Raw genomic sequence first — 288,358 nt, 5'->3', positions numbered from 1 at the left:
GAACTGGGAATACAGAAATGATGATGTTCCAGCTAAGGCCCTCAGTGTGTGCCAGAGGGTGTCCTTGAAGGGAACTGTTGGCATCCAGCACTTAGTAACTCCCAATCTGTGACACTGAATAAATGTGCCCTGGCTCAGTAGTTAAGAGTACCGACTGTTCTTCCAGAGCACCCAGATTTGATTCCCAACACCCACATGGCAGCTCACAGATGGTTATCTGTAACTCTAGTTCTGATGCCATGGTCTGGCCTCTACAGGTACCAGACACACACAGGTGCACACACATACATGCAGACAAACCCTCATAAACATAAAATAAAAATAAATAAATATTAAGCAAGTATACTCTGATTTGCCCACGGTTCGGTTATTCAGAAAGGAAAGCCCTGAGGAAGACCCAGGAAAAGGAAAGAAAGGAGTACAGACCATCAGTTACATTTCTCATTGCTGTGGCTAAATACTTGGAAAAAAATTAATGGAGGGAGAATTTATTTGGGCTCACAGTTCAGAGGAACACAGTTGGCTATGGTGGGGAAGCGTGACAGCAGCTAGGATCCTGACTCTAACCAGGAATCAGAGAAGGGGGAATGTCAGGGTTGGGCTGGCTCTTTTCTATCTTCCTTTTTACTCAGCCCAGGAGATTCAAGACTGTCTGCTATAAGGGTGGGTCTTCCATCCTCAGGTAAACCTCTCTTCAAAGACCCTCACGGGTACACTCAAAGCTATGCTTTACGGTGCCCTTGGTGTTTCTTCATCCAAGTGTGTTGACAAATCAAAACCGACCTATGCAGTAGCACTCCTGGATGAATCAAGGATGAAGAAAGGCTATGCACAGCTGGGCTTGGGGAACAAAACCCTGGGAAAAGTCAGTTGTTGTTTGATCTTGTTTTGTTTTGTTTTAAAAATTATTTTCAATACACATAAAAATAATCCACACTGGATATTTTGCCTATAATGTATGTCTGTGTGCTTCATGTGTTCTTGGTACCCACAGGGGGGCAAGAAGAGATTTAGATGCCATGGAACGGAGAGTTGCAGATGGTTATGGGCCATTGTGTAGGTGCTAGAAATTTAACCTTGTCCTCCAGAAGACCAGCCAGTGGTCCTAACCACTAAACCATTTCTCCAACCTGGAAGTTGATTTGCTCTGGTCCTTGGTCGGTATCTTGACCAATGGTTTATCTAATTTTGTCTTTTGTTTTATGGGGGCTCATTCTCTCCCTCCCCCTTCCCCTGTGTGAGTGCACATGTGTACAGTTGCCAGTGTGTAGGCAAATGCACATACACGCTCTCGTTTGTTCCTGTTCACATTTGTGCGTGTGTGTGTAGACCAGAGGGCAACCCTAGGTGCCATTCTCCAGGAGCCACTCACCTTGCCTTTTGAGACAGAGTCTTTGGTTGGCCTAAAGCTCACTAAGTAGGTTAGAGTAGCTGACCAGTGATTCCCCCAAGGATCTGCCTGTCTCTGCCTCCTCAGTACTGGGATTGCAAATGCATACCACTGAGGCTGGGTTTTCTTCTTACATGGGTTCTGGGGAACTGAACTCAGGTCTTCCCACTAGTACGCCAAGTACTTCAGTGGCTGACTCATAGTTCTGGTTTATCTAATGCTGAATCCTCAGCCTCATTCGGCCTGTCCGGGTTTCTTGGGTCAAAGATGTGCCTGCTCCTGGGGCAGGCTGGGCATCCTTCTATTCATCTTCATTCTGTCTGCATGATCCATGGAATTGGAGCATGGATACGACCTGTCAGGTCACCTGTCACATAAATCCTAACCATCATCTGGGTTTGCTTCATTGCTAATTATTTGGCCCCGAGAAATATCATTACACTGAAAGGCTTGAGTGAGCAACAGTTCTCTGAAGGGACTTATCAGTCCGTTTTTAGGGCAACTTGAAGACACAGATGGCTTTCTTTTCTTTGAATAGTGGACCTAATGAGGGCTCTGAACTGACACCCGGAGTCAGGAGCACCATGGAGCGGAGCTGCTGTTCCCCGACACCACTGAACCTGCCCCCAAGCTTGTGAGCAAACTGGTTCCAAGGTCAGCAGCTGGACCCAACTGTGTTTTCAGAACACAAGCTGACCCCTAGCATCAGCAAATAGCACCAGAGTTTTAATCAGAAAGCAGAGGCTAAATAAATAAATGAACAAGAAAGCAGTGACAGCTGCCTGCCATCAGTCTAATTAAAACAAAATACACAAGCTGCCATGGTCAGCTTTCTGTTGCATCCTGGGACACTCCCCCTGCTCCCTTCCACGTATATGCAAGCCACGGGTCACCTGAGTAGGGCTGTGGGTCACTGTCCTAAAATCCAGGGACAATGTCCAGACCCTTAGTGTAAGTTACTCAGAGGGGTGTGGCCAGCATTCTGCTGGTGCCCCCTTCTCTGATCACCCTACTTTTCCTTTTAAATAGGTCTCTACATTAGTAATCCCCAACTGTTTTGTCAGGGAAAGGATATGCCTGTGCATGCAGGTGCACATGTGAATGATACGTACACAAGTGGAGATCAGAAGACAACCTCTCTCATTGACAAGGAGGTTAGACTGATTGGCCAGGGAATCCCAAGATCTCACCTTTCTCTCTCTAAAGCAGGGATTACACACTCCCCTGGCATTAAAAAAAATTTTATTTACATGTATATGAGTGATCTGTCTTCACACACACCCAGAAGAGGGAATCAGATCCCATCACAGATGGTTGGTGCTGGGAATTGAACTCAGAACCTTTGGAAGACATTTAAACAGGAGTTCTAGAGGACTGACATTAAACAGGACATTTAACCTGGGCCATTTAAACAGGAGTTCTAGAGGCTGAGTTCAAGGCCTCAAGATTACAAGAGAAGCGCTTTACTACCTGAGCTATCTTCCCCAGCCCCATTGACCTAACCCTTCTTTGCTTGTTGCTTCTGCCTTTCCCCATTCACAGAATCCATTAACACATCCTTAGATGGGCTTTCTTCGCATGACCCCAAAGAGCACATAGAGCATGACCCTCCTCTGTGGTTTCGCAGCACCCATTCCATTTTCCATGGCAGTGGCTAGAACTCAGGTCCATGCACAGGGCTAGGCAAACGCTCTACCACGAGCCCCAGCCCTAGCCCTAAGATGGATTATTTTTACATGTTGTTCTCTCGTCATCTGTTCCTGCCCTACGTCTTAACCCCTCGTCCTGCACATATATCCACACTCTGAGGACAGACACTGGTTCCCTGTCATCTCCTGGGCTGCGTGAAAAATGTCTGACACACAGCAAGTGTTCAGTCAATATTTACCAAATGAACGGAGTGTTATTTCTTCTGTGCCGAGAGGACCCATCCACCTTACAATTAGAACTTCGGGAACTGCTCTTTCCAGTAAAGGGTGGAGTATTGGGTGTTCCTAGTCATTCTTGTCACGAAGTCCCCAACAGGCTAGCATCTTTAAGCCAGGCCCTCTGTGAATGTTTCTGAGAACTAGATCCTTTATCTTCAAAGTAACTATAAATAGTATTTTTATCCCCTCTTAGAGGAGAAAAACAAAACAACAAAATCAGGGCTTCAAAAGGAACTTGAATTAATCCTAACACCTGGGAAGTGGAGGCGTGAGGGCCAGGAGTCCAAGGCCACCCTTGGCTCTGTCACAGCCTGGGCTACATGAGACCCTGCTTTCAAATATACAAACAGTAGCACAGCAAGGCCACACTGACAAGCTCACAGCTCATCCGTGATGCATCTGACTTTAAAGCCTTCCTGAGACTAAGAACCTCGTTCCTGGGATAACACTGAAGCAATAGAGCCAGCCCTATTTAACAGCGTCCCAATCCCTATAGACCTTTGTGCCCTTTCCCCATCCTCAGAGCTCAGGCTACCTGAGGAAATAACCTTTGCCACCAGCTGTCCCTCCAGCAGTGACACTCATCCCCCAACCCCAAGTTTCTTGAGCCTGGGAGACAGAGAGAACAGACTCCAATATTCAGAAATAACCTTTCTAAGAAATGTTTGCACATACCACTGCTCAAAGGGCAGAGCCCTTTCCCCTGAACTGGACTGTGCTAGCCATTGCCTGAATCATCAGTTACCTAAGGAAACATCAGCCCACCCAGCACAGCTGGACTCCTGAAGCTCAGGCAGCAAGCCTCGCTCGGGACAATGGGGCAGGGTTTCCGGCAAGGGAGGGCAGTGTGGGGGAGGGAGAGGCAGGGCTTGTGCTGGCCTTAGAAAGCAGGAACTCTATGACAGGGGCGGAGAGGGAGCCCCAGGGATCTGGGAGGCAAACCCTATGCCAACTGACCTTAGAGCCGATGATGATTCGATGACTCTCATTGTGTGTCTCAAGACAAGTTCCTTTTTCTTCTGGGATAACTTTGTCTTCTCCTTAAAGGTGCGGGGCCATCCTACACCCAATTCCCTTGGGCCTGGAAGCGATGGGCAAGGGCCTTTCCCAAAAGCAGTTTGATAAAGCGTGTTTCCCAGCCGTCTGAAGTGCTCTGTGTACCGTTCTCGGAAAGAATGTCTCATCTTAACCTGGACAAAGTCCATGAAGGAGATGCGTGTTGTTCTCCACCAAGGAGTTCACAGAAGGTACCTATGGATAATGGCTTATCCCAGGCATTCTGCCTTGGCATTCTCTGTCCAGATACCCTACATCCAATCACCTCACCATCAGACAGAGGGCAATGCCCTGCAATAAACCTTTTTGTGGAGTGTGGCAACGAGGTTTACAAAAGCCTCCTTATCCATCCAATATGGGCTTACCGGTGAATGTGAGAGATGGGGACTCATGTGGTTCTTCCCACCCCTGCTTTATGTAATCCCTAGTTTCCGGTGACCATTTGATGAGCTAGCCCTCTGAGTGGGGGAGAACGGGTGATTGGGAGATGTGAGTTTCAGGCTCAGAGCGGCTGTTCACTGGGAAAAGCAACCATTATTTGTCAGATGATGACCAACCCAGCGGTCTTTTTTAGAAGATCCCTGAAGAATATGAAAAAAGGTATCTGTGAGAGCAGCAGCTGCTCAAGTCCTGATGGGATCCTGAGGCTGAGCAACTTTCCACTACAGGAGACATTCTCCATCCAGCTCCATCCGGCTCCATCCGGCTCCATCCGGCTCCATCCACCTCCATCCAGCTTCATCCACCTCCATCCAGCTTCATCCACTTCCATCCCCCTCCATCCCCCTCCATCCCCCTCCATCCACCTCCATCCACCTCTATCCACCTCCATCCAGCTTCATCCAGTTCCATCCAGCTCTATCTGGCACCAGGACCTTACCCAGGGTGCACACACTTGAGATAGGACACCAGGATGCTAGGATCCCTTCTATCCAAACCTGAGTTACCATCCCATACCTGTCCCTATCTTTGTGCCATCTACTTAACCACAGACAGTTTGTCTTAGAACCTTCTACTAAGCTTATCAGCCAAAGAGGCCCCCAAAGCCCACAAAAAGTCTGTCAACCGCAGAAGAGTAGGATACATCCACCTTGCAGAACATTGTGCCCAAAGAACCTCCACAAGGACCACTTCTAGAGAAGAGAATTTACAGGACTCTTAACAGCATCCAGTCCCAAGGCCCAACTGACTTTTCTAGATGTCATACTGGAACCCCAGCAGACCCTATGAGGTTCCTGTCAATGCTATTTTTGTCAGCGTGTCTGGGAAAACTGACTGAATTTCCTTTTATCTGGAAGCGAGCCCAACTCTGAAGTTGGGTGGATGTAGCCGTGCTTCCGCACCCAAGTTTCCGCAGGTTTGAAAACAAGGCTTGGGTGTTGCAGAGAACAGCTGTGCTAACAAGCACGGCTCTTATCGGTCCATGCCTAGTCCTGCCGGGGTGTCCTGGAGAGTCAGGGCAGCGACTAAAGAGTGGATGGCCACACCCAACAACAGAGCCCAGGATCAGCGACAATGAGAGTGGCTAGAGTGGGGGGGGGGGGACTGCTTCAGAAGAGGAGCCCCTGAGAGAACCTTAGAAATGACCAGAAGAGTCAGTTCCCCAGTGGGGCAGCTCCCCAAAACGGCTTCCAAGACCTTCAGAAAGACTGTCCTGATTATTTTTCCTTCCCTCAGTATTTCTGTGTCTACGTCACCATGTTGGTTGGGTGCCACACTGGGTGCTCCTATCTCTGTACAGCTTCTAATATGCTTCTTTTCATTTCTTTCCTTTTTAAAAATGTTTCTAAGTTTTATAGCTGTTTTGAGGATTGAACCCGGGGCCTTTACACATGCCAAGCACTGGGCTTGTCTAACCTTCTTTTTTTTTTTTGATTTTTTTTTTTTATCTTGAGACAGATTCTTCTTAAGTTGCCCAGGAAGGCGTTGAACTTTCTATCACCTTGCCTCAGCCTCCAGAGTAGATGGGATAACAGGCCCATGCCACTAGATCTGGTTGGCTCCCAAAACTTCCAAATCAGCTGTGAGCACTTAGAGAAGTCTGCCAGTGCCTGGCAGAGTGCGGCCCTTTGTCAACACAAGTCTTGTGTCTTTGTATGTCCCGTTGCCTCGATGGAACCATCAGGATATGAAGAGGTTAAAGTCAGCCCAAGCTCAACCTGCAGAGGTTCTGGTTTAGCTGGTATAGCATTCAAGCCTGGCCTTGCTGGTTTGTGTTTTTTTTTTTTTGTTTTGTTTTTTTTTTCAGGCATTCATCACAGGCTGAGGACTCCTGCTAAGGACGTAGATGCCAACCAGTAGTCGGCAACTCCCAGCTCCAGGTGCAAGTGGGCAACCGAGGAGAGAGGTGCATCTCTCACAGTTAGAGAGACCAACATGGCGGCACCTCGCTGCGTCTAACTGCTGGCTCTGGGAAGGGAAGTGGCCAGAGCAGACACCATGACTTCCAGGGCTCTCTGGCCAGCAGGACAGATAAATAGCCAGTGCACGGGGAGATTTAAATGCTGAAGGCCAAACAGCACTGTGGGTTTTGTAGTTGCCCTCGAAAACATAGTGTAATAGTCCTCTCTCCATACATACAAAACTAACATTTTGTAAAACTTATTTTCTCTTTTAAGAGTGAAAAAAAGGGGGTTTGAGGCCAGCCTGGTCTACAGAGCAGTTCCAGGATAGCCAGGGCTACACAGAGAAGCCCTGTCTGGAAAAACTAAAAACAATAATAATAATAGTAGTAGTAGTAGTAATAATAATAATAAAAAGAGGGGGGACAAAAAAGGACTGACAGCATAGCTCAGTCATGACTTAGCAGGTAAAGGCACTATCCACCAAAGCCTAATCATGGTAGAAGGAGAGAACCCACTTCTACAAGATGTCCTCTGATCTCCACTCCATCCGAGTGCTGTGACATGAACAAGCCCCACTCCCCCACGCAAAAGAACAAATAAAAGTGTTCTATAAAAATTTAAAACAGTGTAAATGGAATTACATGGTAGAAAATCCAGGAAAACATAAAAAAAGAGACCTGGGTTACCCACAATGCACCATTCAGCCAGGTTACCCACAATCCACCTCTCAGGGGTTACCAGGGTATCACACAGGACAAAGTGGCTTCCTCACTCCTTCTGTGAGGCCCAGCCATGTCTCTCCTGCCTGGCCTAATCTCTCCCCATATCTTTCTGTTACTCTTTGTCCCCAAGAGACTAGGAAGGAGAACTTTAACCCTGTTTGACAAAGGGCTTCACAATGGCAGATCATCTGCAAACATTCCTAGGGCTTAAGGAGTCCTTGAGAGAGAGATTCCTGACCCTGAAGGCACCACTGCTGTGTAGAAGAATAGTCAGGCAGACCTCTCCCCAGCTGCAGAGAACAGATGAGTTAATAGCTAAACTGTGCTTAGACAGCTGAAGATATCTCAACTGAGAGTGCTTACCTAGCACACCCAAAGCCCCAGGACCACATGAACGGGGCAGAGTAGCACGTGCCTATGATGTCAGCCCTGCAGAGCTGGAAGCAAAAGGATTTTCCTTAGCTATAGAGTCAGTTCAAGGCCAGCCTGGATACAAAAGACCCAGTCTCAGATTGGTAGGTAGATAGATAGATAGATAGATAGATAGATAGATAGATAGATAGATAGATAGATAATAAAATGTGCTTAGAATCAATCAGGGTGGGTGAGGATTGTGGGTGGGGTCATAGGGAGAGAGCATGAGCAGGATGTAAAGAGAATAAATAAAATAAAATAAAAATATTAAAATAGAAAAAAGCATATCCGGAAAAATAGCAATCACCTATAAGCACTTGCTTATAACATTTTTGTTACCAAGACATTGGTATGTATGTATGTGTCAACAGACTAATAACAATCAAAAGAGTCTTTTGTTTTGAGGGAGAAAAAATGTTGAGGTTTGGATGATAGAGGATGGTTTCTAGATTTCAGAAATGACTTTGAGAAATGACCAGCAACCAAGTCCAGGGTACACAGGGGCTTGGGCAGGCCATTGACTGGCCCCACGCACCCTGCAGTAAACCTCTGTGCCCCCAGTGGAACATGGGGACCTGGGTAAGTCTAAGGAACACAGGCAGTCTCAGCTCAGCCACCTCAAGCTTCTTTGAGCCTCCTTGACTAGGTATGGCTGGGGTTCCCTCAATGAGAGTCACGTGTACAAGCCAAGGGACTTCCCAAGGAGGCTGGTAGCGAAGAACCGGGAAAGGCCCCTCCATCAGGGAGAAAAGAGGGGTTTTCAAAGTCTGAGTGTGGAACAGGCAGAGACAGAGTGCCTGGCCGCTCTGGAGCAAGGATGACCCAGTAGGGGTCCCCTAGGTTGAGTCCAAGGTGACTTGCTGCTGACCCACACCTCAGTCCCTCACCTCCAGGAATATCTAAACATGTCCCGGGACTGTGGGCTGAACCTCTGTTTTTTGAGGTTGTAACAAAGGATCCAGAGACCCCCTCCCCCTAAGCAGGGCCGAGGCAGGCACAGACAATCCGCACTAGAAGCAGGTCATGCTCAGATCGGAGGAAGCAGACACTGACCTTCAGTTCAGGCCAACCCGGGGTTGGTCAGGAGAAAGTCAGAAATAGAAGGGAAATTCACGGAAGATCTGACAAGATACGTGGGAAGCTGGACCCTGGGTGTGCTAGCTGGCTTCCAGTGAGAGGAGTGTGTGAGAAACTTGAAAAGCAGAAACCGAACACCCTCCTCACACATAAATATCTGTCTTGACACTATTGCCATGGGGTCTTAAAGCCTGGATTCAGGGTGTTAAGGGGTGAGCTCACAGAAGCTTCGTTTGATCTCTCTCCTTATCTACCCTGAAGGAGAGTGAGGCTCAGGACTCCCAGCTCAGCCCCTTCCCCAGCTGGGTCAAACCTATAAATAATACAGTCTGCCCTCCCACTTCAGAAGGACTTTGGTGGTAAACACAGTCCTAACCTGTACCAGCCTCTGCCTCCCCCGGGGCCCTGGGGATTAGGCTCTCAGAGGCTCCTGCATTCCGTTGGACCACCTTCCCTCTGGACCCTGTCTGTAGCTTCTCCAGCTTCTATGGGCCAGGGCCAGAGGTTGCCAAGTCCCCCAAGGAAGGCAGTGCAGCGTTTCGGCCAGAGAAATGAGGAAGTGAAATCGTTTCTCTCCAGGAACCTCAGGCCTTCCTCTCAGACAAGCCCTTTCCCATGACATCCGCCTCACACTGCCTCTGAGTCAAGCCCAGCGCCCCGAGCCAGGAAGAAAGGTCTTCAGGGCCAGCAGCTTGAACCCGCAGATCCAAGATGGAGGAGCCAACCAACAACAGCTCAAGGCCATTTCCACCCACAGCTCTGTCCCTAATTTCAAAATAGAAGGGTTCGCGTCCTAGCTAAAAGGTGGGCTGGGCCTTTTATCCTGACTGTATGTACTTGGCATAGTCTTTGTCAAAATATGTCTTCAGGAAAAGGACTGTTCTGGAAGACTCCTCTCTCCACGAGATGTGTTTCTTTTCTTCTCATGTGTCAAAACCAGTTCTTATCCTCGGACCAGAGCTGAGCTAGGAATCGGACCTGTCCCGCTCTCTGCATCAGTGGCCACGTGGGTACGCCTGCAAACATGGAACCCAGAGCCCAGTAGGGAAGGAAGGCAGTCTGAGCGCCGGCTGGGCTAGGCACACTGCCACCTTGCCAAAGGCCCCTTTCCTCCGGGATCTCAGATAACTTGCAAAGACACTGGCCAGCTCTGCCGTCAAGGAGCTGTCCCTCTTGAAAGGCTTCCAGCAAATGTTTCCTTCATGGAGGAGATAAGCAATGGTCGCTGATAAGGAGGGCCAGCAGCCTCGGTTCCAGGCAACCCACAGCACCAGGGACGAATTCTCTGAATTCAAGACCACGTTGTCTCTCACCTTGACTCTGAGGTGGGTTCAATTCCTAGAAACAGCCCCCCACAAGTAATTAAAATATAAAAACAAGCAAGGGCCAGAGAGACAGCTCAGTGGTACACACTGTCACTGCTTTTGCGGAGGACCCTGCTTGGGTTCCCAGAATTCACATCTCAGCTCACAACTATCTGTAACTCCAGGTCTCAGGGATCTGACGCTCTCTGCAGTTACTGATGTGCATGGGACACATACACACGTGCAGGCAGACACCAATACGCGTACAATCTTTAAATTCTTTCAAATTTTTAATAAAATATGTTTGTACATAATGGGCTCGTTGTTATTCGTTTACATGAAAAATTGGAATTCCTTTCATTTTAATTTTTTCTCCTTCAGCTCTCTGCTAGGCATGGGATAGTGCTGAAGTCTACGGCAAAAGGACCAAGAGTCTGAAGCCTGCATGGGAATGAATCCTGAGTGTACCTCATCACTGAACTACCTCTCCAGCCCCTAGTAAACAAACAAGTGTATCTTACTAAATATAACATATTTAAGAAGTAAATAATACATTGTATTAAACAAAGTTATGTTCCAAAACAAAGCACAGCTTTGAGAAGGGTGATATTTTTTGCCCACCTGCAAGGCTATCTTAGTGGACAGAGGCCTCCTGCCTTCCACATGCCTCTGTACTCAGCATCGAGAATACCAGGGAACCAGGTATGGTGATTCATGTCCCATAATCCCAGCACGTGAGAGGCTGAGACAGGAGCATTCAAGGCCAGCCTGGGTTATCCAGCAAGTTCTAGGCCAGCCAGAATGACCTAGCAAGACCTGTTTGAAATTATGGCAGAGAAATCCTTCACTTTGCAAACTTAGTCCTGGAAAGAAATATTTGAGAGCATTTTCAGGTAATTCTAGGTGCCCTCCTTTGACACTTCATCAAAACTCAACACGAGTCCATGTCTTATGTGTAGGAAGGCTGAGGGGTGCGGTCCTGGGGACTTTACGCTCTTGTGTGACACCATGGAGACACAAGCATTCCTCTCAGACACGGAACAAACAGCCAAAGTCAGAACACCACCAAGGTCCAGCATGGTGGATCAGTGAATGTTACTGGAATTACTTATAGGTACATGGGTGAGAAGTTACTTACAGGGAGAAAAGGCTCAAAGACAGTTAGCTGCCTTACCTGTGGAGCTGCCCCAGCATGGGTGATTACTGACATAAGCCAGAAACCGGTGCGCAGGCCGCAGGAAGCTCCACAGGTCGGTGAGTTCCTTCCAAGCAGCTCCTCAGCTGCTCTCTGCCTCTTCCAGATAGCTTCCCGGTTAGTAATTCCAGTAATCCAGGTTAGTGTCTGTTTAACACACAAACACACACGCGCACACAGACACACACAGACACATACACACACACACTATTATTACTATTGTTTAAGTCTCTATGTGTGTGTGTGAATGAGCATGTGTAGAAATACTGCTCAATTGGGCTGGTGGCATAGCTTAGTGGTAAAGTACTTGCCTAGAATGTTTCGCCTTGGGTTAAAGAAAATAGCAAGAAATGCAAAAGAAATATTGTACCACTTAGTTAAAAAGCAAGGTGGTGTTATTACATCTCTAGCTGTCTCTCCGTCCATCCATCTGTCCTTTCTATGTGTGCGTATTCAGCCCATCTGCAATGGCAGAGCAAGGGGACTGTCTAAGGAAAGAGTATGTAAGTAAGCAAAAAGGTGTGTACCACTCATAAAGCTGGCGGCTGCTCATGAGAAGAGAGGCCATTAGCCAGGGCAGGGTGGGTGGGGAGACAGCGGGACGGCCTGCACCATGAAGATGGGAAGCTGACAGAAAGTCATGGTTTATGCAGGAAAACAATAGTGTATTAAGAAGGTAACAGAGTGAAATAAAGGCACTATTCACAACAGGTGGACAGGGTTAAGGGAACTCACAAGACACGGCCTAAGACAGCAGAGGCACAGTCACAGCTAGGAGCCATCTGTCTGCCCCAGCCTGAGGGGGGAGGAGAAACTGGAGATGAAGATCTCTAAGAAGGGACCTGAAGGGACCACAGGTGGCCCAGGGAGGACAGCCAGCAGACCATATGCTCTAATTTCACCCTCCTCTTGGTTCTTATAATCCATTAACAGAGCCCAGCAAGAAGACAGAAGGAGGCTTCCTACACATAGCTCATCACAGAAAGAGGTTTTATAAGAAGTTGCTTCTAGAAAATCAGAATGCTCTCTGGGATGGATACCCAAGATAAATCAAGGCTGACGGACTCTCAGAGACTGAACCAGCAACCAAAGAGCGTACATGGGCCGCACCTAGGTCTCCTGCACATGCGTAGCAGATGTGCAGCTGGGCCTTCACGTGGGCCCCCAACGGCTGAAGCATGGGCTATCTAGCCCTAAGGCTGCTGGCTGTCTGTGGGTCCCACTCCTCTAATTGGGATGCCTTGTCTGCCTCAGTGGGAGAGGATGCGCCTAGAACTGCAGAGACTTGATGTGCCAGGGTGGGGGGACACGCGGGGGACCTCCACTCTCAGGGGAGGGAGGGATGGGGGAGAGACTGTGGGGAACTGGGAGGAGGGGGAATAGCGATTGGAGTGTAAAGTAAATAGATAAATGAATGAATGGAAAAATATAAATCAAAGCAATGGCGTCTTGCTACAGAAATCTGTCAGTGTATCCTTTACCTCTAGGCATTCATGAAAGAAGTATTTTCTCTTGAGATTTTTTTAAGTTTTGAAATTAGAATTATATCACTTTCCTGAGATTCCCTTTCCTCCCTGGAAATTCATGCCCTTTTAAAATTAGTTTTATATATATATATATATATATATATATATATATATATATATATATATATATCCATAAATATATTCTTCTCAGTTTATTTATGCTACACACACTCACTCACATTCTCACACACACATATGTATATATATGTATACAAATACATATATGTGTCTCGTGTATTACAGGCTGCCCTCTCATTTTCTTTTCTTCTTCTTTTTTTTTTTGTTTTTTTTTTTTTTTTGGTTTTGTTTTGTTTTTTGTTGTTGTTGTTTTTTCGAGACAGGGTTTCTCTGTGTAGCCCTGGCTGTCCTGGAACTCACTCTGTAGACCAGGCTGGCCTCGAACTCAGAACTCTACCTGCCTCTGCCTCCCAAGTGCTGGGATTAAAGGCATGTACCACCAACACCCAGCTGGCCTTTCATTTTCTATAAAGACAAGAGTGACCTTGAGGTTTTGATTCTCCTACCTCCATCTCTCAAGTCCCAGGATTGCAGGCATGGACCACCGAGTGTAGTCTTATGGAATGCTTGAAATTAACCTCGAAGCTTTATCTATGCTAGGAAAAACACTTGGCCAAGCAAGGTCTCTTACTAGCCCCTTATCCTTCTCTGAGACAGAGTCTCAAGTTGTCTGATAAATTGTGATTCTCCTACTTCAGAGTGCTGGGATTATAGACATGCACCCTCACACCAGGCAAGAATGTTTTTGATGAGGCCACGAAAAGAGTTCATTTTATTAAGCCTGTGCTGCGGCTCTCTTTCTTTCTTTGTTTCTTTCTTTCTTTCTTTGTTTCTTTTTTCTTTCTTTCCTTCTTTCTTCTTTTTCTACTTTTCTGTTTTTGTTTTTATTTTTTGAGACAGCCTTTCTCTGTGGCTCTCTCTGTCCAGGAACTCAGTCTGGTCTTGAACTCACAGAGATCCCTCCATCTCTGCATTGAGTGCTGGGGTTAAAGGCTTGCACCACCGCTGCCCAGCTTGCTCTTTGTATTTCTAAGTGCTGAAATAAGCACGGTGCATGTGTTTCTGGTACATGCTAATGTGTGATGGTTGCCACAACTCTAAACACTAGGTTTTAAGTTACATAAGTCATTCAACACTTTTTTTCCTTGAAAGAATGACTCATAAACCTTGGCTTCTCAGTCTTGGAATTTTGTGGTTATTTCCTTTAAAATGAACAGGTAAGCGTGTCATTTCATGAAAAGCATATAATATTGTTTGTTGCCAGTTATAACATTTCAGCTGTAGTTGATAGTGAACGTCTTTAATCCCAGCACTCAGAAGGCAGAGGCTGGAGAAAGAGTCGGAGACTAGCCTGGTCTACAGAGCTAGTTCCAGGCCAGCCAGAGCTACACAAAGAATCCTTGTGTTGAAAAACAAAACAACCAAACAATAAATAAATAAAATTTCAGCTTTAAAGATGTAATTAGAAGTTTGCAAAACTTCGGCAGCTGTGTGGCTGCCACTACTGAGAGGGTGCTCTGACAAGACTGGTTCAGATGGGAAAGTGATTTGACATTGTGTGATGTGAACTCACACTTGGGACACTTGGATAATTCATGAGTCAGTATTTTTCAAATGACTGATACAAGAGATTATAGAATCGTGAACAGATGCAAGATACCTTCCACATGCAAGAGACACTAATGTATTTTATTGGGTCAGGAAATAAAAGGTTCACTAGTATGTGTTCAGACTTAATATGCCAAGAGATTTCTTGGATAGGACTGCTTGGATGTTGAATGTGGAGTCATATACTTGTAATAACTCTGAGGAGGCAGAGGAAGAAGGATTGTGAATCTGAAGCCAGCCTGGGCTACATAGGGAGAAATAATTTCAAAAGACAAGCTAAAACCCAGACCACAAGTAAACCAAAGCAAAAGAGCCTGGGTTGCTTCAGTGGTTCTCAGTGCTAGAGAGCCCTCCTGGCACGCGCTGGGTATCGATGCTTTTGAGTTAAAACCTGTCCTTTGAGGGAAGTGTCTCAAGACTTCAGTAGCTTTGGGAAGCCCTCGAAACTGACCAGATTCCCTGGGTCCCCTCCTCCCCAAGTTTATACAAACAGCTTGAGAGACAACTCTCAAATAAACCAGGCTGCCTATAAAAGGCTGGGCTCAGTCCCCAAGCAAAATATTGTAAAAAAAATCAAAAAGAAGAATTCATTTAAAAATGACACAATGAATAGCTACACATGAGAAGGTCCTCCTTCTAATCTGCTACCAAAAGGAAAATGGTTTTTAGAATTTGTTAATACTCCACTGCTTTTCAGTAGATTTTCAGTTTTGAATGTATGTATCTCTAAACAGTTTCAGTTTTGTTCTGAGACAACAAGGGGTTTCACTTTGTAGCTTTGACCTAGAACATGCTCTGTAGAGCAGGCTGTCCTTGAACTCACAGAGAGACCCTGCCTCTGCCTCCAGAGTGCTAGGATTAAAGGTGTGTGCCACCACACCCAGTTAAGCTTTTTTTCTTTTTGCCAACTTTCCTGTGGGGATAAGTGGGTTGCACTACAGTGACTAATCTGCCAAAACGAGACAGGACACCATGGCCATCAGGTGATTCTATGTGGCGCTTTTAGGCTCTTTCCAGACATTGTGTGAAGCTATTATATAGCACACTTATTTGGTTTCTAAAGTCACCATCATTTCTAGGGAACCCTGGACAGGGAGCCCAGGCACCAAAGGTGGGACTACAGATCTGGTCTGTGGCTCACTGGTAAGTGCAACACCTGCCGCATCCTGGGGCAGAGAGAAGCTGGGAACTAGTCCCTCTCCTTCAGTCAAGTGGAAGAGACATGCACAGAACAAGCAATCAAATGACCAGTAGCTCCCAGGTTGTCACACGAAACATGAAGCAGGACGATAGTAGAGCCGGGATGTCTAAGGGACGTATCTCTTCTTCCTTGTCCCCATTTGCTAGACTAAGAGCCAGGGGATGATAGCTAAAAAGGAAAAAGATGAGAGGCACCCAGGGGAGAGAAGAGGAAAAAAAGAGAAAAAAAAAGAGCTGGGTAATGCAGAAGCCACGGGGTCATGCCATCTTCCCGAGGGCCTCAGCCAGCACTGGTCAGCCAAGCCTTGCTAGGAACAGACGCTGCTGCTTTCCAGGGCCTCAGCCTTGCCTGCTGCCCACTGGGGTCCTCCCCTCTGCCTCTGGTCTCCTCGTCATGGTTCCCCCCACATTTGAGATCTAGCAGAGCCTTCTAGAGGCCTCGGAGTGACTCAGGCTGATTCTTGAGGTTTGTCCCCTGAAATCCAGGGGCACTCGGGCAAAGCAAGTGTCACTTTGTAAAGGCCAGGCAGATGCAGGCTCCAGGTTGTGCCCAGAGTCCCTGAGCTTCCTGTTAGCACCGTCAGTAACAAGCTGAACTTCCGGGAGCTGTACAGCAGAACTACATAGCAGCAGTGTGCACAGCCTGGGAATGGCCAAAAACAGAGGCTGTGGAAGGCTACCCAGAGCTCAGGCAAAGCAGGAAACGCAGCGCAGAGGTGGGGGCGGGTAGGCCTGAACTAGGCCTACCTGGTGCCAAACCCTCCCAAGTAACTGAAGGTCACTCCTTCGTCGTTTCCTCCCAACACCCAGTACACCTCTCCATAATTTATAACTTTCTGAGCTCCTGGGAATAGTTTGATAATCAATGGCCTGTACAGAAAACAAACAAATAAACAAACAAACAACCTGCCCAGCCCTATCCACACACACACACACACACACAACAGGGTCTAGTATATCCCAGAATTGCTTTAAACTCAAAGTTTTCCGTTATTTGGCTCCACCTCCTGAATGCTAAGATTAGAGATTTGTGCCGCCAACTCTCGGTACAGTGCTGGGAACTGAAGTCAGGGCTTCGTGCCTGCTAGCCAAGCTCTCTCCCAGCTGAGCTACAACCCTGGCCTGGCAACCCTTCTGACACAGCAGCAGGAAAAGCTCACTAAGGAAAAACTGTACAAGAGGATAAAATCTCTGACCTGGGTGGAGAGCTGAGACACCAGTTGGACAGGTAAATGACCATTTGACTAAAGGACCACTTCTCAGGATGACAGGTTCTTCTTAAACCCTGATAAACAAATTGGAGATAGAGACGGACAGCAACTGCCCATACTTCCTTGGAAAGGACCCCACTGATCTGTAGCTCTAAGAGTGTGGAGAACCTGTATATGCGTTAAACACACATTCATATACCACACACATGTGTGTATATAACAACACATGAGTATCCCATATCCAGATATAAAAATCTTTTGGTCCTGACTCTTACCTGGAAAAGAGCAAGTACAAGAAGAGAGAATCTGGGGTCTGACTGACCCATTGATCAGCCATATTGGAGAGGTCAAAGGTGAACAGAGATGGAGAAGGAAGATGTTTCCTAAGAAAGCACTATACCATGTTGGCCAAAATCAAATAAATGAATCAACCCACCATGTCCCACCTCCATTGCCAGCCCCTGTACTGAGTGCCTGTCTCAGGCTTACAGCATAACCACCTCAGCCAAGCTGAGAGAGGGTCCCCTGGGGTCCTGTCCCTATTCAATGGACAGGTGGCAGCTGGCACCTCCCTTTTCTCCAGGCACCAGCCCCCACTGTGCTGAGCTTGGATGAACTCTCCAAAATGCTGTTTTAACCCATTCCTGCTCAACACCTACTTACCCAATGAGCACGGCAGCCCCTTCACACACATGCTGTGTTCAGTTGCAAATGCCTCTGGGTGAAAGAGGGTATGGGGGTGGCTTCAGTTAGGAAGAGCGTGACTCTTATTACACTCCCTCTGGGAAGACACCTCCAAGCCCCTTCGCTGACCCAGGCAGGCTCTGGAGGAGTAGCAAATGTTGGGGTACCGATGCCACACGTCCAGCAGAATCCAGGTCTGCTGGAGAGCCACCCGCCATGCTCAATGCCATCTCTGTTATGAGATTCTTCCTGAAAAGCCCCTGTGTTATGGATCTCAGCTTCAGCTAGGGTTTCAATACAAGGTCCCCATTCATTCAAGGCTCACCATTCTTGGCCACACAGGCTGCTGACTGCCTGAGGGGAGCTGCCGGGTGCAGAGTGATCTTCCCACTTGGCATCTAAAGAGGCAAGAGCAAGCTGACTGAAATTGCCCTCTTCACCCCAGTGGCCTTCTGGGAAATCCTGGCAATGTATGCCAGTCAGCTAGTCTCTGAGGAGAGTCCATATATCTCTTCTAGGATCTCTGTCAGCCTCCAAGCTCCTGAGTAACATGATGTCAATGGCTAGATACACAAAGCACACAGAAGAAACTTTTTATCCTCTGATAAGTTGGGGAGGGGGAAGGTGCTGGCTCAACGATACCTCGATCTGAGGATAGAAGGGGAGAGTTGGTTCTTAGGAAAGGGGCAACTGGAAAGTGCTTGCCTGCTTGCCTGCTTGCCTGCTTGCCTGCTTGTTCACTTGCTTGCTTGTCTGCTTGTCTGCTTGTTCGCTTGCTTGCTTGTTCGCTTGATTGCTTGTTCGCTTTCCTGATTGATAGCTTACTTGTTCACTGACTTGCTTGTCTGCTTGTCTGCTTGTGTACTAGTAGGGGTAGATCCCAGAGTCTTGCACAAGTGTTCTGCCAGTGAGCTACACTCTTAGTCCAGATAACTGATTTCTTTGAGTTCAAGTAGCCTACTTCGGCAGACCGTTTATGCTCCCAAAAGAATCCCACACTAGTACATCAGATCTCAGATCTCAAAGGTACGTTAGAGCCCTCTAGAAGGTTTATTAAATACAGTGCTGAGCCCATACAAGGAAGGACTCTGCGGGATCTATATTGAGAAGACGGGGAATATAAGAACCACAGATGCATGACTCCAAGGAAACAGTGTCTTCCGACCCAACAGGATGCTCATGTGAACTCAGAGACAGTGACAGCACACACAGGACCTACAGGAGTACAAACCAGGCCAAGTGTCAACACTGAAGGAGGGACTCGGACATGGGGTCCCACCCCTAATCAGGAAACGATCTGCGATTGATATCTACTGGGAAATGGAAAATCAGTTATCTTCAATAGAGTGTCCAGGACAGGCCCCATGGGCTCAAAGTAAAACAAACAAAAAAAATGGACTCTGTGTTCTTTAGTGGGTTTAGTTTTTTGGTTTTTGTTTTTGTTGTTGTTGTTGTTGATGATGATGATGATGATGATGATGGTAATGGTGGTGTGGTGAGTTTTTTTCTTTTTTTCTTTTATTCTTTTTGTCTTACTGGGTTTTATGTTTTGTTGTTTTGTTTACAGGAAAAAAGAACAGGAAGCTAAGTAAGCATGGAGGAGAGAAGTGGTTGGGGGTGGTTGGGAGGGGGGAAGAATATGATCAAAGTATACTATGTAAGAATTTTAAAAAGAGAATTATGGACTCATTAGTACAGGACCAGAGCCCATCAGTCTGTGTTCCTAACAAGCAGTCAGGGAACCTCACTTTTTGGGCCACTGGAGTAGAGCCTCCTCAAACTTCAAGAGCTGCAGACTGTTTAAGACAACTAAAACATACCTACTGTATTCCCAAAGAAGTTTCAAAGCAAAGATGAGGTGGACAAGATGGCACAGGGAGGCCCACAGGGAACTAAGAGCTGATACTACAGATACAAGAGCTGTGGGACACCAAAACATCAATGCTCAGTGAAGGCCACCCAAAGCGGACTGGGACCCACACGGTGAACACAGACTACCCAGCATGCCCTTGGCTTCATGAAATTGGTGTCTCCATGGCCGTGGAGATCTCACTCTGGACTTCCAAGTTCCTGGATCCGTGTGATTGCCGTGGGAAGAAATCTGATGAGCTGCACAGAACATAGCAGAGAAAGTAGACAGAGTTTACTGTGACTTAGATAAAGCAGAGTACATGCTTCAGGGAGAGACTCGACCATGGTTAAAGGGGACATCTGTGACAATCTTCAGCCCACACAACCTTTATCAACTTCTGAAGTCTCTGCAACAGGCAGCCTATCCTGGCGGGTAGGGGTTTTCCTATCCAGGTGATTGAGAAGCACATTTGGACGAACTCTTCCAGAAGGGGAAACAGGATGTCTTTGATCTTTATGATAAAGTCTCTTTCTAGAAGGCAATCCTGTAGGGGTTAGTATTCCTGAAGCCAGGTTTGGATAGTTATTTATTAATGACCCTACAGGCAGTTGGAATGTCACATTTCCTGAAGGGCCAGCAATACAATTCAGGCCTGACTAGTAGGCAGAGCCCTGCTGCCTCTCCTCGATGGTACAGGCTGTTGAGGGGAAGGTCCAACGCCACTGTTCTCCAAGCCTGCTTGCTGGTATCTGCCTCAGTGCTAACATCATTAGCCTTGTAGAATTGGCTGTGCCTATCTGGGATTTGATACAAATGATGAGAACAAGAGAGAAAAACTGCCCAGGAGGTTTAGGGAAGGAACCTAAAATAGTGACCAGCTCTACTCTTTACCCTTGCCAACCAGTTCTGTTTTGACCAGAAGCCAAAAATACCTTCAGCCCTATCAGTGGTTGTGTCCTGGCCAGAGAACAGAAATACCAAGATCTCTAAAGTCACTGGCTCATGTCCTGGTGCCTAGCATTTATCTTTCTTCTTTTATAATCCTCCCCTGGGACCCTCCAACCATACAAGAACCCTGCTTACCTGGTTTCTCTAAAGCTCTCTCCTAAAATAAAGTCCCTTTCCAAAACCCATCCTCCCACAGCCCATGGTATTAATTCAAGTCTGCAAGACAAAGAACTTGGAAGCCACTGGTTTGGAGTGGCTCTGGTGCTTACTGATTGTCAGGAACCTTAGCTCTCCTAGCTTGGCTCATCGCCGGCCCCACGTAAAAAAACGGCTCCTTGTAACCTCATATAAAGATAAGGGTGAGGTAAAGAGGGACCATCCCACCCTTTTTCTACCTTAGCATGAATAACTCCATCTTTCATTTCATAAAACACGCTATCCAAGCAGCCATGACAGCACCTCATGAGGATGCCCCTGCATGCCCAGGTGCTTGCTCTCCACCTTGGTGGCATGCTTCCACACCAAACTAAAATCTCCTCACACTTCCTTTGTCATCTCTGATTCTAGCTCTGATGTCTCTGAAGTTCTGGTCTCTCTCTCTCCTGATGCCTCCCCAGCCACTCTTACCTGTGACATCACAGTAAGTGCAACCTTTTAGGACTGGGGGTGGAGGGCAGGACAGAGGGAGAGAGACTTCCTTGTGTGTCTGTCATAGTAAGGTGATTATTCCACTTGGTCATTATAAGATCTGTCACGTGTTGGAGGGGTTGCTTTCCCCATATCACAGATGAGAAGAAAGAGGCCCAAAAGTTTGTCTCTTTCAAGGAACACACGCAATTAAGAGGACGACAAGCAAGCAGAGAGATTTCCAAGGCTGAGTGGGGCTGATGCCAGGGCAGCAAGGGTTATCAAAGAACCTTCTTAGAGAAGGAGAGACTCAAGCAGGATGACAGACAGATGACCAGGGAAGAGGAGCCAGGAGTACACAAAAATGCAGGGATGAGATAAATGAACCCTGCCAGGGTGGGCTGTGAGCTGCCCTAGACCTCCGGTCCAGAGTCAGCAGCCAGAGGATGCCACTCTCCAAGACTAGACAGTGGCGAGACCAAGCTTGTGTTTAAATATTTTCAGCAAGAGACAGCAAGAAGCCCAGAGCAGGCCTCCCTCGTGGACAGACCATAGCAAAGAGGGACATGATTTCACACGTGATTTCACACGTGATTTCACACGTGATATTGGAGTCATCACTGCCAACCTCTCCCTGAAAGATGCTATGAGCTACAGTCCATTCTGCTTTTTCTCACCTCCACAGGAAAAAAATGAGACCCAGTTGTCTGCAGAGAAAGGAGGAGAAAGGGCAGAGGAAGATTCAATTAAGTAGTGACGCAGAAAGGACCTCAGACATTTGCCTGGACTTCAGGAAGCCCCAAGAGTTTCAGAAGTCATTTTGCCTCAATATATCTTTTTGTTTTTATGACAGAGTCTCATGTACCTCAAGCTAGTCAGTCTTAAAGCCTATAGCCAAGGATGGCATTGAACTCTGATCCTTCTGCTTCCTCTGTTGGAAAATCCCACCCCTAAGCCCATGTTCAATACCAAATGACAGCAGCTATGCACGTCATCATTTGCCACCCAAATGTCAGACGTTTCCAGACGTGCATGTGCTATACACTCCCTTATAAAATGACACCGTCTCCTCTTCCAGCTCCTTTCCCCATTCAGGGCTATCTCAGAGGCTGCCTCTGCAAGCCCCACTCCCCCAATAAACCTCCCACGTGTCATCTGTTACACCGTGTGACTTTGTAGTGTCCACCGCTTAAATGATAAGATCTAGATCTAACTCCTGGGGTTGCAGGTGTGTGCTACCACACCTGATATTGTGTAGTGCTTGGGGTTGAACTCCTGGCCTCGTGTATGTCTATCGCCTGAGATAGCTTCAACGGAGGACTCTGTGGGCCCTCGCCTGTCTTCATTCCTCATGATACAATGAAAACCTATTTCCTCTGGGTCAGCTTCCACTCTGCCTGCCAAGGGTGACTTCTCGTGGGGAGGGAGTGTCACTATCCAGTGCAGATGTCCCTGACTAAGAAAGACCAGGAGAACCAGGAACAAGGCCCATCACCCTTCCAGTCCACAGAAGTATCTTTTTACCTGGCAGCGAGAGCATGGGCTACAAAGGGAGATTCCTAATTTTTTTTTCTCAGCTCTGATAGAAGCTTTAACGGAGCGGGCAGCAAGCCAGACCCAGCCCGGAGAAGAGAGCTGCTATTCCCATCTAAGAGAGTCATGGAGTGGAGCCAGAGAGGAGGGAGAGATGCTGTCTGAAGGAGGCACTTTGGAAATTCCTTACATTTTTTGCCCTTTGTCTCTGGGCATTGAGATGGAGAGCCACATTTGACTCCGCTCCAGTTTCCCATCTCTCCTTTGCATTCAAAAGGCGGATCCTAACTGAGCGCCAAAGAATCCCCTCTCTCCCATTTCATCTCAGCTGCGGTGACCCAGAGGAGGGGCTGGCCAGGAGGCAGGCTTTCTTCTGGTCTGTGCCTGAATTTTCCTTTCGTGGTTACTAGGGCCTGGCTCACTGTATCCAGTGAGGCAAATGTGGTGCCTTCTTCTGAAATGGTTGGTCCACGCTTCACCCGGGCATAGTGGGGAGCTCAGAGTACCTGCCTGAGTGAAAAGCGGGTACTAGCTACTGGGATAATGTGAAACTAACTCAAAATGTGAGTCCCCAACTCGGTATTTTTAGACTTCTAGCAACTAGCCTAATACATAGAAACTTGTACAATACGAGAACCAGTCCATAAACACCGTAGCTCAGTTTCACTAGGAGGTTGGCCAGATGCTGGGGATGGAATTCCGTAGTAGAGCATGCGTTCTTCCTGTATGTGGTCGGTTCTGGGCTCAGCGCCTGGCACTGAGGGAAAGAGTGGAGCAAGGAGCCAGAAGCCCCTTTCCCAGGCGCGTCTATAGACTTCAAGGCTTTTAGCAGAGTTGTGAGCATGGGTCACTCTATTACTGGTATAAGGCACATGTCCTTTTACCCCTATGAACAGTTCACCCACCCCCAGCCACAAGTCACTCTGCACCCCTGCCAGCTGACTCCCAAGCCAGAACAGGGGCATGCATAACTCATGCCTGCACCCGGGCTGTGAGAATCATACACGTCATCAAGACAACTCTCCATCTCAGAGGAGGAGACTGGAGTTCAGTGGGCTTGTGACACCCCCTCCCCCAGGAGGTCCTCAAAGCCACACCGTGCTAGCAACCCGACCTTCCTCGTTCACCCCTCCCCCACCCTGATGGAAAGAGCTGGGATTTTTTTTCATTATTTCACTACCCTTTGGCCATCCTGTCCCTTTTGTCACCAAATTATGACATCCTCATCTTCCCAATGATTGCGTCACAGAAAATGGGACAAAATTTATGTCTCAGTACTCCCACCCAAAAGATAAAAAGTCACTGTCCTTTGAAGGTCAGTGCTTTGAGTCAGTTTGCCAGGGCAGTGATCACTCATTTCAGGACCCGGGGAGAGGAGGAGGTAGGTGGGTAGAGCATCACAGCCCCACCGAGCTCCAGTTTCCACCTCTGAATGGAGAGAGTTAGCTTGAAGACCTTCATGCTGCTTCCCAGCCAACATACCTGGGTGAAGGAATGAGTTACACAGCCCTCTGCAGGGGAATAGCTCCCCCAACCCCTCCTGCTTTGGGTGCAGTTTCAGTGTTTCCTGTGTTTATGGTTCAACCCTGTTGGGCAGCTATAGAACAAAAACCACAGGCAGGTGACAGCTAGTCTTCAGTACAGTATCCCTTAACCAGACTGGTCACAGTTTTTCTGGGGAATTTGGGATTCCTTTTCATGAGTTCTTAAGTCTCATTCACAAATGGGTTCGGAAGCAGCTCAGGGGCCATTTTATAATTGTTAGAGAGAAAAACAATAGGGCAGACAGGCGATAACTCTCAACAGCCGCTGGGAGACAGATAAGAAGATAAAAGAGAAAAGCCTTTTGAGTTAGACTATAAAACACCAGAGAAGCAGGGGTGGTGGCTGGTGACACACGCCTTTGATCCCAGAAATCAGGAGGCAGAGGCAGATGGATCTCTGTGAATTACAGGCCAGTATGGTCTACATAGTAAGTTCCAGGTCAGCCAGGGCTACATAGGAGAGCCTGCCTTCAAGTAAACAAACAAGTAAGCTGGGCATAGTAGCACCTGCCTGAGATCCCAGAGCTCAGGAGGCAGAGGAAAGTGGATCTCTGCGAGTTTGAGGCCAGCCTGTTCTACATACTGAGTTCCAAGAGAGACAGTGCTACATAAAGAGACTTTGCCTCAAGAAATCAAAAGGAGAGAGGGAAAGAAAGAGATAGAGAGAGATAGATAGGTAGATAGATAGATAGATAGATAGATAGATAGATAGATAGATAGAATAAATGAAAGAAAGAAAAGATGAATTTTAAAAAAGAAGGAAGTCAGATCATGAAGATCAGCAAAAACTGTAAAAAAAAATAGTGGGAGGCATCAGAGAAAAAGCTCAGGGTATCAGAACAAGTATGTTTAGGAGTCTGACTGGAATACAAAGAAGGGATGAGCAGCTGGGCACAGTGGCTCACGCCCTAATCCCAGCACTCAGGGGCAAAGGCAAGTTGATCTCAGAGTTTGAAGCCAGCCTGGTCTACAGAGAAACTCTGTCTAAAAAAAAAAATAGAAGAAAAGAAAGAAAAGAAAAGAAAACCAGAGGAGGAAGAAGGAGGAAGGAGGAGGAGGAAGGAAGAAGGAGGAAGAAGGAAGAGGAGGAGGGAGAAGGAGGAAGGAGGAGGAGGAGGGAGGAGGAGGAAGAAGGAGGAGGAGAAGAAGGAGGAAGAGGAGGAGGAAGGAGGAGGAGGGAGGAGGAGGGAGGAGGGGGAAGGAGGAGAAGGGAGGAGGAGGATGAAGGAGGAGGAGGAAGGAGAAGGAGGAGGAAGGAGAAGGAGGAGGAAGGAAGGAGGAGGAAGGAGGGAGGAGGAGGAAGAAGGAGGAGGAAGGAGGAGGAAGGAGAGAGGAAGAGGAAGGAGAGAGGAGGAGGAGGAAGAAGGAGGAGAAGAAGAGCAATGACAACAACAAGAAAAAGAAGAATACTTTTGAGTTAAAAAAAAATCAGGCAGCCTTAGCAGTCAAGTTCTGTAAGCAACCTCATTGAAAGAGGGCTTCTAAGACATAAAAGCATGTTATCTCATGAGGGATAATTATTCCTCCCATTGCCTTAACAAATCTCCAGGTAAATCAGCTTTCCTGAGGGGTGGTCTCCTGCCAGGTCCCTGATGGACTCAACTGCATCACCTGTGGGGGTAGGCGACCACAGCCGATCTGCCTTCTCTCTAAGCCGGGAGGCAGAGAAGAGCATCACATCTGGGTTCAATGCCTGGGTCGCATCTCATAGTCTACGCTTTTGACTAACTGGAAGCAGTTCTTCCTTCATGGGGGCTCTGGAACACCCACATTTTCATGTAGTATTTTTGAAAGGTATTTTAAATCTTTTTTAAAACACGGCATATTTCAATCATATTTTTTCTCCTCCCAGATCCTCCTCCTGTGTTTTAAATATGGAGGGCAACTGTGAAACTTCATTTTTTTAGCAGGAAGCAGGGTCCAAAGGAACACATTTATCCTCAGTGGCCTCCGAGGCTGCTAATACCTTTCTACCTACCTCAGCACCATGACATCTGTCTCTGAGAATCACCATCCCATCCTGAGCTCCCAGCTCGGTTTCACTTTCGGTTTTTTGGATTTATTTGTTTGTTTGTGTGTGTGTTTGTTTGTTTTTTATATCATTTTTGTTCTTCAAAAGGTTTGCTGTTTAATCCTGGTGTCTATCTGGTCACGAACTGTTTGTTATTCTAACATTCTTTTTAAAGTAACCAGATTTGGGTGGGCCCCAGGGCCAGCCTCTATTCTAAACCTGCCTTTGTATAGAGATTCAAGTCAGTGCAGCCGAAAACACAAATACAATATACTGAGCATGGTATCTGGTATCCCAGTCTTGGAAGATTGAGGCAGGAGGATTGTTGCAACCTCAAGGCCCCACTTGGGCTACATAGAGTTCCAAGCTCTCCTATGTTCTGTAGAGAGACTCTGAGGGGTTGGGGCTATAGCTCATTAGGTAGGATGCTTGCCCAGTATAACATGAAGCACTGGAATCCATCTCCAGCAGAGCATAAACCAAGCACGTTAGTCTATGTCTGTAATGTCAACACTCGAAAGCAGGAGGTTCAAGAGTTCCCAGTCATCCTTGGCTACATAATAAGTTCAAGGCCAGTCTAGGATACATGAGATTCTCACTCTAGAAAAACAAAACACAAAAAAACTTATAAGTCCTCAGCCAGAGTCTGGAAGAGCAGTGTACATTTTTTCAGTGTCCACGGAAGAATGACAAAGGAGAGGTTGTACCACATATCCGTCATACTATAAAATTTATTCTCATCTGAATGGTCTCTCTCTCTCTCTCTCTCTCTCTCTCTCTCTCTCTCTCTCTCTCTCTCTCTCTCTCCTCCTCCTCCTTTTTCTTCTTCTTCTCTCCTTGAAATTCTTCTGAATTTTGCTGTTGTTTTGGAACAGATGAAGGAAGGACAGGCCTCTGGAACACTTACCATACTGCATAGAAGTTGGACTTCGGGCCTCCTGCCTTCTTGGCCAGTAACCTAGTGATGGAGCTTCATCCCAGCTCTTGTAGATCCCGTTCTCCTGTGTACTACATACAGGATGGGTCTGCCACTCATCAAGGTCTTTGGGTACCATCTGTGAAATTGAACCATTGAGGGGCAGTGTCCATTCACAGGGCACTGACTTAAAGCTGAGAACATTATCATCTGTCAAGTCCTTCAGACCCTCCCAGGAGGATGCCTCTTCCCCTAACACCCACTCCACAGACACTTCTCTCCCTCTTCTCAAGTCGTAAAGATCACCCACTAGTCTACTGGGTCCCCTCCACCCAATGTGCTCCTCTCCAGCCCAGCCTCGCAGTGGAAGCTGGAGAAGAATCTGTGGAAATTCAAGGCTTTCATCTCTTAAACAAATAGCGAATTCCTCTGGGTTGCTGCTGCTGCTGGAATTAAACAATGATGTGTTCAGGGAGGCTCCAAGGCGTTACCTTAGCAACGCCCAGGCTGTTTTCATGAAAGATCTAGTTAAAGAGGAAAGAGAACAAAAATAATCAAGGGACAGTCCTGGCTGGGGTCCAGGGACGAGGGTCTTTGGCTGGGTATTTGTGTTTTGTGTTCTGCTGGGTTTGTGGCCCTTCTTTTGCTAAGCTTCCTTTGGCTCTCCTGGTGTGTGCATGCCTGTGAGGCCGGCTCCTTGGAATACTAATAAAGCCTCAGAAAGGAGAGGGACAGACCTCACAGGTGGTCCGGCCTAAGCAGAGGTGACTTGTCCGAAGCCTCCCAGTCTGGGTCTTGAAAGCATAAAGGTCACAAGACAAGGGAAGATGCCTGCAGTCTTCTCCAAAGAGACTGATGGGCCTTTGATGGGGGCCCAGATAGGAGTGACAGACACACAGGCCCCTGCTGCCCACAGCATGGGCCATGGCACAGAAGCATCAGGATCTCAGGAGCCCCATAGAAATGCAGTATGCCCCAGCACCCTGGGCGGTTCATGTTTGCCTGTAATTCAGAAGCTAGAGTGCCTGATGGGTGTTGTAGTTCACACCTTGCAGTCCAAGTCCTTGGGAGACTGAGGTACCTGGTTTGTTACCAATCCAAGTCTGCATGGGCTACAGAATGAGTCCTTGAAAAACAAAACATTAGGCCAAGCCAACTTCAGAAGTCAGTCCCTGCTCTCTCCTTCCACACCATGTGGTTCCTGGGCAGAACTGAGCTCAGGTTGTGGGATTGACAGGCACTACCTTTAAACTTGACCCATCTCTTTGGCCTAAAGTTTGTTTCTTTTTCTTTCTTTCTTTTTTTTTTTTTTTTTTTTTTTTTTTTTGGTAGGGGAGGATAGTGGGTGGGAGTCATGAGGTTTTTTTTCTTCTTTGTTTGTTTGCTTGTTTGTTTGTTTCTGAGACAGGGTTTCTCTTTGTATCCCTGGCTGTCCTGGAACTCACTTTGTAGACCAAGCTGGCCTTAAACTCACAGAAATCCACTTGCTTCCTAGTACTGGAATTAAAGGAGCTACCATATAGTTTCTAGGAAACGAACCTGGATCTTCTGCAAGAGCAGAAAATGCGCTTAAGCTTTGAGCTGTCTCTCCAACCTCCTTTTAAATTTTTTTTAAATTTTACTTTTTACTCTGTATGTCTGAGTAAGCATGTATGTACCATATGAATGTATGTCCACAACGTGTGTATAACGCCCAAGGACACCAGAAGAGTTTGTCTGTTAAGGTTTGGTCTTTTGCTGTCTATTGTAATGCTAAGTGAGGCCCTCAAGACCTAGTTGCCCCAGAGATAAGAGAGTCTGTATATACACCTTGGCCCCTAGTTATTTCTGATTGGTAAACAAAGATACCAACAGCCAATAGCTGGGCAGAAGAGACATAGGTGGGGTTTAGGGAAAGGGTCCACTCGGGAGAAAAGGGTTGAGGAGGAGGAAAGAGAAGCTGTCACGTGAGTCAAGAGAACATGGCCCTGAGGGCTGGCCATTGGAGGTAAGAGCAGCCCGTATAAAACATAGCAAGTAATAACTCGGAGTTAACAATGGGAACGTAGATTCTAACAGCATAGGGGAAGGCAGCTGCCCGGCTCTTGCACTGTTGAAGGTTCTAAGTGATAGAAACAATTTCTACAATAAGTGGCAAATCCTCTGGAACCTACAGGCAGTTGTGAGCCATCTGATGTGGGAGCTAGGTCCTCTGTAAGAGCAGTACTGAGTACTGAGAACTCTTAACCACTAGGCCATCTCCCCCGCCCTCAACATCAGTGTATTATGATGCCCATGGCAATAATGATACTAATAACCAAGGTGACATTAGACATTGTTGCAAAATGGATTGTATCTTCCTAGAGAAGCATGTAGTTAAGTCCTAACACCAAAACCCCAAATGCATTTAGAAATAGGAACACTGTGCATGTGCGCACAGTGCACACACACATATATATCAAATATATGTATACATACACATACAACATATATATCTCTATTTATCTATCTATCTATCTATCTAACTATCTATCTATCTACAAGTTAAAATGAAGTCATTAGTGTCAGTCCTAATCCAATGACTGTTGTCCTTAGCAGAGGGACATTTGGACAAAGATACACAGGGAGGGAACCAGGCAACAACCAGCGGAGACTGGAATAAAGGTGTTACCACCAAAGGATGTCAAAGAGTTGCTAATAGCTGCCAGAAACTTGGAGAGAGGCTTGGAGCCTGGCTGAACCCCGAGGAAAGAAGCAGCTTATGGGCATCTGGCCCGAGACTTGTGGCCCCGGCACTGAGAAACAACAGCTTCAGCAGTTTGGAGCCTCCCAGTTTCTGCTGCCTCTTATGGTGACTCCATTAAGGTCCTGGAGCAGCAGGCGCCATTCTGTAAGGGCAGAAGCTTTCTGCCTGCTTTATAGACAAGGAGGACAAGGAGGACAAGGAGGCTCCATTAGCACTCTGTGAGCGCAGAGAGTCATGGTCCCCAGGCCACAGGTGGAGAGGTACTCAGAGTTAGGTCTGCCTAGCACCCAGCCAGGCCTTCTGGGAAGGGAAAGCTCTCACACAGAGTGTTGAGACCTGTGACATTATTTTGTCTCTTAGCAGCCTGCCAAAGACACATGGTGAGAGGGAAGCCTAGTGCCACCAGGCTGTTCCCACGTGAGTTGAAAAACAATCATGTCTGCCATTCCCTATGGGTCAGAGGTGCCACCATCAGTGTGTGGTGACACGAGGAGAGGACACGGCCAAGGACTCTACAAGTTCAGATTTGAGTTGTCAAGTGTTATTGCCACAATGACCCTTTCTCTAAAGTCCCCGGTCCCTGTTTTATTTTCTTGATAATATTTCTTTCATACTACTCACAGTGTTCCTGCCTTAGGGGACTGGTCACATGTACATTTCCTGCCTCCCGTACCGGATCGTAAATTCTGCTTCCTAGAACAGGGCTGTATTGGGGCTTCAATAAAAAAAAAAGCAATGGGAAAGTTGAACTCACAGCTCAGGGGTAGAGCACTTGCTGATCATGCAAGATATTCAAGGCCAGGCTGAAGGAGCCCAGGAATGTGGTAGACAACCTGTCAAAGCTGGGAGAGGAAGGCTGAGAAGCAAGAGGAGGAAGACACTCTACCCCTCTTCAGCCCCAGCTCTGAGGATCCTCTTGTTCCTTCCTTCTTTCATACATACTGCCATCAGACTGAGCACAGGGGGCTGGGGGCAGCACAAGGGAGTCCTTCCAGAACTTTCCCCAAGGACCCTGAGGTAGTTTTCCAAAGGCCAGTAGGGGAAATGATGACAGGGAGGTGGAAGAAAAAGGTCACCAGAGGGGCTAGCTGAGAGAGTCACCAACACCAGTCCCCACCCTGGTAGACGCTGGCTCTGAGCTTATCTTCCTGTCTTCCGTGTCCATGACGCAGAGTGATGCACCACACACTTGCAGACCTAGGTGGGAAGAAGGACAACTCTGCCTTCTCCAGTACAAAGGAGAAAGGGGATTCCTAGCCTCAGGAAACACGAGACTCCACCCATTGCCAGCTTCCTCCTCCTTCTCAGTCCCTCACCACCCCAGCAGAGGTAACTCAACTGTTAGTTCCCTGAGGCCTCCTTTGAGTTTCATTTGGACACTGGTCTTTGTACAAACCCTGGCTTCCTGCCTGGATCCTTTGTTAAGGCTCTAGCTGTTTCCTCTGCTTGCAGACTCCTCCTCACTCACACCCATGCCTCCCCAGTGGAAGCAGGAGAGGCTGGGAGCTGATTCCTTGAGCGCACCGCCCCTGGGGAATCTACTAAGTTCTGTTTAAGCTCTGTGGTATTCCCTACTTCACTATCCCCATGCTACAGCTATTGAAGAATGGATACTGACCGGGATACAAGGCCATGATACCTAGAGTGAGCCCACTCTGGTTCTCAGAGCTTAAAAGTGCTCCTTATAAGGTGGCTTCTTCCTATCCTGTTCTGTGCCTAGAGCCACACTGTGCACTGTGAAGGGCACAAGATGAAGGAGCTAAATATGTCCTCCTATCAGAGCCCAGATGTCAGTTAGAAGAAAGAGACCAGAGCGGTGGTACAGAAATGTCAGAAACGAGCATTGATTGGGTCAGTATGGATGACATACAGCAGTATGGTGGCTTCACCTCTGACCAAACATGTTGTGACAACACCCATCTTCGGCCATACCCTACAGCCAGCTGAATTCTGTTTCAGGACTCTTCTGTCTGGATCTCCAAACATGAGATGGGATGGCCAAGGCCAGGAGAATGCAGAAACTGGTAGAAAGGCACCATCAGGACAATTTGGGAGCCATTCTGTGTGTTCCCTAGCTGCTCCCACAGAGACCAGCGTGGAAGCGTGTCCCCTGGCCAGCCAGCCTGTTTCCGGTTCTACTCCTCTGCTTAGGGAGTCACTTCCCTACAGAACCATGAGGGGCCAGTCTCCATCTTTGTCTTTCCCAACAAGAACAGAGGCTACAGCGACAATGTAGGGGGCTTGGGAGCTAGGGCAAAAGGCTAATCTACAATCTAATCTAATAATCACCTTATCAGAGGATTGAGTGCAGGTCAGCTCAAACAAATGGTTAGCACAGAGGTTGGAGCACACAGGCCAGGTGCCTCGGCGGTTCAGCTCATTACTGGTGTGGGCCTGGAGACGATAGTCAGCCTGAGCGCCTGTGTCTCCTCATGCTATGGTGCTTGAAAATATGAAAAGATTGTCCCCACCTCCCCACAATGCAATGACGGTTACATAAGTGAATCCACGGAAAATGTCTAAAACTGCCTCTGCCCATTTAACTCCTGTCACTCTGGAAAATACTGGACAGGGGCAAACACAGAAGCCTCATGCCAGAAAACGGATGAGAATAATTTTTGTGATTTGGGGATTGGAAAAAACGGCTTGAGGTTTTCAAAGCACTTGAGGAAGTTAGATAGGCTGAATAACAAAGCAAAATTTAGTGAGTAAAATCTGCAGCCAGGCGATGGAATGGGAGGAGAAGTGACCTGTTCTAACATGAGTATGTAAGGGACTTGGAGAAATCAAAGAAGAGAGGGCCAACTTCTAGAAATCATCAGAAAGCTGGTCGGAGGTAGAAGCCGACGGAACAGATGTAGAGCCTGCAAGGAAAGCTCTGTGGTCATCGACAGGAGGTAGGGGTGGCAGTATGGCGGTCCTGAGAGGCATGGGGCATGACTGCCAGGTGACAAGCCTCTCTGAGCAGTCCCAGGTGCACCTGACAGGAATGGTAGACATGACCCAGCTCTTTGGCTGCTGAGTATCCAACTAAAGAGATTCTCCAGATAGTTATCTACCTTCTTTTTTTGAGACAGGGTTTACTGTTGGGAGCACAAAGGTCCTCCTGCTTGCAGATAGGCCACAGGAGGAACCAAGAATGTTAAACACACAGGATTGTCTCTTCAACCAGAGAGATACACAACTTGTTTTTCCACCCAGAAGGAGAACGGAGGTGGCTAATAGTCTGGTGATCCGTGTTATCTGCAGACTCAGGACATACCAGGCTCCCACAGCAGGACTGGAGGTGGCTCACAGTGTAAGCAACCTTTGCATTGTCTGTATGGTCAGAGGTTTCCCCAAATCCCCACAACCAGGACCAGAGGCGAGCAAACGCCTAACTGACCTCTACACTCTCTGTCTGACTGAGACCAGGCCAGATCCTCCCCCGGCCCTTAAGGTAATGCATGCAGCAGCCTATCTTTAGAACCCATCTTCATGGAAGAAGTGATATGCACTGTGAGAAGTTTCAATGTAATTATGATTTCTTGGGCACAGGGGATTGTGTTACACCAGGAAACTTCTTTTTTTTCTAACTGTCTGTTCTGAAATATGCCTGCAATAACCTGCTCAGGGTCCGTCTCTAGAAGTTTGAAATCAACACTGGCTCATTAAGCTATTGTACTGGCCAGTTTTGTATGTCAATTTGACACAAGTTAGAGTCATCAGAGAAGAAGGAGCCTCAGTTGAGGAAATGCTTTCATGAGATCCGGCTGTAAGGCATTTTCTCAATTAGTGAGTCAATGGGCAAAGGCCCAGCCCATGGTAGGTGGTGCCATCCCTGGGCTGATGGTCCTGGGTTCTATAAGAAAGCAGGCTGAGTAAGTCAGGGGAAGCAAACCAGTAAGCAGCACCCTTCCATGGCCTCTGCATCAGCTCCTGCCTTCAGGTTCTAGACCTATTTAAGCTCCTGTCCTGACTTCCTCCAATAATAACATAAGCCCTTTCCTCCCCAACTAGCTTTTTGATGGTGGTGATTTGTAGCAGCAGGAGAAACCTTGACTAAGACAATCATGTTGAACTGGATTTCCTTCTTGTCTCTCATAGATCATTGTCCTGTTGGCCGTGGTGGTTAACTGCACAGTCTACACACATAAGCACTCAAACATACACACACGCACATATACAAGCACACTCACACTTATACACACAGGTATTCAAACACACAGGCACACACACACATTCAAACAATATGCACAAACATACACACACGTAAATGTACATACATACACGCATGCACACCCTGAAACACACAGACAGGTTTTGTTTTATTTTTAATAGAATACTTTTAAAAATAATAGAAAGGAAGGAAGGAAGAAAGGAAGGAAGGAAGGAAGGAAGGAAGGAAGGAAGGAAGGAAGGAAGGAAGGAAGGAAGGAAGGAAAAAACTCTCTCCAGGCCCACAAGGGGCCTTTCTGGATTACAGATACAGTCTTACCTTATGTAAGGTAACTTGAATCTGGACTTCAATACTATGAATTCACTTGACGGCTCTAAGTAATTCTTACAGAGTCTGAGAAAATGGGATATTTTGTCATAATGGGCAAGAACTAAGACCTCAATAGGTATGACTGTTAGCAGAGACGGGGGCAGGGAGGAGGAGAGTATTCAGTAAGGAGAGTATTCAAGTAAGACTTGGTGATGGGAAAGGTCAAGGAAGTCCCAGGATTCATCCCCGGAGGCAGGGGCTTACCTCGGCAGGCTCATCTTCAATCACGCAGATGCTTTCTGAGGTCAAAGGATGGGCAGGGTTCTCCCTAGGGAGGAAACGTCCTAAATGGAGCCCACAGGAAAGCACATGGCCTGCAATGGGAGACAAGGAGGTGTCCAGGAGGGCAAGGGGAAGGGCAATTTGGGCTGGGGCTGACTGGAAGGTTCCCAGTTGGCTACTCATTGAGGGAGCCTCATAGGTGGGAAGACCCTACTCAGCTTCCAGAAAACTGATGGCTGCAGGAGCCAGGTCACAATCACAATTGTGGTCTCCTACCTGTTGTTCCACTCCAATTGTCCCTTCGCACATACACACGCATGCTCCATTGCATATACTTCACATCTAGTGCCCCATTACACATACCACAGTACTCATGCCACATACACACATGCATCTATACCTAACCATTCACATCACATATACACTTACATCTAAACACCTACACCTACATCCACACATTAATCCTACATAGACATGCCTATATCCATATACTAACCCTATATACACGCATATTCCCACACACTAACCCTGAACACACATAAACCCATACACTAACCCTATAAACACAAACATACACTGACACACTATCCCCACATACACACCTACAGCCACACATTAACCCCACATAAACACCTATAAATAACTTTACTGCTCCCAATATGCGCATCCACATACTAACCGTACATACACATTTACACCTACATACTAACACCACATACATACACACATACAAACCCCATATATACATACCTACCTGTGGTGATTTGAATATGCTTGGCCCAGGGAGTAGCACTATTTGGGGGTGTGGCCTTGTTGGAGGAAGTGTGTCGCTGTGGGTGTGGGCTTTAAGACCCTTGTCCTAGTTGCCTGGAAGCCAGTCTTTTCCCATCTGCCTTTGGTGAGGATGTAGAACTCTCAGCTCCTCCAGGCCCACATCTGCCTGGAAGCTGCCATGCTCCTGCCTTGATGATAATGGGCTGAACTTCTGAACTTGTAAGCCAGCCCCAATTAAATGTTGCCCTTTGTAAGAGATGCCTAGTGAAATCCTAACCAAGACACTAACTACCCAAGCATTAATTCTACATGTATGTACACACACCAATTCCACATAAACATCTACACCAACACACCAACACACTAACACCATGTACATGTACCCATAATACATGCACCACCTGCCATAACACATACACATGCCAGAGCTACACATTTCTTACATACAAGTACACCTGTACATAGTACCACCACCAATGAAACCATAGACCATACCCACAAGTACACAGGCTCGAAACATCTAAAACTACCCATACATGGAGTAGGCTGGAACATATCTCACTCACACCCCTGAACTGCCTCATATCACACACACACACACACACACACACACACACACTATCTCAGTAGAATGACACCTTCAGAATTCATAGGATTCTGATGCATAAACAGCATGAAAGGAACAGAATACTATTGGCCTTCAGTGTCACTGTTGAACACCAAGATCCCCAGAGGACTCTTGACTTTAGTGTGACTTTAGGGGACTCCTGATCCCACTGCCAGTCACAAGCCCAAGAACCTTCCTGCCTCCCATTTCTGGGCTGGGGACACAGGGACATGCTGCCTGCTCCTCAACCGGATCTAAGTCTCTCAGGTCTGCTTTATCCCCTCCCCCTTTCCCTCTGGCACCTTCCTGTCCCCTCTCTCCCCACTCCTTGGGGATAAGGGCAGGTTATCTGTCCATCTGCTGGCCCCAGCCTGTTTATCTTCTTAGGGCTTTCTTCCTGGAATAGCCCTGGGTTATCTAAGCTGGGAGCCTGGGCAGGGCCTGCCTGTCTGCCTACAGACACCCTGCCCCCAGGAGACTGTTTGCACATCCTAGGTGGTCCTTCCTCCTTTATCCAAACCAAATTCCACAGGAAGAGGCCCAGATACTAGCCAAGATGGAGGCCTTCCTGGGAACACTCCTATGAAGGCCCCCTGGGTTACCTCTTCTCTCCTCCCTTGAAGTTGTGGTCACTGTGAAGACGCTGGGCCTGTCATTCTCCTCATATCAGCCCCAGGCAGCTGAGATCCCTACTTACAAATGACCCCTCAAAGCCACACTTACCTTTCACCTCATCCCAAATGCTTTATCTCCCGTGTAATACCATCTGTGCAAACAGCTTGGAACTCTCCAAGACTCCCAGATCAGAATCTCATCCCACTTTCCTGGGCCCCTGGCATTGTGTCTATGCTTTTTCCCAGTACCATCCCCCACCCCCAGCCCCTTACACACACACACACACACACACACACACACACCACCCCCGTTGAGTCCTGACAACCCATTCCACTCAGACTCTCAGCCTTTCCACACCCAGTCATCAGAAAATAGATGTCAACTCTTATTTCTAGGTACTATTGCTCAAGAATATTCCACAACCCCTTGATCCTAGCTGCATCAAGTCTGAACATGTTCTTCAAGGTACAGCTCCACTTATTTATGGCCCCTCGGGCCTGCATATCAGGCCAGGCATCCTTTGCTAAAATTTCTTTCCAAGGGGAGATGTGTACCCTTTGTTCTAAGGTTCCAATGACAACTGAGTCCAGACCTTCACCAAAGTTCACTCCAGGAAATCATTGAGTTTATTGGGCTTCCTTGCGAAGCACAGGTGAGGGGTTATTTACAGGGGTCTAGGGCTCTCCCCTCAAAGGTCTACACCTTGAAAGGCTTTGTACAGTAAGGGATGAGGGCGTCCCAGTAGCTGCATACTCTTTCTGAGCCTATATAGGCTCCCCAAGATCACATGCAATTAAGGCAGAGTTGTATACCGCAGATGGTAATAAGTAGCTGGATCCTAAGAGGAGGATCTTGTGATCCTTCCCCGACCCTCAGGAAGCGATGGGAATGTCGACAAGTCGAGCTGGGATAAACCTTTTGCAATCCCAAGATGATAGCTATTCGGTGCAGAGGAGAGTCACCCAAATGCTCCCTAACCAAGAGCACCCTCGACATTTCCTCCAGCTCCCCAAGACCTCCTCTCCCTCCAAGTCTCAGTTTTGTTGTGTCCTCTGTGATTTTCTGTGGTCATTCTTCATCTGGTCAGCCTGGGTTAGGGGACCTTGCTCTGGAACAGATGGATACTAGCCGCCAGCCTTCAGTCTGATATGTGGTAGTGTAAATCCCACTGACTGTTCCACAGACTCCCCTGATTGGGCCACACACTTCCTAAGGGTCGCAGCCTACTCTCCAACTTATCTGCATCTGTTTATTTGATTTTGTGGGAAGCCAGCACAGGGCTGCCCACTTTCTGCCTTATCACTTTCAGTTATCAGGATGCCGTGAATAAAAGCACCTTTTAGCAGTGAGGAAGGAAGAAAAACACAGTCCCAGAATCTAAAGGACAACCCTTGAAACTGAGTAATCTGGGCACCAAGAACAACCGTGCCAGGTTTCTTTGTCTTCAGTACTGAGCATCATGTCAGAGCAAAAAGACGAGATGGAGCACACTTAGCGAGATGGGAGTATCACCAGTTTCTCCTTTCCTCCCATTCACAGAGGACTAGAGAAGACTTTATCAATGGCTGTGTCTGTAACCATCCATCTTGTCTTGGCCAGGGCTAAGCAGCAGCTTCGGCAGAGCCCTCGGTAGATGCTTCGTTCTGTTGTCAGCTTGAGAACGTACCCTGACTCTCCTGTCACAGAGTCAATCTGAACCCCACCATGACCATGGCTGCTCCTGATACTGGTGATCCCAACTGTCAAGTGAACCTGACCTCTTAAGATTACAAAAGAAAGCTATAATTTACCAATCCAGATCCAGAACTGCACAATGGAATTTTACACACACACACACACACACACACACACACACACGATTTATCTGAATTCATAGCTACGCACACTCACTTGTCTGAATTCATATCTATCCTTGGCCAAATGCAGCCATGTGCGACTCGTGGGCCACAGCATGGAGCCATCTGCTCAAGGCTACCTCACATGTTCGCCTTGATTCTATGCAGCTATCAGTCAGGTACCTAGTGTGGTGGCTCTGACTCTGTCCTCCTCCCTGGCAGTGGCCCCCTGCGTCTCCAGAGAGACAGATCAGGCCAAGGCACCTGGAATGCTGGGCAAGAACGGGAGGCAATGAGCTTCCATTGCCCTTGAGAGTGAGCCCCGGGCTTCAGTGTCTCAGAGATATGACCCCTTCTCTTTTCTCCCCTTCAAGGCTCAGAAGCACAATCTAAACTTTCCATCACTCAGCCTGGAGCCTCCAGCTGCTTCCACAAAAAGCTCCAGAGCCCGGACTAGGGAGAGGGGAGAATTTTTCCAAAGGATGTATATGTGTATTGTTGGGTGCTGAAGGCATCTTGGTGAACTCCAGGTCACGGCACAGCCTGACAAATGGCAGGAAGTCAGGGACTTCAGCCTGACATTTTTTTATACAAAGACTCCAGAACCCAGCCAGGTGAGCTAGCCTTTAGGAGGGACACACAGGGCCACCGCCCAGCACTTCCTGCCCTTTGTTGGCCCATGGGACAGCCTTTCTTTCGTGCCTGGCTCCTGTTCCTTATTTAAGGCTAGGAGCAGCTCAATATAGAAACGGGTGGGCCCAGGAGTCAGCAGAGGATGTAGGAATGTGGACTGGCAGGAAGCCTGCCCGGACAGGGCTGCCAAATGGAAATACTGTCACCATATATACCAGCCATGAGCCCATCTGTCATTTCCATACCTATGGAGATGTCCCTCGAGCTCCCACGGCATGCTCCAGAGGATCACAGTCCACCTATACAGCATCCTTTGCTGGCTGCTCCATCCTTGCATCCCCGTGCCTGCTGATCTTCGAGGGTACCCTGAAGGAAGAGCCATTTCTTTCTGCCGTCAGAAAACTTTGGTCACTGGCTTCCTCAGGAAGTGTCACCAGTGAGCTACTGTCTACATGGTTGGACACTGATACCCTGGATACCCTGGAATCATTTACATCCCTGTCTGCATTACCAGTCTTTATATGAAGCTCATGTGGAAGACATAGAACAGAATTTGAGCTTTTCTTGGACACTCTGGGTCTGGGCTCAGAGTTCTCTGTAGAGAGAGAAAAGCCCGGAATCAGGGAGATGCAAGAGATCTGGTCCACTCTCCCCCTGACTGGCCCTGCAACCTGGAGCAAGCACTTCATCTTTTTTGTGGATGTTGGCCTGGTCACACATGTTCTACTGATTCCTCACACTCTGGACTCTAAGATATGCTTGCTAGCATATGGTATCTGTCACAGCACTGATGTCAGTGAAACAGTCATGAAGGTCCACAAAGCCATTTATCTTACACAGTCAGTGAGCATTGGCTACCCAGACTGCTGGGTTTTGGTATATTCCCTTTTTTATATGCATGAATAGATTTCCTTTCTTTTTAAAAAAACATTTTATTTTATTCTTAAGCATGTGTATGTTTTTCCTCTATGTATATCTATGCACCATTTGTGTGTCTGGTAGTGCACATGGGGGCCAAAAGAAGGTGTTGAATCCTCTGGAATTGGAGTTACAGATGGTTGCGAGTCACCATGTGGGTGCTGGGGATTGAATCCAGGACCTCTGGAAGAGCAGCCAGTGCTCTTAACTTCTGAGCTATCTCTCCAGACCCCTCTTTTCTTCCTTTGTTCCTTCATTTCTTTCTTTCTTTCTTTCTTTCTTTCTTTCTTTCTTTCTTTCTTTCTTTCTTTCTTTCTCTCTTTCTTTCGATTTATTTATTATGTATACAATGTTCTGTATGTGTGTGTGCCTGCTCACCAGAAGAGGGTATCAGATCTCATTACAGATGGTTGTGAGCCACCATGTAGTTGCTGGGAACTGAACTCAGGACCTCTCAAAGAGCAGTCAGTGCTCTTAACGGCTAAGCCATCTCTCCAGCTTTCTTTCTTTCTTTCTTTCTTTCTTTCTTTCTTTCTTTCTTTCTTTCTTTCTTTCTTTCTTTCTTTCTTTCTTTCTTTTTCTTTCTTTCTTTCTTTCTTTTTCTTTCTTTCTTTCTTTCTTTCTTTCTCTCTTTCTCTTTTTCTCTCTCTTTCTTTCTTTCCTTCCTTCCTTCCCTTCTTTCTTTCTTAATTAAATTTTGTTTTTTATTTGTGTATGTCTGTGTGTCTGTCAGTCTGTCTGTCTAAGTATGGGTCTGAGTCTGTGGGTCTGTCTCCTCCATGGATGTCAGTAGTGTTGTATCTCCTGGAACTGGAGTTACAGGCAGTTTGAGCCACGCACTGTGAGTTTAGGTGCTGGGGCCTAAACTCGGGTCCTCTGGAAGAGCAGAACGCATCTGTAACTGCTGAGCCATCTTTCCAGGCCTAATTTTCCCCCTTCTTTTCAGTGCTGGAAGTTGAACACAAAGAAACATGCACGCTAGGTGCTCACTCTACTGTCTATTAGCTTGTGCTGAAGCTAATTTTGGCTCAGTATTTGTGAGGCTGGGTGGGTGTAGTGGTGCATGCCTTTCATCCCAGCACTCAGGAGGCAAAGGAAGGCAGATCCCTCTGAGTTCGTGGTTAGCAATCCATCCATAGCAATACTCAGTTTCTTGACTTCTTAAGTCATTCTTTTTAAGATTTGTTTGTTTGTTTAGGTGTTTGAATGTGGAGGTCAAAGGACAAATTCCAGGAACTTGTTCTCTCTTTCACAAATGTGAGCCCTGGGAATTAAGCTCAGGTCTTCAGGCTTGGCAGCAAAGACCTTTACCTACAGAGCCATCTCAATAGCCCAAGTTTGTGACTTCTCAATGTGCCACAACTTTGTGCAAAGTGCCGGTAAGTAAGTTCAGAGAAACTGTACAAACGCATGAGTTCTCCTGTGTAACTGTGGCATAAATAGCGCACGGGCGTGTGTCTGCACTTGCTGTGCACGAAAGGGCCCTGAGTTTGATCTCCAGCACTTCAAAAATCTAAATAAAAAGAAGGGAACAGGGTTGTGTTTGTAGGACTTTTAATTGCTAAGACAATAATATTAAAGGAGGATCTATGCCACCTGGTCCCTCAGCTACTGGGGTGATGCTATTACCACCCAGAAGGCGCCCCTCCCCCAGGTAATCCTCACAGACACACCTGGAGGTCCTTCTCGGTCCATTCAAGCTGGCAATGAAGTTTGCTCATCAGTGAAAGTAAGGAACACTGCTAGCACAGACTCGGACACACAGGACTTGCCCTGCAGGCATGAGCACACTGCGGCATTTCGTCAAGGGAAAACGGAGTATTGCATGGTGCCCGCTGAAAACTTCCTGTTGCCTTGTGAAGACGCCGCACCAGGAGTTAGAGCCACCTGAGCATACCTACTGCACTGCTGGTTATATAAAAGTAGAGCAGAGAGACCCCATGCAGCCCAGAGTGTGGGGCGTGACAGAACATGGCTGTGCTACTGGTCTGTGTGTCTAGGAGACCGCACTTTTTATTGTTAGTTTAGAGCTTACTTCTACTTACAAAACAATGTTCTGTGAAGCAGTCAGCTGTGTTACACGGACAGGATCTTGGATGTCTTACCCTTTCTTTGTTCCTGATTACACCAAGAGGGGCTGGGGCTGTAGCTCAAAGGATGAGCACTTTACTGGCATATGTGAGACTCTAGGCTGGGCCATCTAGCACCAGAAACACACACACAACATACACATACCACATATACACATACCACATTTACATACACACCACACACACACATCACACACTCACACACAGTCACACATACTACACATACCACACAGAGCACACACACACACACACACACACACACACACACACGAAGGCCATGAAGAAAAACTGATGAGCACCATCTAGGCTTCTATTACGATGTCTGCAAAGACAACAAAATCACCTTTAAATTACATTTCTGAATCCAGAAGCCGTGGCGCACATCTTTAATCCCAGCACGCAGGAGGAGGCAGAGACAGGCAGATCTCTGTGAGTTCAGGACCAGTTTGCTCTCTATATAACAAGATCTGTTTCAGCCAAAGCTATGTAGTGAGAACCTGTCTCCAAAAGAAGGAAGGAAGGAAGGAAGGAAGGAAGGAAGGAAGGAAGGAAGGAAGGAAGGAAGGAAGGGGAGGAAGGAAGGAAGGAAGGAAGAAAGGAAGGAAGAGAGGAGGGAGAGAGGGAAGAAGGAAGGAGAGAGGGAGGGAGGAAGGGAGGAGAAAAGAAAGGAAGGAAGGGAGGGAGGAAGGGAGGGAGGAAAGAAAGGGAGGGAAGGAAAGAGGAAGGAAGGAAGAAGAGAGGGAGGGAGGGAGGAGGAAAGGTGGAGGAAAGGAAGGAAGGAAGGGAGGAGGGAGGGAGAAAGGGAGGGAGGGAGGGAGGGAGGGAGGGAGGGAGGGAGGGAGGGAGGGAGGGAGGGAGGGAGGAAGATTTGTAAAGGAGCATTTCTGGGCTGGAGAGAAGGCTTAGCAGTTGTGAGAACTTGCCAGGCTTCCAGAGGACTCAAGTGTGTTCGCCAGCCCCTATGTCATCAGGCAGTTCACAGTTGCCTGAAACCCCAGGTCCTCCTGTAGTTTTCATGGACACCTGAACCCATGCGACATACACTCACACAGACATACCCACGAATAAAACAGAGTCCATTTCCAAGACTGGGTCCCGACCTAAGCCAGGAATAGGGCTCAGTTGGCACAATGTGTGCCTACCATACACAAAGTCCTGGAGTTGGTCCCCAGCAACTCACAGAAAGGACATCATCCTGCAATCTCAACACTTGGGAGTAAAGGCAGGTGAGTCTGAAGAACAGGGGATTTGGTTATGGATTCAGTATATACTCACAACTTGCCCTCACAAGCTCTGGGACTTGGGGTCAGAAGGTCTCAGCTGAATTCTGAGCTCTGGAACCCCAGTTGCTTTCTTAATTTTGTTTCCATTTTGCAGTGCAAGGGCTCAAACCCAACCTGAGCCCTAACTGACCCCAAAGAAGCTGAAATTTTCTAAGCTCCTAGTTCCCATCTCTGTAAAACAGCAGTGACTGCAAATGTTTTGCAGTAATGTTTTCTTTCATCCATCTTGGAGAGGTCAAAGTGGGTCTTGAACCAGTCTCTCTCTCTCTCTCCCTCTCTCCCTCTCTCTCTCTCTCTGTGTGTGTGTATGTGTGTGGTCTTATGACATAACTCACAATCATCTAACACATGGTCACCGTTGTCACTCATCCCAGACCTTCACTGAACGCCTTCTTTGCCCCAGGCACTGTTAGGCCCTGCACACTTGGGAGGAAAAAGTCAAGGCATGCGAGAGGCTTGCTCTCATGGGACCACTCCCCTGTAGTCCTCCAGGCCCTCTCGTCAGTCCAGCTAGGCTGTGCAGCAGGTGGGCTACTTCCGTGGGTGTCGATGTCATTATCCCTATCATTCTCAAGCTGTGGGAATTAAGTGACTTGATTTATGTGATGTCACACATGTGTGTGACAAATCGACACATGTCACAGTGCCTGTCACTGTAGAACCGCTCAATAATGGGAAGCTCTTTGAAAGTGCCCTTGAGGTCACTGCTCTCTGAAAGACTTGGTCACTGTCTAAGATACCTCCCGCAGCTTGATGCTGGCGAATAGCTAAACCGGTTCCACACTTGCCTTGCTTTGTCATGGGCCTTTTGAGACCATAGCTTTGCTCCACTCCAGCTGTGAGTATGCACTTAAATCTTCCTTCTCCACACAGTGTGTAACCCAGGAAAGTAGGCCTGGATCACCTGCAAGACTCCTCCCACCCCCTTACTCCACCTACACCCATCCCCATGCAGGTGCCATGAAAGACAGACAAGTTGTCTGCTCTTACCCAGTCTGCAGAAGTTCCTCCATGGCTTCAGTCAAGAGGAGATGGCAAGAGATCGTTCTTGGCTGTGTAGAGTTCAAGGCCAGACTGGGCTCCAATGATCTGGGCAGCTTCAACAACAAAAATGACTGAGAACATGGTAGTTCAGGCCTTTAATCCCAGAACTGAGAGGCAGAGACAGGAGGATCTCTGTAAGTTCCAGGGTAGCCTGGTCTACACAGTGAGTTCCAGGATAGTCAGGACTAAATAGATGGACCCTGTCTCAGAAAATAAGATAAACAAATCCACAATAACAACAAATGAGTGGATTTATGGTTCTGGAGGCTGAAGTTCAAAGCTGGGGGATGGGCGGTGGTGATTCTTTCTTGGGACCTCATGTCCCCTTCTTATCAGAGAGCCAACAACCCTAAGCATTCCTTGGTGTGATGACTGTTCTTGGTTGTCAGACTACATGAAGAATCGACTAAAACTCAAGCAGCTGGATACCCTGTGAGGTGTTTGTGTTCTTTTGACTTTGAATCCAGGCCACACCTTTTGATCACAATCCACACAAAAAAAACTTGGAAAAACGCATCTTTTCATTTTTGCCTATTCACCCCTCCTTCTTGTTGGGAAGTTCATCTATCCTATTGCTGAGAAATTTCCTTGACAACATTAGAACCTTCGTCTTCAGCAATCCAAGGTGGGCTGAAGACCAGCAGCTCTCTGGGAATCCTTGGGTCCTCCAGCACCAGATTGGGAGAGCTGAGATTTCCAGCCTGGGCAACTGAACTGCTGGACTCTTGGTATTTTTGCTGAGAGACAGCCATTGCTGGATGACCAGGACTACAGCCTTTAAGATACTCTAATAAACCAACCCCCTTTATATATGTGGATGTTTGAATAAGAACGACTCCCACGGGGTCATATATTTGAAGAGTTGGCCTCTACATGGTGAACTGTTTAGGGAATGAATGGTTAGGAGTGTGGTGAGTCAATGGGGGTGGATTTTGAGGTTTCAAAACCCCATACTACTCCCAATCTCTCACTCTGTCTCACGCTGTGGCTCAGATATAATCTCTCAGCTACTGCTCCAGCATTATGCTGGAGAACCGTGCTCCCTATTGGCTCAGGAATGTCCCACACAGGCTCATGTTTTGACTGCTTAGTACCCAGCTCATGGGGTTTTCTTGAAGGTTATAGAGTCTTTAGGATGTAGACCCTGGCTGATCACTAGAGACAACACTTTAAGCAGTCCTGGCTGTCCTGGAATTAGTTCTGTAGACCAGGCTTGCCTCAAACTTGGGAGGCTCTACCTCCCAAGCACTGTGATCAAAGACATCCAGCTTGCTTTGCCCTCTTGATCATAATGAATGAAAGCCCTCTGAAGCCATGAGCTCAAACAAGTACCTTCTGTATGTGTTAGCTGCTTATCTTGTTGCTTATGACAAATTCCCCTGACAAAGGCCACCCAAGGAAGAAAGGGTTTGTTTAGGCTCACAGTTCCCAGGTACTGCCCATTATGGTGGGAAAGCTATGGACTTGGGGGAGGGCCTTGGAGTGACTGCTCATATTTTATTCACCATCAGGAAGCAGAAGGAAATGAATACTAATGCTGTCTTAGTTAGGGTTTTAATGCTGTGAACAGGCACCATGACCAATGCAAGTATTATAAAAGACAACATTTAATTGGGGTTGACTTAGAGCCTCAGAGGTTCAGTCCATTGTCATCAAGGCAGAAACATGGCAGCATCCAGGCAGATATGGTGCAGGAGGAGCTGAGAATTTTACATCTTTATCTGAAGGCTGCTAGTAGAAGACTGACTTCCAGTCAACTAGGGTGAGGGTCTTAAGGCCACACCACAGGAACATACCTACTCCAACAAGGCCATACCTCCTAATAGGATTTCTCCCTGAACCAATCATATACAAACCATCACAAATGCTCATATAGCTTTCTCCTTCTCATGCAACTTGGGGCCCCAGGGCCTGGAATGTTACGGTTCACTTTCACAGTAGACCTTTCCTACTGCGATGAAATCAAGATACTCCCTTGTCTCTAAGATAATTCTAGATCCTGTCCCGTTGACAAGAGAAGTTAACCACCACACTCCCTTAGGTTGCTTCTGTTCAGTAGTCTGGTTCACAGGCATGTAAACTGGCCAACATAATAATGCTTAGTCTGTTATACAACAAACTTTTTCAAAAGCAGCTGCTGCCATTACCAGCTTCATAACTTGACCATCCATTGTCAGTTCTTCCAGATAGGAGTCCTAGCTCTGTGATATCCATGGGGACCTGAGTGTCATCTCTAGCACCAATAACAACAGCATCAAAAATAAAATTAAGGGAAGAGTTAGGACATTGGACTTTCTTTGATAAGCTAGATTTTTGTTGTTGTTGTTGTTTTGTTGTCCTTATTCTCCTTTTGCTTGTGGTGCTGGTGACAAACTCCACATGCCAAACCTGAATATCTCACTAAGCACACATTTAGACCCTCACAATTCTAATTTATTCCCCCGTTGATAGGTATTTTTAAACTATACTTCATTTATGCACCCCCCCACTCGCCACGGTGTGCATGCCTTGTAGTAGAGTGGAGGTTCTCTTCTTCCACCAGGTGGGGCCTGGGGATTGAACTTGTGTCATCAGGCTTGGGGAAAGACAACTTTCCCCACTGAGAATCACTAGTCCCTGGAGCAAGTTTTTATATGAATTCTAGATTCCTAAAAAAAGTTCCCACCATTTATTAAGTTAAAAACAAATGCCTTCTGGAACCAGGCATGGTGGCACATACCTTTAATCCCAGGACTCAGGAGGCAGAGGCAGACAGATCATTTAATGTAAGACCAACCTGGTCTACAGAGTGAGTTCTAGAATAGCCAAGGCTATATAGAGAAACCTGTCTTGAAAAACAAACAAACAAACAGCCCTAAAACATGGCATGGATTGGGGCAGAGCATGGTAGGGCAGTACCCTCTCACGAGTCATCCACTAAAATGCCTCAGAAACTATTGTCTCCAAATATATTTAAACTACTTTAATTTTTTTGCTAAATTCTACAAAGGCAGAGAACATCGTTAGTAATTAATCTTTTAATTAGTGCTTATCATAAACGATACATCAGCCTTCAGGATAATTTATACGACAGTATAATTTTTTATGTGCAGTGTGTTCGTTTTATGGCCTTCTGTGTGATCAGTGTGCGCTCTACATTTCTGTGCGTTTTAAAAGGCTTCGGAGCACGCGTTTATTATCTTAAGTGACGATAAAGGTTTATAGTTCTTTGCTCCTGTGCCATTCCCAGTCACACCCTGGCTTCTCATGCCAAGTTCTTCTCTAGAAGGCAGCCTCAGTGGCAGGCAGCGCTATTTTTATGGAGAAGACATGAGGTGCTTCACAATGATTCGCTTTCTGGTGAGTTTCCAGGGACATTGAATAGAGAGGAGCTGTTCATTCTCCTTTAAAACTTAAGCTGTGAGCAACGCGGGAGGGGGGGGATGGGGGGGCTTACTATTTCTTGCTTTCTCCTTCTTCTTCTTCTTCTTCTTCTTCTTCTTCTTCTTCTTCTTCTTCTTCTTCTTCTTCTTCTTCCTCTTCCTCCTCCTCCTCCTCCTCCTCCTCCTCCTCCTCCTCCTCCTCCTCCTCCTCCTCCTCCTCCTCCTCCATCTTCTTTTTCTTTTTGCCAAGATCTCATTATGTAGTCCTCCTTGGCCTGGGAACTTGCAATGCACACTGGGCTGGCCTTGAACTCACAGAGATCCACTTGCATCTGTCTCCCAAGTGCTGTGATTAAAGGTGTGTGCTTCTATCGATAAATAAAATGTAAAATAAGATGGGGCCAGGATTGTCTAAGAGCCTTCCCAAACATTCTGAGCTATTGTTGCCCTTCGTTAACCCCATGAGATGGAAGGTAAATCTCAATTGCTGACAACAACATGCACTCCGGCAGACACAGGACCCATAAGACCTGAACTGCATTCGACCCGGAAGCCTCCTCCGTGAGGACTAGTCTTCATGGTTCCAGAAGCTGCCATGGAAGCTTCTAAAGGAAGGAGGCAACTGATATTCCTTCCCAGCTGTGGGGCCTCCAAACCTCCCTGCCCCTTTGATCCCCAGCTCATCCTCTGACCCAGGCCACTGTTACAGCACCCACACCAAAACACTGCAAACCAATAGGCCTGATGACATGGCACTTGGAAGGTAGAAGAGGAAATCAGGTGTTCAAGGCTCTCCTTGACTTCACAATGAGTTCAAGAGCAAGTTGGGCTGCATGAGCCTCTATCTGGAAACCCACGTTCCCCTCCACCCACACCCACTCCAAAACACTGGAAAGGAGAATGCTGATGAGTCACAGTAGGAGAAGGAAGCTGCAGAGACTCCGCATGCACAGACACTGTGCACAGATCAGTAGGCTGAAGCTGCAAATTAGGCTATGGCAAAGACAGTAGTCTCTTCATCCTGCAGGAGGCTATCAATTTTAAAAAAGTAAAGAACCTTTGGTTGTCATGATGAAGGGTGACATCTTAATCCATGTCCCAGGTTTTCTTCTGAGCACTCTAAACTCTTTTACCCAGTAAATTTGCAGGGGAGACAGAAGGACTGGTTGGGTCAGAGAGACTAAGATGCTTCTGAAGAGGCGAAGGGACTGTAAGATTCACCTGCCTGACATGTCCTGGGCCTTGTTGGTCACCATAGTTGCATCCATGGCATGAATATGGGGTTCATAGTAAAGAGAACCCAGGAGCTAATTATAAGTTCTTCCCCAAGCTGGGCCTGGTGGTACAAACATGTATCTAATGTACCTGGGAGGCTGAGGCAGGAGGATCAGAAGTTAAGGTCTGCCTGAGTTGTAGAGTTAATTTGAGGCCAGGTTGGATAATTTAAAGAGACCCTTACTCAAGAGAAACGATAAAACAAAACAAAACGACAAATGGCTGGAGACACAGTCAGTGATCAAGTGAGTGTCTATCCTGTGTGAGACCCTGGCATCAATCCCCAGTGTCATAAACAAACAAACAACCTTCATAATGGTTAGAAGACTAAAAAGGGGACAGAACTCAGGCCCTTAGACGCTTTAGGCAAGAGCTATGTCTTTATTACATTGCTCAGACTAAGCCGCCATTCTTGATACCCCCTAGGGCATCAGATGGTACAGGCATCCCTGAAGTTGAACCAATTATTCTTAGCCAGGGTTAGAAAGCCACTGGTGTGAGACTATGATAAGATCTAAGTATCCACATGTGGACATATGTGATCAGTACAGAAAAAAACAACATTCTTCAAACTTCTTCACCAACTTTGCTTTGGAGTTTAGAGCTGTGTTTAAACAGAAGGTAGGGCAGACACTTCCTTACCCCTGTTTTACAGATAAGGAATGGACTCTTGAGGAGTTTCCTGATATCATACAAGAGTAAACAGCAGAGCAAAGAATAGAAACTAGAGCAGGGGCTCTCCCCTCCCTATGGCTGCCACCCCTTAATACAGTGCCTCATGTTGTGGTGACCCCCAACCATAGAACTATTTTTATTACTGCTTCATAACTGTATTTTTTAGATCTAGAAGTTTTGCTAAAGGGGTCTTGTCCCATAGGTTGAGAGCCACTGGACTAGACAATTTATCTGTGAAGATGCATTCATTTTCCTAACTGCTGTTAGCTGAGCTCCACCCAAGGCTATGCTGCAAGATATGCCCCACATTGTAGGTCTGAACCCAGGAACATGGCGGTGACCTCATAGAACTTGGGGAATGGTGGGGAGGAAGATTTAGAAACACATGTATAGACTATGGTAGGCAGTGGAGGGTGTGGGGTGGGGGAGAAACTATCAGGAGACCCGCTAAACGCTAACACTCCAGCTTGTGCCTTCATTTTAGCATATCCATCTATTCTTCAGTGGAATTGAACCCAGGCCCTCACACATGCTGCGCAAGAGCACCATGCAGCAGCAGTGCCAGCCCAGCTCTGTCCTTCCAAGCAAAAGCCTGCTTGCCGGGATGCAACTTGAAGATTCCGGAATTTCCTACTGTGCCTATGCAAAATGCCCCTGTGAAGACAGTGCTGTGTGTATGGTGTGTATGTGTATATGTGAGTGTGTGTGTGTGTGTGTGTGTGTTGTGTGTGCAGTGCATATGTGCATGTGTATGTGATATACAGTGTGTACACGTGTGTGTTTTGTGTGTGCTGGAATGTGTGTTGATGTATATGTGAGTATGTGTGTGGTCTGTGTGTGCATATGTATGTGTGGTGTGCTTGTGAGTATGTGTGTGGTGTATGTGTATGTGTGATGTGTGTGTGTATGTGTAGTGGGGAGACAGAGAAGGACATTTCCTTGTTCTCTTTGGCTGTGACTCCCAGGCACTGCTCAAATCCTTCCTGCTCAGAGGCAGATCCTACAGCCAGCTGTGTGCCTGAATGTGCAAATGTCATCAAAATGTCCCGGCAACATGGGAAGAGCAATGCCCCAGAGGTTAATGACATCATGGGAACCTCCAGTGTTTGGTCCCAGCCTCACCATTGCTGCCATTTGTCCACACCTGACCAGTGTGTCTGCCTCCTTGGTCGCAGTGCTGTCCTTAAGGGCCATGGCAGGGCTACTCCATTCTGTAGTCATGGATAAGGACACCTGAGCTAGAAGCTTGAAATAGAATATGTACCCCAGGACATATGTCATATTGGAGCTACAAAACCCTGGATGCTGCCAATCAAGTAACCAGGAAGATGGGAAGAAGAAAACCCTTTATAAACCCCAACCAAGGGAGACTGGAAGACCTATGAAGTATGAGTGGGAAATGACAGGGTTTATAGGGTAAAACCCCTGGAGCGCTGTGGTCATCCTGCTATTTGTAGGTAGAGGAAGATGTAAAAGACCTTATGATTCATTACTCTTTTGATACATTTATTTATGGAGGACACATATGTGTGGAAGTAAGAGTACAACTTGCATAGCCAGACATGGTGGTGCACACATTTAATCCCAGCACTCCAGAGGCAGAGGCAGGTGGATTCCTGTGAGTTTGAGGCTAGCATAGCCTACAGAGCTAGTTCCAGGATAGCCAGGGCTACACAGAGAAACTAAACAAAACTAACCATTAACCTCTGGGGCATTGCTCTTCCCATGTTGCCGGGACATTTTGATGACATTTGCACATGACATTAACCTATTTTGATAAACTAAACAAAAACTAAACAAAGTACAACTTGCAGGAGTCCCTTCATTGTTACCGTGAGGGTCCCAGGGATTGAACTTGGTCATCAGGCTCGGCAGCAAGTGCCTTCATCCACTGAGCCATCTGACTGCGGGGATACTGAGATAGAATGCTAAGTTTGTGAGTGTGTTTAGCTTAAACACACCTCGCATGGTCTCTCTCACGTATGCTATAGAGTGAAGATGGTTCAGTAGTCATAAACCCCATGTGCTTTTTTATCTGAGTCAAGTGGGTTTGGGGATACAGCACAGTGTGGCTGTGACAGCCTGCAGTGTGGCTGTGACAGCCTGCAGTGTGGCTGTGACAGCCTGCAGTGGGGCTGTGACAGCCTGCAGTGTGGTTGTGACAGCCTGCAGTGTGGCTGTGTGGATGAAACAACTGTTTCCTTGAATGGAGAATGGCACTCAGGGTCGGCTTCATCTGCACGGTATATTTTGGATTGCTCCTAAGGGCAGACATTTCATCTTTTAACCGTGTTTATGAGACTCAGCAGGCAAAATTATAGCACAATAAATCTTTCTCTGTAGTTACACCCCATGCTCTCACTGTCTGAACAGTGAGAGGTTTAGAAGCGAAGCTGACAGCGTTAATTCTGACCCTGCTACTTAACAGCTGTGGGATTTTAGGCAAGCCATTTAGCTCCTCCAAGAGCCTCAAAATCCTTACCCAGAAATCAGGATTAGCAACAGAACCTGCTTCGTGCATTGGTTGTGAAGATTCAGCGGGGCTATCCATGGTTTAATCTGGATCAGCACTGGCACAGCAAGGATTGATAAACTCCAGATGTTCCGAATATGCAGTACCTCACAGGCTCATGGTTGAACTGCTGGTCCCCAGGTGCAATACAGGAAGTAGTGGAAACTTAAGAAAGATGCCTAGCTAGGGGAATTACGACATTGGAGGCGAGTTTGAGGATCCTGCGAAGTCATCATTCCCTGGCTCTGTTAGTATGTCCTGTCCACCATGAGAAACAACATACTCACACTGCTACAGTGTGACAAGCAACCAAGGGACAGAGCTCCCTGAGCCCCTGAGCCAAAGCAAACCTTCGTTCCTGTAGGCTGTTTCTGTTGGGGTTTTGGTCACAGATGTTACATTGTTTTTTGTTGTTGTTTGTTTTATTTTGTTTCGTTTATATCATCGACTGTCAAGTGCTATCATTGTGGGATCCCCTAAATTTCTTGTGCTAGGAACTTGGTCCTCAATGCAGCAGTACCAAGAGGTGGGACCTTTAAGGGGTGACTGGATCATGAGGACTATGTTATCATGGATGGATTCATAGGTAAATGGGTTATCTGGAAAGTAGTTTTACTATATATATATATATATATATATATATATATATATAAAAGCAAGCTTGAATTAGCTTACCTGCTATGTCTCACTATGCGATAGCCTTAACTCCCTTTATGATACAGAAAAGCCCCTTGCCAAGAGAATGCCAGGACTGTGCTCTTGGACTTCCTAGACTCCATGCCTGGAAGCTAAAACCAACAAAAATGTATCTTCTTTATAAATTTCTCAGTCTCACTTGTCCAACTATTGGGCATTTACAGCGTACCAGATGCTGTGCTAAATACACACCAGGAGGGCAAATAAATAAAGGGAGATTCTCCTTCTCACAGAAAGAACTGAGGTTTATCACAAAAGCCATCTATTCAGACAGTGAATTAGGTAAGAAGAGGAGAAAATGGTTAATTCTCATCTGAGGGGCAGAGGCCAGATCACACCACAACACCTGAGCTCCAAATGCACAAACTGTGGGAAGTAAGCTAACTCTGGCGACAAAGAGCATCCCCTGCGAAGGAAGACCTGCCAGTGAGAGGGTGGGTGGAATGCGGTGTCAGAGACCTACCTTCTCCCTGACAGTGGGAGAGAAGGAGGGAAAGTGAGCAGAGACCAGAATTTAGAAAGCCTTGAAAGCCACCTTAGGGAACCTAGGCAACTCGAAACAGAGGCATTTGAACAGGAACGTGATCCCATTTAATCCTGGGGCCCAATACTCTGGTGTCAGGTGGAGGGGAAGCAGAGAGAGGTGAGGGGAAAATGTCGGGCCCAGGGTAGGAAAGGGAGCCAGATACAACAGCTTTGTCCTTGGGGCTCGGAGCACACGGGAGAAATAAGACACGTGTGTCAACATCCAAGACGGAGATCACAGAACAAAGCCACAACTACCTTCAGGTCAGTGCCAGGGAAATGAGTTTACATTTCCTCAACTGGAAAATGGGACAATGGCAATCCATTTGCCCTTCTGGGTTTATAAGGATGTAATCACGCCAGAACAATGATATGTGGAAAACCATTTGCAAAATACAAACCAAGTTCTGTGCAGTATTACCCAGGTGCAGGCTTCAGGCCTGGTGGGACTCCATGGAGGAGGAAATTAATGCTGCTTTTATTGCATGAGACTGAGAAGGAAGTGTGCCTGGGAAGCAGGTTGGGGACTGCGCTAAAGCTGACGCTTGAGTGTCTTTTCTTCCAACTCCCTTGCTTTTTTTTGTCTCCGTGACATAGCTCTTCAGTTCCTGCCAGGGGACCCGAGACTTTCCAAATTGTGAGACACAGGTGTATGGATGCGAATAACATTGACAAAGGATTTGAAGCAGCCTGTTAAAACAGTAGCTGGAAGGATAGACTGTTTCTGGAACCTTCTTTGTTTGCAAGCTACATTAGTGAGGATGTTGTCTGAGCTCTATGGACCTCAGCTTTCTTCCTGTGGACGAAGAAGACTTCAGGTCCAGTGACCCCTAACCTCGGCCAAGCCTTAGACTTTGTCTGAATGTGAGGTGTGGGAATTCTGAGACAATGCACACATAGCTCTGTTTTGTCTGAGAAGAGGGCAGATACAAACAGATTTTGTAACCTGTAATTTTGGCTTGAGATTTGCATCACTTGAGATTTGTAAAAGTCTCTCACCTGTCATTCCAGAGCACAGCATTTTAGACTCTGATGACCGTAGACTCTGATATGTAAGAGGAAACGAATACTTCTGGAACAAAGCAGAGACTGAGGTATCTCTTCTGTGGATGCAAAATTATCCACAAACTGAGCCCCTCAACTCCCACAGGATTCTGTGGGTTGAGATCTAGTTTATAGAGGAAGGGACTAGGTTATAGAGGTTAAAGAGAAGACCAGAATCTATGGCCACTAGGCCAGAGGATAAAATTCTGGGCTGACTCAATCCAAGATATAACTCCCATCTGCCATTGAGAGAGTGTCTTAAAACAATATTTTTCCCAAATCTGCCTGTCTGTCTATCTGTCTGTCTGTCTCTCTCTCTCTCTCTCTCTCTGTGTGTGTGTGTGTGTGCACGTGCGTGCAAACATTAGCAAATGCATGTCACAGAGTGCATATGGCAGCTAATGGACAGCTTTGGGCGGCAAACCTCACCTTCCACCTTGGGACAGGATTTTCACTGCTGAGTGATCTCCACAAGCTCACTGATCCCCACATGGCTGGGGATTTTCTTGCCTTGGCCTCTCGTCTCGATCTAGAAGCACCTTGATTACAGACGGATGCTTCTACACTTAGCTTCACATGTCTTTTTGTTCGTTCTAGTTTTTTGGCTCATGGGGAAAACGGGGATGGAGAAATTTGAGCTCAGGTCCTTTCCCACCGCGCCATCGCCCCAGCCCTCAACTCCAAACCTTTAGCAATGATGCTCTTTGGCTTAAGATGAATCTCACTGTCTCTGCTTCTTCTAGCTTTTCCTTTTGAGCTAGCTCCTTCTGCCTAGTTCATAATCATGGAAGTTTCTCTCATTTTAAGATTGGATAGCTCTTACAGAAGCCTTCCCTTGGCTCCACATTATGCACCTCCCCCTGCCCCCATCTACATAGTCCTTAGCTTCTGTCCTCTGTTCAGCCCTCCCTGCCCATTCGTTCTACTTAATGGAAACCTCATTGGCTTTGCACTGCCTGATTCTGTCAGTGAGTCTCTCAGCCCTTAGAGCCGGTGACTTAGATGACTCCTCCTCCCTCCATTTCCTTCCTTCCTTCCTTCCTTCCTTCCTTCCTTCCTTCCTTCCTTCCTTCCTTCCTTCCTTCCTCCCTCCCTCCCTCCCTCCCTCCCTCCTCTCTTTCTTTCTTTCTTTCTTTCTTTCTTTCTTTCTTTCTTTCTTTCTTTCTTTCTTTCTTTCTTTCTTTCTTTCTTTCTTTTTGCTTAGTAACTCCTCCCTCCATCTCTTTGGCCTAGTAACTCAGGAGTACATCCTCCTCAGCCTCTCCAGCTCTGCAGCCCAGCTGTGAGGATCTTTTTCAGGCTCTGCCTCAGTCTTTTCTCATCTTCCCTGAAACTATCCAGAGTACATCCCCATCAGTCTTTCCTCAACTCCACCTGTACCCTGATGACTCTTCTATGGCTGCTCTTGGTCCTGACCTCTGTCTGAGCTCCAGTATCACAAATGGGACCTCCAGATAGGACTCTGAGTGTGTCACATGTCTTTAGCATCAGCACATCTTGTAACTAGACCTTTCTTCTTCCAAATCTGCTTCTTCTTTTTCTTATCTCCTCTATTTCAGGAATGTGACTACTCTCCCCACCCTCCACAACCTTTGCACCCAGATAGTACACCTAGTAACCAGCAGATCTCCAGAACCCACTCATGCCTTTATGCCACAATGCTGCACAGACACAGCTACTCTACCATGCCCATATCCTTATGTTCCCCAAATACCTCCTGTTTAGGACTTTCACCTCATTGCTGTCTCTAGTGTTTGCATTCAAGTCCTTCCTGGACCATTGAGCTGGCTTCATGTTATGCTGTGGTCTCCCCTGAGGTAACATCTGATCACCCATTCTAAGTATGCTGGAGCTAAAATGACTGACTTTATACGGAAAGCTGGTCACTGTCTTAAAGATATTAGCCGTAGTCACCTCTCTATTGTCAGGCCCTAACACATCAAAATGGCTTTCTGCTTGGGGCGGAGGTTGGGGTGTCGGGTGGGATCCCTGCAGATCTCAGCTCCCAGCCTCACCTTGACCTCCCTCCTCTGACTCCCGAAATGCCCCCCTTTCCTTCTCTTGGGGACCGAGCCAGAGTCCCACTTACCTCCTCCTGGAGCCCAAGCTGTGAGCCTTGTTCTCTGCTGCCTGCATAGTCCTTACCACCTGCAAAACATGTTTGTGTACAGTGTACAGGTATTACTTCTCCCTGAAGAGAGGGGAAGCTATGCTGCCTGTGTTTGGATTCTCAGCGCGGTGCATAATGTCTGGCACACCGCCTGCTACAGTAGACACTGTTAAATAATAACACGTGGGGCATGACTTTGGAGCGAGGTGCGTAATTTAAGCCCCAGTGGAAATTCATAGAATTACAAAACTTGGCAGTCAAGAATAAAGTGCAGCTTTTATGATAAACTCTAAGCACCTCTGCATCTGCTCACCTGTGTGCACTTTCTTTGGATAAGGCACTATCTCCCAGGTCCTGGATTTCAGGATAGATGGCACACCGCTCTGGCCCAGGGTTGGAAAGCCCATGTAAGCTTTTACATGGGCTCTTACACAGGCATCCCTGGTCCTCTATGCAGGTACAGAGGCATTGAGGTGGTAAGTGTGCTGAGCGCATTACATCTTAGTAGGAGGTGTAACGGGACAGGGCCTGTCCTACCTCAATAGACATTGTGACTAAGGATCAAAGTGTTTCAGGATGAGGATCAAGAGGGCTCACCAGGTCTGCGTTTAGAGATGTGGTCAGCTGCATGGTCAAATTGCTCCTTACAAGGAGGGACTGACAGGGACAAGAATGCGATTTTAAATCTCATGCCATAGGTTCCTGTGTTATGGTTCCAAGCTGGCATGCATGTCTGCATCAGTAGATTAGCAAATATACATATACATACACATACACATACACATACACACACATTATATATATTGTTGTGCTGCTGTGCTGCTCTGGCTCCAGATCCCGTGTTAAGAGGTTTTAAATCTGGGCTGAAGGAATGACTCAGGGGTTAAGAGCACTGACTGCTCTTCCAGAGGTCCTGAGTTCAATTCCAAGCAACCACACGATGGCTCACAACCATCTATAATGGAATCTGATGTCCTCTTCTGGTGTGTCTGAAGATAGCTATCTTGTACTCACATACATGCAATAAAATAAATAAATATTAAAAAGGAGGTTTAAATCTACTAGGGGGGTTGTCTAGAGTGTAGCTCAATGATAGACTGCTTGCTTAGCATGCACAGGCCTTGGGTTTGGTCACACGTGTACACACACACACACACACACACAGAGAGAGAGAGGGGGGGATTCTTTCTCCTTTCACTGAGTAAACTCGGTTTTACGAGATTCTCCAATTCCGACCTCCCATCTCAGGTCTATGCACTCGTAAGAAATGAGTGAAGGCTGCTTCTTTCATTAAGGCTGTTCAAGATCCTGGCCCTATGCTAAGTGCTGAGAGAGAGAGAGAGAGAGAGAGAGAGAGAGAGAGAGAGAGAGAGAGATTAGTAGCCAACCTGCACTGAATTCCGGAAGTATGGGGGACTAACATCGGAATTGCATTTCAGCTCCAATCTTGTGTTCCAGGCCAGCCAGCTCCCTGTGTAGACGGGACCAGGGCTTCGTCCAGCTGAGAAGAGCACTTTCTGTTGGCCTCATTCTGGAAGCTCCACGCTAAGTAAATTGGGGATCCTGTCAGATACTGGAGATTGGAAACCACAGTTCTGACTTTGCAGTTTTTACTGCAAAAAGTACCCCATTTCCTAAGTTTCTAGATCTGCTGTCATTTTTAACTATGTGTGATCTGATAGTGGGATCAATCCGGAAATCACGTGAATTTAAAATGTCCCAAACTCCTCTATCCACAAAGTTAATATTGATTGTTTTTTTTTTTTTTTTTGAGTTTGTGTAGATGTTGATTCGCTAAATGCAAGGGCATGAATTAATCTGAGCGAATACAAAATAAAACTTTGTACCTCCGTTTTGAGAAAGTATTGCTTGGTTTGAGAACCAAGCCTTTTGTTGGTACTACTTTCGAGGAAACAACGCTAAAGAAAACCATCAAAGACACACACACACACCCCGGTGTGTCCACAGGGAACCTCTTCTGTCTTTCCTATACACGCGGTGTGGACTACCACGCCGGAATGATCATGCAGAAACTTCCTAGTGAAAACACCCGGAAAGCTCTTCCCAAACTTGAGGCCGGCTGCAAGGCCACCCCAACCCGCTCTCCCGGCTTCCTCAGCGGCTTCACGAGCCTGCGCGCAGCCCACTTGAGAGGTTCACAAGGTCTGCTGTCCTTGGCATCCGGGAACAATCTCTCCACTTAGACTCATCAGACATAAAGACTCCGGATTAGCAACCCAGGAGTCATGTGTGACGAATTTTCGCCATCTCCCTCCTGTGTTAGCCCCCTCCCCCTTCAGCTTCGTATCCCAGCGCCGTTGAGATGAGGTGCCACCTTTGCATTGGACTCCACAGAGTCCGCAGCCCGCAAAGGCCCCCACGCTGGGGTGGATAGGGTCGGTGTGGAATGGCATTCCACGCCGTGTATAGGATTCTTTGTCCTTTCACAGAGTAAACTCGGTTTTACGAGATTCTCCAATTCCGATCTCCCATCTCAGGTCTACACATTTCTCAGGAGTGAAGGCTGCCTCTTTCATTAAGGTTGTTCAAGATTCTGGCCCTATGTTAGGTGCTTCTCCCAAGCAAGTGTCTCAGCAGCTGTTGGAAGGGTTGTCAGCCCTGTGTTTCGTATGAAAAGAATCGAAGCACACAGAGTGATTTAGCACGACTAGGTTTTGAGCCCAAGTTGGATTTGACGCAGAGGCCCCTATATCTCCATTGCTGCTTTTAATTCCGCAATATTAATTCTCATGGAGCAATTACGGTATAACGGGCACTGTGCAAAGTATGTTTCCAGATTAGTCTCTGAGGCAAGACTGCTATTTACCACCTAAGGGATCTTAAGCAACTTTTTTAACCTTTTTTTTTTTAAACTCTATTTTCCTGTCGGCAAAACGAGGCTTAGAAATATGATTGCTGTGAAGAGCAAGCAAATTAATACGTGCAAAGCACTTAGAACACAGACGCGCACGAATTAAGCGCTGAAATTTTTGCATTAAAAGACTCGCATCCATTTCTACATCGTGGGAGAGGGTAAGAAAAACTCCGTCCAGATAGTACGGGGCTCATCCAGGAGCACAAACTTGCTTGGGGACTGCACGAGATCCAGGCACCAGCTAGGTAGGGGACCTGCTTCCCTGGCTCTGCCGCAGAAGGCGCTGAGGTCTGGGGGCCTGGAAGGATCGGTTGCCGGGGATCTGTGCCCGCGTGTAAGGGTGGCAGCATTATGGAGGATCCCGGCTGATCCCTCCCTGCAAAAGCAATGTGTAGGACATCGGCGGCAGGGACTGATTGTCTGACAGGGTCCCTGGCGCGCGCATAGACAAGTATACACAGCATGAGCACAGATCCACAGGCACACACACTTAACGAACGCGCGCGTGCGCGCGCACACACACACACATACACGCAAGTATACACAGCATGAACACAGATCTACAGACACACGCGCGCGCGCGTACACACACACACACACGCGCGCGCGCGTACACACACACACACACACACACACACACACACACACACACACACACACACACACTCACTACTCACTGCCCGGGACCGCCAGCCCCGGCTGCCCCGCCCGCCGCGCTCCAGGGCGGAGTTTCCTCCTCTGCTTATTGTTCGCAGCGCCCGCCCAGCCGCCGCCCCGCCCGACCCTGCCGCCGCTGTGGGCGAGCTCCTGGGGGAGGGGGCGGAGGCCAGCGCGGACGGGACGGGGCGGGAGTCATCGCGGCAACGTGCGCGGGGCCGCAGCCGCGCAGACACCGCCCGGGCCACAGACACCTTCGCTCCTCGTAGCTGCCTCCGCGTCCCAGCCTAGCTCTGCGGCAGGCAGGAGGAGCCGCCGGATCTCGACTCCGGAGTTCGCGGCTGTCGCCAGGCTTCCCCGAGCGGCGCCGACGCTCCCGCCGTCCGGACGCGCGACCCTGCGCCAGCGCCGCAGCCACCTGCTCCGAGTCTCCGGGCGAGCACAACCATGCGCCCCACTCCGGAGCTCTCCGTGCTGCTGCTGCAGCTGGTGCTGCTACTGTCGCCTCCATCTCTCTCCCAGAATGATGGTGAGTGGACAGCCGCGGCTCTGCCGGGACCCTTGGTCATTCCCCTCCGCCCCAAGCCTGACGGGGCCTCTGGGAAGCCGGCTGCACCGCGTGGTCGGACCGCTCGCAGCCTCTCCCGCGTGGCCGCACGCAGAGTCCTGACCTTGGCACCATCCACGCCCCCTCCACATTGGAGAACGCCGCAGGTGCGGGGCCAGATCGTGGATTTACCTCTAGTCTTCCTTGGTGTGGAGTGAGCCGGAGTTTGTGAGATTGTAAAGGGAGTACTTGGTGGGTTCACTGAAGAAAGGGGGAAACTTTGGGTTGTGGGGAGGTCCCAGATTCCCGCGGAACCACCAGAATGCGATTTCTCTTGCTCGTGTTGGGGGAGACCAGGAACTGTATTGCGAGGTCGTTGAAACTAAGCAAAGCGACGGGCAGGGAGCACAAGAAGGAGCACCTGAAGCTGGCTGCGAGCCCCTAAATGCCCACGCGTGCAGAGCTCTTCTTGTCCAGGCGCTTTTTCTTAAGCCTGTCCTGGGACGAGCGGAGTAAGTGCTCCTTCCAGGGTCCCAGAGTCTGGTTCAGCGGGGACCTTGGCTTCTCGTTGCCAAAGAACCGGATTCTTTCTCAGAGCTTTGCCAGGCTGGTGGGCCCCTCCCACCCCTTTGTGTAAACAAGAAACTTCTTTCACAGATGAGGTTTGAGCTGTGTCTTAGTAATACCTCAGGCACCCATCTCCCATTAGACCCAGCTTGGAGACAGTCCCACTACCTTCTTTCTGAAGGTGAAATGTTACTTTCTGTTTGAGAGGTCAGGCGGTGTCTGCAAACGTAATCAGAGCAGGTGTCCCCAAATCCCTGCCAAACAGCTGAGAGACTCAGCCCGGGAGAGAGAGGCAGACGTTTCATAAACGGAGTGGCCTATCCTTCCTGAGCAGACTCAGAACTACTGTGGTGACCGCCCAGGCTGGGCAGGGACTCTGCTGCTGTGGGAGTTCGTGTTGGGGAAACTGAGTTCTGCAGAACAATGAAAGGTGGTAGGGTGGTGAGGGCTGGTGCTCAGGGAATGGACGGTCAAGCCTCCGGGGGGCGGGTGGCCTGGGACTCTAGCTTTGCCTGAAAGGGAAGATTACTCCCTGGCAACTTCCTGGTGCAGCTTCACACGCAGGCTTTTTTTTTGGGGGGGGGTAGCCCCTCGTACCACTCAAAAGCCAGATGGGCTAGTTAGCCCACAGTGATTCTGATTTTATAGAAGCCAAGCTTGGAGAAGATACAGGCTAAAGGGAGATGCCTGGAAGCCATCAGCGAACTGCTCCCAACCTGGTCTCTGAACATCAAGGCTGGGCTTCTTGTCCTGCACTGTGTCTGCCGAGGAGCTCTCTCCAGACTCTACCGCAGGCACGGGTCATAGTCAGAGTTCAACATGGGCGGACAAATGTGTCCAGAAACCTGGCCTTGTTCCAAGCAGCAAGTCTCAGCATCACTAAGCCCCCGATACCCTAACCCAGAGATGTCATTTTTTATAGTATGTGACAGTATAGAGAAGTTCTTTGACGGTGTTTGGTAGCAAGAAGGAATGGTTACACTGATCCCGAGGGCAGCAAACTGATTATGATGATGATGGTGAATTATATCCAGGGCAAAAAAAGACTTAGGGGGCAAACCTGGGATTGGGATGTGGCGGTTTTGTGCTCTCCTCTTGGCCAGCTCCCTTAGTGGCTGTCATCAGCCATACCTCCACACAGCCCCACCTCAGTTGGTGGAACCAAGCGATGAGATACAAAACCGTGGGCTTACAGTGCACGTCTCTGTAACAAAGGAATTATCCGGGCAGGTTCCAGCTTTCCCCCTAAGCTGGTGGCTGGAGCACGCCCTGGAGGGAAACAGCCTTTATCCTGGGATCCTTTTTGGGTTTTTCCTTTGCCACAGGGCAAGTCAGACCTTTGCACTCCACTTTCCTATCTGTAAAGTAGCATGGCGGAACGGAAGGGGACCTCTGCTCCCATTGTGGTAGATGTCTTGGCCTCCATGTTCCTTGGCTGATGAAGAGAGACCAATTTAGTCCTCTCCGACTGATAGCCATTTGATAGATAAATCCTGGGAAGGAGCCAGGTGGGCTGACATGGTGGAAACTCTCAGCCTGGGCCCCACACTTGTATGCCTGTGGACTAGGCAGTATACTTCCCAAGCCTCTGCGTCCTATTGAAGTGATCTCAATCCTGCTTCTTGGGTTGTCTTCATCAGAGCAACCATAAGGGTGTAACATTGTAGCCAACTCACCAATAGCAGCAGCTGCCGCTTGGTACTGCCCGGAATTGAAGGGGTGTATTGGGTGCTGATGAGCTCGAGACCCCCTGTGCATCAGTATTCTGCTGTTGGTAGCCAGTGGCAGTCGTTGTGTGACTTGCTTCCTAGAGGCAAGGAGAGGCTGTCTTAATGAGCCCAGTATGGGTTGTGAAGAGCTTCCTGGAGTGTTTTCGTATGGAGATTTTAAAATAAAAAAAGATCTGCAGGGGGTGGGAGAGCTCTTCCTAGGGTCACTAAGCTAGGATAAATGGTGTAGGGGGATGGCGTAGGGGTAAAGCAGGCTGGGGGATGGGAGCCACTCTAGGGAGTGTGAGGTGGGCTCTGTGAGGAATTCTGTAGGGGAGGGAACCAGCCGCTGGGCTGAAGGGAAGCTTCCAGAAGTAGGGAGGGGGCAGGGGTTTTCTGACAGGATTCACTCTGAGGTATTCATCAACAGAGGTAGCCGGACTGAGAGCAGGTGGGGTGTGGCCTCCCGGGGTGGGACAGAGAGCAGCAGTTTAAAGTCCTCAGGAGGTCACGCTGCCTGTGTGAAATGTCAGGCTCAGGTGGAGAGAGCCGGTTCTTCCTGGGGTCCCTCCATCTACGCGGAGGAGACTACCTTTGGAAGCTGAGGGGAGGGACCACGGGGTTAGAGTCCTCTGGGGAGGAGGCTCCTGAATGGGTTATCTCTGGAGCCTGCCGCGCCTCTCCACCACGGGGATCTCGGGCTGAGCATGTGCTCCTTGGCTGCAGACCTGAGAGGAAAGCCCGGCAGCCTGACTCGTGGACTTCGATGTCTACCTAGTGGACTCCTTTTCCAGGTGTGTACTGGGAACCAGTCTCTGCCGCTCTCCACAGCTGGAGACAGGACAAAGCTGGGCTCTGCTGACCGGCCGGCCGGGAGGACTTCCAGCTCTGGGCTCTGTTCTTATTTGTGCCTAGAGTGTCTGAGGCAGGGCCAGGAGCTCAGTTGGTACAGTTTCCTGTCACAGTCTGTTCACAGAGACTTTGTGGGACGAGTCTTTCTGTCGTTTCTCCGCCACTTGTGAGGCTGTGAAAGATCCGAGGAAGTGTCAGATCTGGGATCATGACTCCTGGGCCCACAGAAACCTAAGTGTGTTCTTTAAAGACTTCAAAGCCAGAGGGGGTGGAGCATGTCCTTAGTCCTAGCATTCAGAAGTGAGAGGATCTCTGGGCGCATGCCTTTAATCCCAGCACTTGGGAGGCAGAGGCAGGCGGATTTTGGAGTTTAAGGCCAGCCTGGTCTACCGAGTGAGTTCTGGGACAGCCAGGGCTACACAGAGAAACCCTGTCTCAAAAACAAACAAACAAATAAGTAAATAAAAAGAACACTATGGGATGGGGACATGCTTGATCTCATTTCAGCGCCTAGTACTGAATAAACCCGGCATAGTGGCACAAATCTAGAGTTCAAGCACCTGGGAGGCTGACACAGAGCCTTCAGAAGTTGACAGTCTGGAGGTCAGCCTGAGATACTGAGACCCTGTCTCAAAAAGCAAAGTGGTGTAAGGAGCTTCTCATCTGCAGTATGCTTGAGATAAGGCTCTTTAAGTAGCAGTGCATGGTGGGGGGGCTACTCTGCTGCTTACTCTGCGTGGAAGGGGGGGTGAGGGTGGAGGGGGAGGGGGAGTAGGGAGGGGGGATGGAGTTCAAGTTCCCGAGCACTTGCCTAGAATACACAGAGTCCTGAGTCCCATCCTCAGTCCCACAGAAAGTGAGCATAGCAGTGCACCTCTAATCCTAGTGTTTGGGAGGTGGAGGGGGTTGAATAGTAAGTTCTAGGTCAGCCTAGGCTACAGGAGACCCAGCCTCAAAATAAAAAATATGAATAGCCCAAGGGTAGTTTTTTTTTTCTTTCCCCCGAGATAGGGTTTCTCTGTGTAGCCCTTGCTGTCCTGGAACTCACTCTGTAGACCAGGCTGGCCTCGAACTCAGAAATCCACCTGCCTCTGCCTCCCAAGTGCTGGGATTAAAGGCGTGCGCCACCACTGCCCGGTCCACGGGTCATTTTTATACCATCTCTCATAACTGTTCTAAGATAGAGTCCAAGGGCTGAGAGCCACCTGGGCCTCACCTGCTCGAACTCACTTATTCCTCAGATGAGAAGTGTAGACCAAGGAGGAGCAACATTGCCTCTTTCTGGGTGTTCCCCAGGGCTTGCCATGAGACAACTGTGTACAGGTGTGTGGCTGTAGAACTGAATTCAGTCTTTTTGGGGCCATTTCTCTTCCGGGGACTGGGGGAATTTAGTGAGGGTTGACTAATGTAGCCTTTAACCCACTCTCTCCCTTCCTGTCTGCCATTAAGGTAACTGAAGCTTGGTGTTATCTGGCCAATCAATGCCACAGAACCTCCAAGTGCAGTCACAAAGCTGGTGGCCTGAGTTGTGATTGCCAGTGATATGTCGGGGTCCCCAATAGGCCTGAGAGTTCCCATACCATCCATGGCATCCAGCCAGTACCTGCAATACACAGGTGGTCAAAGAAGTGCTCACCGGAGGAATGGGCTTGTTGATAACTGTCTAACCTTCGTTTCCCCGAATCTGAGGCACAGGCCCACCAACATAGTTGCTGTGTTGTCCTCTGGGCCACCAGCTCTTCCTTTCCTTCTTCTGTCCCTACCCTCTCGGCACATAACACCACCACCCTCTCTCTTCCTCTGTACCCTCACCCCCCCAGGTCAGCCACCTCAAACTTCCCTAGGGCCAGGGTGCAGGGTGGCACCCCGTCCGCCAATTGTCATAGCCGGAAAGCTAGCTACATGCCTCAACCCAAGGGTAGAGAATTGTGAGGCCTGGCTGATCTAGGCTTGCATTCAGTCCCACATTGGGGTGCGGGAGGCCCCCCTCAAGAACCAGGCCCCTGAAGGCTTTGGGATAACTAGGGGCCTATGGCTGTGTGAGTTCAAACCTTGAAACTGTCTGACTGGTAAGGTAGACAGGGCAATAGTGTGACAAGGCCCAGGCATTCTGTGATCCTAAGTACACAGCCAATGTCTGAGGCCTCCACCATGGATGGAGCTCAAACCCACAGAATTTAGCCTGAGCTGCAAGACTCTTGAGACTCCGTCTAACTGGATGCCCCTGCTGCTCTCTGAGAACGTCCCCACGGAGTGTCACAGATTGCTAAAGCTGTTAGAGCACGAGGTTGCCACTGGGTAGCCTCCATGTCTGTCCATTCCAGAGAAGGGAAGTTGAGGCACAAGGACTTACAGTCAGTCGGTCACCTAACCACGTCTTTCCTCAAACATTCTTAGGTGCCCACGTCTTACTTCAAAACTTATTTTATTTATTTTTTTAGACAGTTTCTCAGAACTCCAGCTGGCCTGGAACTCTCCTGTGTAAGCTTACTATTTTATTCTCCTGCCTCTACCTCCAGGTGTGTGCCGCTATGACCAACAGTTTACGTAGTGCTAGAGGTTGAATGCATAGGCTTCATGTGTGCTAGACAACCCTGCCCAAGTGTCACCTCCTTGAGAGAGCTTTCCAGGACATATAACCCACCCCCATCTCCTTGTCCTTGATGTTCTCTCTCCTGTTGCACACCCCTCACCCCCTGCTAGACCAGCAGTTTTCAACCTGTGGGTCATGACCCTTTTACAGGGGCTGCATATCAGATATCCTGCCTATCAGATGTTTACATTACAATTTATAACAGTAGCAAAATTACACTTATGAAAGTAACAACAAAAATAATTTTACGGTGGGAGAGGTTACCACAATGTGAGGACCTGGATTAAAGGGTTGCAGAGTTAGGAAGAATGAGAAACACTGAGCTACACTGTATCCTAAGGGCAGATAGTTTGTTAGTACTGAAGCCACAGCCTCTAGGAAAGTCCCCCACCCATAGTAGATGTTCAGTGAACACTTGCTGAGTGAGCGAGTTGCGTACCAGCTCAGTACCCTCTACTTCTGACCAGAATGGTGGAGGTGGCAGGCAGGAGCTGGCCAGGGATCTTGGAGAAATAGACAAGTGAGTATGAACGGGAACAGGGGAGAGGTTATATATACAGTGAGACCCTGTTTCCCAGGAGGAGACGCACAGGAGTTCAGCAGCCTCCTTCCGGTCTCCTGTGTCGCTGTGTGGTCCTCACCCTAAAAGTCCTTCCATGGAGACAGCATCTAAGCCAAGTTATATTGTTCTCATATTGGAATTTCAGAGTACACATGTTGGTTCTGCCCTCAGTAGCTCACAGTCCATTGGTCCGTGATAAGATTCCACCTGTCAGGACCAAAGGAAGAAATAAGAACGCCGCTGAACCTCCTCCTTTATCTCCCCAAAACCATGTGTGACTTTTCCAAGAGCATTTTGCTGAACTGAACGTAATCACATACTGATATCTAACAGCAAGAGAATCAGGAAAGGGTGCTTTCCTTCAGAAAGAGTAACTTTTATTTGTCCAAAAATAGTTTTGTTATAAAGAAGCAGAGATGGATGCCGGGGTGGGCGCCTGGCAGGTTCCTCTGGAGGGCTTGCCTGTGGCTGCCTCAGGCTGCCTGTAGCTTTAGTCATCCCTCCTTTCCCTGACATGTCAGGGTCCAACTGTGCAGAAGGGAAAGAGAATTAATTGGTTTCTCCATGGCCTCAGGCTTTGATGCCTCAGACCTCAGTGCAGCCTGAACTCTGGAGAGTTTAGGTGTGGAGCATTGAGGGAGAAGTACCTTTTAAGGCAGAGAAACCATTTCTCCCGATGATCCAGGCTCCTTTGCCCTTGGCTAGGCCACTGAGCCAGTTGCCCTGAAATTTCCCATGAGCTGCAAGGCGGTCAGGGCAGGCATGGGGGAGGACCTGGGTTCCTGCACTGGCGTCGGGATAGGACCGGAATGTCTCTGCATGCATGAGTAGAGTACACACTCAGATACACACCCCAGGCCACACCACTTCCCCTCATGTTTCCATGGATACATGTATGGGCAGAGGGCAACATCCTCCTAGGCGTCCCTCACCAAACTGCACCTAGGTAGGCACCCGGATTGACAAAATGCCAGAAGATGGGAGAGCACCCCCTAGGGTCTTTGTGTTGGGAGGTGAGAAACAACAGGGACCGATGACTTACAAGCCTGGTACAGGTGCTCTGGGAAGCTACCTAAGGGCTACCAAGAACTGGGGGGGGGGTGGGATACCTGAAAGAAAACTAAGAGTTTTCTTATCATTTTCATCTGGGGGCCAGGTTTGTGTCTACCTATTGAGCATAACTGCTTATGTGTGTTCTGCATGGGAGTTCCTTTGAGAAAAATGGTTTACTCATAAATGTTAGAGAGAGGTAAAGGGAGACATCCTGATACAATGTCCCAGACTTTGGCGTTACAGACTTGGAATCTAGCCTCCTCTTTGCCTCTGACTTGCTAGCCCATGGCCTTAGATTTGCTCCTTGCTTTCCAGTCAGTGTAATGAACCAGTTCCCCAACAGTGCTGGTCAAATAGAGTCACAGAAGTGGTTTGTCTGCCGCGTGGCAAAGCACAGGTATGTCCCTTCTCCCAGGGTGTGCAGGACCACCGTTTGAGGGTTAGTTACAATCCCAGATGAAAATGTTCAGAGGACCTTGGTAGGTGCTCTGGCTTCTAGTCCACACCTAAATGTTTCTGACCCCAGCCCTGGGCAGTGGACACTCTTCTCACCTTTAGATGTTATAGTCAATGCAGGTTTTCCTGAAGCCACAGGTGTGCTGACCCTGGGAGCCCTCAAGGGTGTGGCCTGGGCTCTCATGGCTTCTCTTTTACCAGGATAAATGTCCATGTGATTGGCTGACGGTTTCCCTGGTCTATCTGCCAACTCCCTTTTCAGTTCCACCAAGCAGCTTCCTTCCTGGTGTCACCTCCTCAGTCTCCAGCTCCACTTTCCAGTGATACAGTCCGTCACCTAAGCATGGTGTGGTGGTGGGCTTGTGGGCTTGTGGCCTTCCAGCTCCACATTTTCCTACTCTGGCGATGGGGTGGGGCAGGCAGAGGATGGAAAGGGAGATTTACAAGCTGCAGCCCTCCTGCTGAGAGCCTGCGGGGGAGGGGGAGGGGAGGGAAGGGGATATTTCCCTACAAAGCAGAGAAGAGGGAGAAAGGGAGAAACAGTTTAAAGTTCTCACAGATCTGTGTGCCTCAGCACTACAGTTGTGGTGCCATTCCATGCCTTAGTTTACCTAAATGGTAAGTCAGGGCAAGCATCATAGGGGACTGTGTTTGTAATTTCACAGTGCATAAAGCAAGCTGCTTACCAAACTTGGTAAGCCCCTCGAGTGGCCCCTCAAGATTGAATAAGCTGGCTCTCGGCGATTGATCGGTCAGTGAGCTAAGTATGTGTCCTGTGATTATAAGGGAAACCACGATGCAAAGTTGAAGAAATGCCACTTTTCCCTTCATTGAATTGAGGTTTAGTGCCAATCAATCAGTCCATCAATCATCAATCAATCAATCAATCAATCTCCCTCCTTTCCTTCATCACCTACCCCCCTTGGTTTTTTGAGACAGGGTTTCTCTTTGTAGCCTTAGGCTGTCCCGGAACTTGCTGCAAAGACCAAGCTGGCCTTGGAACTCAGAGATCCACCAGCCTTTGCCTCCGAGTGCTGGGACTAAAGGCATGCACGGATCCATCACTAGCTCTAAATACAGTCTCATGTTTCCATTCCTACGGGCCTGACTGTAGCCCAGCACCCCTCATATATTGTAACAATGAAGAGAAAAATATCTGTTTAACATATATATTGCTGGGCATGGTGGCATGCACCTTTAATCCTAGCATTTGGGAGGCAGAGGCAGACGTATCTCTATGAATTTGAGGCCAATCCGGTCCCCATTACAAGTTCTAGGCTAGCCAAGGTTATATATATACAGTGAGACCCTGTTTCAAAACACACACACACTCACACACACACACACATACACACACACACAGTAAGAGGAAGGTGAGAACATGTATTTTCTGAAGTACTCAGGCTTCCTTGGGACATTTGGGGACAGGCAGTGTCTCTACTAGCTGTCTTCAGTATAAGTTCCAGACAATCTGTAAAGACCTGGATGGACCTCACTGCAAAGTCATCTGTGAAAACACCTTGACCTAGGCGTGGCTGACAAAAGAGAAAATGAAACTCCAGAGACTCTTCCAGGGGATTTCTAGGAAATCATGTGGGAAATCAGGCTTACGAAGGTGCTTGAACCAGGTACATGGGAACAAGTTGAGTCTTGGAGCACTCTCTTGGTGCTAGCCAGGTTTGCTCTTTAGCAGACATGGGAAGTGCTATTAAAAGGAATAGGGGTTGGGAGCGGGGATGCAGTTCAATTGGTAGAGAGCATGCCGCATATAGCCCTAGGTTTGATCTTCAGTACCATATAAACCTAGCAATGCTTAGGCATATACCTGTAATCCCAGCACTGGGGTGGTGGAGACAGGAGGATTAGAAGTTCAAAGTCTTCCTTGACTACATAGAGAGAGTTTGAACAAAGTCAAATCTGCATGAGACCTTGTCAAAACAAAAAGAAACAAAAAACAAACAAACAAGCAAAAAAAAAAAAAAACCCAGAAAACTGGGTTTGTGGACTCTCATTTCAGGCGTTTGATCTTTTGAGTTCCTTGCTGGCCAACAGTTTTCTGGCTGCTCTGGTTCCACTTTCCCTCCCTTGCCTCCTACCCCAATTCCTGTAACACCTCCGGGTATCTCAGGTCCCCGGTGTCAGAGGGGAGGAGACATTCTGGAGCATGGAAGCACGCAGCTCTGTGGAGCAGAGTTCAGGCTAAGCCAGACAGCAGCCACAGGGAACTCCTGGCTGGCATCAGCTTTCCTAGCTGCGGCTGTCCCGGATGCCACTCCGCCAACTGAGGCAATGACAAAGAGGACCCCGAAACAAGGAGTACCCCTTGCTTGAGCAGATTCAGTTCCCCACCCCAGTCTGAGGGTAAACAAAGTGCAGTGTGTCCCAGTCTCCCTGCCTTGCACTGTTGGGTCACAGTCCAGCTAGGAGCACCCTATACTTGCTTCTCGTTGTACGGCCACCCTGGTTCTGGCTTTGTGGCTTCAGAGTGCTAAGGCCTGGGAGGGCCTGGGCTGTGACTCAGGGGAGGCAGGGAATGGGACCCCATTGTCTGTTCTCCTTCTCCTGGGCTTCCTGGGGTGGGGTGGGGGTAGGCACTGAGGCAGGACATTTTCTGAGTTTACCCCCTCAAGCTCTAGGAGACCCTGAGTGTTCTGTCCCGTGTGCTCACAGAACATTCACAGTGATGGATGCCAGGACACCTTAGGACAAGCACAACGACATGCCAGCCACAGCTCTCCCCCCGGCCCTCTGTAATTATAGCTATGGCTGTTCATGTGTGCTGCTTGGGTATATGTGGCAGAGAGGCATGGTTGGCAAGGGGTATAAGGAGAGATGGATCATGGGAGCTCACGATTATATTGTGGAGCAGGCAGAAAAGAAGGCTGGCTTGTAGTAGAGGCTGTTCCACCTGGACGGACAGACAGTGTGAAGTCTTCTGCTGGCTTCGGTTTTCTCATCTGCAAATAAGACACCAACGGAGCAGCTCCTGGGGGTCTTTTCGGTTCACTTCCACTCATCTGATGATTTGACTTTATGTGTGGATACACCCAAGGAGGGGGACCTGGGAACATGCCTACTGTGGATGGATGCCTTCAGGGGAAGTGTCTTAAAGGTAGTGGCCTGCTTAGGAGAGTCTGGGATGCTGCCAACCACTGGGTCACTGGGTCACAGTAGAGTGCTTCCGACCTTCTCACTGTGGGTCAGATGAACCCCTTCCCCATCTGTCCAAAAGCTAGAAGAGGCAGGAGCTGGGGTTGGTAGCTCAGGGCTATTCAAGGCAAGAAAAAAATAGCTGTCTTGAACCGCAGGGTTTCTAGATGGCAAAGAAATGGACTCTGGTCATCTGTCACAGAGTCAGTTTCTCAGTTGTTGGGGTGGGATCAAGTGGCACCCAGGGTCCCCTAGCTCTGCTATGACTGTGAGATGCAGAGGAAAATTAATGCCAAGGGTAGGACTTGCATTCCTGATACTCCAACTTCTCCGGGCCCTGTGTAACTCCAACTAGGGCTGTACATGTTGTGTGTTGCAGGGGTATATGTGGTGGAGGGGCATCGTAGGCAGGGGGGACAAGGAGAGATCCGTCATCTAAGCTCAGGATGGAACTTTGGTTCAGTCCCGCGTGATGTGTGCAAGTCAAGTGCTCTGTCACTGAGCTGACTTCAGAGCTTCATATACTGGATTTTATGAGAATGAAAGTACTTAGCCACTGACTATGGAGCAATGTAGACCTAGCTACAGCCTGCCCTGGTTGCTCAGTGGCTTACTGCCTGTCCTCAGCTTACCCAGCATGAAGGATGGGTACCAGTTCCTTTGCCTAGGTAGCTCTGGGCATATCACCCCGTCCCAGCAGGGACCAGACTCAAAGGGTTGTTGAGACAAGCTGAGGACCTGCTTGTGCCGTTGTTGGTCACTCTGAAATGAAGGAATCTTGGTGTGGAGCTGTCTCCACTTTCCAAATGGGAACGGGAAATGGGAGGGAGGGTGGCAGTGGCTGTTCCAGTCATAGCCCTTGGTTTTTAGATGGGCCTGAGTGGCCTCACACAGGTGAGCCCTTGAATAAGCTTGGCCTGGAGATGTGCGCGTGTGTGTGCGCATGCGCGCACGCACAAGGGATTTTGGAAAGAGATGGAACTTTCCCTACCCACCTCAAGGCAAACTTCAAAAGCAAGCTCTGGTGATGTGAGACAGCCTGGCCCTTCCCATCACCTGGCGAACTTCAGAAGGAACATTCAGTGCAGCTCCCGATTCCTAGGAAAGGTAGAACTGTAAAACAGGCTCCATCCTGTGTATGCGTTTGTGTGCATTCGCTGTGGTCTTATCCTCTGCGTGATGTCATTAAACCTTGACACCCTTAAGGGAATGGATGAGCATGTGCTGTCTGGAAATCTGGTTTCCAGCGGCTGCCTGGATTTTAGGCTCACATCCTAGGCCGAACCTGTAGAAAGTTAAGCTTCCTAGACTAGCTCTGACTCTCCAATGAGTTAAGACTTGGCATTAAAAAGAGCCAGCCCTGGTGGCTCAGTTACAGCCGTTGATTTGGCTTGCACACACCCCACCCGCTCCCAAAGAAGACCAGACTCTGTGCGCTCCGGAGGATGGTCTCGCTTTCCCTTCCTGGGTCTGGCTGGGGGAGTGGGGCGATGGGAGATTTGCTTTCTTATTTTTCGCTTCAGGATGCGTCAGTTGGGGTACTGAGGAGACCAAGCCTTAGCAAAATGGTTTCCCCGGCACCACTCCGCCCCAAGCACAGGGCTGGGAAAGGTGTAACGGTGAGAATTATTCTTCAGCCAGAAGCTCATGGGTATCTTTTCCCGGAAGAGAGACGTCTGCTGCACAGAACACACAAAGCTGGGAAATCTGGAAAGCTACACTTGAGGTCACTTGTGGTCACTTGTGGTCATGACCCCGGCTTCCACCTGATGAAAGGCAGTCATTCCCAGGGAAATTCACAGGCTCCATTTCACAGACGGAACTTTCGATCTGGTTCCCAGAGCGACTGTTCCACAGCTGGGGCTGCAGGACTTCCCTCTGGCTTCACGCCTTTGTTTGTGTGAGGCCAAGAGTGGAGGCTGGTCCCTGGCAGAGGATTCCAGGGTCCACTTTGAAACTGTACACATCTGGCTATGTTCACGGGATGGGGAGGTGGCGTGGGAATGATACCGCGCCACCTCAGAAAAATATTTATCGAGGTTGTTTTTGACTGCACCGTGTAGGGAAGAGTGGAGTGCCAATGCGCATGCGCTTTGCCTCTGGAAGCTTGACTGTGCCCAGGGCCGAGTCCTAGGCGTTCTGCTGGGAGGAGCCAGCACCACAGTGAGCCAATACCACAGTGCCCCGCACAGCAGTCTAAAGAAAGTGTTGCTGAAGGAGAATGTAGCCCTCTGGTCCGCCTGGGTTGCCTGGGTTCCAGTCACCTCACTGAGAGGCTAGTTCCACTTAGCCACCCAAGCCTGCAGTCTGCTTATCCTCATATATAAGGGAAACAAAGCAATAAAACAATGATCTGGCTAGTATAGAAAGGCTGTGTCTGGCCAATGTGAGAAGCTTTAGTAATTAAACTTTGGTGGTTAAGTTTAAGAAGTCGGCTTTATGATTTTTTGTTTGTTTGTTTTTCAAGACAAAATTTTCTTTTTCCTACATAGCCCTGGCTGTCCTAGAACTTGTTCTGTAGACCAGGTTGGCCTCAAACTCAAGAGATCTGCCAATCTCTGCCTCCTGAGTGCTGGGACTAAAGGCGTGTGCCACCACTGCCTGACAAGAGGTAAGCAGGCTTTATAATACGGGGATGAATAGAAAATTGTACTATATATATATATATATACAGAGAGGGGGGGGAGACAGACAGACAGAACACCTCTTCACCTCTGCCTTGGTGTCTCTATGGTCACAGGTATATCAAGACATACATACACACTGTGGTGTCCCTGGTCCACAGTAGAGTGTTGGATCCTGATCTCCTGTCTGGCTCCTCTTACCTCCAGTTTCTGTGGACTTAAGAGGCTTTGTTGTTTTCCTCAAGGTATATTTCCTTTTCTTTCTTTCTTTCTTTCTTTCTTTCTTTCTTTCTTTCTTTCTTTCTTTCTTTCTTTCTTTCTTTCTCTTTCTTTCTCTCTCTCTTTCTTTCTCTCTCTCTTTCTTTCTTTCTTTCTTTCTTTCTTTCTTCCTTCCTTCCTTCCTTCCTTCCTTCCTCCCTTTCCTTCCTTCCTTCCTCCCTCCCTCCCTCCCCTCCCTCCTTTCCTTCCTTCCTTTCTCTCTCTCTCTCTCTCTCTCTCTCTCTCTCTCTCTCTCTCTCTCTCTCTCTTTCTTCTTCATTTTGACCCATGGTTGTCAGACAGGAAAATCCAGGCTCTGGGAGACCCCTGGCCATGTAAATCCCCCATATAAAGCCTTCCCTTGCTTTCTCTGCGGAGCCCACTGAAACTGTGCTATGACAGGGTGAAGGGCTCCTTTGGGAACACTTTTCCAGGTGCTGTCTTCTTTGTGGCTTTGTCCAGCAACCTGTGTTGGCAGGTGGGAGGGGGTTAGGCAGCTGGGCCTCACCTCTGTCCCTGCCCACCCCTGGCAGTGGGCAGGCTGCTCCTGGGCACCTTGCCCAGACCGACTGACTGGGATTCACATGGCCAGTAGCCGCCAAGGGATTAGGAGGCCCTGTGAGGGTGCTGTCGGACGCTAGCTAATGGCTTGCTCAGTTCTCCTCAGGAAGAACCACGCCCCTTCCCTTCTCTGGGTAGCTGGGAGGCTGGCATCATTAGATGGAGTTTCCAGTAGAGACAGAGAAGCTGTGACTGGCAGAGAAGCAGAGGCAGGGGGAAGAGCCAGAGGGAACAGCTGTGGGCAGCCTCACAGGTAGCAGCAGGGCAGAGCTGGGCACGGGATGGCATTCCAGACTCTCTTCTTACCCTCCTCTCAGAGTCACAGAATGTTCCTAAGACTCCTGCTGAGGCCTCAAGGGTAGAGCTAAGGGTGAGATCTGGGCCTTGACCTCCCTGGAGAAGCCCCAAGTGGGCAGGATATTGCTCACGCTGGGCCTCTCTGAGTTTTATCAGAAGGGATGGGAGAGATCACTGAGCTGTGACTCTAGCTAGCCAGATCTCTTTACCCTCCGTGCCTTATGTGGAAACAGGGCTGCTCAGCTTCCGAGCCAGCCTTAGAACAGGCTGCTGGCTCCAGAGTCCTCACCACGACTGACAGCCAGAGGGTGGTGTGCAGAGCTGTGTGCAGAGCTGAGTGGAATGGCCATATAGAGAAGACCTGACTGCGGCTGGGGCCCCGTGTACATGGGAACGGGAGCCCCGGGATGGTTCTTCTATCTAGACCGCAGTAATGGGCCCTGTCACCGGCCTGGCTGCCTGAAGTGCACATGGATGTTCACGGGACACGGCCTGCAGTGTGCATTGCACTGCTGCTCACAATGGCCTGAAGTAAGTTGGAAATGATGGAGCCAACCAGCAGCAGTAGGATTGTTCCACTGCCTGCTCACCTGTCCTTAATAAGCCAATTAAAAGTAGAAGGCAGGAGCTAGAGAATTGGCTCAGCAGTTAAGAGCACTGACTGATCTTCTGGAGGTCCTGAGTTCAAATCCCAGCAACCACACAGTGGCTCACAACCATCTGTAATGAGATCTGATGCCCTCTTCTGTGTGTCTGAAGACAGCGACAGTGTGCTCACATATATAATAAATAAATCTTTTTAAAAATAGTGGAAGGCAGAAAAAAAGACTTTATTTATTGTGGTCACATTGGAAGGGGTGGACAAAGAAATTCAGCAAACTCCCAAGTCCGTCTTTGGGGCTGTAAAGTGAAGGGCCAAAGATGCACACATCTACATGGTGCTGGTCACCGCTGACTCATCACTGGGCTCCAGTCATCCTGCGAGATGCTGACAAGTTATTGAACTATGAGATTTAATCTCCCTGGGAGACAAGTTCTTCCTCTGACTGGTGCCTCGCCCTTCTCCCAGTCTGAGCTCCCTGGGGAAATTTCCATTTCTTTGGGGTCCATTGTTTGATCAGTGATGGATTAAGAGACAAGTATGTCTTTAGACTATCTTAATTTCTGTCAGACCCAGTACAGGATATGTAGAAATACAGGGTGGGTGTACTTGCACAGTGAGACACTGTAAAGGGAGTCAACAATCACAAACCATCAAGTGCCAAGTGGTGATGGTGATGGGGTAAGGGTGGGGATGATGGTGGTGGTGGTGATGATGGTGGTGGTAGTGATGATGATGGTGGTGGTGATGATGGTGGTGGTGATAATGGTGGTGGTGATGATGGTAGTGGTGGTGATGATGATGGTGGTGATAATGGTGGTGGTGATGATGGTGGTGGTGGCGGTGGTGGTGGTAACTCAAAAAGGCACAATGGGGCTGCAGATAGAGTTTGGTCACAAGTGCCTCACTAACATGTGTGATGTCCTGGGTTGAATTATCAGCACCTCCTGCTTTGGGAAATGGAGAGAGAAGACAGTGTAGGCTTAAATAAATTTCCAATTTTATAGTCTTTGTAAGATGTGATATGTACTTTTTAATGTGTGTGTGTGTGTGTGTGTGTGTGTACGTGTGTGTGTGTGTGTGTGTGTGTACGTGTGTACGTGTGTGTGTGTGTGTGTGTGTGTGTGTGTGTGTGTGTGTCAATATGCCAAGGGATGAACCCTCCTCATTCCAGTTACATCATGTTGTTGTTAGGCAGTGTGGTACATCATACGGCACACCCAGCTGCACACCTTTCTGCGCTGGGAGCAGTGGGCCAAGAGGCAGGTCTCTTACAGGCAGCTCCTCCACCATCAGGCGAGGAAGTGTCACTGGCCCATTATAAGACAGCCAGGCCAAGTGGATCACTTCTTGGTCCATCAAGCCTCTCTTCTCCAACTTGTCCACTGGAGTCAAATCCCCATCTTGGTCACCCGAATGTGTCTTTGGTTGGGGTTCTCATGAACATGGCAGAAATAAGAATCTGGCCTGGCGGGAAATTACGGCACGTAGGAGGACTCGGCTTGTGGTGGGAGATTAGTGTGCTGAGGCAGCCTTCTGACTGGTGGGTTCAAGAATGAACACGTGAGGGTTGGAAAAGCTGCTACAGATGTGAGATGTGAGACTCCTGAACCAGCCAGGTCTACATGACTGACATTCAGCTGACAGGTCCTAGTAGAGGTTTTGCCTGACAGTTAACATGACATAGGAAACCAGGATGCTGGGAACCTCAAAGGGACAGGTTTTTTTTTTTTAGCTTGGGGCATTTGGGAAACTTCCTAACAGTGGGAGTGGGGTGTCTCTAACTCTTTTGCTTGCTCTTAGGACTCTTCTTCCTACTGGGCTGCCTTGTCCAGCCTTGATATGAATGGGACAGGTTTTAAAATCAGGAGGAAAGGGCTATTGGGAAGCTGCCCTGGGACCCACGCCACCAGGCTCCAGTCACCTATTCTGGAGGGAAGGGAAGTGGAAAGGAAGTTAGGTGCAAGTGACCTGGTGGGGCGCTGGCTGACTGTATCGTGACACCAGCCAGCACTGATAGTCCTGAGAGCCAGGATATACAGCCCCCATTGGCACCTTCCTTGGAATACACTAGGAATCTACTGGGACAGACACCTTGCAGGTAGCAGGGCTGCAAGGCGATTGGGCACAGTCCCTCCCTTCCCACTAAGCAGTAGGGAGTGTTGTTGTTGGTAACAGCCATACAGAGGGGAAGAATCCTACAAGGACCCCTCACACACTAGTCACCTAGGTCTGTTGCTGAGCTGTGGAACTTTAAGCCTGTAAACTAATCCTGACTTTTCCTTTTTTGGGGAGTAGGTAACAGGTTGTTTGTTTTCTTAGGAGTTAAGTGTATTTTCTCTGTTTGTATGGGAGGCTTTGGCTCTGCTTCTAATAGCAGGTATACGAGTGACACGGTGAGACTCTAGGGAAATCATAGAACAGGATTTGTAGCTGGATGAAAACACAAGCTTCAGTTCCCAGACCCAGGAGAAATATCACATCAAAGGTCTGCCAACAAATGCTTGACTGTATGCAGTTGTAAATAAAGTTTTATTGGGACACAGCGAGGTTTAATGAATTTACAATATCATCTCTGATTGCCTCTGGACTCACCCTGGGCAGAGTTGAGTGTTCATGAGAAAGACTTTGGGACTTCACAGAAACCTTTGCTCTCCTCTTTTGCATCTTATCATGTCATTAGTGACTTAGTCCCTATCTGGGACCCTCCTTGACAGCAAACCCTGTCCCCCTTCCAGTGTTAACCTGACTCTTCCCAGAAGCACTGGAGGGGAGAACACTGTGGATCTGTGCAAGCTGGAGTCTCCCTCCATTTGCTAAGGGCGGTGCAGATGTGAGGGAAAGGTGGCCTGCCCAGCTCTGGAGCAGGAAACAGGTAGAGACAAAATGGAGGTCTGGAAGTTGGAGATGTCTCCAGGCATGGGGGCACAGCTCATGCTAGTTGAGCCTTGTGAACCCACCCGCTGCTCACTTGGATCCAATGGGAGAAAATGGAAAGCAGACAGTTGCCTGGCCACACAGCTACTGTGGAGACTCAGGTCAGATAGCTGGGTTCCTACATACCTTCTTTCTCCGCTCTCATCTCGGTGGGACCAAGTACGGATGTGCGGCATACGGGAGCCAGGGTATCCTGCAAAGGAAAATCTGAGCAGGCCTGTGTGGGAAGCTAAATAGACCAGTGGAGAAACCATGCCAGGGCACGGTCCACATTTTTCCATGGTAGACAGAGTGTCCCCTCAAAAAACAAAAGAATGTAATTACTGCTTGATTTGGACAAAGGGCCTTAGCCGCCGTGACAGTTAAGGTTTTTGAGATGGGATGGATTATGTGTGGGTGGGCTCTACATCCAGCCACCGTTGTCTTTGAGAACCAGAGAAGGTGGCCCTCAAGGCTGAGCTGTGGATGGTGTTGCTGGGAGCTGCAGGGAATAGATGATGCTGTAGAGCCTCTAGGATTCACACAGACACTGATTTCAGAGTCTACTCTTCCACACAGAATATGACCCAATGTTGCTTCAATGTTTTTCTGCCTCTCAGAACCTGCCTGTAAATCAGGAGCCCAGGGGGGAAAAATGGGCCCTGAAGAGGGGTGGGGGATGGGGACGGACAGACAGACCTCGCTTGCCTGAGCCTGGAGCTGCTTCCCCCTGGGTCCCTCCTGGGGACCAGCAGCTTCTCCTGGGAAGCTAGGGTCTCACGGAGTGGGTGTCACCTGAGCTTCGAAGCAGGCAGCCCAGAGCAAGCCTTCCTTGGAGGCTGTGTCAGTGGCTCCGAAGTCCCAGTAAAAGCTGGCTTACCTGTGTATTGCTGGTGTTGCACAGCACCATACTGGGAACTTGCTCATATGCTGAGGGACCTTGGAAACTATCTGCATGCTTCACAATGCCTGGGTCTCGGGGGTCAGAGGCTGGGGGCGGAGAGTGTGTCCCCATCTGTGTGTTCTTTGATCCCACTAAGCCAAGGAGAACCAAGCCTCAGGTCCAGCTTGGTGTCTGTCCTCTGTCATTTCAGAGGTGACAGTTTGGAGTTGCGAGCTGTGGTGGAAGGAAGGAGAGGCGAGGCGAGTGTCCGGGTGGGGTCCAGTCTTGCTGCCTTCCTGCCTGCCTTCCACACGCCCTCTTCCTGGGGCATTCTTTCCAGTTTCCTTTTCTGCTATTAATAGTGGAGTCAGTCCCAGGTCTGGGAGCAGCCAAGAACAGGAGGAAGCCAGCCCTTAGGGCAGGTTTAAGCAGCACCCAGCTCTCCCTGGGGAGGAGGCCGAAAGGGCCTTCTCCTGCTCTGTCCTCCACCCTGCTGGGGCAGCTATACCCCAGGCCGAGGTACCTTTCCTTCCAGCAGGCATCTGCCCTGCTCTCCGTCCCCTCTATCTCAGGGCAGCTTCTCAGATAAGCAGAGAAAGTCTGGCCCGTTTGCCAACCCTTTTCCAGTTTCGCCTCATTCAGCCATTTCCTTTCCACACTTTGAATCTCACCATTAGCCCTGCAGAGAATGCGGGTGTTGTAGCTACAGATCGCTGTCCCTCTGCCCCCAACTCATCTGCAGAGCCATCCTTTGGTACTTGCAGGAGGTTGGCGCTAGAACCCTGCTTATTACACGACTTAGCATTTGCATACAGTCTGCAGTGGACCCTTCTAGATGCCTCAAGTCACCTAGATCAGCGATCTTTATGGTGCATCATTCACTGGGGTGGCAAGTCTGCCTGTTTGTTCTTTTTCCCTTTAGATTTATGTTATGTGCCTGCTTGTATGAGCACCCGTGCCCATGGAGGCTAGACCTGGAGTTATATAGATGGCTGTGAGGCTCCTTATGAGTGCTGGGAACTGAATCCAGGCCCATCACAAGGGCAACAAGAGTTCTTAACCACCAAGTCGTCTCCAGCCTGTGGTGGTTCTAGAGGGCTGACCATGCGACCATGCACTCACAGAGATTAAACTCTACAGTCTGTCTTTCTCTTTAGCCCACCCTGGGTTTCATGGTCCTCCATCATAGCCCCCTGTTCTCCCCTTTCCAGGTGGTCCTTCCCCTCCACTTTCCCTTCCAGCTTCTAAGCAACTGACCGCAGCTGGAGCAGAGGCACACGACTGATTCGGTTCATCTTACACTCAAGAATTGTGCTTTACTTTAACACCGAATGCTACCCAACAATCACGTCTCACTTGTCTAGTATGATGTTTCTGAAAGTGGTCCTCTGACCAGCAGCATCTGACTTTGGGAATCCAAGAAACCAGCAGGTTGTCACATGACAGTCTAGAGCTGGTGTTCCCATTGGAATTTTGCAAACCCGTCTGGAGTTTTGATGCTGTCTGGGACTTGAGAATCCTTCTCCTAGTAGGTTCTTGTTTGCTATTTTCAAAGGGATTTATCTATCTATCTATCTATCTATCTATCTATCTATCTATTTATACGAGTATGTACGTACTTATTTACTTATTTATTTAGAGACAGGGTTTCTCTGTGTACCTGTCCTGGAACTCACCCTGTAGATCAGTCTGACTTCAAACTCAGATCCTCCTGCCAATGCCTCCTGAGTGCTAAGATTAAAGGTGCACACCTCCATCACCCAGGGCAATTCTTACCCCTTCCCTCACCTCCTCCATAACCTCCCCATCACCTTCACTTCCTCAGCACCACCTGTAGCAGCAGCTGCTGCTGTCATTAGATAGAGGACCACCTAGAGAGCCCCGGATATGAACATTTGAACTGCCAGGTGTAAAATCTCCCCATCCCCAAACTACAAACGGGCACAGGTCTGCATCTGTCATCCTCTTCCCTTCCCATATCCAGGCACCAATGAACCCAGTATGAATCAGTAGAAGGAGACCAGTCACCAGTGCAAAAGATGATCCCTGCCCGAGTTGCCTCTTCCCACCTCCACCTAGAAGCTCCAGCTGTGCTCTCTCCATGGACTCCCTCATCAGGAGGCTTTGAACTGCCCTATGCCTCTGCACACCGCATGCTGAGCTTTCCAGCACCAGCCCCTACGCCCAGATGCCGCTAGGCTCATGGCTCGGCAGCTATTCTTGCCTGAAAAATAGATGGCGGAAACCCTTGGTGTCTCTGTTTCCCACTATAGGTAACGACTACCCAGAATGCAGTGTTGGCATCCCTGTAAAGTTATCGAGCAGGTGTTGTTTTTGCTTGCTGTTGGAGCGTGGTCTCTATGTAGCCTAAGTGGACCTTAACCCAGCCCTACTGTTGCAGCCTGCTGATACTGGCTGGAACACGGGGCGCTTGCTCTTTCAAATAAGATGTCATCTTAGTCTTTTACTTTTCAATGAATTTATGGGTGTAGATGTAAACACAAGACACCCATGTTCCTGGTTTGTAGTATTCAGGTACATGAATGCAATCGCATCTTATTACAGCCTTCATGGATAAACATTTATTCTTGTCTATATGGGGCCAATACAAAATCCAGAAAACCTTAGAGGTGTTTCTGGAACTCTTGGGGTAAGCATCGAGTGGTATGATCAAAAGTTGTTGAATCAAAAGTTGAGAGAGTTGCACATGCTTAGCCTTACTTGGTAACAGTGTACTATTTCGCAAAGTATGTGTGCAGATTTTCCCGTATCCGTAGTCTTTTAAAAAGTCTTGAGTGACCTCATCAGCACTACCATCATCCCTCGGAGCTGACTTGGTGCTACATTCCTCTGCACTCGTGTCAGACATGTAGTGGACAGTCATTCTGGGTGGCAAAGCAGGTTCCCTTTGCACCTGTCTTCTGACCTTTACTCCATATACTTGCCATTTACAAGCTTTGCTGATTAGGGGGATATGAAATCACAAACCCTCCTTTTATTTTGCATTTCCTTAGCTAGTGACATTTCTTGATGTTCGTGGCTTATATGTGCCATTTCTCTTTTTCTGTGAAATGTCTTGGGTTAATGGCTTTCTGCAGTAACAAAATAAGAAAAACAATGGAAGACATGTTTATTTCGGCTCATGGTTTCAGAGAGGTTCATGGTCACTTAGCTCTGTGAGTCTGAGCTGGTGGTGAGGCAGAGCTTCCGTGGTGGGGGAGAGGGGACTCGACAGGGCAAAGATGACACCCCTCCAAGGCACACCCTTGGTCATCTGCTGACCTACTTCATCTGGTGACCAAATATCCAGCACAAGCCTTTGGGGGACATTGTCACAATCAGCGTGCCCCGCAGCGTGTCTGTTTTCTCTCGGGTTTGCTTTTGCAGACTTTTGGGACCCTGTAAGGATTTGATCTTTGCTCAGTTACGGACCCCCACCCCCAGGTATCCATCCTGACACAGCATTGCTGTTTTCCAATGGCCCACAGCTGGCGTCCATCTTTTCGACTTGCTCTTTGTTTCTTGTCTTCTTCCTCACACACTCATCCTGGCATTACAAGATGTCCTGGACTCAGCTGTGCCGTCAGCGGTGGAAGTGCACACTGTTTCCCCAGGAGCTCTGGCCGGTACGTGCTCCTGGAGATGGCATTAGGCACAGTCTGGACCGAGGTCGTGTACGGCTGCTTTGTCAGACCTTCTAGGTGCTGCCATGGGGCAGAGCAAGAAGATGCAAAGCCATTTATATTCATCCACTTAGCTATGCATAGCATAAACCGAGCTGGTGAGCTGGCAGGATGGACCAGAGGGTAAGGCCTGGACTGACGGCCACTTCATTCCTGGAACCACACAGTGGAAGGAGAGACATGATTCCTGCAAGTTGTCTACTGACCTCCAAACTCATGCCCTGGCACTCCTTGCCACACAATGAATGAATGAATGAATGAATGAATGAATGAATGAATACAATAAACAAATGAATAAATGTGGTGTAAAAACTTGAGCTCATACTGACATCTCAGGACTCATGGACTCGTTTATCTTCTTTACTCCAATTCTCTTCCTTGTCTGCAACCAGTTGGCACGGTAGCATTTTGACTAAAATCTACAGAGAACTGTAGACTTTGTGGGGGGTTTATTTATTTATCATTTATTTATTGTTATACGTAAGTACACTGTAGCTGTCTTCAAACACACCAGAAAAGAGGGCGTCAGGTGTGTTTATTACAGATAAACTGTACAGATTACTGAGGTCTCATTACAGATAGTTGTGAGTCACCATGTGGTTGCTGGGATTTGAACTCAGGACCTTCAGAAGTACAGTCTGTGCTCTTAGCCACCGAGCCATTTTTCCAGCCAGGACTTGGTGTTTTTAAGTGGTAAAAGTGTGTTTCACCTGAAGGCACGGGTTATGAATTTCAAACATGTTTTACGTGTGAAGCTAGACGGAGCAGGTAATTAAACATAACACAGAAAGCTCAGACCTTACTGAAGAGGGAAGTTGTTCCCTACGCCACGCAGCGAGGCTGTCTGGTCTATCCGTCTAGAATGTGGCTAACTTTATTTTCGTAGACTTCATTGGTCCTGGGGTTTCCTCAGCATCTCATTTGGCTTAGTCTCACAATTCGCAGCAAGGAAGGTCACGCCTTCCAGCCAAGCATGGTTCTGCTTCTCTTTATCCGTCTCCACAGTGCTCCAGTTGCCCCAATAACCTCGCATGGCCCCACCCCTTCTTCAGCTCTCTACCACCCTGCTGGTCCCCAGCCCCACGGCTTTGCGTCTTTCATTGTATCACCTAGGTGGACTCACACACTGTTTAACCTTTGGCTTCTTTCATTTTGAAAAACACAGCCCATGTGCATGTGTGCGTGCACACGCACACACACACACACATACACACACACACACACACATGCATGTGCGCGCACTCGCGCACACGGCACACTCGCACACACATACACGAGTATTTTAAGCTGTTGGGTTGATGCATACCTGCAATCCTAGCACTCTGAATGTGAAGAAAGGGAGGTTATAGGGTTACAGAAAGCCTGGATTACACAGTGAGGCACTGTCTCCAAAAAGAAAAAAAAAAAAAAGAAAGATCAAGGGCTGGGTCAACGAGGTGGCTTGGTAGGGAAAGATGCTTGCTGTTGAGACTGGCGAGCTGAGTTCAGTCTCTGGAACCAACAGCAAGGAGAGCTCAGATTCTGAGAGTTGTCCTCCAACTCCACGTGTGCTATGTGGTGCACACATGCTCTCGCACATTCGTTTGCACACAAATAAGTAATAAAAATGTTTAAAAAACCAAAGGCCTATAGAAATAGCTCAGTGGTGGAGCGCTTGCTTAACATATTCATGTTCAATTGTCAGTCCTGCCAAAGATACTAAAATAAATGGCTAACCTGTTCTCCAAAGTGCTACCCTAATTTTGCAATTCTACTGTGATGGAGTTCACTCTTATCTTTTGATTTCGGCTGTTCTAGTAGATATGAAGGGGTGCCTCATAATTTTAATTTGGATTTGATTAAGGACTAAGGTGGAACATCTTATCTGTTTATTTTCTGTTGATATCTTTGGCAATTTTTTTTCTTTTTCTTTTGGAGGGATGGGGTCTCACTCTGTAGCCTGCATTGGCCTCAAAGTCCCAGCAGTCTCCTGCCTCAGCTTCCTGAGTGGTGGGATCATAGGTATGGCCCTGTTGCCACGGTTTGATTGTTCGGGACGCCTCTCCCTCCACGGGGGTTGGCTGGTCTTACATTCAGTAAGCATGGTGGGAAAAGACAGCTCTGTTTTCCCCAAAGCACCCAGCCAGTCTTTCCCAGTTTCTGCACGCCAAAAGTTTATTTGGAGACATTATTTGTTCAGGTTAGGAACGTTTTCCTCTATTCCTAGTTCATTTGCATACTGTTACCCCACCCTTCCTCCTCCTCCTTCTGTAATAAGAGCGGTTTGAGTGGGCTGGAGAGATGGCTCAGTGGTTAAGAGCACTGACTGCGCTTCCAGAGGTCCTGAGTTCAATTCCCAGCAACCACATGGTGGCTCACAACCATCTGTAGTAGGATCTGATGCCCTCTTCTGGAGTGTCTGAAGACAGCAACAGTGTAATCATACAAATTAAATAAATAAATAAGAGGGCTCGGAAGCGCCCACTCAGTGGTTAAGAGCCCTTGCTGCAGAGGACCTGAGTGCAGTTCCCACCCACATCAGGCCGCTCACAAAGCCTGCTCCAGGGCGTCTGATGCCCTCTTCTGGACTCGGCACCTGCATTTATATGTGTATATGCTTGCAAACATGTGCACATAAAACTTCAAAAATAAATTGCGGGTAAGATGATTATAGTTTTTTTTTTATTTTGTTAGTATGGTGATTTATATTTCACTTTGTTTTTAAACTCTGAGCTATGCATGAGAAATCCCATTTGGTCATTGAGTGCTGCCCTTTGGCTAATCCATGGGCACTGAGATACCATCCCATAACTGTTGAAGCGGCGATCATGACAAAGGCAGATGAACTCGGTGAGGCTGCGTAGAAAGGCGAGCTCCTTGAAAAGCCCCTGCTTACATAAGAGTGGGCAGCCACTTTGGAAAATAGTCTGGCAGTTTATCAAGATGCTAAATACAGAGTTTCCATACAGCTTGGCATTTCTACTCTTAGAGAAATAGAAACATACATCCCACATAAAATGGTACACCCAAATGTTCCTAGAAACATTGTTCACAGGAGGTTGATGGTCAACACAGCCCAGAATGAAGGAAGAAAATACAGTAGAACCATCTGGTGAGATACAATATAACAGAGCTAAGGAATAAAGAACAGGATGATCTGCAGAGGACTGGATAGAGAACAGCTTGAAAGTAAGACAGGGGAGCCACATCCCAGAACATGCCCTGAAGAGGCAGCTCTGTGAACGGTAGATGAGTGGCTGTCATAGGCCTTTTCTCTATATCTTAAGTGTAAAAGGTGTGGTGGTCCAGCAGGCTTGGGTTTAAATTCTGCTGTTGCTATGGAGACCTTTAGTTCACTAGAGGCTGGGGTGTACTCCAGAAATGCCCGTTTGTCTCCCTGCATGGCTGCAGTTCCTTAGCAATAACAATGGTATGTTACATTTAGATTTATAGCATGCCTGGTGCCCACAGAGACCAGAATAGATCATCGGATCCCCCAGAACTGATGTTACAGAGGGATGTGAGCCACCTTGTGGGGCCTGGGAATCAAATCCAGGTCCTCTGCAAGAGCAGCCTCTGCTCTAATCTGCTGAGCATCTCTCTAGCGCCTGTAGTGTTTTGCTTTGTTTTTGTCCTTTGCTCCTAGGAGTCTGCCTTTTTCAACTTACCCAGCTCATGCCATTGTTAAGGCCCTGCTGGCATTGTGGGGCAGGGGTGGGGCCTTCTCTGATGTTCTGATTAAGCCCCACTCAGGAAACTGTGGATTGGGGGTGTGGCTTTCCAGCATCTCTTCCTCTTCCTAGATGGTAGCTAGGCTCAGTCCTGGAGAGTCCTTGTAGCACCATCATTATGTAGTTCCAGTTACTCAGGAGAAGGCAGGAATATGGTAGATTTGAGGCTAGCCTGGGCTACATAGTGAGAAGCCCCTCACCCCATCAAACAAAACTATTCTGTGTGCTTGGCATTGCTGTTGAATTTTAGTTTCAGTTTCATTGATTTTTATCATTACTAGTTCATTCCATTGTGTAGTTTTCATGTTTAAATCGCAGGCCTGGATTCCACTCATGGCAACACAACATTCAAAGAATTTACTCAGTCCTAAAGAAAGGCCAGGATAATGGCAGTGCAGGACCATCCTCAGCATGCTTGGTCTACCTACTACATGGTGGGTTCCCCTAAGCCCAAGCCTGATGCTTCTGAGGATGGACTGTTCTTCATCTTCCCCTAGTTGGATGCCCAGGTCTAGCCTGCTTCTAGAATGATGTCAGGCTGATCTCCCCCCCCCCCCACCCCACCCCAGGCGCAGAGTGCTACCAGATCCTAGCTATTAGGGGAGAGCTTATCGGAGAGCTGGAAGAGAACTTCCAGTGGCCAAAGCTTTCCCTAGTGCTTTTCATACTCTTACCCTCTGAGCCCTGTGAACAGCTTCACAGGCAGTAGCTAAAGGGTTAGAGCCTGTGCTTTAGAAGGAGCAGGAAAAGAGAGAGAACCCAGCATTCATGGGCACTGAGGGACAAGGCTATGGCTGCACTAGTAGGATGTGGCTGGGATGGGGCTGCCGGTCTGACTCCATTGGTCCCCAGGGCTTGTGTGTGTCAGTTCTTTCGCCATCACCTCATGGCTGCTCCAAGGGCTTGTGACCATGTGGCTAAAGCACATACGTTCTAGATGTGTATGTGTCCCCTGTACACACTGCGTTTCCAGTAGCAGCAGCCTCCATCAGATGCCTTCCTCAGAGCTGTGAGATGCAGGGGCCATGCCTGCTGTGAGCACAGTATGGAACTCAGAGCTCATGGGATGCGCCCTTTGCCATCGACTCTGCATGCTACTGAATAATAAAGCAAGGGGAGGATGGATGGGACCCAAGGGATTCCCCACCAGGCCCAGTCCTAAAAGTTAATGTAGAGTGTCCCCAGAGACCACAGTTCTCAGAAATGAATCTGGTTTCTAGCACTCACAGACTTAGTGGTGTGAAATGGCGGTGGTGGGCCAGTGGCTTTCCTAGGTTACCTCACAGGAGGATGTCACACTGTTTCTGACCTACCTAAAGCACGCGGTGTTGACACCAGTGACAGCCCTGCTTCCTACTTGCTGTTGCTAGCTAGCTTTGATTTAGCTTCTCCTGTGTTATATGGCTTGGGTCCCACTGCCTAGGGAATGGTGCTGCCCACAATGGCCTGAATCTTCCTGCATCAAGACAATATTGCTCTCAGTTGAGGCTTTCTTACAGGGTTCTAGGTTGTGGCAAGTCGATATTTCAAACAAGCTGTTACAGGTTTGATGGAATATGGGAGAATAGAATAGGAGATTGTTATCCCAGAATGATATGTTCCAGTCTTTACCACAAACATTATGAATATGACCCAAGGCATACACAGTCATTGAAAGTACAGTCAGGTTACTGTGAAATCGAACTGGTGTTATTGTATTTTTTTTTTATTTGCCTGATATAATTGTCACCTTTAAGGCTTACTGCCTCAGTCTGCTAACCTATGCCTAATCCTGGAGGCTTCTAGCTTCCATATAATCTAATCTAGGCTTACAGTGTTTTCAGTCTCTGAGACCTATTGCTGAAGAAGATTGCCCCTTTCTAGTTCTGTCTTAATCTATGTCTAGTTTTTTCTCTTTCTCTGCAACCTCTCTCTGTACAACTCTCCCAGTAGAACTGCCTTCTCCCCCCCCCTCCCTCTCTGCACTGCTCTCTCAAGTAGTTTCCCTTTCTTTCTCTTCTCATGAGAGTAGGGCGTATCCTATTCCATCAAATCTTTGTCTGATTCATGTCTTTGCACCTCAATTAGACATCACTTTCAAAAATGACTCCTTCTTTCTACAAACTAACTTTACCTTCCTTGTATGGGATTAAGGGTGTGCACTAAGGGCTGAGCCACACCACAACTAGAAACATTTTTTTTTTCAGTAAATAATACAATCACAGGGTTCAGAGTGTGATCAAATATCCTGCAACATACTGGAGTAAGGCAGACTCTAAACTAGTGGACCCAGGAGTAGAGTGTTTGCTTGGTATCCATGAGGATTTGGGTTGGGACTTCAGTTTCCCCTCCCTTGAAAAGCCTACAGGCACACAAGGAAAAAAGTCGCATGTTGATGAGTCAGAGAGTGACACAGCTATTAGTCAAGGAGTGCCAGGAACTGAGGAAGAAGCAAAGGAAGAGGAAAATGTGGGACCGCCAGCTTCCCACCTCAGGAGCTGGGGACAGCACTGTCATGCTCCTATGAAACCACCTTTAGGAAAGGAATCTGTGCTCCACTGAGGGACTTGTCTGTGGGAGCACTGACTCCTGGGAACTGGATAAGTGGTAGTGTCCTCCAACATCATTCAACATGGCTCTCACAATTTCAGAATACATGACGCCAGGGCTGGAGAGATGGCTCAGAGGTTAAGAGCACTGGCTGCTCTTCCAGAGGTCCTGAGTTCAATTCCCAGCAACCGCTTAGTGGCTCACAACCATCTGTAATGGGATCCAATGCCCCCTTTTGGTGTGACTGAAGACAATTACAGTGTACCTATAAATAAATAATAAATAAATCTTTAAAAACAAATAATACATGATGCTTAGCCACTACTCTAAATCCCCTTTGGCCAGATTGTGCTGATTGCCAAACTGGTCTTCCTGCCTAGAACTTAGAATTGCATATATCTTTTCCCCTGGAAGTTCTACTCCGCTCCGTCTCTACACTCACTCACCACCAGCTGGAATCAGTGTGTGATTAACATGTCTGGCTAAGGAGGGAGATGCACAGTAAAACTCTACACTGTGCTGACAGTGCTCTCTGTTCTATGAAATCCAAACCACCACCAGTTATAAAATGCACAATTAACCAGGCATGGCTCAGGCTTGGAATCCTGGAGAAGGGTCACCATGAGTTACCAGCTGGTTTGGGCTGCAGAGTAAAACTCTGCCTCTCAGAAATAAATGTTGAAAATAGAAAGTAAGAAAAAGAAAGAATTGCTGTTTTTATAAACCATTAAAAAAAAAAAACAAACAACAAAACAACTCTGAAAGCACGACGACCAACAGATATTTAGAACATGTGTTGATTAGAGAGACAATGAGATCTTCATCTTAGAACATGTGGCAAGCATTGCTGAAAACCTTGTCAGGAGTTGTGTTATCTGAGCTAAGGGAACAGAGTTAGAGTGCACGTGGACAGGGCACACACCATAGGTGTTCCTCACTGCCTGCATTTGGTGCTGGGGGTCAAACTGTTACTTTAAAACAGGCTTTGCTTATGGTGTGTTTGTATGCATGTTTGTTTGTGTGTGTGTGTGTGTGTGTGTGTGTGTGTGTACAACCTCAGGGGTAGTTCCTTACCTTGCAGACTCTCCCACCTCCCATCTCACTATAAGAATGCCGTGATTACAGATAAATGCTACTGAATCCAGCTTTCCCTGGATTCTAGAAATCCAAAGTCAGGTCCTTACACCCGCATGCCGTCTCTAGCCCACTTAGACCGATACTCTTGACCAACACTAGCATCTTTCTCCAAGACTTTGGGTTTCTTCTTGCACCGCTATTCTTGGGCATTCTGCAATGTAATCATCCGTTCAGTTTTGTCTTTCTATAACAAGGTAGCCAAGCCTGAGTACCTTGAGCCAGCATGTGGAGGGCCAGGTCTCTGACTGAGTACCTATATTGATACATTTATGGTGACGCAAAAGTTATTTTTGTGTTTTGAGAGCTGGTATTTTGGGGGGTCCTAAGTGAAATAGAATTTACCAGCTAGAAACGTGGCTGACTCTACTGACAAGGGAATGCCATCAGAGATGGAGGCTTATGAGTAGTTTGGTTCATTTGCTTGTATCCCCACATCAAGGTCCATTTCTATTACTAGAGGCCTAGTGAGGTGATCAGTTAAACTAACCTGGGATTTGGCAACCCGCAGGGACAGTCTATTGTTTTTCATCCTTCTCGGCCTTCCAGCTGCCAAAGGGAAGTTCCTTTGATCTTAGAAGACGACCGAGGTTTCTGTTCAGCGCTGGCTGGGGCTTCATGGGATGGGTTTGGTCTTCTCTCATGTTAGATGGTTTTCTTTCTTTCTTTTTTAAGATTTATTTATTTATTTATTTATTTATTTATTTATTTATTTATTTATTATGTGTAAGTACACTGTAGCTGTCTTCAGACACTTCAGAAGAGGGCACCAGACCTCGTTATGGATGGTTGTGAGCCATCATGTGGTTGTTGGGATTTGAACTCAGAACCTTTGGAAGAGCAGTCAGTGCTCTTAACCACTGAGCCATCTCTCCAGCCCTTTAGATGGTTTTCATTGGGAAGTCACTGAGGCCTTCAAGGGGTATATGGCAGTATCAGGGACATTTTTCGTTGCTAGAGTTGGAGGTAGATATGTGTGTCTGTTACTTATATCTAGTGGACAGAGGCCAGAGATGTTGCTAGCAATCTAATGCACAGGGCAACTGCCTATGACAGAGAAGATTCCAGTTCAAAATGTCTGCAGCTCCAGATTGAGAAGCTGTTTTCCGCTGTCCACCATCATAAGAACCCTGTCTTAGTCACTGTTCTATTGTTGTGAGGAGACACCGTGTCCATGGCAGCTCTTCTCCCCACCACACACACACACACACACACACACACACACACACACACACACACACACAGGGTTTCTCTGTGTAGCTTTGGCTGTCCTAGAATGCACTATATACACGGAGCTCAAACTCAGAGATCTCCTGCCTCTGCCTCCTGAGTGCTGCAATTAAAGGCATATTCTACCTACCACCCAGCTGGTCATGGTAACTCTTATAAAAAGAAAGCACTTAATGGAGAGCTTTCCTGTGGTTTCAGAGGTTAGTCCACTGCATGGCAGAGAGACATACAGACATACAGATGTGGTGCTACAACAGTAGCCGAGAACTACATCCTGACCCAAAAGTAGAGATAGATAGATAGATAGATAGATAGATAGATAGATAGATAGATAGATAGATAGATAGACAGATAGACAGGCAGACAGACAGACAGACAGACAGACAGACAGACAGGCAGGTAGAGGCAGAGACAGACACACAGACAGGCAGGCAGACAGATAAAGATAAGCAGGCAGACACAGACAGGAACTGGCAGGAGCTTTTAAGCCCTAAAGCCCACCCTCAGTGACACACTTCCTCTAACAAGTCCACCCGTAATGAGGCCAGACCTCCTAATTCTTCTCAAATAGTGTCACTCCTTGATGACTAAGTCTTCAAATATGTGAGTCTATGGGGGTCATTCTCATTCAAATCACCACAGAGTTACTGTCTGGCTCTGGATCTCTTAAATTCCACCGATGCTGACACCTCCTTAGCCATATCAGGATGACAAGAAATTATGATGCTATCAGTTGGGAAATCCCCCGTCAAAGTATGGCACCTGGAGGGTGGGAAGATGTGTTTCAGTGGCTAGAGCACTGGCCAGGCAAACATGAGGATCTGATGTTCAATCCCCACAACCTTGCTTATAATTCAGGGCTGGGGTGGGGGAGCCGCCCACCTGCCTCTTCACCCACCTCTCAAGGTGCACTGGCCAGCCTGGCCTAACCGGTGATTTCCAGGCCAGTGAGAGACCTGGTCCCAAAAGAGAAGGTGGATGGCTCCTGAGGAACCATGCCCAAGGTTGTCAGTTTCCACGTGTACTCACATATACTGCACACACCAACATACATGTACATGCAGATACATGATCACATGTACATGCCAACTCCCCCCCCACCCCCCGCCCCTGCAACGCAGCTCTGGATTTGTTTGTGTGGCAGGAGAGAGTTGGGACAGGGTCTCAAGTGGTCCAAACCCCCTGAACTCATTGTGCAGCGGGACAAGAGATATGCGCCACTACATCTGGGTAGATTGATTTCTTTTTTTGGAACATGACATTCTATTGTGTGTGCCCTTCAGGCATGTAGAGCAGTCAGTCCCACAAGTGCCACTTCATGAACCAGAATACTGCCCCCTTTATAGACTCTTGGCTGCCTTTGGCTCCCATAGGGCTCGGTGGTACCACACTGTATGAGAGACTGGGATCTTGCCTATTGATGGAGGAAACGCCCCCTCTTCAGGCTGTGGTTCGATGCCCAGCAGAGCACTGGCTGCTCACTAGCGTCACTGTTTGCCCTTGAACACAGCCTCCTACTGCTGCCTTTATGATTTCTTCCCTTCCCAGCTCGATGTGTATCCCATGCGACTGACGCCTGCCTGTGGATCCAAGAAATACTGGGCAAACTAATACACACACAGCATTTTCAGTCCACCTCTCATGGGGTGAGAGGTTGTCCACACAGAAACGTAGCTGGCCACGGCACCCCTTCCCCATACAACCTTCCTTCTGCTGAAGGAGAAAACCAGGAATCACCAACAGCCTCTCACAGTCTCTGATTTTCCTCCTTCCCCACACTGGCTTAATCAAAATGCAGCCCTGAATCCAACCTCCGCTTGTCTCTAGTGTCTAGCTCTTCACCTCCAGCCACCAGCCCTTCTCCTGGGTGACCGATAGACACCTTACTGGTCCTGTCTGTAGGCTTTCTCCCTTTAGATCATAAAGATCTACAAAGGTGAAAGCATGGGGCTCTTGTCCTGTGCAATAGCACTTTCTCCCTTACATGTAAAGAAGATTAAAGGCCCTATTTTGGCCTCTGAATTTAGGTATCATTTGATCTAGGAGATATATATATATATATATATGTCTCCTCCATAAATAGGCAAGATCCCAGTCTCATGTGTGTGTATGACCCTTAATGCATATATATTTATATATATTTATAATATGGATATATCACACATATGCATATATATGCATTATGTAATTTTCTGATTTTGAGATGGGGGTCTCACTCCGTCTCGCTGGCTTTTCTGGAACTATGTAGACCAGCCTGGCCTGGAGTTCTTGGAGATCCGCCTGCTTTTACCTCCCAAGGCCTGGGATTACAGGACTGCCTCAGCACACCTGGGCTAGGATATACTTTTAAGAGAACCCCGTTCTATTCTCAGAACTGTTCAGTTTGGATGGCTCACTCTCGGAGGCCTGCAGTCTCCACTGCCCCGCCCCCTAACCCTCCCCTCCCCCCCAGCTCCATGCAGACATCCATGACTTTCTTTAGTCCTTTACCCCGGACTTGAGACCTTCACATTCTGTCCTGTTTTTCTCTGTTGGAGATACTTCTTGTTCACACAGCATTCCTCTTAGCCTAATGGTCATTAGGGAGCTGCTGCTAATGGGTTAAAGTGATGAATTTGTGTGTCAAGTTGACAAGGGCTGAGTTATGTTGGTTACTTTTAACTGCCAACTTGATACAACCTGGAACCGTCTGGGAAGAGAGTATTAATGGAGTAATTAATTATCTAGATCAAGTTGGCCTGGTGGGCATGTCTGTGGAAGAGTGTCCTGATTGTTAACTGATGTAGGAAGACCCGGCCCACTGTGGCATCCTCCTGCAGGCTGGGGAGGCCAACAGCGTCAGAGAGCAGAGGCAAACAACCAAACAGGGACCCCATGGCCGCTCTCCGTGCTTATGACTGGATTTGATGCTTTTTACGTTATTTTAACTTCCTGACACAATGGGCCAGGACCCCTCCTATGTCCATAACTAACCCGGTCTTATCCACGGAGTTGCTTTTGGTCAAGGTGACTTATCACAGCAAGAGACGCGGGACAGCTGCCTCTCCCGCCCCCCACCCCCACCCTTCTCTTCCAGTATTCATTCTTCCTGAAGTTACCTGAGTCTGTTATTCAGTTGTCCTGTGTTTGTGGCATCTCCCTGGGGTTGTAAGTTCTGGATCTTGTTCCGCATAAGTCACCACACGTCCTGTCTTGTAGCAATGCCCTCAGTCCACATTCTTTTAACCCAATAAAAAGCCTCCCTTCCTTGACCAGATTCCCCACTTAGGTTAAGTCTCCAAGCTAAAGCCAGCCCGAGCACATGGCTTTTCCCTAGCACTGTCCACAGAGGGTCCTTGTGAACTGCGGTCTGTCATCCCTTGTCCCTGTTGGCTCTATCATCCCTGGAAAGGCTAAGTGGCTCTTGTCAGTACTTGCTGTAATGTTTTGGAAGGGTGGGGCATCTGGGAGCTAGGGGTGGGTGTGTGGTGGGGGAAGGATACAGCACCCCATGGCAGACTTGAAGAGGCTGTGTAACTGTAGACTCAGGAAGGATGCGGGCTTCAGCGGGGCAAATGGCGGATGGTTGGGAGGCTAATGCCCTGGGCATGAGCTAGAGAAGTCCACACTTTGGCTAACACCTGGTTTGATTCTGTGTTGATTTTATCAACAGGAAATGAGACTAGCACATCTGTTATCAAATCTAGCACTGTCCAGAGCCACCAAGGCACCTCGGTAGCGACAACGAATACAGCACCAACAAAACTCACAACTGATAGCCCAGTGACAACTACATTTTCTGCAGCCCAGCTGAGCAACCCTACATCATCCAAAACCTCAGTCCAACCTTCGACGACTATTCCGACCTCCAGGGACGATCAAAGCAGTGGCGGTCCGACTACAACGTCCAGTGGCTCCGAACAGGACAAGACTAAAACCAGCTCCCCCAGTAGCACTGCGGCCACTAGTAGCAGTGGACAGACGATTTCCTCTGGAAGCAAGAGTGGGGACGGTCTTACCACAGCCCCACCAACCACTTTGGGGCTAACCAATCACGTCTCTTCTCAGACTACTGACATTACTACCTCCTCAAAGCTTCCTTCTACTCCCACAACGGACAGCACAGAAAGCCCTCACCAGCCTGTGGCTTCTTCTTCACAGAGCACAGAGAGCCATCCTGGGGGACAGCACACCCCTACTGCTGTTCCCAGCAGCCCTGGCTCCGTGTCTAGCACTGACAACTCTACACTGTCATGGAAGCCTGCTACACACCGTAAGTCACTCTCTGGCATTTTTGGTTTTGCTTTTCTTCCTTCCTTTCCTTTCTTTCCTTTTTTGTCTTTTTTTCTCTTTTGGTTTTTGGAGACAGGGTTTCCTCTATGTAGCCCTGGCTGTCCTGGAACTCATTCTGTAGACCAAGATTGGCCTTGAACTCAGAGATCTAATTTCCTCTGCCTCCTGAGTGCTGGGATTAAAGGTGTGCAGCGCCTTCTCAGGTTGCTTTTGTTTTTCTTAAGAAATAAGGCCGGGAGAAATGGCTCAGCTGGTAAGAGCACTGGCTGCTCCTAACAGAGGACCTAGGTCCACGTCTCAACAGACACATGGTGATTGATAACCATTTGTAATCATCTGCCTCCCTCTTCTGGCTGACTTAGGCACTGCACACATTTGGTTCATAGACAAAAAAATAAATAAAAATAAAAAATAAAATAAAATAAAAAACACATGCAGGTAAAACCTGTGTGTGTGTGTGTGTGTGTGTGTGTGTGTGAGAGAGAGAGAGAGAGAGAGAGAGAGAGAGAGAGAGAGAGAGAGAGAGAGAGAGAGACTTGGCAGTGCATTTTCTCAGACTGTCACTCAGTTGGAAGATATACTGAGTTTTAACCCTTCTACATGCCTTCATGTAGCCTGGGAGGGGGTCTAGCCTTGGACACCCCCCCCTCTTTTAGCAGTGCTAGAGGCTAGTAGTGCATAGACTCAACCAAGCCAGAATCTATGTCCAGGCTCGTGCCACAGGGGGTGACAGCAGGGTGTTAGAGAATTCTAAAACTGCGTCTCAGACTTGCTTGGTAGCAACCCACTTTAAGAAATACACTTTGAAATAAGTAAAAATAAACACACTAAAGGTCAGTGTGTGGCCCTTGCTGCTAAGCCTGATAACCTGAGTTGGACCCCAGGGACCCATATAGTAGGGCAGGAGGGTGGCTGACCCCAGCGGGCTTTCGTTCTTCCTTTCAGGACGTGTGGTATGTTATGCATACTGCTGTCTTCTGGGCCCCTCCTCTCTCCCTTCTTCCCTCCCTCCATTTGTCCCTCCATTCCTTCTTGTGTCCCTCCCTCCCTTCCTTTTCTGAGACTGGCTGGCCTGGAAGGAACTCACTATGTAGACCAGCCTGGTTTTAAACTCACAGAGATCTGCCTGCCTTAGCCTCCCAGATGTTGGGATTAAGGCCGTGCACCATCACACCGAGTCTTAGTTCTGTTTCTACTTACTTAGGTTTTAAAGTGCCAGTCTTGACTGGGTGCTTAAATCAGTGTTAGGATCTATGGCCGGCTCCGGAGCCTTGGTTTCTGAGCATTAATTAGCCTATGCCCTGGGAGACAGGGCCACACCCTGTAGCCGATGCACAGACTCAGAGTGGTCTGGTCAAATCCTCTGCTCTTCCGGTCATGCCCTGTGACCTCGGGCAAGTCACCGAGCTTCGTTTTCCCTGTTGATGAGCAGGGGCTGCCCTAAAGGAGCGAGTATCTTTGAAGCACAGAGCACAACCTCTCCTACGAAGCATGCCCAGTGTGTTAGCCATGGCTCGCCTGTCCACAGGCCCCACCTGTGCCTCAGAGAGGTAACTGCAGCAGCGTTTCTCTGTACCGTGGCCCAGGACCCCACTTCTTCATTGCTGCCTCTTTTTCCTCTTCAGAGCTACTGGTTTCAGCTTGTGAGAATCATGAAGCCAGAAAAGACCATGCTCCCTCAGCAGGCACAGCTGGTCTCCTCAGCCTTTGCTTTGTCTGTTACAGAATCACTGGGCACCTCTGAGGCCACTCAGCCCATCACCAGCCAGGTGCCAGCCGTCACTACATTGCCTGTCTCCACAACGCTGCAGCCTACAGGGTCTCCAATGGGAACTGAGGTCGTGCCTACGACTGAAGGGTCCACGCACCCCGACTCTAATTGGACTCCCGTGGTCCCTCAAGGCCCCAGCACACCCTCTCCCATCTGGACCTTTAAGAACTATATGGTAATTCTAGCAGAGGATGGCATGTGAAATCCGAGACTCAGGGGAAGGCCTTTCCCTTAGCCTTCTCAGGGCCCCTGGCCGGGCACTTTAAGGAAAAGTTGTCTGTTTCCGGTTCCCTCTGTTCTTACCCAGGCTTCTGAAACAGCTGGGCAGCTGGACTCCCGTCTCTGAAATTGACTATCTATGCCTGAGCCCTTCCCCTGTGCAGTCCACCCTCACCAAGGGGAGATTCCAAGATCAGGTGACTTTGTGCCTAAACCTTCATCTTTTGGCCTCTTCCAGTTAAAATGCGATCCTCCCATACTGCCAGACGAGGAACTCCTCATTCTGAACTTCACAAGAGGCAACCTTTGCGTGAGTAGACATGCCCGAGCCCCAGTTCACCCTACGTCCCACCCCTTCTGTGAGCTCCTCAAAGGGAGTAGCCTTTTGCCATCCATCCACACTTCAGACTTCTCTAAGTCAGGCAGCGCCCACGGGCGAGGGCATGCGCAGAGCATGCTCAGAGCACCCGTAGTGCACGTGCAGCCCCCTCGGCTTTTACTGCTTTAGTTGGTATGGTTGCGGTTTGGTGGCTCTGTGTGTGTGTGTGTGTGTGTGTGTGTGTGTGTGTAGTATTGGTGAGGTTTGGCAAGTTGTGTGGCTTCGGCCTCTAGTTCCAGCTATTTAGGATGTTGAGGCAGGAGGACTGAAGTTTATCTAAGTCATGCCTTGGCTGAGATTTTCTCTTTAAAAATAGCGTGAGTGCTACAGAAAGCGTTTGACTCGGTCCCCAGTTCACTCTCCAGGGCCTCAGAAAAGTTACGTTCTGAGCAGTCACCCTCTGTCCTGATAGTGGAGTCACAGTTTCTGGTCCCCTGCCTAGATCTATATAAGAGGGAATAGAAATGTATACAGCTCTGTTCTCACCACAGTTTTCTGGCACCAAGGCCTTGGTGGGCCTGCACAACACATAGTCATTGACCTCTCCTGGGTGCAGGAGGTGGCTGATTCGTTGCTGCCCCCTACTGGCCACTTCCATTTTTGTAGTCACTTCTGGGATCAAGACTAGAAGAGGGCTTGGTTTCTCTCTAGGTTGGAGACCTCGGGCTCTGCTATTATTTTCTTCTAGGGGTTTTATTTTGCTGTAACTTACTGAGTGAACCACAAAAGCCTGAGCTCGGGCATCAGAGGTTTAGCGGAAGCAATGATGTTCTGGGATTGAGCTTTGGCAAGAAGGCAGAAATTACATTTAAATTGCCCTCAAGATGATGTTTAGGTTGAAGCCCATTGGTTATGTATTGTTAGTGGGAAGCATCCTTCCCTTTTCTAGAAAAGGGAAATGGAAAGTGCTGGATCCACTCCTGGTGGTGGAGTAAAGTGCTTCTAGGCTGAAGCACATGGGAAGTGTAGGGGCGGCATGTGGGAGGCCTAAAGGATGCTGGGGTCAAGAGCTTGTGTTTTCAGTCTCAGCCCCTCATCCAAAATCAAGGAGGGAAACATCAGAGAGTGATCCCTGAACTGGCAGTGCCGAGGAAAAGCCAATAGCTTACACCTCAGCCTCAGCCCTAAAGCCCTGTTTCTGTCTTCTTTGGGCTTAGGACTGTGTGAGTAACCCTGTGGCCATCCCTAGAAGTCCCTCCCAACCATTCAGCGTACCTCACTTTCCTTCTCAGCCAGAGGTGGCAACAAGAGGCTGGAGAATGGCGGGTTTCAGTTCCTGGATTGCCTCTCTCCCCTGGCAGTGGAGGAGTGTTGAGCCCTGTTTTATCCCACTCCCAGATGAGGCACATAATACAGCCTCAGGGACCTTGCAGGGAGGAAAGGGGAAGCCTGGGGGTCAGGGTATGTGTGTGTGTGTGTGTGTGTGTGTGTGTGTGTGTGTGACATGCAGACAGGATGCCCAGGGCTGCGAGGATGGGAAAAGAACTCGGAACAAGATTGAGAGGATAAGGACCAGCCTGCGAGAAAAATACAAAACATGATCCCCGGTGATGTAGGAGCAGGCGTGGGGCAGCCTCACAAGCCTGAGCTGTCGCGGCAGAGCCTGGGAATCACCTGTGCTCCCTGTACACTAGGAAGGGAGCCCTCCGGATGAAAGACTCGTGGAACTGCTGTGTTACTCAGTCAAAGCCTCCTTCAAGCCAGCTGAGGATTCGTGTGTTCTCCAGTTGGCCCCTATCCTAAAGGACCAGGCAGTGGCAGTGAAGAGAATCATTATTGAGAGTGAGTGGAGGGTGAGGGGACCCGGTGTGGGCAGGAGTGCCACAGAAGGATGGTTGGGGGTGGAGGCGCCCGAGAATATACAAGCCAGCAAGCATCGAGGAGACCCGAGGGACTGGGATAGATAGATACAGGACCTCGTCCTCTTTGGTACCCACTCTACTCCTGCCATTTCGCTCTGGGCTGAACCCTGGAGGCCTCATCAGTCTCTGTCTCTCCCACAGCGAAACTTTCTCCTAAGACCGTGTATGAACTGCTGAAGGACAGATGGGATGACCTGACAGAGGTAAGAAACTTTGCCCTGCACTGTCCTAAGCCCAGCATCCTCTGGCTAGGAGGTCCTTTGATAGTATAAGCATGCAGGAGAGGCACATCCGCGTGGACATGACGGGTGGTAGGATAGGGGCAGCAGAAGGGCCACACATAAGAGCTCCGGTTTGACTGGAGTGGAGACGAGAGGCCTGGACTCTGTTTTCTGCCACTTAAGTTCTGTGTCTCGGCCAGGCCGGAGTCAGTAACATGAAGCTGGGGAAGGAAGGCCCTCCAGAGGCCAACGAGGATCGCTTCAGCCTGCCCCTCATCATCACCATTGTCTGCATGGCGTCCTTCCTGCTCCTCGTGGCTGCCCTCTACGGCTGCTGTCACCAGCGGATCTCCCAGAGGAAGGACCAGGTGGGTATTTTCTTACTCTAGGTAGCCCAGTCGCCCAGTGCACCTGTCACTCGGCCCCTCCGCAGGAGTGGGCCTGGACCCTTGGAACAGGCTCTTGTCCCCACCGTCAAGCTAGCTTGTCTCTAACACCGGAGACTCGGCGTGGAAGCGAGAGCCGAAACACGGGGCTTAAGCCCTGGCTCTGTCCGTGTCTGTCAGTCAGTTGTAAGTCTACAGCCTTGCCATCTGCATATAGTGGGGATGGCACCTTGCAGAGCTGTTCTGAGATTTAGGGATATGATCACTAAATATACCAAATATCATATGTGGCCTTAGGCAAGTGCTCCTCTAACCACAGCTTCTTCCACCGGACTTACTAGAACCACATCTTCTCTGGTGTGATGGCGTACATCTGTAATCGCAGCACTTGGGAAGCTGAGGCAGGGGGATTGCAAGTTTGAGGTCAGCCTGGGCTACACAGCAGGACCCTGTCTCATCTTTACAGTGCCATTCTGTTGTGGGTTTCCACCCTAACTGCAAACTACTGAGAGCATTAAGACACTTCTCACCCCTAGGGACCTTATCCACTGACTGGGGCATGAGGGACGGCAGTGTGTATCCAGAGCCGGACCTCAGAGCACAAACCACCCTGCACATCCATAAGGTCCACCCTGTTCACCTTGACCACTGAAAAGTCAAGCTGGTCTGAAGGAGCCTTTTTTTTTTGTCTTCTCTGTTATTTATTTATTATGGAATGATGTAGAAAAATGGGTTTTATGGGGAGGGGGGATGGAGAAGAGAAAAAGAACTTGAAGAAAAAATGCCTTCAGAAATCTCTCTCCATGATGTCACAGACAGCCACTGGAATGAGGGTAGAGAGCAGCTGGCAGTTTTAGGATACGGGGGAGTACTCATGAGATGGCCAGGCTTGTAGCCAGGGTGGTCTGTGCCCCACCAAGTGAACCGCCGGAATTTAATCTAGCCAACTTGAGGTCCCTGGGTTGAATGGGGAAATATGTTTCATATTAAAGCTCACGGCACTCCGAAATTGCCTTCTTCCCGGTGTTATTGTCCCCTCTTTAGCAACGACTCACAGAGGAGCTGCAGACAGTAGAGAATGGTTACCATGACAACCCAACCTTGGAAGTGATGGAGACTCCTTCTGAGATGCAGGAGAAGAAGGTGGTCAACCTTAATGGGGAGCTGGGGGACAGTTGGATCGTCCCCCTGGACAACTTGACCAAGGATGACCTAGACGAGGAGGAAGACACACACCTCTGATCAGCCTGTCAGCCACCCCATCTGCACTGCAGCGCTCCAGACCACCCAACGTGCCATTTGGACAGGGGGCAGTGTCCCACCTGACGACAGAAAGACTGGGGAGGGAGAATGGACCCAGGGTTGTCTCCCTCCTCCCAATCCCCACAGGGCCTTAATTTTGCCTTTCAAGTTCAACCAAGTCACAGTCTGTCTAGTTCCCTCACGTAAAATGACCTACTGACCTACTTGTGCCTGAGCACAGAGCCACGGGAAGGCAAGAAGATGGCGAACGACATGTGAGAGGCTCCGGAGCTCCTCTAGGAACAGCACCCTCTCATCTCCTAAGATGACCAAGGCCTTAAGAGGTCAGGTGACTTGCGCAGGGCCACACAGCCATTTGGTGACAAAGGTTGTTTCCCTCAGTCTGCTTCATAGCATCAAGACACACTACTGTGTTCATCTGTGCTCATTCCCCAAGACACCAGACACTTGCAGGAGGGCAGGCTGGAAAGAGAACCAAGCCTCTAAGGTCTCAAGGACAGGTCCCAAATTCCCATCTCCTAGAATATGGCCTCTGTTAGCTTGGATCCTGCCTCCCTTGAGTCAGTCTTTGGTCCCATTGTTTCCCGGGCATGGCTTTGAACCTCTTGTTCTATATTCTGATTTCTTTGCCTTTGCTTAGTGGGATTGGGACCTAACTCACAGGCCTCAGTATCTAATGGAGTCTGCCTCAGGGGTGGGTGGGCAGGCAGAGAGAAAGGAAGCTTACATTCAGATAGCGTCCTCCCTCCCGGCAGCTGATTCTGTGCTGACACTGGCCTATCATTCAAGACGCTCCCTAGAACACACTCCTCAAAATCTCCTCTGGGCTTCGGCTCCCACTAGAAACAAATCTGCAGTGGCTACTGAAAGCAAGATGTTCCTTTTTCATCATGACTCCTCAAAACCTAGTGTCACAGAGCAGTTGTCTAGGGACAGACATGTCCCGGGGTCCCAACTGGTCCCTGATTGGCAAATGTGTCTCAGCAGACAATCGATCTAACCTACCAGGCATTATTGTTCTACAGGAAGCTCAGGGACTTTTCAAGTTACTGAGAACTTGGGTTGGTGTGTTGTGGTGGTGTGTGTGTGTGTGTGTGTGTTTGTTTAATTCATCTCCTTACTGCCAAAGGCCAAAGCTCAGATCCTGGAGGCTGTTAGCTAATTCCGTCAGTTTGTACCCTCCTTTGCTGTGGAGAAAGGCCCAGAATGTGCAGTTTTGAGATCCCTTTGCCTACTCTCCCAGCATGGAGCCAGGCTTTTGTTTCCGTGTTCTTAGTAGCATTCCAGCTCTCCCATTTCCGATGGCATCTCAGGGAAACATAAAACCATGCCTCGTACCTAGCACAGGGTCTTTACAGGGTCAGCAGTGTCAAGCAGTCATGTACAAGGCTGCTGAGGGCCAGCATCGTGATGTCTCATCTGGTTTTCTGAAGAAGGGGTGAGGGGACCCTGTGAGGAGCTTTGAACATGGTCCCTGGTTTGTATTGTTCTTGGGCATAAGTTCTCATGACTGTCTGGTTTGGAGCAGCTTAATTTAAAAGGGGAGTTGGGGGTACAGACAGGTGTCCTCTGCCCAATTCCATCTTTACAGCTGTCACTCTGAGATACAGGCTGGGGAGAAAAGGCTGACATAAGTCAGGGAAGGCTCTCAGTGAGTTTCACAAGAGCTTGAAAAAATGCTAACAAGAACTTGCAAGCACCTTGGGCTGCTTCTCTCAGATTTGTAGGGAAGGGCGGGGCGCAGTGCCAACTGGGGGTGGGGCGGAAGAATTAGGCCTGTTTGTTCCCTGCATTAGGCGCTGTCACCCAGGGGGCTCTGTTCTGTCATGGCCTGAGAGGCAGGCAGGATTTCTCCTTTGCTACAGTCAGTGGGGCAAGGCCATCTGACAGACAGCAAATGCTCTTTCTGCAAACTGGTCACAGATTTCAACCCTGCAGCCTGTCAGATATGACTATAATATTAGACAACAGAAACTATGTCTGGGCTGGAGGAATAGCCACAGCCCTACCTAGGCTGTGCTACCTGGCCCAGCGTCCCTTCCTGTGTAGCCTTTAATACAGCTTGAGAATCTGATACTTGGCCTTCCCTTGCTCTTACTGCTGGGACATCTGTTCAACAGGTCTTGCTGCTAGTACCTATAAAAGTCGTCTTCCTGTGTTTATTACTGGGTTTTTAGAGCTGTCTGTTAATTCAGAGTCTTAGGCCCAGTCTGAGACAAGGAAGGGGGTTGGGGGGGGGGGTGACTTTAGAACCAGCTGTACCAAAGAGAAATCTGAGCTCTTCATCTCAGTGGAAAATGGTTTTCCCCAGCTGCAAACCCCAAGGGCCTGATGGCTGTGACTGTGCTAATCAGCTGAGCATGTGGCACTGGGCAGTCTGCCTGCAGAACAGGCTCTAGAGTCACCTAGGACACTCATGATTCCTATCTTCCCTGACAGAGAAAGCCAGCAGGTGGTTGAGTTTTATTGGGTTTTTGGTTTGTTTGTTTTGTTTTGTTTTGTTACTTTTTGGGTAATACACTGATGAAACTTTAAAGAGCAAGTTGAAGTTGACAAGATCGATGCATGTTTTTGACAATGTAAATACAAGAGCCACATGTTTATTTACCCTGTACTACTTTCAGAAGAAAAATTTGATAGCTAAGCCTCCCTCCCCACTTCTGAACAAGAATGTAAGTGTTTTTAGTAGAAATGACTTTTTTAAAAATGAAGAACACAAGACGGGCTGGTAACAGACATATCTGCCTTGTAGATAGGGGATTTAAATTTTTTAAAAACTAGCCTTGCTCCTCCCCAGCCAGGTCTCAGTCCTGCTGCAGTTCAGGCTGGAGGTGAGAATGGTCTGTGACGGTCACAGGGAAGTTTTGGAGACTTTCTGCAGGAAAGCACGTCTGAAGCCACAAAGACTCTCCCCGGGGACAGAGACAAGATGAAGACATGCATCCCAGACTGCCCGCCCTGTGCTGCATGTTTCTCAAGAACAGGGGATGCAGGACTGCAACTTCGAGGTACAAGGTTAATACAGGATACCGCCAGTCCTTCGTCACAACAACCCCGAGGGCTGGGAGGACACAAGGGACACAAAGGACCGTGCACTGGGCTCTGGAGCCACATGGTCCAAGGTGTAAATAAACATTCTGGGGGCTTGGTTTTTGTTTGTTTAGTTTTTCCTGTCAGGAAATAATTTTGAAAACTCCCTGAGGAACGTCCAGTGGAACTAGGATCAAAGGGAGTGGCACAGATGAAGGCAGGGAGGGGCGGGTGCTGTCAAGCAGCCTTTGTCACTGTCAGGTTGTCAGGTGTCGTCTGATGCTTCCCTAGGGTCTGCGGAGAACCCACCACTGGCCGGGATGGCTGGTTCATGGGGCCTTTCTGTTTCTTTGTGAATGTTAACCAGCTGCCCAGGAGATTGGGGGAGTGTATGTCGTAGTGGACAGGGGTCTAAAATACACTGGAATTTATTGAGAGATTATAGTTAACTATTGCATTTTCTTATAAAGTATATTTTCGAAAATTGTACACTGTCAATTAAAATGCTTTTGTGTAAGCTGGTTCAGGTCCTAGTGTTTTGCTCTGGCTTAAAATTCTTCATCCACGCTCCTGAGGGCATCAGCTTTTTCTTGGGTCTCACTTGGGCAGCACCCCCTGCATTCCACCTGTAGAGGGGGAAAGAGGAGATGCTGGAAGGAGTGGCAGACACACAGTGTGTGTGTGTGTGTGTGTGTGTGTGTGTGTGTTCAGCTCCTTACTGCCAAAGGCCAAAGCTCAGATCCCGGAGGCTGTTAGCTAATCCCGTCGGTTTGCACCCTGCTTTGCCGTGGAGAGGCCCTTCCATCCTTCCATGGAGGAAGCCTGAGTGCTCCCTCCCTCCATGGGCACTGATGACAGATTTGTCACCATCTAACGTCCCTCTACTTCTGCTTGGAGTGTAATGACTGAGTGACCACCACCAAAGAGAGATGCCGTGCCAGCTGGGTGTGAGAATGCCACCAAGAGATAAAAACCAGCACACTAGAGACCAGCTCTGTGCTACACGAGGAGGTCTTGTCTTCTCACACAGAGAAGGGTGGAGCTGATGGGCGTGACCATGATGTATCTCTTGGCCACATTACCAACAGCTACATTGTCTCAGGGCAAGCAAACCCTAGATGCCAGCTTGAAGTAGGGAAAGGTGTCCCTGCAGATCTGGTTCATCTCTGCCTCCACCTCAGCAGTCATAGGACATTTTCACCTCATTTATAGGAAACTCACCACAGAATGTGATAAACTGCAGGCTTGTGATAAACTGCAGGCTTCCTCTCTTTGGCCCAGGCCCTGACTCCATCTTTTCTCTCTTCAGAGCCAGATTCGTTTCTCCATACCACCATCAGGCTTGAATTCTAAAAACAAGCTTCATTTTTGGATTATATCCACAGGTACCATGGATTTTTTTCCTTATTCTTTTGTGCACTGGTAGGCAAGAGACACCCAGAGGGGTGGGACAGAGTTAGGGCCAGGGTATTTTGAGGTTAACCTCATGAGTATGCCAAAGACACAGAAGAGATCCAAATGCCAGGAACTCCCAAAGGGCCAAGGCCCTGCTCAGGCACACTGTTCTAACAGTGACTCACAGTTTATCACAGCCCACAAATTAGCTCCAAGGCTCCATTCTCTTCCGGAGTAGTCGCTGACCTGGCTTCTTGCCCTAACAATCTCGAGGTCCTCTTAGCTGATTTTTTTCAACCTATATCCTCCCTCCCAAATCACCTCTCTTCTGAACCCAAAAGGAAAAAAGAAAGATGGGACTGACGAACACTTAGGAGCATTTCTCAAACACTTCCTCTTAATGAACACTTACAACACTTCCTCTTAATGAAGTCTCACAGAGAACGCTCAACTGCTGCTATTTACTTGTAGAGTTGAGGCTGGTCAAGACGTAACAGTTTGTACAGCATGCACACTGCCAAACATCCTCCTCCCTCGGATTCTGCCAGTCGTCTAGGCTTTGCAGCTTAGTGGACAGATCCATTTCCCCTGGCTTTTCTCTTCATTGTTACTGGAGTGTCTCTGGCGAGAGTGTATTTGACTGCCCTGCTTTTCCTGGCTGAGTGCGCACAACGGGGTCTGGATTTCAAGGCACTGCAGAAAGGGCTGGGTAAGCTGAAGCATGCTTCGCTGCCTCACAGCTGCACTTCTGAAGTGAAAACTGCAGAGCAGGGCGCAGCCTGATAAAGCTAGAGGAAAGAGCAGACGTGCCACAGCAGAGCCACCCCCTTTCCAATTGAACCTTTGCAAGTTTGGGGACAGGAACAGTCCTCCACTCCCCCACCCAGCCCCCTTCCAGGACCTCTGGCTGTCAGTCGAGAAAGTACAAAGTGTGGCCATACTGCCCACAAAGCTGCAGCTTCTGATCCGTAAGCCCAAGCACACTGGACGGGAACAGCTGGCAACTTAAATGTGCTTTGCTTAACTGCCATCTTCCTGACAGGAGATAGTGACAAATGTGTCAGCATGTTCCTCATATTGATCCCTTTAATTCTCAGGAGGATTAACCAAGGAAAGGCAATGTCTTGCCTTATCAGTGTACCTCATGTTTTCCTGTTTTGAGAACACAAAGAAATATTACTTCTGAGCCATTCTAGAGTACACCCCAGCAATGGAAGCTGTGCAGGAAGAGGTTGGTTTTAAGCCTCACTTTGAATGCACACCTGACAATGCAGGCTCATAAAGCCTGGAGCAGGTACCTCATCAGATGACAGGTGGAGAGAGAGGCCTGGCTTTCCAGCCCATCCCCAGAACTCTCTTAACCCTAACATTCCACTTGGTCTATATCTGAACGTACTTTTTAGGTCTGACCCTTAGCGATTCTCCTCCGTGGCTGAGACAGAAACCTAGACTTTTCTGAACTTGGGAGTGCAGTAGTATCTTTCCCTTTATTACCTTTCCTATAACTAATTTTGTTTCAGTCTAGTTTTTCTTGTCCTTTTAAACCAGTGTGACTAAAACCCAGGAAACATGTTCAAATACACAAAAAGATAAATTGTTGATTGCAGACTGCAGATTAATTTCCCCCCATAAAACAGTCTACTGGTGTTTCTCCCCAGAAACTCTGAGCATGCCCAGTACTTTACCTGAGCAGTCTCAGGGGAAAGCACCCAGGGCCTCTGCGGCCATCATTGTCCCGTTTCTGAAAGCTTGACTCACACACTTGAGGGTTTCACGTAGCTCAGGTTGGCCTCAAAATCTCTATGTAGCTAAGGATGACCATGAGTTCCTTACCCTGTGTACCTTCTGTATACTGGGGTTACAGACATGTGCATCCGCCCTGCAGTTAATGAGTGGGGAACCAATCTAAACCCTCCTGCATGCTAGGCAAACATTATCCTACTGACTGCCCCATAGAAGTAATTTTTTAAAATTTCAAAGTAATTGTGGCAAACACGTGTTCATATATAACTTTTTATTAAGGAATAAAATACACTCTTCGTATGTACATTACATACAAGATAATTCTACAGCTGCAGTTGTTTAGCAGAGACCACTCATTTATGTATTCACAAAGTAGTGAGAACGTATACCAAACCTGGGGTCAGAAAATTACTTTTACTGAAAAGAAATCCTAGCAAGTCCACAAGGATTAGACAACAGATAAACCCGAGCGGGTCCCGCTAGCCTGGGGATGGGGAAGATCACTGAACTCAACAGAGCTGGATGAGGCCAGACCCGGGTGCTGTCTGAACGCTCCAGCTCACACAGGCCGGTCTTCCAGGCATCTCATGATACTGTTTCTGATGCTACAGTCTGGGGGTGTGCACTGCCAGAGGGGGGTGGAGGACAGAACCCAACAAGCTGATATTTTTACTCCACATGCCAAGAGGAAGACTCTAATTGGAAAGCTGAGCTGTCAAACTTGTCTAACTCCTAGTTCCTTGCTGGTGTTTATACATTGTTTTCTAAGCATTTGTTTAACATGATATTCCAGGGAAATGGGCTCCTCTTTCAAGTGTGGGTTAATTATGGCCATATATAAAGTTCACCACCAACAGAAGTCTATGTACAGTGCATCTATGCTCCATATGTCTGTGAGACTGCCTACAGGCCACACGGATCCAGCTTAGGGACGAAGTTCCCAATCACCTCAACAAGTAACACTCCATAGCTGCTGGCAGTTTTCTTCCTCCAACGTTCATCACTAGAGACAAAGAGACTACTTTTCCAATTATGCACGGCAGGAAGATGCTTAAGTACCTAAAGCAGGGAGGCAGCCTGCACACCAGAAGCAAACGACAGAAAGACTACTAACATTTTCAAAGCCTTTGCTGGCTTTGGCCATTCTGATAAGGAAAAATAAGGAAAACAATGTCTTTAAAAAAGTGTGGGGGTGGGGGCAGGGAGGGCACTAGCCAGGCCTGGTGGCACACACTTTTTATGTCAGTACTTGGGAGGTAGAGGCAGGAACTCTGTGAGTTCCAGGCCAGCCTAGTCTACACAATTCCAAGACAGAGCTACAAAGACCCTGTCTCACAAAAGGGGGGTGGGGAGTCTGTCAATTTAGTTATTTCCCAGTTTTCTGTAATAGGCAGAGCGAAATGTTATTAAATTCACCAAGGCCACTTAACCCGAGCTTGTGATGAGCTGATCCAAGGGTTAGCCTGGGCCAGACGTCCGCACCCAGAGGCTGAGTACAGACTGAGGCAGGCCGGAGGACGAGGCCGTGCTCTGCGGATGGGCTGTTCTCTTTCTTAATCCCATTTCCACCCAAGCTTTGGATCTGAAGTTCTTTATCAGATGACATCTTCAGTTCTGGTCACTAAGTACTTCTAACTCACAAAAGCTGACTTTAAAAAATTCTAACTTTTTTTTCTTGTGCGAATTACAAATACATCTTTTTCAGAGATAGAACACTGTGTGTTCTCAAAACTAAAGATAAGAAAAAGTTCCTTGGCTTCCTTGTACTCCCGTGAGGCTGACGGCGCAGCCATGCGTGACTTAAGAGTGGTGGTAAAGAGGAAGGTTTTTGCTTCTAAAAGAGAAAGTGCATATATAGACCCTGAACAAAAGCTGCTCAAAGAAACCATAGGATTTTGCAACCTAAATAAGCAGAAGGCTAGACATAAGGGGTAATTAATACTATACAATCTTGTTGGTTTAAAGATGCCGCACACGCGTTGAAAGGGAGAGCACCTTAAGCTTGGGGGTGGCAGTCTGTCCAGGTCAGGGACAGCTAGGAAGGGAGCAACAATGCCCACGAGTGACCTCGGAAGCACAGCGAGTACACGGTCCTTTTCTCTCATCACACAAATGAGAAAAAAAAATTATGTATCTGGGGCTTCGGCCTCCCAAGTGCCCTCTGCTTTCTGTGAGTCTTCCTCACTGTGTGCCTGGGGCATGTGTTGTTTCCTCACCCCAATTTAAAAACACACAACAAAAACTTCCCCCATAGAAACTCACTCGCCCATCACCTACTTGGAAGTTTGACATCTACCATTAAGTGGGCTGGACTGAAAGTTACTTTTCCATGTGTTATCACAAGCATGACTAACATGTAGATGCAAAAATAAGCCAAGCCTTTGCAAAGGCACAAGTGCTCTGTGACTTCAGAAATGGGCACATTAAAAACCGAGAAGCTGCACACAGCTGCTTTCGGGGCCATTGTTCCAATGCAGCAATTGCACAGCAATGTACTTAAAGGTCACTCACAAATACAGGCTGCATGGCCTGGATGGCTTCTAGCCTTTGGCTGCAACTAAGCCCGAACAGCTTTGCCAGCTGTAAAGGGAACTGGTACAAACTCCAGGTTCTTTCTCCAGCTTCATCACCACTGTTGAGATGTGTAGAACACCTAAAAGCATCACATTACTAGACGGCTGCAACACTCAGAACTAATGAATGAGAGCCATAAGGGCTGTATGGAGTATTCATTTTTAGGAATAAAAACTGTATGGTTTTGAAGTATAAAGAACCACTTTCTTCCTATTCTAGGGTTTAGTAAATGAACACAAACCTAGTAACTAAGCTGTCAGACTTTCTTGAGACTTGCTAACAGGAGGGAGAAATGAAGAACCAAGAGCTTCTCTGGGAACTCTCCCTGACACCCACTAAGTAGTAAATGAAAATGAAGATGATGATGGCTTTGGGCTGATTTCCTCGGTGGCAGCCAGGTCAAGTATCAAAACTATTTGCTGGGCTTGATGAGGCTAGCGGGTGGGGCAGCTCAGGGCTGTGCTGCAGTACAAGCTCAGAAACTACGCAAGCCCCCGGAAACCTCCACACTGCATGACGAGATGGTTCATTTATAGTTCTTTCCTATGGGCTTATTAGGGAACTGGCCTTACATAGGAAACTACTTACCAACTTTTACAATTTAAAGGTAACACTGGGCTTTTTTTTAAGGCCTGTATTTTCAAGAATGTTAACTACCTAAAAACGGCTACTTTCCCAAGACTATTCAGAAAAACACAAGCTTTGACCTCCTTTGATAACTTTTCCTACTACTGAATCTGTAAAATTATTCTAGGTTAATAATGGTGAGCTTTTTGCCTTGCTTAGCTTTGGGAACAAATTCCGTTTTTTTTTTCTTTTGCTAGAACATGTTCACTCTTCTTTGCAGCGCTCTTCCTGAGGTTTAGCACAGCCAAGTCAGAATTCTGGAGACAGTGCACATGCATGCACAGGAGCCACTGAGCTCTCTGAGAGGCAGAGGAAAGGAAGACACACATTTCACAAGCCTCGGAACTGGTTCCCGTCCTTACTGAACACCCATCACTACCGCCTTTCCTGTTGCTGATCCCATAGCTGTCAGATGACATCCACACGGAGTTCTGTTTCCAAGCAAGCCTGGCAGTGTTTGGAGAGGAGACTGCACATTTGCAGATATCATTTACAAAGGTCTTGAATGCAGAAGAGAAGTTAGAACCATTCTTTGCTTTCTGCGATTTGTACTGGATTCCACTTCAAGATCTGAGACTTTTGAAAAGACAGTCAGTAGCAGGAATTTTTCCAGCAGGCATTCCTCCCTGAGTACTAGAAAGTCTAACTTACTGTATTGTCTAAGGACTTCTAGGTTAAAAGGTATTCATGTTACTATACCAATTTTATCACTAGCTTTATGACGGAAAATGCAATTTTTTTTTAACTTGGAACTGAATTTAAGTTCATATTTAAACATTTTAAAAACTTCATTTACTTGTTCAGGGTTAGGGTGTGCATGTGTGTACATGTGTAGAGGTCAAAGGGCAACTGTGGGAAGCAGTTCTCTATTTCCATCATGTATGTGTCCTGACAACTCTGGTTGTCAACAGCCTCTTCACATGCCTGAGCATCTACCTAAATTCATATTTTTGAAGGCAAGAAATATTTATACCACTATATTACTTTTAACTATGAAAATAAGAAATATCAATTAGTGGCAATAAAAGCCATTTCTAGTATTTAAACTGCACCATAAATTAAGCCTCCACTCCCCCACCCCACCCCAGACAGGGCCTCACTATGCAGCCCTAGTTGGCCTGGAACTCACTATGTAGACAGGTTGGCATTGAATTTACATATATATCCTCTTGCTTCTGCCTCCCAAATGCTGGGATTAAAAGCATGCGCAACACTAAAAGCCAACTATTAGCACAAATTTCAACTTCAACTGAAAATTTATGTTATTTATTGATGGAGGTAGGAAGAGAAAAGGCTTGGCTAAAATACAACAAAAAGAGAGGGTGACGGCAACTATAAAGGGTGGCAGCACACTGATCTCCATGAGCCGGCTCTCTTCAGAACCTGTATACTGCTAATAGCTCTATGACAATAATTTCTAGAAGGAGGAAAAGAAGCTAAATCAGGCTTCTCAGTTAAAGTGGCCATAGTGGTGATCACTATCCCCAAATGAAAATGGCACACACAATTTTATAGCAATATCTAAATGTTATTACTTCTTTACCAATATACACTTTTTAATCTCATTATTCTCTTATCATAAACAGAAGCATATATGATTTACAATGATTTAACTTTTTTTTTAAAAGCAATACAATAGTTCTAAACAGTGCCATAGAAAAATCTAGGAAGTAATGAATAAAGTTAAATTAGCCAAGGAAAATAAATAGAAACACAATTCATAGTAATTGGTGAATAGAATGAATTCAAGCTTAAAAAATCATCTAAAAATAAAATCTGAGATAGCATTTAATAAGAAAACAAGAAGCGCATTTGGTGAAGAAAACAATCCACTGCAGTAACCCCGCCCCGTATACTCCTGTCACTTAGCTGTACTAGTCAGGCACGGAAGTTCAACACAAGTGGGACTCTGACCTTTAACTGATACATCTATATATATAGTGTGTGTGTGTATATATATACACACACATACCTGATGTACACTAGAAGCTTTGGATAGCCAAGTCATTTCAACATTAAGACAAATTATAGTGACAACCCCCCCACAGTCAAAAACCACATATAAAAATTAGTATTATTTGCCTAATACAGAAAACAAAAACTGCATTAAAGAGCCCAACATCTTAATCTGTAAATATAGTCATATACAGACCTCTTTGACACTCCTCCAGCAACTATAGAATTTTTTCCTTGTAGAGCCTGTAAATCCTAGATCACAGACTAGCTAAAACTTGATGAAAATTGGTAAGAATTTCTTCAGAGGGATGAGATTACATATGAAAAGGAATTTTAAGAATGCAAATCCTAGGAAGGGCATCTTTAAAGAGCTTTGTGACTCTGTCTAAAGTGCATACTATGACTTCCACCCATGAAGTCACTTTACAGCAGAAGCCCCCGCTGTCACATGACAGTCGGCCAAGGGCTTCGATCTGCATCACAGGAAATAAATGACTCACAATTTTCCTACAAGTCAAAATAATGAGGAGGTAACTTCTTCATATAATTACCATAAGACTTACTATAACTTGGAGAATAGCAATCAGGAACATTCTTTTTAAGTGTTTTTTGACTTACTAAGCAACAATCCCAGTCTCTCACTAGATGGTTAGGGCCCTCAGCTGGCTTTATCTACAGACCAACTTTAAGCCTGTTTTGTCACATGAAACTGTTACTGTGCATTTCTATGTAACACTTTTTAAGACAGATGTGGAGAGCCAGTAGAATGGCAAGCTGCCAACATTTACACACAGAATACACATTTCACTCAATAGAGTTTTATAAACAAACATAGCACTGGGCATTAAACCTGACACATTTTACCACAACAAACACTGACCCAACTTTACAATGTCTTCTATCAGTTTTTACTCCTTAGACACAGAAAATTCAGTTTTAGCAGAGAGGGAAACCATATCAAAAAAAAGGTGACTCTGATAAAGGTTGATGTTGTTTGTCACCTTTAGCACAGAGGTGGGAATTCAGTTCTAAGTTACTTTGGCGTATAAAAACATGACATAACTCTGAATCAAACAAACTGGCCACGTAAGGTCTCATGCTATTTCATAAATGTAAATGCATTTGTGAAGTGACTTGTAATCCAAATTCTTACAGAACACAAGGGTAAAAGCAGCATCAGGTATCAATAGCTTATTTCTGATGGAAAGCCATATACTCTGCTAGAAAAGGGAGACGAGGGTGAGGCTGGAGCTGGGGGGCCCTTGACAAGGGACAGTTTTCCACTAATGAATCTATCTACAGCTAAGTGTTTTAATTTTGGGCTAAGCCAGAATATGAAAGATTTTTTTAGGAAAGCACACATATTTGGTTCCTTAAATACTAACTTTTACTATTAAAATGATAATATTCCACTGTTACTCCTTATAAACATCTATACAAGTTTTCAGTCAGAGCTGTCATGACAACCTTGGTCCTGGATGTGTAAGCCCTACACACTTCCTGAAGCTCTCCCTAGAGCACCCCGCTAAATGACCAAGGCCTAGATCTGATGGCCTGAGTCAGTCATGTCACTCGCCTCCTTTGTGCTGAGAGTATCTTAGTGCTCAGGCGGCTGCGAGGGTAGTGGTAGTAAAAAATGAAAAATTCTAAACTAAATAAAAGTGAAAGGATGGAATTAAAGCAGGCATTACAAAAACAGAGAAAAGAAGAGGTGGGGGCAAAGAATCACCAAGGTTAAGAATTGAATTTCACCGAAATAATAGAGTAGGAGGAATTGATAGAAGCACCTTGGAGTTTGGGGAAGGCATGCCAGACAAAGGCTGCAGGCAGCAGAACCCCACTGGCTGTATTGTCAGGGGGCCAGAGCTCACTTTACTCAGCCACAGCTCTCTATATTTTGGCAATTTCCAGTTCAAAAAAAATTGTGTTTTGGTCACCTACTGATTTGCATCTGTCTTCTTGAAATGAGATCCACCAGGCTATGCTGTTAGCTATATAGTTTTTGTTCTTGTTCTTGGCTGATACTTAGGAGAATTACTTTAGGAAGCTGTAAAGTTTTTTAATAGAATGGATTTACTGAAATGTACAGGTAAGTGATTATTATGTATTTTATACAATTTGGTTCCTCTTAATTTATACTGCACACTTTTGACAGGGTAGGGTACTGACACACATGTTCATTAAATCACTACTGATTACCTTGGGATGCTTGCAAGGCTAAATAGCCTACAACTGGCAAAAATATAATCCCACTCATCCTCAAAAGCAAACCCAGAAGAGCAAGTAAAGACAGAAGGAAGGATGTATCAAGGTCTCCTTCCTACACAGGACACTTCTGGAAAGGTCAATTCCACAGTCACACACTCCTAGTCACACACAATAGCTGGCACGTGGATAGGACAGATCCTGCTTTCAACACTGTGGTACCAGCTGCATATGGTACACTTCTGAACAAATGTGAATGCTAACTAGCCAGATGTGGGTTTCTTATGCGACATTCCCCAACATCTGCTATGAAGGTATACTCCTGTTCCTGTATGTACAAAACCAGAACAATGAATAGGGCAAACTGCTATACTTTTCTGTTTAATGAAAAACTCCTGGTATTATATAATTTTCTTTTTTTCCATTTAAAAAAGTCTGGCCCACATGCTTATTACTAAAATGCCTGTAAGTTGTATGCCAAAAGACAACCACAAACTATTATTCTTCAAAATAGTAGGGTCACATATCAGGAAAATATGAAAGCACAGCTCTGGAATCTACTGTCCAGATAAAACTATGACAAAAAGATCACTCAGGAGAGTGACAGTGTGAGTTTTGCACAGCTCTAACAGGAGAGTCATTTCCTTTAAAATCCCTACAAAGATAGTGAAGACACCGGGCAGGACAGCACCTCTCCTGCTGGTCATCTGGTACACCTCTTAACATTTCTGAATAAGAGCCTTGGTTTCAGGTTTCTGTGATTCTAAGCCAATGGCTACTGTAATGTCCGCTACAGAATATCAATACAGAAATATCAATTTTTGATCAGGTGTCTGGGCCAATCTTGAGTTTTGCTTTTTGGTAGTAGGGCAAAAAGTATAAATTCAAGCCCTCTAACTGCTCTATGTTTAGTACAAGAAAAGTCAACGACCACTCATCACATAAACGTACACCGCCGTGTCCCATAGGGTGGCATGCCTGTTAGGATGAGGGGTAAATCAGAGACAGTGCTCGCAACAGTGCTGATGTGGGGAAAGGAAAGAGGAAGAAAAGAAAAGGGAAACAAAGGCCAAACATCCAACAGCAAAACCCCAAATTCCTCCAGCACCAAGTCCACAGATAGTGCTGTTCTCCTAACTAAAAATAAATGTGAAAACTTGGAAACCAGAAAAATGCCTAATTTTCATTGATACTTGTTAATTCTTAAAGGCTAAAGAAAAATATACGTAATTAAATGGGAAGTATATCAATTTCACTTTATTAGCCTAATGTAGGAATATGAGGAAAGGGGGATTGAGGTCAGGTATGAAGGAAGAGGGTTAAAACTTGTGATAATAAGGATCCTTCTAGACTCTGATGCAGTCCTCAGTCACTGCAATATCACCTCTGCCCACATAAACAGCCAACTCCGGTTCCTGTCTCCACTTCTGAGCCCAGTAATTCCTTACTTTGACTCCCCAGTTTACAGTGTGATGAGGTCGACCAGGTTGCCTTTAGGAGGAGTCATGCTGTCAGGAAAGAAATTTACTAAGGTGTCAAAGAGCTGAGTTCTTTGAGCATAGGTGTGATCCACATCTGAAAAGCCTGGTGAAGAAAATAAAACAAATTTATGTATTATTTCAAAAATTCAATAACAACAAAAAAGTTAGCGTTTACTACCTTAGATGTTAGTCACGTACAATGGGAAAATCAAAATCAAAATAGGCTTTAAAACTACACTTCACTTAGAGAACTCATTTAGAGCAGTGGTTCTCACCCTTCCTAATGCTGTGACCCTTCGATATAGTTCCTCATTTTGTGAACCCCCCAAATATAAAATTATTTTCATTACTACTTCATAACTGTAATTTTGCTACAGTTAGGAACCATAATGTAAATACCTGTGTTTTTTTGATGGCCCTAGGTCACGTGGCCCCTGTGAAGAGGTCATTTGACCCCACAAAGGATCAGGACCCACAAGTTGAGAACCACTGACCTAGCAGCAGTGTAGACCAGGCACTATTAGATTAGCCTCCTTGGTTTTTAACATCCACTTCCTCACTGATGGACATCTGTGAAGCCAGTTTACTTCACAGACTATTGTGGAGATTAAATGCAATTACATGAAAATACCTAGCAGAAAGACTGTTACTTAACTAATCAAAGCCGACTTCTCATCTCTCCTTTGCTAGACTATTCCTCTACTACTTCATTAAGTAAATTCCATTCCTTTATCACTTTAGTGCTTCTGATCCATTGATATTTTTGGTAGGGTAATAAAAATAAAACAAAATTACAATTAAGAGATCTTTAAGAAAGCAGACTAAAGTCAGAAAGATCTTTAGAGGCAGATGTACTATCAGAGAATTGAGTGAAAATATAGTCAATCAAGAGAAAGAAATGTGAATATAGCACACAGGGTACCTTAGCAAATGCCATTATTATGTTACTATGTAACAGGTTCCATACTAAGCATATTTAATGAGAATAATTAAGTACTTTATGCAAGTAAATACCAGAGGGTAGAAGGCATTTTTAAAAACAGTGTTTGTTAATATAAAGGACGCTTCCCTTTATTTACATCTAGCAAACATCTGGTCAGTTTAATCTTAGTTGTTTCAGATTTCTAACATACAAATTAAATACTTAAGTATTTTGTGCATTGATGTTTTGTGTGCATGTATGTGTGTGTGAGGATGTGAGATTCCCTGGAACCAGAGTTACAGACAGTTGTGAGCTGCCACGTGGGTGCTAGCGACTGAACCTGGGTCGTCTGGGAGAGCAGCCAGTGCTCTCACGGGCTGAGCCACCTCTCCAGCCCTCCGATGCTTAGTGCTAAGTGATTTTCCCATTGTACTGAATGGCTCGCTGGGACACTGTTGTGCCATCAGAAAAAGAACCACCATGGCAGCCGGGCGGTGGTGGTGCACGCCTGTAATCTCAGCACTCTGGGAGGCAGAGGCAGGAGGATTTCTGAGTTTGAGGCCAGCCTGGCCTACCAAGTGAGTTCTGGACAGCCAGGGCTATACAGAGAAACCCTGTCTCCAAAAAACCAAAAAAAAAAAAGAACCACCATGGCTCTGATGGTTCAGGGAAAATGCAAATTGGACCAATTCCACTCAACGTTTTTAGATCCAAGTTGTTTTAATCTTGTAAAGAATAGAAATAGAACACAACACTGCCAAGGATACCAGTTTCTTGGAAGGAAATAAACAATGGCCCAAGAATGGTTCATTCTTTTTTATTTAAAAAAAAATTATTACTGTTGTTTTAAGTTTGAGGGGGAAATGTTTCTTCCTTTGAGCATAATTTACCAAAGCCTACTATCATATCACAGAAATGAACAGAAGGAAATACTGCAAAATACTAACAAAGCTTATTTGTGAAGGTAAGATTATAATTCTTTTTCTTTATTATGCTTTTTCTGAATTTTCCAAATGGCCTTACTTTCAAAACATTTCAAACACACAGAGGTTTCAAAAGTATAATGTGCACTCATTCCAGAGCCTTCCCTCTGATAAGTCTGTGGTCAGTGTCTGACCTGACACTGCCGCACTGTGCATGCATACATGCCTAACTCCTAATCTTTGTGTGGAAGCACCCGTGGAGTCTATACAGCCTCACTCCTGAATTCTTGGACTTGTTTCAGCTAAGTACAGAATCTGTGTTCATGAGCCCAACCATCCCCTTCCGCCCCGCCCCACCCACAGGTGCAGACCAGCAGAAGAGCTGAGCACATTCCAGAAGCACATCTGGCTAAAGTTGGCCTCTTGTTTCAGCTCTCAAGCATATACAGGTGTCACTTCACGCTCTGCTTGAAGGCACATTTGTCAAATTCTTTGATGTGTGATGGTGATCCCACCACTTAATGTGCTCGAGCTGCAGGCCAGTGCTGTCTAGGTTTCTAAGAGTAGGAAGGTGTGAGATGCCTTTCAGAGAGAACAGGTTAACAAGCTTCATTCTAGTAAGGGCGTTGGCCTTCCTGACCATGAGTTCCATGTTAGCGAATAAATAATGTATATTAAACAAGGAGGAATTAAATAGAAATATTGAGAAATCATTGTATGCAAGAGTCTATTGGAGAGTCTTGCAGAAACCTAATTCTCTGAATTTCCCACAAGAGGAATTCACTAATTTATTGTCCCTGTGGGTTATAAAACATAATTATTTTCAATAATCAGAATCAAATATATCAACATGTCTCTTTACAAAGTAGTGTTGGGCAAATGCACATGTAGAGCAGGACCCTACACTTAATCTGTAGTTAGTATTTTCCTTTTCAATATATGTAAAAGGCACGGGTGTTGGGGAATTGTAATCCAGCAACATGGCTGCTCTGCCAAGGGATCACATCCAAAGATATGATCCCGGCAGAATGCTGACACGCCATGGATTACAGTATAATCTGGCTGAAATACAGACATGCCCTAGTACACACCTCTAATCTTCAATAATGAAAGTAAGGTTAGTTTGTATACAAAAGCAGCATGTTTGAAAGTGTCATCTAATTGAGGGGTAAAGTGATGAATCAGAAAAAGATTTGACAGAATGGGTCAGAGAGAGGATATGCCCAACTCTTTATGAGATTAGACAAGAAGAGGCTACTTTAGAGAAGAGAAAAAGAAAGGTAGTGCGGTATGTGGTCCAGGGTGTGGGATGTGTGTGGTGCGTGTGCATGTGTACGTGTGCGGCCATTTTACAGAGACTGGTTGCAGAGAACAAGCTAGACACAGGTGAAGACAGAATGAACCAGAGTGAGAAGGAGCCAGAGGATAAGAACATATAAGGCCAGGCAGAGCAATTCAGTCAGAAGCCGAGAAAAGCCAGATTGAATTAAGACAGCTTGGAGGATTGTATGGAGACTAGAAGCTTCTAGGCCTAAGCGTAGAGAGAGCACACAAGGACACTCTGGGCTCATGTATTTGCACAGCTTGGTTACAGTTCTCATCTCACTTCATCTGAAGAGATAACGGTTACATTTACAGGCAAGAATCCAGGGCACTCGCTGACACTCGCCTGACCCAACATCAATACAGAGAGGCAGTGCTCATGCCAAGCCTCTGCTCCTCAGCGCCGTTTCTCTCACTTCTCCCACTCTGTACTAACCATGAGAAGACAGGGACTGCTCGAAAGAGGAGAGGATCTACAGAGAATAAGCTATTTATACTCCAAGGAAAACAAACCGTTCTTGACAAAATATATTCTCTGGCAGGGAGCAGGGCAGAAAACAGGAGAAAGAAATTAAGCTAAATGGTAAAAGTATTTGCTGACATAATCCTAACCTATTTAATCACTGTCAAGAAAGTCTTAATGGCTAAACACTAGCCAAAGACAGTTTAGTGCTGCCCATCAACACATAACAGTAATGGCCCTGGGCTGTGCTCTCTGTACTTATCAAGGCACAAACTCTTTCAAATGAATGGCAGACTCACAATTGGGTACCATGATGTCTGCTTCAAAGGATAAAATTATGAGAGGTATGAGCTTACTAGCAATGTTTATGCCTGGTTTCTTCTAATTTTTCATCATGACAGGGCTGCAGTGTTTTGTAGCCTAAAGACACACCCACTGCAGTGATGTTTTTATAATGCTTGCTAATTTAACTTGTGGAGTCCTCTCTGCTCCAGAGTTAGGGACTGCCAGTTTCTTCCACTTTCTTCTTTCAGTTTCCTATCTTGCCATAATGGTCTCATGCTATTCTGAAGCTAGAAGTGAAGACCAGCATTACCTTTAACTGTTAGAGATGTCTCAACTACTTGCTACAGAAAAAGGTGGGCAAAAAGCCTGAGAATACTGCTACTTTTTCCCATCCCAGGGAACAGCACTAGAATCACAGCGATGTTCTTTTTTCTTCTGAAAATCATTTACTTTTAGCCAAAAACTAAAGAACCACCAATTTAAAAACTAAACTAAGGCTATCCAGGAGTCATTTGATTCCAGATAAGAGAGCAAGATGTAAATCATGTACACTATTGTACAAGTCTTGGGCAAATGCTCACAGCACTGACATCAACAGGGTTAGTATGTATGTATAACTATACATCACAATGCCAACTGCAGAGCTACAATTTCTTATGTTTCAAAGAAAGAATCTGTAGTCCTAGGCCAGTATAGAACTAAAAAAGTGAAATGTGGTAAAGACTGAAGCTGCCTGCCTATTCTGAGTTGTCCTAATAAAAACACCCTTGAAAACTCACCAGTATAAAGCTCTGGTTTTTGAAACTTCTATAGAATCACCAGACTTAATTTGGTGATGATAGTCTACTTCAGCTGCTCTCTCTCTCTCTCTCTCTCTCTCTCTCTCTCTCTCTCTCTCTCTCTCTCTCTCTCTCTTTCTCCCCCTCTGTCTCTCTCTCTCTCTCTCTCTCTCTCTCTCTCTCTCTCTCTCCCCCTCTGTCTCTCTCTCTGTGAGTTAATGTAAGCTGTAAATTAGCATACAAAGGCACAGGTCTCCTCTTGGTGTTCTCATCCATTCCTGGCTTACCTGGTCCTCTGCATCTCCATCCGTGTTCTCCGCCTGTGCCCTGCAGCCCCCAGGATCTATCTCCCCTCAATTCTTAGATGCCGTGTGTTGTCTTACTCCCACCTCCCTTCCTGATGCCTCTTTTTTCTCCTCTCACTGCTCCTTTCTACTTTTCTGGCATCTCCTCTATCAATAAACACACGAAACTTGCAAGTTAAGATCTGTGTATGACCAATGTAGTGCTTGTCTCTCTGAGTCTAAGTTACCTTCTTTAGGAACCATTTTCTGGTTCCGCATATTTTACTGCAAATTTAATTTTTCTTTATGGATGATTAAGATTGCATGTGTACATGCAACACACTTTCATTATCAATTCATCTGTTGACAGACACTTACGGCAGTTGCATTTCCTTGTGAACAGAACAGCAATGAAAAAAGATGTGTAGTATTTCTGGGGTGGAATACAGCGTCCTTTGGGCCCACGTCCAGGAATGATGTAGCTGGATCATATCATACTTGTATTTTTAGCTTTTGAGAAACCACCACATTGGTTTCAGTAATTGCTGCACCAGTTTACATGCCCACGAATACTGAAACGGGATCCTCTTTCCCTGTATCCTTTGCCAGAGTTTGGGCTCATGTTTCCCTGTGAAGACTGCAGTGGAGTGGAGTCTCAAAACATTTCCATTTGCACTTACTTCTCTGGGAGCTAACTATATTGAAAACTTTTAATTAAAACATTTACTGGCCATTTGCACTTCTTCTTTTGATAACTGTCTGTTCAGTTCATTAGCCCAGTTATTGGTTGGCATAATTCATTAATTAACTAACTTATTAGGTTTCTGTGTATGTGTACTGAAACTTTGCAGCATTTTATATATTCTAGTTGCCTGAAGTATAGCTGGCGAAGATTTTCAAAGATTCTATAAGCTGTTTATTATGCTGATACTCTTTATTTGTGCAAAGGCAAGTTGACTTTATGTAGTTAATCTTCAAATTCTTGTGATCATTTCTTGTACTACTGGGATTCTATAACCTTAGTTAATCATTCCAAGTAACCATTAACACTAAATAAGAGTATTTCTTAATGTAGACTATTTCCTGAGAGGTTTGAGGGGAAAAACTTAAAGGGAACTTAAGGAATTTAATTCATCAACAAGTAACAATTTTAATAAAAAGAAAAAAAGTTTTTTTTTTTACTTTCAAAACATTTCATTCCCCACCCCATTCACCAATTCCTGACACAATACAATATCCCAAAGAACTAGAAAAAAGGAGCCCACTCAATCAAGCGTCATTTCAAAGCAGCGCTGCAGTGATCACCGTGTTCTGACCGTGCTTCTGCTGCCTTTGCCTGCACCGAGTGGCACAGGAACTGTAAACTGCAGGCCAGAGCTCGCGGTGCCTGACAAGTACAGTATCCTTTCACAGCTAGGAAACACTGTGTCTCACCTTATGTTCCAAACAAGAAACCAAAATCCAACCAAATGTTAGTGTGAAAAGATGAATTGCTGGCATGCTTACCTAGGGCTGTGAAATCTGAGCCCGATTTGAACAGAGCTGAGGCTAGGAGTTGAAACTATAAAAAAGAAAACAAAAGGCAAATTAGCCAGCTATCACCCTTGAGAGAAACAACTTCTGAGACTTTACATTCATTAGCAGCCCTTGTTTTTATGCTGTATTGTTCAGATCTAACCACCAAATATTGGAAAAACAAAACAAAGAACAAACAAACACAACCCCTCACCACATTCAGATTTAAAAACATGCTGTTTTCTCCTCTTTAGTTTTTATTTATGAAACAAAGAGCTCCTACTCCTCCCAGCTCCATCCGCTGGAAAGCCTTTGAATTTTCATATGATATTTACACACTAATATCTGTAAGGGCTAATTGTCTTTTAGAAATCCAAAATGGGACAAATATTTCAGACTTATGTTTCTTTTTAAAATTATTTTTTACTATGTTATGCATATGAATGTTTTGGTTGCATGTCTATCTGGTGTCCATGGAGGCCAGATGAGGATGCGGGATGCCCTGGGACTGCAGCTACGGACAGCTAGGCGCCACCGTGTGGGCGCTTCACACTGGACCCGGGTCATCTGGAAGAGCAGCAAGTGCTCGTCTATGTGCCGGGAGTGGCCTTCCTAGTCCCTACAGAGTAGACAGTCCCAGTCTCTGTATTTTTGCTTGTATTGCTTTGTTTAGCTCTCAGAGCAGACTTTTGCTGGATTCGCCTAAAGATTTAGGAATTATCTTCATCTAATTTCTGAAAATTTATGTAGAATTATAATTTTGTTTCTTAAATGATTAATAAAATTACTTATAGAGACATTGAGGCTGAAGTATTGTGCCAAAAACAGTTTTTATTACAAACAAAACTATGTAACAATTGTAGAATTCTTTAAGATCTCATTTCTTCTAATGTGACTTTTGGTAAATTACATGTTTTAAGGAATCTGCCCAGTTCCTCAGTGTGCGAACAACATTTTTTATTGCATCTTTTTGCTACTTTTTTCATACTGCTGGGGTTCTAGTGACTTCACTTTTTCATGTAATGTTGACAGTTTATGTTTTCTTCATGAATCTGGTTTTTTTTTTTTTTTTAAAGATTTATTTACTAAATGTAAGTACACTGTAGCTGTCTTTGGACATTCCAGAAGAGGGCGTTAGATTTCATTACGGGTGGTTGTGAGTCACCATGTAGGGCTGGGATTTGAACTCAGGACCTTCAGAATTGTGTAAGGAATCAATATACAGCTATTAAATGAATGAGAATAATATTTTGGAAACATAAGAGAAGAATTATATAATTAGTACAGAACGCTGTATAGTAGTTGAAAACTTGTTTTCCCCACTCCTTTATTATAATGTTCTTTCGAAAATGGCAGGCTTGATTTTGGCTTTTTTTTTTTCTCAAGCCATTTCCAGGAAAAATACATCATTTTAATTATCATGTTAATTATATAATAGGTTTCATCATATTTTCATACATGTATATAATGAATATACATATGTGTATATACATAGGTCCTCTATTACTAGCTAGCTGATCCTGTTTCTTTTTCATGATTTTTGTTTCTTGTTTTGGGTGGTTGTTTTTGAACTACTCCATTTTATTAGTTAAAAAAAAAAACAAAAAACAAAAGACAGGATTCTGAGATTTACAAAAGCATGCAATCAATACAATTTGAATCAAGTTTATTGCAAGTTCATCAGCAATTCAGAACCGATATTCTAGAGACTGAAGGAAACAAAGAGGCACACTGTGATTTGCAATGGTAGGCAATAGTTACTATCCCAAACCTAGGTATAGTACAATGATGCTTATGATAATAGCCACATCTACTCAAAACACAAAATACTTTTGGTTAATGAGAACCTAAAAATGAGAAAATTTATAAAACATAAAACATACACACAAGGAAAAACTACTCAGATTTTTGGATTATAAAGTAGTTAAAAGTTAAAGCTGATTCTCCACTTTGAAACCACATTATAGCCTCACAGCCCCACATCATCAAGTGTTTCCTGTGTTTTGTTATACATGCACAAAGAACAGAGCTTGAGGTACAGTGTCAAGTTTAGAGGCAATTCAGATATTCACAAGAATATCTTACTAACTTCTGGGGCTAAACAACTCTTGCTTAAGTTTTTAGACACTGCAATGGTAACCTATATCACACAAAATATTATGATTCACAAAATATTATAGCTGACAACCAATACTTTAACATGCCTATGTCTGAATTTGCAATAGCTCTGTGTTCTGATTTTTTTCCCATCAGTTCTAAGAACAAAATGTTTTATTTGACCTACTTACAGCTCCCACAGCTGAAATTATTTACTCTGAAATACTTTGTTTTGGTCTAGTTTTTAAAAAATAAGGGGAAAATGCATGTGTCCAGTTATGGTCACTTTATATAGAACATGGTCAAAATACAAGGAAATCTATTTAGAATGCTCAAATGCATGGTAACAAAATGTTCACTGATGTATTCTCATAACTACCTGATTAAACCAAACATACTCTTTTTCAGCAAAACTACAATAATTTCCCACATTTCTAAAGATATCACAAATCAGGCACTCACAGAAAAGCAACTTATTGTAACCAACTGAGGGTTCTAAATTGTAGTTTGCTAATTCTACATCCCATGAAGAACTATAACCAATCTGAGTGAGAAAGTCAGAACTTATTTTCACAGCAGGCTAGGAGAATGTCTCTCTGCTTTCGTGAAGAAGATATATAGGTTTTATTGCCTTAAAAACACAATGATACTGCTGCCTAGAAGAATCTGACAATAAACCAAAATCCATGTCAATACTGAAGAAAGGAAAGTGCCTGATATTCCAGTTACAAGCCAAAGCACGGCAGCACCTAGCAAAGAAGAGGTTAGGGCCAGAGTGCGGCCCAGCGCTCCAGCTCAAGTCCAAGGACAAAACAGCTGCAGGTCAGACACTGCTGAAACGAAGGAGAACAGCAAGCAGAGGACAGGGATCTCCGAAGCTGCTGCAGAGAGAGACCATCCGACCCGCTGAAGACATGCTCGCACAGCAGATAAGAATTAGATGAATGAGGTGATTGGGTTATAGTCAAGTTGTACTGCTAGAACCTTCTCACAAATATTGACACTGCAAATATTCCAAACCTGCCAACCTCCCTCTTTGTCTACTTTCTCTATACAAACAAGGGAAGTTTAATTCCTCTTTCTGAAAGATCTTGAATATCAACAGAAAAACAAGTATTTCACGATTTTACATATAATCCTAGATGATCTATTAAAAACTAGACTTTAAAAAATTTCCTCAATAAATATGAAACTAACATCTAATTTGAAATTTTATAGCTAAAAATTATTTTTGAATGAATCAAATTTGCCTGCTCAATTTCTTTCTTTCCTCTCAGATAGATGGTGTAATGAGACACCATGTCAGTTTGGCTAGCCTTTAATTAGTGATCGATCCTCCTGCCTCAACCTTCCCAATGCTGGAGTGCAGGCGTTAAGTACTGTAGCTTTTCACTTTCATTTTACCCACTGAGCATCCTTAAGGGCAGTGCATCATAGTTCTTCATTTTCCTTTAAGCGCTTACTCTAGAAAAACATTTTAAAGAATATTCCATTTCTGAATTTTATCCATCTTTCTTTACCTCTTTTGTCTCTTCCGGGTCTGAATGGTCCACAGTTATATAAAGATCATTCTGTAAATACTTCAGAGCACTAAGGGGATCCATTTGGGCTTTTTCTTCAAACCTAGAAAATACAGAACAAGGAAAACAATTACTTTGAGTTATAAGAAATACCTTTAAGGCTTGAAGAAAGTTATACTGCTTAGAGAGGAGCTCTTCTGAATATCTAAAAAAAAAAAAAAAAAAAAAAAAAAATTCTTTTTGAGCATCCAGAGTAAGAATTCTCCCATGCAGACAGTACAGATGTCAGTTCTGTAAGAGGCCACAGAAATGCTCTGTGTCACACAACTGTGCTGCTAGGAAGTCTGTAACACAGCATCTTACCTTTCACTACAGACCAGGCTTTCCCTACGGAATGTGTGAAGGCTGGCAAGATGCCTCAGTAGGAAGAGTCCTCACCACCTCAGTTCACTGAGGGGGACTTAACTCCTCAGAACTGATTTCCCTAAGTTGTCCTCTGACCTCCACACATGTATTGTAGAATGCACATACATGTAAGTGTGTATACACACTCACATAATAACTTTAAAAGACCCAAATGTGTCACATCAAAACCAAGCTGTACAGATTAAAATTGCTTCCTTAGACTCATAGAATAGATATGTACCTAGGCTCTGAGGCTCTAGAGTAAGCAAAATCAGAAGCAGCCAGCTGAACAGTAGGAGACAACCAGCAAACAATAAGTCACTGGAGCTGGTCCAGCATTACACACAACTCTTCATCTGCCCTCACTAAAAGCAGAGGAGGGGCCTTTATGCCTGGGCTACTTCAGAAAACCTGTTTTAACTGAGGTATCCTATGCATACCCCCATTCCCTGCAATGTGAAATTATCCCAAATTTCACTTTCCATTCTACTAAGTTAAGAACTCAATTTCCTGAAAGTATATCTTCCCTCTTGTTTGAGGGATCTGTTGTTGTTTCCTTTCTAGGCTCTCTAAACCAGTAGCAAGCATTTCTGAAATTGGTTTCCGTAGTCTAGAACTGTGTTGGGTCAATAATTCTTCTCTATTGCTAAACATGATTTTAATACTATAAGAAGTCTTGCTCCTTTCTACACACAAGTCATCATCAAATTTAGAAGCTGAATATTATATGAAAAGCCAATCGGTTCACAAGATTCTTCATTTCTTCAAAATCTATAGTTTACCTAAATAGAACAAACAACTTTCCACAAGAAAAACAAAAAGTCATTCTTGTAGTACCAGATAGGTGTCTATATAATCAAAGACTGCCTAATTAGTATGTTTTTTCTATTAAAATGTGTTAGCCACATTATAGAAACAAACTTCTATATGCAATATAGTAAACTCTTAAATTTAGCAAAAGTTCAGCAAAAAGTCTACATGTTTTCAAGTGTTTAAAGTGGGCCTTCTATTATCCATCTGAATGTTGATACCTTGATGCCTCTTTGTCTCATATCCATACAAACCCTCCAAACATTCTCTTTGTAGACCCTTCAGTGTTCCCGCAGAACTTTGCGGAGCATCCCAGCCTGCCCTGAAGTTGCCTCCAGGTAACACTAAGCATCACTCTGGCTTGTCTTATTCTGCAGACTCTGCTGACTGCTGAATAATGTAATATCAGGTCCAGGTACTTCTTGAGATGCTCACAGAGGACTTCCAAGGCACATAAAAGCTTCCCAAATTATACTTACCTTTCCCAATGCAGAAACCTACTGCTTCTGAAGAATTCTCCATGACCTTTTACCCTTTTTGATAAGTCTGAATATCTCGAAGTGTCTAGCCCTACTTCCTCACAGTACGAGCTGGAGCCTTTCCCAGCCTGTGCCCGGCTGTCCCTCCAGTCTGTTACTTGCACTTCACTCCACTTCTGCACACAGACCTCCTCAAATAATTTAAGCACAAACACACCTTTAATCCCAGAGCCCTGAATCGCCTGGCTAGAACATTTCTACCTCAAATAGCTATTTCCACATTAAGTGGTTATTTCCTTACTTCTTTGGGTGGAACTTTAAAAAAAAAAATCACATATTTTTACTGAAAATAATCCTCTCAACTCCCTTATAAGTAGAAACAACATATTTTGATATATTTTGTTTTAATCCTATTCCTATTACCTCACATATACTTATTGTTAGGCTCCATTTAAAAGACAGAAAACTTGAGGGCAGAATTTTTTTTTCTTTCATTGATAAATTCTGAGACCAAGTCCATGTCTACCACACTCAGGTACTCAGTAAGCATTTTTGAAATAAATGAATAGTTTTATTAATGCTTCTAAAGACTATGTGGCTGACTGATTTAACTATTCCACAAGTGAGAAGGTAGTCTCCAGAGAAGTCAAGATAGGTATTTAGTATAAAAGAATAAATAAAAAATAATGTATATTATCTTAGGATATAGCTCAATGGTAGAATGCTTGTCTGGCATAACCAGCACAAATAAAAAATAAATAGATAAATAAATAAATAAATAAATAAATAAATAAAATAAAGGAGGTTGGGGAGATAAGGAAGGAAGGAAGGAAGGAAGGAAGGAAGGAAGGAAGGAAAGAAGGAAGGAAGGAAAGAAGGAAGGAAGGAAAGAAGGAAGGAAGGAAATTTTAAGACACAGTAAGCATGCATTCGAGATCCTTTTCTAACAGCAGATACTAGCTATTGGAACAAATGGCAAAAGCGACCATTAGAGAGGACTAAGATGGTATGTTCTGTGTTACTATATTACTATATCCACCATTACTCTAAGAGCACATGAGTATAAGGTGGGCCTTATAAACTCTATATTCTGTCTCAAGACTTTAGTGGTTTAAGTTCTGAGATGAGTCACTGGTTCTTTCCCCACAGGAGCAAACTGCTGGTCATAAACTTGTTGTCTTTCAATTTCAGTTACTTTGTGAATTGATCTGATACTCTTGAGGTCTGGTAGTCTTCTCCCACACATTTAAAAGTTTAAGAGGATCCTCAACTGGAGAGATGGTTCAGCAGTTAAAAGCACTGGTTACTAGTAGGAGGATCTAAGTTCAATTCCCAGCACCCACATAGCAGCTCACAACTCTAGTTCCAGTGGATCCAATACCTTCATACAGACATACATGCAGGCAAAGCAGTAATGCACATAAAGTAAGAATAAGTAAATCATTTAAAAGAGAAAGAGAGAGAGAGAGAAAAAAAGAAATAGCACACCATTAAAAAAAAGTTGATAGGTGGGACTGTGTAATGGGATCTGATGCCCTCTTCTGGTGTGTCTGAAGACAGACAGCTACAGATTTATCATATTAAATCAATCAATCAATCAATCAATCAATTAATCTTAAAATAAATTTTACTTATTCTTTCTATTGGCCTTGAACTCGCATGGCCCCTCCTGACTTTGCTTGCTAAATGCTGAGATTAAAGACTTGAATCACTTCTCTGGGCTGCATCAGAAGTCTTTTAAAAGCTAACTTTAACTTTCTACCTACCAGTTGTTCCAGCTAGCTCAAAGTGCTGCAATGGTTAAACCTTATTAACAGTCCATTCCTTGTCATATTGCCTGTGAAAGCCACACCTCCTCTTTGTAGAGTCTATTGAAAAACTTGTTTATTTACAAAGATGCCTCATAGTGGCTTCTGCATTAATTTCCGTAAAACACAACTTGTAAAAGCTGAGAAAGATAATTAAGCAGATGTTGTTTTTAAAGCGCAGGTTTGCTTTCACATATACAGATATTTTAGGCAGTTATACTCTACATAAACTCTAATACATAAACACATGTGATAAAGATAAAAATGCACACATATGTACACATGTATACCCCCACACATATTACATGCACAGTGGTTACGTGGAGTTCTCTGTAGCCAGAATGATCAGGATCAACCCTTACTTTACCAGTTCAACTGAGTGACCTTATGAGTTATAAAAGCCATTTAAAAATTCCCTCACTTTTCTACTTTGACAAAATAATGACAATGGAAGTTTTCACTCCATTATCTAATTATGAGATTAAGAATCAGATACTAACATAACATAGTAAGTAATAACCTTCTTCTAAACTACAAGCTTTTATTAGCACTTAAGACTGCCAGTAACCAAAACAAGTGCATTTTTACATTTTTAGTGACTTGCTAGATTAGAATAAATCATATCTAACTAGTCACACAATTTTATAATTATTCCATAACTGATGGTATATTTTCCATTAACACAAAATTTTACTTGCTTTTTAAAAAATTACCACCTGTATGTATTCTTACTTTGTATCATCCTTTGAAAGAAGAAAGCAACAAGGAAGAACAGATATTTATAGAGCCCAGTACATTTACAGCACTTGATTATTGACAATCACAATAAGAGACCTGTGTCCCACAGCTAGGTCATACCAAGTATAGGTAACAGTGCTAATTAAAGGCTTTCAGTTATAAAAAAAATTCTTTTCAGACACTATGTAGCTCACTACATATGTCTCACTATATAGATCACGTAGGCCTTGAACTCACAGAGCTCTGTCTGCCTCTGCCTCCTGAGTGCTAGTATTAAAGGTGTAAGGGACCATGTCCAGCTTAGTAAATTATATTTATACCTGTGTTTTCTTATGAGGTACTTGCAATGCCTCAGTAAGTAATCTTTTGAAGGTCTGCACAACTTCAATGACCAGAAGTCATCTAGTCTCATCTTTGGAGAACAAGATTTTCCTGGATTTCCACCAAATAAATAATGAACCTATTAAAAAAATAAATGAATAAATAAACAAACCACTCACAGACAACAAAACCAGAATTTAAAGAACACATATACACTCAAAAGACAATAATGGAAGATATAACAAAACCAATATAGGAATAAGCTAATCTAACATAGCTTTTAGAGAACTACAAATAAAAGGATTATTCAATTAATTAAGTGTTGATCAAACTAGAAAATAGTGTATTTAAAATAATTCTGATACAATATTTAATAAAATCATTGAAGGTCAAGAGAATAGAAAACTTCTTACTTTGCTTTAATTTGAATGTCAACTAGTAAGTGATACTTAAAACTTTCAGAGTATTATTCTACTGTTCGATTAGTACTAAACAAGAAATGTAAAAGAATTCCTATAGTGATTTCAGAGTAGCTTTAATGTTATTCTAAACTTACATTAAACATTAAAACATTTCCCTGAAAAATTGAAAACATTTGCATGTCTTAGCTTAGCATATGTGAGATATTACAAAATAAATATTATATCTAGCCCATTAAATGAAAATTCTTCATTAAACTCTTAAGTTGGAAAACATTAGAGTAAGAGCTTGTATTCCTTTTCATGTTAATGTTTATCTGGCTTCAAGTTATACAGCACAGATATTAAAAGTTCATCTATAGTTGAATACAAAAGTAAATTTCAAGATAGTCTGAGTCCAGTCACTAAATCACACATCAAATTTGAGTGAAAATAGTTACAGAAACTACTCTGAATACTTAATAATACAAAAATTATTTTTATAATGCTGGTAGACAGAGGTCACTTACATCAGAAATATATAGATGAAATGATTTCTTATATAATTGGAAAAGCTAATGCCTGTTCCTTTTCAAGATGCAAAAACTATATTTACTTATTTATTTATTTATTTATTTATTTATTTATTTTGGGGGTATTTTTTTCCTTTTTTTTTTTTTTCCAAGACAGGGTTTCTCTGTGTAGCCCTGGCTGATTTGGAACTCACTCTGTAGACCAGGTTGGCCTCAAACTCAGAAATCCGCCTACCTCTGCCTCCCAAGTGCTGGGATTAAACACATGTGCCACCAGTATTTTATATTTGGATATTGTAATGATTTAAATTTGCTTGGCCCAGGGCGTGGCACTATTAGGAGGTGTGGTCTTGTTGGAGTAGGTGTGTCCCTGTGGGTGTGGCCTTGAAGACCCTCATCCTAGCTGCCTGGGAGCCAGCATTCTGCTTGCAGCCTTCAGATGAAGACATAGAACTCTCAGCTCCTCCTGCACTATGCTTGCCTGGATGCTGCCATGTTCCCACCTTAATGGCAACAACAATCAACTGAACCTCTGAAGCTGTAAGCCAGCCCAATTAAATGTCCTTTTAAGATTTGCCTTGGTCACGTTGTCTGTTCACAGAAGACAAATCCAAATTAAGACAGATATTCACAACATATATACAATGACACAGCTTATTTATCTGTTCTGCAGAGGGATAAAGTAGCCAGTGACAATTTCAAAATAGGAAAAATGTTATGGTGTAAACCTATACTCTCAACATTTGGGAGGCTAAGACAAAAGAAGCCTGAGTCTGAGACCAGCCTAGGCTATTTAGTGAGACCCTGTTCCAGAGTGGGGTAGGAAAATACAAATAACATGAGATAAGAAGGACCAAGAATTATGGACCATACAAAAGGTATATATTATCTTCAAGAGTTTTAGGAAAAACTGGGGTTAGTAGGATAGTCCTGTAATCCTAGCTATTTGGGAAGCTGAGGCAGGAGGATTCTAAGCTATGCTTGGGCTATAGAGAGTTCAAGGTATCCTGGTCAACTTACCCAGTATCAATATAAAAAGTAAAACCATGGGAGACATATATAAGTATTGTGCTTGCTTAGCATGTGTGAGGCCCTAAATTCAATCCCTATTGTGTTTGGGGGGATCTGTTAAAAAATAATATTAAATTCCTGCTATATATTCTATTAAATAACTGCCTCTGTATTAAAACTTTTCATTCAAATGCACTTATAAATAATCAGAAATAAGACCTATTCAGAGATACTTTCAGACTGCATTTCACTGAAAATGTGCAGATCAAAGTGGTCGGCATACCTTGTGCAATTCATCGTAAACAAGCTGATGGGCAAACCTCGGGCATGGTTCTTCCTCCTGAAGACTTTTACTCAGATTATCTTTTGCAGCTTGATCATTCTTATAGACACAAGACCTGGAAAACACTGCTTATAAGACACTGTACTTCAGAGAATCACCAGCAGCCATATTGTTTATACAACTATAGCCAGTAAGTTAACTGCCAATGCCCAAATTATCAGCAGAAACAAATGTATACTTGTTCATATCAAAGTACAAAGGCAGTAACTCTCATGGGAAGACACACACTTTTTAGAACTAATTCTGACCTTTCAAAATAGCTTACTTCAGAACTATCTATCTTGTACTGGGGAACAGGAACTGTTCATACCAACAGACTGATGTGGTGTTTTACTGTGTACTCACAGTAGAAAACTCAAGCACTCTTGTTCTGAATGCAAACACAATGTCTTTCTCAGAAAACAACAGCTTTCAGTTGCCAAGCATACTGCCATAGAAAATAGAGCTGTTCTTGGAAGTGTTTCTGTTCTGTCACTGAATACAAGAGCCGGATCTTCTGCAACTGTGTTTCCCCAGCAAGACATGTAGCGTCTGCTCAGCCAGATGCTCTGGGGCAAGGCTTGGCTTGGAAATGCTAAGTCAAACCTGTCCCTTCACCAGCAATAGGACATGGAGATGTTTACAGAACATTAGTTTCAACTTTATCTAGCTACCTGGTGGCAGAACCCAGACCAGCACACAACTCTTTAGATCTCCAGAAAAGGAAGTGACCAGAGTAAATGAGCAGAGTAAACCCACTCCTTTGATGCCGCTGTGCACACAGTACTCATTTTATTTACAGTACTCACTTCCATAAAGTACGAATATTTTAGGCCAGGTGGGGTAGCTCACACCTATAATCCCAGGTAGAAGCAAGAAAATTGTGAGTCCAAGGCCAGCTAGGGCTATATAATAAGTCTGTCTCAAAATACGTTAACAAAAATTTAGTATTTTTTTCAATATCAGAAATTAACATAAATCTCTCACTCCTCCGTTTTTAAAGAAACCAATTTCATTATGTATCTCTGAGATTGCAGCACAGACAAGAGTCCTTACCAGCTATTCCTCACAATGTCATAAATCCAGAATGAATTTCTGACATTCTCTTCCCTCTTTTCTTTGTCTTTGCTAAGTCCAGATAAGACATGTATTTCATTCAGTTCTGGATCAATAGTTGCTCTCTGTGTGAATCCGGTCATTGGAACTAAAAATGAAAGGAATACTTAAGATGGCAATATTCACAATAAACAGCAGACTAGAACTAACTCATATCTTTAATTTGCTCTATATGCCCATTGTATTTGTCTTTTAACACGCCTCAGTCTTTTGAATTAAGCAATAGACATTATTTACAGCCTTCCTCTTGCTCTAGAATGTAATTGACATAACGGCAGAGGTTGCTCTGTTCACTACTTGTTCTCAGTGTCAAAAGAACATATACACAACACACACATACACAGAAAGGGGGAGGAGAGGAGGGGAGAGGAGGAAAGAGGGGAGAGGGAGGGAGGAAGCACACAAGTGAGCTTGTGCACAAGAGTAGGCACCAGACAAGAGTGAGAATGATTTTAAACATGGAAAGGCAACCCTACAAAATGGGAACAAAGATGTACAAGTCATAGATCTAAAAGGTCCATGTCCAGGGTAAATAATTGATAAGTCATTCTTAGTTATCTAACAGGTAAGGCATTTCCAAGAATATACAGAATGTATTCACAGTAAATGCTACTCAACATCATTAGTCCTTAAGAAATACAAATACAAATAATACAGCATCATTTTATGTAGGCAAGGTGACATACACCCCTATAATCCTAGCACTCAGGAAGTTAAGGTGGAATTTAAGATTAAAGTTTTGATCATACATGTGTGAGTTTACTGATCTCTAATGTCTACTCATGTTCATCTATAAGGAGATATGCTTTTCAGGGAATGAGCAATATATTCCTTTGGACTGTATAAAGGAGAGGATTCAGATGCCAGCCCTGGAGTAGGACCCACATGGGCAGGCCTATGGGAACTAGATGGGAAGAGCAGTAAGGGAGTGAAGCCTCGGCAACAAGGACCTCGCAGGGCAGGGACTGCACTTTCTTTTCTTTTTTTTTTTCCCAGTATTTTTTAAAAATATTTTTATTTTCTATATTCTTTGTTTACATTCCAAATGATTTCCCCTTTCCCGGATCCCCCCTCCTCATATGTTCCATAAACCTTCTTCTCTCCATCCATTCTCCAATCACCTCCCTCCTTTTTTTCTCTGTCCTTATATTCCCCTCCAATGCTAGATTAATCCTTTCCAGGATCAGGACCTTCTCCATACTTTTTCATGGGAGTCATTTGTTATGCGATTTGTGCCTTGGGTATTCAGGGCTTCTGGGCTAATTAATATCCACTTATCAGAGATTACATTCTATGTGCATTCTTTTGTGACTGGGTTACCTCACTTAGGATGATATTTTCCAGATCAAATCATTTGCCTAAAAATTTTGTGAATTCATTGTTTTTAATTGCTGAGTAGTATTCCATTGTGTAAATATTCCACATTTTCTGTATCCATTCCTCCTTTGAGGGGCATCTGGGTTCTTTCCAGCTTCTGGCTATTATAAATAAGGCTGCTATGAACATAATGGAGCATGTATCTTTATTGCATGCTGGGGAATCCTTTGGGTATATGCCCAGGAGAGGTATAGCAGGGTCCTCCGGAAGTGTCATGTCCAGTTTTCTGAGGAACCGCCAGACTGATTTCCAAAGTGGTTGTACCATCCACCAGCAGTGGAGGAGTAAGTGTTCCTCTTTCTCCACATCCTCGCCAACACCTGCTGTCTCCTGAGTTTTTTACCTTAGCCATTCTGACTGGTGTAAGGTGAAATCTCAGGGTTGTTTTGATTTGCATTTCCCTAATGACTAATTATGTTGAGCACTTCTTAAGGTGCCTCTTGGCCATCCGAATTTCTTCAGGTGAAAATTCTTTGTTTAGATCTGTACCCCATTTTTTAATAGGATTATTTGGTTCCCTGGGGTCTAACTTCTTGAGTTCTTTGTATATATTGGATATTAGCCCTCTGTCAGATGTAGGGTTGGTGAATATCCTTTCCCAATTTGATGGTTGCCGTTTTGTCCTTTTAACAGTGTCCCTTTTCTAACCAAACAAGTGAAAGATCTATATGACAAGAACTTCAGGTCTCTGAAGAAGGAAATCGAAGAAGATCTCAGAAAATGGAAAAATCTGCCATGCTCGTGGATCGGCAGGATTAATATAGTTAAAATGGCCATCTTGCCAAAAGCAATCTACAGATTCAATGCAATCCCCATCAAAATCCCAACTCAGTTCTTCACAGAGTTAGAAAAAGCAATTCTCAAATTCATCTGGAATAACAAAAAACCCAGGATAGCTAAAACTATTCTCAACAACAAAAGAAATTCTGGGGGGAATCAGTATCCCTGACTTCAAGCAATACTACAGAACAATAGTGTTAAAAACTGCATGGTATTGGCACAGTGACAGACAAGTGGACCAGTGGAATAGAATTGAAGACCCAGAAATGAACCCACACACCTATGGTCACTTGATCTTCGACAAAGGAGCCAAAAACATCCAGTGGGAAAAAGATAGCCTTTTCAACAAATGGTGCTGGTTCAATTGGAGGTCAGCATGCAGAAGAATGCAAATTGATCCATTCTTATCGCCTTGTACTAAACTTCACTCCAAGTAGATCAAGGATCTCCATGTAAAACCAGACACACTGAAACTAATAGAAAAGAAACTGGGGAAGACCCTAGAGGACATGGGGGGGGAGTTCCTGAACAGATCACCAATAGCTTATGCTCTAAGATCAAGAATTGACAAATGGGACCTCATAAAATTACAAAGTTTCTGTAAGGTACTGCACTTTCAAAGGCAGTGCTGGGAGGAGAGAAGTGAGCTAGAGAGCTCAGAGGCCAGGGCACTTCTGCTTTTATCATCAGCTCTGAGCAGCTCAGGAGGAGTTCTGGCTGCAGTGGTCTAAATGAGAATGGCCCACAACCTGCTGTGTTTGAATACATTATTCCCAGTTGGGGGAACTCTTTGCTGGGGGTGGGGTGAGGGTGGACTTGAGGTTTCAAAAGCCCACAGGATACCTAGTGCCTCTCTGTCTCTGCTTCCCATTTGTGGATGAGGTTGTAAGCTCTCAGCTACTGCTCCAGTGCCACGTTTTAGCTGCCTGCTCCCATGATAGTCATGGGGTCTAATCCTCTGGAAATGTGTGCCCCAAATTAAACTCCTTCTGTTATAAGTTGCCTTGATCATGGTGTTTTGCCAAGGCAATAGAACAGTAACTAAGACATCTGCATTGCACAATGCTGCTCTTTGGGTTCTGACAATGAATGGGTGACTGCTAAGTGCTTTGTCTATAATGATGGACTAAGAATAATAATTCAAGGTAGTTTGGAGATAGAGACTTTGGGTCACTTAAACTGAGTTCTTAGACCCTACTTGCATCTCTGTCTTAGGGTTTCAGTGCTATGAACTGACACCATAACAGAGACAATTTTTAAAATGACAACATTTAACTGGGAGTAGCTTATAGGTTCAGAGGTTCAGTCCATTATCATCAATGTGGAAAGTATGGCAGTGTCCAGGCAGGCATGGCCCTGGAGGAGCCGAGAGTTCTACAGCTTCATCCAAAAGAAGCCAGGAGGCTAGAAAAATATCAAAGCCCATCCCCACAGTGACACACTTCCTCCAACAAGGCCACACCTAGCCTATTAATAGTGCCACTCCCTGGGCCAAGTGTATTCAAACCACCACACTCTCATTTTTACTTCTCTTAGGCTAAATTTGGATAAAGAAATTAACAGACTGTGTTAAGTTTTCTCCTTTGGTAATAATATTTTATACTATAACATTATATATTGTTTAAATCTTGATTTATTACTTACATATACTACTTTTATAATAATAAACTAAAATCTGGATTGAATAAAAACAGCATTGTCAAAACTCCAAAAGACCCAAAGGTCAAAAAAGCAAAAGAACGTTTCACCCTAACATGCCATAACCATTATTCTGGTCATGTATATTATTATTCCCAAGAAAAAAACAAGGCTATCTTCTCACTTTAATAGTTTTTAATAGATGGCAGAGATGCTAAGCATGGTGGTAGGGGATTAGGGGTTGGGGTGTGCAAAATAGGAGATTTAAAACACATGTGTTTTAAATGCTTTTCAATTCAGCTGCTTTGAATAAGCTTGACCAAATGCCAGAAATTTAACCAGTCTTTACAAACTAACCCACAGAAAGAAATGAGTCACGCAGATCAGTAAATGAGACAAGTTAATGCCACATACATTGTGAACGCATACTTCTTTGAGACCACAAGTTAACCATGTATATATTCTGAACACGTTTATCTAAAACCACAATTTAATCTAAAACAAATTCTGAATGCATGCTTGTCTGATACCACAATTTAGCCATGAACACTTTCTGAACACATACTTGTCTGAGATCAAAAGTTAACCCTGCACACACTTAGAATATATACTTGTTTGAGAAAACAGTAAAATTATACAGCAATTATCTGTCAGTTTGTTATTTTTGGTTTGTTTAAAAAATGTGCTAATTTTTCACCTTTCCTACTTTTTGTAAGAAACAGGACAAGTAAGAAATGGCAGTCTGAATATTATTTGTTTCTTTTCCTTGGTTTGACCACAGGATAAGCAGTGATGCTAGAATTTTCTACTTAGAAGAAAACCTTAGAAAGGGGAAAAAGAAACTAATGTTTTTGAAGTCCTTTAGATTTCTGAGGAAATTTATGTTATTACATTAATTAATTAATTAATTAATCTCTCTATTTTGCTTCATGATCCAAAGTACATATTCATTAATTTCTTTAGCTAAGACACAGACAAAGAATAATTGGAGAACTTCCACAGAAACATGAAACAGCAAGAACAGCTCTCCCTGGGTTCTCTATTTGATAGAACACTTTTAAACTGAATAGTTGATTAAAGAACAGCTTTCCATGGGTTCTCTATTTGGTAGAATACTTTTAAACCAAGTAGTTGATTAACTCACACTAGCTCCAGGGTATCTTAGCACACTGACTAAATCCCGGTGCACTCTGCAGAGTCCCTGGCCTGCAGCTCTTTTCTCAAAGCTGCTAGTTGTAGCTCTAAGTGTCACACACTTTCATAGTTCAAGAGATGGAGAGCTCTCCCTTTGCAGCTCTCTACTGTCACGAGAAAGGATGTTTTTCCAATGCCTTTTAACACTTTCTGTGTGTGACTAGCTAGACCTCAGTCACACACAGGTAAAATGAAAGAACCCTTTGAAAGGATAACAATGACTAGTTTGAACTAGCTATGATTTCTCCCCTGGGACTGGGTAACTGTCAATAAATAAAATTATGGTCTAGATAAAAAATGTATGTGTGTGGGGGAGGCAACAGTGGCTCCTTGGTAGGCAACAACAGTGTTGTCATCTTTTTTTTTAAACAAAAATGTATGTTTTTGTTTTATGTATATATGTGTTTTGTACACATGTATGCTTGCTTGTACATATGGCGCATATCCAATCTCTAGCACTGCACAGACTAGGTGTTATGGTGCATGCATGTAATGTCAGAGCAAAGGCTCAAGCTACACAGCCAGCAAGGGGCCAGTCAGAGATGCATGAGACCTTGCCTCAAAAATGATACAAGGAAAAGTTATCATCCCAACCAGTATCTCATAATAAGCGTAACAAGAAGTCATTAGCTTAGAGTCTCTGTACTGCCTGACTTGGTCTTAATCGCTGGCATAATATAAGAGGGTCAAAACCAAAGCAACTTCTCAACATCTTTTTGTTTTCTTCAGTGTCAATAAGCATAATAAATACATTCCCATGGACAATTTTAAAGTACGATTTTGTTTTAAGGTTTTCAGGAAAATAAACTGATATATTAACTCACACAATGCTTGTATGAGAGGAAAGAGAGGAAAATCTAATACAGTGCCAGAGGAAAATGATATTTTCAGCACAGCTGGCCCAAATCCTCTCATTTTCAGATGGCTTATTAGGTCCAGAGATGTTACACAAGGTGCTAATGTTGAAGACTCAGACCAAGTCTTTTGATTCAATTTACTGTACCAAACACATCAATCTGCTGCAACAGAACACAGTGGCATAAAGAAGGGCAAGTATGAATGTCAGAGGAGACATAATATGCATTTACAAAGAGGACAGAGGACCTACAGACCGAAGCAAGGAGACAGGAAGCGTGCACAGCAGCAGGACAAGGCTCCAGGAGCTCTATCACCAGTGCTTGATTTCATATCTGCAATATGGGAGGGCTGCACTTCTGCCACAGGTGCATGCCTGACCTCAACTAAGCAGAAGCAGCATTCTAACACAGTCTGCAACCAACGCTAAAGCTGTGTGTCTGACAAGTCATCTAAGCATAACTCACAGCTGCTGCTAACTACAGAGGTTACAGTGAGAAGCATGCCAAACAGCTTGTGTTCAGTGTTAACAACAAAGGCAATTTAGAAACAAATTCAACTTTTAGCATATTGAATTTTGATGTTAAACACAATGCTAATAATGCTAATAAATCCTTTCTTTCTAAGATACAGCCATCCACCAATTTAAATTATAATTTTCTTCTAACTGAAATGCAAAAGTGTTATATACAAGTTAGAAAATAAGAGTTGAATCAAGCTAAAAAATAAAAAAAGGTTGAAGGTTTTTTAGATCCTGATGCTGAATCGGAGAGAATACATTTAAATAATTATAAAGAGCAATGGTTGAAGATCCTATAGCATTTGACGCACAGAAAGCATTAATAAAGAGAAGCTATTTTGCTATATTATCTCTTACTAGCGATTTCAACAGTTAAAAAAACTATTCTATGATTTCAAACAATACTATGTAAAACTCACATTGTAAATGCAGTTTTAATCAAAGAATCTACATGAGTGAAGCACAAACATGTAATTATATATTAAGTCCATCTCAAATTGCAGTAATTAACTGAAATACAAAAGCTTCAGAAAAACAGCTAATAAATACTAGAATGGCTTATTACATTACAGAGCATCTCCATGATAGGTAAACGTGGTGCTTTCTAGGAACATTTGATAATGTGGGAATTTAAAGAGTGCTCTACCTCATTACTAAAAAATTTTTCTTGCATAGTAGTGCTCTAGAGAGATAAAATAAAATTTAAGTGTATACTGGTTAAAGTGAAGTAAATAATTCTATGCAAACACAATACAACATACCATTCTTCCTGTTAGGAGGTTTTCTGAATTATCTAACTTTATACACTATATCTTAACAGGAAATTTAGGGTATGGAAGAGTCTGAATGCTTTTAAAGAAATTCTGAATAAAATATGTGTCCCTCCTCAGAGTTTTCCAAAGCTTCTGGAATGCAGAATCATGGCTACCTCTTGACTGTGTTAGTCATTAAGGATAGAACCATATGCTTCAATTCCTAGCCTGTTTTGAGGAGTTGGTAAAGAATTCCAAGAGATCAAAATCTACAAAGTAAGATCTGAGGAGAGAGCAAAATTAGAGTTTGGAAGTAAGATGGGAAACTAGGAGACAACACGGCAGAAGGGTCAGAGGCAAGAGCACTGTTGTGTCTAAAAGCAATAGTGCTACTGAAGTGCGCAGTGCAGGAAGGATGCAGCACCAAGAACAGGGCTGGGGGCTAAGCCACAGCCTCTCAAGCAGTCAGGCTATCTAACCCAGAGTTTCCTCTAATCTGGATTAGCTCTAATCAAAAAGTCAGATCAGCTTACTTCTTCATCGTCTCCATTCACAAAGAGGTGTATGAAGACAGAGCTTATGTTCATAACTCTAATCCTACTGCCTAACTTGTCCTTTGGCACCTGTAAGTGACCAGAAACCATCTCCACGTTAAATGTTAGGCCTATGGCTCTGTCCTTCATAAGTAATGCAGCAGAGAAGGGTTGGGAAGAGATGAAGCTCGTGGGGAGAGGTTGACGAACTACAGAAGGCAAATGGGAGATACAGCCCAAACTCGTAGAGCAATGGCAGAGGCATGTTGCAACACTGAGGTGACCTGAGGGTGACTGGATGAACCAGCGTTACCCGATGATAGTGATGGCATTACTGGAGAAAACAAAGATACCCAACAATACCAGCCAAACTAGAGGGTTAGATCACCTCCACTAACACAGAGGCTGCTCACAAGCCCCCTTTCTTCATCTGTAACCCTGGTAATTTAGAGAAGTGCAGAGGCACACTCTAAGACATCGGGTAAGGCTACCTAAGAACCAAAATAGAACCCTTAGAGCTCAAACTGGGCTTCTCAATCCCTGCCAGGCACTACAATTCTTTAAGAAAGTTAAAGGGGAGAGGCAAAAAGGGAGTCCATGAGTAAGGGACAGGAAGGAAGGGAAAAGGGGGAAGGAGAGGGAAGGATCAGGTACAGATGGAAGCAGACCAAAAACAGCCACCAATCAAACACACACGGACTCACAACAAAATAAAACCCCAAAACTAAACAGACCAGTAAAAAATTAATTTCAATTTAACTCTGATGGGTCAATTGAGTCAGTGTCTTCAATTCCAAGCATAACTCCTCAAGTTTTAGGTAGACACATTTACCAGCTAGTTCAAACCAGATGTACAACTCTGCCAGAAAAGTTCTCAGTAAAATACAGTAGTTTGGAACATTTTGAGCAATGAAATTCTTAGATTGTAAAAATCAGCCACTTGAAAAATGTATACAGTGATATCCTTAAAAGAAATCTGACCTAGACCCAGAAACAAAATCTTTCAATAACTTATTTAGGAGACCATTGTTTGGTGGTTCTAATTTTCTCCTCATTTTCAGTGGCAAATATTCCCTCCTGAGAGATACTTCCCAAACTACTGTCTCTTAAGGGTGCCTCTCAGGCTGCTCCTTAGCAAAGCAGCCAACTTCTTTTCTTCATAGTACTAAGAATTCAACCGCAGCCAGTCTTCACTGGAATATGAACTTTGTGAGTTAGCTCACTCCCTGGGGTCCTCACATGGATCCTTAGTGCCTAAAACAATCTTTGGTAAATGGAAGTCTATGAACTACTTAAGGAGAGAGGGCCTAAACACCCTTAAATGGTAGTAACCAATCAACAAATACTATTAAATTAATGAATGATTTGTGTGCTTTGTGTGGTTAATTCCCTGTAAACCAATTAAAAAATGAACAATGCACAGCAAACATGTAATTCTAATTTTGGAAGAGTTGACAACAGCAGTAACTAGTGAATGAGACAATTTGCTTTTCTGTTACTTTAAATTCACAGCAATAAAACTATGATAAAGGAAAATCATAATAAAAGAATCTATGTAAAATTTAAAATGTCAGAAAACAAAACTGGATACAAACACCCTTTTCAAAGATTAGAAGGCAATCCATCAAAATGTTAATAGATTACCTCTGAAGGGTTGGATTGTTTTGTATAATTCTGGGTTTTGTTGTTATTGTTTTAGAATCTCAACCATGAGATTATGTAGTTACTATGTAGTTACAACAAAAAAGGCACAAAAGAATTGCCACAATTTGGTAGTCATAACTGATTAAAGTAACAATGTTGTAAATGACTACATAATTGTTAAAAATTAAATGTTTTCAAATTATAGCCATTAAATTTATTACAATAAAAATTTTTTAAGTAGCTTTGCTTCCACTATTATTACTCTTTGACTTTTTTCTTTTCTTTTTTCTTTTTTTAGTTTTGGGAAGTGGTGAGGTACAGTGAAATCTTCAATCTTGGCTATATGACCATGTTGTTGAATTATGTACAATGATTTATTAACCATATCAGAATCTTACCACCAATAAAAGATAATCCAGCATATAGTAGTAAGGTTGAAGTAACTACAGCTGCTGGGGCTGGCTTGAAGCTTAGGCCAGAGCATGGATTCGATTAATAGCATTCAGTTAACAGCAAAACTAAGAAATGATACCACCAAAAATACGTGCTTATTACTGTTCCTCAAAATTCTATTTAGTAGTCTACTAATACTCTGCAAGAATGAATGTAACGCTTGTGTTTCCAAAGTATATCCTCTCATACTCCAAGACAACAGACAACAGCTTTCAATGGATCTGTCCTATCAGTTATCATTCTTGAGGTTTTTACCTGGCGATTTGAATCATACGTCCCCTGTCCCCTGGGAATGCCAGGGAAAACTAGAATGACTCTTACAAGCCAGAAGTTATTGAAGATTAAGGCATATGTCTCACACTATCCTCCTACAGTGAGATTTAGTAGGCAGAAGTGACATCATGAGCAGCTGCCTAAGCTTGCATTTCTGAATGGTAAGCTGAGGCTGCTGTTCCAGTATAGCCAATTGACTTTCTGTCTCAGGAAAGGCTGACTACACATACACTATCATTCCACTAAATTTTAATTCCTTTTTTTTTTTTTGTTAAGCTGATTGTAGTTTTTGTATTATATTGTTTAAAAAAGTATGGCTCATTACAGGACCAAAAATGTCACTGTAATGATGTCTTTTTTCTTAAAACTTTGGTCTTTCTTTTTTCTATCATGTTCCTATCCCCAACCTTTTATGTCACATGCTACTTGTCTATTAATATTTTTATTACAAATACCCAAACACATCTTTAAAGCCTACTTTGTCTAGACCCCTGGTGCGTCTCACCCTGCTGGTGCTCACTGGGCCATACCCGGGAAATCCCCCTCTTTTTCTATGTTGGATTTTTTTTTCTTAGCTTCGGTGTTTTCTCTTGATATTGTTTTGTTAGTATATAAAGTATCTTCCTAAAAAAAAAAAAATAGTAAACAGATGTTCTACCACTTTCCTATCTTGAGACAGCAGCTACTTCCAACCCTTTTTCTGTCATACCCTAAACACATGCTTCCCAAGACTCTGGAGTGAAGCCTGGCTTCACAGTTCTAGCCAGTGAAATCTAAGCAGAATCCCACGGGTTAGATTTTTTTGCACTCCCCACTCCCCACCTTTTGAAGGAAAGGGATGATGTTTGAAGTGCTTCTAGTAACTTGTCTCCAGACGGCTAATGCTTTCTCTTAAAGACAGTGCTGCAGAGGAGGGGAACCTGGGGGCTGGTGGTCCACTCTGGACTTCTTGTTCTTAGGTGATTCTGCAACTGTTTAAACTGCTAAGAGGTAGGTCTAAAGGGTAAACATGGATTTACTCAGTAGATCTAAAAATATTCTCTCTCTTTTTTTTCTTCACTATTTTGGCTACAAAAATATCTCTAGTAACTTTTCTAAGAATTTTCTTTATCTTGTAGTATCTAATGCATGGCACTGGGAGTTTCTATGTCCTTCTAGGTCCTGTTTCCTTGAGTGCAACCTATTTTGTTCTAGGAGAGTTTAGGAGGTCCTCTTTCTGACAGAATATAAAAACACACTTTAATACATAATGATCTGCCTTAATGGCGAGAGGACTTTTTGGTTTTCTGAAATTTAACTTCTTTTATTTTTATGTTGTTATGGTATGGTATGTTATGGTATGTTATGGTATGTTATGGTATGGTATGGCATGGTATTTGTAGAAGGCCATTTATAATCTGAAGATCAGTGTTTTGGGTCTGCAGAAATTTCCCAGTATTTGTTTCCACAGCCTCCATTTTCTTTGTTCTTTGCTGCTGGGGAAGCTCTGGGGATGCAGGACGGGAGGCCTAGCCGCCAGTCAGAGACGAGGCTGTAGGACTGTCTACTTTACTGGTCACGAAGACTAGAACACAGCAAATAACCCTCTAGCCTAAACTCCAGTAAGGGGATCTGGAGCAAAATGACTCCACATTTTTTTCTTTAGTGTTAAGTTTTATTTAAAGAAAAAAACTTTTCTTCTTTGAAATTTGTATTTATTATTGTGTGTGAGTAGATAAGAGACTTGTCATACATTATATCTACAAGAGGTCAGAGGGTAACTCTAGGACTCAGTTCTCCTTCCACCATGAGATCCAGGGATAGAACTCAGGCCATCTGGTATACACCACAAGGACCTTATCCGCTGAGCCATCTCACTAGACCAGCCTTTCTCCTCTTCTATGTAAGCAATTTTAATTAAAAGAGGGTTACTCTACATAGTGCCCATAAATGATACCAACAACATATGTATTTGTGTGTGTAGATATAGATGTATGTGTGTTTGGGGTAAGTGTGTGCGTGCGCACGCACGCGCGCGCATGTGCCCGTGGAGGCTAGAGGTCACCCCTGGGTGTTTTCTTCTGTGGCTCTCCACCTTATTACTTTCTGAGACAGGGTCCCCCTGACTCAGCTGGATTGGCTGAGCTTCGATGACCTGCTTGTTTCATTTCCCAGCACAGGTGCTTCAGACACACACCATCATGACAGCTTTTAGCTGGTAGGTGTTGTGATCTCAACGGGGCCCCCCAGGCTTGTGTAGCAGCAGTTTCCTGACAGAGCCACCTTCCCAGCTCCAACATAGGTGTTTAAAATTTATTCTGTAAAAGTACCACTGATAAGAGAATCTTTTTATATATGGCAGCTAAAATGAAAAAACAAGCTGCTCTAAATTCTACTCTAGTGCCAAAGCGTGATTAACCAGATCCATTCTTCTGATATTATTCAAAGGTACAGCAATCACTGCGTAGGTTAACTGTTTAGCAAAATGAGACTTAAAAATAGTGTGTACAGAGTATTACTAATCATGCCCATGAACCTGGTTAGTAAAGAGCCACGGTATCAGTAGGAGATCCTACTTAGATGATAAGCTTGCACAGTTGCAAGGTATAAACAACTGCAGGTGACTACCCTATAGCAGCCATACTCTACTTTGCTTCTGTCTTACCTACAGTTTACTGCATTGAACGCAAGACGTAGACAGCATCAGCAAGTCCAGACTACTTTTTCAGATGCTGCTTTTTCACAAAGCCTGTCCCCCAGAAGCAGAGACACACACGTTTACTTCAGAAACTCACACATTATATTTTCCTTAAAATAATAGTAAATCATGCATTTTTAAACAGTAAATTAGACAGTTTTATTCCTTTAATTTAGAATTATTTCAATTAAAGTAGAGAAAGTATGAAGGTTACAAAGAAAAGAAATTGGACATTAGTTTTCTATAATAAGCAGTTAAAGCATGAGAAATATTCTTACCCATTCCAGAGTCTTTCTTGGTGCCATCTGAAATTATGTCTACATGATCAGAGTCCACATCATAACTAAAGAAATCATTCAAATAGGTCTTAGATCTCTGGCCACCAAACACATATAAGCAACGGTTTTTCTAAAAGAAAAAAGGAGAAAAGGGAGTTATCATTTCCAATGAAGCACTGAGAATGAGCCTTCACCCTTTACATCCATCCCTACAGGAGTAGTTTTCCAAGAGATCCCACACATTACTACTTTGCTCAGATGAAGAGGAAAGAGGCAGCTCTCCCCACACTACCACTGCTAAGGAACCCACCAAAGCCGAATAGCAAGGCCTGCCCGTTGTATAACTACAAGAGCAAAAGTAAGAGTGAGCGAGCAAGTAAGAAATGTGTTTGGACAAATCAAAACAGAATAAGGGATAGCTACCCACAAGGAAGAAGTCTAACTTCTTACCCCTGAAATAAAAACCAGAGTTTTCCAAAAGTACCTTGACTTATAGTTTTATTGTATAACCATATACATGTTAGAATAAACTTAAAAACAGACATGAAAATGTAAAATATATCTATATAAAGCTAGACATTAAATGCCTGCTGATATTCTATGATCAGAGTACTGGAGAAGTGCTAATGTGTTTCCTCTTGGCTTCCCCTGAAAAGATAGTGAATACAGATCAAGCCTCTAGATAGAAATAGCTAGCTTATAGAAAATATGATAGAGAAACATATTAAAAGAAGTAATGACAGTATAGTGAATCCAAAGAGCATGAGAAACATCATACATTACAAATGATTTAAAAAAAAAAGCAGGAGTAAGTAGCGTGGGGGGAGGGGGGAAGAAGGGCGTAGGCTCTGACAGGGATGGAGAGAGATGCAGTGCACAGGTGTACTGGGACCCTGACCTCAACAAACAAGTGCTGAAAAGACATCAGTGGTATGAGAACAGCACAGACGTGGACTAGGCATTATCAGCACACTGCCTTTGTTATGGGTGGTATGACATGGTAAACACCATTTTTAAGTTTGTGTCAGTGTTTCATAGAAAACAGTATTATTTGTAGGTGCAGTTGTCACACAGTGTCATCCTGATGGGCCCAAAGTCTTTTAGGGTGTACATATAACATATACATATTCTCTTAGGTACTTAAATCATCTCTACATTACTTTTTAAAAAAGATTTATTTATTTTATGTATATGAATACATTGTCGCTGTCTTCAGTCACACCAGAAGAGGGCACCAGACCCCATTACAGATGGCTGGGAGTCTATGTGGTTGCTGGGAATTGAACTCAGGATCTCTGGAAGAGCAGTCAGTGCTCTTAATCATTGAGCCATCTCTCTAGCCCTCTACATTACTCTTAATATAAACTATAAACTACAGGACACGAGAACAGTTTTTTAATAAAGGTTTTTTTTTTTAAGTCTGTACATTTCAGTGGAGACAAAAAAATTTTAAAATATTTTTCAATCCATAGTTGTCTGAATCAGATGTGAAGGGCCTGTTATATAAGGGCGTCCCAGCTGACATTTTTCTGAAAATACTCCAACACAATAAATGTGAGAAGCTGTAAAACTGACAAGGAATGAAATTAAGGTGGAAAAACTACATTAAAAACATACAGATTGTTTACTGATCAAAAGGACAAATCTATACATGGAAATTCACTATATCCTTTGTTGTAATTCATATGATATTTTTTAAACATGCATGCTAAATACCATTTGCTCTAATACTTGGATCATAAAAATAAAGATACTACTATATACTTCAATTTTTGTTGATTTTCCCAATAAACTCTTGTTAAATTCTATAAAATCAATCCAAAATTAAAAAAGAAGCCAAACTTATCTTTTCAGTTGCTAAGAAAAAGTTTACAAATGATTAAGTCCTAACACAGAGAGCTAACTATTCACTAGCTAGGCAAGTAGTTCAGGTCAATGATAAAGCATCTAGCTCTATCTTCACGTAACAACCATCTAGGAGTTTCTAAGCTGATGGGAATGACTAAGGGATGGCTCACTGCTGATGCTCTAGTTCCTGTCACTGCTGTATTAATCATCCATTCCCAGAAAAAGCTTTGCTTTCTTACTGATTCTTTCCTATAAAGACACCCATGACAAAATGCACGCACAGGAGAAGTCTTACCGAGTGGAACAGCATGCAGTGTCCAATTCGAGACTGGATGTCCTCAGGGCCAGCATTACAGGAGTCCTCTCGGAGAAGTTTCCAGGTTTGGCACTGGCAGTTGAATGCAAACAACCCACTGAATTGTGGTTCACTGGCTCTGCTGTCATCTACACTGCCATTACATGTCAGAATCCTACCACCAAAGGTGTAGATCATATGTTTTTCTGAGTCCATACACATCTATAAGAACAAAGCAACAGATTGAACAGTTTTAGTATGTTCCTTTCATATGTGCCAAAATGAGTTTGGTTTGTATGCTTTACATTCTCAAAGAAACCCTGAACTTTGCTCTTAATTATGCTAAATACATGTCTTAATTATTATATACACATACTGTCCAGAAATTCAGGATAGTTTTCTAAACACCTTTTGAATTTTCATTCATCCCAAACTGAAATCAAGTTCAGGAACTCTGTTTTTTTATGCTATGATATAAATACTTTTACCAAAGGCACAATGATCCATGATATACTGGTTTTCACTTGGAGTGCATAATGATCATAACTATGGATATTTCATGATCATAAGCTCCTCTTTTCCTTAGGAAAAAGTCTGATCTTCAGTTCTAGGAAAGCATCTTATTTGAGATGCTGTCTCCTGTTTAAGGAGAGCAGATACCCAATATGCAAATTAGAGTGATGCAGCTAAATTAACTTCTACATATATTTTACAAAACTCCTCAAACCATGTTGTAAAATAATACAACAAGTGGGTGGTGGAAGTGTTCCCCTTTAATCCTAGGATCCTCAGGAGGCAGAGGCAGGCTCATCTCTGAGTTTGAGGCCAGCACAGTCTACAGAGTGAGTTCCAGGATAGCCAAGACAGAGAAACCCTGTCTGAAACAAAATAAAACAAACAAAACAAAAAAACAAAAGGCATTTACAAACATATTTCCACACTGATTTCCACAGTATGAAGAACTCTGACTCTTTTTGCATTATAAATTTAATTTTCATTGACTTAAGCTATGATTCAAAACAATCTTGATTTTTTACATTTCTTCAAATAAAAATTACAGCCTTTTATAAATTGACACAAGGAAAGAGACGTCTGTTACAAGATATTAACAAATCCCATCTCAAAGTCAAGCTCAAGTTCAGCTATCAAAGCTAAGTGACATTCGCGCTTGAAGACTCTATTTAATTCATGAAACGCCTGTGCTCTCACTGAAGTAGTCACTGGTTATTACAAGTTTGATGCTCTTCTTCCACCGAAAAACTGCTTTTGTCATATTATTACTTTTTAATTTTTTAACACAAAGCTATTTTAATAGTTGTAAAGGCCAATTTAAAAAAAAAACTACTACAAAAAGAAAAGATTCTAGCATGCTCTCTCTCTGTGTCTCTCTGTGTTCCTGCACTTACAGCACACAGGACATGAAACATGACAACTTTTATATATATACTATGCATTCCTATACTGATACAAATTATTTTTTTTTTAATGAAAGTCAATTATCAACAAATTTTCATCACTCTAGGCATCTTGATGGCATTTACCTGGTTTAATAATTAGTTCTTCATTTTATATTTTTATAAATCTATATTTTTAGCATTTATTTTATTTTGAATATGTGTATCTGTGTCTATACATGGGCATGTACAAGTGTGAAAAGTGCCTCTGAAGCTCAAAAGAATGTCTGGCTCTCAGGAGCTGGTGTCACAGGTTGTTGTGGGACACTGGATATGGGGGGCTAGGAACTAAACTTGGGTCTTCTGCAGGAGGAGTACATGCTTTTACATGCCCAGCCATCTCCTGGTCCTATTTTGCATTTTTGATCTCTGAAAAACAGTTATAAAAACCAATGATAAATTGTGTTTTTATAAAAATTTGTAAATAAAATTTGAACAACTAGTGGGTGTGGTGGCATGTGCCTTTAATCTCAGCATTCAGGAGGCCAAGGCAAATCTCGAGTTTGAGGCTAGTCTTGTCCACATAGTAATTTTCTGACCAGCTAGTGCCACAAATCAAACCTCCTCCCCCTCCACACACATACACGATAAAACCCTATTTAAAAAAGTTGGGAAACTACTTATCTACTCTGTCAGGTTGAAATTTTCTAAAACCTAATAAGCAGTGGACCATCTCAATTTTCTTCTTCTATATTTTACCCATTTTCTAATTTTTCATGAATTATCACAGGTAGGTACTACTTCATCAGACTAGAGGATGCCCTGCTATTTAGTCCTAACCCATAACTCACTTTTGGCTCAGGGTATATAGACTACTGGTTTCTGATTTTACCGGCTGGACGTGATCTTACTGCTGTCTACCTTCAGGGAAGCAGCAACTGGTGACACACAACTCACACAAACTGGTGACATCCTGAAGGAAGAGCACTGTTGTTTGCAGCACCACTGCTAATGTGTTTCCCTGTAACAGCGTCTTTACCTGTTGGCTCTGTCCATTACCCACTTTGGTGCAGAAAGAAGCCAAGGCAGATCTCCACAGGACTCTCTCCTGCTACTCCCTGGCTAGCTCACATGCCATTTACTAATCTCCTAAAGTGTTTATATTTAAAGGGCAGTTCAGTAAGAACTTTAACACTTGGTTCACACTATTTTTTTTCTTGAACACCTTTTTAGATACTGCTCTTTTGTCTCTTGGCATTTTCTACAGTCTAAATATGGGCAGTATCTCCCAAAGGTCTACATGTCAATAGTTTGGCTTTACTGGCAGATGCTGTGGCCTTTGGAAGGTCATCAGAAGGTTAGGATTATGAGCACAAAGAAGAGTGTGAGACTCTGGTCTGCCCTTTCTCTTCTGTGCGTGAGTTTATGTAAGGTATGTGGCTCTGCCGCTGGTTGTCATAATGTGCTGTGCTTACCAGACACCCACAGCAATAATGCCACCTAGACTACAACATCCACTACCAGGAGCCAAAATTAGCCTTTTTCTCTTTCTTAGTTAATGCTTCAGTTATTTCATCATAGTTATAGAGCCAAAAAAATTTAATTCTAAGTGGCTTCATAATTTTATCTAGTAACTGAAAATAGTAGTTTTAAATTTAGTGTCATTAATGTCTTAAGAGGTAGCTGGCTGACTGTCATTTGACAGGCTTTTCTGTAATACTCTCACAAATACATTTTATGTCTGTTTTATACTATGATCCCTGTTCTTATTTATGCTTACACATTAGTCTCCATTTCTGAAAATAATGTGTTCTTCTTTTATTTTTATTATTATTTTTACACTGTGAGGTGAAGGCATGTGTGGAGTGTCTGGGCAGGCACCCCATAGAGTAGGTTCTCCCCTTCACCTTTCCCAGGGCCCTAGGGATTGAACTTAGGTCGCTGAGCTTGAGTCACAAGCCCTTTTACCCTGAGCCTCCTTGTCTGCCCTCCTTTCTTACGTGTATGTGGTTTCTCCCTGCTCTTACCATTTGGTCACCAGTGCATACTCTGTATGCAGTTATCTTTAGTTTCAGGCTTCACTGTGTTGTTAGACTGCTAGAGTGCTGAAACAGAACTCTCACCTACTTTTGTTCCAAAGAAAGTATTATTCTCCATTATTTTCTTTCTTTTTTTTTTTTAAAGATTTATTTATTCTATGTATGTGAGTACACTGTTACTGTCTTTAGACACACCAGAAGAGGTCAATGGATCTCATTACAGATGGTTGTAAGCTACCATGGGGTGCTGGGAATTGAACTCAGGACCTCTAGAAGAGCAGTCAGTGCTCTTAACCACTGAGCCATCTCTCCAGCACCACCACCCCCTCCATTTTCTTTAAAGGGTTCTCTAAAGATCTGGTGCTTGTAACTGCTTATAATTTTTGACTTTTAAGTAAGCTGGTTTTCCTTGGACCCAACAGCTTTCATGGTGTTCCTATGGAAGAAAGACAATAGGGCTTAAGGACCTTGGTGTTACTGAATAGACATGTGCTTCTGGGAAGCCATGTCTTGTCTAACTCTGGTTTAGAGGTGGTCTATGCCAAGGTGTGTGTATGAGCGTGTTTATATACCTGTGTGTGTACCCATGAGCCAGCGTGCCCATGGATGTCAGAAAATAACTTGCAGGAGTCAGTTCTTTCCTTTCATCCTGTACGTGCTGGAGATTAAGCTTGGCGACAAGCTCCCTTACCCACTAAGCCACCTCACCATCATGATTTGCATCCTCCTAGCTCCCTAAGGACTGCAAAGGAGCAGTGTCCCCACCTGTCAAAGTGTCCCCCTTTAGAGAGCACTACTTCATCAATGCCATGTGTTTTCTGACAAGGCTACAGGTTAATGCTCTGCCTCTCTCCCTGCCGCTGCACTGTTCTTGCCACTGAGGAGTCTTGCACTACTACATGGTCAGCAAATACTTGTGGGCATCGATAGTAGTGTCTGGGTTTTGTAACTGTATATGGGATGGATCTCTAGGTGGGGTAGTCTCTGGATGGTCTTTCCTCAGACTCTGCTCCACACTTTGTCTCTGTATCTCCTTCTGTGGGTATTTTGTTGCCCCTTCTAAGAAGGACCAGGCTACTCAGCACTATTAAATCTACTAGAAATTAACTGCACCAAACCTGATGATCAAACACCAATTTTGGTCCACCGTCGGCAGCAGTGTCTTCACTTAGTAACATCCAGGTATTGGTGTCAATATCATAACGGTAGAAATCACTTTTCAGAGATTTGCTGTTCCTCACAGAGGAATCCAAGTAACGGCCCAATGTGTAGATTTGTCTCCGCTGAATGTCAATGCACATTTTATGACACGATCTGGCACTAGGACCATTCTGGAGAAAGGAGAGGAAAAAGGGGATATCAAAAAGCAAAGAGTAAAACTGCCCTCCTCTGCTGTGCTTCATTAAAACTCCTAACAAGTCAACTAATGTGGATCTGACACTAGACTAGATAAGGAAGCAAAAGAAGCAGTGGGAGACACAAACTTTACCCTACAAGTGTTTTAAATCTGCCAGGAAACAGCCATAAACTACTCTATCCTCTCTGGTACTTGTTTTAATATCCATCGTATCATATACAACATTGTGTTTTTCTTGCCTTGACTACAACTCAATTCCCTATTACACATTAATCTAGTTTAAGGCACGTGGGATCTTTAAAAGTATTGTGAACAAAAATAAAAAAACTACGTGTATGGTCTTACGTATGTGTAAGAGAGATAGGTAGTGTGTGTGTGTGTGTGTGTATGTGTGTGTGTGTGTGTGCGCGCGTAAGCCTAAGGTCAACATCAGTCACCTTAGTTTGACTGTTCTTCTCTGAATGACTCTACCTTGTTTCAACTTTGACATAAAACTAGCCAGTACACTTTCTCAATTAAATTCTAGCTCCCCAGATATGTCTAGGTTTGTGTCAGGCTGACAAAAACCAACCTGCATACTTGGTAAATTCTGTTTTCATTATTTCTGTGGATAGATGTGTTTCACTGGATCCTTACAAAACCCAATAAGGAAGCCATTATCATTACTTCACATAGTCTAAACTACTAATCACAAAACTAGAAAGAGATGATGATATCTGAGTCCCACTGTAACCAGGTTGAAAACATTAGAAAGCCCTTTCCTTTTCACGTTTATAAACAGTTGTTTTCCCTCAGAAGAGAGAAATAAGCAAAAATCTAGCTGCTAATACAATGTATATCTCATGACTGAGCCGGTGAGACACAGGCAGACTGCTGAAGGGCTAAGAGGAGCCTGGGTGTGATCTGCACGAAATAACAAGCCACTGTGAGTTCCTAGGACAAGACAGAACACAGAAGAGCAATAGTTTAAGGGAAGTAACCTAATGTATTTGACTTGATTAAACGAGGGAATATTACACAAGGAAAAGGCCTGACAGTAATAACAGTGACTGAGAAGGTAAGCTGACAGAATCTGTGCCTTTGTACTCACACAAAGTGTTGTAATAATATATTTTAGATTTTTTTTTTTGGCTAAGATTTCATAGATAAGGTAGAAATTTTATTTAAGGGAAAGATTCTTCCATGAGCTCAGAAACAAAGATGAAGTTATATGTCAGAAGCCCGTGCGGTATTTTCCTTAATATGAAATTTTAACTTTTAAACAAGACACAGAAACTCTTGCTTCTGTCCAAGTAATCCTAATACCATTAAAATGACAAGTAAACTGTACCACAGGGAGAAGGAAATTAGAAATGATGGTAATAGAAATAAAAATAGAAAACAACCAGAGAATGCTAACATGTAGGTCCTTGGAAAAAGTGACAAGATTTTAAACACCAACAAAGTTAGTTTTTTTATATAGAGAAAATTCTACCAATACCAGAAATAAACTCAGGAATATTACTAAAATAATGTTTATTAAGAAAAACAAGTACAATTTGACAATAGTTAACAGTGTAGGAAAAGTTTGACAAAATATGCAGTTAAATAGACACAATCCTTGAAAAAATATAACCTACCAAATGTTATGAGACATGGAATAAAAATGGAGAGCCCTTTCACATAAAAAGTGGATGTATTATTCTAAAATCTTCCTATTAACAATGGACTCAGATATCTGCCCTGGTAAATTTTATCAAGCATTCATCCAAGAAAATGTCAATTTTAGACAAACTCCATTTTAAAATCTGTTCTATTTCATCTCTAAGCTAGTTTTCTGCAGCTAACAGTGCTGAAACTAAATTACCAATATCATAGGAACAGAGGTAAAAGCAGAAGGGAAAGAAGGAAAGCTAGCTGACCCCCAGGGAGAGTACCTTAGGAACACACACAGAAGAGTGGCCGCTAGCACGGTGTTATCAATAGGATCCAGCAATTTCAAAAAGTACTTAGTTTTATGTATTTTAAGTGTTTTGCATACATACATGCATATACACATGTATACCATTTGCTTGTCAGGATGGAACTGGATCTCATTAAAGTAGACAGTTATGAGCTGCCAGGTGGGTGCTGGCAACTGAACTCAGGTCCTCTGAAAAAGTAGCACACGCTCTTAACTGCTGAGCCATCTCTTATTACCAGATCCAGCAATTTTGAATAGAATAGTTCATTAAATGGTTTCTTGTAAAAGGGAAAATCATTTGAAATGTAAATAAAGAATATATCTTTAAAAACAGGTTTCATGTAGGAATGCAAAACCAATTTTAGGGCTGAAATAATCATGGTAATTTGTTATATTTACAGAACAAAAAATATTAATACCAGTACAAAAAGAATTTCTGACACAATTCAATACACGTTTGTAATAAAAAAACAAAACAAAAAAACGCAGCAAAAGAAGAATAGAAAAGTACTTCAATCTGATAAGGGAATAAGGACATTTGAAACCTGTCACTTAGCATTAACACAAATAGTCTACAACTACAGTCTGACGGCAAGGATCCCTCTCACCACTCTATTTTACAGTCAAGGTTAATGGTGAAATGGGAAAGACATAAAAAAAAAGAAAGAAAGCAATGAAGTTATGAGATGAAGAAGAATAAGCATACATGAGGCTGTCTCTAGTCATACACAACAAAATTAGAGTAACATTATACTATAATTTGATAAAATCACAATCCAAATGCCTCTCTCTGGGGTACTTCAGGAAGTCTATAATGTCAAAGTTCTTTCCATGATAATAGTTAAATATTTGCCTCTCCATTCTCATTTATAGGCAAAAGTTCCAAGAGGCTACATACTTTTCTGATACCAGAAGCAGATGTGGCTCAACTACTTCAACTTCTTTCTATTGCCTCAAACAGTAAAGAAACGTAAAATGTATGAAACAATGCCATTTTTGTGTAGAATGGTTGTCTCAAAAAACATTTATATAGTGGTTGGCATTCCAAGTTCATACAGCAATTTTTCCCATGGAGAACAATTACAACTAATCGAAGTATGCTTATTCAGTTGGGGCACAGCCTTTAATTCCAGCCCTGGGGAAGTAGTTGCAAGCAGATTTCTGTGAGTTTGAGGCCAACCTGGTCTATACAGTAAGTTCCAGGATAGCCAAAGCTACATAAATGAGATCCTGTCTCAGGAAACAACAACAAAACCTAAATAGTATGTTTATTCAGAAATTATGATCAAGACAGACATTGTCTCAGAAGAAAAGAATCGTATCAGAATTGGAATGGACCAAATCTGTTGCCAATGATATAAAACATGCTTTTAAGAAACAATTAGAACCATGGAAGACTGTCTTTGATCTTGTTATCTTCTCAATGCTCAAAGACTTTTCTATTGAGACCGACAGTGATATGAACAAATGTGTTTTGAGATATCATATGATAAAATGGGTCAATATTTAGAAGCGAATCAATATTTTTCACACGAACAACACATGAGTGAAAAAGCATGTACAGATTTTATAAAATCTATCCATCCAGCAAGCAAGACCATGGATTTTAATACAACAGATACAAAGTGCTAAGTGATATGGACTACGTGACAAACTACCATTAAGAAACATTTGTCTATTTTGAGACACAACATTAAAAGAAAGCAATACGCAGTTGCCCGGGAAAGCTGCTAAAGATCCATCCCCTTGCCCCAAATACAGCTATATATATGGTCCAATCTTCTTCACTTCTTTCCTGTAAAACATGTCCTAGGAGAGTAAACAATAATACAAACAGACCCAAGAATCTAGCTGTCCTGGACCAACCTAGTCATTAATAACACCTCTAAAAATCTCAAACAATGCCATTGTTGAAAACAATTCTTAACAGCTTAACAAAAATATGTACACCTATTGTAAACTGACAAATTTTATAGTACCTTTCAATAAGCATACCCTAAATAAACTGAGAAAGTGGTAAGATTTTTAAGTATACAAACAAATCCTAAAACCCTAAGACTTGAAAATCACTAATATAAATAAATATCCAGTAAGTAGAGCCCTGTCTAATACCTTCTTGCTCAATAATCCTATGAATGAAGTCAGAGATGCTTAAGAAAACAAGAGGCACAATTAAAATATTTGTGTACGTGCATAGATGACATTTTCCACCACTCCCTTTATGAAAAACTAACCCAGCCTTTTCTAAGAAGACATCTTTTGTTATAAAATTCATTTGTATTACTACTGTTAACTGGAAAGAATACTAAAGGTAGTCAGGGTTAATAAAAATGCTTTTCTTTGTGCTTATGTGTAGGGCCAAGAAACGCAGGCTCTTGTACAAGGCACATGCTCTACCACTTAATAACACCCCCAGGGTTTTATTACTTCACTCTAGTTTTCTTTCATTATCATCTACTTTAAAGAACATCTCAAACCAATAAAAACATACTAGCCTAGCTACATAAACATTCAAAATTATTTTCTCCTTAAGAACTCAGTCTTTCTATTAGCTTTGATCTATAAGTGTTTTACTAGACACATGTTTAAATACATTCAAGTGATTAAGTCATTTTGCTTCCTGATTGTATATCATGCTTTTGAAACACACACCCTGAGATTCCACCAACAATAACCTATACTCACTGGTACAAAAAGTTAGGCATGCAAAATAGTAACTGTTGAATGTTAGAAACAATGAGCTGTTTAATGCTAGGGCAACATTTCCGTTCAGTTCATGGTCTGTACCAACTAAAGATTTTTAGGCATTGTATTAGTCATTGTTCTATTGCTGTGAGGAGACACCATGATCAAGGCAACTCTTATGAAAAAGAACATTTAATTGGAGACTTCCTTATCATTTCAGAGGTTTGCCCATTATCATCCTGGCAGAGAGCATGGCAGCATGCAGCAGGTGCTATAGCAGGAACTGACATCATCCTCATCAGTAGCAGAGAGGAAGAGAAAAAAGTCTCTGGGCATGACATGGGCTTTTGAAACCTCAAAGCCCACCCAAGTGGCATACTTCTCCAACAAAGACACACTTCCTAATCCTTCTCAAATAGTGCTGCATCCTAATGGCTAAGCATGTAAATATAGGAGCCTATGATGGCCAATTTTATTCAAACCACCACAGGCATCTATATAATGGAGAGACAAACTATAAAAATCTGAACTTTAACATTTTATTAGCTTCAAAGTAACGGAAAATGTTTTTATCAAAGTAATCACTGTGATTTTTAACTTCATGTTACAATGTATGTATATGGTATAAAAAATAAATAGAATGAGCTGGACATAGTGACAAACGCCTATTGTTCCAGCACAAAACAGGTAAAGCCAGAAGTGGCAAAGTTCAAGGATAGCTATACTGGCCCACCAGTGAGGCCACATCTCAAAAACAAAACATCTGACAAGGCCTCAACCCAAATACCCATTCTGAATTTTGTGTTTATTCTTTCGCTCTACTCCAACACTTTTTGTTAATTTACCTGATCTGTTTACTTACAAAGGAATAAGCATATCAGTTGTTTAAAGTAAATTCTAAAGAATATGCTCATGCCTACAGAGAATTCAAATTCTAGTTAAGAAAACGAGAATACAAACCAGTTTCAGAAGAAACACCAAAGGAGGTTTAAATTCTGCTTAGCCTCAAGAAAGGCTACGATGAACAAGGAAGCCTAAATTGAGCTTTAGAGAACACACTGGCTGAAGTTGGAGGCAGGAGATCTCGCGGAGAACACAGGGGAAACACTGGCAATGAGACAAGGGAAGACATGGCTGAACTGCAGAAATGGTTAAATGTGGGTGTTAAACAGTCAGGGGATACTGCCGGCACGTCGGTGAGGGCTAAACCTATGTGGCAAATGGAGGCTTTCACTAAAGCAAAAGAAATATGGGTAGACTCGTTTTATTATTGGCTCCCCTCCATACACACTTCCCTATATCTTTTAACATCCCGCCATATACTGACTCTGGATTTAGTTATCTGGCTCCTTTTCACAAAAGAGAGAAAAATAAACTTGGTGACTCATTCATGGCTTCATCCCCTGGCAGTCTTGTTCTTTCCCCGAGAACAAGTCCCAGTTAGCCTACAGACAGGCAAAACAATAATTCAGTGAAACACAGGCATGCAGTCTCAGCTGAAGAATCCTAGGCTAGTCAACAGCTGTCTCCCAATGAATGCACCCAGCCAACCTACTGCCTCACAAGCAAATAAAGGCTTACTAGTATACAACATGGAAGTCCTATTAGTCACTAACGTTAGAGATAATAGGGATCAAAGTAAATGTTTCTAAAAGACTAATAACTTCCTATTCTTGTTTATTTGTTTAGAGGCAGGGTCTAGACATGAGGCACAGGTTAATTTGAAACTTCCCTATGCAGACACAGCTGGACTCAGACTTAAGGCAACCCTAAGATGCTGCTCAGCATGGCCACACTTTCCTGTAATTCCAGGATGATGAAGAAGTATCACAAATCAAAGCCAGTCTAGGTAACTTGATAAGTTAGAAGAGGTAGGGAGTAGAGAGGGGAAGGGAGGAAAGGAGATAGAAGGAAAAAATAGCATCAAAAGGAATCGGGAGGAAAGGACATTTGAAAGGAAGCACTGACATCAATGGACCTTTGGCATGAATCTGACATATCAATGAGTAGGGAAGATTTTAAGATGAACCCTATGCTTACTGAAATAAGTTACAGATGTAATTAACTCGATTCAGAACATCTGAGAACAAGTAAATTGATTTTAGATATGTCTTTATGTTTGTTGAGTACAGAAAAAAACATTTCAGAAAATGATACTTCAACACTGAAGACTGAAGACTATTTTTTTATATACTTGGGATCAGAAAAATTCTATAATAATTTGAGGGCAAAGATGAATATTTCTACATATATTTTTTCATATAATTCAAAGCCATAAATGAAAGCTATTTTCATTAAAGAAATGCTCCATTTATACATATATAGGCATAAACACAAATATATATATATATATATATGTACTATCTTCCTTAAACATCACTTATGAAGTCTAGCTTAATGATGAAAAGTCATCCTTAGAGTGCATTGTTAGCATCTTCAACACGTGCCAACATTCCACACTACAGCTATATATAAGCAACTATTTCTATCTTGACTATACACGACTGTACAGTGAAATAATGAGGGGCTAAAATAGGGAGACATGGAGCTGGAGAGATGGCTCAGCAAGTAAGAGCCCTTGCTGCTCTTGCAGAGGACCTGGGTTCAGTTCCCAGAACTCGTATGGTGGACCACAACCATCCGTAACTCCAGTTCAGGGGATCTAATGACCTTTTAAGACCTCTGCAGGCCTCAGGCCTGCAGGTCATGCTGGCAAAACACTCATGCACAAAACATAAAAGTTTTTTGTTTTTTTTTTAAAGCTAGACAGTGTAGATGTCAAAAGTAGACACCAAAAGACTATTTTCCAGAGGAAATACAATTAAGATGGTGGAGGCTAGACCAAGTCAGTAACACTGTACTTCGAGGCACTGGGCTCCATCCTTACCAGTGCATGGGGGAAAACATGGGCAACAAGAGTAGAGTGCGGAGACATGAAAAGATGCTCAAAAAGTGCTCAAAAGTTAAAAAACAGAAGCAGCAGCAGCAGCAGCAGTAGCAGTAGCAGCAGCAGCAACAACAGAAACCTATTGCTATCTAACTCTACAGAATCGACTTGGCTAAATATACCAGTAATTGATGAGCCAGGGATAGAAATTTGAATGCAAGAGTTCTTAAAACTAATTGATTTTCTTACTTCAAAATTCTTTTGCTACAAGTGTAAGGAAACATCAGAGAAGAAAACAAGCATGCAGAAAGTGTATAACCACACTCCTACCATGAGATAGGTGAACGAAAAGACTAGGAACTTGCCTCTTTCTCAGTGTCTCTAGAAATACATGTCCACTGGTTCTCCTTCACACTGTATGCCCAGAAGTCAGCAAGATCTTGTGTTCCATCCCAGCCACCAAACAAATAAACAGTCTCTATGAAAATCAAAAAAAGTACGTATTAAAAAAGCCTTAAGGATAAGGGTATAGGCACCAGACTCACTCAATTGTTTCAAAACATATTAAGGTACTTTTCATAATGTTTACAGTGGTATCTTTAAATGTGTAGCTTTCAAAATGTACTCCAGCCACTCTCAAACCTAAGTATGTGGAAAGACTGCTGCGGAACTGTATTTTAAGAAATTTACTTAAAAATCAGATTATTAAACCATGTCTCCCAGGATTCTGATTCTAAAGTTTTTTAGGAGATAAAGAGTTTGTATTTTTAAAGTATCCCAAATGAAGTAGGTGCAGTCAGTTTACGAATTTATTGGACCATATGCAGTTTATATTTATCAGCTTAACGATGCAGCAATATTTTAGCTACTAAAGACTGACAGAATTACTCAAAACTCTAAAAATCAAAATTTAGAATACACAGGGGAAAAGGATAACATGAGGAGGCAAGGCTGTTACTAGGGGCGATAAGGGAGGATCACATTAAAGGCGATGTCTTCTTAATGCCAAAGCAATGGTTAAAACTAGCTAAAACTTAAGAATAAGCTGATATAAAATAGTGGTAGTAGAGTCTTCCATTTTAAAGATTAATCTAATAAATGAATATATTGTCACTCTGAAATGTGTACTGCATTAATAGACTATTACTGTAACAAAATGATTTGTCTCCGTGTATCTTTATACAGTACTATATAATAGGTCCTTCCCTATATAATGCCTTTCCTTTTGTATCACCCCTTGTAAATATGCTGTACCTACTGATTACAAATTGTCAAGGCGCTGACCCACTGGAGAGTATGTTTTAAGACTACATACATGGCAGCCCTCATCTAAACTGTTACTGACAATGAAGACATGAAAACTGCCTGTGTAACACTGTAACACCAAGAAAACTCTTTCCATTCATAGTTGGCTTGTCATAAGATTTTGTCATGTTCTCATATTATTTCAAATTTTAAGCACATTTTCTAAGTAAAATGTCCATAAATGCTTCACCTGCTCTCAGAGTAAGAGCAGCTCACTGGAGGAAGACTGAGTTCTGGTGCTAACTGGATATTATGGTTCAAAACTGAAATGTTTCCCAAAGGCTATTCTTGAAGTTGGTCCTAGTTGGTGGCAGTATCTGGAGTTTCTGAACTCTTAGGAGGAGGCTGTCCTTACAAAGGCAGGCTACTAGGAGTGGGTCCTTTACGACACTGCACTGTCCTGGCACTCCTGGTCTGTTTCCTGGCCTCTACTGTGTGGAAAGCTCTGCCAACCCTTTCTTACACTGAACAAAAGTCCCCTAAATCTTTTGTCAGGTGTGTTGTCACAGTGACAAAAAGCCTTGACTAATGCAGAAACCTGATTCCAGAGACATAGGCCTGTTGCTGTCATTGACTAACCAAGGCCATGGGGTTCTAGGAACTTGGTTTGTAAGGAAACAGCCTAGAGAACAACTGTGATGGCAGAGGAAGTGCTTAGCGGGAATTGCAGAGGAGCTCAGAAGACCATGTGACTGCTAGCAAGCTGTGGCCACGTTTACAGTAAAGACCGGAAGCAAAGGGCAGATAGACGGATTTGAAAACCTTTGTTCGTTTAGAAAAACTACACAAGATTGAAACATGAAGACATGGTTTCTGAAGAGCTTGGTGCCGTTTTAAAAGAAGCCAGGTTCTTTTCAATGAGAAAGATGCCACAGGAACATGTCAGGAACTGGCCAAATGCCCATCCACTGCAAAAAGTAAACAATTTAGAAGATATTTCATTGCAAAATCAGTGCCTCTAGGGCACTCTGACCTCATACCGAATGCAGTTATTCCCCAACGATTATTTCACCATGCTGATCTCTCTACCCAGGCACTCTGAGACGCCTACACTGTCAGCAGACTTTACTGTAGTTTACTTGATGCTAGTTTTACAGACATAGAGAATGTCAGAGTCAAAATCATTAAGCTTCTACTCAGATTTCAAAGGAAATCTTAGATGTGAAACAATGTGTACCCAGAGTTCCTGAAAGAGAAATGCATGAAACTGTGGGAACGAAGCCAAAGATACAAGTGAACACCAGGAAGTCAAGAGATTTCAGGACCATGGGATTATACTGAGGTATGCTGCAGGCAACAAGAAAAGCTAGCCTTAAAGAGAGCCACGTGTGTTTAATCATCGAATGGTGGGAAGACCCCTCCTAGAGCTGGGCACTCAACGTTGTTTCTGAAAAGTAGGTCTCTTCTTCCTATGATGACATCACTCATGTATCCTGGAGACTTGTGTAGGCTATAAATTTCATTTCTCTAAGTCCATTCCTCTATTTTGGAATGAAAATATTTACCCCCTGCCTCTTAAAGGCCTGGTCATGATTAGAAGCACTACTTCAGTAGGTTCTAGGAACTTTTATTTATAATATCCAGAAGCTGGAAAAAAACCAGATGTCCCTCAATGGAGGAATGGATACAGAAAATGTGGTATATTTACACAACAGAATACTACTCAGCAATTAAAAACAATGAATTCATGAAATTTTTAGGCAAATGGTTGGATCTGGAAAATATCATCCTAAGTAACCCAATCACAAAAAAATACACATGGAATGCAATCTCTGATAAGTGGATATTAATTTGTCCAGAAGCTCTGAAAACCCAAGGCACAATTAGCATAACAAATGACTCCCATGAAGAAGTAAGGAGAGGGTCCTGATCCTGGAAAGGATTGATCTAGCATTGGAGGGGAGTATCAGGACAGAGAAAAAGGAGAGAGGTGATTGAAGAATGGGTGGAGAGAAGGTTTATGGAACATATGGGGAGGGGGGAACTGGGAAAGGGGAAATCATTTGGAATGTAAACAAAGAATATAGAAAATAAAAATATAATAATAATAATAATAATAATAATAATAATAATAATAATAATAATAGGTGGGTATAGCTAGAAGTAGGCCACAGGAGCACTGTTCTTAAGGGAGTATCTTCTCTTACTTCCCTGTCTATCCTCCCTCCTTCCTCCCCTCCCCTCCCTACCTCTGCTTCATGGCCACCATTATGGACTAAAATCTCTACAGCTGTGAACCAAAATAAACACTTTCTTCGCCTAAGCTATTTTTCTGAGGTATCTGGTACCAATGGCAGGAGATTATTAATCTTTATTACAAAACTCTGTATACAAAAACATTCTGAAAGTTGTCAAAAATGAACATTTCTATTTTTAAAAAGAAAAAATGAACAAAAACAAACCTCCAGTTACCTTTCAGTACCTAAGCATCCCAAACACAGTAACAACAGTATAACTGAACTGGACTCCAAGCTAACCACCTGGAATCCCTTTGGCACTGTAAAACTATGAAACAATGGCAATTATTTTAAACTACTAAAAATCTGTCTTATTTCATAACTATAAAACAATTCATTATCATTAGTTGAATAGCACTGTTTCCTAAATGGCATATAGTACTGTCCAGACACATAATTTTACAGGAAGAAATCAAAGAATTTTCATTGGCTTAAGATTATTTGCCAAGACCTCACTATAACAGCAATTAACCCTATTAATTTCTGAAGCTTGTAGAGGGAGGACCATATAACTAAAATAGCAATAGCAATTGACCTTTTGTTTTATAGTACTTCTGGGCACCCTCTGGATAAGGTTACCCTGGTTCATTAACTTTAATAACCCTTCCTCTTAGGCTCTGAGTTCTCAATGTTCTTTCTGAAAAGCAGGTCTCTTTGTACACATAAACTCTCACAGCAAAGAACCCACATTTCCACAACAGCCTCATTGATAGCTGAGCAAAATAAAATCTGGCACAGGGCAAGCATCCCAACAGAATTAAGCCAAGATGTCATTCCTGTCCATGGAAGCTTTGTGGTCCAACTGAAGCAATAATACAGCGAAATGAATTCTATAAAAATTTATTTTTTAATATACCTGAATAAAAGAGGCATAACAAAATTTAACTACATTACCTGATCATTTAAGTCGCACAAAGATAAATCATCTAGAAACAAATACCAAAAAGTGGTATAAAAGATAAAAAGGTTTAAACTATAAAGCTATCTAAAGAGAACTATGGTAAGAAGTACAGTGTAGAAAAGAAAGGAAAAGCATAACTCTTAGCAGGGAATCTGGCTCACTGGAAATCCATGCCCACACACAAGTCCTGTAACAACACCCCTGTATATCCTGAGGTAGCACAATCTTCCTCAGGCAGCAACCTTCTTCTTTTCATTATTTCCCCTTAAAGGAATACAGGCTATCCCGGCTATGCATTTCTCTTAGCACCCCAACAATATCTATTTAAGAAGATTAAACCACTGATTTGAACTCACAAACCACTGAAAAGAAAGTTGGAATAGTCCCTTATCCTTGAAGAACTTACAACCTGGTTGTGACTATAAAGGGTATGTATGGAAGTGACCACAGGGCAGAGTAGACCAAGTCCCATATGCAGGTAAAAGACACAACAGGTGTCCTACAAGGGGAGGAGAACGGGGCTGGGGGACACAGCACAGATCTGTGGTAAGAGTAGCTTTGAGTTCTGGTAAGTAAACTGAGGCACAGAAAAGCTGTTCAAGCAAAGTAAAATGAGTAACTGATGCGGAGACAGGATGGCGACAGTGTTTTAGAGGCATACACTCCCAAGTCAGGCTTCAATCTAGACTCTAACTACAGCTGTGCGACCACTAACATTCTTCAACTCCTAGTTTCCTAATTTCTAAAATGTGATATGGTTATCTTTCATAAAGACACAGTGAAGACAAAACCTACACATTGCATTCAAAGAATATGTGATGAATAAGTAAATTAAAGAAAATGTATAAAAAACAAGGACACAAAGGCAGTAGCCAGACAGGAAGTTTAAAAAGACAGGCAGTGACTAGATCAAGTCAAAGGTCAACTATCAGGGCTTAAACTTAATCCCACAAACACTGAAGGAACTACAGAAACCTTAAGCAGAGAGGTTAGGATCTGAACTTGCTGCAGAACTGACTGAAAAGGAAAACAGGGAATGAGAGAGATCTGTGGTAATATGATTAAAAGCAACCTATTTTCAAAAATTTAAGCCAATTTCATTTAAGAGACCATATCAGGCAATCACCAACAATCCACAAATTAGTATTTTACAAATGTTACAATTAAACTGTATTTCTTGGTATAAAGGATATAACATTTAGTACTATAATCAAATAAGCCATGAAACTACAGTGCTACAATTTACATATTGAATATGAATTAAAAATAAGGGAGGCATGTTAACACAAATGAAGAATTTGGCCTTTGTACACCATTTGCACACACATTTTTTTTTTTTACAGTAAATGGGCTTTTTACTTCAAGTATTCAACTACAGTATCTACCACTCTGCATAGTAAATCAGACTGCTGATTGCATAAACCTCCACAAGATGGCACACTACAATTAAACAAGTTTGTCCATTTTGAAACTATAGACTGTATCAACTATGTTCTAACAGATACAGCCAACAAGTCAGACACAAAACCAAGTGTCAACAAGAAGGCAGGAGCCAGTGAAATGGCTCAGTGGATAAAGCCTGATGACCTGAGTTGTCCTCTGACCTCTGTATACACACTGTGACATTCACACCCAAACATAAATCATACACAATAAAAAAGGCAGAATTGTAGCCACATGATAGTCTGATTGTAGTTAACAACCCAAACTCTTCTTTTTTCATTTCATTAAAAATCTTAAGGGAAACTGAGATAGTTTTTCTTAAGCACCTTAATATGATTGCTGCAGAGGTAGTTCAGGCTTCAGACAGTTACAGAAGAGAGCCTGTGACAGCTCCATCAGCTTCTCTGACTGAGTAATATAACCTACTCAGAGGGCAGTTGGGGGATTTATACTTTAAGTTCCTAAAATTCAGCAATAATTACACAGGAAGAATAAATAACCTAACATATGACAGTCTATGCTGGAAAAAAAAATAAACCTGTCTTTTCATACAACCTGTTTTACCTAAATCACAGTTGAAACCCAATTCACAATTAAAGAATATTAAGTAAAGAGGTATCAGTTTCAGAGACTACAGTTAATAAAACTAACATAAAAATAGATTCAGTAGGACAAAGTATCACACTCCTCTCCTACAATGTGATTCTCATATGATGGAAGAAGTTTTGTCAATTAACTATTAAAATTTAAGCCATTGTAACTTTTACAGTTACTTTATCTTTGTTATCAGGCATTAAGCAAGCTTCCAATCAAACTACTGACTGAAAAAAAAAAAACACTGAAACTTAGAAACCATTAACCTGAATGTTTAAGAAAACAATGTATATGAAATACCTGGGGAAGGAACAACTGCTTTGGCATACAACCACATCAGATAAGCCAAAATAAAACTTACTTAGTTTTATAGGCATGCACCATTATGCATTGCTATACTTGGCTTTTAATTTATTTCCATATGTGACTCACTGCTATTTGTGGCTATTTTGTTTTTTCCCTTTTAAGCCTTGCTGGGAAAGGAGCATGACAGCTACTGTATCCTGCATCTGACGCCTGCTAATCAACATGCCTAGTACAGGCATGAAATAGCACAATGCTCCACTCTATCCAGCCCTACTCAAACCTCAATTAACTCATATAAACTCTGAGACCTCAACAATAAATAGACTCAAACGGGTATGACAGAGAGTTTGTTGAAGATGTACTCTTAGACATCCACATACCCTACAACAGCAGAGGAAAACAACACAAAGACTATATATAGCATTGCACCTAGCTAGGAAGGACCTTAGTATGACTTATTCCCAACTTCTTTTAGAACAGCATAACTAACCACACTAGAAGAATAATCACAGAATTAGACAAAATTAGTGCAGAATTTAATAAAACCTTTTACAGAACCAAGAACAATGTTCATCAAACTATCCCATAACACAGAAAGAATGTGTTATATGTAAAAATCCTTAATAAAAATATTGCAAACCAAATTCAATTACTATCCTGAGAGATTATATACCATGATCACATCATGTTGGTTTCATTATAAGAATACAAGGATGTATCAACATATGCAAATTAACAAATGTAATACAATACATATAAATAAGAAGGCAAAAAAATCACATGATCATCTTCATATGCTACCAGATATGTTGAATGAGAAAACTGAAAAGCATTTCATCTAAAATTGCCATTCTTATTTAATGCAGTATTTTAATTTTAAGCAAAGTAATGTGAGAGATTAAAGGGTTATAAGTACAAAGAACGGGAGAGGGAGGGAAAGAGAAGAGAGATGAAGAGAGAGGGCAAGGATGGAGAGAAAGGAAGAGAGATACTGATTAACAGATTACAAGTAGAGAAGCCATCATAACAAGATCAAAACTAGTAGATGGCTATACCAGTAAATTCCTTGTCACAGAAACATGAGGATCTCAGTTTGATCCCAATGTCCAGCTTGTAATCCCAGCACCGGGGAGACAGAGACCAGGAGCCATCCCTCCAGTCTAGACAAACTGGTGAACTACCTCCAGAAGTAGAATGGACAGCAGATGGTGACTCTACTGTCAACCTCTGTCTCTACGTCCACATGCATAAATGTGCAAAAATACATGCATGGGTGTGCACACACAAACATGAGTACACACAAGATATGTGTGTAACAAAGATTAAATCATATGACTGTAATAATCATTTGTTAAAAACACAAGTTCTATAGTTAGTCAAACAGGAATGGTGATATGATTGTGGGCCACTTAGAATCTGCTACAATTCTGTCTCTAGTGCATTAAACAGATTATGGTAGGAAAAATGTCCACACCTTTATCTTCTGAGCTTCCTAAGAAGCTAATTTAATCTGCTAAATTTAATCTTCAGTCACATTGTTCAAACTAAGCTCTGTCTTGACATTTGTCTATCACTTGAATCTTTATTTTCCATCTCCAAATTCCATAACCTGTTCTTAATTATCCTTCTCTCACTGGCAAGTTCCCTGTCACGGATGGTCCCTTTCCCTCTGCAGCATCTGCCTGTTAAAGGTCAGCTGTAAGTGTCAAGGTCTCCAAACTGGCACAAAATGCACTCTGCTGAGGAAACTTAAGGCGCTTTTCCATACAGTTTCCCTTAGTGTGTTAATAACAAGAAAACAATCTATATACAAATCTGCCTCTCTGATAAACAAACCTAGGCAAGCCTGTTACTCTAACACAGGAGAACAAGTGCTAAGAGGTTCATCCTGTTCCAGCCTACTGATGCAGGACAGACAGGCGAGCATTTGTGAGAAGGGCACAGAGTAGGAAACCAGATCCTACACCTTGAGAGAGAAGTTTTCCCAAAACTTTAACAGTATTCTCAAATTGTAAAGTTGCTATATATTTAACACAGTTTAAAGTGAAGTATTCAATCTAATTACTAACAGTTTTTGAAAATAATCGAGTCTTAGTATCCACACTGCATTTTTCTAATTATTCACAATATAATATGAGTCTACAAAATCTTTTTTACTCCTTAAGTACTAAGGCAGCACAACAAAGTAACAAAATGGTATAAAAGCTCTTAGAAAAAAGTAAAATACTGCTTGAGCAACTAGCTACTGGCATTGTACAGAGTGAATGTTTATAAAGTAGAACAGCAGGAAGGCCAAGTTCCTCTTCGGGTGTCTCGTGCTTTCAGCACGGCAGCATCCTCGCTCCTGTAAGCTTTCAGACAGGCAGCCAGTGCCCGTTGCCTCTGCTACTCAGTTTAATGAATAATATTTAACCTTAATCATAAATCGACAGAGAAGTGTCCACTCTTATAAACTATCTTAATTGTGGGCGATGATACATGTGGCCTGCAGCTTTAGAATGACACTGAAACGCAGCTCAAGTGACTCACCTGTCTGGACGTCAATGACCATCTGATGGCCCCCTCTCATTCCTGGTCGGTTATCTTCTCCATCACCTGGAGAAGAAAATGTATTTTCTATATAGAAATAATAAAACTTTATATTCTAGAGGAGTAATCCCACTGTAGTCTATAAAGGGTAGTAGCAATCATTTGACATGTACTCCTTCAAAATATTAAAAGTAAAAGAATTTATAAAGGAAAACATACTTTTGTTTCAAATATTCAAAAGGTTCCAGGATTCTAGGGTACAGTGTGTCTGCACATGTGCTTAAGATCAAAAACAGGTCCCCACAAATAATAAGCAAGGGTTCAACCACTGAATCACATTCCTGGCCCTAAGATTACAGGATGCTAATATCACATCTGATTAAACACCAGAAGGTCTAAGGTTTTCTACATAAATCTCCCATTAGTTGAAATAAGATAGTCTGGCAAATAAACTTCCCTGGTTTTTATATGTAAATTGACATCCAACTCCGTACTAATTACACAGGAACACTATAAAATAACTGAACTGTCAACTTTTATACAGTCATAAGTTACTTAATGATAAGGAGTACTTTATGAGAAATGCATCGTTAGGTGGATTCTGTTTTTGTGTAAACATCAGTATATTCATACAAATCTATACGGCTTGCCTATTTCATACCTGGCCATATGGCAAAGCATGTTACTACACTAAGTAGTGACTTTGGGCGACTACAATGTCTGTATTTTTCAGAATACATAATTACAGAAAGGGTTCAGTACTTACACTAGATAGGAAGTTAAAAGCTCCTGGGATCACCATTATTGACCAAAATGTCACTATGAAACCTATGATTGTATACAGAAACCAGAACCAAACCAAATTCTTTCCTCTACTCTGTCCAACAATCCTCTCTCCTGTCACTGCGAGGCGCCCTTAGATCTTGCAGATCATTGTCACTGAGGCTTGCCCTCTTCTTCTCTCTTCCAGCCAGGATGATTTGTTGCTCTCAAAAATAAATTAACAAAATACTAAGATATTAATTTTTAGCATTAGTGTTTTGTGTATTTAATGTTTGTTTGCAAATATGTGTCTGAATAAAAATACCTTACACAGAACTATAAAGATACAAGTATGTTCACACAACGTATATAAGTTCAAGAGGAAATTTCAGTACATCTTAATGATTAAAGCTATAAAAGGTTTCTCACAAGGGAAGAGAAAGTCTTGGAAATATATGAAGACCACAAGAACCAAGTGAACACCTTAGAACTATCTTTCTTTAATGTAAACATATGCAATAAAACAATGCTTCTATCTGACAAGAGTGAAGACAATCTACAATACAGAACAAAAATCCTGCCATACAAAAATAAGGGGTTAATGAAGAAGACTAAACTCTGAATCAGATTCTGAGTTTGAAAAACAAAACAAATCAAACAAACCAGTCCCTATTAGACATAAAGGCCCTGATATGTGCCTCCCAGAAGAAAGCATGAAAGCAATCACTAAGGCATTCAGATACTCAAATCAAGTGCCTCTAAGATGCAACTATACGTGCTTTAATTAGAATTATAATGTCAACCTTATTAATATCTGTGTATAAAGTTCACCATTTGTTCTCAAAAGGTCCTGCTGTGTTTAGATATTTTGTAGAAGTTAGGTTTTCAGGAGCATATATAGTGGCAGCAGTGTGCCTCTATACTATGTTTAGATGTTTTGTAGAAGTTAGGTTTTCAGGAGCATATACAGTGATAGCAGTGCGCCTCTATAAAGTAGTTTAGAACAGCATTCTGTGTGAAGAACAAATAGCATTGTTCCATGTTTGTCATAGTGACGAAACAAGAACTTAAAAGATAAGTTTAAATACAGTAACCTAGGGCTGGGACAATCACTCATCAGGGAGAGTCTACCAAACACATACAAGATCAGAGTTCAACTGCTAGTCTCAGGAGAAAAAAAATTATGTATAATAATCCATTCTGCCATCTAGCTAAATAACCTATGCTTTCATTAACAGAGAAGGAGAAGAATGTTTAGGAAGGAAGGAAGGAAGAACCAGAACAAGCCAGGCGGTGCAGCTCACCTTTGGTGCTCTTAGGAATAATCTGACTCCACCGTGGCTTATACTCCTGTTGACTAATATACTGATTGAACAAGCCATCTGCAAATATAAAAAAATAAGAATTTATTTTATGATATGTATTATTTTATATATATAGCCTCCCAGTATACTACCAAAATATAAATAGTAAATTATTAGTTGACATAACAACAGAAACAAACTGCATCAGCAGCAGCCCATATTAAATTGATATTCCCGCGATGAGTGCATTAGTTGCTGTAAAGTTACTAATGCACTCAATGGATAAGTATGTGACCTCAACAAAGACCTTGCAAGAAGGAAAATGCTGAAAGAGAAAAAAGTAAGGACAATTGGCTAGAAACCAGAAGCACCAGAAAATAATTCATACATATCTGAGTATATATTTTATTTCATGGAAATACAACCACATATACCTTAAAAATAATTTAAATATAAATGGAGAAAAGGGAGAACAATGAAAGTCTGGAAAAATATCTGCCCTGCTGATTTCTTATCACAATTCTCTATTTGATTTATTACTTTTAAAGTCTTAGCTTCTTGTAATAATCAATTTTTGAGTTCCAATATCTTCCCATTAAAAGTAGTTAAAGGCCATACATTTTGTTACCACAATACAAAAACAAAAGTAAAAAAGACAGATAAGGAAATACGAATCCCAACAGCTTTGGTGTAGGTACATTATAGTTCAACCTCAAAGAAAGAGAAAACACTTTCAAATTCAAATTCCAGTTTTCTTTGGGCACAAACTGACGGAGATAACGGCACTGCCAGTAGCAATGGAACTGTATTTATGGATGCTGCCAAATGTTAGAAATCTGTCGTGTCTTAGTTCATTTAATCCTAAGAACAACCTTAAGAAGGATTGCACCTCTCTATTTTAAGACAGCAAAGTTCTTATTTAGAGAATTAAGGAGATTCATCAGACTCATAAATATCTTAAGTAGTGGGGTGACGACTTGGATTCCACTTTGCTTTTCTCCCAAATCTTCCTTCAGAATACGTTTCATCTTCGTCCTGGAGGAGTTACTACACTAGCTACTGTCTTCATATGGAGACTTTACTTGCCCTACACATCTATTCTACTCCAAGTGATTATCACACCCTACACTCATTTTCTGTTGAAAATTTATAAATGATATCTAGAACCAAATTCTAGATAAGGAAATAGGAGGAATATTCTAGAGGACTTGAAAGCAATGTTTCATGGCTCTAAACAGACATAAGCCAAGAAAAAAAAAGAGACTTTTATTACTCTGGACACATTTCATACACATATGCAATATATAATGTACACAACTACTAAAACTCATTTGTAAGCCTAGGGAAAGAGTCAACTGTGTAAGAATGACAGAGCAGAGGAAGAGAAACTAGACCAGCGAATCAACCAACCAGGAGAGCCACCTCAAGCTGGGCGTCTGGTTGGGCCCCAGTCTCCTCTTCCATCTATCCACATAAATAACTGAGAGCACACGTGCTCTCTCAGGAACCTGTCCTTGACCTGATTCTATCTGAATGAGGAGCTTCCCCTGACCCTGAAAACAGAGACTTGTTCAAACATACTAAATGCCTCTTTCTATAACTTGCACATGTGGAACTTACACCACCACCCTAAGAGCTTTCTTTTCTGGGTTAATCACCAAGCTGTTGTAGCCAACCCTCTACAGTCACCGAATGTCTGTCTTTGCCTTTTTAACCTTATAAAATTAGTAGGACAAGAAAGTTCCTTTATGCATCAGCACCCAAGCTAGATGGACATCGTGGTGCCTGTCTATAATCCTTGCACTTTGAAGGCTGAAGCACAAGTACTGCCTTAAGAATGAGGCCAGCCTGGGCTATATGGTAACTTCCAGGCATCCTGGGCTACATGTAGTCCTGGTTCCATCTCACCTCCAGCTTCCGACACACTTAGAAGCTGGCACTTGTATTTTCACTGCTACAGGAAGAAGAAGTACATGCAGCACAATATGATTCAGTGAGCGCTTCTATTGCATCATTTACCCCTCCATGGAGTCTCACTTTATTCAGCCTTCGTGACTAAAACCTTCAAAAAATCTGGGAATCTTTTCCCTGCTTCCAGATAAAATGTGCCAGGCTCTTGTTCATTATAGTAACATGACAGGAAAACCAAACAATAAAAAAACCAAATGTAAACATATAAACAAAATAATAAAATTTATTTAGCTTTATTTATTTAGGGAGATATAAAAGATTTAAATGACTTTCAAATTAAAAAATATAAAATTATTCATTAAAGAATTAGACTGAGAAGATGACTCAGTGGGTAGTGCACTTGCCATAAGGATGACATCAGAATTAGAGTAGCTGGGGAGATGGCTCAGTGGGTAGTGTACTTGCTATAAGGATGACGTCAGAACTAGAGTAGCTGGGGAGATGGCTCAGTGGGTAGTGCACTTGCCATAAGGATGACGTCAGAATTAGAGTAGCTGGGGAGATGGCTCAGTGGGTAGTGCACTTGCCATAAGGATGACGTCAGAATTAGAGTATCTGGGGAGATGGCTCAGTGGGTAGTGCACTTGCCATAAGGATGACATCAGAATTAGAGTAGCTGGGGAGATGGCTCAGTGGGTAGTGCACTTGCCATAAGGATGACGTCAGAATTAGAGTATCTGGGGAGATGGCTCAGTGGGTAGTGCACTTGCCATAAGGATGACATCAGAATTAGAGTAGCTGGGGAGATGGCTCAGTGGGTAGTGCACTTGCCATAAGGATGACATCAGAATTAGAGTAGCTGGGGAGATGGAGTGTACTTGCTATAAGGATGACATCAGAATTAGAGTAGCTGGGGAGATGGCTCAGTGGGTAGTGCACTTGCCATAAGGATGACGTCAGAATTAGAGTAGCTGGGGAGATGGCTCAGTGGGTAGTGCACTTGCCATAAGGATGACATAATTGGAATAGTGAAGGAGGAAAAACACAAAGTAAGAAATCTGGAAAACTACAATAGAAAAATAATAAATTTCACTTTTCTGTTTGTTTCTTGAGACAAGATCTCACTGGCCTAGAACTCAATAAGTAGAGGACACTACCCTAGTACTCATAGAGATCCAGCTGCCTCTACCTCCTGAGAGCTGAGATTAAAGGTATACCTGCCTTTTCCCATTTGATGGTCATTCTTGACTACATCTGGAATTAACTAAAACCCAAATGACTTGACTAGGCACACCTATGAGGGATCGTTTTTCTTAATTAAGTAATTTGAAGTGGCAAGGCCCTCTTCTAATCTGGGTTTTTCAGGTGGGAAGATAAACCTTTAATCCAGATCTCTTGAGGTAGGATTAAAACCATCTTTAATCTGGACCATATCTTCTGCTGGCAGTCTATAGAAAGAACATGAAAGGATCGCTCTCTCTCTCTCTCTCTCTCTCTCTCTCTCTCTCTCTCTCAAAAAAGGTGCTTACCAATTTTGTTACCTGTATACTTGTCACAATCTCTATCAGAAATATAATGCAGAGTGCATTAAAGCCAAGTACACAAAGAGAAAACTGAAACATTAAAAGGCAAGCGACAACAAGCACAAAGAGGAAATAAAGAGCATGACAAAACATCCAAAGTGAACTGGAACTCTGCCTAGAGCCCGATGGCAGGGGCAGAAACAGCAAGACCCAGGCAAGGCTGGTGAGCTGGCCAGCCTGCAGCAAGCGTTAGTCAGTGAGAGACCTTGTCTCAAGAAACAAGGAAGAGAATGTTAAAGGAAGATGCCCATCATCCTCACCTGGCCTCTGTACATGCACATGAACCATACACACAAAAATTAATAACAATAAAAAGTAAATAATATTTATAAGAGTTACTTCTTTTAAAAAATATACAGAAAGGTCAAAATTTAAAGATTGTAATTCAACAAGTGCTTGCCTAGCATGTACCAAGAAAGCCCTGGCCTCAATCTCTAGCACCACATAAAAGTGGGCATGTTAACAACCATCTGTAATCCCAGCACTCAAAAGACAGAGGGAGGCAAGAGGATTCCACATCATCCACAACTACAGAGCAGAATGGGCTACAAGAAAGCATGTTTAAAATACATAATATTCTCTTTAAGATACTGAAAAAGATATATTTTGCAAATAAAAGTAAAAGTGGTAAGAAACTCATAATAAAATTTAATTAAAGTTTAAAAAACTTATGATGTGTAACTAAAAATATGGCAACAAAATATAGGAAGAAAATGAGAACCATAAAGAGACACAATCCAAACTTACATTCTTCTCAGTAACTGTATCCAACAGAAGCTACTGATAAAGGCTTATGCAGGGGATTAGCAAGCCTGACTTATGGGTACACACAGAGCACTCATCCCTGGCAACTGCCAAACCACAGGCTGCTCAAATACAAAATGTATAAAATATGAACAAATCTGGCCATGTAACAAGTCTAAGTTTGGAAGGACATGGGCCTGACAGCTGTGCAACTAACTCCACTAGAGGTCAGAAACAAGCACAATGACCAGAAAACAAAATGTATCTGGAAACTTAAAACTCTAAAACTATGATTCACAAAAAAAAGCCATTTCATTACATAATGAAAATACTGAACCAGGCAACAACATATATAGATCTAATTTTAGAGCCTTAATCCACGTGTAAAAATGTTTTTAAAAATCTGATAATTAGCTTGGCATCTATCTAAAGATATTATTTAAAAAAAGACTAGGCATAGGCTAGGCATAGTGGTGCCTGCCATTAATTCCAGCACTCGGGAGACAGAGCAGGAAGGAAGGACTCTGTGACTTCAAGACCAGCCTTGTCTACACAGCAAGGTCTAGACCAGCTACAGTCTGTCTCAAAATAAGAAGCAAAACACACACAAACACACAGACACACAGACACACACACACACACACAGGGGCAGGGAGAGGAGAACATCTCAAAAAAGAAAGAGAAAAAGAGGTAACAGCAAATAGAGTGTAGAAAACAACAGAAAAGATAGCAGGAGTTAATCCTAAACAACTAATAAGTCTAATAAATTGATTGTAACTGTGTGGAGACTTTAAAAAATAACAATTCATAATAACTAACCAATATAAACAACAAAAAAATTCCAGGAAATCTTGCAAACATTAAACAGTTAAAAAGATATTAAATATTTCCCAATCTCCCTAAGAGCTAAGCTTTACATGTCAATAGACATGTAAAATCTATTGACATGTAAACTTTCTTAAGTTTCTTAAAAGTGAAACATGTAAGTTTCTTAAAACTGCTTAAAGCTGAAACAAAGGACGGTGAGGAGCCCAGCCCTGTTCCTAGACCCTGAACAGTTAGGTAAAGTCCAGGCCCTCTCAAAACAGAATACCGAACTCTAAGAAGCTCTTGCAGGTAAGCAAGAAAGAATTCAAATCTTAACAGAAAGGAGAGATTAACGTCTGAGTCCACGAGGTGAAATAAGAATACTAGATCTGAGAGATATAAAGGAGACACTATAGGACCTTCTCAGTGATAAAACCATGGGGAAGAATCCAAGCTAAACGTTAACCAATCGAAATCTATGATAGACCCAAGGAATACATGATGGCAGCCTTAAGTACATCTGAGATATAAAAAGTCAGCTTAAAATTAAAAAAAAAAAGTAACTGATTTTCTATATTAAAAGGTTAAATCAGAAAAAAAAACCTCATTATCACAAAAGATAGAAAATGTAATAAAATTCAGTATTTGTTTGTTAATACAAATTCTTAGCAATCTGGGAATTTGATGGATGCAAGGCCCTCCAAAATGGCACAGCAAATAAAACATAAGAACACTATAGAGGATGCTAATCCATAGGTCCCTGTGGTTATTTTTCAGGCTGACTTCTATCTCCAGTCTGCCATACCCTATCAAGAACAGATGTTACATTCAGCAAATGTTTCCCCTGTGTTTTCTTAAGTGATGATAGAAGGATATGCTTTTGAGAATACAAACTATACCAGGACATACACTACCATAATGTCCTCAACCATATACATACATACATACATACATACATACATACATACATACACACACACACACACACACACAGAGAGAGAGACATAGATGACATAGACACGGACATATATACACCTTAGCTAAAAAAACTAGACATAAAAGGAAAGGGGTTGCAAGGAAAGAAGCAAGCCTGTGACTTAACTTTCATAGTAAGAAACTAGAACAAAAAGGGAGGAGGGGCATTACACAACTGGAATTCCAACCCTAGGAAGACAGAAGCAGATGGACTTGGACTGGCACAAGTTCAAGGCCAGATAGAGTAATAACTTGAGAGAGGAGAGGGAGAGAGGGAGAGAGAGGGAGAAAGAGAGAGAGAGAGAGCAAATAAGGAGAAGAAAAAGAAGCCATAAGAATATGTCCCAACATAAAGATTCAAAAAGGAAATTAAAAAGAAACTATGAATAACTTTATACTGATAATCACCCAAGTTAACAAGGTGTGAACATTGTGCTTATTGCTCAGAAGGCATAAACTACCAATCCTCACTCAAGGGAGTAGAATATAAGCAGCCCTTTATCTAGTAACATAGTAGGTCTGAAGTTAAGAAATCTCAAAATGAACTTCAGGCCCACTTTTTACCATTCAACCTTTAAAAGTCCACCATGGTACTCTTATTAATTTATATAAAATTTATATACATTTTCACATTTTCTTCAGAAAATTAAAATGGGACTAATTCTCACTTCATTATTTCTGTAAAGGCTAGAAGTACCAACACAAGATATACACATTATAACAAAATTGTAGGCCAGTATCCAAACTACTCAACTATGCATAAGAACACTCAATACAAATTTACAAATCAAACATAACAAGATCTAAACTGAGTACCAAACAGGGATTTTCATAGTATTGCAAAGTTGAATTTAAAAATGAAAATTAATGTGATTTAAGGTATGAGAAGTTGAAAAGGGCAGATCCTTCCACCACATCAAAAGACACAGGAAGCATGTTTGATAAAATGCAGTATCTACTCCTCATAAAGATTATAACTACATTTTCTCAACCTCATAAAAGGTGTCTATAAAAAGTATAACTAGACATATACTTAATGACTGCTTTACAAAGTCAAGATTACAAAGCAAAGATATCTACTGTCTCCACACTACTCAATATACTCTGGGAAGTCTGAACTAATATAGTAAAAAAAAAAAAAAAAAAAAAACTTAAAAATATCATGACTGGATGAAAACATGAGGAGGGTCTTCTAACAGTATGACAAGACTAAATTGCTATTGAATCTTTCAGGATACCATAAGAAGTGAATCTAGCAAGCCTACAGAGTAGAAAATTAACATAAAAATACTTGCTTCATTCATATGTACTAGCAATTGCTAATTAGAAATTGAATTTTTAAAGTACTATTTGTAATAAGAATATAAAACATAAATCCTGTGCAACTGAGGGCTTTTCCACCTGTGCCCCAGTTCCCACGTAACTACTTGGAGGCTTATCATTTATTAAAATGTGCCTAGGCTATAAGCTAGGTTTGTTCTCATTAGCTCGGAATGTATTTAACCCATTTAAAGCCCGTCTGCCATATGGCTGGTTACCTCTCCTCAGTTTCCCACATCTGCCTTCCTTGAGTGCAGGGTGAGTCTTCCCATGACAGACTACCTCCCAGAGTTCCTATCTCTCTACCAGAACTCCCATCTTCTACTAACAGAGATTTGTTAATAGGCCATCAGCTTTTGACTGATAATTCCTCCACACAGTACACAGAGATTATCCCTACAATACTATGGGACAACAAATATACATATCATATCCAAGGCTCAGCTACTAAGAACTAAAGACAATAAAATAAATGTTAAAAGAACTGGAAAAACAGAAAGCAGAATCCACATTTTAAATAAAGCACTGAAGATTTCAATTCTTGCCAAGTTGATCCGTGACTGTAATAAAACCCTATTAGATACTTTTTTTAGGCACTAACAACCAATGTCACATACTTCTAAAACTCTAAAATTCACATGAAAATTCAGGCCACCCCCCCAAGAATTTTGACTATTCTGAGTTTTGAAACAGAACATTGCTTGCAGACTTACAATGCTTCATTTGAAGCCTTACTATCAAGCTGAGTAAACAAGATGGTGTGATATTGGTGAAACACAATGTCCTGTCAAACTAGAAATTATTAGATTCCTACCTGGTACCATGCATAAAAATTAACTCCAAATCAAACATAATCATGAATGAAAATCTTAACTATAAATCTCTTGCAAGAAAACAAGAAATTGTGATCTTTGGTTAGACAACGAATGTTCAGTTCTAACATCAAGAGCACATTAACAAGCACAAAGAAGTCTTACCACAGATAAAACTTCCAGTGTTCAACAGATACAGTAAGAAGACGAAAATATAAGCTAGACTGTAGCATATACCATCTTTTTATATGTCTGGGATGTTTTACTTTGTTTTAGGGACAGGAGCTGTGTTTCCTATACTGCTCTCAAACATTATTATACATCTGACCTACCTCTATCCACTAAATACAGGTCTGTACTATCAGATCCTATAAAAATATATTTTCTTATTTTCTTTCCTATTAGTATATATTAATTGTACAAAATAGTGGGTTTCGCTATGACATTTCAAATCATGCCCCATTAGATTCATGTCTCCCCTACACTGAAAGAATATATTTTGAAATTCCTCATATTGTCTTAATAAATGACTTTTCTCCAGATGGAAGTCTCAAAACACAGACATAGGCAAACAATTCACTAAAAGAATGGGTGAAGAACAAATACTTCACCAATGAAGACATAAAGATGAAAATATGCTAAGCATTAGTTATTACAAATTGAAAGCAGAAAATATAGACATAGATTAGAATAGCTAATATAATTAGTGACAGATGTTACAATGTATGGGCAATTATGTATAGCAGCTGGCTTTTTACAATTTTATTATTTGTTTTATTACAATTACAAACTTGAGTACTGTATTTACATCATTTCCGCCAACCACTCTTCCCTCCACTCCACCCATGCCCTCCTTACTCCTTCTCAGCTTCATGACCTTATGTTAATCATTGCCACACAACTGACACGTTTATGCACTACTCTATGGCTATAAAACAGCAATGAGCAATGTTTGTAACCATGTACAGTGGTGGTGGGGTCAGGTATGTGGGCACACACACATATATCACAACATGTAGATCAAAGTATTCATTCCAAGTATAGGTAGCTTATAGTGTTGGTACACACACTCACACACACACACAAATTGACCTCTAAAAAGGCAAAATAAGCTTGTCTTTGTTTTGTTTTTTACAAAGCTTAGTCTTATTGTCATATGAAAATTTTAGGTGTTAGAAAAAAAGGATGCCTTAAAACACATTTGAAAATACTATTAATGAGTATATTAAATACACTAAGAGGTTTTTGCTCGCTCCATTGTAAGAAGCTTGATAAAAGATGTTTTGATGTCCTACTTTCCTACTCAGTGGGCAAAACTTCTTGGCCTCTTCTATGTTTTCAGTGGAAGAGAAGCCAAAAATTTCTCCACTGTTCTTTTCCTTATTTGTTCAACAAATCATCATCAGCGAGGTCAGCAGCGAACTGAAGAGCCCTGAAAGGAATCACTATTAACTAAGTGTTCCTAGGCAACTGTGAAAGCCTTTGGCAATACAGAATATGATGTGGCTCTAAGTTTTGGTTACTATCACTTCCGCTAAACCAGGCTCCTTTTCTAGAATCAGAACTGTGAGCAACTATAATAAACAGAGTTGTATTTGCTTTTAACAGCTTTTCCTAACAATGGACATTCAACTGAAATCAGTTTAAAAATGCAATTATCATTAATTTGCCTTACAATCAAATGAAATTACACAAGGTAGCTGCTGTTACTTCATATCACCAACACAGTAAAAATCGGATGCCTTAGTGATAAAGATCTAAAAACAGTCAACGTGAAATTATAAAATTATCTATATACCTCTCTCATCCTGAGATTAGGAAAATATGTAAATTCATGCATACAAATTGAGATACATTTATGTACTTTCACTGGTAGCATTGTAATAGTTCGATATGACATTAACTATCAGTGTTCTTAGGCATACTCAATTTCAAAACTATTGCTTCCTATCTGTGAATATGAGTCGACATGGGTAAGGAAGTCGTAAGTCGCGCAGTGTCGGAGGCTTGGGGGTAACTCTGCCACTGTACTTAGTGGGAGCAACTGGCTTCTGGGTAAAGTATATAAGCTAAAATAGAAAAGTACTAGTTTCTTTAGTTATAAAGTACCTAACCACAATCTCTGAATAATGCAAGCACCTAGTAATAATGGATGATAACAGCAAAAAAGACTAAAACATATAAAAGCAAAGGACTAAAACACATTATTATTCCTTATTCTTTGCATAAAAAGATATGCTGAATTCAACACCACAAGTTAGTTAGTTAGTTAGTTAGTTAGTTTGTTAGTTAGTTTGTTTGTTTGTTTGTTAAGAAAGTTTTATGTAGCACAGGCTAGCTTGGAACGTGCTATGTAGCTCAAGATGACACTGAACTACTGACCCTCTTGCCTCTCCTCTCTCCAGTGCTGGGTTAGGCCTGGGCGTTGTGTGCTCTACGAGTAGCCACCCCAGCCCTCCTCAGGCTCTACACTAGGTTACTATGAAAACCACTGTGGGAGAAAAGGGGGAAGGGGTAAAGGAAAGTTCTTCTCGCTCACTAAGGAATAACAGAGCCTTTTGGGGGGGGGGGTTCCTGAGACAGGGTTTCTCTGTATAGCCCTGGCTATCCTGGAACTCACTCTGTAGACCAGGCTGGCCTCAAACTCAGAAATCCGCCTGCCTCTGCCTCCCAAGTGCTGGGATTAAAGGCGTGCGCCACCACCACCCAGCATAACAGAGCCTTTTTATTTCAGATAACTGAGAACTTAAATATTCAAATTCAAAGCATCTCATTATATTATATATACATGTTGAAAGCCAAATTACAGGCCACTTAAGAAAGCAATTCTACAAGAAAATCAAGCATTATGTAGTATCATTCACACTACAAAGAAAATCATTTTAGTGCAAATTTGTCTGTTACATCTGCCAATACTTTTTGAATATGCAATTCCCTTTTACCCAAATCGCACTATTAAAAAATGAATATTGGCTATTGAAAAAAATTACTTAAAGGAATAAATTACTGATAATAGTAGTATCAAAAATAGTTTACCTGCTTTATTGTTAGTTAAGTGCTTGGTTTCCCAGAATGACAATGTAATATAGAAAAATTAGTTCAAATCTTTTTTTAAATTTCTGTGATATTATAAACCTATCGTACATAAAAGAATTCCCTACACTGCTGCAGGAAATACTAAAGTGGCAACACCTCTGCGATTCAGGCCTGACAATGGAGAGCCTCAGAGCTCACGCCCAGCAGCAGCAAGCTCCTGCAAGTTCCACAAAACTCCCACGCTTCCCACCGGCTATCAACTCATCACCCAATAACCTGGTAAAGCATGAGTCTTAATGCTTAGTTAGCCAATTAGATTTATAGACATTATAAACAATTACAAGAAGCCGATACAGTAAAAGCCTTATCCCAATATTTCTAACCTTGTAAAAACACACAGAAAACCATCAAATTCCATCCTGGTTCTCCGACCTGTGACCTCCCTCCTTGCACGCTGGCGAGCCCTCTCTCCCACTCTTCGTCTCTCTTTTCCTGTCCAATCACAGGCCTTCCACTGCCCTAATATGATTGGACATAGAAATACTGTAACACTACTCCAAGGGAATATGCAAACTTGATAAAGGAAGAGCACGGGAAAAATATAAAAGAGTAATAGCTGCACATAGGCAGCATATATTCTTTTAAAAGTTTCCTGTAAATACTGAAATATTCCTAACAAGTTTCTAAGTTTCTTACCATTTACAGCTTTTTCAATCAACTCCTCGCAAGCATCAAAGTCACCCTTTAACACCAATTTGTCGTGCATGTCTGTCAACATTGGATGCTCCAGTGCAATCTTGGTTTTCTTCTGCAGGGATTCAAAAGCCTCTGTGTAGTTGTGTTGTCTGAAGTGTTTTAGGCAAAGGCGAATGGCTTCCTGTTCGCGGTACTACTAGAACACAAGAAAAGTAGGGGGGAAAGGAGATCTGCTTAGCTGCCACTGTAGGAAACAGTTAACAATTAAAAACTAACTAAACTGAGCATTTACTATTTACCAAGCATTATATTTAATCATGTTCATTAGTTTCCTTTATTTTCACTTGTCAAGTAGTAAAACTGAAGCTTACTGCTACTGTAATAACTAGCCCAAGGTCAAAGTATGTTATCAAAGGAGACCAAACCAGAAACAACTCAAAAGTTTTTTCCTGAAGAAGAAGAAAAAAAGCAACAAGCTGCCAGTGATGGCAAGCGCCTTTAATCCCAGCACTCAGGAGGCAGAGACAGGGGGATTTCTGTGAGTTCAAGGCTAGCCTGGTCTATAAAGCAAGTTCTAGGATAGCCAGGGCTACACAGAGAAACTCTATCTTAAAAAACAAAACAAAACAATCAAAAATTCTATATTAAAAACCCCTTAAGAATGTACATTTTACAATTTCCAGGACATTAAGTAATACCATCCCAATGCAGACACTAAGATAAAGAACAGTATGAACCTGAAAGCCAGCGCTCAATTTACAAAACACCTTCTCTAACAGGGTGGATGCTACAGATAAATAAGTTCAGGAAAGTAATTAAAACAAACAAGTTAAAAATATGTGCTAAAATTTCCTCAAATTGTAAATATTACTTTACAATGAGAATTAAGAAAACCAATTACATAAAGCAGTGTATGACAATTAAAAAGATCTACCTTTTTATTTATTACCTTTACCTTTTATTCAAGGGTAAAAGCATTACCCTTGAGTAAAAAATATACCACCCAAAGACTTGAAAAACAGCCTGTTCAGAGTTACTTCACTTCTCAACTAATACAAGGTTATCAAATACCTACCTATTCCTAATACAATATAATTATCAATATGTAAACCCATCAAATAATCAAAGTGATTCTGTATCCCACTGATTTGACTTTTTTTCCACACCTTTGGACCTGGCTTATTATAACACATGTAACAGCAGTTCTAGTAGGGCAAGTGACATCTAGCTAGCATGCTGACTTTAGGCATTTCAATCATGGTCAAACAAAAAATTTTCTATCAGGCTATAAAAGTAACCCACTAAAAATGTATTCAAAATGTTCCTATCACTTTATATTAAAAATAAAATTGAGGGCTAAGTAAATATAAGATAACAGCAAACTGTAGAGCCATGGTCCCTGAGCCCTTTACAACTGTGTGAACCTCTCTGCTCCATCCCTCATCTATAAAAGAGGATTGATAATTACTTTTCATAGAATAGTAATAATTTAAATGAGGCAAGACTGCCGAGCAGCTGACAGACCACAATGCTTAAATTAGCTGATTATTCATAGTTTTTACTACAACCAACATCTGAATTGGTCACAATAGGAAAACTGGCACATTTCTCCCTTGCTAGGCACCAAAGTCCAATTTTAAAGCGTGGTCCTACCTTGCTGTACCAGTTCAAACAGGGCTGCACTATATCAGGATCATCGATGCCACTAAGTTCAACATACCAGATGCTGAAATTAAAGCTGGGCCCCCAGGACAAAAGAGGAACTTTAAGGAGGAAAAGCAAAAAGAAGGGAAAAAAATTAATATGATTCAAATAAAGTTTCAACAAAGCAAAGCCACTAATGTTTAAGTCTATATGAATTTATTCATATTACTACACGCATGCCACACACCTAGATTTTTAGCCCTCAGGAGACTATGGGAGGAAGAACAAGCGTTTCTGGACTATACAGTTTTGTCTCATATTACTGTTTTTAGCAAATGCATCTTAAAAACAAGTGTTTAATTTTCAAAAGATGGCTGTGATATTAAAAACAAATCTGACTGATGCCATCATATTTTCTTAGTTAATAAAACTTTAATGTAAGTTCAAAGTCATGATACATCTACTCCCAAATAAATAAACCAGAACTAGATAATATAACAGAGGTGATATATACTGGCCCTACATGCAGCAGATAGTATTCTTAACCTATATCCAAGTGTAGAAAGGCAATTTCAATTATGTATCAATATATCAATATAGAACCCTGAAAACAAAGCCAAAGAGAAAAATCTTTAAAGGCAATCTCAGCTCTGAAGACATATCCAAATAGTAGGAAAGTGGTAACAACAACAAAAATATCTCAGGTTTTCTTTGTAAGAAACCAGACTTCATTTAAGGATGACTCAATGATGAGATGATTCAATAAAGAGATACAGTATAATTTACCACCTTAACGAAAGCTAAAAGGAAAAAAACTGTGCTCAATTACTTTAAAAATTCATCTTAAGCCTTAAACATAAACCTAAGGAAATATTAAGTATTCTTACTCAAGTCAGAACAAGACCAAGAAGCCAATTCCTCTACTAATTCACCATACTAGATGTTTGTTTCATTCATTTCTATTTTATACTTACTTTACATCCGCTCACTGCCTCCCTCCTGGTCAGCCCCTCCTACAAAACTTCCTCCATCTCCCCTCCTCTTCTCCTCTTAGCAGGTGCCCCCAGTCAGGTATCCCCCCACCCTGGCACCTCAAGTCGGCTAGGCACTTCCTCTCCCACTGAGGCCAGACAAGGCAGCCCAGCTAGAGGAACATATTCCACATATATAGGGAACAGCTTTTGGGCTAGCCCCAGTTCCAGTTGTTCCGGACCCACCGAAAGACCAAGCTGCACATCTGCTATATATGTGAAGCGTACACTAGATGTCTTAAGGAGTACCATAGAGGTGGGGTGTGGGGGCTAAAGAGATGGCTCAGCAGTTAAAAGTACTTGCTGCTCTTCTAGGGGACCCAGGTTCAATTCCCAGGATTCACACAGCAGCTCACAGCCCTGCGTAATTCCAGTCCCATGAGGTTTGATGCCCTCTGCTGACCTCTTGCATAAGGCACACAGTGCATGGTGCACACGCATAAATGCAGGTAAAACATATAGAGAAAGTAATTAAAAAACTAATTTTTTAAAAAGAAAATTACAATAAAAAACTAAGCACCTGAAGATGACATAGCTGTGTAACTGAAATTTTAAAAGACTTGACTGGCTATCCAATATTTCTTTTCAACTACTACTAGGTACACAGAAGAAATTAGACTATAACATAAGTGCTTAAAGGGCTTTAATAAATCAATGTTTTTCTGGGACCTGAATAAATTACAATAATTCATACCATAGTCTTGAGTCTCAACTATTCCTTTTAAGCCTATTCTTGAACACTATTATTACAAAAAAAATTCTCTAAAATACGAATGTGTGGGAGTCTGGCATTAATTATTGTTCTTCATTAACAAATCTGAATTCTTTGATTCTAATTTTAATAAAATACTTCTAAAGGTGAGGCATAAAATAGAAATCCAAAGACTCAGTCTTCAACATCCCTGCCCTCAAAATACTAAATCTAAAGGAACACAGAAGAACCTAGAAGGATATATTACGAGCACCATCATAAAGTAAAACCCTTGCCGAGACACATACGACTTCAGGGCATTTCTGAACTGGTTTGCAAATGTGATCGACTAAGTCAGTTTAACCAGCATTTCTCGTAAATGGTGAAACAAGAACAGAGTGAAGAACCACCCTGCAGCGCCTGGAAGAATCCATCAGGGCCTGGTCTGCTGAGCTCTAGAGCAGATGACCAGCGCCCACGATAATTAAGGTAATTAGGTAACTACACCCCACAAAACCTGTAAGAATGCCTCCGAGGGAGAAAACACGTGGAAAATGTCCTCATGAGGTTAACTGTCCTGTCGGCAGGCAGTTCCCTAAAGGGCCAACAGGATCTCTTCAGCTTTTGGGCTATGCCGGAACTATTCCTCTTCCAACTATTCTTCCAACTATTAACCTCTGCCTTTGGGGCAGGGCACAAAAGCAGTCAAAACCAGTGCACAAACTAATCACGAACTAATTAAAAACTAAAACACAGGGACCTATAAAGCCTTGTCCACACACTAGAGTCTATGAACCAAAGGCATTAAAAATGGTTTTAATTCAAAAACACAAAAACCTTACCAATTTTAATGAATCGACAAGGGAACATCTGTTCATCAATTTTATGTTTCAAGGTAAATGTCTCTTTGTTATAATCATTCTTCAAGCCACTGGTGGGGGGGGGAGAAAAAACACTGCATGTTATCAAACATGATTTCATAATTTAGTAAACATGCTAAACCACACTAATCCTATACTCAGATGTCAAGCTTACACCACCATTACACACTCAGATGTCAATGCTCACATTGTATATTCAAGACAACATAAACAACAAAATGTGCACATCCAAATCAAGTGCAATATTATAATCCTTAAAACTATACAAAAGCAAATGAAGACTGTCCCACATGAACCAGAGAATGTGGCCAGCTGTATGGAAATGTGTGGCTATCTTTAATGTATAAGATAATCTTTAATCTTAAAAATTTTCAAGTAGGATAAGAATTAAAAACAAGTCAATTATATCTAACAACTGCAACAGGTCAAATATTAGAATTTGTCAAGAAATTAAATTTCTTAATTATCTTTTTATCATCCACAAATTTTCAAAGGCAATCTTTAACCTAAATAAAAGCTAACCCGTATCACCTCGTGTTTAATCAAAATTGATGCACATGTTTACAGGAAAATCCCTTACCATCAGACCACCTTATACCCTAAAATACTTCTATGACTTAAATCAGAGCATAAAACTGGTTTCAGCATGACCCCAATCAATTCTGAGACTGAAGGCGGGTTTAGTAATTTCCAATCCAATTTAATAGCATTTTAATTACATGCAGGTATTCAGATCCATAGTAGTACAATGAGGTGAAGTATTTTCTTAATGGGTTAACTAAGTCACAAATACATTCCAAATTGCCATGGCTTTGTTTCTACCAACTGCATGACTTTCCCTTAGGCTTGGGAATTACCTGTTCTAGCTCTCCAGGTTACAGTGCTCTTTCCAGACAGCAAGACGGTGTCATGTTTTGTTCTCAGTTACTGAACCTTCCCCTTTTTTCATCTCTAACAGTAAATCTTAGAGTACTATTTCTGGGCTAGGCAATTCATGTTTTGAGTTAGGTTTGTATTTTCAATAGCCATGGCTTTGTCCTTCTACCCACAAATGGGTAGTTTGCTTTGGAAGTACTGGGAACTGAACCCAGGTCTTCAGCAGTATCAGAGATTTTCATTAAAGTAGAAAGTATTTCTAAAGTTACTGACAGATCAAAATTATGAGTGGGTAGAAAAAGAAACAAATATTTGCTTCTTTTTCCATTATTTAACAATTTTAACAAGTATCTGGTAGTTTAAAATAAAACAAATAACTAAAACCTACGAACTTAAGCCACAGTATTAACAAAGGTACTAGGAATAAAACCAGAAAAAGGTTCTTTACTTCCTAGAAAAGGACACAAAGATCCCACTCTGAGGAAAGTAGACTATTGAGCTCTGCAGTATGTTTCAAAGACACACCTTTCTGCCCCACAACCAAGCCCACCTGGACAACAGCTCTGTCATATTTTCTTCATTCATTCCACCAAAAACTTTAAATTTCTTCAAATTGCAGACATGAGTTTTCTCATATTTTCCAAATGTAATATTCTGAACTATAGCAGGCCTTTCAAGCTTCAGAATCAAGTACTGAGGGGAAAAAACAGAAGAAACAAAACTATACCCTCTGCTTAAAACAACTTCAGATATTAGAACTTTTGACAGTTAGCAGAAAATAATAAAGTTCCATCTTAGGATGGCAGGCTCAAAGATTTTCTGTTTTACTTTGTTTTAAAGCTAAGAGAATAATATCACAACACCCCAATAATGACTGTTGCTACCCAACAGAGGCTGCCAACTATGTTCTCCTGAATGCTGAGAACAGACTGAAAGAAGCCCAGTGATGTAAACTGTCATCAGTGAATGATACTGAACTAAAGACACACCAGACTAGGACCAACCAAATAGAGCAAGATTAAAATTCAAAAATAGCAACCACCCATTCCCACAGAATAAAGTTGGCAGATCAAAATCTCATTGCAGAATTAAACATACATACACACAATACAGGTAAAATTAATCAAAACTGATCAAAATTCATTTTTAGACTAAAATATTTAGATATAATTTAGATTAAAACTTGACTAGGTATTCTCAGGTATAACACCAGAAGAACACACCACAAACTTTCACATGCAGATACCCACTTTCCCAGATACCTTGTTAAAGGGTCTATCTCTACTCCAGTGAGGATTTTTAACATTTCTGTGAAAAACTAGGTGTCTGTAGCAGCATGGGTTTATATCTGGATAGTCTACTCTGCTCCACTGATCTCCATTTCTGATTGTTCAGTATCGTGCTAAGCTTTGGCTCTATAACACACCTGAAGTCAGATATGTGATACCTCTGCTTCCTCAGCTGCTTTCTTTCTGGGGTGTAGGTGGAGGGGCGTGCACAGACAACACAGGACTGATCTGAATACTGGAATTCTTTTGTGTTTCCAACTGAATTTTGAAGATTGCTTTTTCTATTTCTGTTAAGGATGGTATTGGTTTTTTTCATTGGGATTCTTTTCAATCCTGTAGACTACTGTTGTTAAGATAGCCATGGCCACCATTCTTCCAATCCATGAACGCAGGAGGTCTTTATATCTTCTAGTGTCTTTTTCAATGTCTCTCTTGAATGTTTTATCGTCTTCCGTGTCTTTCACATCCCTGGTTAGATTTAGCTCAAGGATATGGGTGTGAACTGTGATAGGATTGTTCCTCTAACTTTTTTCTCATCATGCTGCTGATATAAAAGACTTCTACTGATTTTGTAGCCTGCCACTTTGCTTAAAGTGTCTATCAACTCTAAGAGTTTTCTGGTATGTTTGTAGAATCTTATACATAGAATTTTACTATCTGCAAATCTGTCCTAATTGTATGCCTTGTATGTCTCTAGTCTTCACCCTCTGGCTAAGAATCTAGAACTGTACTAAATGAAAACAAATGCCCTTATCTTTGACTTGAGTGGAAATGCTTTGAGCTCTGTCCCATTTAGTATAATGTTGACTATAGATTTGTAATATTTCGCTTTTATAATGCTGAGATATGTTCCTTCTACTCCCAGTTCCTTGGGTATTTTGCCTGCATGCACTAAAAGTATTGCTGGTGTCAGTGAAGGCCACAAACAGGTGATAACCCCCAGAACTGGAGTTACAGAAGGTTTCAAATTGCCATGTGGGTGCTGGGAACTGAACCCATATCCTCCAGAAGTGTTGCTAACACTCTGAACTCTTGAGCCATATCTTTAGCTCCCACTTCAGGATTTTTATCATGATAACAAGTTATTATGATACCAAAAATATTTTTAGCATCCATTGAGACAATCATGTAATCATGGTCATTGAGTCCATTCATATGACATATTACATTCCTTGATTTCTGAATGTGAACCCTTCCAGTATCTCTGGACTAAAGCCAACTTGATCAGAGTGATGATCCTTTTCATGTGCTCCTATATTCAGTTTGTGAGTACTTTGCTGAAAAAATTTGCAGTTACACCCTTTAGGGAGATAGATCTAATTGTGTATTTACAGGATTTTGATACGAGCAATACTACCTCTATAATTAAGTTTTTGGTAATGTTTCTTCATTTCCTATTTTATGGAAGAATTTCAGAAGAATTACTTTTAGTTCTTTAGAGGTGTGGTAAAACTCACCAGTGAATTCACCTAGAACTATATTTTTCTAGTTAGATTTATTATTATTATTATTATCATTATTATTTTAATCTCTTGGCTTGTTACAGAAGTATTTAAATTATTTCACTATAGTCTAATTTTGGTAGGTTATATGAACCTAGAAATACATCATTCCTTTTAGATTTCCCAATGTAATAGAGCACAAGTATATACATACATATGTTGGGTTTTGAGACAGGGTCTCACTAAGTAGCCCTGGTTGGTCTGGCACTCACTACGCAAATCAGGCTGGCCTTGGAAACGCAGAGATCTGCCAGTCAGTCTCTGCCTCCCTTAGGAGTGCTTGGTTAAAGACATGTGCCATCACACTCAGCGAACAGATTTTTTTTAAGTATTTCCATCTCTAATTATATTAATTTGAGATACCTCTTTTGGTCATTTTGTCTAAGTTTATAGATCTTGTTTATCCTTTCAAAGAACCAGCTCTCTGTTTTAGTGATTGTTTTTTGCCCTGAACTTTTTATTTAGGTATCTGTGTGTATGAGGAAGTAGTGTATAAAGGCTAAAAGATGGTGTTGGATGACCTCCTCCATTATTTTCACATTATTCCTTTGAAGCCAGGTCACTCCCCTAGTGGGCACGGCCTGATGCTGCTTGTATTCTGATGTTAATTTGGATTCCCAAAAGACACTGAGGGACCTTGCTGCAAGTTGGTCCTGACTGATAAAGATGGCTGCAGCCAATGGCTGTGGGGTAGGGATCTGTCATTCCAGAAGTGGAGGAGAAGACACCCACGCCTGAGAAGAGCGGACAAAGGGAGACAAAGCAGCCATGGGAAGGAGCCAGGAGAGCACGGTGCAGAGGGCTGCCTGGCAGGGTCCAGGGCAGCCAAGGTAGAATGCAGAATTTAGTAACTGATAACTCAGGTGGGAGGTGGATTAACCACATGGAGGTTAGGAAGTAGCCCAGCTACTGTACTGTTTAAGGCATATCAAAATATAAAGTGTGTGTGTGTGTGTGTGTGTGCGCGTGTGCATGCACACGCGTCTTTCATTCAGGAACATAAATTTCCCACAGACAGGATTATTTAAATAATACAACTCCCTGAACCTTAAGTTCTTTTATCTTTTCTTGTTTGTTTGATAGCTTGTTTGCTTGCTTGCTAGCTTGCTTTTCCAGCCAGGCTGGCAGCCAACAAACCCTAACAATCCTCTTGTCCCTGCCCCTCGAAGCTGCAGCTAATATGCCCATGGACCGTAAGTGGGCACTGTTGGTATTCTGTCTAAGCTCCACCCCACACCTACCTGGCAATAGCCAGGTATGCCCCGCCCCATAGATCTGGCCCACTATAAAAGGGGCTACTTGCCCCTCCTCTCTCCCCCCCTTCCATCCCACTCTCACCTCTCTGCCCCTTGGGCTCTCCTCCCCTCCCCCTCTCTCCCCTCTCTCTCCCCATGGTCATGGCCGGCCTCCACTACTCTCTCTCTCTCTCTCTCTCTCTCTCTCTCTCTCTCTCTCTCTCTCTCTCTCTCTGCCTTTCTCTACTTCCACTATACCACTAACTTCCAACCTCTACCCTGCATAAACTCTATTCTATACCATGTCTGTGTGTGTATGGTCCCTCAGGGGGAAGAGGTGCCTGGACAAGGGCCCTCCTGGGCACCCCCTTCCCCACCTCTCTCTCTCTCTCTCTCTCTCTCTCTCTCTCTCTCTCTCTCTCTCTCTCTCTCTCTCTCTCTCTCCCACTAACTCCCATCCCCTATTCTGAATAAACTCTATTCTATACCATGTCCGTGTTCACTGACTCCTTCACTGACTACTTCATCATCCTGCTTACTCCTTCAACCATGCCACACTCTCTTAACCCCCAATTCTTTCTTTTTAAACCCCCTTCATTTGGTGCTGAGACTCGGATGAAAAACACTGTGGGTTTTGCTTAAGTCCTTTCATTAGTGCCGAAACCCAGAACGAGAAACACCATGGGGACACTTGCTTAAGCCTCTTTCACTGGTGTGTTGGGCCGGGAACTTCGATGGGGAGCCCTGGATGGTAAGCTAATAACTCCACCCCCCACGGGGTCAGAGCAACAGTTTACATAGTTCTAGGGTACCGCTGCACTGTCTTGAGGACGGGAGCCTGTAACTTTTCCCCTTTCCCCCATCTGCGAACTGCTAATTAGGTGCGTTTGCCTGAAGTGTCCTTCCAACCCCTCCTAGTTCTATCTTCCTGGACAGTTTATGCGCTCTCACAGCTTTTGCCACTGCAGGGAAGCCGTTTTTCCTTTTCCCTAGACTCCTTATGCTTTCCTTATGCCCTCGCAGTGGCCGCAACGGTAACCCGCGCTTTCTTTTCCCACCCACCAGGCACAGCTATCTCATTCACCCCACAAGCTACTTCCCAGCCAGTGCAGGCTACGACTTCCGCTGCTGGCAGGAAGTCCCGCCCTGCGCCTGCACAACAACCTTTCCCCTGCTACAACTTTTCTCTCTAACACTGTTCTTCCCTTGGGTCTCAGAACAGCAGCAACGCTGCACTCCATCCCCACCGAGCGGTGCCACACGGTCCTGCTGCCACTGCTCTCAGAGCCGCAGCACGCCTGCACCCCATCCCTGTTGCTGTGCCCCCACCACCACCACACAGTCCCGTTCCGCCAGCGCAGATTTCTTGGGCCTTTGCCCGCCACAGCCCGGCCGCAGCCCATGCCCAACTCAGCTTCCTTGCTGCTTTTGTCATAGCAGCTGCTACCATCTCCTGTGGGCCTCTCCCGCTGATCGTGTGGACCTGGGGGCCAATTCCCACAGGCGCACATACCTCCCACGTGTGCGTGGCTGTACCACTGCTTGCTTTTCTCAAACTTCCAGTTTTCCGCACCTAGGAGAACAGTTGCACTGGCTCCCACAATGTGTGTGCTACCTGTCAGGTTCTTCCTTCTACCAGATTACAAATTCAAATAATAGTAATAAATAACTCTTAGCCCTCAAATGAGGCCTGGCCAGCTTTTTGAACTAAGAGTCGATTTCCAATGCCCAGTCCACAGGACTGCCCTCCTGACAAGCATTCCTGGTTAGGACATTTAGGCCCTCCTTTGGGTGCCCCACCCCAAACACTCGGAAGCAACCCACATTCCCTCTTCCTCTCGTCACTGGAAATCCTGAAACCAGGTTGGGTTCTTCCTTAGCCATTTGCCACCTAGATTTCTCGTGACGACCTGAATTCCTGGTCTTGGCTGTAACACACTGCTAATAGTCTTCCAGGATGCTGGAATTCTATCTAGCAGGTACCCCTCCCTCACGCAGTGGGCGCTAATTGTCTTTGACCATATATTTTTTAAAATTAACACTCTGGTAAATGATAAAGAACCTAAACATCACCTATTCCGTGTTCCCACACCCTTAACTCGTTTGCTCCTATAGCCTGTGTGCTCAAGTTGACGTTAAGGAGCCTAAGTCTGCCTAGACAAACTCATTTTCTGCCACTACGATTTAATCCATTGCTGCCAGCTTTCTTACTCTGATCCTAGCATCTTTACTCACCAAAATAATATACTTTCCTCTACCTATGCAACCTGCCAAAGCTACTTAAGATTCCCATTCCTATCCTCTCTTAACTATTGCTCTCCTATCTTGCGCTCAATCTTGTCAGAAGTTTGTTATTAAATTTAAGACAGACAGAATTCCCAAAGGCCTGACAGTTCCTCCCAGGAGGTCTCAGAAGAAAGATATGAACACTGCCACAGGATGCTGCCTAAAAGAGTGCAGTGGACAAGACCAGATACCTTGAGTCAAATGACTTAGCTAAACAAAGGAAGCCATTTCTCATGTCATGGGTATCCATTCCACAGAGAAAAAGCCCTGCATCTTCTGTGCTTGAAAGCCAGACTGACAGCCAAAGCCGCCATGGAGATCAGAGACCACAAAGAACTGCTGGCTACTGGAATCTGTCATTCTTTAATAATATAACTGCTAAGTTATTGTTTATTCCTCAGACTTCTGACTACACTGACAGCTAGACAGTTATCTCCTTACCTAAACTCTGTTTCCATTAAATGCTTCATATTTCCTCTTCTTGCTTTGTCACTGTTCTAACATCTGCGTTGCCTAACTCTAATAATAAAGATTCCACTATACAATCCAACTTTCAATCCTATTCCTTCTGCTCCACAAAAGGCTCATCTTAAAGACTGTTCATGTGGTTAACTCATGTTGTTATCTCTTTAATAAACTTGTTAGCTACAGAAAACCTACCCAGATCCACTGCTCATGGACCAAATAGGCTCCATCCAGATTAAGTACATCTGCCCAAGTTCCCACTTTACTACCTTTCCAAAGGGTGGGATTCCTCTGGGTTTCAATTTCTGGGTTTCAATTGTACATCTTAAGAAAAATTTTCCTTTCTCCTAAATGTACTTAATCTTATTCCCTCCTATACTAATGTGTTCCAACATCTTGTTAAATCCAGGCCCTTGCATATCCAGGACAGCTCCAGAGAAGCAACCTTCAGATGTTCCAATCTCCTCTCAGCTCCTCTAGACACAGACAGCTTCTACTGGACCTGTTTTCCTGACCTATCCTCAAATGGCTCCACAGACAGATCCTGGACAGCAAGGAAGCAGCCAGTCCCCCTGAGACTGGACAATCACCCCTATACCCCATTCTCTAGGTTCCCCAGAGACATGTTGCCCCAATGTCAGCATGAAGCAGCCAGATCTCAATGACGACTCTATTCCTGCTTCGCCGTATTCACCGTCACTTTTTTTTTCTTTTTTAATTAAGCAAATATTGGGAGATGTTGGTATTCTGTCTAAGCTCCACCCCACACCTACCTGGCAATAGCCAGGTATGCCCCGCCCCATAGATCTGGTCCACTATAAAAGGGGCTACTTGCCCCTCCTCCCTCCCTCCCTCCCTGCCCCCCCCCTCTCTCTCTCTCTTTGCTCTCTTCCATCCCTCTCTCACCTCTCTGCCCCTTGAGCTCTCCTCCCTCCCCCCTCTCTCCCTGTGATCATGGCCGGCCTCCACTACACTCTCTCTGTCTCCCTCTCTCTCTGCCTTTCTCTACTTCCACTATACCACTAACTTCCAACCTCTACCCTGAATAAACTCTATTCTATACTATGCCTGTGTGTGTGTGGTCCCTCAGGGGGAAAAGGTGCCTGGACAAGGGCCCGCCTGGGCACCCCCATTCCCCCACACTGCCGTGCAACACTCCCTTAACCCCCAATTCTGTTTTTAAGCCCCCTTCATTTAGTGCCGAGACTCGGATGAGAAACACCTTGGGTTTTGCTTAAGCCCCTCAGGCACAGAGATCTGCACTCAGGTCATCATGCTCACACAGCAGGTAGTCTTCTTACCTGCTGAGCCATGTCTCCAGGTCCTTAATCATTTCTTCCTAGCTACTAATTGGGGGTTTGTTCTTGTTTCTTTTGCGTTGTGATTTTTGTTTTTTGGATTTCTGTTGTTGTAGTAGTTACTTAGTTTGAGACAGGGTTTCTCTGTGTAGCCCGAGCTGTCCTGGAACTTACTCTATAGACCAGACTGGTCTTGAACCCAGAGATACTCCTGCCTCTGCCTCTGCCTCTTGAGTATGAAAATTAAAGGCATGCGTCACCACTGCCCAGCTTGTTCTTGTTTTCCTATGGCCCTAACATGTAGCATTAAATGATGACATCTTTCTGATTTCTAACGTAGGTACTAAGACTTCCAATCTTCTCTTAGAATTACTTAATTCTATCCTATAGGCTTCGGTATGCTGTGTTTCATTTTTACTTGATTTTAAAATGTTTTTCTTTCTTTTGATAGTGTGCTGTTAAACCTCCCTGAGTTTACATATGTCTATAGTCATTCTTACTGTTGGTTTGTAGGTTTTTTCTTTTCTTATGATCAAACAGAATACAGGAAATTATTTCTATTTTCCTATAATTGTTAAGATTTCTTTTATGTCCTAAAATAAAATTTTAGACAAAGGTCCATAGGCTGCTGAGAGGAAAGTATATTCTACAGTTTTAGGAGAGAATGGTCTGTAGATATGTGCTAAGTCCATTTGGTCTCTAATGTCAGAACCCAGATGATTTGGTTTACTTTTTGACAGGACATCAACACTGATAGAGTCGAGTACTGATTCACCCACTACAATTGTGTTGAGGTCGAGCTGTGTCTTCACACCTAGCAGAGTGTGCTTTGTGACTGAGTGCACCTATATCCAATGCATATATGTTTAATGTTTAAAACTGTAATGTCTTTTTTATGAAGATCTCTCTCCCTCCCTCCCTCCCCCTCCCTCCCTCTCTGCCCCTTTTGTTTGTTTGTTTTTTGAGTTTGCAGGGTTTCTTCTTTTTTACTGGTTCTTTGAGAACTTTTATTATATACTCTGACCATAGTCACACCCCTACTCCCCCCACCCATGCACCCTTACCCACTCAACTGTGTATCTTCTTTTTAGAAACTCCTGAAGCTCAGCTCATGCTGCCCATGTACTCCAGGATGTGTGGCCTTTCCTAGAGAATGGTCCGTCAGCCAGGGGCCACATCCTTGAAGAAAAATGACTGTTCCTTTCACAGCACCTATCACAGCCTTAGCTCAGGGGTAGGACTTCATGCCCACCTCTCACCTCCATGTTGTTATGTGGTCTGACCTGCACCTATGCAGGACTTCTGTATGCTGTTATGACTGCTGTGAATTCATGTGTGCAACTTCCCTGCTATGCCCAGAAAACCCACTTTCCTTTCAGTCATCTACTATCCCTGGCTCTTACAATCAATCTGTCTGTCCTTTCTTCCAAAATCATCTCTGAGCCTTGAGAGGAGGGGTATTGAAGAGATGTCCCATTAATGGGAGCACTCCTCAGTCTCTTACTCGTTGTTCACCCTGATCATTGTAGGTCTTTGGGTTTCTCACCATTTAGTACAAAAAAATAGACATTAGTTGACAGATGAACTATTCTATGGGCATAAGAAATCATTGGGAGTCAATTTAAAACTGCATCCATTTAGCAGAGTAACAGCAATAGATTCATTCCTAGGACCTATAACCTATCTAGCCACAGGTTCCTGGCCCTGATAACAGTGCCATATCTGGGTTCCAACTTGTGAAGCATGCCTTAAATCAATTTAGGAATCTTTCTTTCTAAAGATGACCTCATCACATTCGCGCCACTACTGTACAAGCAGGAGGTCTGGCCAGGTTGTAGTAGTGTATAAAGTATCCTTTGTTTCCTCAGATTAGGCTGCCTCTTTCTCAGTGGTGGTCATCATGCTGGAATTGGAGGGGGAGGGTAATTTGTTTTTCATGTTACCTATTGTTTTTGCATTGGGAATCAATGGCACTATCTGTAGTTTCTTGGAAGGGCTGGGTAGCAATATGATGGAGGTGCCATTTTCCAATATTAAAATACTGTTCAGGGTATCAAATTCTATCCTCAGTCCTCTTTTGATAGTAAACTATTAACTACGACAATAGACACGAGCCAGAGCAGACTTTCCTGGCTGTTGCGCTCCATCTGGCATCTCTCACACTCCTTTCCTACTTCCCAGAAGGCTGTCTTGCAGCTGGCAACTCTGCCCTGACGGCAGCCATCTTTCTACCCTCTGTATCTGAGGACTACTCTGGATCAGCATCTGAATCTTGCTTTGACTCTGGCTCTGGATCCAGATCAGGCTCTAGCTCTGGTTTTAGCATGACATCCCGAAGCCTCTGCAGGTGAGTGCCAAAGTACTGCAATGAGTTTCTGCCGCTCCTGTACTGAATGACTATGTGGGTTGGTTCAGTTTTCCTTGCCTCAGCTTGGGTCAGTCTTGGTTCAGATAGGAGTGTGTGACGTTTAGTCATGAAGATAAGTGGTGTTGCTTTATGGGTGCTGTAGCTGACTTAACCCCGGCTCTAATACGTAACATAGTCTCTGACCTCACAGGTGTGTTTACAAGATTAATCTTAAAATAACTACTTTGAATCAAGTAAGACACACACACACACACACACACACACACACACACACACACACTGTTTTAAGGTCCTAGCTTTCATAAACCTTAAGCACATGTACAGCTTTAAGTCAAGTCCTTTCCACAGTCTTCAAACCAGGAGTCAGAAACAAGTTTTACACTACCACTAATAGTGTAAAGCTTCTCACTATTTATTTGTAAACCAAAACTGTGACTATTCTGTCTAATAAATAAAACTAAATTGTTCATGTCCCTTGAGATTGGCTACAAAGAATCTCAGATTTAGGTCACAATTACACTAAGACACATTGATTACACATTATCTATTTCAAAATTAAGTTTACTCAATTACAAAACTTGAGGTTTCTTTTATCTGAAGATTCAATAGAATGCCAGATGCTCCAGGGTTCTGCTTGACTCATCAGGAACAGAGAAAGCATTTCACAGCTCTACTCTCAATATTTAATTTGGTGCCTTCTGAGCACTTACTAAATAACTGTTTTAGTAAATGAGAAAGAAATATATAAAAATATTAAATGCTACTACCTTTAAAATAGTTAAAATGGGAAAGTCACAGTAAAACATTATAATTTCAATAATAATGTCAAAGTAAATAAAACTACAATCTTCACTCTGACAATATCGTGGTTCCATGTTTGGGTAATACATAACATTTTGAGATGAAGTATATAACTATCAAGTGACCCAAACAGCTACAGCAACAAATAAAGAAAAATAAAAATAACTACAGAAACTAGGCTCCCATGAACTTTACTATATTGTTTACCCATCTACTTTATGATAGCTTCAATGATACAGACACTAGAAATGCACCTACTACACCATAAGCATGTAAAATGAAAGGATGGTGTCTTTCAGTAACAGCACTACTTATGGGGAAAAGGGAGTATATAGCTCCTGGCCATAACACCTTCTGCATAGACCATCTTAATATAGCACCGCACACCAGCACAATGGCTTAGCAGGTGAAGGTGCTTGCAAGATTCATGATGGAAGGACATACTCCCATAATTTACCCTTGCATCTCCACATGTACATACTCATCCACACCCAACAAATACACACACAAGTAAACATAATTTTTAAAAGATTACAATAATAATAATGTAACAAACTGTTGACTTTTTTCAAAGGCTCCACATTCAAAGTTTAACTTACTAACATTTACAGAATGATTGGAGCATAATGGAATGGGAATATAACCTGGCTTAGATCAAACCAGCACTCAAGTCCTTGTCTAACATTTTCTTCATAAGTTGGGTTTGTTATTTTAGAACAAAACAAAAACAACTTAATTTTGCATCCTTATTGATACATTAAAAATATAAATTAAAATTTAAAATTTTAGGAATTAATAGGAAGTAAAAGTGTCTCATCAAATCCCACATTTTTACCCATAAAATAAAAATTTAACAGACCAAAAAGGAAATGTAACTCACAATCCCCAAAACAAAAATCAACTCTCAATGACTTCTAGATAATGGAAAGCAATGGAGTAAGCGCCCATCTGTGCCAACCTCTAACAGGCTCTCAGGTGCTACATGCAATCTTACCTGGGGAGGATAGTTGCTCTCTGAAGACCATCTGGAAGACTGATCATTTGGCTTATCCACTAAAATGTTCCTAGAATTAAAAAAAGAAAGAAAACTGAAGTGATTAGTTAAAATAGTAAATCAATAGTCACAAAAAGGAAACAATCCACCATTATAAAACTACTAGAACGACCACAGAGTTATACAATGCTTGCGGTTTGCAAGAGAATAGTTAGTATATAACCATAAAAAGAAACACAGAAAGCCTCTAATTAATATAAGTTTTAAAAATCATTAAAAAGAATGCTGGGCCAAGAAGGAGCCAACCTGGAGGTATGAGAGAAGCTGGAAAAGACTAGAAACAAAATAAAGGCTGTAGCATGAGCTTATAACAGGAAGTATAAAATAATAACCAGAGTTCACACTGCCACAAATATCCCAACACAACCACACACACACACACACAAAAAAAAATCACACAAACCCAAACTGTGAAACTTTAAATATATGACTAGTATACTTCCAAACACTATCAACTAAAAAACAAACAGGGCTGGAGAGACGGCTCAGCATTAAAAGACATTGTTTTTGCAGAGAACCAGTGTTCAATTCCTAGCACCCACATGGAGGCTCACAACCTCAGGAAGACAGAAAGCTGTACAGAGGTTAGCTCCTTGGGATGACATGTTATAAAAAAGGGAACTGGATTGACAGTTACCCATGAACTCACAATCAGAAAGCACGCTAGAACTGAACACAGCATCAAGCAAACACCTGTAATCCCAATACACAAGAGGCTGCACAAGAACTGGGAGGAGAGGATGTGAGAGGGGAGAAGGGAAGAGGGAGAGGAGAGGGGAAAGACCCTAAAAGATCTTTTTTTTTAAATTTGAATAGACAACATATTAGGACCAGACTCAGAGGTAATACAGATTTCAGAATTAATTAGAAACGAAATGTTTTTAAATAACTATGATTATCACTTCGGCGTTCTAAAGAAATAAGTAGATAATAAATACGATAGGTAGGTAACATTAAAGAAAAAAATCTGAGCTTGGAAATATTCTAACAGAAAATTCCCAAGCTGAAAAGAGAAGGGAAAGGAGGGGGGGGGTCTGAGAAATCAAAGAACTATGCCATATGCACAGCTGCAGTAAAAGGACATGGCAACAGAAGAGATATTCAAGGCAGTACAGTGACTGAGACATTTTGGAAGCCAGTAATGACATCAAACCATCTATCCAGGAAGATAAGACAAAACCAAGAAATAAATGAAATCAACAACAATAGAAAGAAAAAAAGGGGAAGAAAATCTATATCAAGACTATACTGGTGAAGTTTCACTACTGTTGTGATAAAAATTATACCAAAACCAAACAGGGGAGGGGATGGCGTGTACAGCTTGGTGTTTAAGAAAAGTCAGGCTAAGAGCTCAAAGCACAGGCAGGACCGCGGGTAGAGGAGAGCTGCACACTGGCTTGTTCTCCATGGCCTGCTCAGCTTACCTGTGTTTTACACAACCCAGGACCACTTGCCTGTGGTGGTGATCAATCATTAATCAAGAAAGTGCCCCACAGGCATGTGCAGTCTAAACTGATGAGGCAATTCCTTAATCAGGGCTCCCTCTTCTTATGGGAATCTAGGTTTGGGTCAAGATGATAAAAACTAGCACATAGGCATAGCATTTTCAAACAGTAGAAAACCAAAACTACAGAGAAAGTCATGAAAAGGGAATCATGAAGAGTGGGGAAAAGTCCACTACAGAGAAACAAAGATAAGATTTGCATTAAACTTCTCATCAAAAACTCCACAGGCAAATAAAGGAACTATTTCAAGTACTGAAAGGAGAGGGGAAAGAAAGTAGAGAAGGCATACTCAGGGTTAAAGGTTTAAGAGGGGCAGGACATAGTGCGTGGATGGAGGAACAGACAAGGGTCATCAAAACTAAGGCTATATTAAAGATCCTCCACTAAAGGTATCTGAACACAAGCTCCCCATGTGGGTGAGCAATCATTTCCTCAGAAGACATGGTTTTTAAATGAAAACCTTAGTGCAGGAGTGGGATACTTCCTTCTAAGTTATTCATCAAATGTCCCATATGGCCCCCAACAATATTGCCACTGCTCGTCATGCCCACAAGAACTAGATCTACTTACTGCCCTTCAGCACACATTTTGACTACAGGACATACAGAAATCAAACTGGAATTGACCTGAAAACTTCCTCACAGACAGCTAATGTTCATAATGCTGGGAGGTGCTAGCAGGCAGGTAGGAGAGGCGAGTCATCAATGGTATTAGCCAGCAATGAATCCTGGACATTACAATACTAACTTACCAGGCAAGAAGTACCCATGTGAAGTGAAGTAATGGAGTGAAGATTATGGGATAACCAATCACTTTCTGGGTGGCTCTAAGCCCTGCTCCTCAGAAATCTGTGGTTCTGGAGGTCACAGGCTATGGGGGTGGGGATGAGGGTAGAGGCAACCCATGTCAAAATGCCTTCGAGATATTTGCTTATGCCCACAGATGAGTGCTGCTATCAACCCTGACCAGGGAAGCTGATTCTATAGCGAGCTACAATTAATGCAAAGATTCATAACTAGGTCAAAGTACTGAGAAAAAGTGACTCAAATGGGACAACTACTCCCCTGTTCTGCCAAGCTACAGCAACACAGTAAGGAAAGGGTAGAAAGAATGTACAAGTTGAAGGGTGGGGTGGAAACCTGTGAAATGCAGTATGCAGGGTGTGACATGGCTACTACATTCATGACCTCACTGCAATGGTGATACCTGACTACCTGCACAAAGTCAAGCCAGCCTTAGTCCACACTCTACTACCAGTACTACCTGGACTCAGGAAGGATTTTGTGGTTGTCATTTTATTTTTTTAAAAAAAGGATTGGGCATAAAGATGGGAAGAGAATATGTTGGGGTGTGTAAGGTTAATGTACACATGTATGAAACTACCAAAGGACCATTTTTTTTAAAAAAGTATGGGAACTTCCTGAGATGGGTAGTCCCAAAGCAGACTCCTGACTGTTCTGATCCTGTCACATATCCTGCACACCAAGACTGAGCTCATTCAGGAAGGAGAGGAGAATCCTGTCACCCTCAGTCCCTTCCCTACCCTTCTGCCAGGGGATGCTTCCCATAAAAGACCTTTTTCCCAGACATTAGTTCCTGAATCTTGGATAGCTCAGCTTCTAAAACTGTAATCCAATACATTTCCTATTACAAACCACCTAATCTGTGGCCCTCTGCTACAGTCAAATAAGAGAGGAATAAAATATATTCTGAAAATCTGTGTCTATACCACTCATAAGCAGTTTACTATTATTTAAAGCTAGAGTTAGATTAGTTACAAACATATATAACAAACTTTAGGGTAAGTAGTGTGATGGTTTGAATGAGACAATGCCTCAACAGTCTCGGGCATTTCAATGCGCGTGCCTTCCCCTTCCCCCCCCCCCAAGTTGGTAGCATGATTTGAGGAGGTTAGGCGATGCAGCCCCTTGGGAGGAAGTCTGTCACTGGAGGGGGGCTTTGAGAATAAAGCCTTGCCCTTCTAGTTGCTCTCCAGGAGGTTTCAAGCTTGTAGTTCAAGGTGCGTTTTCAGCTTCCTGTTCCTGCTCCCAGGCAGTCCCAGCCTCTGTGGACTCTAACCCTCTAGAAGTGTACAAAATACACTCGTGTAGTAACACAAGCACTAAAAAAATTAAGAGAAATGTAGTTAATATGTAAAAGAAAACAAAGTCACACTGGAGGCTCATTTCAAATCAGAGATAGAAAATGAAAAGATTCAAGAAACAAGAGTATGAATTGGAAAACAGTTTTACATATGGTTAGATATCAATCCAATTATATCAATAATCAATTTGTATGTGAATATCTGAAATAAACCAACTAAAAGCGAATGCTGGAGTGCGTGAGAATGACACCTGCTCAGACGCATCGCCTATGAGCGACCCACATAAACACAGGCCTCTGGTGAGTGTGAAGAGACAACGAAGGCACAGCATGTGTCCTACGCAGCAGGCGGGAGCCAGGTCCGCGTGTGTCAGGTGTGCTGAGGAGGGGATGTCATCAAGGATGGGGCACTAATGAAATGTGCTGATTCTTCAGGAAGACACAATTCTTAATGTGACTGTGCCAAACAAAAAGAGTGTCAAAATACTTAAGGAAAAAAATGTCAGAATTGCAAGAAGCACAATTATAATTGTAGATTCCCAGCCTCCCACTTTCAGCAACTGACAGATTCGGCAGCAGGAACTCAGAACAGTTCTGAACTACAGAGCACTATCTATCAGCTGGATGCAACAGACACACACAGAACATTCACCAATAGCGAAGTGCACGCTCCTCAACTCACACGGGAGCACTTACCACCACGGAAAACGTGTCAACAACTTACACGAGCAGCTCACAGACCTCAATGGGATTAAATTAGAATCACTCATACAAGACAACTAGCAAATCTTAAAATAGTTGGCATATACAACACAGTTCCAAATAATACACGAATCAAGGAAGCCTCAGGATAAACACAGAAATAAATTGAACTAGATAAAGTTTTTTTAAAAGGAAAGAAAACTTTCGGAAATGGTGCAATACTATGAAAATAACACTTAGCAGACATGTTAAATACATACTAGAAAATTAGGAAGATTGTAAAATCAATCACCTAAGATTCCACCCGAAGAAGCTAGGACAAAAAAATGTAACCATGAATATCTCAAAAAATAAAAAGCAAAACAAAAATTACAATAGAAATCAAACTAAAAATGAGAATTAGGGAAAAGAATGAAGTCACAGCCTGAGTACTTAAAAACAAAACAAAACAAAAAACCCAGACCTTTAACTATGGTAAGCAAGAGCAAAACAAAACAACAATAAAAAAAAACATATAAAACAGAACATAGAGATCACCATGGGTTAAGATGTCTTTATTGCTCAGAGTCGGGGGGTGCTGGGCAACCATGAGAAGGAGGCAGTAAAGGCCTGCCTGCCTGGCAGCAGCTAGGAGATCCAGGGGTCCATCTCCACCAGCACAGAGTAGCTTCCATTCCTGGCTTTAAGGCCCAACCTACTCCCTAGGACCCCAGCCCTGACCACTTCTTTCCAGCAACAGTGGAAACAGGAAAATAAGCTCCAAGAAAAGAGAGAGGGGGAGGGAGGGAGGGAGGGAGGGAGGGAGGGAGGGAGGGAGGGAGGGAGAGAGAGCGCACACGCACACCCGTGTGGGGTGTATGTGTGCCTGCCTGCTTGTCTATTCGTGTAAGTGACCACAGAAACCGAAGAGGATGTCAGATTCTCTGGAGCTGGAGTTACAGCAGTTGTACATCATCAAACATGAAAGCTAGAAATGGACACAAGACCTCTGAGATTACCAAGAGCTCTTTCCACTACCAAGAGCAGATTACCACTGAGCCATCTTTCTAGCTCCTGGACTTCTATTTTTTTAATTAACATATAATATTTATACTCTCTTATGTGACCACATTATAAATCAAATCTATGTGCAAATACAATGTATAATGACCAAACCAGAATACTCAGAACTTCTATCCCTGAAATATCAACACACCTATGATCCTGGGAACTCAAATCTTCCTCTTTAGTTATTTTGAAATGTACAATTAATTGTTCTAGATTATTTCCCCAATTTTGTAACATAAGAGAACTATAGCAACTGTATCTGTGTACTGATTATCCTACCCTCTGACTGCTTTCCCTTCCTAGCTTCTATTAAGAGCTATTGTACATCTACTATTATGTGATTAATGTCTTTAGCTTCTTCAATATTTGTCTTTCTAAGCCTAATTTATTTTAATTAATATAATGCCCTCAAGTTTCAGTCATGCACTGGCAGGATTGAATCCTTTCTTCTATGGCTAAACAACATTCTTCCTAACCCTGCTATCTGCCACACACATATATTCATGCAGGCACACACACACACAAACACACACACAGAGATACACATGCACATCTTTAAAAACAAAAATCTGTGAGTACACAAGTATGCCTGTGCATATGGATGTCATTTGTGTGTATGCCCTGGAGGCCAGAAGAGGACACCAGAACCCCTGAGACTGGAGTCCTGGATGATTGTGAGCTAACATGTAGGTGCTGACACTCAAACTCCACTCCTATGCAAGAGCAGCAAATGTTCTTAACCACTGAGCCATCTCTGTACCCAATTTTTAAAATCCATTCATCTGATGGACATCTTGGCAGACTCTGTAATTCTGGTTCCTGTGACTAGTGCTGCAACAAGCAGGTATATGGGTATCTCTTTGACGCAATGACTTTATATACCCAAGAGTCGGGCTGCTGGGTCATAAAGTTTTTCGAGGGGCCTCTATACTGTTCCTATAAGAGCTACACAATGTTATTACTTTCTTTCTTTCTCTCATCACTACCCACAATATACCATTATCCTTTCTGTAAATCCCAGGCAAGTTCTTATACCAATCTCACTAATCTACAAAAGCAAAAATCAGGCTACAGAAAGATTAAAATCTTACTCTGGCAAGGACACTGTTAAAAGGATAAAATGAGAAGATACAGCCTGGAAGAGCCTATTTATATGTTCAAAAAAGGACTTACATCTAAAATATTCAAGTATTTACAATGATTAGGCTTTTTTAAAAAAGCAAACAATTCATTTAGAAAACAGACAAGGCATGAATAACAACCCATTGAGTATATCCAAGGGGCAGATAAGCATATGAAAATGTGCAACACCACTAGCTATCACAAACATCTACAGCCAGTTATCTTACTTGCCTATCAGAACAGCTAAAATTAAAAAACAGTGATGGCTCAAAGGCTATGACCAACTCAGAGAAACGTCAGATGGCTGACAATGGCTCAATGGATAATGGCCTGATTTCAATCCCCAAGACCCACACAGTAGGAGAGAACTCTTACATGTTCACTCTCACACACATAGACAGATACACACACACACACACACACACCCCAGAGAAAATGGAATACCTGTATCCTAATGTGACCATAAAATGTTGCAGTCATTAGGAAACACATAGTTTCTTTGTGTGATTCAGTAACTAAACTCACTGGGCATCGCTGCCACAAGCCTAAATTTAGTACCAGCACTGAGAGGCAGAGGCAAGTGGATCTCTATGTAGGCCATTCTGGTCTACAAAGCAAGTTCCAAGACAATCAAGGCTACTTTGAGAAACCCTGTCTAGAAAAACCAAAAACCAAAACAAAACAAAAAACTAGACTCTTAAATACTGATTCAAGGGAAATAACATTTTATATCCAAATAAAAACCTACATACAAATGTTTAAAACTGTCTTACTTCTAATAATTCCAAACTGGAAACAATCCAGATGTCCTTCAATTGATAAAAATCAAACTATAGTATACTTAAATGAAAAGAAATACACGGCTTTTATTTGCTTGAACAAAAACAAATAAAAATGGCTACTCAAATTAGAATAAAAGGACTAAAGGGACAGATATGAAGTTGGACAGCTTAAAATTTGAAACCGCAGCAGCTGGACAGATGGCTCCTAAGATAAAAGTACATGTTGCTCCTGGAGAGGACCCAGGTTGGGTTCCCAAGCCCCTAATGGTGCCTCACAACCATGCATAGCTTCAGTACTAAGGGATCAGATACCCTCTTCCCACCTCCACAGGCAAGCAGCATATGGTACGCACACATATAGGCAGGCAAAACACTTTACACATATCTGTATGTGTGTGTGTGTATATATATATATATATATATATATATATAAAAGAAATTATATTTGAAGACACACTTTGTTTATACCAAATAGCAAAAGGGGAAAGTGGTCATTATGCTAATACTATTAGGAAATATTGCCAACACGGAGGGTAACAAATGGGGCTAGAGAGGGAAGAGTGCTTTTCAATCTTTCAGAGACCCAGAATCAGTTCCTAGCACCCACACAGTGGCTAACAACCAGTTATCACACCAGTGCCAAGGGATCAATGCCCTTTTCAGGCCTCTGCGAGTACCACCATGTACTTGGTGCATAAAAACACACAAGCACACATACATACACATTATTTTTTTTGTTAAATTAAATAACAAATGTGACATGAAAAAAATACAACCTGGCAAATCCAATCTAAAATTAAAATAGTCTAAAGTGCACATTATTTTCTCTTTAAAAATTACTTCCTAGATATATATCCTATAAAGGTTTAAAAAAATGATAATCCGGTACCAACAATTTTTCCTAGCTTTCAGTTATACATTCTAAATATCGTCCTTTTACTATCGTGTATATAAAAGACGTATTTCCTATGTCAAAAAAATCAAAATAATAATGAGGCCACGTCAGAGGAACATAGGAACAAGCCTAGAGAGCCTCCAACTGTCCAAAGTCTTTACAATCTGGCATCAAAGGTAATGACTACTAAAGCTGTTTAAATGGAGGAACTACAGAGACGGTTCGGCAGTTAAGAGTATTGGCTGCTCTTCCAGAGGCCTTAGGTTGGGCTCCTGGAACCCACATGGCAGCTCACAACTGTCTGCAACTCCAGTGCAGGAGTCTCACACCCTCTTCTGGTCTCATCAAGCACCAGGCATGCACTTGGTGCAAGAGGCATACATGTAGACAAGTCATCCACACATATAAAAAAAAATTAACTAATGAACAAACGTTTTCTTAAAAACCAAACCACACATCTAGGGAAATTGCCAACTTAATTTACTATTCTGCAATTGGTCATTAAAAAGAATGAAGTAAGCACTTACCTTGCTTTCCAGTTGACCTGTTTGCAGTAACCAAAAGCTCTTATCATTGAGAGTGATTTCTATACATAAAAATCAACTAGTGTTTGTGGTAAGGCCTTGGGTTTGATGACAAAGGAAGGGGGGGATGTAACTAACAAGTGTAAAAATAAAATAATTACTTATGTCCAACTTTCATACCTCTCATTAAACATTTTTATTCCAACAATGATTATCAATGAATGTTAATACCAGTAATAAAAAGCCAATGGGAAATCCTACCAGAAATTACCACCAGACTATGCATCCTGAAGTATTAATAATACAAAGTACATTATACCAGCTAGAGGGTAGTCTTTTAAAAAAATAATCAAAATATAATTTCCAGTATTGTTTAAACTAGACAAAGTAGTTAAATGCTACTATGAAAAAGCAACTAAACATACACAAATATAAAAATCCTTTCAGGGCAAATAACAGTTTCTTTAAAAATAGTAGTTGGTAAGGCTAGGGATAGAGCTTAAGCTCGCAGCTTGCTTAGCTAGTAGCATGCACAAAGCCCTAAGTTCAATTCTTAACACCCAATACACTAACTGGGCATGGTAGCAAACACCTATTTGCTCAGCAATATGAAGGTAAAAGGCTAAGGATCAGAAGTTTTAAGTCATCCCTGGCTACAGTTTGAGGATACCCTAGGATATATAAGAGCCTGTCTTAAAAGAACAAAACAAACAAACAAACAAAAAAACAAATGAATTTTTTAAAAAAAATGGCAAGAGGATGGAAAGACGTCTTGATAAAAGAATTTCAAAGGGACATAACAATATAATGAGTGTTCAGATTCTGATTCAAACTGTGAAAAGAGAAAGCTGTACAGGGAGGTGACATCAGTTGTTACTAAAGCATCATTGCTAATTCTGTAACTGATGAAGCTATAAGGAGAAAACATCTCTAGCACAGTGGTTCTGAAGCCTCCAAAGGTATTCAGACCTTCCTATGATCTATCTCTGTTGCAGGATGGCCTAGAGACTTATTTCAAACAACAGTACAAAGAGATGACAATGTAGTTCCATTTCTAAACCCTAGATAAATAAAAGTGACTTAGCTCCTACTGACCATCCCTAGCTGGCTTTGGCAAAACAGAACATGACCAACGTCCTGTAAGAGACTTGAAGCAGAAGACCCTTCTAAATATGCCCAAACCCTTGATACTTAAGAATCATGTAATAAATGTATTGTTTTAAGCTGTAATTTGTGGCAGACTGTTACTAAGGCAAAAAATAATGTGGTGTGCCCTTCCTCATTCATACTGAAGTATTTAGGAGTGAAACAACTTAATTTAAGAAATACCAGAAGAGAAATAGGTAAGTGCAAATAGAGACTGGACATTTTGGAATGCAAACAGGTCACTGTAGTACAAGGAAAAGTTGACTCAGCTTATTATCACCATGGAATTGATCATGTTTGAGCCTGTAATAATTATCTCTAAGGATTCAAAGCACTCTGGGGACACAACCATGCATACATACTCCACACAAGAAAACAAGAGTAGCCACTGGGGAAAGCATGCCAATGAAAGAAAATAAGCATTCCAATGCAGATGCTAGATAGGGAAACTCTCCGTGGTCAAAAATCAAACTGAAAGATTGTCTCATATATATTCCAATACTAAGAATTACCCTGCTACAACCTAAAGCAAAAATTATTAAAAGTGGACATGACTTGGGAAAGGTTTACTGCTTTTAGTATACACATTCATTTGTATTAGACTAAACAACAGTATATACAAAGGGTTTATAAATATTTAAGAGATCAAACTATTTCCAGCCACTGTACAAGTTTCATTTATATGTAGATGAAGACTTTTTTATATGTAAATGAAGATGTAGATGTATATGTAGACTTTACTAAGATAATCAGAATTAAATTCTGACTTTATCAAATCCTCAAACTATCTTTTCTGGGCAATCATTCAATTTACCGTGTTACTGGGGTGGGATGCCTGACTTTTAAAATTTATTCTAAAACATCTTAAATGACGTGATACAGAGAGGAAAATGGGGATACAGAAGTAAGGCTAACTGTTAAAAGGTAGCAGCCAGACTGAGTCCGGGAAAGGAGAGTGCAGGGAACAAATGTAAAGAAAAGTATAATAACACACATGCATGTAGAAACCAAATGAAACCCATTACAGTATATGCTAACCTTAAACATGTCTCTTTTTCTGTTCTATCAATTTTATGCCATCCCTTTCTAAATGACCATTAACTCCTAAACTGCTCACACTGCATGAAAAGAGAGAAAATCCTTGTGAAGGGACTCATGTAGAATTTTCAATACCCGGACTGGTCAGAACACCTCCTTCTTCAGTGCCCTAGCACACCGCACTTCCCAAGGCACCTCTCCTTCTTTCTAGAGCTGGCTGTCCTCCCTCAGTGCAGTTCACTAACTTAAACTGTCCTGAGAGGTCAAGGGAACTTAGACTAACCCCAAGCTACTCCCTCACTGACAACACACTCCCAAGAAAATATCTTTGACCAAGACTGAAGTCCTATCATAGATATTGAAAAGTACTTTTCTGTGTCATTCTTCAGAAATACTCCAAAGTACTCCACAAGTATGTTACAAACTATATTAACTATTCTTACCTTAAAACTGTTAAAAATTTTTAATACCATATACTAAACTTTAACACAGAGGAGACCACCAACCATAAAACCTTTTTGTCTGATTTTTGTGACAGATTTCAAGTAAAATTTCAAGAGCTAAACTTACCTGATATCTTCTAAAGCTTTTTTTTAACATATAATTAGCATGTACATATGTGCGTGTATACGCATGCATGATGGAGGAACAGGATGTGCCATAACTTGTATGTGCAGGTCGGAGGACAACTGTGTGGAGGCAGTCCTCTCCTTTCGTGGGTTCTTTGGATCAAACTCAGGCCGTGGGCTTGTGTAGCGAGTGCTTTTGCCCACTGAGCCATCCATCTCACCCACCCCGGTATACTGAATAATATGCTCTTCTTAAAGCCATTCTACAGATCTGTTCATGTGAAATTAAATGAGTCCACAACTAGATCACAGTCACAGGATTGGGCAGAGCTATTTAACTGTGTTGGGGCTGAGAGCTGACAGCCTGAAGACTAGAACTTTATCAGGCTAGGGGGCAACAGAACACATTTCAGAATCGAGGTCCCTCAGATGTCCCTAGAGAGGCTGGCTGCCACACCCACTAGCTTCCTCTCCTGACTGGACCTGCCAAAAAGGAACACAATTGCCTCAGTCTCTCAGTGAAATCTCACCAATTAGAGAAGATAAAATTCTTATCACAGGGACGAAGATTGAACTCTGTCCATATACTTAGCCACACTTTTTCCAATACCACTTATCTTCTATTTCAATCCCATAAAATAATTTACAAACCACTGTCATCTGTTCTGTAGGCCCAGCAGACTTTATTGCAAGCCACAGTATGTTCTCCAAGCCCATTGAGTTCTACTAAAACGCATTACTAATTTCCTAAAATGACTAACATTCCCCCATTTCCTTCTCCTTTATAGAAAAGGAACACATATATTATGCTGCAGTAGTAAGTACACAGTGGTTTTCCCCCAAGATTTGACTTTTCTCTTTTGCATATCAATAAAATAGTAGACCTTTTCTATTCGTTTATTGCAACAACACTTCAAAAGACAGGAGGGTAATTTCCTTACGCACCTAAAATGTTCATGCTTTCCTCATCAATCCCTAAGAGGTTTATATGGCACATCATGTTATAGATAATGTACATAAATTCACAGTGCTTTACTTATCTGCAAATTATATAGAATGTGAGCAATTCAGAGATGACTTTGAAGTCAAGATTATAGGTGAATAACCATCATCCTTGCTCAACTTTCAGACAATTGAGCCATTAATCTTTTACCAGCAAATAAAATAATAGTTTAAGGACTAGAGAGATGGCTCTGAGACTAGAAAGTGTTTGCTGCTTTTCCTACACTCATGTCTGGGGACATATGACTCCCTGCAACTCCAGCTCCTGAGGATCTGAGGCCCTCATCCATGTTCTAAGAGTGCCAGAACTAGCACATAGGTGTCACAATTCATGAACACACAGAGAGATACATAAAAATATCCTTAAATGAGAACAGTTCAAGTCATATATGCTAGGATGGTCCTAACAAGCTGGCCAATATTTTAAGAAACCCAAGTCTAAGACAGCTGGCCCAGTGAGTTACAGCACCTGTTCAGGAAATATATTCTTGTCTGCCCCTTCTCAGTAAGGCAACACCTGACATCTCCTCTCCAGTGGATCATTCATGGACAGGCATATCATGGTAGAAAAAAAAAATCTTAAAAAGCCAGTTTAGACTGACATTGGGACCAAGTACAGCCAATGCCAACCTATGCTTATGATGACCTGCCAGGAAAAATTCCACCTTGCATACTCAAGATAAGATTATGATCTTAAAATTATGGGATATATATGCAGATCAACCAAACTTATATAGCAGCTCATTTGCCAATCAGGGTAAGAATCCATCCCCTGGAGGTTGTCTCCTCACGTCCACCTACATTCATAAAAAGAACTCCCAAAAAACAACTCCCAGCTCTTGAATCACAAGCTTGCTTGGCCCTGCTTCCATTCTGTGGAGTGCTCTCTACACTTTTACTCTCCTTTTTTAATAAATGTATACTTTTACCCCTCCCTTTTTGTGTCTTGTTCAATTCTCTGTCCGAGACATAAAGCCCTGAAACTCTAAACTCAGCCTATGGTATCTTCAACTCAGGGACTCTAATGAACAACGCCGACTACAGCACAGTCAGATACTCTCACCCTCACCTTCAATGGGCCCAAGAATTACCCACGAGTCAACAAAATACCCTATACTTTGTGATAAAAATAGCCAGAAATCTGAAAAGCTCTAATTGCAACTCAAATGCTATAATATAGGAAGAAAATATTTTTAAAAATCTGTCTTTAAATTTATCATCCAAAGTATCACAGACTGTTGAAAATCAAGACTTCATTCAACAAACGTGAGAGACCTAGATATATGAATTTTCAACTACCCAAAATTCTAAGCTCTGGGAGAAATTAGAAGTTATTTTCAACACTTTAAAAACGTATGCCTCAGTTTATATGAGGAGCGAGTTAATAACCAACTTTCAACCCTTTCAGAAATATCTTACTCATATTTTATATATAAACAATATAAATTTTGTTTGTTTTGAGACAGGGTTTTTCTGTTTTTATGCTGGCATGGAACTTGTTATATAGACCAAGCTGGCTTCATACTTGGAGATCCACCTGCCTCTGCCTCCTGAGTGCTAGAAATAAAGGGGTATGCCACAGCCTTAAGTAATATAATTCTAAAAGTCAATTTTCAACCAATTTCTCAGCACTAATATGTGAAAATATGTACATTAATAGGGAGGAGCAAAGGGTCTTCAAGGATCAAAGTATGGAGCACACACACCCAACCACATTCACACCCAACCACATTCACACACATTCACACACACACACACACACACACACACACACTCACATACACTCAACAAAAATAAAGGAAGATAAAAGACTAGCCTGTCACAAATAGTAGTGCAATTAAATTAATAACAAGATAATATAATCCCATATGGTCATTTCAATATAGAGTTTTTGTGTATGAAGTTATATTAAGTAGGTTTTTTAGGCACTTCTTTTTAATAACAAAGGAAAACAGAACTAACAAAAAATAAATCTGATAGTTCCTCAAATAGTTAAATCCAAAAATTCTACCCCTAGGCATACATGCAAAAGAAATAAAAACATTACACTCACATAAGCAATGTTTATGGAAGCATTGTTTATAATGTATATATAGTCCAGATACCTATTAACTAATAAATACACAAACTGTGATACCTCTATACACATTCATCTTACCAGTCAGAAAACACATATGACCCTGACACATGATATAGATTGTGACTTTAAAAACAGGATCCCAGGAAAGCCTTCCATCTTTCCAGCTATACAAAGGACCTGGATCAGACATCCCTCAGAGACAGAGACACTGCAGCCAGCGCTTATAGAGAGAAGAGTGGCTAAGGGGTCTGCGCTCTACAGATTACAAAACGGTGTGAAAATGACTACAGTCACAGTCACACTTACCTCTCACTATACTAAACCTCACTAACTTGGTTACTTTAAGTAGTTAAAATGTACTGTACATAAATTATATGTTAATAGCAATTATTATATTAAAAAAACTAAAAACACTTGTAATCAAGGAACTAGAAGAAGCCATATCCTAAAAGTAATCAAAATGCCAGTAATAATCTTCTAAATTATTCAGCTTTTTGGCAAATCAAATTCTGCATTAAACTGAACTAGAAATAAAAGTCTTATTAGAAATATCTATAAAATCTTAAATAACTTCATAATAAATGTCTCAAAGGCACAGATTAGAAACGCTATTCCAAGTCCTTCCAAATATTATATCCTTCCCCACTTTGTTTAAGACACCCTCAACCTTTGTTGAAAACCACTTAATTGTTAAGACATTTAAAATAAATTATTTATTTTGAACAAGTCGTGATATTCCACCCCTGAACCAAAATAACACTTAAAAAAGAGAAATATAATTAAAATAGCTAGTTGATTCACTCATCTATTCATTAATAAACATTATGCTCAGATACAATGATGGGGTTGCTACATACTTCTTATGGAGTTCATGATCCAGTTGGCAGAAATAGCTATTAAGAAAGTAACCATACAAATAGGAACATAGCTAAAAATTGTAACATGTGATGTACCAGACAGGCACATATTCAAGTATTCAACCATAGAGGTGGGGGACAGGTGCCAGACTTAGGGAGGAAGATTGGGGTACACAAGGCATCCTAGTAAAACAGTATTTCAAGGGACATCTGAAGAAAAGGAGTAAAGTCTGGTAAGTCTTCTCATGGAAACCACCTAGATCAACGGGAGGGGCAGTGGACAAGGAAAGGAAGTGGAGGAGCACGGAAAGCTGCCTCAAGTGAATGTGCAGTCTTCTTCATCTAAGTCCATCTGTTCACAGCAAGCACGTGGTAATAGTAAGTGCCCATCTTTGATACTTCTCGAGGGCAGTGAAGAGACACCATGACCAAAGCAACTTATAAAAAGTATCTAACTGGGGGCTTACTTACAGTTTCAGAGGTGAGTTCATGGCCATCAATAGCAGGGAGCACAGCAGTAGGCAGGCACACAGGGTGCTGGGGCGGGAGCTCAGAGTTTACAAGTTGAAGGCACAGAGGGAGAGAGGGAGAGAGGGAGAGAGGGAGAGAGGGAGAGAGGGAGAGAGAGAGAGGGAGAAAGGGGAAAAGGGGGAGAGGGGGAGAGGGGGAGAGGGATTGGGGAGAGGGGTTGGAGGCAAGGGGGAAAGAGATAGACACAGACAGAAACTGAGCCTGCCATGGAAGCCCACCCCCAGTGACACTCCCCCTCCAACAAGGCCAGGACTCTAACCCTTCCTAAACAGTTCACCAACTGGGAACCAAACATTCAAAGATATGAGCCTATGGGGGCCATTCTCATTAAGACCACCACAGTCATGATCTTAATAATAAAATATACTACTCATAGTGAATATAAGGATATTCTTAAAGTATTAAATACTAACCGTCATAAGCCAAAAGACTGACACTAAACCCAATTATCTCCCCTCTAAACATGCCTTTAACATAAATAGATTTCCACAAATGTTCTAATAAAAGAATAATACAAAATCATATTACAGGAATGGAAAAATACCATATAACAAAAATTAAATTTTCAATTCTAGATCTTACAAAAAACCAAGTTTCAAAAGAGACTTACAGATCAACAAAACCAAAAGTAAAACACAACTAAGTAACTGCTAGTAAGCAGATGCCTAAGTCAGTGTAAGATAGACACAGGTCTGCAAGCACAGAAAGGCATGCAGTATCTTTTTAATATGCAGAAGGAAACTGAAATCTGCCCTAACCCTAATTTAATAGCAAAATACTCAAATCTTGAGATAGCAACTTGGCTTAGTGGGTACTTGCCACCAAGCCTCATGACCTGATTTGAATCCCCAAATCTATACAGTGGATGAAATGAACCAGCTCCTGAAGTCTCTCCTCTGACCTCCACACATCTCCTTCTCCCTCCCTATTTCATTCACCCTCTCTCTAAATGAATAAATGAACATGATTTTGACAAATCCACATGTTGTTAAAAAGAAACAGATCTCAAATATGCAAACATAAAATATGCACAGAAAGAGGGCTAGACAAGTGCTGTCTAACATGCATGAAGTCTTGGGTTCCAATCACCAGCACCACCAGGAAAAACTAAGCAAAGGCTACACCCAACAAAAAGTAGCTCAAATAACATAGACAGAACTACAAGTAGATTTTAAAGGCAAGAAACACATAATATTATTAGAGATAAAAGGGGACATATTATAACTTTCAAAGGCCCAATTTACAAGAACAATACAGCTGTAAGCCTGTATGCATCTAGCACAACTTCAAAACATACAATTCTTAAAGAATTAAAAGGAAAAATGTAGATTCATAACCACAGAATTACTGAGGTACACCTCTCTGTTATAAAAACAGAGAAAAAAATAACAACCAGTAAAACCAGGAATATAGCTCAATGAAAGAGGACTTGCCTAGCACACAGAGTCAAGTGATGCTGGTCAGCTGGAACTAAGAAACTAGTGGTGATTAAGAAGAGACCAGCATCAGTGAGTGAAATCTTCTCGGAGTAATTTCTGAGAGCACGGAGACAGCCAAGGATGAACTCATGTTGATGGCCAGCCTTGGCACTGTGTAGGAGTGACCCCAGATGGTGCCAGTGTTGAAGACATGAGGGGGTCATGAGGGCAGCTGATGCTTGGCACCGTGAAGAGCCTGTGAGAGGCTGTTTGTTAGAGTGTAGTCTAGTTCTAGCACGGTTTTGGGGATGCTAGCACCATGGGGTGACCACCAAGAACAGCAGCAGCAGAGGATTGGAGATGGATGGAGCTTAGAAGCCAAGCTCTGTGCTCCAGAGGGCGGAGCGGGAGAAGTAACCCAAGCGGATCCTGTCCTTCCAAGAGAGCACAGAGCAGTCATATCACAGAGTGAAACAGCTTGTGCGGGGAAGGGGAAGTCGGAGGGCCCAGGACCAGAGTCCTCTCTCCAATGCTTTTAGACCCCACACCTAAGCAAGGTAACCTCTCTAAATCCTGGATTCCCTAGCTGTAAAATATAATATAGCATTCATATTGCTGGGGGAGGGGGGAAGACTAAACATATCTAACTGCACAGAACAGTCTGAGAACAGAAGATACTTAATAATTGCTTGTTATTGGTAGAGTTGTTTTAAAATAAGAACTAGACAAGCCTCTGGAAAGCTGTATGATGCGAATGAGTATCTTACATATGGTCCTCAGCTTCCTCAGCTGTAGAACATATGAAACTCACTGCACATCTGTGCTCAAGATTAAACAAACTATATGAAAAAAGCATCTCAGGAACACTAAGTACCCAATACATTATCACCAACATCACTACAAACCTACAACAATAAACATTTAAACTACAGATCAATGATTTATAAAATGTTTTTACATGTTCAATAGTATCATCTATCACTTGCATGTACCTCTCTTAATTCCAAAATTAGGTATAAGTTTCAGAAGAAAAAGTAAAATATAGAAAAATTCATTTAAACACACTAAAAAATAAATGGCCAATGAGTTAGCTTTAAAATAAAAAAAAAAGTATGATCTTTAACTAGATTTGTTTTAACATTTTAAGGTTCAAATCAATCTTAGGAATTAAAAGGAGAAATTTTTCTCTACATTAGAAAAAAAAAATAGAAGTCCTAGAAAGAAATCTGAGGTTGAAATTCTTTTGATGACTTCATGGGGAGAGAGTCCTACCCATATGTGGTATATGTGCACCTATGTGTACAGATAACTCTGTGTGTGTGTGTGTGTGTGTGTGTGTGTGTGTGTGTGTGTGTGCTTTTAACAGAATCCCTTCTGATCTCCACAAACCCTTAGACAGAAGCAGTAAGGAAAGCACACTGGGTCATGAACTGTGGAGCAGACTCTCTGGATTCAACTCTGCCCTCACCTCAGTGGATGACCATAGGCAAACTGGAACCTCTCAGGCCTGTCTCCTCATCTAGAAAATGGAGATTTGAGGTCAAGGGTGACAACACAGATCTTATACAGCCCAGGCTGGCCTTAGCTTTACTATGTAGCTGAGGATGAGCTTACACTTCTGATTCTCCTGCTCCCTCCTGCTTCCTAAGTGCTTCCATTACAGGTATCTCCTTCCAGGTCCAACATTTTGGGATTCTTTAAAAGACTGTTTAGGTTTAAGTAAGCTAAAAACACTTCAAGTATTCATTAATAGAAATTAGCATATGAAAGGCATAAGTAATCACCATTTTTTGTGATTGCCTAGATTTCTGTCAACAAATATTAGCTCTTTTCTGAATAGTTTTAACAAATGGCTGGCTAGACCTTTAAAAAAAATCACACCTGCTTAAGACATTACATAATGCCTTTCACTGTTTCACCCATTAGAGGTGATTTGGGGGGGGGGGGATTAATCTCTTTCTTAAACTTCCTGTCATACAAAGATGTAACATCTATATTTGCTAACCTAAGTTCAGAACCAAGAATTTCACAACTAAGGCAGACACACACCAGCCTGCCTGACAAAACTCTCAAACACAAGCAAGCTTTCTAACTCACACTACTTCAAAGGAAAAACTTCGGATTACTGAACTCTAAAGTGCTTACAAATAGAAACTACACTATATGTTTGAAATGTCTTTGGGGTTAAACAAGATGCACTAAGTGGCAGTACTAAGTGCAAAAAAATCCTGTTTTCTCTGTGCCCTCAAGGAAGCTACAGCAATGGCTTCTTCCAGCTGCAGTCCAACTGTAACAACAGGTGCTGAACACTCCAAACTGGAGGCTGACTAAAGCCACTATCCCACCAGATCAACTCCTTTTACAAATGCCTCCCCCCCTTAACATTCCCATACAACTGGGATTTGGGATATCCAAGTCTCATGCCTACACCAGAATGTAAAGAAATGGCAGACAACCCAAAGTCTAAGTAATATAACTAAGGACCGGGGGTGGGAAAAAACCCAAGTAGTGACACACCACCAACTCTCTTAACCTAGACACAGAAAACACTATCTTCAGATTCAAAGGCGTTGGTCAAAACAAACAAACTAAAAAAGACCCCAAAAACAAATAAAAAACAACCCCCCCCCAAAAAAGCCACACACACACACATAAACCAAACAAACAAAAAACCCAGAGGTTCACATCATGAACAGCCACAAGTCCACTTCAACTTAAGGTCAATGTTTATCCAGCTCACCCTCTTATTAAAAGTTGGGATCCAACATCAATCAGAGATGTGGCCATGTACCAACCATCAACAGGCCACAACCGGCCAGATCAGACCACAGGTCAGCCAGCCTTCACTGGGTCAGAGCTACAACGCTTCGATGCCAACCCTTGATCTGGTGACTAGGAGGAGGGCAGGTGGGCAGTCAAGGGAGGCTAACTATTCTTCACCTGCAGCTCCTCTAGTCCTGACTGCCTGGACTTGAGAAATCAAATCTGAACAAACGTGAGGAATTTTTAAAAATGCAAATGGAAAACAATCACCGTTCGGTACACTGCCGAGATGTAGCAATTTTATTCGAATAGCAACAGAAAACTGTACCAGGTTGTTTTGTTCAGAAAGCCATTTCTGCTGAGATGGTTGTTCCCTAGGACGAGCAGCACTCCTCCAGACCTGCCCTCCTTCCCTATCTTTTTTCAGAACTTCCAGCCCCCAAAGCAAAGACACCCCTCTGCCAGGACGTCCTCCCAAGTTCTTGCCAGGATGCGGCCGGACTCCTCAACTTCTCTCGCCACTCCTGCAGAGCTAAGCACTTTCAATGCGGGCTCAGGAACGGCGCTGCACGTCCGAGCCGTACTGGAAGGACCCGGCCCCCCGTCGCCCTGACCACCTCCGACGGCGGGGGCGGCTCGCCTGCGGCCCGGGCCCGGAGCCCCGCTCCGCCTTAACTCCCGCTGCGGAAGCCCGCCTCGCCGCCACCCCGAGCTCGCTCCCGGGGCCTTCACCCTGGCCTCGGCCCGCCAGGCCGGGGCTCTCGGCCGCCGCACCGAGAAGCTCTGGAGGCCGCGCGTTCCCCTTGCAGGCCCAGCCTGGGCCTCTCTCGGCTCCGCTCCCCACACCGCACGCTCTGCCCGGCCGCGCTCTCTCCGGGCAGCTCCGACAGCTCGAGCGCAGGGCCCCGCACTTACTCGGGAAGGTAGGTAGAGGAGAAGGAGCTCCACTTATGCAGCGCGTAGGGCAGAAGCCGGCACTCGGGCGCCGCAGCAACAGCCCCGCCAGCCGCCATCTTGTCAGCACCGTAGCGGCCGCCGCCGACCGCCAGCCCTGCCAGGAGGAGGGCGGGGACGTGGCCTGCTCTTAAAGGGGCCGCGCCTTGAACCCAACCGCGCAGGGCCGGGACTGGCTGGTTGGAGGCCGCTTCCTCTGGTTTCCCACGCTGTCCTTTCCTAGCTGACCCTCCCAGGAGGCTTTCCTGGGAGGCTGGAAGAGGAGTGGCACAGAGGACTTTTCTTACAAGCTCAGGTAAAGACAAAGCCAAGGACATTTTGAAAAGAAAAAAAAAAAAATAGAACAGGAAGGGAAAATTAGATGAGCTTGGAAAGGGAATACCTTTCCGACTTTGGAAACGACTGCCCTTAGCATGTTTATAAATCCTTTCCAGAAACAGAGGTGAGGAGAATTGAAGTGCAATAATAATGTATGGCCTTTTGTCTCTGCAGTTGTCCTGGGGTAAAAATGTCCTTGTCACCGTGTTCAAGGGTCAGTTGGAGGCAAGATGCTATCAGTTTCTAATGTCCTTCATTGTAAACATTTCTTGTGAGCCTCTCTTACTAATAATATTAATGGCACCGTTGTACTCGGTTATGATATTCACCCACATACCAGGAAAACACAGAGTCGGAAAGCTGTGTGCCATCATTTGTCTCCCGTGGTAAATCTGCTTGCTTTTAATTTTAGCATAAATTTAGCCCAAATGTTTGGAAAGAGAGAGATGCTTGAGAAAAGATCCTGTCCTCTTCAGAAGGAATAATGAGTACACCCCACGCCCCAACTTAATACAGTTCAGAAGGCCTGACAGCAGGCCTCATTCCAGCTTATCAGAAAAGGAACACCTGGCCTAAATATGTGACCAAGTTAGATAATGCTACCGTCTAGTACCTGTTTGTCAGGGTTATAAATATTTCCTCGCTTACCCATTGACATCACTCAAAATTGTGTCATTCCTTGCCTAAGAGGATGGACTCCTGGAAGTTTGGATTGCATCATTGTGTCAACCAGAGGATGAAAAACTCAAGCAAAGAGCTTCTCAATAAATGATCCAATAGATTTACTCTCTTTGATTATGATCATTAACCTGCCCATCAGCTCTCTCTCTCCAATTCTTTATTAGCTTCGTTTCCATTGGTGAAATTTTAGTAGAAGCCTCTACTAGGATACCATTAGAAATGTCAGCTAGGCCACAGGAATGCTCAGTGTTTAAGACTTTGTTGGGGATGGGTAAAGCGCTGACCCCACTGACTTGAGTTAGAGAACTGCCTGCCATGGAGGAAGTTAGCTGCAGAGATTGATTATCTTGGACAGCAAGATTGTCTCTGAAAGGGAGAAGGGAAGCTGGGGATTCACTCCCGCTAGATGACTCAGAATTTGTTCTTCTTCTTCGGATCTTAATAAGTCTTCTTCTTCTTCTCCTTCTCCTTCTCCTTCTTCTTCTCCTTCTTCTTCTCCTTCTTCTTCTCCTTCTTCTTCTCCTTCTTCTCCTCCTTCTTCTTCCTCCTCTTCTTCTTCCTCCTCTTCCTCCTCCTCTTCCTCCTTTTCCTCCTCCTCTTCCTCCTCTCCTTCCTCCTCCTCTTCCTCCTCCTCCTCTTCCTCCTCTTCTTCCTCATCTTCATCTTCCTCCTCTTCTTCCTCCTCTCCTTCCTCCTCCTCCTCTTCTTCTTCCAGATATAGAATTATATAGTTCCTGATCAAACTTTGTGAAAAACAGGTATAAACCAATTCTTCTTATTGAGATTGTAATTTAATTAAAATATTCCTCCCATCCATTTCCTCCCTCCAAACCTCCTATATAGCTGTCCCTACACTTCAAATTCATGGCCACTTTTTCATTGTTATTGCATATCTGTACTTGCATGTAAATATTTATTCTCCAGTATAACCCATTGTGTCCATATAAGATTCCCTGAATTACGTTTTCAGGTGTGACCGATTGGCACTGGACACAGCTGGGAGGCTCTTCCTTCTCTGGGGAGGCCACTCTCCAGCTCCTGGCTTTCCTCGGCCCAGTAGTGCTTCCTGTCGGTTTGAGGCCCGTGGGCCTCTTCTCACCTCACCCTCCATGCAGCTTTAAACCACCTCTTCCCAGAGTGTGAGACTTTCCTACAGTCGTTCGTTCACGTGGGAGGGAAGAGTCGCCATGTTGCTGTTTTCGAGACAGAATCTTACTGTGTAAACCTAACTGGCCTCGAACATGCAGACCCCCCTCTTGCCTCTGCTTCTCTTGAGGACTGAGGTCACCATGCTCAGATCCTCGGGGCTTGCTCTTCCCTTCCATTATCACTGGCTTAGCAGGGGGCTCTTCAGTGCTCAGGTTCTCTTCTTCACCTGCTTCCTTTCCTACACACACACACACACACACACACACACACACATTTCTGCGTCAGAACTCTATTCCAGTGACACTGCACACACATTCCAAATTGCTGCTTCCCTGGTGTACATCCTCTCTGCCCTCGAGACATAGTCTCTTCCTGGCCAGGAACGGCTCCCGCCCCCACATTCTACCCTGCTTGTTCTTCAGGTCATTCTATGACGGAAAACCTTCCCCATCACCTACTGTAAGATCACGTGACATTTTCTACATTTCCCTTAACACCCGGAGTTCCCCTCCCTTAGCTTAACAATCACCACAGTGTGTTTGTATTTCTTTTGTGTGCCTCTGTCCTGTAAAGATCACTCGCATTGCGGTAGGAGCCGAGCATATCCAATTCTCAGTCCTATCTGTGTTTTGTAGTCTCAATAGCGTGTAGCCTAGTACATAGAAGATGCTCAGTGAGTGCTCACTGAAGAAGAAATAAGTTGTGCTGAGAGTTTCAGTTAGAGGCAGGACAGGAAAAGTAGGTGTCCCCACGGTTACTGTGTGTCCCTTAGGTATGATTGCCAAGCACAGTGTGAGGCCACCCACCGTGAGGAGAGCATGATTTTTCTATGCCACGATCTCACAGATGATGACAGATTTCAAGTACTCCTATGTTAATAGAAATATAAACAGGTGTGTTGATACTCAGCCTAAAATCTATAGACATGTTAAAATAAAATTGAAGACTCAGGAAACTGCAGACTCCTCAGGAGATCCTCCAACAAGCCAGACTTCTAGGGTCCATCTCTTCCGCCTTGGAGCATGACTGTAGGTGATGGGATTGTTCCCAGAGACGCACATGGAAGGCCCAGGATCTGACGGCAGCCAGCCGGTCACCCTGCACCATTGTACTTCCCAGGTAGGGTCTACTATAAACCATTGTGGAGCATGAGGAACATCTTTTTCAGGGATGGCAGCACACAGCACCACCGAGCCAGTCTTCTTGTCCCCCAGAGGTCTGTGTGGAATGCTCAAGTACTTCTCCCAGTGGGTAACTCATTATTTTCAAGTTCTCATATTCTCTCTCTCTCTCTCTCTCTCTCTCTCTCTCTCTCTCTCTCTCTCTCTCTCTCTCTCTGCAAGGAAGACTTACCAAGGGAAGCTATGATGCCTCAGGCACTCCCGGATGCTAGGGAGACAGTGGTGAGCATCAGAGCCAGACAAGGCTGCACTTCATGAAGCTATCTACCATTCTCTTCAGCCAACACATAGAAGTCATCTACATAATTTTAGTCCGTGCTAAATTTTAAAAAGAGACTAATCTAGAGTAATTCTTAGATTGCCCAGGTTCCCTAAGAAGATAATATTTGAGTTAATGCCTATATAATGAAGAAGAACCAACCACTGGAAAAGACTGGTTTAAAAAAAAAAAATTCTAGGCCTTTAAAGCATGGATCATTAACTGACACAATGCTTTATCCAAAGAGACCCAGCTATCGGTGGTACATACAGACCCTCGTTGGTTCGAAAGCCCATCCTGTTTGACCCTAATTCTTCCAAAATGAGTTAATAATTGGGAATAAATTTAATAAACTATGAGGTGCTATTCAAATATCAAATGTAGCCAAGTAATAATAATAAAGACCACGAGAGATACAAAACAAAACAAACACAGCCGAGTCTATTTTTATGCAAAGGAGCACACCAATTGGCTGAGGGCAGAAGGCATTTGCTTACTGTTGAGGAAGGGACTTTATAGTTGCTGTGCTTAGTAGGTTATATATCCACTGCCATGGCAAAACACTTGCGGCAGGGTAACTTATAAAGAAAAGACATTTATTTCTCACAGAAGCTAACAGTTCAAGATCAAAAGGCCAGCGTGTTTAGTGTTTAGTGAGTCTCTCTGTCTTTCTGCTTCTAAGATGGCTTACATCATCTGGACAGGAGAAGTGTTACATTATAACAGTGGACGAGGAGGAAAAGGGAGCAAGCTAGTTCCCTTCCACCTCTTTACAATAGAGTACTAACCCCATGAATAAAGGTGAAGCCCTCTGCAGTTAATTATCTCTTAAAAGCCTCATCTCTTAATTTGGGGATTATGTTGGAGGAGATGTAACATCCAAACCATAGCTAAGGATTCAAACATTTGAGAGAAGACTGGAATAGACTCATTGCGCTATATGATTGGTTAAAATAAGACTAAAATAAAATAGTTCAGGAGAGCAATCTTGACATAAAGCCTTCTGAGGTTCTTGTTCTAGCTTACCAGGGCCACTCAGAGATCACTAACAGATTTTAAAGGTTAGAACAGGTGAAACATGACAAAATTTGCTGTCTTCTAAGTACTCTCTGATATAGAGGGAAAATGCCCTTTTACAGTAGTATACAACAGATGAAAGCACTAATGCCTAAGAGATTTATAAAACAGAGCTGTTAGCAGATGTGCACCTAGAACCCAAATCCCTATTTTCCTATGCTTTTCCTGAGAACTGTGTGTTATATATGTTTATATTTATGTTACTATTCTTCAAAACTTCTATCACAGGCATAGCTGGGTACTCAAGAAACATGTCTCTTGCTTCCCTCTGAATTTCTTCTTGACAATTTGTAATTATAAATAATTAAAGACTAGAAAGAATTAAAAACGTACTAGGTGGGTATTCTAAAGTGTGTACTCTGAATAAAACAGGCACAGTGCTAGCATCCGTTGTTCTCTGCTTCCTGACTGTGGATGCAGTGTGACCTCAAGCTCAGGCTGTCTTAGGTCCCTATGAACTGTGAGCTAAAATAAACCCTTTCTCCCCTGAGTTGCTTTTGTCAGGGTATTTTATACCAACAGGAAGAGAAAGTAAGATAGAAAAGTGACACCAAGAGTGGGGTCACTGCTAGATAAACATAACCACAAAGCTTTTAGGCCTTTGGAAATGGTGGAATGTGGAAAAGTTTGGCACTTAGGACTAAAAAAGTCCTGGGAGTCTGAAAACAGGGTTTCCAGGATTGTTCTGATAGGCCCTTAAAATATAAGAGTGCTGAACAAACACAGACAGTGGAGGCCCAGCTCATGAGTTATCAGAGAGATCCAAAGACTCTACCAGGAACTGGGCCAGGGACCTTTCATGTGATATTTTGGCAAGAATCTGGCTTCGTTTTGACTGTAAACTAAGAACCTGAATGAAGTTGAATTTAAAGCTAACAGATTAACTTGTTTAACAGAGGAAAGTTCAAGTTAGGAGAGACTCCAGGGCAGTAATGAGGAAACAATGTGATCATTAAGTAAAACACCCCCACAGAAGACGAGCCTCCTGCACTGCACTGGGAAAAGGAGAAAGGGACCCTGAGAGCAAGACCCCACCCCTCAGAGGCTCCACCTCATGAGGGTCTAAATTTGTCTGAAAGGAGAGAGCCCAAACTTTAGGTGTCCTCTGCTCAAACACAACCACCTAAGGAAGTGGTTTACCCAGGCTGTCCCAGAAAGCATACGGATGTTGCTATGACTGTGGTACAGGGGCTGGACTACATCGTGAACTGGCAGCAGAATTTGGCAGCAGCATCTACATGGCACTGGTTTGGAATAACTAAGAATGAAAACTTAGAAGCAGTCGTGGAGTTCTGATCTGCAGTGATACTGCAGAGCCACTGAGACCAGGTAACATGTGCAGGAGTCAGAGTCCCTACACGGAGGCCCTGAAAGGCCAGTGCCTGCGGCTGTAAAGGTGACCTGGGGCACTGGAGATAACTAAGACCATGGGATGTCTGTCAAGAAGAGCTGACAGGATGAATGGGGCCAGCCTAGGAGAGAGGCTATGTGTGTTGCAGGCAGCAGAGCTGGAGGAGTGGAGCATTTGGAGCCCAGATGATTGTATTACAAGCCTCTGATGCAAGACACACAGCTATAGGATTTGGTGTTTGCCCTACTGGATTTTGGTCTTGTTTTGATCCAGTCACTCCTTTCTATGCCCCTATTCATTCTTTTTAGAATAGGAACATTTACTCTGTGCCATTTTAGGTTGGAAGTACATAGCTTGCTTATTTTGTAGGAACTCACAGTTAAGAGACTTTGTAGTTGTTATTGGTGACCTCTTTGGGGGTTGAAGGACCCTTTCACAGGGGTTGCATATCGGATATCCTACATATCAGATATTTACATTATAATTCATAACAGCAGCAAAATTATTGTTATGAAGTAGCAACAAAAATAATTTTATGGTTGGGGGTCACCACTATGTAAGGAACTGTATTAAAGGTTGAGAATCACTGGGCTATACGTGCTTTCCATGTTGGAATGCATGCCTTTGCTTTCTAAGACTGTCCTAAGCCTACAAGAACATGGGGTTGGGCCCTCTGGGACTAGATTCCCAGATGATTATGAGCCACTATGTGGATTTTAGGAACTGAGCTGGGTCCTCTGCAAGAAGAACAAGTATTCTTAACCACTGAGCTATCTCACTAGCTGCAGAAGACCCTTTCAACTGTAAGGGAGACTATTCCCTGGGTAGAAATTCTGAAGTAAATAAAATGATAAAGTGAGCTGAGTACTTCAGATGAGCGTTCATCTTTCTCTGCTTTCTGACTCTGGGTGTAGTGTGACCAACTGCCTGCTTCTCTGCCAGGATAGATTGTACTCTTGCAGTATCAGGGGAAGGAAGCCCTTTCTCCTTTGAGTTGCTTTTTGTTAGTTTTGAATTTGTTTATTAGTTTGCTTTTTTTTTTTAAATCACAGCCACAGGAAAAGAAACTAAGATACTAAAGAAAGCCCCCAAGGGAGATTGGAAGCATGAACTCATTCCCATTGACCATTTCTTGAATACCTGGAGCTTCTGTTGCTATCTCAACTCTCAGATCGGCCCAGCCAGTAAACTAAGATGCTTGGACATCAAGGACCAGCAAGCTCGTAAGTGTCCTCTCCTTAAAAACCCCATGTGTTTCCGTCCTCACCATCACCCTAAGGCTCGGGGGTCAGAGAGCTAAGGGGAGAAGTCTCTGATACATTCCTAAAACTGACACTTAGGAAGTCTATTTTTTCCAATTTCGGGAGTGAACTTCTGGGCCTCAGGCATACTAGATGAGCCCTTTTACTGTGGCTGTGCTCCCTAGCCCTGAAATCGCCTCTTTAAAGAAAATTCTGACCAAAAAGAACAAAAGAAATGCAAAAAGGACAGGTGTGATTTTGTTGTTGTTGTTGTAGTTGTTGTTGTTGAGTAAGTAGGTAATTAGTTTGGGGCTGTTTGTTTCTTAAGGCAGGGGTATTTCAGCCTTTGGCCAGCAGGGCCTTTAGTGGAGTCAGGGGTGAACATAGACGTAGGCTTCAGGTGTGAAGTTCAGGCCTGTCTTCCCCCAGGAGATGGCAGCAGCAGCAGCAGCAGCAGCCACAGCGGTGGTGGGGGAAGTAGGGCAGAACGCATCTGCTTTCCCTTTGGCATTCAAACCTAAAATTTCTTGGTTCCAGAGGCCACTTTATCCCTTCGTTGGTTTGCTGAGCTTGTTCGGAGCCGGGCATTGGGAGCGTAGGAGCTGGCAGAGTCCTCTTCGTAAGTGCCTAGCTTTTTCTGTAAACATTTTGGTCTAGGCTACGACCTTGAAGCCACGTGTGAAGGAGCTGAGAAAGTCTCAGGCCAAAAGGCAAGAGCTTCAAAAAGAAATAGCCAGTTACTCTCCCAACCCCGCAAGCATAAATCTAGAGGGGATCATACAAAGAGTACAGATTCTTGACCTGGGCTCCCAGCCACCAGCCTTCCGACCTTGTCCTTGAACCAGTCAGAGCTCCAGTTCTCAGCCCATGGTGGACTAAGGCAGTCTTCAAGCACCTGCTAATTTTTAATTTGGAGGGGGTGGGCATGGACACATGTGCACATAGCATGAAAGCCAGAGGCCAACTCAAGGGTCTTCCACTTTGCCTTTTTGAGACTTGTCCTCTCACTGGCTTGGGGCTCGCCAAGGAGGGTAGGCTGGCTGGCCAGCAGCCACCCGCCCTTCCAGTGCTAGGATTACACATGCGCACTACCACCCCTGTCTTTTTTTTTTTTTTTTTAACGTGGCTCCTGGAGGGAGATTGAACTCAGGTCCTCCTGCTTGTGCAAATGAGCACTTTACCCAACTGAGCTATGTTCCTCAGTCCTAGTTTTTTAAATTTCACTTTTATTATTTGGATTAAGTAGGACTGCCCTTCACCTTTGCAAAATTTAAACAAATCTTAGACACAACAAAGCACTACTTGGTTCCAAGTTAATCCCAGCTGAGCACATATCCTGGTTTGGCAGACACTGCCAGCTGCATAGGAGGTGGGCAGAAGTCCCAGGAAATGTCTGGATACCACACAGCTATGGATGAACTGTCAACTGCTGGAGATTGCTTTGCAAATTGCCACATCCTAATGGATCCGACAAAACGATATTTCAAAAGCGCAATTAACACTGATTCTTAGTATATTTGGAACCAAAAGGCATTGGGGGTGGGGGCGGGCATCTGGCTCAGCAGAAGAGTATCCCTTCCATCTGGGTTGAACAGTCCAAGGTGAAGGAGCTTAGAAACTACACTCCTCCTGGGCCCCCTTTCCCTGCCATATCCTGGTTTTTCTGAAACTCCAGGCATAACTCTCATTCCCCCATTTCATCTAATTGGCTCTACTTCCCTTGCTTTGTTAAACTTCCATCCATACACTGATGTAAGCCATCCTCCCCCATGTACCGGGTACAGAGGATACACCTGGCTTATATCTGTTCACAAGTGATTGGTATAAAATATATATGAAATACATATGGTGGTAGTAGTAGTGATGTTGGTGATGGATGTAATCTTGTTTCTGTAAGGCCACAGACCAACTGTCATATTTCTAATAATGGGTATTGATAGACCAGAGTAGAATCATCTCGATAGCATAATAATCCTGTAGTTTCATGGGAACTGGCACTCATGAGTCAGTCAAGACAACCCTTCCTTGTTCATACAAAAGCCACCATATTGAAATCTCTTCCAGATTAGGAGCTGTGGCTCCAGACAGTCAGTGTCAGTGGGGAAATACATACATACATATATGTGCAGACATATATGCACATACATATCTACATATTTACAGATATCAAAACAGTAAACTGGGGAGTGACTGTGATAGGAAAGTCGGTGATAAAAAATAATTCTAGACAACTCCACATTAGACAGGAGAACCCAGAGGGCAAGTCAGAGAACAAGGGACACAGGGACATTCAGAAGGACATAGAGTCCCAGATAGTGGCACACAGCAAAAATGAGAAAGTAATCATGTCTCCTGGTTCTACCACATTCCAGATCAGTCCGAGTTAAACGTCATTCAGTGTCAAAAAGATAATAGATGTCCTTGTAGTGTTGAAATCAAGTTGAACCATGTCATGCCCCAGGGTAACCTGTGGGGGTTGGTTCTCTCCTTCTACCTAGTGGGTCCGGAGGATTGAACTCAGGTCACCAAGTTTGGCAGCAAGCACCTTTACCAATGAGTCCTGCTGCCAAGACACAAATGCACATTTCTGTAGACTTTATCATGCTTACAAGTTTTTTAAAATATTCCTTGGGGAGAGAGGGTGGGGAGGGGAGCTTGGCAGCAAGTGCCTTTATCCAATGAGCCATCTTGACTGCCCTCAAATGCAAGTTTTCATTGAAGACTTTATCATGGTGATAATTTTTAAATTAGTGTGTGTGTATGTGTGTGTGTGTCAGCCTTGGCAGTAAGTGCCTTTACCCAATGAGCCATCTTGCTGGTCCTTGAAAATTATGATTTATGTTCCTCCTGCATATTTACAAATAATGCTCTAAAAACCACCTCTCCCCAACTCCACAACCAACTCAAAGTGATGCCATATACTAAATATACAACTAAGGTTGAGAATCTCGGGCCTCTGGCTTCATTTTATTCAGCTTGGATCGGGGTGTACTGATTTCATAAGACATACACTGTCTTTGTTTCATTATCATCATCATCATCATCATCATTATTATTTGATAGAGTCTTCATCATCATCATCATCATCATCATCATCATCATCATCATTTGACAGAGTCTTCCTGTGTAGTTTTGGGTGGCCTGGGACTCACCATGTTAACTGGGCTGGCCTTGTATTGGCAAATTACCTGCCTCTGCCTACTGAGTGCCAAGGGTAAAGGCTTGTGCCACTCTACCTATTTCGGTTTCTTTCACCAAGGCTGTGATAAAATACTCCAACCAAAGCAACTTGAGGAAGAAAGGGTTTATTTTAGCTCACAGTTCAAGGCACTGTCCCTTATGATGCAGAAGTCAGGGGGGCAGCAGTTGAAAGCAGCTGATCACGTGACATCTGCAGTCAGGAGAGGGCAGAGGCAGCCTGCTAGTGCCCAGCTCCCACTTCAGGGTCCAGTGAGGGAATGATGCTACACACGGTGAAGGGTCTGCCCATAGCCTAGCAGTCCCCACAGTCCTGCGCAGAGGGCCATCTCCCAGGGAAGTCTAGATTTCCTCAAGTTAACAACACTAACCATCACATGCTTTAAAAAGAAAAGCAAATCCTCTAATCTAAGTCTTGTACTTCCCCTTTCTGGTTTTTTTTTTTTTTTTTTTTTTTTTTACTTTTCCCAATTTACTGACTCATGTATTTTCTTAGTTTATTGTTGATAGGGTCTCACTGTGTAGTCCAGAAAGACCTAGAACCAAGTTCCTCCTGCCTTAGGTTTCCAAGCACTGGGACAGGCATGGACCACCAGCCTTAGCCTTATTTATTTACCTCTATGTGGGCATGATTGAAAGGAGAGAGAGAGAGAGAGAGAGAGAGAGAGAGAGAGAGAGAGAGAGAGAGAGAAAGAGAGAGCCTGCTGGGGAAGGCCAGGCTAGGTTCCAGCTATCAATCTTCTTGCCTCGGTCTCTCCTGTACTTTCCCCACTTTCTCCATTTTCTCTTCCCTGTCTTCTTGTCTGGCTCCATCTTACCTTCTGCCCATCAATGCCATTCTATGGTAATGTTCCTGTCTGATCTCACTGCCGTCCGTCTATCTGTCCTCTCCTCTGTTCTCTCCCCTGACCCACAGCACACACTTCTTTGTTCTCGTTCATCAGCTTTCCCTTGGAGGCTCCTTAATTAGAAGGGCGGAGCACAGAGGCATTGTCAGACATTTGTCATTTCATTATTCAACATGATACATTATTTTTTATCTTAAGAGCAGATAAATACTAAAAATAGGTTTCTTTCTCCAAAGACCCCAAAAGAGGAGGGAGAAAGAAAAATCTTGCCTATCGTTAGCTTGCTCTTTAAATACTAACTATAATAATTATTATTTTAGTAATTTCCTGGGTTGGCCACAGATGACTCTGTTCGGGTAGCTCACTGACCCTTGGTTGGAAAGTCCTTCTGAGTTCTTCATCATCCAAGACAGCAGCTGACATCAATGTAAAAAAGAGAAACAAGCTAAAAACAGTTGAGTGTGTATGCCCTGAATTGCATATTCAGTTGCAAAATCATCATCATTATTATTATAATTACAGAGAGGAGGCATTTCAATAATTGTTCAAAGTGTCTTCTTGAGGAAATAAGTAAATCAAGGCCAGCTGTCACAAGCCAATCTACAATAATGATCCCCGTATGTGCATCTTCGGGATTCATAACAATCTACAATAACAAATTTGTGCATTCGTCTACTGTCCCTGAACAGCCTAAAAACAAAAAACAAAAAACAAAAAACAAATCTACAATCCGCTCTGATGTCTCACTTGGTAGTTCACTTGTATTTTTAAACAGCATCCTTGAATAACCTTACAGTCATAAACTGCCAAACAAAAATTGCATCACCAATTTAATAACAAACAACAGTGGGCAGCCTGGCATCCGTCCACCTGTAACAGGATGGCCACAAACCTAGGCTTCTGAGCCAAGTGGAAGTCAGGTAGACAGCTCGGCAGACAACTGAAACCAGTCAGAGAGAAACATCCACCGAGTCAGACATGCTTTATTGACTTGAAAATCACAAACAGGAACTGGGAAGGCCTTGTTTTCAGCTTACTTGTGAAATCAACCCGAAGTATTTCAATGTTGCTCCTCCCAACAAACAGCTGTGAAGTGACTAATAGAACTGAACTGATGCTGTACCCGGAACTAAATGTGTCACTGAGGACAGAAAAACGTCCCCTGATAGAAGCTGTCCTCTCAGATTAATACCTGAGACAGGAGCAGAGAACCTACTGAACTAGGCTGTTCTATAGGCAGAAAGAAAGATTCACCGGGGCTGAAACTGCCAAGGCAGAGAGAAAAGCAAAATGGTGTGGAACCTAGCAGATATTGTTTGACAGCCATGGGGTGGGGATCTGAGTTGATACAGGCCTCAGGCCTGACCAGGAACTAGATGCCCATGCCTGAGGTAGCTGACCTTTGGGGGAGGGTTAAGGGCCGAGGTTCCAGGTAAACAGAAACCCTCATAAGAGATCTGCTTTTCTATCGAATAGAAGCTTGCTTACAATCCTTCTGTTTTCCCGGCCAAAGTGCTTTTATTTAGAGCAACGGCACCAGTATAGCCATTTTGGAGGAAGAGGGGATTTGGCCATGAGGAGACTCTGCGTGCTGTAAAGAGTGCCCCCGCCAAGCACAGGCATGGTGCGGTTACAAAGAGAGAGAACCGCCCAAGCGCCTTCCCAAAATGGTCTCATATCTCAGTACCTTTGAATTATGGTTATAGCTCCAATTTCATGTTCTTGAAGAAACTCTAGAGACAGGGAAAGAAAGAGAAAGAAAATTTCTTATCACATTGCTTTTGTCTCCATGAGCCTCTCGGGCTTTCCAAATCAGAATCTTGCTGAAGGCTGGGCCTGAGCTGGGCGAGAAGGGTAAATGAGCTGTGGCTGCTTCAGGAACTCCAGCTGCTCCGCTGCAGCCTTCTTAGGTGCTCAGAATGTCTTCCTCACTACAAAGGTTCGGTGCATTTCCATATTTGCACTCCTAGCTAAAAGCAATTTAACCATCGTGCAACTTTATCTCGCTTCAGTAGTTCAAACATTGCCTACAAAAGCATCAGAAGGGCATTGACTGACATCTTGGAAGTTATTTTGAAGTATATCTTGCACATTTTTAATTGTAAAAGTAAAACCTGACAATGATTAAAATGGTTTCGTATAGAAAGCCAAAAAAGAAAGAAAGAAAGAAAGAAAGAAAGAAAGAAAGAAAGAAAGAAAGAAAGAAAGAAAAGAAAAGAAAAATCCTTCCTGACTTTATTATAAGCTAAACACAGAACTATTTCTTGCCCTATGTTTTCTATATAAGGATATCAAATGCATACAATGTTCCTTTTTTAGAAAACAGATTTATTTATTTTTATTTATATGAGTACACTGTAGCTGTCTTCAGACACACCAGAAGAGTATACTGGATCCCATTACAGATGGTTGTGAGCCACCATGTAGGTGCTGGGAATTAAACTCAGGACCTCTGGAAGAGCAGAGGTCTCTTAACCACTGAACCATCTCTTCAGCCCACATACAATGCTTCTATGCAGAGTAAATTCTATACAGTATCCTTTATGTTGTCTCTAATAGTATATCAGCAACATTCCATGTTAGCTCATGGAGATCTTTTAGCCACCACACAAGCCATAAAGCCAACCATTGTCTAATTAGCAGACATTTAAATTCTTTCCAATTTCCCCTATTATTGTTATAAACAATGTTTCCATGAGGAACCTTATGTTCATGTCTTCAGGAACCTCTGTGGTGACTTTATCCACAGAATAAATTACTCCAAAGAAATGACTAGATCATAATATATGTACATTCAAGTTGAGAACAGCAGACTGTCTCTCAGTGACAGCACTTCCGTGCCCAGCATGTGCAAGGCCCTAGGTTTAAACCCAGCACCACACACAGAACAGAATGCTTCTTGTACCCTCTCCACATTGTCCTGTTCAAAGGCCGTCAGCAGTGTATACTTACTGTAACTTTGCTAAATACCATATTTTATTGAACTTCAAGTATCTGTCACTCATAGAAACATGGCCATGTTGTTATGGTTTCATTTTCCTAAGTACTTACGAAGGTGAGCATTTCCGCCAAGTAATTTTGACCATGCCTGCCTTTTGTTTATTTGGTTTGTTATTGTTGTTTTGTGAGACGGGTTTACATGGTGTAGCCCTGGCTAGCCTGGAACTCAGAGATCCACCTGCCTCTGCCTCCCCTGAGTGCTGGGATCAAAGGTGTGATCCCAGCCACCACACCCAACACCATTCTTATTCTTAGTACATGAAGTATTTGTTCATTCTTTGCCCACCTCTTTGCACAATGCATAAACATGTTTTCTGGCTGACCGAGAACAATTTCTCGCTGTTCCATTTGTCCTCTGCTCCGTTTGCTGTGTCTGTCTGTCTGTGGCTGCCCGTTGTCTTCATCTTCATCTGCACCATATAAAAGTTTTAAATGTCTTATATGCATTCATTCATCAGCATTTCCCTTTATGGCCTCTGGGTTCACTTGTGTTTTAAATGTTGGTTGCCTTGCAGTGGGGTCTCTCTGTGGTATGGTTGGATTTGAATTCTATTGTGTCCTGTGGTGGTACAAAATGAGGAAATTATTCTGGGTATAGTGACATATGTCGGTAATTCCAGCATGTAGGTGGCAAAAGGCAAGAGAACTGCTGTGATTTCAAGGCCAACCTGGGCTACATAACAGGATCCTGCTCAATAAATATGGGGCTGAGGAGATGGCCCAATAGGACAGTGTACAAAAGCAGGAAAACTTCAGGTTTGGTCCCCAGCAGCCACATAAGAAAGCTGGGAGTGGTCACACACATCTGTAACCTGAGCTCATGGGGAACAGAGACAGGCAGAGCTCTAGTTTATAGCCAACCGGCCTAGCCAACCAGTGATCACCAAGTTCATTGAGAGACCCTGCCTCATCAAGGAAGACATCAGGCTCTGGTCTCCCTGCTCACATATTCTCTCTCTCTCTCTCTCTCTCTCTCTCTCTCTCTCTCTCTCTCTCTCTCTCTCTCTCTCTCTCTCTCTCTCCCTCTCTCCCCTCACAGAATTTGGTTTTATTATGGAAAGAAAACATTTACAGAGTCAGTACCCTTAAGAAAAATAAAGATACAGAGACCCCAACATCCACTGTTCCTTGGCCAACTACCTGAGCAGAGAATGGTTTGTGTCTCATTTAAAAGACTCCAGTCTCCCTCTGATGCACTAGAATGAGGGCCACCTCCTCAGGGAAGGGGATAATCAGACTATGTTGGTCCCAATAAGCCTGGATTTTTGGTACCTGTTTACCAGAGTTGCCTAAAAAATCTGCATACAGGGGGCTGGAGAAATGGCTCAGCAGTTAAGAACACTGACTGCTCTTCTGAAGGTCCTGAGTTCAAATCCCAGCAACCACATGGTGGCTCACAACCATCCGTAATGAGATCTGATGCCCTCTTCTGGTGTATCTGAAGACAGCTACAGTATACTTAGATATAACAATAAATAAAATCTTTTTTTAAAAAAATTGCATACACTGCCTAGTGTTAGATTTCAGAGACAGAGTAGAGGCAGAAAGCAGGAAGAGACCAGAGTCTGACCTCAATAGATGAGACTTTGTTTATAAACACACACACAGGGAGGGGCAGCCTCTCTCCCTTGGGAAATGGAGGGTCTGCAAATGGAACCAGATGGCTAGGGCTCTCTCCATTGGCTTGGATGAGGGAGTAGTCGATGCAGCCGTCAGGGACCCAAGACACTCTATCACACAGCACCTAGACTTTGGTGGATGTTGTATAAAGGAAAGGAAGCTGAGTTTATGCACAGTTCTTCAGGCACACACACCATCCCCAGGCCTCAATACAGCCTCACACACATGGTTTGAGCTAGCTTATTGTCCAGATAACTCCAAAGGGGATCTCAGATTCATTAAGGCAGCCTGCTCCTCATGCATTAGGTTAGTAAGGGCTCATGGAGTAGACATGACTCCCCATCCCCAGCCTTTTATTTTGAATATTTAAAAACCTACAAAGTTTTAAGAAATAGAATTAATTACATATACCTTTCAACTCTGTTCCATCATTGTTTATATTCTTGTCACCTTTCCTGTGAATAGACATGTTTATCCATTGAAGCATTGGAAAGTAAGTTGAATATTAGAATTTCTTAATTGACATCTCACTTAAAATAATCCAGCATATGCCTTCAAAGAATAAGTGTATCCAATATAACTATAATACCATTTCAGGCTTGGGAAAATTAGCAATGATTTAATAATATCTTTAAGTTCATATTAAAATGTCTACAATTATCTAAATGCCTTATATAAGAATCTTTCCCTTTGTTCCAACTCACTCTCTCTCTCTCTCTCTCTCTCTCTCTCTCTCTCTCTCTCTCTCTCTCTCTCTCGTTTTCTTGCTTGCTTGCTTTTGACAAGTTCTCACATAGCCCAGGCTGACTGTGAAGCCTCTGTGAAGCCTAGGATACACACACCATCCCCAGGCCTCAATACAGGCCTGTAGATGTGGACCTGGAACTCCCGATCCTCCTCCTTCCACCTCCTGAGTGCTTTGCAGATGTGTACCCTTCCCTCCCCTACCCCACCACCTCTCAGTGTAGATCCTGCTGGGAGGGGAGCCAGGATTTTGTGCAGGTTAGGAACACACTCTGCCAAATGAGTTAGATTCCCCTAGCCCCTGGTCTAAGATCTTATTAATGCATTTGATTCTCTTTCTCTAGTCCAGTGTCCCAAGATGAACATTTAGCAATACCTACAGATATTTTTCATTATGCGGTGCTTTTGGCATTGCATTAATTCATGTTCTGTCACAATAACAAGATACATGAGGTTAGGCACTTTACAATGAAGTTTATTTGATTTATAGTTTTGGATAGATCAGGTGAGCATATCTGTTTGGCCTTTCACAAAGCCTCCCACCCCCATTGCATTCCAACATGGCAGAGAAATAGAAAGGACTCTAGTGTGCAGAAAGGCTGGATCATTTGGCTCTTGTAACAATCCATACTTGTGAGAACTGAGTTCCTAAAGAACTGTGTTGATCCCAAGGGCAGGGCTGTTAGTGACGTCACCACCCTTTAGTAGACAGGACCTCTAAAAAGTTCTCAATTTTCCAACGTTGCCACTCTGAACACTAAGCTTCTAGCACAGGAAGTCTTCAGTGATAAACTGCATCCAATTAATAGTAGGCATGTAGTGTCTACCACCAACAATACCTGTTGAATCTCCAATAGTTCCCTGGCCCTCTTACCTGTTCTAAAGAGCCAAGTGATGAAAAGGATTGGAAAACCCAGATGGAGCCTATCTAACCAGTCTTCCCACTTTATTTTGCAACACACGGGCACTGGTATAGCATCTAGGCCAACTGTCATAGACTACCCCACACTGTAATTTCTCCTGATTGTTTCCTCGTGACTAGTTTCCATCTATTCTAACCACATGAATATATAATATTGGTGTAACAGTTATCCATGGCTGCATAACAAACAGCCTGCTAAAATTCAACGACATGAGATTAAGAACCATTGTCTAGACCGTTCTGTGATGTTGGCTGTCCTCTGCTGATGGTTGATGCTCTCTCTGGCATTTCAAGTGTATCTGTTACTTTTCCTGTTCTGACCTGACAGGAAGCCACTTGGGCAAGGAAGGACGCACAGTCTAAAGGAATCCTGTTCACCATGGTAGGGAATACAGGGCAGCAGGTGGTTCTGTGATAGCTGGTGTGTGCAGCTGGGACTACTCACTTCCTCATATTTTTGCCAGGATGAAAAAGCAGGGAACAGACAGAAGATGTGGTAGGGATACAAAACCCCAAGCTTTCTTACCCCTAGTTGGCCACTTCCTCTAGGAACCTTCCAAAATAGTGCCATCTGCTGGGGACCAAGTGTCCAAAGACATGAGCCTGTGGGGGACATTTCGCAACCAGTTCAACATTGAGGGTGGCATCCATTAGGATCAGTTTCCTTAGTCTGTTACATCTAGAAGGCATGGCCTAAAGAATATGGAAGGCCTACTGAGACCTCGGCTTAAACCTGGCTCTGCCACCTCAACAGTATTATATTGGCAAAAGGGAGTAAGTAACAAGGGACCATTGAAATGGCTCAGTCGGTATAGGCATTTTTAACCCAGCTTGATGAACTCGTTCAATACCTAGGACTCACATGGTGGAAGGAGAGAAACAATATCCACAGGTTGTCTTATGACCTCTACATACATTTGTGGCATGTGCACACACACATGCACACAAAATAAATAAATATAATTAATTAAAAAACAGGTGCTTTGTTTTAAATTTTTTTAAAAATTTCAAAAAGCAAATAAAGCCAGGTTAGACTCCAGTGGTAGAGAAATAAACTCCACCTCCTACTGTAGCTGGCCTACCAAATATTGTGTCCTTATTGCATCTTATCAGGAGGGACGAAGCATCAGGTTGGCCTACTCTTAGTGACATGAAGTTTAGTAGAATCAGACACATCTCTCCTTTGAAAGCTCTTGCTTTCGTCCATGTGGGGTAATATTTAGGTGCACTGAGGTAATTTGTTCATTATATTGGTTTCCTAGGGCTGTGGTAACACAATACTCACAAATTGAGTAGTTTATGACTATAAAAATCTATTTTCCAGAGGTTGATGGCAGGAATGTGTTGGCAAAGTCATGATCCCTGTCAATCCTGTAGGGAAATCTCTTGCCTTTTCATCCAGGAGCATTCCAAGGCTCACAACTGCAGCACTTCAATTCAGTGTCTGTCTTCACATGGTGTTCTCCTCGTGTGTCTGTGTCAGCATGTGACCATCTTACTATACGCATACCAATCACATTGAATTAGGAACATATCCTGTAGTAGGACCTCGTCCTGAACAAATTATATCTGCAAGGGCCCTGCCTATTGTGGGATAATGAGTACTAGGAAGGGCTCTGATATTTTTTGTTGTGTCAGTTGTCATAATTCAAACATTAATACCTATCAATTGTCCCTCAATAGTGTCTTCAATGACTGATGATCCCTACTTGATTTAGTAACTTGTGGGTTTCACAACACTGTGTGCATGTATGTGTGTATGTGTTTGTGTGTGTGTAGGGGTGCATTGTGTATGTTTGTATGTAAGCCAGAGGTTGATAAGGAAGATATAATTATCTTCCTTAATAATTCTTCCCCAGCTCCTTTTTTAAATTAAAAAACTTTTTTGGGGTATGAGTATTTCATTTGAATGTATGTAAGTATGTTGTATGCATGTCCAAGGAGGCCAGAAGAGATTACAGGATCCTCTAGGACTTAAGTCACAGTCAGTTTTAAGCCACCATGTGGGTGCTAAGAACTGAACCCAGGAGCCCAGAAAAGTAGCAAACAGTCTTTAATTGCTGAGCCCCCTCTCCAGTCCTTTACCTTACTTTTTAAGACAGGACTACTCACTGAACCCAGAGCTCACTGATTCAGCCCCAGAGATCACACTGTGTTTGCCTTCCCAGCACTGGGATTACAGGCAGGTGCCACCACACCAGCCTTTTCAGATGAGTTCTTGAGGGTCAAATTCAGGCTTACATGACAAGCATTTTACCAAGCGAGGTGTTTCTCCAGCCCAGCAATTTTTTTCAAGCTTCATGATATCTTCAGAATTTATTGGCTCTGTAAAGGAGGTTTGTTTTGCTGTCCCAACTGATTCTCTTCTCTTCCCTCATTTTTAAAAAAAATCACTTAAATGATCATGTTTATGTGCAACCATTTTTCTTTTGGGTGCTAGAGACTGAACTCAGGTCGATGCTAGGCAAGGATACTGCTATGAACTGGGCCCCAAGCCCTCTATGCTTTTTTAATTTATTCATTTCTATTTTATGTGCATTGATGTTTTGCCTACATGTAGGTCTGTATGAGGGTATTGGATCCCCTGGAACTGGAGTTACAGTTGTGAACTGTCATGTGGGTGCTGGGAATTGAACCCAGGTCCTCTGTAAGAGCAGCCAGTGCTCTTAAATACTGAGCCAACTCTCCAGATCTCCACCCTCCACGCCCAGTCAGACAAACATTTTCATGATCAAATTTCCCAAGCTTGAAAATGGAAGTCTATGTGGTCAACTCATAAGTAAGGGTTTTACCTTTTTTTAAAGTCGGAATTTTAAATACAATTATTTTAGTTCGCCCACCTCTGCAGAACCTAATTCTGTCATCCACCAAGTAAGGGTTTTTTCCTCTCTCTGGAGAGGTTTCATGATTGTTCCCCAGGGGAAAAGACTCATTATCATTCCTAAACTACAGCCACAGTGAATGCTGTCATCTGCTGAGAATTCTGCTTTACATATACTTAATTGTCACAGCAACTCTGTACATAAATAGTGTTGCTACATATTATGCAGGAGGAAGTGGAATCTGAAAAGAAGGTACTAGAAAAACCAAAGCCTGTGGGAACGGGTGGCTTGAATCCTAGCTCTCTAGTGCCTACCTGACCCAGGATCTGGGGCCTCTATAGAGTCGTTCACTTATCTGTCCCAAGCTGAAGATGAGCAACTGGCCTCATGCTGAGCATAGCTGCCTACTTGCCCTACAATAGATGTCATTAGTTCTTTATATATCCTGATGATAGGTTATAACTCCTGTCATGACAGATGGTGATAATTCACAGTGCTGCAGAGTCCAGGAGCAATTAGAGTCCATCGAGGTCACTAATTCAGATAATTGATCTATGCTTTGATTGAAGTTTAACTTTAGAGATATTTGGGGAACAAAGAGTTTGCTGATCAATTTCTTAAGCAATATTGTAGAAGGGTGATTATGAGCAATCACCTTCTGAGAACACCTGGGGGAAGGCCTCCAGCATACACATACCTGTCAAAAGCTCTTTGGAAATTAATCTCCAAGCAGACTCTGACTTTGTTTACTCCTAAACAGAGTGATCATCCCTTCCCCAAATAACCAAGGGATGTGTTCTAAGACAGTATAGATTAGTGCCACCCTTCAGAGACTGTCGCAGTATCTGCTTACACAGTGAGGATGGCAGTTATGCCACTAATTTATACAATCTTATAAGTCATTGTTACACATGCATTCCATTTGAATATATTTATTATTTCTAATTAGTTGTATTGTGCGTGTGTGCATAGAAGCCAGAAGAGGGGCCAGACGACAGCATACACTATTTTTAATTAGTTTTATTCTGTATGTGTGTGTGTGTGTATGCATGATATGTGTGCAGGTGCCCATGAGAGGCAGAGAGCAGCAGATCTTCTGGAGTCAGAGTTTCAGGCAAGTGTGGATTGCCTGACACTTTTGCTAGAAACTGAACTGAGGTCCTATCCAAGAGCATGCTCTTAACTACTCACCAGCCCCTAATTCATTTAATTTTTAACCCAAATCTTCCTGGAATTACATGATTATGGTATTAAGGACCACTATGTTTCCATGAAATGTTCTAGGCACCTGGGGTGTATCGGAAACTAAGAGAAATACCCTTTCATTCTGTTTGGGAGACATAGGTTTAAAAGAGGCATCAATTTCATAAATTATATGTAAAAAAATAAGTGTTAATAACCAAAAACTTTAAAGTAGGGAATATATAGGTCATTGTAATTTTAAATTATGACTGGCAGTCATTTAAACGGGTGTGTTGGGCATGGTGTGCTGATGCATAACTTTAATCTAAGCACTTGGGAGTAGAAGCAAGTGGGTCGCTGTGAGTTCAGCGTTAGCCTGGTCTACATAGTGAGTTCCAGGTCAGCCAGGGAGGGCTACATAGTGAGGCCTTGCCTATAAGACTGGGGCAGGGGTGATACTGAAACAAAAATCTGGATGGTATTTAATAACTAGTATGCACACTCTATCACTTTTTACCGTCTTAGGGCTGGAAAGGTAGCTCAGTGCATGAGAACACATGCTGCTCTTGCAGAAGACCCAGGTTGGCTTCCCACCACCCACGCGCAGTTTTCACAGCTCCAGAGATCCAGGCCCCCTCTTCTAGCCTCTGTGGACATCTGCCTGCACATGACGTGCATGCCTACAAAGGCACACACTTACATACGTTAAAAATCATCCTTATAATTGTATTTTCCAGATCCAGAATTTCTATAAACATTAATATTTTATATTTAAAATAAATATTTTAAATTTCTTAAAAATCTTAAAAGGGCTTTTTTAAAAATGTGGTCCCACCTCCACTCTATTCATGCGTACCTTATTTGTTTATTTTTATGAACATTTGATGTTTGGCATACATGTATGTCTGTGTGAAGGTAGCTTGATCCTCTGCAAATGGAGTTGCAGACAGTTGTGAGCTGCCGTATAGGCACTGGGAATTGAACCTGGATCCTCTGGATCAGCAGCTAATGCTCTTAACCACTGAGCCATCTCTCCAGTCTCCTGTCTATGCCTTCTTAAAGCATACGAGAACCTTCCTACTTTGAAGGGGAAGAGCAGCGGGGCTGCTGTCTGTCCTGCCTATGATCCCCAGTGGGGATGGGTTGACATGCTGTTGTCTTAGGGCCTACTAAAGGGAGCTACTGGCTTTAGTGGCACCCCATAAGCACAGGGCATGGAAGGAGGCACTTGTATTGAAAATAATGGAAGGACTCAAGCTAGAAAACCTCATCTTATTCAGTAGGCACTTAGGAGCAGCACAGGAAAGTTTGTCTGGAGAAGAGAATATTGGTGATATTATACAGTCATCTCAGAATAAGATTAAAGGGCATGGAAACTGGGGTTTCTTTAGCATCTACTGTATACTGAGCATCAGGTAAAGTCTATAGCATGAACTGACTATTTGATCACCCACATGGAAAGGGCAGGGGAACTGAGGCCTAGAGAAGATGAGGAAACTTCCCACTGCACTCACAGGGTGACTTGTAAGCATAAGTCTTGCCTGGCTCCAGAACCCATGTTCCTACCTCATTAGTCAATGCTATCTAGGATTAATCAGATATGGAACATAAATTGTTATTGCTTCTGAAGCCTTCAGAAGACTCTTTTCCCTGGGTGGTTCCAGTTCTGAGTCTTCAAGTGCTTGTTGAGATGCAGCTGTGTTTTCTATCCCATCTGTCTTTCCCAGGCACACCTTAGATACTCATCAGAGTCCACTCCTATTGTCTCCCAAATTTTCAGTTGCTAATTTAGTCTGGCCATGACTGCCTGTGACTCCCTCTGTTTGTAGCCCAGGTAGCCCTACAACCCAGAGCTGCTTCCCCACCCCACCCCTGCACCTGCCCCTCTACCACTGAGCAACCAGGCCCAGCAGGTACTGATGCAAGTTATTAGCTTCCCTGTACTCCTCCACCAAGGTTAAAGGCTGTGCTACAGAGTACTGGCTGTAGCCGGGGAAGAAGGTAAGAGGGCACAGGTGACATGACCCAACATGTGGGAAAAGTAGTTCCCAAAGAGATGAGCGTGGGACATTGGGAACCAGGAGAGGGGAAGGCCCCAAGAAGATGGGTTCCTTGCCTTGCCTCCTCCCAAGGCCTTATCTGAGGCACGGCTTCATCCCGTAGCACAGAACTATTCTGCAAAGCCACTCGCGGAGGGACACCATCTTCCCGTGCATTGCTCAGGCACCTCTGGCAGAACACCTTGTCTTTTTCTGTTTCCCTTTTCCGCTAACACTCGCTGCTGCCCCAGGATCGCATCTCCTAAATAAAACATTGGCTTAATGTCTCAGTTTGAGTTCTGTTCTTCTAGAAAACATAAACTAAATAAAATATTCAGGTTCAATTTCTCTTCGTAGGACCACTGCTTCTTGACTTCGCTTGCGTGTGTTCCAAGAGATAACAGCTGATAATAAGGTCATACATCTATACATACACAAAAAGATAAAAATAAATCTTAAAAATCATGCTGTCATTATCAGCACGTCTAGCGGTATTTGTGTATTTCCCTTAAAATGTGAAGTTTGTCTGAAAACAAAATAAAGCTATTGGATGAGACCTTGGCACTAAAAAGAATTCAAAGCCAAGAACTCATAACTGGCTTGTTCCTGCATGCCTCATGTCCTGAGTGTCTCACGGGAACCTTCCCTTTGCCCGGCTTTGGACCCCACATTCTCACTCAGACTGTTATCATTGCTTATTAACTTCTCTTTGTTTCCACACTGACTACTATCATCAAATAAGTAGTCCTAAGATGGATTTTTATCTTGCTCCCCATGTTTCAAAATCTTTAGTAACTTCTCATCCTGCTAAATCTACTCTCTGATGACACTGGGACAATAACTGTTGAGCCAGCTGGGCCCTTTTGAGGAACAGGTATGAAATAAAACTAGAGGGAGCCAGCACTAAACTAAACACTACATGGAAGATGGCGGCCACAGTCAATGGCAGCAGACACCAGGGTGGCAGGAGACCCCATTGGGTAGAAGAACAAAATAAAATACATAAAAAATACCAACAGAGGCAAGAGTCATGGCAGCAAGACACCAGCGGGTTACAGAAACAGCACTTCAGTATGAGAGGCCCCAAGGGACCACTGAGTTGTATGCCAGCCAGATCCAGTGCCCACTGGCCATTGCTTCAGCTTCGCTTGTGGGTCCCTGAGTTTAGCTCTGTTCTAGAAATGAAGACATTGCCTCTTGAGATTTTTATCGACCCAGATCATAGCAGAAACCTGAAGTCATTATCAACTGAGGCTTTGACAATCAGGTGGTTAGGACATAGCTACAGGACATAGGCAGAGTTATGGGCAGTCAGGGTACTAGGCATAGCAGAATAGTGCTAATAGAAGCCAGGGATGAAGAGAAAAGGGAACGGAAGCCCAGAAAGTGCTGGAGCTATGGTGGAATGTGGCCATCGCTGCTACTGACAATGAAAGCACCCTGCTAAAGACAGAGAGGAGCCTCACTGTCTCTTCCTCCTCTCTGATGCTTGCTAATGTCTTCCATTTGAAAGCCCAAGGTCTAGCCAGAGGACAAAGGAAGCCAGGTGACATAGCATGGGGGTATCAGATTATCAGATACAGCCCAGGGCTGAAAAGAGTATGGTCTTCCCTGTCCCACAGTAAATGTCCCCAGCCTAATTGTAGAACCCAATGGTACTTACTGCATTCCACGGCAAAAGTTGTGATTTCAGTTGAGGGTCATGAGAGAGGAGGCTTAGCCCCACATTCTGGGTGGGTCCTTAGTTCAGTCACACACATTCCTACAGGGAGCAGCAGGGGGAGTTTTACAACATTGGAGGAGTCCATGTGACCAAGGAAACAGATTGGACTGGAGTGGCCAGGAGCCAACGAAAGCCTGAGGCCATCACTAACTGGAAGAAACAGGAGACCATTATCCCCACCCCACCCCCCAAGCCTCAAGAGACTTTGGCTCTGCCCAAACCTTCATTTCAGACTTATGGCCTCTAGAACTGGAAGAAAATAAAATTCTGTTGTTTTAAGTCAGCCAGTTTGTGTGAATTTGTTTCAGCAGTTGCAAGAAACCAATGGAAGCTAAATGGACAACAAATAGCACAGAATCTATTCATGTCCAACAGCACAGTGATGTCCACACTCCTGTTGGCTGGACACTCTCTGACCTACCTTTTATATTCCATTTGGAAGTTCTGCTGGGACCCTTCCCACACCTCATGGGCTCCCAAATCACAGCTGCCTTTATGCGCAAATGTATCTTCATTCAGATAAGAGCATAACTTTCTTCAGAGAAAGAACTAGTCTCTTACACCTTGGGAACCCTTAACACTCCTCACATACTTCTTTAAGCAGAGTAATTGGTAAATGAAAAAGAAAGCTTCCACTTGCCCATCTGTAAATGGAAAATAACAACCACTAACTTGCCTCTCAGAGGTAATGGTGGCAATGTTTCCTGAAAACAATTCCCGTACCTGTAACAGAAGTGATATCGGAAACACATTGCTACTAGAACAATTCCTTAGGAAAAAAAAATTACATTTCATTTTAGCAAACCCTGTATTCTACACTGAACTGAAACTGCCAGCAATTCACCCTAAGGAAGAAGAGGCCAGGGCTAATTGAGAAACAGAAGCAGGCTTGGGGTTGGGGTGGGGTATGCAGTGGTAGACTACTTATCTAGTGTGTTTGAATCCCTGGGTATTCTACCTGTCCCTGGCACTGAAAAACACCAGTAAGCACACAGTCAAACAGACGAAATAAACACTTGAGACTGAAATACAAGTGCCAAGAAACCTTGATTCATACAATAAACACCTATTAAGGAACTATGATGCTAAAATATAGTCTAGATGCTGAGGAAATGCAATAAGGCAAAATACCAAATAAATAATTATGACAAAATATGATGAATGCTTGTGTGTGTGTGTGTGTGTGTGGTGTGTACAGTTGTGCACATATGCATGCAGAAGGATGTCAGGTGTCTTCCCCTCAATCCCTTCCCACTGTGTGTGTGTGGGGAGGGTCACTGAGACACCCCCTCTCTCTAGCTCCAATGTATGCCTTTTATGAGAGTGAAATGCTAGGAAATCAGAAAGAAGGGAATGGCTGACTCTAGAGACGGGAGTCTTACTCCCAAGAGGCCACGTTCAAGCTAGTGTTTTAGGATTCCACCAGGCAGAGGCAAAGTCTGGAGCATTCCAAGACCAAAAGAAACAACGGCTTGTGCAGCTGCCAGGCAAACCACACCCTGCTCGGTCCTATTGTATCCGCAAAGGTCTATTTTTACTCCTTGTCCTCACAGTCACTTTTTAAGACAAGAAGAGAATGTGGACTAAGTCCCTTCCTTGCTCTCTGTCATTTTATAGGTCACAGAAAGGCGACTCCGAGGAGGGAATGTGGAGGTTGATTTCTGGTAAATCCAGAATTCTTACAAAGAGTAAAAATTCAAGCTCTTCCCTTTCCTGGTTTCTTGAAAACTGAAAAGAGGCTGCCTTAGTAGGGCAGCAGCCAGTCCTTCTCAGATCAGAAGCAAGCAGGCTGGAATGAAGGCATCCCAATCAGAGTCACCGCTTTGTGACAAACACACCCCTTGACCAGGATGGGGGGCCCTGCTGCCTCCCTTCTGCTGACCTTTAGATCCCTCTACTGAGAGCAGGCTCCACCCAGCCTCTCGCCCAGACCAGCTCTGCTAGGCCTCTGAGACCACAGCTTGCCGCTTGTGAGTGGGAGGAAAAGCCTCTCGGGAAAGCAGCCAGGACAGAGGAAAGGTCATCAGACACCTACTAGGGGCACAGGGGTCTCCCTCCGTCCTCACTGTGGAGCATCCGTAGGGAAGCGGGGAATGAGAACGCCCACCTCCAGGTCCGCATCCCTCATCCCTCGCCTCTGTTTTCCCAGGAAGCCTCTACCTTGTAGACCCTGCCAGAGGGCCCGCGGCATTTTCACGAAGCACCAATAACAAGGACAGAGCGTTCTAGCCTGCCGGAGCCTGCTGGCTGGTCACTCTTTCCACTGCCTTTTGTTTTCATGCATCGTTCCTCTCACTTGCTGCGCGGATTCCTCCGGGCTTTCAAAAAGCCACACAGTGACACCGCCCAGGAGGCTGCCAGGCGGCTCTGACATGCACCCTGCCCTAAGCATTGACATGTATCTAGAGCATCCAGAAAGGAACCAACCACCTCCTGTCAGCCTAACTGGCAAAGGTAGGGCTTTAAGTAACACCCCGTGGACTGGGAAATCACATTCTGCTGTCTTATCAAATGCATCTTCAGTGCTAGGTGTGGTGGTACACATCCAGAATTCTAGCTCTTGACCGGCTGAGGCAGGAGGATTACAATTTCTACGCTATTAGAATCTATGAAAGCCCAGGCCACCTTGTCTCAACAACAACAACAAACAAACACAAATACCAAACAAACAGCAATGTGTATCTACAAGGTTTGTTGAGCAAACCTTTCTTAATGATCTAAGCACAGCCAAGATAGATGTGTCTAATCAAAGACAGAGACGTTTCTGTAGGCAGTTCAGTATGAACTCTCTCATGGTTCATGTGCTAACATTTGGTGTCAGCCCGTAGCGCTGTTTTGGAAGACTGTCAAACTGTGTGGCAGGAGATGTAACTGGCAGAGGTGAGTCATTGAGGGTGGAGTTTTGAAGGTTAAAACCTAGCTCCATTTCCTATTAAGCTCTTTGCTTCCTGGCCAACCACAATGTGAACCAGAGTCCGACCGACAGCAACGCCAGGCCTCCCCTCTATAAAGGGCCATATTGCCTGAAACCATGAACCCGCATAAATTGCTCCTCCCTTAAACTGACGCTGTCAGGCATGTAGTCATAGTGACACACAGTTAACGAACACTCATGTGTCAACGTGTTAGGCATTGTACATATACATGTGTGGGGCAGAGAGAATCTCTGCTTGTCAAACATCTGAAAGCCTATTTCCAATCATCCCCTTAAGCTACGCTATTAGAATCTATGAAAGCCCAGGACGACGTTTATTTCCTAATAATTTAAAATATTTTACATGTATATTTAACAGATGCGGGCCTTAGCACAAGTGTGGAGATCAGAGGACAGCGTGAGGAAGTCCTCTCCCTCACTGTGTGGGTCTGGGGCATCGAACTCAGGTTGTCGGGCTTGCTGACAAGCTCCTTCGCCCACTGAACAATCTCTGCAGCCTGATGGTGACCATACAGACTTGGTGGTATTGGTTCTCGGTGTGGAGCAAGAGACATTCTCATAAATCATTGATGAGACAGAGAAAGATGGTTAAGCTGTTAATTGTGCAGAATGGCCTCAAAAACAACCTGGTAAAGTCAAAAGTGCATATCCATTCTGGGCAATTTCCATTCTAATTTATACCCCAGACAGACTCCCACAAGGGTCTCAGGAGACATACTCAAGGATGTGTGTGGCATGAAGAACTGAAATCTAAAAAACTAAAAAATAAAAAAATTTAAAAAATAACCAAAACATCCCACCACCAACAAAACTATTGACATAATTCATTTCTACTTATGAGAGACTAGAGTTGGAAGCAGTCATACAGCAGGATAGTATTATTTTGGCACTCATTGTATAATATTAATGTGTTATTAAGAACAGATTAGTTCTATTAGTATCATATGCATAAATCTCAAAGGCGTCATGGTGAGAAAAAGGCTGTAGAAAAATATATACACTTATATACATGCTTAACACTGCAAACTAATATTCTGTGTAGTTAAAAGTATCTTTAAAAGATCAGTTACTTCTGGGAAAGCTGAGATGCAAAAGACTTTGGAAACCAGATACTTGGTTTATTTAAAAAACATTAAGAGCTGGAGAGATGGCTCAGCAGTTAAGAGCACTGACTGCCTTTCTAGAAGACCTGGGTTCAACTCCCAGCAACCACTAGTGACTCACAACCATCTGTAATGGATGGGATCTGATATCCTCCTCTGGCATTCAGGCACATTCAGATAGACCACTCATATACATAAATAAATCAATTTTTTAAAATATTAAAAGGTCAGGAGTTGGGGCACACACCTTTCATCATAGTTTTTGGGAGGCAGAGGCAGGCAGATTTCTGTCCCCACCCCCTCCCCCAAAAAACCAATAAATCCTAGATAATGACTATCAACCCTACAAGTGACTGGAAGGAACATGGCCTGCATAGCAAAAGGTTCTTGTACGGTCCATACACTTCTTACTTATGAAAAATAAGCATCTGTTTTATATAGTGGTCATCTCCACAAACACGTGCACTAAGGAACCCTCTCAGAAATGTGTGCAACTGAGGTGACTTTCAGTACTGGAGAAGCCACACAGGTTCACTCACGATGTCTTATCCAGGTGCCCTTGTCACCTTCTGGACGTGAGACTCTCCTGAAAAGAAGCCGAGGGACAGTGGGGTGAGGATCGACTCCGAGCCACACGTGGATATAATTATAACCATACCCAGAAATTCCCAACTCGGGCAGAAAATGGGATCGAAATGCTAATACAGTTGTCCTTCTGTGACCCAGCACCTGGGAGCATGACACAGCAGCTCTGTATCAGGAGACTGGGATCTAGATTTTAAAGGGCTTTCCAAGAAATTCTGATGACCAGCCAGGTTTGAGAAACGGCGGCCATCTCTGGCCATGTTCTACCTGTGTTTTCAAGGAAATTGGGCAGGTGAAAGTAGAGCAAGAAAACAAGAGTAGAAAAGGGAAGCAGACGGGAAGAAAGGCGCGCAGGCGTGGAAGGAAGGCGCGCAGGCGTGGAACGCGCAGGCAAGCAGCAAGCCTTCGACTCTTCCCCTCCCACTCCAGACTTCTGAAGCTGTCTTTTCAGAATTCCGGCTCTCTGTAACACTCATTTGGCAGTTAACAACTTCCTCGTGTGCTCCTAACATGCCCTGTTTACCCAGTAAGCTTAACCCATGTCATAAGCACCTTAGAACGTCTTTGTTTTTTTTTTTCTTTAGTGTCTAACACGGTGTCTCTGTCTCAGGGAGGAAGCAGTAATGAATTGTAATTAAGAACACATCAAGTTCAGAAGTGCATTAAGGTACAAAATAAGTATGTAAAACCGATTGTATTTTTATAAGCTAGCAATGCAGTTCCTATCAAAATCTCAACATCTTGTCTTTTCCTCAAATTGACTGGCTGGTTATAAAAGTTCTATGGAAATCATAGCCCAGAAGAGGCACCACAACCTTGAAAATGATTGAAGGTGGAAGGAGAGTATTTCCCAGGTTCAAAACCTACAGTGATCTTCCGATGGAGACCAGCAAAGAATTGATGACCAGCAAAGAACTGATGGTATGGGGATAAACCACACACTACGGTCAATTTCGGACAAGGTGCCAAAACAACTTAATAGGCGAGAAATACGTTTGCCTGTTTGTTTGCTTGTTTGCTTGTTTGTTTGTCTGTTGTTTGGCTTTGGTACTGAGGTTTGGACCTCATATGTGCTGAGTAAGCACTCTACTACTGAGCTGCATCCTTGGCCCTCAGTTTTCACATTATTTGGACATGGGGCTTCACAAAATTGTTGGTGCTGACCTTGAACTCATTCTGTAGCCTGCAAGCCTTGAACCTGCAGTCCTCCAGCCTCAGCCTCCCAATTAGCTGAGATTAGAGGACTTGTGGCATAAGCCCAGCTAAAAATACCCTAGTCAACAAATGGTGCTGGGCCAGCTGGTTATCTACATGCAAGAGTGGAGTCAACTCTTTTCAGCACCGTACTCCTCCCTTGAAACACTATGTGGATGCAGTGTGTATGCATGGAGATGCCACAATGAAACTCATTATTTTGTGATCTATAAAGTAGATCCATCGGAAGATCTACTTTAAAAATTAGTAAAATCCTAAGTCAAAACGAATCACTGACCTAAATGTAAGAATTAAATTACATTTCTTTTTTCTTTCTTTTTGTTTTAATACAATGTCTTACTGTGTAGCCTAACTGATTTGGAACCTGTTATATAGAAGAAATTGGCTCTGAACTGATGGTGATTCTCCTGCCTCTGCCTTCTGACTGCTGAGATTATGGTGTATGCTACAGTGCCTGGCAAAACAAAACAAAACAAAACCCAAAAAAAAAACAATAAAACAAACAAAAAAACCTCAAAATTCTTCTGGAATGGAGATATATCTCAGTGGTAGACCATGTGTCTAGAATGTGGGAGGGCCTGTGCTCAGTCTACACCAGATACATAAATATTTCCCTAGAAAACCAGAGGTGCAAGGGAATCTAAACGTTATCACCAAAACGAAAGGGTCAAAATTAAGACCAATTGGATTTTAAGCATAAAAGCTTCTCTGTTTCATGGTCCAGTGAGACGGCTCACTTCAGACTTCAGAACCCACACTGGACAAAGAAAAGTGATTCCCAAATGTTGTCCCCTGGTCTCTATGTGTGCACCATGGTGTACTCCCACATATATTGATCATGATAATAATCATAATCATAATAGTAACAACAACAACAACACAAATAACAACACTTTCGTGTTTCCGAGGACACCATCAAGAAAATAAAAGTGCAGGTTGATATCCGTGAGAGGCCTCCCCTTTTCTGAGGAGAAAGGGAGGAGTGACTTCAGGATGGGGGGAGGGGAGAAGAGAGGGAGGGCCTGGGAGGAGAGGAGGGAGGGGACAATGTAATCAAGATATAAAGTAAATAAAAAATAATAAAACACAAAACATTCCTCTTCTTATTAATGCATAAGACTTTAATAATGCTGTGTATAAGTTCACTAGTCTAGTAGTGATATAATTAAATTATCTTAATGTTGCTCTGAAATTCAAAGAAGGAGGAGGAGGAGGTAAAAAGAAAAGGGCAAATTCCAGAACGGAAGATAAGCCTTTTCAGACACCGACAAGGACCTTATATCCAGAAACCTATCAAAATTCTATTATTAATAAAACCAATTAAATCATCAACAAGAAATCTGAATAAATATTTATCATAAAAATAGATACAAGTGGCCCTTATACATGCAGACAGTTGCTCAGCCCCATTAGTAATTAAGAAAGCACAAGTTGAAACCCCAATACCCACAAAAATGCCCATGACAATACCCAATATCAGTGAGGATCTAAAGAAATCGCCATCATATAATGATACTGAGGACGTTAAACAGAGTTTGAAAAACTACATAGCAGTTCCTCAAAATACTGAAGTACCCAGTCACTGGGAAATTCTTTCCTAGAAACATATATACCAAGAGAAATGAAAATCTTTATCCAAACAAGTACTTGTGTATGAATGCTCATAACAGTGCTATGTATCATGGACAAAGAATGAAAACTACCCATGTTTACAAACTGAAGAATGGATAAACAAAATCTGTTATAACTGTGTAAAGACACATATTGATAAGTGCGTCATATGGGCAAACCATGGGAACACCATGCTAAATGAAAGAAAGTGGCCACAAAAGGCCTCACATCCGCATCCATTCATGTAACATAGTCATACTGTGTAAATGCAGAGAGGCAGACAGTAGGTTAGTGGCTCCCTGAGGGTAGGGATCGGCAGTGAGGGATGTTCTCTGAAACCGAGACTTCTTCAGGGGTACCGGAAATATTTTTAGATTGAGTAGCTGCCATGAAAGTATCCATAAGCTTATATTTAAATAGGCAGCCTTTGCAATATGTAAAACACATATCTCAATAACCATAAAGGAAGTAAACCCCAGACAGGCCAACTTCGCACTCCAGCTCAGTTACTGTTGTGAATATCAAGGTCCTTCCCCTTAGGACCTTAGCATTTGCTGTTTCACTAAGTAGTTGGACTTCACTGTGTGAGCTACTTTTCTATTGCTGTGATGAGACTCCATGGCCAAGGCAATTAATAAAAGACAGTGTCCTTAGGCTTACAGTTCCAAGGGGGAAGAATCCTATGACATGCTGTTGTGGCAGCAGGTGTCAAACATGGATGCAGTACAGCTGAGAGGGCCTGTCTCCAACTATATGCAGAGAGCAGAGGGCATAGACTGGGAATGGCTTGTGGCTTTGAAATCTCAGCATCCCACCCCAACCCTGCCACAGTGACATGCTTCTTCCAGAAAGGCCACACCTCCTAAACCTATCCAAGCAGTGCCACCAACCTAGAGGACCAAGTATTCAAACATCTTGAGTCTACAGGGACATTTTCATTAAAAACATCACAGTTGGCTTCACATTACTTATCCCCCCTCATCCCTCATCTGTTGTCTAAGATTGTCCCTGTTCCCGTCTATCATTACAGTGGCTGTGAACATTTGGTTCTTAGTTGGTGGCTGTTTGGGAAGGATTTGGAGGTGTGGCCTTGCTGAAGGAAATATGTCACTGGGGGCAGGCTTTGATGTTTCAAAAGACTAGTTCTATTTACTCCGGTGTGTTTTCCTGCTTACAGATCAAGATGTGAGCTCTCGGCTAGCCTTTGCTGATCCATCGTGGACTCACCCTCTGACACCATAAAGCTCAATGCAATTCTTTCTTTTGTAAGTTGCCTTGGCTATGGTTTTTTTTTTTTTTTACCCCACAACAATAGAAAAGTAACTTATATAATTATCAGTCACCCTGTTTCATTTTTCTTAGAGCATTAGACACTTCCTGAAGCCATCTCTTAGTTTTCTGTTCCTTGTTTTTCCTCTCTCGCTACAGTGTAAGCTCTGTGAGAACAGGGCCATCACCTGACTTGTCGTAGCTGCCACATGTGTCAGTGACACCGCCTGAATCCCAGGAAGCATTCGATGATGTTTACAGTACGTGGCACGGATAGAAGACTGCTCGCTAGCAAGCTCCCCTGGGCCTCTCTAAATCTTCATTTTTCTAGTGACAAAATGTCCTGGTAATAACTGCACTTAGGCCATGAATCACAGTGCATGCAAAAACACAGCTCGTTACGGACATTCGATACACATGGACAGTGATTTCGTTACGATCCCCACTACTACCGTTAACCTATAATTAGGAGGGTCCACATGCCGATCACGAGCACCTGGAATGAGATGTTCTCACTGGCTTCTTCAGGGGTGGGCTGGCTACGCATTCAAGCCTCCTAGGACTCTGGTTTCTCTTAAAATGAAGGTCGATAAATAATAACTATAGTTATTACATTTTTTCCCTTTCTTTTAGGAAACTTGGGATCTGGACATTGAATATATGGTAATGTACCTAAAAATATTCTCTACCATTGAGTTATATCCTGGGCCAGTAGCTGTAATTATTACTGGGGTTATCTCAGTTATGAAGAAAACAATGACCAGGCAGTGGCAGGCAAGTGGCACTCACCTTTAATCCCAGCACTTGGAAGGCAGAGGTAGGCAGATTTCTGAGTTCGAGGCCAGCCTGGTCTATAAGAGTGAGTTCCAGGTCAGCCAGGGCTACATAGAGAAATCCTGTCTCCAAAACACCAACCAAAAAAAACCCAAAACAAAAACAAAACAAACAAACAAAAAACCCACAAACCAAACCAAAACAGAAAAACAAACAAACAAACAGTGAAGAAGGAAAAGAGAGAAAAGTACCAATAACAGTGCCTCCTGGTAAGTAAAAGAGGGAAGGGGCAGATCTTTTTTCTACTGATAATAACATAATAACTTTTATCCACATCTTCAACAGTTTCGAGAATGCCCTTTGAGTACAAATACAATAGCCACTTGGTGTTTGACCCTCCTTGTTGGATTGGAAAAGCCTGGCTCTGAGGTCAGTGAAGCCGGCCTGTGAAGCAGGTGAGGAGCGCTGCGTGTGTGGAAGCAGGTCGCGGATGGCCAGCGGTTAGCATCCGCACAAGACTTGCACTCCCGCAGCGGCTCTCATTAAGAGTCAGGGAGCGTCCCAGGGAGTTACCCCTCACTGACTTTTGTGAAAGAAATGGTGTGTTACAGTGACATAGCCATCAGGGAAATTATGGTCCTCCTCTGGGAACGAGTGACCCTGAGAACCTCAGTGTCTTACACGGCAGCTGACAAGTCACCCACACCTCTCGCCCATCAGCTGTCCGCTGTGAGGCTGCTCCCGCTTGTCTGCACTCTGAGGCCTACGCTGAGGGAACAGCTGCTATCTAAAACATGACGAGGGAAAGGAAAGATGGTGTGAGGTGCCCCTAGCTTCGATAACCTGCACTTCATTGGCTAAAGGCAGCATGGCAATAAATACATAAAGCATCCTACAATAAGGAAGATATTTGGAATATTTTGAGAAAGGTGACACAACCTACTGTAGTTGTCTTCACCAGTTGAAGAACTTGGTGGAGCAAAGGTCTGAGGGGGCTTCACTTTCAAATTTTAAAACACCTTCTCAGGTAGGAAGGAAAAAAATACTTATGAGATACAATTGAAAGTACAGTGTAGCTGGGCAGTGGTGGTGTACGCCTGTAATCCAGCACTTGGGAGGCAGAGGCAGGCGGATTTCTGAGTTTGAGACGAGCCTGGTCTACAAAGTGAGTTCTAGGACAGCCAGGACTACACAGAGAAACCCTGTCTCGAAGAAAAAAAAAAGAAAGTACAGTGTAATGGATGAATTACCACATATAACATGAATACTGGAGTCTAGATACAGAAAAATATACATAAAAATGCAAATAAAGGCATACTTTCATCAGAAGTCTGGTTCTCAAGAGAATGTGGTTTAGATGACTTCCTTAGACCTCTGCAAATGCTTCCTTGCCTCCTGGGCCACCATCAGAGTGATTCCATGAATCTCCCTGAGGACTGAGAGGCATCTGTCTTTGAAGAAATCGGTGCCTGTACAGAGGATGATCTGTTGGACGCTGGGAAAGCGCAGATTCCTGACGGCACCAGGAACTGCGGCCTTGCCAGCACTGGTTTCTGGGAGATGAGTGTTTGTTTACCATCGTGTATCACCGCAGAGATGTGGTCGATAGGAAAGGCGTTATCGTTCTTTCCCCCAGGGCTGGAGGTGAACTCAGGGGCTTCAGACGTGCACAGGCTTAGACTCCTTTGCTTTTCACAGAAAAGGTGGTGGGTGTCATCCTCTAGTCCTCCCTGGTGTCAGCAGTTAGATGAGAAAGCCCGAAGGGAGGAAGTTCTTCACCGAGGTTATCGTGCACGGGCCTCTGAAAAGCCCTCACCTCTGGGAACACCCTGTTCACCAACCCAAAAGAAGGCCTCTCTAGGGATTTTCATTAATTGGTAGCAATTGATCTAGATGTGCTTAAAACCAGGGGGAAATGTCACTTTAAATGATGCTTAATTACAGAGAACTCTTAATAACATGGAAAAATGATTATATTATCATCTAAGTGAAGAAATCAGCATGAAAAATTAAACTATATAGACAGAACCACCTTATCTATATAATCATATGCATAAGAGAAATAAGACTGACTAGAAATACAGTCAATGTGAGCATTAGCTATTCCTTGCGATGACATTGTCGGTTATTTTTGTTTTCTTCTTTATATACCCCGGATTTCTGAATATTTCATGTTGAGCATGTGTGAGCTTTATAATCGCAAAACAGGCTTATGTTTTAAAGATGGGAAGCTGGAGCGGAGTGCATGTAACCCAACGCCACAAATGAGAGCCATCTCCTGGAGATGTAGGCTCCAGAGCTCACAGGACAGATCCAGACCCATCAGAAACCTGTGGTCCTGTCTCCCACTTCCAGGACTAGGAATTTCAACTATTTAGAATAAGTCTCTGAGAGCTCTTCCTCCGCTCAGACATCTAAGCTCTGCCTCTGAACTTGGATTCTTCTTTTTTTTTGATTCAAGTTGGCTATGCTTTTCTTAACCAATGACCCAACATAACCTTTTCTACCCACTCCCACATAACTTGCTCCCAATCTTTTGTACCGTCAAGCTATCCTGGCACCTGAGGCTTCCATGAGCAAAGTGGCTACAAAGCAATACACAGGAAACAAAGGGGGAGGGGAATACTGGGAGAAATGCTTCCAGAGTTTTCTTCTCGATGCTGTGACTCTCCTGGCTCCTCCTGGCTTCCTCCTTGCTCCTCCTCTGTAGCTGAGTAGCTACATCTGACTGACTCAAGGGTGCCGTGCACCCAGGCCATGCTTGGCCGAACTCTGTCTGCCTTCCCCTCCTTGTGTCTGTTGTCCACAGTAAGGCTAGTTATCAGCTGGTTCTTCTCCAAAGCAAGCGTCCTCACCCAGGCACCTACTTGAGTCTGCACGAGCCAGTCTTGGTCAAATGCTATTTGTGATTGAGCCTGACTACCTAACCATGGAACGTGGTATTCCTATTAGATCTCACAATTGATCTTTATCAGTAATCGAGATTGGGATGAGCTGACTAACATCTCCTTCCCAAAGCTCAGCGTTGATACGCTCCCCTCACCTACCCCTACTTCCCCCGGCCAAGCGATACCGGTTACTTTTTCTGCTGCTGTGATAAAATATCATGGCCAAAGCCACTTGAAGAGTTTCTTTGGGCATTTGGTTCTAGAGAGCTCTAGAGGGAGACGTGGCAGAAAGCCTGGCATGGACAGAGGAGCAGAAAGCTGGCGGATCACATTCCTCCACACCCAGGAAGGAGGGAAGGGAAGAATAAACAGGGTGAGCCCTCAAAGCCCACCTTCCTCCTCCTCCTCAAGGCCCCATAACCTCTCCAAACACCACCAACAACTTGATTCAAATATACGAGCCTACGGAGACATTTCTCATTCAAGCCAGCACAGATGGCGTTAGGAGGCCAGCCCCACAGGAGTGATTAAGCCGTGAGAGTAGAGCCCTTCCTCATGAGTGGGATCTTTGTTCTTATCAAAAGATTCTGCAGAAAGCCTCTCTCTTTCTATCCCATGAAAAGACATAGCAGGAAACTACCGGTTAGTGTTCTGGAAGGTCCTCACCCCAACCTGATCATGCCAGTACCCTGGTTTGGACTTCCAGTCCAAATCAACTGAAAAACATTGTGAGAAACAAGAACATACCTATTAAATACCTGGCCTTTGACACATTCTTACCACAGTCAAACTAAGATGAAAGTGATTATTTTGGTTTCCATCTCTTCACTCTTTGTCCGAAACTCAGGTAAAGAAGTGCTATTACAGATGGAGAGGTGGCTCCGCAGTTAAGAGCACTGACTGCTCTTCTAGAGGACCTGGGTTCAATTCCCAGCACCCACACAGCAGCTCACAACTGTCTTGTAACTCCAGGATGCAACACCCTGGAGTTGTACATGGAGTTGTTGCCTCCAGATGTACATGGAGGCAAAGCACCAATGCACATAAAATAAAAATGAATAAATAAGTATTAAAAAGGAAAAATATTCTAAATTACAAAAAGAAAGCACTACTAATGAGATCTCAGTATCTCAAAAAGGAAATAACCCAGGAGAGCCTACTCTGTCCCACCAGAAAGGGACGTCCCATGTGCCTGTGACTTTAATACTTTTGTGCTAGTGTATTCACCACTGTGACACAATGGCTGAGAAACCCTCTAAGGGAAGAATGACATGTTCTGCTCACAGTTTCAGAGGTCTCAGCCTGTGCGTGACTGTCACCATTGTTTCTGGGTCAGGAAGAAGTAAAATGCCATCGAGGAAGAAGGTGAAGAAGAAAGTCTCATTATCTTGAAACAAGAGGCAGAGAGAAAGAACAGGAGGAAGCTAGGACCAAGACACAGGTCCTAGGCCTCCCTAGGCGAACCCACAGAACCTCCCTTCTTTCAACGAGCTGCCACCTCTCACAGTTTTGCCACCTAATAATTCAAATTTGAAGGCCATAATGGGTTAAACCCTTAGATTTGGTCAGTGCCCTCCTGAGGTGAACCACCTCTAAAACCTCCCCCAGAAGCTTGCTTTACTCTTCCCCTGGCATCCCTCACTCCCATCGAGTTGCCAGTTACTTCACCCCACAACCACACATGTTATTGCCCCTGTCACAAATAAGGAAGCAAAGGCTTGGAGACATTCATTTGTCTGAGGCTTCACAGTGAGTGGTGAACATCTGTCTTAGCTCGACAAGAGCTAGCTTGTCTGTGGTCCCAGTGCACTTCTGAGGAACTGAGGCAGCAACTCTAGGTTCCCTAGAACCTAATCATGCCAAACCCTCATTAATAACCAACTCCGCTATCAACTGAGCAGCATGACAGGAAGGCAACGCCAATGCAACTGAAGGACCAGAGCCACAATGGTACTAAAACTACAGACAGGAAAACACCTAACATCAAGAAATATATTTTCCCAGACATCTCAGCGACATCCCCCCCACCCCACCTTTGAGACAGAATCTTACTCTGTAGCCTAGGCTGTCCTGGAACTCATTATGTAGCTCAGGCTAGACTCTAACCCACCGTGATCCTCCACCTCCAGTAGTAGGATTAGGTGTGAGAGAGCATACTCCTCTTCCTCACAGGGCAGTTACCTCACCTCCTTTACCCCCAGTTTGAGTTCTGGCTCCCCAGTTGTAAAACAGCTCAGTGCTAACCAGTCGTGCTTACATCAGACCACTCTGTGTTTATCTGAGGCTGTCATCAGAAACAGCTGTCCCTTAACGTCCGCTTGCCGCTGGAAAGCAAATGTATGTCCTACTGCAGATCGACTGAAAATAATTTAAGTGAATAATGGATTCATCTAACCATACAGAAAAACCAGAGGTAGTGAGTTAATAGGCAGAAAATAGTACTTAAGTTTAGCTACATTGACCTTTTAAACAGACAAACAAGACGTTCGACTAACCCCCTAAAGACAGTGAGCTGGCCAAATGAAGCTCTGTCCTTGTGGGTGAGCCAGAGATACCCAGCTGCCAAGAGACCAGGGAGTGTTTACAGGATCTCAAACCACTGCTACTTTCTTCTCATCTTCCCAAGAAAAACTCAGAAAGTACAAGGGTACCCCGCAGGACACTAAGCACATCTCTGATTGTCCCCCAGGGAAATCTGATGTTGAAAAATGGCACTTTTCCAAAATAGTGGTTCAAGCCAGATGAGGAATTACAGAAAAGATGGCCTTCCATGGAAAAGACGCTGCCTCCAAATCCCTAATGTCTTCATTAGGGAACCTCAGTGCAGGCACAGCAGCTGGTCTCCACTGCTCTGAAGTGCTGTGGTACAGGGGGAGGAGCCAGGCGCGGGGCTGGTGACACAGCAGTTCTCCTTCCGGCCTGGCCCTGCCAGCGTTTAGCTGGGTGATCTTGGCAAAGGCACTTGCGAGCCTGATTTCTTCAAGAGACTCAGCCAGACTCTGAGGCTTTCTGGTTCTGAAACCGTTATTCTTCATCTTTGGCTCGGCACCTTTGTCTGATGAGAATCAAGGCAGGTTCTTGAGTGTTTCGTAGACGTTCTACTATTTCAAGTCCCACGCCACCCTCCTTTCTGTGTTCCTCGGTGGCTTCCTTTGCTCTTGATTAAAGATAAACCTCCAGGGTGGTATTCCGACCTCCTTGCGGTTGGGACATGGCTCTTTATCCCAGCACCATGCTCCTACCCATCACCCGCTTTATGCTCTGGCACCACGACACGGGGTCTGCTTCCTCACCATGCCCTCGGGGCGATCCTGAGCAGCATCATGTGTCAGACACGTTTCAGGTGCTTACCTGTACTGCTCTCTTTGCTTGACTCTCTTGTATTAATAAAGGCAGAGCTTGCTAACGAGCAAGCTGTGATACATCATTACATTAACAACATAGAAGGTGATGTCTGCATCGTGTAGCAATCCCTCCAGCTTACTTCTGTGTTACAGCTTGGCTTCAGAGTTCTTCATTCCCAGTTCATGACAACTGGGTGGGGTTGGGGGTGGGGGAGGGGAATGGCGCGAAGGCCAAGATGCACCCTTCTGCTCACATTCCTTAGGTGAAAACTGACCTCCTATCCTCACTGTGGGAACTTAAAGATTGGTTAAGCTCCTTCCCATCTGCCCTCTGGAGAGAGGAGAGCAGGATCTCAGTCTGTTCCTGCCTTGCTTCCTGAGGAAAGGCTCAATTCCCTCAAACGTCAGCCCACATGCTGCTTCCTTTGTGACATTTCCCTGTTTGGACAGGTTGAGGCCCTCATTTTCCTAGCCCCACTACACTGTGGACCTTTCAACCACTGTGACATTTGTCATGCAGTTCTGTGTGATATGCAGGGCAGTCTGCTCGACTAGATGGACTGAATCCCTCCCTCCCTCCCTCCTTTCTTTCCTTTCTTCCTTTCCTGAGGCAGCCTCTCTAGATAGCCCAGGCTGGTCTGGAACTCACTATGTAGTCTATGTTGGCTTTAAACTTACAATCCCCCCCCACACACACACACACTTCTACCTCCCAGGTACAGGTATTATGGACACATGTGATAATTAATCATCACTATCAACCTGACTGAATTTAGAATTATCCATGAGAGAATTTTTGGACATGTCTGTGATGCCGTTTCCAGAAAGGTTTAACTGAAGTGGAAGACCTGCCCTAAATGTGGGTGGTACCATCCCATTGGCTGGTGTCAAGGAGCAGCAGGATGTAAAAGGAGACAGCAAACACTCCCGACTGCAGATGCCACTGACCGGCCACTTCATGTTCCCCTGACATTCCTTCCCTGCCATGATGGACTGACCACACCTTGAAACTGTCAATGAGGATAAAGTCTGCCTTCCTTAAGTTTCTTCAGTTAGGAAACCCTGTCATGGCAACCAGAAAACTTAACAATACAGGAAATCCATACAAAGAAGTAGTGTTGTAGTAAACCTGACCTGTGGTTGGTAGGCCTTTGGCATTTGTGTGGGAGGAGAGTGGAAGAGTTTGGAGCTGTGGGCTAGAGAAGCCCTAGACTGGCATGGGCACCATTTAAAGACCCATTCTGGCAGGGACTTGGAAGACCAGACAGCTCATGAGGTTTTGGAGGGAATAAGGACTACATTGGGAACTGGGCTGGAAATACTTCACATTATAGTCTGGAAAAAAAAAATCTAGATTCATTCTGCTTGTGTCCTAAGAACTCAAGTTGGGCTGACTTCATATATTGTGGACTGATTTGCTTCAAGACAAGGTAGCATTTTAGCTGTGGCATAGTTACTAAGGCTCATTGTTTTTGTTTACAACTATGATGAGAACAGGTAAAATGATACAAAAAAGGAAACATCTGGGCAAGCAAAGGTGTGCAAGCAAGTGTAAGATAGGTAGGCACAGAAAAAAGCAGTGTCAAGTCAGGACCATGGAAAGGGAAGCCTTGCACTCTATGCTGTGTCCATATAAATAGTGCCCAGAGGGAAAGGTTCCACCAATCTAAGGTTCCTTTGATTAAATTAACTGAAAATTAATTTTAAAGGACAGAGTCTGAAATAAGAATACCAGTGAAGGAGTCCCTGCTGAAAAACAACTCAGGGAAGTGTTTTCCCTAGATCAGCCACAAAGGCACAAAAAGGTCACTGCACAGATGATAACGGGTAGCCAGACTATCTCAAGTTGGCAATGGGAGTTTCAGGGGCAACCATATGGTTTAGGTTTTACAAGCATGCAAAGTATAAAAGCTATAAAAGTTACAGGGCTTTGGAAGTTTGCACTAGGGTTCCAGGAAGCCAGTGAGGCCGATGTGCAGTAGCATGAGGGGCTTTGTAATGAGGTCGTAAAGGCCAGCTAGTGAAGGACGTGAAGCCCCAGTAGCTGTGGAGACCTAGGTTGTTGGAGATGCCAAGACCATAGAAAGCTTCAGGCACCGAGTGGAGCCCCTGAAAACAGAGGTCCCATGTGCTTTGGACAGCAGAGAGGACGTCCAAGGCCGTTTTGTCAATAAGTTTAAAGTGCCAGACATGGAGTTTCGGGTTTGATGTTTGCCTGCTGAATTCCAATATTGCTTTGGTCCAATATTTTCTTGCCGTGTGCCTATCCTTCTTCCAGAATGGGAATATTTACTCTGCAATTCTGAAGTGGTGGTATGACATTTGATTTTGTTCTGTAGAGCTCACAGTGAAGGAATTGCCTTAAGTCTTAGAAAAGTCTTTGAATTTTGGACTTTTGGACAGCATTCAGACTGGAAAATTTTAGAGGCAGACAAAATGCATTTTTCATTATGGGATTTCTTGGCTAGGGGTAGATTATTAGGACTTTAATTGATATTTGGAGGTATCACAGTAACACAGGATAGATTAATTATGTTTAACCTTCATTGTCAAGCTGACTGAATTTTTGATTACCTAGAAGACAAATCTTTGGGTGTGTCTTCCAAAAAACTTTCTTGGGGTGTGTAGTGAAACTCACCCTAACTGTGAATGGTACCGCATCGTGGGCTGGAGTCTTCAAATGAATAAAAGGGAGCGGCAAGCCTAGCTTCCTGACTGCGGATGAGGCGGCTTCATACTCATGCTGCCGAGCTCTCTCTACTGTGATGGACCGCATCCTCATTTTGAGCCGATACAGATGCTTCTGTACGCTGCTGCTGTTTTCCTACTTTCTCATAGCAGTTTCGTCACAAACACAGCATGCGATCGTCATGCTTAGCTGTGACTCTTGCCAGTGGGAATCTTGTCATTTCATGCTTGTATTCTGAAAGCTTAGCAAAGAGGCTAAGGTTCTATATTGACTGAGTGAATTAATAAACGGTTTAAATGAATGGAAGAAGCAATCAATAATGACTTTTTAAGGGAAGAAGTTGTTTTTACAGAACAGACTCACTTGAAAGAAAAAAAAGATTCAATATTATCCAAGATTAAGAAGAAAATACATTTGTCATACAAGCATAACAATTATAGTGAATATGAGCATTATTTATTTAGGATCTGTTTTTCTAATAACCTCCACAGGGGGCAAAGACCTTATGCCGATTATTCTTTGTCCTGTCTCCAGTACCTAACATGTTATCCAAAACATGTACCGATAAATATTTTGCAATGGCTGAATGCATAACGAAATGAACATATACATTCATGAAGATTGTACCTTTAACCAGGAAAATGACATAGAGGTATAGCCTGATTATAAATGCAAAGTCTAGACTAGCCCGCAAAAAAGTCACCAATGCTAGAAAAACAGCCCACAGTGCGCACCAAGACCTCTCAGCATCAGTTCGCAAAGCCCATGTCATTACCATCTTTATATAAGAAATGAACAAACGTTACCTGAGGAGCTAAAGCCTCAGAGAAAGTGGGTGAGTTTAGACATGGATGTCTCTAAACTGGCTGGACTATGAAAAAGCCTTTGTAAACTGGTTAATGAGAGAAACAAGAAGACAGGTTGCTGATGATAAATCAACCATGACAACTACAAAAGTATCTTGATTGAGAAATAAAAAAGAAAACAAAATTTTTATTTTCTGAGACAGGGTATGGTTTCTGGAGTCCAGGCTAGCCTCAAACTAACTCACAGTCTTCCTATCACAGCCTTCCAAACACTGTTAAAATACTTTTTGAAGAGGCATTGGCCTGAAATTTTATGTCTCCCTCAAATTCATACATCAAACTCTGTTCCTTAAAATGATATTTAGAAATAGGAGTTTGGAGAGGTGATTAGCTACAGGGCCAGAGCCCTTAAGAATGGCCCCTGAAGAAACCCAGTCATCTCTTGGGCTACATGAAGATCCACTGAGAAGTTCTATCCTTGACCCAGAAAACAGACACTAAAGCTGCTGGTTTTCCCTCCTCCAAAATGGCGAGACACAAAGCCCTTACTCACTCAGATTACAGTGTTTTGTTATGGTCGCCCCACTGGACTAACACGGATATGAGAGTAATTCTTTAAATGTTCATAATCCCTTTATATTCTCATAGGTCCTAGTTTGGCTCCCAAGCCAGTGTTGCCATGGGAACCATCAGGTAAGGCAGGAAAGGTGCGCGCTTGAGAGCATTTCACAGCCAACATCTCTACACCGTCTCAACCCAGGTATCTGGAAACCGTAGGAAGGCCTGTGTCAAAACAAGTAAGTTCCCATTTGAACTGACTCACAGCAACCATGAAATAGATGCTGATGTTGGAATAGATATATATTTTTTCTTAAAATGACCAAGAGACAAGCGTATGGTCCAAGTGTAGAATGAACCAAAAAGGGCAGCATATTTATTTGGACACCTGTTTGGGGCCACATAGAAGGTCAAGACTAAATGCTTGCCTGAGAAACCCTCTGTGGCAGAAACTGATGAGAGTTAGGACTTCAGCTTTTGCCTGCCCTTCCTAAACTCTCTGGAAGTTGGGCAGGATCACTGACCACTGTTGGTGATTAGATGTTAATGGTGCCAACTCCCTAGCCTCGTCATTATGCAGATCCCTATGGGGCTGTTCTCTAAAGGCTTTCTGCTCCACTGGCAGAATGGAAGTAACCTTGGGGAAGATGGAGCCACAGGTTGGAAGAAGCCTGTGTCTCTGAATTACTAGATAGCCCCTCTTCTAAGTCATACCGGACTATGAGAAGGATGGTAGTACATTTGTAATGGGTCAACTCATTGAAATTTGAAGATCAGTTGCTATCATTTGCCTATCCTGACCAATTGACCCTATTTCCCAACTTTCCTCTGGGTCATGGTAGGAAGAAAGAGGAGTCAGTCTCTGGAGTCTCAGATGATCCAGATAAATGAAGGAATCCAGTGGCTGAGAGCATGTGTTGCTTTTGCACAAGACCTGAGTACCCATCCTTAGCACCTACACAGTGGTTTACAAACAGATATAACTCCCATTCCAGGGTACCCTCTGACCTCCATGGGCACCAGGTATGCACACAGTGCACTCACAGAAAGGCAAGCAAAACACTCATACACATGAGTAAATAAATAAATCTTTTTATTTTATAAAAGAAGGTATTTGGTACCAACCTCAACATTAAATATTATAGTATCTAGCAGATTCTGGAATAAAATCTAGAAGCCTTAGACATTCCTGGGGGACCATGGAGGCTACCTGCACTCCTCTACCCAACCCACTACATGCCCCTCTGGACATGTTTATACCCTTGAGAACAGTAAGGAACCATCTCCAAACAGCGGCCATGTGAACCCCCAGTACGGCCAATTGATTGCATATATTTAGAGTCCAAATAAAGGCATATTTAATCCTACTTGTTTCTGCCTTTGTTTTTTATTTTGTCTGAACATGCTGATTAAGAAGAACAAATAAATTATTAAGCAACTTTATGTCCAAGAGTGTATTTTTTTTAAGTGATTATAAGATGTGGTTGGGCACAGTCCTAAAAGACAATTAGGGGACCCAAACATCATGTTGAAAATGAGACCTTTGGGTACTTGCCTGAAGATATTATGAGGAATCATTTGTTTACTTACCAACTTTGAGATTTAAGTCTGTCTTCAAGTAGCCTCAAGGTATTAAGAACAATAAATAATAATGTGCTGACAAAAAACATTAAAAAACAAACTTGTTACAGTCTTTCAAATAATAACGGATAAATTCGGCTTAAATCAGAATACAAGCTCCAAATCCATCCTGCCTGCACTACTGAACACTGATCTAAAAGCTGGAGTAGAAGAGTCAGCTCTGTAGTGGGACTACCAAAGCTTTAGTGGGCGGCGGCTAGGGCTCCAGAGAATGCTAGTGCGCTGCTGCTCCTCAGAGCTAACCTGGACTGCTGAGAGGAAGGTGGTATCCAGCCTTTCTCTCTCAGGTGAGCCGGGAGAAAGGGATAAACTTCGAGAGAGCTGAGGCTCGAGGTTCGGGGTACGAACAGAGATGAGGTAAGAGGTGGGGAAGCAAGCACTTAGAAGAGTCCCTTTGGACCAAGAAGGAAGGAATGCTGCTCCTCTGGGAAGACAGGGCTGTGGCTCTGTGTTCCGAGGCTGAGAACGCAGGCTCCAATGTGCCTCTCTGGTGCCATCTTTTCCACGGACTTTATCTGCATCTTTTTTCCCCCCACTCCAAATCCCAAGTCTCTATAAATACCCAGGCAACTGTCACCAGGGTTGTGTCAAAATCAGAGAGAGCTGGATGCTCGTGGCTGTAATTCCAGCACGTGACAGGCTGAAGCAGGAGAAACTCGGTGAGTTCCAGGCCAGCCTGAGCCTTAGACTAAAAGCTTGTCTTAAAGAGGGAGCAAGGGGAGGGATAACACGATGTGACAGTGGACAAGAGTGTTTTGTGCACAAGCCTCCTAACCTGAGTGGGGTGCCTAGAGCCCATGGAAGGGTGGAAGGGAAAAACCAGTGCTAGAGTCCTCAGAATTCCACGTCTGCACCACAGCATGCACCCACATATCACACGCGTGCTCACACACACACACACACACACACATAGTCACAATGAATAAATGTTAAATTGAGATAATGGCAAAAGACTCACAAAGGGATCAAGTAGTGGAACAGGTGAGCTTCGGCAAGTGCAGTATGGTCAGAACAACTGTCTCCAGCATAAGGTCCTTGTGTCAACACAGAGAGCATGAGAGTTCCCTGTCCATCCCTAGTCAGGGCCTGGGGCCAGACATGAAACCCACCCTTCCTTCCTTCCTTCCTTCCTTCCTTCCTTCCTTCCTTCCTTCCTGCCTGCCTTCTTCCTTTCTGTCTTTCTTCCTTTCAAAAAAAGAAAGAAGAAAGATTTTTATCTATATATAAGCTACATTTAAAAAAAAAACTAGGTTTTATTGTTGTAAGCACTGAATTAATGGATAACACACATTAGTTGAGATCATCAGAAGATAGAAAATATCAGTCTTATTTTATAGATGAATAAACTGAAGTCCAGACATATTTAGGTAAATTGCCCAAGTCTTCTTACTGGAAGTTCAATTGTAGCTGACCTTGTTTCTACATCTATACTCTTTATTTTATAGCCCCCTAATTAAATACGTATCATCATCATCATCATCATCATCATCATCATCGGTATTGTGGCAGTGGTTTTCTTTTGGTTTGGTTTTTGAGGCAGCCTCATGTCACCCAGTATATCCTTGAACTTGGTATGTAGCTGAGAATAACCTTGAGTTTCCAGTTGTCCAGCTGCCCCCTCCCATGCGCTGGATTACAAACATGTGCCACCATGCCTACTAAGCAGCACTTGCTGTGGTCATAAAGAGAAAAACAGACATAAGAATATGTTCTATGGGGTGTGTGGTGAGGTGTGGGGGAAGGGGGTGCCTCAGCTGGACCATGCCGAGGCCTCCCTTCCCCCTGAGGGACACACAATGCTATAGTATAGAATAGAGTTTATTTAGGGCATGGGGAGGGGAGTTAAGAGAGTAGTAGAGGCAGAAAAAGGCAGAGAGAGGGAGAGAGTAGAGAAGTAGAGGCTGGCCATGGCCATGACCATGTGGAGAGAGGGGGGAAGGGAAGAGGGAAGAGGGAAGGGAAGAGCACAAGAGGGCAAGAGGCAAGAGAACAGAGGATAAGAGAGAGAGGAGGGGCAAGAAGCCCCTTTCATAGTGGGCCAGACCTACATGGCTGTTGCCAGGCAACTGTGGGGAGGGGCATACCTGGCTGTTGCGCGGTAACTATAGGGTGGAGCTTAGACAGAGTCCTAACACTGGCAAGAGACCCAGGGCTTCCTGGGGCTTCAGGCATGCTAGGCAATCACTCTACCAACTGAGCCACATCCTCAGCCCTATTTTATTTGTCTTTCAGATTGCATCTCACTAAAGTCTTCAACCTGGCCTTGAATGTAAGATTCTCCTACTCAGCTTTCCTAGTGCTGGGACTGTAGGCGTCTGGCCCTGGGTACTGCACATCAGATAATAGTCACTTTCTTCATGTGGGCTATGGTTTCCACAGAGAGCTTACCTGGTGTATTCTCCTCACACCTCCCATTCTCATACCCCCCACCCCCCCCCGCCCCCCATCCCCCATCCCCACCCCCACCAAAGGATGACATTCTTCATTTTCTGAGCCAATCTCTTTAGGCTTTGATGTGGGTGGTATATAAAACCTCCCGGACATTTTAAAGTACTGGATATAGTTCACATGCTTCTGCTATAACCTTCATAGAACTCTGAGAGTCTGGAGAACCTGGCCTAGAAACTGCAGCTGGCAGTTGAAAAGGGATGGAAGCTGGCCAGAGGGCAGTTCAGCACCTAGACCCAGGCACAGCCTGTCCTGCCCTGGGACTCTTCCACTCCTTTGATTCCACTGAGTGTCATAACCATGGGCTGATGCGAAGCAGAAGGAGCCTTCTGGAAAACAAAGTTTGCTAGTGGAAATAGGGAAAATCAGGAGAGCATGTCAGTCCACTCCACTGATGGACAGGGAGAGGGGCGGGGACAGAAGGAGGAGTATGGGGGAGCACTACCAGGGGAAAAAAGAAAACGATTGAGAAAGGGAAGGAAGCAAGCTTTAGACTGCTGAGCCTTGCTAGTGAACTCTTGCTGGTGAATCCACAGAGTCTTTATCACCCAACAATTAACAGTCCTAAATAGACATAAGACGTGTGGACAGGCAGGTCCCATTGGAGTGCTATTGTCAAGGAATTAGTACTTCAAAGAGAAGTTTTCTTAAATACCTTTCCTATCTGGTTGGTAACTTGTTGAATATAGATTCTCTAAAAGTTACCTAAGGAATGGAAAAGAAGGTAGATGGCTTAACTCTAGATGCAAACTAAAAAAAATACAAACATAACCCATTTCCTAAGGTCAAACTCCATTCCTCTGTGCAGAGAACTCACAACAACTGCCTAGCTGAAAAACATCATAATAAAAACAAAGGCCAACATAAAAACAGATAGACAATGGTAACCAAAAAACCCCCTGGGGATCCAGAAATCCAGGGCAACAATAGTAGTCAAAAAGCCTTCCAGGGACCCAGAAAGCCTGGGCAACCTTGGGCAGAGGCTAGCTGACATAAGGACTTAACTGCTCTAAAACAAAATGTTTATTTGGAGATAAAAAATAACAGGTCCCCACCCCCACCCCCGAGCGCCTCCAGAGACAGTCAGAATTTTTAGTTTTACAACAACAATGAAGTTTTTAAACTTAATTCTACAAAAGTTCATTGAGACAGCTCTCCCAGTGGCTAGCAGTCAAGAGATGAACAGGAAAGGATGGGTAGATTTTCCCCTTGTTCTAAAATTGGTAGTGTACAGAAAACAACTAAAGATCTATTTACTTGCTGTCCAAAATACAAGTGCTTCCTTAACTTCTAAATTCCAGAACACAACGAGATTTGTAAAGGCAGAGGGGCCACTCTTATACTAGAACGTTGGCAGAAACAGTTCTCTACTACCTGAATTCCCAAAGCGTTGTGTCATTATTTAAGTGTTAGCAAAAAGTAAAATAAATTATTTTGTTGGCCAGGCAGTGGTGGCACATGCCTTAAATCCCAGCACTTGGGAGGCAGAGGCAGGCAGATTTCTGAGTTCGAGGCCAGACTGGTGTACAGGGTGAGTTCCAGGACAGCCAGGGCTACACAGAGAAACCCTGTCTCGGGAATAAAAAAAAAAACAAAACCTAACAAAGCAATCAACCAACCATACAAACCAACAAACAAACAAACAAAAAACAAGAAAAATATTTTATCTGTGGTCAAATTCTGGTTAATGACCAGGTTGGCAGAACTTTCTGAGGAACCAAAGTACACATAGTCTCTTCTTCTGCCTTCTGTGTTTCTGGGATTCCAGGTGTACATCACCACATCCCTCTCATCCATCTGTTCTCTACAAGATAAAGACTATATCCTAGGTGCCAAGTAACTGCCACAGCTCCTTGACATGAATATTTAATGCAGAGGTTATTCTTTTTAAACAGTGCAATCATCAAGTCTCATCTTTCAAAACTTTATCTAATAGGCTACTATCTCCTTAACCCAGAGACTCATTACTAGCTACATCGATTATAAGACAACTAGAAATTCTGTTTGACTTAAAATGATATAGTAGGAATCATAGAGAACTTTACCCAAGTGTGTACCTGCCTTTTGTTGAGCCTTTAGTTCTAACTTCCAGTTTACAAGAAACACAGAGAAGAACAGGTTTAGTGATGGCGTAAAGAAGCAATCAGATAACAGATCACGGGACATTCCATGGAACAATCAGATGGTACTCAACAAGAAATTGATGTCATGAGAATGCAATGCCTGTGGACAAGTGAGGAGACAGCGTCGGAGAGGAGTCTTAAGTCACTGAGCGCCTGGATGAAGTATGTGATCTTGTTTGATGTTCAGAGGGGGAGAGGAAAACAGGAATTACTCTTTGTGGGTAGAGTTACCGTTTGGAAATAGAAGTGATAGTACGTAGTGTTTTCAATGTGCTTAATGCTATGGAACTGTATGGGTAAAACAGGGAACTTTAGATTTTGTACAATTTACTACAATTTCAAAAAAAATATTTTCGCAATCAGATAAGGAGGTTCAAAATGTAGATAGATAATGATGTTAAAAACAATGTGGCCCTTGTTAGGCATCAGTGCTGAATGTTGAAATATGCAGACAACCTGTACATTTCATTCAAAGGACACACATAAGCTTATCTTCCTTTGGAAAAGAGGAAAGTGAAGACTATATATTGCAAAGGTTTTGCAAATCATTTGGTCTACATGGTAGATACTGTATGTTCTTAGGGTGCTTCTGTCTTCCTGTCTGACTTCTTGGAGAGAGCAGTGAAGGACAGAGCCCTCTCCAGATGCTCCACTTGGAGACACTGGGTAGGCATAGGTCCACACAAGATTTGCATTCATTTAACAATCGAAGAGTTAAAGGGTAGAGGGAAGGTTTCAGCCCAGCATCAGTCCATGTGTTGAGTCTGTAAGCAGAGTTACCACTCTTAGCTGTATCTAGCTCCTTACCTATCCACAACTTCCTTCAAGGATTGAGCAAGTTAATTATACTGAACGATCAGGCCATTGCACTTCTGGGAACTAACAGAGAGGGAACAGACTGTTTCGTCCAAGGCACCCTGCAGATCAGTTTCCTTTAAAGAGTCACTATGCCACACGCAAGTCACTATGTCACATCTCTTCCAGGCGGTCACACACTTCACCTCCAACCTCAGGCCTTTCCATGGACACAAGTGTACCAAACCAGGCTAGCAGGGATCCTGGAACAGAAGGGAAGGGAAGGGAAAAACTGACCACACATAACACTGTAAGAATAAGTCTCTGGGGTTGTAACTGATGGCTTTCTCCTGTCCCACACTGATAAAATCTACAAACCCTTTCTTCCACACAAATGGCCGTAACTTTGATATAAAGCACAACCTGCTTTAATAATTACACAATTTCTTTCTGGGGTAAAATCCTACTTGAAATCTTGAAATGTGCAGATTCCTTTAATGCAAGCCTGTCCTTGTGTGTTCCCTGGCTAGTTGTGAAAACAGCCCAACATATTTATAGATGACAATGTCATGTCACAGTGTCAGAAGGTTGCATTTGTCAGATGGATGCATTTCATAAAATTTTAGGTGTTTTTGCCCATTCCCTCACCAAATCCTTGCCCCAATATGCATATGTTGATATACTTACTGTGATTTACCATGATTTTTAAACTTGTGGTAAATTTTTTTTGATGCAGTTAATTACATAGAAAGTTTCCCATTTAACCAAATAATTCAATGGCATTCAGCACACTTACAATACTGTGCACCCACCATTTCCAGACGCTAACTCTACCCACAACAGTAATTCCTATACTTCCCTCCCCTCCAAACATCTTGTGATTCTATTTACTCAGAGCACGATCACCTACTTCATGCAGGCATTGTGTTTCTTATGTAATTCCACACCTGTCCAAGGCCCTTCATCCTATCTCTTCAATCTTTCTCTCTGATCTCAAGATCAAGGAATCTCTCTTCTAATCTACTGAATGGCTGGGTACTGTTGATACACTCCCCTTCAATCCCAACACACGGGAAGTAAACACAGATGGACCTCTGTGAGTTCAAGGATATCCTGGTCTATATAGTGAGTTTCACCCAGGACTTCATAGTGAGAGCCAATTTCAAACAAATCTGCTGTTTGTTCTAGAGCAAACCCAGCGCTGAGCCCGTCTAGAGTACTTCTCTTTTCAGTTACTGTACTTTTCAGTTCTTCAATTCCTATTTTTAAAAGTCATTTCTGTCTCTACATTTACACTGACAATTCACTGGCACTGACATTCCAATCCAGTGAGACACTGTCTTCATGTTCTCCCTTTCTTCTGTAAGCAGTTTTCTTTGTTCTTTGAACATACAACATCTGCCTTGATGTCTTCATCTAAGTCCAACATCTGTACCACCTTCTAAGCAGTTGCCAGAGGAAAAATTTACCTGTTACCTCCCTGTATATGAGACATACATTACACTTTCTGGTTTTGTTCTTACAAACTGGTTGTTTTCAATAGTATTTTATACCGAGGCTGATTACTGGCTCTTTTGATGTAAAGCTAATGATCATTCATTTCTTTGGTGAAATGCCTGAGCCCTTGGTGAGGATAAGCATTGTTTCCATGGAGCAAAGCAGCTGGCATTACTCTCAGGTATATACTCCGTCACCCCAGGAGGGTGGTGCTTTTAGGAAACCTGACTGTGTCTGTCTGCCCATCCCTCCCTCATTTTGTGTCCCCTTCCTTTCGGGTTTCTGTCTCTAGTGATATGATCCCTAGCTGTTAGGCTCCACACCTTGCCATCTAATTGCACTGTTCTTTCCCACAATGCTCTGGAGCATAAGTTGCTCTACACTTTGACCCACTTACACAGAAGCATCTTTGCAGTCGTTTTTGAGGTCAGACTTAAAGATTTGTCCTGAGCCCAGAAGGCTCTTCCTGGCTCTTTCTTTCCCCACTTTTCTCTAATAATCAGACCAACCTAAAGCTTGAGGAGCCCCCAGCTCCCTCCTTGTTGCTCATTACCTAAGTCTTTATTGTTCATAAGAACTGACTTCAGTGGGAATCTCTCCACGTCCTCTTCTGAACACAGTTAGGTTCCCTCCATTGGCTCTCTTTCCTTACATGAAGTCTCTAGGACTGTCCTCTGGGACCTGGGCACTCACTGTCCATTTTCCACTTCTCTTGGACCAATGGCCCTGCTCTGCAAAAAGAGCACTGGGTGGGAACATTAACCTTTGGTTTTTGTTTTCATTTTCCTTTGTGGGGACCCTACCTATCACTGGCAATGTAGTGCGGATGCAATTGGTCCCCAGTTTTCTGAGACCACTTATCTAAGTGGACAGAAACAGGTCCACCTTTTGAGTGCACTTTCTGGAGAATATGGTGGAATTTAGCACCCACAGCAAGGATGTGGTAAGAATGAGATACTGTAGACCTTGACTAATGAGAGCCCTGACTTCCTGGGCAGGTTAGAGCACCTATCACAATATCCTCCGTTGCACAGAGCTGGGGAAGGGAGGGAGTTGCTTGTGGTTCACATGCCATAAACTCCTTCTTTTGCTGAACTTTAGTAGATTTTCTTAAATAAATGATTATTTGCCATATGCCCTTAGGAAACTTTCCAAAGACTCTGAATGATTGTTTTCACAATATGAATGTTTTGTTGACAGGGGACTGTGCAGCTCCTTAAAGCATCACTCTGGAAACTGCCTCCTAATAGGATCTTAATAGCTATAAACATTGTCTTGACTGCTAATAATGTCTTCCTGAGCTTCCCTCTAGGGTTCAGGCTCTGATAAATGGAGGAGGATTTGGAGACAAAGTACTGCTTAACATCCCAGACCAAATGGACAGGCTTTAATGACTGCACAGAATATCACACTTACTGACCAAAACAAACTAGAAGACCTACAGATTCCTAAATTTCCTCCTGGCTTTTGGAGTTATGGTATATAAGCCAGTTAGCCCCCTCCAACTTGAGTTCTCAGGAATGGTTTATGAAAGTATTTCTAAGTTTCCCAAAACATGGTGTGAGACTTAGATTGGATTTTTTTTTTTTTTTTACAGTAGAACAGCTTTCATCAAATCAACCCCGTTCCTTCTCTCACCTTTTCCTTTGTTATTAACACCTCGAATCCTTGAGGTGTCTACTTGAACTTTTGGGATTAAAGTAGCTCCTGCTACTTAGGAGCTATGAACTACAGACTGAGCCTCGGCTGAGATGATTGTGATGGTTAGTATTGTCAGCTCGCAGAGATGGGCTTCTGGGCATGCCTGTGGGAGATACTGCTGATTAGATCAACTGAGGTGAGAATACCTGAGCACGGTGGGTAGTACTGTTCCTTCGGCTGGGTTCTGGAATGAATGCAATGAGGAACTGGAACTGAGTCCAAGCAACCATCAATGTCTACTTCTAATTGTTAATATGATAGAACCAACTGTGTCAAGCTCCTGCTGTCTTGACTTCCCCACCACGATGGATTGTATACCTGAACAGTGAGGCAAAATAAGCCCCTTGTTCCTCAAGTTGCTTTTGTCAGGGTATTTTACCACAGCAACAGGAATAGTAAATAGTAAATAAAACAATATTCTAAACACATTGATCTTGTTGATGGATAAATAAGCAAAGCCATAGATACATGAGGTTTGAATTTATGAAAGATTAGAAAATTTTGATTATCTAGTAGTATCTACTGTTCTACATTTAAATAATGTCTCATCGCCTGATGGGCTATCATTCCAAGTAATCAGTCTTGAACACACGTATATATGAGTAACACTACATAGACTCAGTAAGGCTTATGAATGTCTATCTGTATATTGTGTATAAATAACATGTAGTTACATATACATATGCATGATAACAAAGAATAGGTCATGAATTTGAGAGGCGGTGAAGTGAGACATTGGAGGTGAGAGAGAAAAGCATGGAAATGATGTAGATTCAGTACTCACTTGTGAGATTATCAAAAAATTTAAGGTAAAATACATTAATTACCAAATGAATAATTATAAATATTTATTATGTAGAATATAATCTTTGTAATATATACACATTATAAAATAGCCAAATTGGACTGGTAAACATGATTACTTAATGCAATTGTCAATTTTTCTATGGTGATAAGATACACAATCTGTTCTGTTCTGGTCTTCATATGTAGATGTGTAAGAGCAGCAGTAACTCACTCAACTCAGTGGTTTAGTAAGAAAAGAAGAGGAGGATGTTTAGTTAGCAGGGGAAGTATTGGGGAATCCTGAGAAGATTTGGGGGGAGGAATCCTGGGATGGATATGATCAAAACAAATGGTCTACATGTATGCAAGAAGAATACATTTAAAATATAAAAATAATGTGTCATCTCTCTCAAGCACTAACATGATTTTGTCACTTAAACTGAAGCTAGTTCCTAGCTAGTCCCCTTCCCCCACAATTATGTCCCACTACTTTTGGAACTAAGTTTTCCTTTAAGAAGTCTCTGCAAAGACCCTGTGGCCCTGACATAACTTATACTGACTTCTTAGCCTTGCTTACAGCCATTTAAATACCTCGCAGACAAAAGGAGTTGGTTCCATCAGTTTAAGAAGTTAAAATAAATCTCCCAAGACCAGGTTTATCAATTTCACCCACAAGGACCTTTATGCCAACACTTGTTACCCCATGTCCGAAATAATAGCAACTGACCAAAACAAGCTTAATCCAGTTTTCTCACTGGCAATACCCTAACTGTATTAGTTGTCTCATTACTATGACAAAACATTGACAAAGGCAACTTAATGAAGGAAAGACTGACAGTTCAAAAGGACACAGTTGGCAATGACGGGAAGGCACAGCAGCAGGTGCTTGAGGTGTGTGGTTATAGAGCATCCACAGTCAGAATGCAGAGACAGACGGATACCTGTGTTCAGTCTCAGATGACCCCAGCCCATGGGGTGGTATCACCTGCCTTGAGGGTGAATCTTCCCCTCTCAATAAAGCTGATCTAGATAGCCTCTCACCAACAAATAAGCTGACAAATAAAATTAACTGTCACACCAACCATCATTCTGCCAGCAGGAAACTCTGCAGGAAGACCACACTGTTTAATAGCTTTAGGGCATGCTATATGATCTGTTGTGCCCTATAGAATCAGTCATGTACTGGAGGCTTGGTCCCCAGTGTGGTGGTGATGAGGTGGTAGGGCCTAGTGACAGGCAAACGTGAGGACTTTTCCTTTATAAGCAGGTCGATGCCGTTTTACTGCACCCCACTTTGCCATGTGACTTCTGTACATGCACACCCACCATTGTGAAGCCTTGTACAATGAGGTCCAACAGACCAGGCAGATGCCAGTATCATGCTCTTGAATGACTAGACTCCTGAGCTAGATAATACAGAGTATCCTGCCTCCAGTATTTTGTATAATAACACAAAATGAACTGATGCATAATCTAATGGGGAGTAGTTACTTAACCAAAATGAAATTTTAGAAGTAGATAGTAATGAAGGATGCACAAAACTGTAAGTGTACTTATTAAAAACTGTGCTACTTGGACCCCACTGCTAGCAGATTCTAAGCACATGCTGTACCAATGACCTACACCCCAAGTCCAAGATCGTGGGTATAATTTATGTCATTAAATTGTACATTTAAAAATGTTCAGTGGTGGCATGAACCTTAAGTCCCTGCACAGGGGAAGAAAATGAAGGCAGATCTCTTATTTTGAGGCCAGCCTGAACTATAGAGTGAGTTGCTGGACATTTGGGGCTATTACACAGAGAAACCCTGTCTTGAAGCAAACAAACAAACGAATGAACAAACAACAAACAAACGAACGAACAAAACCCAAAACCCAAAACCCAAAAAATATCCAAAGGTAAACACACACACACACACACACACACACACACCACCACCACCACCACCACCACCACCACCACCACCACCACCACCACCAATATGGGTATCATTGCTGCTGGCTTCCTTTTTGCTAGTGTTTGCTTTTAGATAGAATATCTCATGGCTGCAGCAAGCTATGAATCACTGATCACCTGACCTCCATCTCCTAAGTTCTGAAAGCTTCTCTCTGTGCTCTCCGTGAACAGTAGTTTTCAAAATGCTTCCCAATATCCAGTTTGGGGCTCTGCCAGCATCTGAATGTTTTCAAGAGGCAGGCTTAGGTTTCTTGAATATTTTTGCCATTCCCATGACAAACGAGAAGGAGATTAGCTCCCCCAGTTGCTGTCTGTGTCTCTGACAGTTGGAAGAGATATGTAGCTACTTAAGAGCTCAAGGGTACAGGATAGCTTGGGCTGGTCTGCAGATTTAGAGTTAGCCTGAATTGGTGTCTGCTTCCTTGTGCTCTTGCTATGTGGAAGCTAGTAAGATTCTGATTTGTTAATCTTAATCCAGAATTATGACAAGACCCCAATTAGCTGCCAATACTGTGGGCATCCTTTCCTGATCGATAACACCTTTTTCCGTTAGCTCGATACAGCCTTGTGACCCAAGGCTCTGGAATGGATCAACCCGCCTACGCCTGCACACAGCTCTGTGTCTCCATGGAAACAGCTTGTCAGGCCCTGCTTGGCTGCAGGTACTGAAGACCTCTCATTTGCAGCCTGGGTTCCACACAGATTCGGTCTTAACAATCTGGCAGTTGTTAAGAGCCCCATCCTCTCCAGCTGCCAGGGTCTGACCTCACCATGTAACCTCCTTTGCTTAGCAGGGCAAAGTTCCCAGGTCCACTGACATACAGGTGGTCCTCAGGGGAGGGGAAGGGTTTCTGCCCTAGGCTCCTCCCAGCAGGTCTTCTTTCCTTGCCATTATCCCTCAACCCCACCCACCAAAGCCTAGAGTCATCAGAATGCCTCTGGCCCGCCCAGGAGCACCAGCTCTGTGCTTCTCAGACCCTCCTCCCTGCATCCCTGCTGTCCTGCTGCCCTGGTGAGCTAGGACCATGTCAGTTCTTTTTCGAGGTATTGCAATTCCTCCACACCGGCCCTAATACTACTGTGCATCCATCCATTTTCCCTTGAACAATCACTTTCTGGAAACATAACATAACAGCATGTCGTACAAAGAGGCTTTGGAGGGTATGAGATGTGGGACAGAGGGAGACTGAGTAACAGATTCCAGTTAGAAAGCAACAAGAACATAACAGGGTGAAGAGTCTGCACAACTTACTCCACACTAGAAGAGAGCTAGAAGAGAGGCCTTTGCAGGCTCCAGTCACAAAGACATGGTAGATGTCCAATAAGACAGAAAGGCCAATCCTGCTGACTTGATGTATGTATGTATGTATGTATGTATGTATGCATGTATGTATGCATGCACATTGCATGTATGGATTGAATCATCCCACTCTACCCTATAAATATAAACAAGTATTACATGCCAATTAAAATAAGTTAAAAATAAGATATCAGAACCAAAATGTCAGAACTTGATTACACCTATCAGATTTCTTTCTCTTGTGTATATTAATTCCCATATAACACTATGCAGAAGGAACACAACTTGAGTACTCCATGAAAGATTTTGTACTTGGGGTGGACACTGTGTATGAGGTGTTATAGAAACAGAATTGACTATGAACAGAGCCCTCCTAACTTTAACTTGTAACTTCCTCTAGAATTCTGATTATGTCTGGTGGAAAGTTGGAGTCAGGATGAAGCTGATTCCTTTTTTGAAATACTTATCTCATTTTAAAATTTATTAAATAACAAACTGAAAATATTAATGAGAAATAAAAGAAATAACTCATACTTTTTAAAAGAAATATTTGTATAAAGCTTGATTGAAAACAAAATATGGGACTGGGACTGAAGCTGTGTGGTACATATGCAAGGCTCAGTCCCTAGAGTATGGAGATACACAGACACAGACACACACAGACACACACACACACACACACACACACACACACATGTGCACACGCACACAAAAATCATCAATAACCTTCCTTCATACTAGGACAGTTAGGAGCTCCCACTGCCCTAAGGTAGACTTCAGACCCTGTCAAAGACAGCAAGACCATGCTGCTATCGATGAGCCAGTTCACCTCCCAGACACATCCTCTCTCGTCCTTCTCCCTGCACATTCCAAAGGCGGCTGCCCTGTGCCTATGCTCCTCCCTGGCCTCTGCAACTTGGCACTACATTCTGCTCCTGGCTCTGTGGGACGTCCTTTTGCCTGCCCTCATGTCTTTTCTGTTACTGGGATAAAATACTTTGACCAAAAAGCAACATATGGGGAGAAAATGGATTTTGTTTTGTTGTTTTGTTTTCGATCACAATTCCAGGTTATAGCCTATCACTGTAGGGGATTCAAGACAGAAACATTGCAGAAGCAGCCAGACACATTACCTCCACAGTCAAGAGCAGAGAGAGAGGACATGCTTGCGTAGCTTCTGCTTGCTTGTGCTCAGCTTCCTCTGTCTATTCTGCCCAAGACCCAAACCCAAGGAGGGTGCTGTCCACATCCAGGGTGGGCCTTCCCCTAATGAGTGCACTGAGGAAGAATCTGCCCTAGGTGTGCCTGCTGACTAACCTGATTGTATGAGTTACTCTTCCTTTGCTGTAGTTAAAACACCATGATCAGGGTCTAGAAGGATGGTTCAGTGGTTAAGAGCACTGGCTGCTCTTCTAGAGGAGCAGGGTTCAATTCCCAGCACCCACATGGTGACTCACAACTATCTGTAGCTACAGTTCCAAGGAATCTGACACTCTCACACAGACATATATGTAGGCAAAACATCAATGCACATAAAATAATGTTTGTTTGTTTTTTTAAAAAAATCATGATTCATTCAACCTAAAGAAGAGTTTACTTGGACTTCTGGTTGTAGAGGCATAAGGATCCATCACATCAGGGAATCTTGGCAGCAGCTGTCAGATATGGTGGTTGGAACATCTGAAGACTCACATCTCAAACAGCAGATCTGCAGTACGCAGAGAGATTGGCCTGGAAACGACAGGAGTAAATTAGACTCTCAAAGCCGACTCCAGGACATACAAAACCACAGCTTCTGAACCTCCCCCACAGCCCAGGCTGGGGACCCAGTGCTCAGGCATCAGAGCCTGTGGAGGACATTCCCATTAAAGTCACCACACTGATCTAGGGAATCTCTCAGAAAGACTCCCTTCCAGACGCTGTCCATTGTGTTAAGCTGTTGAGAGTGACCACCACACCACTCCTTTGTACAACTTCTGGCACAACTTTGGGAGGCAATGCAATTTCCAGGGTTTATTCGTTTGTAAGTTTTAAATGTCTCTCCCACGTTTTCCTATTTACCTTTCTCTTGTGGGCGGCAAGGAGTGTGCCTACCTCTAGCCCAGCGCCCACCACAGTTACTGAGATGCCTGTTGCAGAAAGGAGAGAATGGGTGAAGCCTCTGGAATAGAAATGTCACTCCACACTGATGGTGAACAGGTTCTGCCTCAAGGTCTCCCTTGGCTCGGTACCTAAGCTCTACCAGCCTAATGCAGCTATAACTTAGTCACATGCCAAGGCATTGCAACCCGAGTTGCTGATCACTGTGTTTGGGGACACTTTTGTATATGGGTCATTGCCTCTGCTCACCTCTGCCTACCCCTGGTCGCCTCCTTTTATGTAAGCCACAGGGAGGTCTACACCAACCAGCTTTGGGACTGAGTCCATGTTGCTATGCCAGCAGCCGGAGAGCCATTCCTAAGAGCTGAGATAGGGAGGCAGACTTTCTCCCTGCAGTCCTGGAAGATTCCTTTCTTGCTTGTGGTACAATTTCACCCAGGCAACGCTTTCCTAGGGGAATCCAGGATCTGAATCACAGTCAGCAGAGAAAACAGCCAGATGTCTCAGGGATGGATAAGACATGTCGAATGTCTCCAGGAGACAGGATTGTTTGGTCTTGTTTTGTCAGGGGGCTTGGGGGGTCAGTGGTAGTCGTAAATAGCATAGGTTCAGATATCAATCAAAGAAGGTGGGTGAATGAATGTGGACCCCCGTCCCACAGAATGTGATAGTTGATCTAGGAGAGAAGCCAGAAGTTGAGAGAGGCCTTTCACCAGAGGCAGGGGCCACCCACATGGACACAGGGCGTGGTATGAGGCAGCGCATAGCCTTGGGCCCCCATCGACTCACTTTTTCCTAAGTCATCACATCTTTCATCTTCTAGAAACCAACGCTTGGCCATAGCCGAGGATGAGCTGCAGAAAGAATGGATTCTGTGAGCACGGGGCTAGCTCAGACAGGGAGGAGGGGGAGCAACACAGGCCCAGCTCCACTCTCCCCGCCGCAGTAAGCAAGCCGAGGAGCCATTAAACGAGAGAGTGTATGTGAAGGCACTTAGCACAGAGCTTGGCAAAGGCACGGGCTTCGATAATATTGACTTGTTCGTTCTGCATCCACTCAGTGGCAGGACCTGTAAGGCAGATCTGTATGGGGGAAAAAAGGATAACAGGGTACCAGGAAGGGTGGGTGCATCTCTACCTGGATAGTTGATCAATTTTGCCATTAGATGTTTCTTACTTTGACTTTATCAAAACCCCCAAACCCATCAGAGGCAAACAACACACAAACAAACAAAAAACAAAAAATAAAACCTTTAAATATTTTCATTTTACTATTAAAGTTCATTATATTCTTCACTCCCAGCAGTAGTGGAGATGACATAAATGCCTATGTCAATGATGACATTAAATATCATAGATTGGGGAGTGGTACAAAAGACACAAAGACTAGTCAGTCTGAATGATAATATGACTACTCTTACAGTGTACTATAAACCAGAGCCAGGCCTGATGACAAGTCTAGAATCCCAGTGACTTGGGAGGCTGAGGCAGGTTCAAAGTCAGCCTTGGCTATAGAGAAAATTGATAGCTATTTTTAGCAACGTAGTGATATCATTTCAAAATAACGAGTAAAGGGTTAAATAGATGGCCCCATAGGTAGTACTTGCCTGTTTTAACACCAGAGTCTGAGTTTGGATCCTTAGCACACACATAAAAAGCCAAGTTCAGTGATGTGTGCCTATTTATCACTACAGCGAGAGTGCTGAGACAGGAGGATCCCTGGACTTTGCTGGTCAGCCAGTCTAATCGGGTGAGCTCCAGATTCAGTGAGAGAAGTAGGTGGGAGCAATAGAGGAACACACCTCCCATTTGCTTCGGCCCTTCTTATGTGCATATACCCATATCTACACACACACACACACACATATCCAGGAAAAAAAAAGGGTTGGGGATGTGGTCAGTGCTGGTTTCCCTAACAGGCATGAGGCTCCAGGTTCAAACTCTAGTACCAAAAAGTGTGTGTGTGTGTATGTGTGTGTGTGTGTGTATGAAAGAGAGAGAGAGAGAGAGAGAGAGAGAGAGAGAGAGAGAGAGAGAGAGAGAGAAAGAGAGAGAACAGAGATGAGAACCAAAGAGGAGGCGCAGGAGCCGCCCAGTCATCCTGCCTTGGTGCTATGGGGGTTTTACACACAGATGCCTAGGAGTTGGGGAGTGGGAGAAGAACACGTCCACTGATCACTTAGTGAGGGGTGGAGGGGGCCAAAGGCTGTCCAAATCATGGGCTCCTCTACAGAGGAAGCCCTTAATGGGAAGCCTCTAACTCTACCTT

At 43.5% G+C, this 288,358-nt stretch overlaps 3 protein-coding genes across 5 annotated transcripts; 2 read left to right on the top strand and 1 right to left on the bottom strand.

Moving 5' to 3' along the window:
• Positions 1-60,216: 60,216 nt before the first annotated feature.
• Podxl (podocalyxin like) lies at positions 60,217-105,954 on the top strand. The gene is made up of 8 exons (XM_052173398.1): positions 60,217-60,643; positions 95,682-96,281; positions 98,027-98,247; positions 98,530-98,601; positions 100,305-100,452; positions 100,674-100,735; positions 100,954-101,121; positions 102,184-105,954. The coding sequence occupies exons 1-8, from the start codon at positions 60,562-60,564 to the stop codon at positions 102,379-102,381; spliced, it is 1,551 nt and encodes a 516-aa protein (XP_052029358.1). The 5' UTR covers positions 60,217-60,561; the 3' UTR covers positions 102,382-105,954.
• Positions 105,955-117,162: 11,208 nt separating this feature from the next.
• Positions 117,163-224,711, bottom strand: Mkln1 (muskelin 1). Its single transcript, XM_052173396.1, has 18 exons — positions 224,572-224,711; positions 203,513-203,582; positions 191,825-191,967; positions 190,360-190,448; positions 187,805-187,914; positions 186,152-186,344; positions 174,268-174,345; positions 172,202-172,267; positions 163,252-163,364; positions 155,134-155,346; positions 150,583-150,804; positions 148,440-148,569; positions 135,406-135,553; positions 134,311-134,425; positions 132,085-132,224; positions 127,525-127,627; positions 123,899-123,953; positions 117,163-117,516 (listed from the first exon to the last, which is right to left on the bottom strand). The coding sequence occupies exons 1-18, from the start codon at positions 224,667-224,669 to the stop codon at positions 117,395-117,397; spliced, it is 2,208 nt and encodes a 735-aa protein (XP_052029356.1). The 5' UTR covers positions 224,670-224,711; the 3' UTR covers positions 117,163-117,394.
• LOC127678443 (sterile alpha motif domain-containing protein 1-like) lies at positions 224,004-260,724 on the top strand. Of its 3 annotated transcripts, XR_007976563.1 has the most exons (5): positions 224,713-224,905; positions 231,679-231,849; positions 232,405-232,486; positions 258,592-258,679; positions 258,843-260,724. XR_007976563.1 is itself a non-coding variant. In XM_052173397.1 (3 exons), exons 1-2 carry the CDS (start codon positions 224,202-224,204, stop codon positions 231,703-231,705), a joined length of 405 nt encoding a protein of 134 aa, XP_052029357.1. In that variant the 5' UTR covers positions 224,004-224,201; the 3' UTR covers positions 231,706-231,849; positions 232,405-234,513. The 3 variants fall into 3 exon arrangements, 1 of the variants encoding a protein (XP_052029357.1); XM_052173397.1 differs by lacking the exons at positions 224,713-224,905; positions 258,592-258,679; positions 258,843-260,724 and adding an exon at positions 224,004-224,579 and having other exon boundaries at positions 232,405-234,513; XR_007976562.1 differs by lacking the exons at positions 258,592-258,679; positions 258,843-260,724 and having other exon boundaries at positions 224,726-224,905; positions 232,405-234,513.
• Positions 260,725-288,358: the final 27,634 nt, after the last annotated feature.

Source organism: Apodemus sylvaticus, chromosome 2 (genome assembly GCF_947179515.1).
Source record: "Apodemus sylvaticus chromosome 2, mApoSyl1.1, whole genome shotgun sequence".
Taxonomy (NCBI): domain Eukaryota; kingdom Metazoa; phylum Chordata; class Mammalia; order Rodentia; family Muridae; genus Apodemus; species Apodemus sylvaticus.
This window is presented reverse-complemented; position numbering and strand designations above follow the sequence as displayed.

Excerpts from the sequence above, each read along its gene's own strand:
- Podxl (XM_052173398.1), top strand. The coding sequence starts at position 60,562 with ATGCGCCCCACTCCGGAGCTCTCCGTGCTGCTGCTGCAGCTGGTGCTG. Across the intron at positions 60,644-95,681 it reads ATCTCTCTCCCAGAATGATG|GAAATGAGACTAGCACATCT; the intron begins GTGAGTGGACAG and ends TTTTATCAACAG. Across the intron at positions 100,736-100,953 it reads GATGGGATGACCTGACAGAG|GCCGGAGTCAGTAACATGAA; the intron begins GTAAGAAACTTT and ends TGTCTCGGCCAG.
- LOC127678443 (XM_052173397.1), top strand. The coding sequence starts at position 224,202 with ATGCGGGCTCAGGAACGGCGCTGCACGTCCGAGCCGTACTGGAAGGAC. Across the intron at positions 224,580-231,678 it reads CCCCGCACTTACTCGGGAAG|CCACAGGAAAAGAAACTAAG; the intron begins GTAGGTAGAGGA and ends TTTAAATCACAG.
- Mkln1 (XM_052173396.1), bottom strand. The coding sequence starts at position 224,669 with ATGGCGGCTGGCGGGGCTGTTGCTGCGGCGCCCGAGTGCCGGCTTCTG. Across the intron at positions 127,628-132,084 it reads TACCTCATAAGAAAACACAG|GTTTGAAGAAAAAGCCCAAA; the intron begins GTATAAATATAA and ends TGTATTTTCTAG. Across the intron at positions 117,517-123,898 it reads CTCAGATTTCACAGCCCTAG|GCTTTTCAGATGTGGATCAC; the intron begins GTAAGCATGCCA and ends TTTCTTCACCAG.